This window comes from Choloepus didactylus, chromosome 6 (assembly GCF_015220235.1).
Source record: "Choloepus didactylus isolate mChoDid1 chromosome 6, mChoDid1.pri, whole genome shotgun sequence".
NCBI lineage: Eukaryota > Metazoa > Chordata > Mammalia > Pilosa > Megalonychidae > Choloepus > Choloepus didactylus.
Genome location: NC_051312.1, coordinates 9,592,688 through 9,871,956, shown reverse-complemented (window position 1 = coordinate 9,871,956; position 279,269 = coordinate 9,592,688). Strand labels below are relative to the sequence as shown.

General features: G+C 50.9%; 11 protein-coding genes, 1 long non-coding RNA gene and 1 pseudogene across 28 annotated transcripts; 6 read left to right on the top strand and 7 right to left on the bottom strand.

Annotated features, from left to right (window-relative positions):
- Positions 1-11,794: 11,794 nt before the first annotated feature.
- On the bottom strand, positions 11,795-24,543 carry LOC119538512. Of its 4 annotated transcripts, none has more exons than XR_005217567.1 (4): positions 23,977-24,342; positions 22,148-22,304; positions 21,890-22,061; positions 11,795-11,851 (listed from the first exon to the last, which is right to left on the bottom strand). It is a non-coding gene; the product is annotated as an uncharacterized LOC119538512 (long non-coding RNA). The 4 variants fall into 4 exon arrangements; XR_005217566.1 differs by lacking the exon at positions 11,795-11,851 and adding an exon at positions 12,108-12,453; XR_005217568.1 differs by lacking the exon at positions 11,795-11,851 and adding an exon at positions 24,527-24,543 and having other exon boundaries at positions 20,781-22,061; positions 23,977-24,140.
- A 43,997-nt stretch (positions 24,544-68,540) lies between these two features.
- LOC119536178 lies at positions 68,541-69,330 on the bottom strand (annotated as a pseudogene).
- Positions 69,331-106,491: 37,161 nt separating this feature from the next.
- Positions 106,492-107,577, bottom strand: LOC119536179 (kinetochore protein Spc25-like). The gene has a single exon (XM_037838881.1). The coding sequence runs from the start codon at positions 107,575-107,577 to the stop codon at positions 106,897-106,899; it is 681 nt and encodes a 226-aa protein (XP_037694809.1). The 3' UTR covers positions 106,492-106,896.
- Positions 107,578-119,005: 11,428 nt separating this feature from the next.
- Positions 119,006-131,155, top strand: SCYL1 (SCY1 like pseudokinase 1). Of its 4 annotated transcripts, none has more exons than XM_037838309.1 (18): positions 119,006-119,197; positions 119,487-119,627; positions 119,821-119,943; positions 120,021-120,247; positions 120,666-120,756; positions 120,829-120,984; positions 123,382-123,540; positions 124,480-124,587; positions 125,375-125,488; positions 127,893-128,048; positions 128,476-128,664; positions 128,789-128,864; positions 129,143-129,307; positions 129,543-129,682; positions 130,290-130,355; positions 130,438-130,647; positions 130,738-130,792; positions 130,890-131,155. In XM_037838309.1, the coding sequence occupies exons 1-18, from the start codon at positions 119,087-119,089 to the stop codon at positions 131,012-131,014; spliced, it is 2,412 nt and encodes an 803-aa protein (XP_037694237.1). In that variant the 5' UTR covers positions 119,006-119,086; the 3' UTR covers positions 131,015-131,155. The 4 variants fall into 4 exon arrangements, with proteins under 4 accessions (XP_037694237.1, XP_037694236.1, XP_037694238.1 ...); XM_037838308.1 differs by having other exon boundaries at positions 130,287-130,355; XM_037838310.1 differs by lacking the exon at positions 130,290-130,355.
- A 270-nt stretch (positions 131,156-131,425) lies between these two features.
- Positions 131,426-150,066, bottom strand: LTBP3 (latent transforming growth factor beta binding protein 3). 4 transcript variants are annotated; one of them, XM_037838304.1, is made up of 29 exons: positions 149,703-150,066; positions 148,721-149,580; positions 145,491-145,820; positions 145,170-145,372; positions 144,856-144,961; positions 144,594-144,686; positions 144,326-144,448; positions 143,587-143,745; positions 143,313-143,498; positions 142,724-142,740; positions 142,574-142,646; positions 142,294-142,392; positions 139,386-139,511; positions 139,163-139,294; positions 138,904-139,032; positions 138,535-138,657; positions 138,199-138,321; positions 136,422-136,544; positions 136,044-136,163; positions 133,983-134,111; positions 133,529-133,696; positions 133,284-133,367; positions 133,008-133,136; positions 132,762-132,899; positions 132,535-132,675; positions 132,226-132,387; positions 132,033-132,113; positions 131,818-131,949; positions 131,426-131,718 (listed from the first exon to the last, which is right to left on the bottom strand). In XM_037838304.1, the coding sequence occupies exons 1-29, from the start codon at positions 149,870-149,872 to the stop codon at positions 131,567-131,569; spliced, it is 4,611 nt and encodes a 1,536-aa protein (XP_037694232.1). In that variant the 5' UTR covers positions 149,873-150,066; the 3' UTR covers positions 131,426-131,566. The 4 variants fall into 4 exon arrangements, with proteins under 4 accessions (XP_037694232.1, XP_037694233.1, XP_037694234.1 ...); XM_037838305.1 differs by lacking the exon at positions 132,535-132,675; XM_037838306.1 differs by lacking the exon at positions 149,703-150,066 and having other exon boundaries at positions 148,725-148,821.
- A 16,681-nt stretch (positions 150,067-166,747) lies between these two features.
- ZNRD2 (zinc ribbon domain containing 2) lies at positions 166,748-168,250 on the top strand. Of its 2 annotated transcripts, XM_037840338.1 has the most exons (4): positions 166,752-167,040; positions 167,137-167,288; positions 167,390-167,474; positions 167,875-168,250. In XM_037840338.1, exons 1-4 carry the CDS (start codon positions 166,944-166,946, stop codon positions 168,216-168,218), a joined length of 678 nt encoding a protein of 225 aa, XP_037696266.1. In that variant the 5' UTR covers positions 166,752-166,943; the 3' UTR covers positions 168,219-168,250. The 2 variants fall into 2 exon arrangements, with proteins under 2 accessions (XP_037696265.1, XP_037696266.1); XM_037840337.1 differs by having other exon boundaries at positions 166,748-167,288.
- Positions 168,251-168,278: 28 nt separating this feature from the next.
- Positions 168,279-170,691, top strand: FAM89B (family with sequence similarity 89 member B). 3 transcript variants are annotated; one of them, XM_037840340.1, is made up of 2 exons: positions 168,279-169,476; positions 169,856-170,691. In XM_037840340.1, exons 1-2 carry the CDS (start codon positions 169,183-169,185, stop codon positions 170,153-170,155), a joined length of 594 nt encoding a protein of 197 aa, XP_037696268.1. In that variant the 5' UTR covers positions 168,279-169,182; the 3' UTR covers positions 170,156-170,691. The 3 variants fall into 3 exon arrangements, with proteins under 3 accessions (XP_037696268.1, XP_037696270.1, XP_037696269.1); XM_037840342.1 differs by having other exon boundaries at positions 168,280-169,476; positions 169,916-170,691; XM_037840341.1 differs by having other exon boundaries at positions 168,289-169,476; positions 169,877-170,691.
- Positions 170,692-172,496: 1,805 nt separating this feature from the next.
- On the top strand, positions 172,497-187,766 carry EHBP1L1 (EH domain binding protein 1 like 1). 4 transcript variants are annotated; one of them, XM_037839012.1, is made up of 19 exons: positions 172,497-172,873; positions 175,464-175,521; positions 175,730-175,825; positions 176,200-176,253; positions 176,350-176,528; positions 176,609-176,736; positions 177,285-177,353; positions 177,441-177,603; positions 177,739-178,483; positions 180,096-180,253; positions 180,352-180,400; positions 180,857-181,552; positions 185,214-185,295; positions 185,414-185,469; positions 185,567-185,690; positions 185,950-186,049; positions 186,823-186,896; positions 186,983-187,097; positions 187,198-187,766. In XM_037839012.1, exons 1-19 carry the CDS (start codon positions 172,770-172,772, stop codon positions 187,295-187,297), a joined length of 3,150 nt encoding a protein of 1,049 aa, XP_037694940.1. In that variant the 5' UTR covers positions 172,497-172,769; the 3' UTR covers positions 187,298-187,766. The 4 variants fall into 4 exon arrangements, with proteins under 4 accessions (XP_037694940.1, XP_037694939.1, XP_037694938.1 ...); XM_037839011.1 differs by having other exon boundaries at positions 177,739-179,638; positions 185,570-185,690; XM_037839010.1 differs by having other exon boundaries at positions 177,739-179,638.
- KCNK7 (potassium two pore domain channel subfamily K member 7) lies at positions 187,626-190,522 on the bottom strand. Of its 2 annotated transcripts, XR_005217376.1 has the most exons (4): positions 190,196-190,522; positions 188,612-189,010; positions 188,075-188,372; positions 187,626-187,972 (listed from the first exon to the last, which is right to left on the bottom strand). XR_005217376.1 is itself a non-coding variant. In XM_037839014.1 (3 exons), the coding sequence occupies exons 1-3, from the start codon at positions 190,512-190,514 to the stop codon at positions 188,167-188,169; spliced, it is 924 nt and encodes a 307-aa protein (XP_037694942.1). In that variant the 5' UTR covers positions 190,515-190,522; the 3' UTR covers positions 188,016-188,166. The 2 variants fall into 2 exon arrangements, 1 of the variants encoding a protein (XP_037694942.1); XM_037839014.1 differs by lacking the exon at positions 187,626-187,972 and having other exon boundaries at positions 188,016-188,372.
- A 1,600-nt stretch (positions 190,523-192,122) lies between these two features.
- Positions 192,123-207,924, bottom strand: MAP3K11 (mitogen-activated protein kinase kinase kinase 11). The gene is made up of 10 exons (XM_037838296.1): positions 205,686-207,924; positions 201,593-201,773; positions 201,260-201,408; positions 200,976-201,151; positions 200,582-200,825; positions 199,921-200,034; positions 199,141-199,276; positions 198,953-199,044; positions 193,509-193,886; positions 192,123-192,998 (listed from the first exon to the last, which is right to left on the bottom strand). Exons 1-10 carry the CDS (start codon positions 206,422-206,424, stop codon positions 192,649-192,651), a joined length of 2,559 nt encoding a protein of 852 aa, XP_037694224.1. The 5' UTR covers positions 206,425-207,924; the 3' UTR covers positions 192,123-192,648.
- A 176-nt stretch (positions 207,925-208,100) lies between these two features.
- PCNX3 (pecanex 3) lies at positions 208,101-227,940 on the top strand. Its single transcript, XM_037838295.1, is given in 36 exon segments — positions 208,101-208,800; positions 209,147-209,334; positions 209,562-209,661; positions 209,798-209,837; positions 209,916-210,011; positions 210,221-211,348; positions 211,848-211,971; positions 212,056-212,234; positions 212,665-212,755; positions 213,123-213,258; positions 214,395-214,516; positions 215,244-215,397; positions 215,684-215,716; positions 215,971-216,142; positions 216,245-216,355; positions 216,625-216,716; positions 216,834-216,943; positions 217,120-217,225; positions 217,335-217,427; positions 217,582-217,732; positions 218,713-218,857; positions 219,135-219,312; positions 220,266-220,374; positions 220,518-220,647; positions 221,090-221,148; positions 221,244-221,459; positions 223,018-223,271; positions 224,989-225,219; positions 225,372-225,475; positions 225,611-225,758; positions 225,842-226,072; positions 226,151-226,425; positions 226,746-226,879; positions 226,966-227,042; positions 227,044-227,265; positions 227,346-227,940. Coding segments are annotated over 36 exon segments (6,087 nt in total). The 5' UTR covers positions 208,101-208,647; the 3' UTR covers positions 227,541-227,940.
- A 696-nt stretch (positions 227,941-228,636) lies between these two features.
- On the top strand, positions 228,637-239,485 carry SIPA1 (signal-induced proliferation-associated 1). The gene is given in 17 exon segments (XM_037839379.1): positions 228,637-228,709; positions 231,066-231,840; positions 232,329-232,456; positions 232,540-232,716; positions 234,437-234,611; positions 235,164-235,267; positions 235,530-235,687; positions 235,778-236,054; positions 236,056-236,388; positions 236,674-236,948; positions 237,726-237,944; positions 238,055-238,166; positions 238,262-238,370; positions 238,458-238,559; positions 238,650-238,704; positions 238,911-238,989; positions 239,073-239,485. Coding segments are annotated over 16 exon segments (3,123 nt in total). The 5' UTR covers positions 228,637-228,709; positions 231,066-231,167; the 3' UTR covers positions 239,220-239,485.
- A 2,669-nt stretch (positions 239,486-242,154) lies between these two features.
- RELA (RELA proto-oncogene, NF-kB subunit) lies at positions 242,155-250,977 on the bottom strand. The gene is made up of 11 exons (XM_037840330.1): positions 250,852-250,977; positions 250,292-250,318; positions 250,037-250,188; positions 249,715-249,863; positions 248,720-248,811; positions 248,236-248,367; positions 247,238-247,342; positions 246,793-247,005; positions 244,460-244,540; positions 244,266-244,340; positions 242,155-243,523 (listed from the first exon to the last, which is right to left on the bottom strand). The coding sequence occupies exons 1-11, from the start codon at positions 250,856-250,858 to the stop codon at positions 242,943-242,945; spliced, it is 1,614 nt and encodes a 537-aa protein (XP_037696258.1). The 5' UTR covers positions 250,859-250,977; the 3' UTR covers positions 242,155-242,942.
- Between the last annotated feature and the right edge of the window lie 28,292 nt (positions 250,978-279,269).

Genomic DNA, 279,269 nt, shown 5'->3' with positions numbered 1-279,269 from the left:
TTTCTTCAGTGAAGGTATCCTCTTGTTGATGCCTTAGTTTGGACACTCTTATGGCCTTAGAACTGTAAATTTGTAACCTAATAAATCCCCTTTATAAAAGCCAATCCATTTCTGGTATATTGCATTCTGGCAGCGTTAGCAAAATGAAACAGCATAGGATTTTCATCGGGCCCTTTTATAATGTTTTTATTTCAGTAAGATTGGTAGTAATGTCCCCTCTGTCTTTCCTAATTTTTGTTATTTGTGTCCTCTCTCTTTTTCTTTGTCAGTCTGGCTAAAGGTTTGTCAATTTATTGATGTAAAAAGCAAAAAACCAACAACTTTTGGTTTTGTTGATTATCTATACTGTTTTTTCTATTCTCTTTCATTTATCTCTGCTCTTATCTTCACTATTTCCTTCTTTCTGCTAACTTTGGCTTTACTTTTCTCTTGTTCTAATATCTTTAGGTGTGAAATAGGTTATTGATTTGTTATCTTTCTTCTCTTTTAATACAGGCATTTAGAACTATAAATTTCCCTCTGAACACTGCCTTTGCTGTATCCCATAAGATTTGGTTTGTTGTATTTTTGTTTTCATTCATCTCAAGATATTTCCTAATTTCTCTTGTGATTTCTTCATTGACCTATTGGTTATTTGGGACTGTGTTGTTTAAATCCTACATATTTGTAAATTTCCCAGTTTTCCTTCTGTTATTGACATCTAGTTTTATAGCACTGTGGTCCAATAAGATAATTTCTGATTTCAGTATTTTTTAATTTATTAAGATTTGATTTATTTGATAATGGTCTATTCCAGAAAATGTTCTGTGTGCACTTGAGAAGAATGTATATTCCGAACTAATCAAGACCCATGCTGAATGGGCGGAGACACACCTCCAGGGAAATGATCTCATCAGAGTTATCACCTACAGTTGAATGGGTCACATCTCCATGGAAACAACCTAATCCAAAGGTTCCAACTTTATCAACACTAATACACCTGCCCCACAAGATTGCATCAAAGAACATGGCGTTTTAGGGGACATAATACATCCAAATCGGCACACCATCTAATGAGTTTTTCATTTCAATTACTATATCATGCAGCTCCACGATTTCTAGTTGGTTCTTTTTTTAAATTTCATCTCTTTCTTCTCTGAAGACATTTTCCTAATTTCCCTTATTTCTTTCCATATGGCTTCCTTTAGCTCATCAAACGTAATATTTGCTTTTAAATACTTGGTTTTAAATAGTTCCAAAGTATAAGCTTCCTCAGGGATGGTGTCTGGCAAATTCTCTTTTTCCTGTGAATAGTCCATACTTTTCTGTTTCTTTGTCCAGTTTTTGTCAAGAACTGGACATTCTGAGTATTATATTGTTATAATTCTGGATATCTAGTTCTCCCACTCCTCTGGGATTGCTAGTTTTGTTGTTGTCATTGTTGAGGGTTGGAGCTGCCTCTGTATGACTCCTCTCCCACTCTTGCCTGAGGGGTTGGCCACCCTCAAAGCTGGCCCCCCCAGCCATCTGAAGTAGCTGATAAAAGCAGTGGTCAGCAATCAGACAACACACACACACACACACACACACCACCCAGATTTTGGATGCCTATGTCCTTACAGCCCACCCTGACACCAGCAAGCTGCACGAGGAGCCTGGGCTGTAGTCCCCTCTCCTGCCTGCTACTTGTTTGGGGCGGGGGGGGGGGGAGGGCATAAGAGTGGCTGCTTGGAGGGTGAATTCACTAATATTTACCACAATTTACCAGCCTCTTCATGCAACTCTTTTCTGGACACTACATGGTGTTCCCTCAGACTCCAGAGTTTCAAAACACATGATTCAGAGTTTGTGCCAATTCAATAGTTGTTTTGGTATAAGGACTGATTCCTGGAGCTTCCTACCCTGCCATCTTCCCCCAGTCCCCAATCTGTTTTAACTTTGACATGGGCCTTTTCTTTCCAGTTTCGTGGTGGCCTGATGAATCTACTATTTGGATAACTTTGAATCACTTCCAAGGAACTTGTTGTGAAACCCTGTGGTCCCTTCCTGTTATAACATTCCAAGTCTATGAATAAATCACAAATAACTGTCAATTTTTTAATACTTGAACCAGTTGAACAAACATTTCCAGCTTATTATTTACAGTATACCACTTGATGCAAGTGGTGTGAGGAAGCCTGTCTGAGAAGGAAGCCAAGGCAGGGAACAGTGCAACCTCTAGATGGAGAGGCATGGAGAACACCTGGGCCCAGCTATGCCTGAAGGCAGATACCACCCCTGAAGCTTTTACATTACATGATGATCAGGTCTTTTTGCGGTGGGGTGGTGGTTTCACGTACAAAGGGGGTCTGGCTGTGGGCCTGGGCCTCGTGGGCTAATGCTGGCCCTTCTTAGCTGCATGACTCTGGGCAAGATAATAAAGGGATTTGGGCTTGTGTCTTGAGGGGAAAAATACAAAGACTGACCATAGGCCTGGCCTGACTCGGAGGGGCAGGAAATATGAATTCTAGACCTGCTTCTTGAGCAATTGAAGTAAAAAAGAACACTGGGTACCTTTGTCTGTTTGTTTCCTTCCCCTACTTTTCTACACATCCATCCATAAACTAGACAAAGTGGAGTTTGGTCCTTATGGCTTTCCCAATCCCACTATCACCCCTCATAAGCTACATTTTTATACAACTGTCTTCGAGATTCATGGGTTCTGGGTTGTAGTTTAATAGTTTCAGGTATCCACCACCAGCTACCCCAATTCTTTAGAACCTAAAAAAGGTTGTCTGAAGTGTGCGTAAGAGTGCCCACCAGAGTGATCTCTCGGCTCGTTTTGGAATCTCTCTGCCACTGAAGCTTATTTCATTTCCTTTCACATCCCCCTTTTGGTCAAGAAGATGTTCTCCATCCCACGATGCCGGGTCTACATTCCTTCCCGGGAGTCATATGCCCACGTTGCCAGGGAGATTCACTTCCCTGGGTGTCTGATCCCACGTAGGGGGGAGGGCAGTGATTTCACCTTTCAAGTTGGCTTTTGACTTCCTCAGAGTGATTTCAAGCTAGGCTTTGTCCCCCACCCCACCCCACTCTGTCAGGGACTCAGCCCTGCCACCTGGCCTTAGAGGGGCAGCTTAGCTATACGACACCCACCAGCTCCACACAGGGATCCACAGGGACAGAACTGGGACTTCACAACTTGAAACAAATTATTCCCACCCTCTGGGCAGCCATTTGCCCATTTATGAGATGGGAGAGTGACATCTCTCCTGCCAGCTTGCACCCTGCAGAGATCTGGGGCTCAATTTCTGGATAGTGGTAAGAGTACCCAGGCATGGAGCAGAGGTCACAGTGCAAGGATTTACCATTCCTGCCCCAAGCATGCTCCCAGCTCTGACATTCTGGGAAAACTTTAAGAGTACAGACTTCCACTCTGCTCAGTGAAGAGCCACTCCTCCGTGGCTCCCACCCTGAGGGATGCAGAAGGATCACAGCCTGGACCCTGCCTGTTTCCTGGGGCAGGACCTCGAGCCACGGGCCTGGCTACTGGCTCCTAGCCTGGCTCTCCTTGAGGCTCGGCTAGGACTTGGGGTCATGGGGCCTTTGCCTGGCTCAGCCCCAAGCTGCTCTCTGTAGGCCCCAGTCTCACCTTTGTTAGGGTTCTGTTATTCAGAAATGCATATCCCACATGTTCCATTCCACATCTAGACTGAGTCCCCGGCTTGGAATGTCCTCCCCAACTTATCCACCAGTTCATCTACCAGCTCATCCTTCCGGACCTGATAAAACGCCCACCCCCTCTTGGAAGCCTCCCCCATGCTCATGGCCCTTCCCGGCATGTTCCCAGGGCACCGGTGCCCGAGCTGCAGTGTTGTTCACACCCACACGGCATCACAGCTATTTATAGTTGTGTTTTACTCCCTGTAAAGAAGCACCTTAATTCAACCCTCCAAAAGTAACTTGCAGATTGGGGTGATGAATGCACGGCTATATGATAGTGCTATGAACAGCTGGTTGTACACCATGGATGAACGTGTTGTGTGTGGATATATCTCAAAACTGAATTAAAAAAAAAAAAGCAACTTGCAGAAATATGACCATTAAGATAGACCAAAAGCCTGGAAAGATACAGTGCTGTTGCCTTGGAAGCGGAAGAGGGTGACTTTCATTTTTTCTGCATACATCTTCAGTGTTCACAAAATTTATCAGTAGTAAAAGGTTGTGACTATAACAAGGTTATTTAAAAATAATAAATTATTTAACAACTTTCTACATAAAGTCTTGTGCATTTCTAATGAGTTTATTCTTAGGTTTTAATAGTTTATGTTACCATGTTAGAGATTAAAAAAAAAATAAGGTAGGTTTCATGTACTAAAATAGAATTATCCCTAACCTTATTTTTGAATGAAAAACATGTTGCAAAGCAGTATCTCTGCTATAATGTCTTTTGGGGGAAAAAATCCCTGAACCCATCAAATGATTATATTTATATATGTATATACCACACAGATATATATTAGCATATGTGTGTGTGTATATATGTGTGGTGTGTATGTCTGTGTGTATACATATGTGTGTGTGCGTACGTGTGTGTTACACCTAAAGACACTCCAGAATAACAGTGGTCAGCTCCTGGGATGGGGGTGATGGTCCAGTGGATTTTAACTGTAGCATTTGAACTTTACAATGGTGCAATTGTACTTGGGTATTCCTAAATAAGTAAGATACTCCTAATAAGCCTGAGGGAGGAGAGGGAGTGTTTCTGATTAGCCCATGAGGCACATTTCTCTGGCAACAAAGTTTAATTGGCCCTGGCAGATGAGTCTACTTGGACATCTTGGTGGGACATTTTCGAAAAATGTCACAAAGTTAAAACCATGACCCTCCTTAATATAAAGCAAGCAGGTGTCAAAGATTATTTAATGCCTGGATCAGGGTGCCACAGCGCTGTGGGAAAACTGCTTCAAAGAGAATGGAGGAGACTGGAGTATCTTAGTGCTGAAATGAGACTGTGAGTTACACATAAAACTGGCTAAGGCTAATAAAATCATAACCTTGGAATCATCTCTTCTACCTGACGGAAGTTATTTACACCTTTTCACAGTTCTGGCTGAGAGCATTAGATCATCCCTTTGTCATCTGTTGGGTGGGTCAGTCACCCTTTTGCTGTATTTCCAAATATTCTGGATAATTTGTTCTAAATACAGAAGTGTATTGTTTCACCCTTTCTCAGAACCTTCTCCGAGTCTTCTCCATCATTCCCAGCGATTCTCAGTGCACCCCAGCTTTCCCTGGTCTGCGGGACTGCAGTTTTGAGCTCTGAGACACCCTGGGCCAGCAGGGGGACCGTCCTGCTGGCCCCTTCGCGGAGGCGGTAGGACTCTAGTGAGCTGAGCCAAGGACATCCTGAAGCTCATCTTGGCGATGTGTGAGCCTGGGGGTGTCAGAGGTTAGTTAGCACAGAGCACCAGAGCTGGAGGGGACAGCCAAGGCCTGAGGGCTGGTGTGCCGCGAGAGCAGGCTGGGTTTGTTCAGGGAGAAAGAACACGGATGGGACAGATTTACCAAAAGTGGGGTGGAGGTGTGGGGGTGGGGTGGAGGACACGGGGGAGGGAGGGCCGGGAGAGGCCAGGCCTGGGAGCAGGCGAGGGGCGACTCAGCCGAGGGGAGGCGGCAGAGGACGCGTTTCCGGCTCCGGACGCCGCGGGGCGGGGAGATGCGGCCCGACCCGGGAAACTTGCCTTCGGAGCGAGGCGGGCGGGCCTGCCTCACCCCTCTGCTCCCAGAGGATCCCCAATCACGGGGTCCTCCCACCAGCCCCGGCGGCTCCGCGCCTCAGAGCGCACCAGGCCAGATGTCTTTTTCGGCGCTTTAGGAGCTGGGACCCCACGAGGCCCAGCCGGCAGGGGAAGCGGTTCCCAAAGCCCGAAGCTGACAGCACACTGGCCCTTCCTGCAGCCTCGGACGCCGCCCTGGCCTCGGGACACCCCCACCGGGCACCCCATTTGACACAACAGGAATGCCCCCTCCCTCACCGCAGCCCCCACCTCTCCTCTAGCCCCCGGCGCGTCCCCCGGGCTCCGGGAAGGCCTGGGCCAGTGGTCACTAGCGGGGTCACCCCGGGAGGGTCCCCGCGGGTCTGGTAGGAGCTTGGTCCAGCGCCCCAGTGCGCGAAAGGTGGGGAAACGCTCAGGCTCCGCGTCTCCCCTTCGGAAGACCCTTGCCCTGGCTGTGCAGACGGGGGAACCCAAGGTCCCGGTACCGGGAGGCGGTGTCTACCCGGCAGAAGAGGACCCTGGAGGAGCAGCCCCGGCGCGAGACCACGCCCCCGGGTCGCTCTTGAGGAAGTGGATCCCAGAGAAGTCTCATATTTGGGCTTCAGGACGGATGCGGGCCTGCCCCCGACTTGGGGATGGAATGGAGGAGAAGAGCTTGCGAAGAGCACCGGGGGCGAGCCCCGAGATCCAGTGCGCAAGAGGTGGAAGGGGGACTACTGGCTCCCGGCCTTGCTCTCGGCCCTCAGCGCCCCCCACCCGCTCCCGAAACTGCTCCCAGCACCCCCGCGAGGCCCCGCGCCCCTCCTCAGCAGCCCCACCCCCACCCCCTCGGGGCTAGCGGCCTCCCTGGCACCCAGCCCCCCTCGCCAGTGCCGGCTCCTGCCTCTTCCTTCTCATCTCCCCTCGGCGCCAGTTCCCTGCGTATTCCGACGGGGGCGCTCTCACCCACCTCCGCGCCCTGCTTTCCACCGCCCTCACACCCCTTCCTTCCCTGGTGAACTCCAGTATCCAGCCCCAAAGCACTCCCGTTGGGATGCCTTCCCCTACCCTCGGGGAGGGTCGACCAGCTCCACCCTTGGCTCCACTTCCTCTCTGGCCACCCCAGGCCCAGGAGCCGATGCGGAAGCCCCCTGGAACAGGCCTTGGCATTGAGTGGGTGTTCGACGTTTGTTGATTGACCGAATGAGTGGGCAGCGTGGGAGGAAAGATTCCCAACTGTTCAGGCCAGGCCTTTCTGAAATGGGGGTGGGGGTGGGGGTGTGATGTAGGAATATGGAGTTATTGCTGAAAGAGGGTTGAGGCTGGAAAATAGCACAGGAATAGGAACTGGGCCTTTGGGCAGGTCCTTTGGCCTCTATGGGCATCAGGTGCCCGGGAACTGGGGTGGGGTGCGTCGGCGCCCCTCCCTCCCCGGCTTTCTCCTTTCTTCTCCAGCCGCAGCGGCGCAGGCGACGGCTGTGACGCGCGAGTTCCAATTACGGCCTCAGCCGTCCAGCCTGGCCTTCCGGGAGCTCGGGCCTGCCCAGGACGCCGGCAGGAGTTTACCCTCCCCTGCGCCCTCTCCCGGCCGCCTTCCCGACGCCCGCGTTCTCCAACCTGAGGCGGGGGCCTTTCGGGTCTGGAGTCCAGGAGGCATCCGCAGCATTTTGCGCGTTTGTGCGTGGACCTGGCGGGTGACTGCTGAGACGCAGAGAGGTCTGGGGCTCAAAAGAGTTAAACAGACCGTCTCAGCGAATATGGGCTGCCGCATGTGGACCCGAACCCCCACACCAGGTTATTCTGGGTTAGCCTCACACCCAGGAACTCAGGAACTGGGACCCCGCGGGGCCCAGCCGGCAGGAAAAGGGGTTCCCAAAGCCTCAGACGCCTTGGTTAGGAAGGGGCTAGGCTTTCCTAGACCCTTGCCTCTCCCTAAGATTGGACCCTAGAGGTGAGGTCGACTAGCAGCTCTCTGGTTCCTCCCACTCATGAGGAACTCACTACCTGTTATAAGAAAGTTCTTAGATTAATACTCCCTTTTGTCTGGCTAATTCATTCATTCAACAAATCTTTACTAAATGCCTACCTGCCTTGTGGTGGAGACGGGGCATTGCTTTAGTTAATGAGGATTTAGCCGTAACAAAACCCAGCCCCTAGCCTCATGGTTGATATTCTAGAATTCCTCTTAGTTTGTCAATCACTGGCCCAGGAAGCCTTCCCTAGCTCTGCCAGCTGGGTTAGGCCCCTCACTTGTGCCCTAGTGGCCCCAGGGCTTCCCCCTATCAGCACTGGCCACACCTCCCCTTGGATGAAACTGAAAGGGTGGAGCCTCTTCTGGTTTGGGTTTGACTTGGCCTGGCACCTGGGGTCTAGGTGGTGACTGGTGCACCAAGGCCTAGTGAAAACTGAATCCTGAGCTTTGTAATCTGGCCCAGCTCCCAACTCGGCTTTCTGGAACTGGGCTGGGCTGGATGAAACAAGCATCGTGGGGAGAGGAGTGCTGCAGGGAGCCAGGCTTCTGCAGCCTCTGGAGTCCTCTCTGGATCTCTCAGCCAGGAGCTGCCTGTCTCTGAGGGGCTAGGGTGTGGCTCAGCCAAAATACAAGAAAGCCTGGGGCCCTTACCCACGAGGAAGGACATGGGCATTTGTTTCACTGCAGCTAGTTGCTGTAATCTGGAAGCAGGGACAACTCCTGCATATTTCAAACTCATAAGCCAAGGGCAGATGACCTGTTACTGGGAGACCCCCAAATGAGCAGAGGGAGAAGGAACTCTCCTCTGTCTGCCAGAGGGTCATTCCATCTCCCAGAGGGACATTTCTGTGTCCTTGACCTCACCTGCCAGCCCTTGTTCTTCCCTTCATCGGGAATTCCCCAGGTCTTCTCAGAGCTGCTTCATTTTCATCCTTCACTCAAATGTCCCTTTCCCTGTCCACCCCATATAAAATCAGTCCCCTCCTCTGGTTCCTCTTTATTCGATCACCTTATTTTCTTCAGAATACTTACAATGGAGATGTTGTCTGACTCCTCCACTAGAATATAAACTGCAGGTAGGCAGCAACCCTGTCTTTTTCCCTATTTCCACTAGCATTGTGCCTTGCCTAGAGGGTGTTTGTTGAAAAAATTGAGTTCTACCCCAGGATCATATAAAGAATTGAGGCCTGGAGCATACAGCTAGAAGTCAGGAAAACTAGGTCCTGTTCTGCCACTAATTTTTTTTTTTTTTTAAGTTCAGTTTTTTTGAAATATATTCACGTACCATACAATCATCCATGGTATACAGTCAACTGTTCACCGTATGATCATATAGTTATGCATTCATCACCACAGTCTATTTCTTTTTTTTTTTTTTTTTTTTAAATCGTACTTTCGATTGTTTACAGTACCATTACATAGTTGTACATTCATCACCTAAATCAATCCCTGACACCTTCATTAGCACACACACAAAAATAACAAGAATAATAATTAGAGTGAAAAAGAGCAATTGAAGTAAAAAAGAACACTGGGTACCTTTGTCTGTTTGTTTCCTTCCCCTACTTTTCTACACATCCATCCATAAACTAGACAAAGTGGAGTTTGGTCCTTATGGCATTCCCAATCCCACTGTCACCCCTCATAAGCTACATTTTTATACAACTGTCTTCGAGATTCATGGGTTCTGGGTTGTAGTTTAATAGTTTCAGGTATCCACCACCAGCTACCCCAATTCTTTAGAACCTAAAAAGGGTTGTCTAAAGTGTGCGTAAGAGTGCCCACCAGAGTGACCTCTCGGCTCCTTTTGGAATCTCTCTGCCACTGAAGCTTATTTCATTTCCTTTCACATCCCCCTTTTGGTCAAGAAGATGTTCTCCGTCCCACGTTGCCAGGTCTACATTCCTCCCTGGGAGTCATATTCCACATTGCCAGGGAGATTCACTCCCCTGGGTGTCTGATCCCACGTAGGGGGGAGGGCAGTGATTTCACCTTTCAAGTTGGCTTAGCCAGAGAGAGAGGGCCACATCTGAGCAACAAAGAGGCATTCAGGAGGAGACTCTTAGGCACAAATACAGGGAGGCCTAGCCTCTCCTTTGCAGCAACCGTCTTCCCAAGGGTAAAACTTATGGTAGAGGGCTCAACCCATCCAACCACCAGTCCCCTATGTCACCACAGTCTATTTCTAAACGTTTTCCTTACATCAGAAAGAATCAGAATAAGAATAAAAAATAAAAGTGAAAAAGGAAAACCCAAACCATCCCCCCCACCCTATTTGTCATTTAGTTTTTATCCCCATTTTTCTACTCATCCATCCATACACTAGATAAAGGGGGTGTGATCCACAAGGTCTTCACAATCACACTGTCACCCCTTGTAATCTACATTATTATATAATCATCTTCAGGAGTCCAGACTGCTGGGTTGGAGTTTGGTAGTTTCAGGTATTTACTTCTAGCTATTCCAACACATTAAAACCTAAGAGGTATTATCTATATAGTGCATAAGAATGTCCACCAGAGTGACCTCTCGACTCCATTTGAAATCTCTCAGCCACTGAAACTATTTCATCTCATTTTGCATCCCCCTTTTGGTCGAGAAGATACTCTCAGTCCCACGATGCCGGGTCCACATTCATCCCCGGGAGTCATATCCTGCATTGCCAGGGAGATTTACACCCCTGGGAGTCGGGTACCACGTAGAGGGGAGGGCAGTGAGTTCACCTGTAGAGGTGGCTCAGTTAGAGAGAGAGAGGGCCACATCTGAGCAACAAAGAGGTACTCAGGGGGAGACTCTTAGGCACAATTATATGCAAGTTTAGCCTCTCCTTTGCAGTAATGAGCTTCATAAGGACAAGTCCCATGATAGAGGGCTCAGCACATAAAACCACCAGTCCCAATGTTTGTGACATCAACACCAATCCAGGTGAGGAAGTCCAACACTTCTGCACCTTCCCCCACCTCCTCGGGCTTGGGGGGGGGGGAGGCTGTAAATATATTTTTTATTATCTGCCCAAATTACTTTGGGATGTGTCACTATTTCACTCTAGCCTATACTAACCTACCATATCTCACTTCCTATTCAAAGTTCCATGTAATTGTGGTGTTTGAACAAACCAACTGTAGAGTTGTACTGTTTAGAAAATATAGATCCTGTACCAAATAGATATCTCTTCCCTTGGTCTCATATGGAAGTTGAAGTTTTAAAACACAGTTTCGACCTTTACCCTTTGGCCCAGTTTGCCCTGGTCTTAACCAGACTTGCTTCATTCATATCACTAATTGAAGTCTGGGCTCTTTCTCAGCTTTTTTTTAAACAGTTGCTGTATACACTAATACTGACATTCATATCTGCCAAGCTCCAGCTCTGAGTTTCAGGTGTCTCAGAGATACGCATTGTTCCAGAGACCAATCAGGTTATACACTAAGGGATCAGCATCTCAAAGTTTAGAGATAGGCATTACAATTCAGGAATAGAGTTAACTGCTGTAAGAGCTTACAATCTAGGCACTATTATAATAATTATGTCCATGTTAGGCTATGTTCTAAGATTCAATTCTGAGTTTACACATTGTAGTTAGTCCATATTGGTGAGGCATTAAAGTGTTTGCCTTTATTTCTGGTGTACTTCACTCAAATACTGTGTACAGGATCCATTCACCTCCTTGTGTGTCTCACAGCTTCACTCCTTCTCATAGTTGCTCGGTGTTCCACTGTATGCGTACACCACAGTACACCATTCCGTTCTTCAGTCAATGTACCCTTAGGTCACCTCCACCCTTTGCAAATCATGATTACTGCCTCCGTGAACAACAGTTTGCAAATGTCCATTCATGTCTCTCCTCTCAGATCTTCAAATGACATACCCCATAATGAGGTTGCAGGACCTTATGGTCTCCACATACTTAATTTTTTGTGGAACAACCACACTGACCTTCAGAAAGGCTGCACCATTCTACCTGCTCATCAACAGTAGATAGGTACACCCCTCTCACCATGTTTTCTCCAACACTTTTACTCCTATATATATTTTTGCCTACAATTTTATAGAGTTATATTCACATACCATACATTTCTTCATAGTGTCCAATCAGTTGTTCATGGTATCATCATAAAGTTGTACATTTATCACCGCAGTCAGCACTTGAACATATTGATTACTACAAGAAAAATTGTTTTTTTTTTAGCAATAATAAAAAAAAATGATAAAAAGAAAAATAACATGTCATACAATACAATATAATAGTAAGGACAGCAAATAACACCACTACCAAGAATCCCATATTCCTCCCCTATATCCCCCTCTCATATACATTTAGCATTGGCATATTGCCTTTGTTACATTTAATGGAAGTATATTACAATGTTACTGTTGACTATAGACTCCAGTTTGCTTTGATTATGTTTTTTCCCAAATACCATCCCTTTTTCAACTCTCTACATGGTTGACATTCATTTGCTTTCCCACATGCAAAAATATTTTTATATTTGTATATTTAGTAACAGTCATTGTCTGCCACTAATTTTTAAATTTATCTCTTGATATCCACTTCTTACACAAAGGATTGGAGCCAGTTTATAAATGAACAGTGAAAGAAGGAAGGAAGGAAGGAGAAAAGAAAAGAAAAGAAAAGAAAAGAAAGAAAGGAGAAACCAATCAGTCCAGGGAAAGTTCAGCAGGCTTAAAAGACAGGACCAGGAAAAAGGCCACAGAGTCCTTTAACACTTCCAAAGTTGTGCTTCAGTTATGGCTTTCAGCTTCCTGGGAGCCAAAGAAATAGGAAACATGTTGTTGGGAGGCAGTGAAAAACATAAGAAACAAAACAACAGTTACAGCAAAGATGGGAGCAGGGGACTCAAAGCCTAGCTGGCCAAGAGTCCCTCCGCTTGTTCCACATCATATTTATTAGTTTCATTTTATCACAGGAAATCTTTAAGGGTATTTGCTTCATGTCAACTTGTACGTACATCGCATTAAGATAGGGGAGTTAGGGACAGGCCGTCCAAGGCTTGCATGCTTCTTGCATAAACAATGCAGGTGCTGCCCTGCGCAGTGTTCCGTCCGGGCAGGACTTGGTGTTCCAATATCCGCACCCTTGAATATGTCAAGGACACATTCCAAGCTTAGGCCATTTTCCCACAGAAACAAAATAATTTGCATGATTCGTCTTGTCCATAAGGACAAAGCATCTTTATTCCTCAGGGACAGCAGGTTTTTGCTGGCCTTTAGTATGTAAGAAATGTCTTACATAGGTCTTCAGCTTTTCCAGGGGCGTCATTCACCCAGCAGCCACCGACAGCAGAGGGCAGCGGGCCGAGGCATGACTCAGCGTGGACAGCTCGGCACCGCCAATGAAGGGGCGTTCTGGGGTCCTGTCTAGACAAGGGGCAAAGCCTAGACCAAAGAGGAACGGATGGACTGAATTTCCTTCAGAGCAGCATGGTTCCCAGCTGCTTGGATTACATGCCTAGTAATTTTATTTTTAAACTGGGAGTTTTCAACACCATCTATGAAGTATTCTTGTTAAAATAATAATAATAAAGGAACCTGAATTGGATCAAGCCTCTAGATCTAATCATCTAGTTACAGGAAATGCAGAAGGATCAGAAGAGTATGTTATACCATGTCCCAGGGATGTCCTCAGCAAAATCCAGAAGGGGGAAAATTCAAAGGTCTAACAACCCAGATTCTTCAGCAAATAAATTGATAAATAGCAAGGGAAAAAAAGTCTTAAGGAACAGACATACCAGTGAAAGGAAATATGTGGCTTTGTTTAGATCCTGATTTGAACAAACCAATGTTAAAAAATTTGAGACAAACTTATATCTGAAGGTATTCAAGAAGTATTATAAGTTTTCTTAGGTGTGGAAATCCTAATGTGGTTATGTTAAAATTTTTTTAGAGCTGAAATTTTATGCTATCTGCGATTTGCTTCAAAATAACAAATTTGGCCAGGGATTGGTAATTGTTAAAGCTGGGTGACATGGGAACTCATTAGACAATTCTTACTATTTTGCATATCTGAAATTTCCATAAAATATGTTTAAAAATCGAATATACTGACATAAGGTTAGCCAACTTTTCCCAGGTAAGAACATTAAAACAAAATAGCTACCATGCACCATCACCACCATTTCATAAGAAAAAGGACTTTTTAGCATCAAAACATAGGAAAGCTTAAAGTGGAATGTATTTAGCTTTTTGGAATAGTCACTGTCCTGGGCCCAAGCTGCAATCATTCCTTCCCCAAACCTTGTTTTGGTTTTGGTTTTTCTCTTGAAGACTGAGATCACAGCTCGCAGGCAGAGCACTTGAGGCTGTCCCTGTTCGCTGTGAGTCAAGTAGTCTGTCCTTGTCTCCTGTGACTGATTTCTCACTCTAAAGTCACAGAGTATTTGACCTAGGAAGGCCCTCAGAGATGTGGCTTAAACTCTTATTTTTACAGATGGAAAAACTGAGGCCAAGAGAGGAAAAATGACTTGCTGGGTGTGACAAAATAGTTTCATGGCAGAGCCTAGAGTAAAAGCCAGGGCTTTTGATTCTTAGTGCATTCTCCTACCCCTTGTTTTAAGAACTCTGAACCCAACCCATGTTGTTTTATCTTATTTCACTTGGTGCCTGGAAAAATAGCTTGATGGTTAAAATTACTGATTTGCCTTCAGATCACCAGGCTTTAAATCCTGACCTAACCACTTTATGTGACTTTAAGCAAGTTAATTAGTTTCCTCATCTGTAAAATGGGTAGATGCCTTAATAATGGTATTTACTTCCTAAGGCTGTTTTGAAGATTGAGCTGTGTTCAACATCTGCCACAAGCAAGTGCTCACAGCAGGGCGATTGCCTGCCCTATTACCTGCTGTAGGAGCACAAGGGATCAAGGAATGTCAGAGCTTGAATTGTCTAGAATCTTTTTGCAGAACGAGTCCCTGGGAGACTATGGTCCCAGAGAGTAGTTGATGACAGAACAAGGATCAGACTCCAAAGCCGGGACTTGGGGTTTGCTAAACCAGTCTGCAGCCCCTGCCTCCACCTGGTAGGGCCAGTCTGCCTGGGATGAAGTCAATGCGGATCAATTAATGACAGGGCAAGTGCAGGGAACTTGGCAGTTTACAATGAGCATTTGCAGACTTGGTCCAAGGGATGAATATCCCATTTCACAGAAAGAAACTGAGGCCCCAGGGGCGATGGGCAACCATCTCTATGGGCGAAGGCTCACAAATTCCTTGACTACTGAGGAAAATGAAGAGAGTTCACTTCCAAAAGAAAGTTAGGTGACTGTAAAATGGCCGACACCCTTTCTGCCTTTGGAAAAGTACAATGAAGTCAACTGCTAACTTCTGAAGAGGTCAGAAAGGAAAGCAGTTGCTATGGCAACATCTTTTGCAGCCTATTTTCATCTTCCTCGGGTTCAAAACAACAGCTTCCAGCAGGTTCCTGAGGGTGGTTTGGGGATTAGTCTAACTCCAGCCCGGCAACTGCGCTCGCCCAATCCCCTGCCAGATCTCGGTGGCAAGAGGAAGGCGGCAGCCAATGAAGAGGCCTGGAGTTTGCGTCATCATCCTGGAGCCAGGCTGGAATAACCAGAAGGCGGGAGCACGTGACCGTTTCCATGGTGACACCCTGACGGGTCCTGTTTTATGAACGCTGGAAAATTCCACCCAGCCTCTGGCCTGGGTTTTTTTTTTTTTTTTTTTTACCTTCAGTGCTGCCTTCCTGCGCCAAGCGAGGGTGAAGTCACTGGCAATGTTTAACCGCTTCCTGAGACGTGCCTGGATCCAGGCCGATCGCGGAGGTCCGCAGCCAGTTCCGTTCCCTGTTCCTACCGCCTGCTGCAGACCCCGCCCTGGGCTTAGGGCTGGAGGGGGAGGGAAGGTAGCTGGAGACCCAGAGTGGCAGCCACCACCTAAAGGCCACATAATTTGTGCCAGGCCCTGTACTAAGCTCCCAAAAGGGGGTACTACAAATACCCTGCCCATCTTACTGAGGAGTAAAGATCAGAGAGGTTACGAAACTTGCCGAGGTCACAGAGGATAGCCAGTGAGGAGGATCCAGGCTCCGACTGAGTGTGAGGGACTCTGAAGGCCCCTCTCCCCACGCACCCCTCTATGATGCTCCCAGTGTAAGTCCAGAGGGGGAGGGGGAGCACCAAAGCACAGGAGGGGTGCAGAGGGGAGAGAGACCCATGGCCTTTGGGGGAGCTACTGAAAGGCTTCACAGAGGAACATGACATTGAAGCTGAGCTCCTGAGTGGAGATTTTCCAGGAGGGTGGCAAGAACAGGGAGAAACGCCTGCAGGGCTCCAGGACCCCGAGGTCTCTGAGGCTGGAACTGAGGGCTGGTGGGTGTCACAGGACAGGCTGGGGGAATAGGCTGCAACCAGGGCTGAGTTCTCCTTGTCCGGCCTCTAGAGCTGGCCACACCACACACATTCCCGCCTGGCTCCTGCTGGGGGAGGGTTCACCTGGGACCCCCCCCACCTGGGAACCACGGGGGTGAGACTCTCGGGCTCACCAGGGACAGCCCAGGGCCGCACAGGATGGACTGTATGGATGTTGCGTGAGGCAGGGCCCTAAGAAGACCCGACTGGGTTGTCAAGGATATTAAAGGACAGTGACAATGATGAAAGTCATGCCCCATTTCTCAGGATAACCCACATGTCACTGAGGGAAGGGCACGGTCAGAGGGCTGGTGCTGCTGAGCCACCCGGATCACAGAGACTGACCATTCATGGGAGGCTTCCCGGAGGAGGCAAGGGCTGCGACCTGGCTCTTGAAAGGGGGGCTCCCACTGGCCAGAGAATGCGCACATCCTGGGGGGAGGGGCAGAGGGAAGGCCGGGGAAGAGCGCAGGGGCAGAAGGTGCCAGGTGGGAGGGAGGCAGGAGCCTGACTGGAGTTTACCCCGGAGCCCCGGGAGCTGTGGCAGGCATTTGAGCAGGGAAGTGACAGGGTCCTGGAGAGGAGGCAGGACCCAGTGACCTTTATGACCCAGGATCAGGGTGGGGCCCTCAGGGAGCAGGGCAAGGGTGGCCCTTTGTGAGCTAGGCTGCCTCTTGGGTGTCAGCTGAAGTCTTTGCCTAAGGAGTATTGTCATGGAGATTTCCACCCACGTTCTTTCCCCAGAGCTCAGTTCTCAGCTCCACTGCTTCCCAGGCCCTGTGAGACTCAGGGTTTTTTTTTGCCTGTGTGGCTACAAGCTGAAGGGCCTAGGGTAGCCTCATCCAGGTTACAGCCACAGAAGGCCTGTCTGGAGGGGCCATGTCAGATTTCAGACATGCTGGACATTTGTGCTGCCGTGGAATCTTCAAGCTGTCCCCCTGCCCACCCACCCAGCAGCCCCCAGAGGCCCCAGGGTGCCTGCTTCTGGGGAAGGGGAGAAATGATTGCTTCTTCTATCCTTTTCAGGTTCTTAGGTCAGTCTCCTGGGTGTTCCTCCCCCAGAGTACAGGGCAGTGGGGCTGGAACAAGCCCAGCAGCACCAAAGGACTGGGGTACCCCACTCTGCTCCCCAGAACTTCTTTGGGTGCTCTGTTTTCTTGGGAGGAGCAGTTTGTATATCTATTTCTAGAAGCTTCCAAATGGAAGAGATTTCTGTGGGGAGAGAGAGTTGGGAGGATACCAGAAGCTCTCTTTTCTCCCCTCCCTTCCCCTCACCCCTTCCTACTCTGGACTCCAAGCCCCACCCCCATCTCCAGTTAAGTTCCTTCTGAAGAGCAGCAGCAGCTGGGAATGCTGAAATGCTGGGGACGGGATGAGCTCCAGCTGCAAAGTGGAGCCACATGAGGCCCCCATGGCATCCCCACCCTGTCCCCGATTCAGGGAGAGGACCACTCCCTGGGGAAAGGTGGCCCAGACTTGCCTGTCTCCCATGTCTGGACTCGGGAGTGAGGCTCCCCTGTCCTCACTTTTTAACCTCCAGCAGTGGCACCCCATCCTCCCAGCCAACCCGGCTGCTAACTCTGGCGTCCCCTTTGACCCTGCAGTGGAGCTAGTGAGCCATGTAAACAAACACATCATGGAGGAAACGTGATGGACATGCTGATCAGAGAATTCCTTTCTGAGGAGTGGCCTCTAGCTAGAATGAGTCTGCCATCAGAAGCAAAGCGAAGTGTTAGGGAAGAACATTCCAAGCAGATGGCTCACTGAGAGTAAGGAACATGAGTCTGGAAAGGGCATGGGGTGCTGAGGAGATGCAAAGGACAGACCGGTGTGGGGGAGCACAGAGAGCCACAGGCAGCTTTGCTATGCCCACCTTCCTTCTCTTGTCCCATGTCTACCACCCACCCTAAAACAGGCCTCTGTGACCTCTAGCCTGGGCTACGACAGTGGGCTTCCATGCCCACCTCTCTGCCAAGGACATTATGTTGTGGATAAACTGAAGAAGAGAGCTGCCAGACAACTCTTCCAAAAGCCAAGACCTGTCCCTAACTCCCTCTCAGGGTCATGCAGTCCCACCCATACCTCACTCCAGTCTGTACTTCTGGCCCCAAACAAGCCTGCAATTTTGGGTGCAGAGCCTCTGTGCACCTGTTGTGTCTGGAATGTGCCCCACTCCCTGTCCCCACTGAAGCCTGTTAAATCCTATCCATCATTTAAGGGCATCACCTCCATGAACATTTCTGGAAACTTCCAACCAGAATACAATTTCTCCTTTCTTCATGCTCCTTTTGGACTCTGTTCCTATTATAGCACTTCCCATATTCATCTCTTTTTCCCCCATGGCGAGATTGAATTCAGTAGGACACCTTGGACAAGCTTCCAGAAGAGAGCCCAGAGACCCCCTAGAGCCATGTGGTGGTCAAAGATTGATTTTTTCCTAAAGCTAACTCAGAGAAGTGCTGGGGGGTGTCTGCCTCTAGTCTCTCAAAATCTGTGTGGGACTGTCATGATTTTTGAGGTCTCAGATTCTTCAACTGTAAATGAGGGGGGCTCATTAGAATCATAGAATTTCAGGATTGGAAGAAAATTTGCCAAATGTCTAGTCTATCCCCTTTGCAATGCAGGAATACACCCACACCATGGGAAGTTGTCACCCAGCCTCCCCTTGATTACCTGCAGTGAAGGGAGCTCACTACCAAATACCTTCAAGGTCCACTCTTCCTCAAGACTTAATGATTCTACCCTGATATTAGCTCTGGAGAAGAACCCATTATGTTATGGGCTCATGTTTTTACTGGCATGTGTTGAGAAACACACCTCAGGCAAAGTTCCTGGACCTTGGTGACCTCTGCCCTGTTTTTTCTGTACAATTGTTTCTATGGGATGTGTCCACAATTAGTTCTCTTGAGGAAGAATAAGCATGGCTGTGTGTGTGTGTGTGTGTTTGTATAAGGTGTGATATGTTTAATGAGCATCTCACGGAGTTTGTGGTGCCAACACAAGCATCTGTCAGACACTCAAGTGGGTGACTGAGCATACCCGGGACCCAGGAATGTGGCTGTGACTCCCTCGGGTGGCCTCCTTGTTGCTTCGGGCTATTTCTGAAGGTCGCTCAGCAGGCTACCAAGGGCGAGTAACCCAGAGGCCCAGGGCAGCTGAGGGCTGGCTGCAGCACCTCCCGCTGTGATTCAAGGGCAGAATGACAACAGGCCTGAGCCTTGGGGCTGTCTGCCCTGCATTCTGGGGGCTGAACACCCAATTGGAGCTCCACTGAAACTTAAAGTGGCCTTTGGGTTTCCTTCCCTGCCTCTGTGGACTGCAGTCTGTCTAGAAGTTCTTTAGAGAGGGAAGCAGTTCCCAGTTTCCCACACAGTGCAGTGCAATGCAATTTCACTCCATCCTGATGCACAGTCACATTTATCCGTTTTGTTCCTTTGGAAGCACATCAAATTGTCTCTAACCACTTTCCATTTTCCTAACACCCTCTGATACTTAAATAAACAACAACAAATTGCTGAAAACCTCACATCGGTACACATTACCATACACACAGACATGCAAGTGTCTATGGACTGTGGACTGGACATTTGGGACAGGGAACTCAATGTCCTTTCATGCAGCACTTACTGAGTGTCCACCACACAGGCTCTTTTAACGATTCTATTTCATGTGTGCATGTTTTAGTTCCAAAAGAGATACTGTTCCAATTCATTCATTCACTCATTACTCAATAAGCATGTATCGAACTTCTATGGTGTGTCAGGCACAGTGATGCCAATACCTTCAGATATCAAAAGCCTCAGTTTCCTCATTTGTTTAAGGGGGATAATAACAGCAGCACCTCCTTCACAGGGTTGAAGTGAGGACAGAATGGAGATAACGTATGGAAAGGGCTTAGCACAGAACTCAATATGGAAGTCCACTGAATAAATACAATCCTGCAGTCCACACTTACAATGGAGGGGCCGAGGAAAGCATGGTGGACTCTCGTGCTCAGGGAGAGGAAGTCAGTGGAAAGTCTCTCCCAAGGACAGAGAGGGGCCAGAGAGAGGGCATGTCTGAAGGAAGAAACTAACTAGAAAGGCCATGGGCAGCTCCTCTGCATGTTGGGGGAAGGGGGCTGGGGGTGGGGCATGGATAGCCTAAGGAAGGAAGGTCTAGAAACACTGGGCTGAAGCCTGTGAGGAGCCTTGCAGAGTTTTTAGCTTGAGGAGTGATGGAACCAAAGCAGTTCCTCCGGAGAGCCCCGTTTTGGCCTTTGCTGTCAAGCCACAGCCCACAGTGTTACAGCTGGGCTTCCACAGCCAGGCCTTCTGGAAAGATCCACAAACAGGCTGCAGGGCCCAAGGCCAAGGACATTATGCTGTGGATAAACTGAAGAAGAGAACAATGAGTGTGAGAGTGGAATTCTCAGGCTGGGGGTGGCGGAATAACTCTTTCAAGACACCATGTCCCTTGTTCCGCTCCCCCGGAGGTGGCTATCTAATAGTGCGGGAGGAAAGGAATCTTTCCTCTAAAATTTTAAGGACTGGCAAATTTAGAAGTTATTTCCCACAGGAAGATGTTTCCCTCACTCTTCTGCCCTGGTGATGTTCTGTGCCTGTGATGGTGGGGCCAGGACTGCCTGTTCCCGACAGCACTTTGGGGAGGGGCAGATCAGCAGTGACGCAGCCACTTCTGTTTTCTGTAACTTGTTTTTGCTGGACTTGGCCTTGGCTATCTGCGTGGTGATGGGTGTGTCTGGTGGGTTTCAGTGGTTGATTTTAGACTTCCCCTGGGGAGATTTTTAGCTGTCCAAATCCTCTAGAAAATAATGAGCGCTTTCTCTTCCACATAATGGAGCTCTGAGCACAGGAGCTGGCTGCTGTGCAGAGTTGAGGTAGCCGAACGTTTGTCAGCATCAGAGATTCACACTGTTCCAGAGATCAGCTCTGGGAAGGTGGGCAGCAGGAGGAGGGGGGTTGGGAACTGCAAATTCCTAGTCTTTATAAAACAAGAAAATTTCTTTCTTGGGACTCCCCTTGCTTTTTCTCTCTGGCCTGCATTTCCAGAGCTATCTCCTGTTGGTTTTCTAGAATTAGATAAAATCTTACAAAAGTGGCCTGGGGGAAGATAGGCGCAGCTAAGGACTTAGACTGGTCTCTGGAACCCAGGGCTGTAAGTTAAATGGGTCTCTGAAGTTTCTCTCTCAGGACTAAGCTCGACTGACCTTGCTTAAAAGGGAAAGGGGTGGAGTGGACTCTGGAGTTTTCAGGTTTGAGTCAGGAGAATTAGGTAGGGTCTCCTGAGGGCATGTCTGGAGGCTGATTCTAAATTTTTGCCTTTCCAGGCCTTTCTTCCTTAAAGCCTCTGCCAGGAGCCTCAAAAATCTTCCATTTCTCTTCCCACCCCTTTGTTTACTGTATCTTATAGTATTAACATCATCACTTCCTGTCACCCCTTCATCTTGCAGGTAAGGTATTTGCCACTGAGCTGTTATTTGGGTTGGTGCCCGAGGTCACACGGCTGTCCCTGCAGCCAGTGCCAGCGACCAGAGCTGAGGGCCTTCTATTTTTAGCCTGGGCTTTTTTGAGGGCAGGAGTTGGTTACATGATATGTTCAGCTAAAGTGCCCTCTCCAGTTTGGGTCTTTAGGCCTAAGTGAAGGTGAGGTTTGAGCATGAGGAGGAGGGGAATAAATGGCACATGGAGAATAAACCAGTGGAGAGAGCAGCTGTGATGGGATGTGATGAGGTTAAAGGGAACATGGGTGCAGGCCAGAGAAAAAGGTGACATTTAGGTTCCTTGAAAACATTGAGTTTTGTATTAACAAAGTCCTTACCTCAGAGTTGAAAGGAGAAAAAGGTAATCAAATATATTACTAATCACACCAAAGAATGTGGCAATTTTAGGCCCTTATAACAAAAATCTTCCAGAAGAGACTCTATACAAAGAGGAGGAAGAAGGAATCCAGAATATCTGAGCCAGCCAGAGACTGTTTTATGCAGCAACAGCTACGAGAGATGAAGGGAGTCAATGATTCAGCTTAAACAACAAAATATAGATTAGTGTAATCTTCTCTAAAATATTTTTCTCTTACCGATGGGGTGGAGGCATCATGGGAGGATTAGAATCTTCTCTCTGGCCTTTGCCAAGCAATCTGTTTTGGCACCAAAGATCCGGGCGTCATGAGCTTCATTTAAATCTTCTATTTCTTACCCCAAACCCAGGGAGATTCAACTAGATATACAGCCATTCTAATAGTATGAGACAAATGCTATAATCAGTAAAGGGAATGGAAATGACTCATCCAGCAGCACCGACAATTATTTAAAGCGCTTTAGGGAGGGAGAGCAGATAGCATAGAGGGGGCCCTAGGTCCTCCCCCAGCCCTAAAACAACTGCAGATGGGGAGGCCCTGGGGGTGGGAGGCAGCCCGAGATCAAAAACCTTGGGATTCGAGAACAGGCTCTGGCACTAATTAGCTGAGTCTGATTTCAGGCAAGCTGCAAACTCCCCAGGCTTCCAAAGCCCCATTCGTAAAATGAGGTGACCTAACTTAAGTTTTCCTCCTTCCAGCGCTAAAATTCGACTACATTTTTTACCATCCCAGAGCAAACATCAAAACCACGTCTCAAGGAAAGAAAAGGAAACTTCTGCTCCTCAGTAATATTCCACTCTGGAAGGCTCAAAAAACAAAAACATAAACATAAAAAGGCTTTGTCACAGCCAATCTAGAATAGCAGCTTAAACTGGTCCTGCTTTATTGAAAGAAGTGATGATGCTATTTCTATAAAATACAGTCATCAAACGGATGGGAAGAGACGTGGAAGATTTTAGGGCTCCTGGCGAGGCCTCAAGGAGGTGGGACACGGTAAAAAGGACTAAAGTAGCAAAAATTTAGAATCCAGCCTGCAGGGATGCAGGGAGTGAGGCCCTAACTGACTCAGGCCAGATGATCAACTTCGTAAAATTCCTGTTACGATTTTGTTGTCACCCTAACCTAGAAAGTGTGGCTAAATTCTATCTTCCCCTCTGGGAATTTACGGCCTAAAAACATACGCCATCCTAAAGGTATTAGGATAAAGACCCTGGGGGTGAGGGGTGCCCTGGAGCTCTCCATTTGATCTCGCTTCTTCCTTTCAGAAAAACGAGGCAGCTGTGTATGCTCGGTCACCTCCCGTCTGCGTCCAGCATCCTAGACTTGGTGACGGACTAACACCTCAGGCTTGGTACAGTAAAGCCTTTGATAATTACAAGGAGATCACGCGCTAGTTTTTATGCAGTGGATGACTTTAGTACAATAAGGGGGTAATAGAAAAGGCCAGGAGTGGGAAGGAAAGGAAGACTGATGTGGGCTTAAAAGGTTAGACCCAGGAAAGAAAGACCAACCCAAGTGTGGCGAAAAAACGCAGGGAAGCGGTCAGGAAGCCCCCGGCTCGGGGCCTTGCTGCGCCCCCAGCCCCCACGCCATTCCCTCGGTCGGGCATAGGCGGTGGGGGCGGGGCGCGCATGCGCATGAACAGACTGCGCCAACCGCCACCGCTCCCGGAGGCGGTCGGGACCGGCTGGAGCCGGTTAGAACCGGCGGCGCCCGCCCGCGAGCTGACAGCTCACAAGCCGCGTATCCCTGCGCGGAGCCGGGGGCGGGGGGGGGGATCGGGGTGCGGCCTGTCCCCGCGCCGCGCCCCTCCCCCACTGCCCCCCCCCCCCCAGCCTTTGTCAGTCTCCGCGGCCATGTGCCTCTCAGCCCCTTCCTCAAATGGGTCGCGGGTCGCGCTGGGTTTCTGAGCATCCCCGCCGGGTCGCCCCTCTGCGGCCCGGGCAGCCCGAGGGCCCTAGAAGCGGACAGCGGCCGAGAGCGCGGAGCAGGTGTGGACGTGCCCACCAGCCCCCACCTCTCGCCCGACTTTTTCTGTTCGCCCTTACCCTTGTGGAAACGCGTGTCCGAGAGGCCCCCGCCGCCATTACCACGAACCTCCGGGCTCGCTGGGAGGCAGGTCCCCTTTGCTTAATTCAGCTCTCCTTTTAGCTTGGGAATTTCAGGTGGTGAATTTCAAACAAAATTACTCAAACTGGGCAGAAAACAAGGGCTTTGGGGTTTGGAAAGACAATTTAAAGAAAAAGTTTCTTCCACTTCTAGTTAAGCTAAAAGTCTTGTGTTCAAAACCAAGATAACACAGAATTTGTAAAAGCAAACAAACAAAAAGGCTAGAAAGGCAAACCCACACGGACGTTTGCGAACCCGTCCCGCCCCGGCTGCCCGCGGTCGCTGTGTCTCCCGAGACGCACCGCCCTCCCCCACCCGAGGCTTTGGGGAAGATTTAAAAGGACGTTATTTAAAAAACACAACAACACGCAAAAAAACAACAAAATAAAACAGCCTTGGTTTCTAGGGCGGATTTGGATTTTGATGACTTTAGGGAGACCCTGAAAAGCTCAGAAATGATTCCCGTTTGGAAGAAGAGAGTTTGTTTACCCGGCTCGATGTGTCGGAGGGGGGCGGGGGGAGAACTAGGGGTCTGGCCGGTATTCAATGGCTACGAAAACCCAAAAAATCCAGTAAAATAAAGGGCGCTCTTAGGCATTAAGTTAAACGCAACCCCACAAAGCAAGCCTCTAATGTTAGGGAGCCTCCGCGTTTGGCTGCCAGTTCTGTATATTGTGATTACATATTTATATTTGTATATAAATAAAAAACAACCGAAACGGGAATTGTGTAGTCTGTACTCGCTAGGGTTTCAGGCAGTTTGAAGGGAACACCGACATTTTCACTCGGAGGCTTCTAAAATGGCTGCCGTCTGCTTCAGCAAGGCTGACTGAACTACGCAATGGAAATGAAGGCCGCTAGCAAACTCATTTTAAACTCCCTTCATAAAGCGCTGAACAGTACCCATTGTACTCCAAGAAAGCACAAAAGGTGTTTTAAAGACTCTTAAAAAAATTCCCAAGTCATGGTCCCGCTTATTGTGCGCTGCCTGGGAACCTATTTGAACGTGCCTTTCGCTTTTCTTACTAAATTTTCTAGCCAAGTGTACTTGATAGAAAGTTTTAAATATCTCTGAAGATGCAGTTTGCAATCAAGTGGCACATATTAAGGGAGATGAGAAAAGTTGAGAAAACTGGGAACTATTTTTTACCCTCCCAGAAACTATTTTTGGTTCCTTCACAAAGGCGGCGGAGGGTTACTGGATTCCGGTGGGTGTGAGCTGTCCTTGGCCTATAAATACACCTCTGTGGGGCCCAGCGGCAAGCATTCAGGCGGCGAGCAGAGGTGGTAGGTGCGGACCGAGGCGCTGAGCCTTCTGCAGCTAAGTTGTAGTGCTGCGCTTGTAAGACAGGAAAGGTAGACGTTAACATTGAAGGATTAAATAATGAGAGTATTAAATTGCTTAGTATTAATTTATCAGAGTAGCTATATTTGCGTAAGGAAAAGATAGGAAGACTTAAAAACTAGTTGGAGAAAGAGAAAAAGGATCCTTGGAGATCATGACGGAGGTTAAGAGATGAAACTTCTAAATGGAGTATATGTCTATGAAGAGAATATGTTCAAACGGAAAGGGCGTCCAGAATTGAGAAAAAGCTTTATAAACTCGAGATCAGTCTTGTAGATTAGGCTTAAAACGAAGGCGATTTAAGCAGAGCCTACGTCATTTCAAAAAAGTTGTAGGTGATAAAAATTCGAAGGCAGTCGGAAAAAGCACAAATTGAAGGTTATTGAGAGTCCTCGATTGTGGCGTAGTAAGGATTGCGTCATTTGAAATTGTTCTTAAGGCGATGTTTGCTAAAATTTGCTGAAAAGATAGAAAAGGTCCTTTGAGAGTGGTAGGATAAAAAGTTTGGAGAAGATTAGAAATTTGAAGTGAAAATCTGGGAAGACATACAGGAAGGTGAAGGAATTTAAAGATAGAAAAACTAGAAGATTTTAAAAAACGATTTTAGAAGACAGAAAAACATTAAAAGGTAGGAAGTAGAAGGAAAAATATTTAGGAAACAAAAGCACCTGCCAGCGCCATGTTTACGAACAGTTGAAAACTAGAAGATAGAAACAAGATAGAAATTGCCTAAAAGTGCTGTCGAGGAGATAGGTATTCCGGATAGAGGAAGAGGAAACGTTAGGACAGCTGTTGGATACAAGACTAGAAGATAGAAAGCAAAAAATAGGAGATAGAGAAGTTTCAAGTCAGAATTGGAGGAGGTATAAGAAACGGCAAAAGAAAGAGTTAAAGCAGTGAGTCGTGAAAAAGATTAGTAACCAGAATGTTGTTTTGTACTTTTTTTTTTTAAAAAAAGTCAGTTGAGTTTCTCGTGAGTCAGAAATTTAGAAGGGCTTAAGGTGTAGACCAAGGCCGATTTAGAAGATCTGGAAGCTGGAAGGGGAAGTAACAGTGAAGGCAAACGGCGACTAGAAGGACGGAAGTGATCTCAGAACCGAGGCCGTGTTTTTGGAAGCGGTAGAAGAATGCGGAAGGCCCTGAGTGGTAGCTTAGTTGATTCTGAGAAGCTGAAGGACTGTGGTGGAGCAAGAGGAGGAGGTTGCCGGCTGGCGTTTGCCTCGGACTGCGGCTGGGCGAAGGGTCGGGGAGCTGAGGACTAGCGTGGATGGCGCCGGGAGGCCGGAGCCGCGCGGAGGCACAGTGGGAAGGAGGCGGCCGGACGCCAGGAAGGAGCGGTGCGGTGCGGTGAGGCCCGGGTCGGTGCCGGGTGTCAGCTGGTGGCGACCGCCCGAAGGTCCTGCGATGGGCGTCGTGTGCCTTGGCGTGAGGGGGCTTGTCGAGGGGTGTAGGCCGGTTGCCGGGTGTCGTAGGTTTCTTTTTTCCAGGCTTATTGCTCATGCATCTTGTCTGAAGCCTTTGAGGGCAGGCTGCCAAGCCCCGGAGGAATGGTAGATGGCAAGTTTCTTTCTTAACTAAATTTAGAGAAATCAAGTGCTAGAGCCAACCCTGAGACAAAAGCTCAGCAAATTTGTAAGCAGTTTTTATTTAGCTTGGGGTAATGATCATGAAGCACTTCAGTTTTGTTTATAGACCTGTATTCTCTTGTCTCGCCCTGAAGTAAAATTTTACAAATTTGGAGTTCAGGGTGTGGAACTCGGTGGGGGGAAATTTCTGTGCGTGGGGGGGATGTGTTTTGAGTTCTTTTCCCCTTAGGTCTTTCTAGAATCCTAAAGGCAAGTGACTCAAGGTAACAAAAGAAAATCCAGTATCAGGACAATCAGAAGGCCACAGGCTTGTACAGTTTCTAGGAAGTAGAGCACCAGTAGCGCTCACTCAGGTCTGGAGGAGCTGTCCATTGGAGAAATGGCTGGTAGTTATTCTTTTTACCCCCTTTAAATCAGATTTTTTAAGTATTTAACCTTTGACCTTTGCTGTGTCGGGGTGGTCTTAACAGGGAACAGGAGGGGGTGGGGGAGAAAATGTTTTTTCTAAGATTTTCCACAGATGCTATAGCACTGTTGACAAAACTGGGTTAGAGGAGGATTGTACTGCTATGCTGTTGGCACCGACACCTCCAGGGATTGGAGCTGCTTTATTCCTTGGAAGAGTTTCCCAGTTGAAGCTGAAAAGTGCAGCACAGTGCAGCTTTGATTCATATCAGTCATCTCAGGAGAACCTCAGAAGAGCTTGACTAGGCCAAATGTTGAAGTTAAGTTTTCAAATAATGTGGCTTTTTAAAACTTAAAAGGGGAGGGGCAAATTTGGCATTTAGTAGTTGGCAGTGTTCTTAACGGTTGGGATTGGGAGGGTTGGGTTTAGGTAATTGTTTAGTTTATGATTTCAGATAACTCATGCCTGAGAATTTAAATACTTAGGATGGAAAAACTAAAGAAATCTCAACTTTCAAGTTGGCAAGTAACTCCCAGTGGTCTAGTTTTTGTTTTTCTCCAAGTTTTGAATTGGGCTTTTGGGCAAGGAAGTAAACCATAATTTGGTATGTTTACTGGTCCCTTCAAATTGTTAGGGGCTGGGAAAGAGGAGTATTGGACCGGGGGTTGGTCTGGCCCAGGGGGCTGACTTAGTTAAAAATATTATAATTTCTTGAATTTTTAAAATGCTAAAGCTGTTTGGATATGGCAGTGTGGTTCTCTTTTGGAATTTTTTTCAGGTGATTTAATATAACTTAATGCTACGGTAGGAACTTCAGAGCAAAGGAAGTGGCTTAATGATCCTGAAGGGATTTCTTCTGATGGTAGCTTTTATATTATCAAGTAAGATTTTATTTTCAGTTATGTGTAAGCAAGTTTTAGTGTAGGAAAAATACTTTTCCTTTTGACTACAAAAAAAAAGATGTTAAGGTATGTTTCAAGAACTTTGTAAATTGTATGTTTTAAATTTGCTTCTTAAGTATTTGTAAGTTATAATGAATGTCTCGTAGAGGGCGGGCTTTTGTTGATGAGGGAGGGGAAACCTTTTTTTTTTGTAGACTTTTTTCAGATAACCTCATCTTGAGTCATAACCAGCCTGGCAATGTGGTGGCCTAGATGCAGAGGGAACAGCTCCTTGGTGAATGATAAGTAAAAGGCAGAAAAGATTATATTTCATACCTCCATTGGGGAAAAAGCATAACACTGAGATGCTTACTACTGATGAACCCAGAGAATATATCTGTCTGCATGTGCAAAAAATATATAAGCAAATGAAAGCTACCAATATAAAGTTACGGAATCTACTATTTAAAGTGATGGCTTGACTTACCAAGCTGTACCCAGAAAAATAATGAATTGATGAAAAACTTAACAATGAAGATCAAATGTCCATCAATACTGCTTTTACAAAAGCAGGTTAAAAAAAGAAATGAAAATGATTATACCACATTAATCCTGGATTAAAAGAAGCTGAAATAATACAGAGATGAGTGGGATCAAGTGGATTGAGAGGAGGCTGTGCTGTGTGCCAATCTTTCGTTTGCCTCAGACAGGTTTCTCCATAATTATCAGAAGAGTTGCTTCATTTCATCTGGGAGCAGAAAACAGCAGGCAGCTGTTAACAGATAAGTTTGATTTGCATCTGGAGTATTGCATGTTAGGGATAAGTGCTTTTTATTTCAGAACTGTGAAGGTTTTAGGTATTAAAACTCAGCCCTTTTTCCAGATTGTGAGGAATTTTCCCGTCTAGCTTTGAATTAGGTAGAACTTGGGCCTGTGGCTTCCGTGATGGGATTGCACACCTCACTCAGAGGCAGGTAGTTTTCTGAAGCCTCTCAAGATGAGTGAGTGCCTTAATCAAGGTAGTACTTTAAAAACTAAGGAAATTTGTTGAGCATTGAATCTGAAGACACTGAAAAGGTAGCATAATGTGTTAAAAATCAGATGTGTTAACTCGTTATAAAATTGAAGTGTGTTGCATTGTATAGTGTTTGTGCAGAAAACCATTAATTCATTCAAAATAAAACATTTTCTTAGAGAATGTATGCTTTTAGAAAGCTGTCTCCTTATTTAAATAAAATGTCATTTGTTTGTAGTTAGTGTTGGGCAATCTTGGGGGGCTTCTTCTCTAATCTTTCAGAAACTTGTCTGCGAAAACTCTTTAATGGACAAGATCAGTAATTGAGCGGAAGAACGATTTAAACTGTTTAAGGCAGGAAAGACAAACCTTTATTCTTCGTAAAGTGATGAGCATTTAATTCCAGGCACATGGCAATAGAGGCCCTCTAAATAAGGAATATATACCTCTTAGACAGGTGGGAGATTATGATCAGAGTAACAGGTAACAACACATTTTGTTTTCAGAAAGTCAGGGCTGTTAATTGACAGTGACTAAAACTTAAAAGAAAGATGATTGAAGTTTTCAGATTTCCAAAAGTTTGCATGCTAACTTTAAATGTTTATATCATCTCATCTAAGTTAGCCAGTGTTCACACTGCTGACCTTCCGTAGGCACTGGGTGGGGGGCATGTGAGTTTTTAAAGCGTTTTCCTTTGCAGAGGCTTCATTTCATCCTTCATGAAGCTGTTCAGGATTTTGAGTTGCCTATAAGAGCTTGGCTCTGCCTTCTGTTCTCCTAGTGAGTGTGTGAGACCTTGCAGTGAGTTTATCCGCATACTCGAGTAAATTTTTTTAAATTGCATTTGGAGGGAAGGGAGGAGGGGGTGGGGCTTACTTGTTTTAGCTTTTTTTTTCCAGACTACACAGAACACAGTTGTCTTGGCCTCAGGTCTGTCTGTTCTGTTGGCAAGTAATACGTAATACGCAGTACTGTTCTGATCCGCTGCTATTAGAATGCATTGTGAAACGCCTGGAATCTGAGTAAAAGTTGTTTCCCCCAATGCTTGGAGTAGTGATTGTTGAGAAGGAAAATCCAGCTGTGTGATAAAGTCTGAGTGTTGAGGAATTTCTGGAGCTTTAAGCAGTCGTGTTTGTGATTGAAACCAAGTACGTTTTGCTGTGCTTCTTTAGGTAAAATGCTTTTTGTTCCCTTCTGGTAGGGGGGTGGGGAGGGCACTGAAGCCTTTAGTCTTTTCCAGATGCAACCTTAAAAATCAGTGACAAGAAATAAATTCCAAACAAGCAACAGTCTTCAAGAAATTTAACTGGCAAGTGAAAATGTTTCAACAGTTCAGTGGTGTTAGTGTATTGTCTTTTTGTGGGTTTCTCTCTCCCCTCCCTTGGTCTTAATTCTTACATGCAGGAACATTGAAAACAGCAGACGGTTTGCGAAGGGCCAGAAAAGCCAGACCCAGTAAGGAAAAAAATAGTTATTTACCTTAAATAAACCACCAGATATTCCATTTTAAATGTGGGGATTGGGAACCACTAGTTCTTTCAGATGGTATTCTTCAGACTTAGAAGGAACTTCCAGTTGAATTCACCAGTGGACAAAATGAGGACAACAGGTGAACAAGCTTTTTGTATATTTACGTACAAATAGATCAGTTTTGGGGAACTTAAGTGTTAAATAGACTTCAGCTTTATGCTGGTGTAATTATTAGCATGTGAGCAAGTTCTGTGTTGGCAGTGGGGGTGGAGGGGTGAGGTGGGCGCTAAGCCTTCTTTTAAGATTTTTCAGGTATCCCTCACAAAAGGCACCGAAGGCTTAAGTAGGACAACCACGAAGCCTTCCTGTGGCAAGAGAGACAACAAAGCGCTATTAAACTAAGGTCAATAAAAACGGGTGTAGCCTTCTGACCCGATTCTCCTTACAAAAAATTTGGCCTCAACACACCCTCTGCAGACCCTCATCGAGGCTGTTTTCTTTCTTGGGGTGAAGCATCTATCTGAAGGAGTGCTTGAGTGCCTCGTGTACCCCTGAGCTGTTTTTATAGCAGCTCTCAAAGCCCAAGCCTCGAGCTGTGCTTAAAGGGGAGGGAAAGGGGGAAAGTGGGCAACCAGTTTTCCCTAGCTTTTCCAGAAGCCTGTTAAAAGCAAGGCCTCCCCACAAGTGACTTCTCTGCCACATCGCCAGCCCCGGCCTTTGGCCTAGTGCAGACCCTTCACCCCTCACCTCGATGCAGCCGGTAGCTTGGATCCTTGTGGTCATGATCCCTAATCGGTTTCAAGGTAACAATGGTGCCGATGTCTTTTGGCGGGTTGCATTACTAGAAGAGGCTGCAGATAATAACTGTACATTGTTAACAGAAAACAACATTAAAACCACAGCGTAATAGCTCTGAGATGTTTTATATATCTAGCACTTACTATGCAGTAACTAAACTGAACTTAAGCCAGTAAATGGGGAAATAACATGTTCAAGAGCCCTAATGTTGGGGTGGGTGTGCAGAACTTTGAAGAGGAAAGGCATGTTAACAGTTGAGGGCTCTTGGGTGGGATTGCATATTTCTCTGCTAAGACTTTTTCAGGTGAACCTAACAGACTTGACCAGGCTAGCATCTTAGCTGAAGCAGATTCTCCAGTTCTCTTCAGTAGGGTTGTAAAGGTTTTTCTTTTCCTGAGAAAACAAAAGTTTTGTTTTCTCAGGTTTTGCTTTTTGGCCTTTTCCTAGCTTTAAAACAAAAAAAGCAAAAGATGCTGGTGGTTGGCACTCCTGGTTTCCAGGACGGGGTTCAAATCCCTGTGGCGTCTTTGCTTGACTGACCTCTGCTGATGGGCCTCTTACCCTTTTCCTCTTCTCAGGTGCTGGGGTCTGAAGTTGGGGAGAGGGAAGATAACAGTAAAAGCTTAGAACTACAAACCTTTGATATAAGTAATGTAACCACCTTGTCTTTAATTTTCAGTTATTCCATATGCTGCTAGTGTTTGGAGAAGCCTAACTATTAAGAACCCCAAATTTTGATAGTAATAAAAAATTGAAAAGCTCTTCGTTGGTGTGGTTTTTTCTTGTATAACCAAATCTGTCCATGAGAGATGGGTGTTTTCTGGGGACCTCGGCCTTGTTTCTGTGGCGTAATAAAGTATAGCATCCTGGTTGCTGTGTAATCTCTTAAATGTAGTAACTTTTGGGAAGTGGTGGTGGAGGGTTAATGGGTGATCATCTTGGTGAAAGACCCCATAACTTAGACCTGCAGAAAAAGTTGGAGAAGTCTATATACACAAATTGTTTTCCATACTGTAGCAGCAGAGGAGGTTGGGGTGGACAGAAGCAGCTGGAGGGGGGAGCCCTGGGCTTCTCTGAAAGACTCTTAGAACCAATAAAATGAGTTCTCTGGTGCCCCCTTTCTAAAATCTTGGTTGATGTTGGGATTGCATTATCCTTTACCAATTGTCAGTAGGCCAATCATCAAACTACCAGCAAGCCTAGCTGGTTATATCACTCAGAATGTTTTGGTTGGCTACCGGTAACTGCCTATGGGAGAAGTTGGGCCAGGATTCCAGGTGGCCCCCTCCTTCCATTGCAGGTGAAATGCCCTCACTGGTCCCGGCTGGTCCTTACCCTCAAATCCCTTTGAAGTGTCCCTGCTACTGCCTAGATGCCAATCCCGTAACTGGTGTGAGGGGCTCACTACAGTGAATTCAGCCATATTTTGTGAGTGGGACCCAGGTCTGAGGAAGAGGTGAGCTGAAGAGTGTGGCCTCAGGAGAGCTTTTTCTTACATTACTGAATATAACTCGGCAAGTCATCTGCATTTTAAGAGGTGGGAAATCAAGCTCTAGTCACTTTGCCAAGGCTGCAGAGCTGGGATTTGAGCCCCAAGTCAATTTTCCAACACCAAGTTGCTGTTTTTTTAGTTAGTAGTAGGATTCTCTGACATAGCAACACCCCAGACAGGAAATGTTCTTGTTAAAGGTCAACAGCAAGTTGACCCCAACCTCCACAAGCACGGGTGTCTTCTTTTCCCCTGAAGTGGTTTCATCAGGGACAGGAGGTAGTAATAGAGAAGCTGAACTGGACTTAGCATGGCTTCCTGGACCAGGGAAAGTGCTTTTTGTGAATTGGTGCTGAGCTTCTGTATTGAGGCTCCCTGGAAGCAACGACTTTACTGGAGAGCAAATGAGTAAGAGCAGGGCTACATAGTCGTGGGGGTTGAGTAGGTTCAAAGCTGGCCAGAATGGGAAATGTCAAAAGTCAGTCTACACACAGACTAGAAGGAAGTGTCAGCCACAGGAAGCCCAAAAAGGGAGTGGAGAAGGGGTGCAGTGTAGAATTTCCAGAGTGGTTGAGTCCAAGTCAAAGGGCTAAGCCTTGATAATAAAAACAAACCCAGGCATTTCTATCCTTTCTCTTAACTGTACAAAATGTCATACTTTTTCTGGTGTCATCATCCTGATAATCCCAATAAATGGTGAAAACAAACCTGGATTCAAGTAACAGGTCCACCACTCCCCAGCCTCTCCAAGCCTCACTTCTCAAGCCTCGCTTCCCTCATCTGAAAGGTAATCCCAGACCCAGGGTCAGGGGCCACTTAGTATGGATCTGGATGCAACCAGGAGAGGACAGTGTGTGAGGAAAAGGGACATGTGGGAGGATCTACCTGGGTGGTTGATACAGAAGCCCAGAAAATCTAGGAGACCTGAGTTAAATCCTGGCTCCTGGCTCTGACAAGCTGGCAAGCTTGAGGTGTCACTTGCCCTCTCCAGGCCTCCATTTTCCCCCACCTGTTGAATGGGAGTAATGCCGGGCTGCTGGCTGCAATGCTGGCAGAACTGGAAATGACTGGGTTGCTGCTGCCATCCAGTGCATGGATGCAGCATTGCACGCACTGTCTTGGAGCACAGTATGTGCAATATTTTGTTCCTTCAGCAAACATTTGCTTTTATTACTGAGCAGTATTTGATTATATCTTCACCTGTAGATGGAAATTGGTTTTGTTTCAATTATGAATAAAGTTGCTATAAACATTTGTGTACGAGTCTGGATGCACTTTCATTTTCCTGGGGTAAATAACCGGGAGTGGCGTAACTGGGTTGTATGGTTGGTGTATGCTTAGTTTTATATATACATATTTTTAGAGAAGCTGTAGGTTTACAGAATGATCATGCAGAAAATAGAGAGTTCCCATATACCTGCCCTATTATTAACACCTTTTATTAGTGTGGCACATTTGTTGCAATTGATGAAAGAATATTATTATTGTACTATTAACTATAGTCTATGGTTTACATTAGGGTTCCCTGTTTGTGTTGTATAGTCCTGTGGTTTTTTAAGATTTTTATTCTAGTAACATTTTTACAACCTAAAACTTCCCCTTTTAACCAAATCCAAATACATAACTCAGTGTTGTTAATATTTAAATTGTACAGTTTCTATGTGGGGTGATAGAAAAGTTTTGGCCGTCGATGGTGGTGATGGTTACCTAACATTGTGAATGTAATTGACACCACTGTATGCTCATTTAAAAAATAATTTTTAATGCAATTTTATTGAGAGATATTCTCACACCATGTAATCGATCCAAAGTATACAATCAATGGCTCACAGTATCATCATATGGTTGTGCTCATTTTTTAAAATTCAGTTTTATTGATATATATTCACATACCATACAGTTATCCACAGCATACAATCAACTATTCACAGTACCATCATATAGTTGTGCACTCATCATCACAATCAACTTTTGAACATTTTCCTCACTACAAAAAAAACTAAAATAAGAATAAAAGTAAAAAAGAATACCCAAAGCATTCCGTTCCCCTCATACCACCCTATTTTTCATTTAATTTTTGTCCCCATTTTTCTATTCATCTGTCCATACATGAGATAAAGGGAGTGTGAGCCACAGGGTTTTCACAGTTACAGGGTCACACCATGTAAGCTACATAGTTACACAACCATCTTCAAGAATCAGGATACTGGGCTACAGTTCAACAGTTTCAGGTATTTCCTTCTAGCTATGCAAATACAGTAAAAACTAAAAAGGAATATCTATATAGTGTGTAAGAGTGCCCACCAGAGTGACTTCTCAATTCCATTTGAAATCTCTCAGCCACTAAAACTATTTTGTTTCATTCTATTTCCCCCTTTTGGTCAAGAAGATGTTCTCATTCCCTCGATGTCGGGTCCAGATTCATTCTCTCAACCCAGAGGTCAGAGATTTACACCTCTGGGAGTCAGGTCCCACGTGTGGGGAGGGCAGTGAGTTCACCTGCTGAGTTGGCTTAGAGAGAGACAGGCCACATTTAATGTATGCTCATTTTTAAAAGAAATTTCCAAATGTTTTCTAAAGTGGTGGTACCATTTTACAAACAGTTTATGAGAGTTTCAGTTGTTCCACATCCTCACCAACATTTGATGTGGTCAGACCATTAAATTTTAGCCATTCTGGTGGCTTTGTAGTGGAATCTCATTATAGTTTTAATTTATATTTCCTTAATGACTTGTGAGGTTGGACATTTTTGCATGTATTTATTTGCTTATCTTCTTTGGTCAAGTGTCTATTCAATTGTGTTTTTTTTGCCATATTGTTATTGGGATGTTTATCTTTTTATTGTTGAGTCATTAAGAGCTTTTATATATTCTAGATACACCTTTGTCAGGTTGATGTTTTGCAAATATCTTCTCCCAGCCCATGGCTTGCCTTTTCATTTTTTTAACAGTGTCTTTCGAAGAGCAGAAGTTTTACATTTTGAACAAACCATTGATACATTCATTAATATGGGGGGATTTCAAAATAATTGTGTTGGGGGAAAGAGGCCAGTTAATAAAGAGTGCAAGGTGTATGTTTCTGTTTATACATAATTCTCAAAAATTCAAACTAATCTATAATGATGGAAAGCAGATTAGTAGTTACAAAGGACACAGGGAAACTTTGGGGTGATGGAAAGTTACAAAGGACACAGGGAAACTTTGGGGTGATGGTCATTGTCCGGACTGAGGTGCTAGCTTCAACTCATCAAATTGTACAGTTCAAAATACTTGCAGTTTATTGTACATCAATAAAGCCGGGAAAGAAAGGATATGCACATAAACATAGAAACAAGTGTTTACTGAGCACCTCCTGTGTGCCAAACACTGAGCAGGTGCTGGGGATGCACAGATAGATGTCAGACTCTCTTCTGCAGCTCCAAGTCTTAAAGTTGAGTGAGTTAAACAGCTACAGTTCATCTCCCTACACCAGTGTGAAACTCCAGCTCCTGTTCTGGCTCCTGCACACATGGGCTGTGTGCACTAGGGCCAGTTACTTAAGCCCTTTAAGCCTCCTTTTTTTTTTTTTTTAATTAAATTCAGTTTTATTGAAATACATTCACACACCATACAATATCCATGGTATACAATCCACTGTCCACAGTATGATAACATAGTTATGCGTTCATCACCATCACCACAATCTATCTCTGAACATTTTCCTTACATCAGAAAGAACCAGAACAAGAATAAAAAATAAAAGTGAAAAAAGAACACCCAAATCATCCCCCCATCCCACCCCATTTGTCCTTTAGTTTTTATCCCCATTCCTCCACTCATCCATACACTAGATAAAGGGGGTGTGATCCACAAGGTCTTCACAATCACACTGTCACCCCTTGTAATCTACATTATTATATAATTGTCTTCAGGAGTCCAGACTGCTGGGTTGGAGTTTGGTAGTTTCAGGTATTTACTTCTAGCTATTCCAATACATTAAAGCCTAAGAGCTGTTATCTATATAGTGCATAAGAATGTCCACCAGAGTGACCTCTCGACTCCATTTGAAATCTCTCAGCCACTGAAACTATTTCGTCTCATTTTGCATCCCGCTTTTGGTCAAGAAGATACTCTCAGTCCCATGATGCCGGGTCCACATTCATCCCCGGGAGTCATATTCTGCATTCCCAGGGAGATTTACACCCCTGGGAGTCGGGTCCCACGTAGTGGGGAGGGCAGCGAGTTCACCTGTTGAGATGGCTCAGTTAGAGAGAGAGAGGCCACATCTGAGCAATAAACAGGTACTCAGGGGGAGACTCTTAGGTACAATTATATGCAAGTTTAGACTCTCCTTTGCATTAAGCCTCCTTTTATTCTTCTTTTAAATGGGCATTATACCTACCCCAGGGTGCTCTGACGAGGGACAGAGTGTGTGTGTGTGTGTGTGTACAGTGCTGAGCACCAGCGTAATCAAAGTATCTAATAGCATTTCTGTGAAGCACTTGTTAGAGGCGCACAGAAGCAGTGTGTCCTGTCTGCAGAATTCCAGGAGGGCTAGAGAGAGGCAGGGACATTGGTGCCGAGCTGCGGAGAATGAATAGGAGTTTGCTGGATGGACGAGAGAAGGGAAACCATTCCAGACAGAGAGGACAGCCTGAGCAGTGTGGAGGGCCTGAGCAGCCCCGAGTGGCTAAAGGGGGGGCTGGGAAAGGGCAAGGGAGGGAGAGAAGCTGGAATGGGAGGCTGGAGCCTGCTGGATGAGGCCCTGGAGCTCCAAAGAAGTTAGGGCTCTGCCTGTAGGGAGATGATAAGAGGGCCAGGAACTGGGTTTTAGGAAGTTGATTCTGGTACAATGTCAAAATGGAGAGTGGGGGAAAGCCAGTGGGACTGGAGGCCGGGAGCCCAGGGCATGGAGGGAGGGTACCTCTCCACCAGCCCAGAGTGAGGGAGAGGGTAGCTTTAAGGTTTCTGGCTTCTGGGATGTGCGGGATAGAGGTGCCATCTCAGGGCCCTGAGTGCAGGGCAGGAGGGGCGCAGCGGTTGGGGCAGGGGCCAGGGAAGACAGCAAGGTTGGTGTAGGGCCGTTGAGTCTGAGCAGCCTGTGGGACACCAAGGGGAGATGGCCAGAGCGCAACCGGAACGGATGGGCTGGAGCTCAGGAGTGGGCTTTGGCAGGACCTGGTCACCAGTGACCACCTGCATGAACACGAGAGGGTGTGAGACCCCTGGGGGCCGTGTGCAGGGAGGGGTCTAGGGTGGGCCTTTCTGGCTTCTCTGTCTGTTCTCGGCTCTCTCCTCTCTTCCTTCTGCATTTTGAATGCTCTTCTCTTTCGTTTATTTGCACATTCATTCGGTCAATCCACAAATACCTAGCATGAGCCTGGCACAGTCCTAGGCCTGTGGATCTGGGGATGAGAAAGGAGCCAATAACCTGAGGGATGAATGGACATGAAGGGAGGCAGAGAGCTGGGAAGGAAGCAGGGTTCTGGGAGGAGGGTGGCAGGCGAGGAAGGCCTCTGAGAGAAGAGTCCACCGCCCTCCTCTCCCCCCCGCTGATGGCTTTGACGCCTGCCTCCATGTCCCCATTTTTGAGAGTCTCCCAAGCCCGGTTTCAGCCCTGGGCTGGACACCTCCACTTGGGTGCCTCCTATTACCCACAACTGCACCCTGCCTACTTCCCCTGCCCCCAAGTGCTCATGCTCCCACCACGCCAGTTCACCCCTCGCAGAAAAGTCCCGCAGGCCCTCCCACCACTGCCTCCCCACGCACCTCCCCCTTCAGGCCCCAGCTTTGCTCATCAGGCTGCTGCCGCCTCCAGGGCACCCTCCAGGGCACCCTCCAGGCCCTCTGAGCTCACCAAGCTGCGCCTGCTCCTCCACCTTTGCCTGCTCCCCATCTGCTGTGGCTCCCCGTCCACCCTGACCCTCTTCTGTTGCCTCTGAAACCCCACACTCCATCTCTTGACTTCCTTCCCCCCAAAGGAACCACCCACTCTCCCCTCACAGCTCCTCATGGTCCCATCTCCAGACCTTCCCTCATGCTTTCCCCCTTTCTGGAATATTCTTCCCCCACCTCCAGTGTAAACCCCTTCCTCCTCCATGGTCCAGTTCAGAAGCTCCCTTGGCGACCAGCCCTTACCTGCCCACCCTCCGTCCCAGGCCGCCTGCGTGTTCTTGGGGCCTCCAGGTCCCTGGTCCTGGGTTCTGGTCACCTGAGGCCTCGCCATGGGTAACTTAGTAAAAATCGAGAAGGCCCTCCCGCAGGAAGGGGTGTGAGTGCGTGTGTGTGTTCAAGCCCTCAGTTGCTACACATTTACCTCGCATAAAGACTCCTCAGGTGCCAACTTGTCACCAGACCAGCTCTTACCCTTACTCCATTTTGGAGACAGCGACTCCTTTTTTACTATGACTTTTTTCTTTTCTTTTCTTTTTTTTAAAATAACCTTTCCATTATAGAATAGTTTGATGTACAGAAAAGTTGCAGAAATGGTATAGAGTTATAATGATTTTTTTTTTTTTTTTTTTTACCTAGAAACACACTAAATAAATTCATCATAAGATGTGATATTAGAAAATTACAGTTTCAGGCAAAGACACACTCATCATGTAATCATCATGTAAATCAATTGTTTGGAACAATCTGGAATAAATGGAATCATGGGCCACATTTGGTTGAACCCAAAGCACTTTGCTTTGTGTCAGCGCCGCCACATGAGAGGGTGAAGGGCAATATGTTCTGCTATATGTACTATTTTCACAGTTTTTCCCGTTTATCCTTGGTTCAGTGCTAAGGGTGTTTTTTTGTGCTAAAACTCAATTTTTAAGTTTGAGTGTAATGAAACCATGGGCCTGTAAAGTTTGAAACATTGAAGAAAATGGTGCAAAAGAAGATGTCCCTTCCAAAAAAATGCTGCCCTCACACACACCCCCATTCACTGCCAGGCCTTTTAGTTTACATACTTTTATTTTCTCTGTTATTTTCTTTCATATTGTAGTTTAATGCTTAAACTTGTTTTTATTGTCCAATTGATATATTTTTCTGCCTAGGAAAATTGGGTATCTTGAGTTGGGATGGACTATATCCTAACTTTTCCCATTAAAATTAAGGGAAATAATGACTCCAGCTATATGACATTGCTTAAAAAACGAAACTATGGATACAGTACAAAGATCAGTGGTTACCACAGGTTCAGGTTTCTGGGGGAGGGATGAATGGATGGAGCCCAGGCATTTTTAGGGCAGTGAATCTCCTCTGTATGATAATGTATCAGTGGGTACATGACATTACCCATTTGTCAAAAACCCATAAAATGCTACAGCAAAGAGGGACCCTAAAGTAAACTTGGTACTTTAGAAACTAAGAATGTCTCTGTATTGGTTCATCAGTGGTAGCCCCTCCAAGGCAAGGGGAAAACTGCATGGGATGTGGGTCTATGGGCCTTTTGGACTTTCTGTGCAAATTTTCTGTAAACCTAAATCTGCTCCAAAAATCAAGTTTACTGTTTTTTAAAATTTAAGGGACTGAGTGAAATAAGTCAGACACATAAGGACAAATATTGCAGGGTCTCACTGATAGGAACAAATTATAATATGTAAACTTATAGACATGAAATATAAGGTACCAAGATATAGAACGAGGCTAAAGAATGGGGATCGGTTGCTTAGTATGAGCAGAATGTTCAACTAGGATGAACTTAAATGTTTGGAAATGAACAGAGGTGTTGGTAGCAAGATGTGAGAATAACTAACAGCGCTGAATGGTGCATGAATGTGGTGGAAATGGGGAGCTCAGAGTCATATATGTCACCAGAAGGAAAGTTGGGCAACAAAAGATGGGAATGTACAAAACTAAATCCTATGGTGGGCAATGTCTGTGATTAACTGTACAAATATTAGAAATCTCTTCCATGAACCAGAACAAATGTATGACAATACAACTAGAAGTTAATAATAGAGGGGCATATAGGGAGAAAATACATACCTATTGCAAACTATATATTACAGTTAGTAGTATTTCAATATTCTTTCATAAACAGTAACAAATGTACTATACCAACACTACAAGTCAACAATGGAGGGGGGTTGGTTAGGGATATGGGAGGATCCGAGTTTCCTTTTCTTTTTCTTTTCTTTCTTTTTTTTTCCTTCTTTCGCTTTATTTCTTGTCTGGAGTAATGAAAAGGTTCTAAAAATTGAACAAAAATTAAGTGTGGTGATGGATGCACAGCTGTATGAGGGTACCGGGGGCAACTGATTGTATACTTTGGATCTTTGGATAATTGTATGGTATGTGAACAATCTCAATAAAAATTAAAAAAAAAAAATTTAAGGGAAAGAGTCCTTCATCTAACAACTGTTTGCTTGGTGTCAGGAAGGAAACATTGCGCTGGGATGAATGTTGCTCCCCAACTACCTGCCAGGGTGCCCCCCACCCCCATTCCTGCCCCCATGTCTTTCTGTGGTTCCTTCACAGGTGGGGCCTGGTGGGGAGGGGGCTATGGAGGGTTCAAGGAACAGAAGGAGACCAGTGGGGTTGGGGGGAGTGGCAAGAGGGGAAGGACCAGGTGGGAGAGGAGTCGGAAGCTGGAGGCGCTGGACCTTGTGGGCCAAGGGAAGGAGTTTGGACTCTGCCCCGAGTGAAATGAGGCCATGGAGGGACTCAAGCTACTGAGTGATGTGACCTGATGCAAAGGCTTTAAAGATCTCTCCGGTTGACTTGAGAACAGTAGATTGTAGGGGGCAAAAGTGGGAGTAGCCAACTTGGCAAATAAATTCATTACCCTCCTCCCTACATGGGACATGACTCCCAGGGGAGTGAATCTCCCTGGTGATGTGGGACATGACTCCAAGGGATGAATCTGGCCCTGGCATCACAGGATTGAAAATGCCTTCTTGACCAAAAGGGGGAAAAGAAAAGTAACAAAATAAAATTACAGTGGCCAAGAGATTTCAAAGAGAGGCTATCCTGGAGGTTACTCTTATGCAAGCTCCAGCTAGACATCCCAAATGGCCATAGTATGCCAAGTTCTAAACAACAGTAGTCCCAAAATACCTAGGTCCCTATCTGAGACTCGATTAAAGTTTCACTCACTAAGTTTATCTCTCAGAAACTTAAATCCACGAGTGTTCCTATGCCAGACAAGTCCTAAAACCCAGAGGCAACATCCTTTTTAAGAACATCAGCAAGATGCAGCCCCCTTTCCTATAATGTTGACACCCCTTTTCAATATGAACAAGTAAGGGTGGTCACTGCCTAGACACCCCTGAAGATGGAGAAACTGATTCAAAGAGAGGAAAGGGTAGCAACCGGCAAGATATGTTTTAACAAACGATTACAAATATTGAATCTTTATATAAATATTTTTTTAGTCTCTAGGGTATTAGAATAGCTAGAAGGAAATAATTGAAATGGTGGAACTGTAACCCATAACATTCTTTGAAATTTGCTCTATAGCTACTTGTTAAATTGTACTTTGAAAGTTATCACCTTCCTGTATATATGTTATATTTCGCAATAAGGAAATAACTGAAATTGTGGAACTGTATCCCATAACATTCTTTGAAATTTGCTCTCTAACTCCTTGTTAAATCATATTTTGACAGTTACCACTGTTATGTATATATGTTAAATGTCACAATAAAAAATGTATATAAAAAAAGTGGAAGCAGGGACAGGTGGAAACAACCTAAATGTCCATTGATGAAGGAATGGATACACAAAATGTGGTTCAGCCATACCACAGAATATTCAGTCATAAGAAAGGAATGAAGTACTGATACATGCTGCGACATTGCTGAACCTCTAAATTTTATGCTAAATGAAACAAGTCAGACTCAGAAGGTCACATATTGCATGATTCTTTTTATATGAAATATCTAGAATAGGTAAATCCATAGAAATAGAAAGTAGATTAATAGTTGCTTAGGGGTGGGTGAAACAGGGATTGAGGGTTGAGAGCTAGAGGGTAGGAGGGTGTCTTTTGAGGCTATGAGAATGTTTAAAATTGACTTTGGGGATGGTTGCCAGTAGCTGTGGGTGTACTAAAAATCCTTTAATTGCAAACTGTAAATAGGTGAATTGTGTGGTATGAAAATTTATCTCAAGAACGCTGTTTTTGTTTAAAGTGGAAGCAGGAAGACTGGCTGGGATCGGGTGGGGGTGGAGCCAAGTGCCTGGAGCCCAAAGGACTGGCCAGGGCCTGGGCGCAGCGGGTGGGCGCGGCTTCTGCCTGGAAGGGTGGGGTTGCCACTTGCCGATCGACCAGGCTGCGCAGGTGTGGGGGAAGCCTAGAGCTCAGCTCTGGTCACACTCAGTTGAGGTGCCTGTTGGACACCCCGTGGAGAGGCCGAGGCTGGGGCTCAGGGCGGGCTCCGTCCACGACTTGGAACGTGCATGGGGTTTAAAGCCGGGGACCCGCTGAGATGCCCTGGAGAGCGCCTCGTCTCGGCTAGAACCACCCGCCAGGCCCTGGGCCTCAGCTCCAAAGCCCTCCCCCGCCACGCCGCCCGTCCCCGCCCCAAGCTGCCCTCTACCCCCGACTCGCCCCCCGACGCCGCCCTCCCCAGCCCGCCTCGGTGCCCCTGCGCCCCCTCGCCGCGCCCAGAGGCCGGGTCTCTGCGCCGCGAATGGAGTTCCACTCCCCAGGCCCAACTCGGGCCGCCCCCAAGTCACCCCCCAGTCACACCCAAGTGCCCCTGCCCCTCAGAGCCCTCCACCCTCCTGCCCTTGCCTCCATTCTCCCTTCTCTTTTCCGACCCCAGCACCTCCCGTCCCCTCGTTTTCCCGTGGCGGAGGGAAGCCCGCATCCTGCCTTCCTGGCAACCGAAGCGACCCCAGAAGGTGGAGTCAAAAGGAAGCCGGGCTAGAGGTCCCCGGCCTCTCCTGAGCCCCACGTCCCCTCCCGGGTCCTGTCTGCAACCTGGAAAAATGGCAGAGGTGGGTGCAGGGCGGCTGGGGGTGGGGGTGGGGTGGCGGCAAGCCTGGGAAGGAAGAGGTGAGAATGCAGAGCACGGAGGCGAGAGGGGCCTCCACATCCACCCCCACGGGAGTTGCTTTCCCCAGAGGAGTGATGTTGTATGAGGGGTGGGGTGGGGGCCCCGGCAGGAGTCTCCAGTTCCCAGGCTACACCCTGGACCAGACAAGTGTAAGCTGAGGACATGGTTTCCCAGGGAACCAGGCATTCCTGGGCGTGGCTGGAGCTGGACCCATTTCTGTCCACGTGGAGCCCTCCAGGGGGAGACATGCTGTCCCTTCAACCTTCCACTCCGCCAGACTGTCCTGTCCTGCATTCAGGCAAACGAGTTGCCCATTCACCCACTGGAAACAATAACACAAATACTTCCAAAAGTGTGGCCCCATCAGAACTTACCAGGTGCCAGTAACTGTTCTAGACTGGTAAAAATTCATTTACTCTTTTTAGATGTTTATTTTGTCCAAATTTAAATTTTCTGTAGCACACTATCTAATCTGACCTCTCTGGTCAGTGTATTTAAGCAACCTAATTACATGAAACCTAAAATAGGAAATGAGATCTTGTTACTCTATACAGGTTAATGAATACACCGATACATTCCTGAGTATTTGGGTCAGAAAGTAAAAAAGTATTTGCAAAATCCCCTTGAGGGACTGGAGAAAAAAATGTGGAACTTTTAAACTTCCCCACCTGGGGATCCCTGATAGTCTCTCAAGCACTAGGGATTCCCAATTTAATAAGCCAAGCCCTTAATCTTGAGGCTTGCCCTTATGAAACTTATTTCTGCAATGGTGAAGCTAAGCCTGCTTATAACTATGCCTAAGAGTCACCCTCAGAGAACCTCTTTTGTTGCTCAGATGTGGCCTGTCTCTCTCTAAGCCAACTCTGAAAATAAACTCACTACTCTCCCCCCTATGTGGGGCATGACTGCCAGGCAACATGGGACATGACCCCCTAGAGCTGAGCCTGGCCCTGGCATCGTGGGATTGACAATGCCATCTTGACCAAAAAGAGGAAAAGAAATGAAACAAAATTTCAGTGGCTAAGAAATTTCAAATAGAGTCAAGAGGTCATTCTGGAGGTTACTCTTATGCAAGCTTTAACCAGATATTGCAGTTTGCCACAGTATGCCAAACCCCAACCAATAGTATTCTTGAAACAGTTCCCACTGATGACAAAGGGTGGGGTGTGCCACGGGATTGGGTAGTTTGATTAGGATGGAGATGAAGTCATTTAAGCTAAAGAGACCAAGGAACTGAGAGGCCAGAGTGCTAAAACCACCTAGAATTTAGTATGTTTGGAGAGAAAATGACATCTATGAATCAAAAAGATGTGTAAATGACAACATTAAAGAGGTGTCAGAGTAGAACAGCCCAATGGCATTAGGCTCAAAGAAGCATGGGTTTTATAAAAGGTAGACGAGTAATGGGCTCTATGCAGCAGTGGGGAGTGAAAATACCGAGCCCTATCTCCAGAGAGACGGTGAGAGAATAAACAGCCTCCATTTGAAAGGGCTACCTATTGGGTGGAGTTCTCTAGTTAGGGTTTTCAGTTAGGGTCAAAAGATAAAGGAGAAGAAGAAGAAAAAAAAAGATAAAGGAAATTTTGAGAGAAGAGGTTAAAGATGTGAAGAACTGTGATCATCTTGTAGTGGAATATGTCCAGAGGGCAAATGCAAAGAACACCAGGAAAAGGTATAGAGGGAAGCCGGGCTGAGAAGATGACCATGAGAAGTAGAGGAGGACAGCCAGCTAGAGAGCCTTATGCTTTAAGTGGTGACAAAGCCATTGGCCAGGGTTCTGTCAGGAGTATTAGCCCCAGCAGACCCCTGGTGGATTAGGAGGAGGATGGGGATAGGGGAATGTGGTACCTCAAGCCCTTTCAGAAGTCAGCAGTGGCCCAGATAGGATTCCTTTCAGAGGCAGTCCTAGGCTGTGGTGGTTCAGAAAGCTATGACAATTCCTGAATCAACTGGGGGTAGACAGATCATACGGCTGTAGGTTCCCAGGTTCCCAGGGGCTGGGACAGAGTTGACATACAATCAAACTCAGATGCTATGAAGCCACTTCAGCTGTTTTGAGGTAAAGAGCATTCACTTATCACAGCGGTTAGTCTAAAGGGGCAAAGTCACATAGTACAGCTAAAATACTAACAAAGTTTGTGGTCTATAACTAACATACCATTAGTGATTAAAAGCGATTTTGTAAAAATGTGGAACTATTAAACTTCCCCACCTGGAGAATTCCTGATATTCTTCAAGCACTAGGACTCCAATTTAATAAGCCAATCCCTCAATCTTGAGGCTTGCCCTTAGAAAACTTACTTCTGCAATGGCGAAGCTAAGCCTATTTATAGTTATGCTTAAGAGTCACCCTCAGAGAACCTCTTTTGTTGCTCAGATGTGGCCTCGCTCTCTAAGCCAACTCTGAAAATAAACTCACTACCCTCCCCGCTATGTGGGACATGACTCCCAAGGGTGTGAGTCTCCCGGGCAACATGAGACATGACTCCCAGTGATGAGCCTGGCCCTGACATTGTGGGATTGGCAATGCCTTCTTGACCAAAATGGGTAAAAGAAATGTAACAAAATAAAGTGTCAGTGGCTAAGAAATTTCAAATAGAGTCAAAAGATTATTCTGGAGGTTACTCTTATGCAAGCTTCAGCCAGATATTGCAAATTGCCACAGTATGCCAACCCCAAACAACAGTATTCCTGAAAACCCTAGGAATACCCAGGGCTCTAAGACTCTATAAATGTATTACTTCGTAGGTTCATTTTTTCAGAAATTTAAGGCCTCCAGATTGTTCCTATGCCAGATAAGACCTGAAACCCAGAGGTACCAGTCTCTCCAAGAACATCAACCAGTTCCATTGCTCTACCCCATAAGGTCGACATCCCTTTCGAGCACAAAGAACCTAACATGGTCATTCCTCAGGTATCCTTGAAGATTGAGAGAATGATCAAATGAGATGGAAAAGGTGTAACTGAGAAATTAGGATTTGACAACTGATTATAACTACTGACTCGTTACATAGATATTTCTTTTTAGTTTATGGTGTATCAGAATTGCCAGAAGGAAATACCTGAAATTGTTGAACTGTAATCCAGTAGACTTGATCTCTGATAATGATCATGTAACTATGCAGCTTTTATCATGTGACCATGTGATTGTGAAAACCTTGTGACTGACACTCCCTTTATCCAGTGTATGGGTAGGGTAGTTGAGTAATGAAATAAAGACATGCATGAAAAATTAATAATAGTAGGTCAGGAATATGGGGAAAAATACCCCTATGCAAACTATGGACAATAGTAATAGTTCTACTCTAATACTTTTTCATAAATTGTAACAAATGTAACTACTGTTAAAAAAATAGAATTACAAAATAAAGTGTTATCATCAATTGTAACAAAATTTCCACCCCAACACAAGTGTTGATGGTGGGGTAGCATATGGGAATCCTGTATTTTTTGCATGATTTTTCTGTAAACCCAGAACTTCTCTAATTAAAAAAAAAAAATCAGTTAAAAAATTCATTTACTCTTCTTGAGGCAGTTCTATACAAGATAGGAAAATTAAAGCACAGAGCAGTTAAGTAATTTTCCCAAAGTCACACAGCTATGAAGCTGCAGAGCTGAGGTTTGAACCCGGGCAGGTTAGAACACAAACTCACATGCTCAGCACACATTCTCCTGCCAGCTGTGACTGGGCCCTGAGACAGAAGCAGACAGCCCTTGTCCTCAGGGAGCCCACACCAATAGCCCTGACATACCCGTGAATCCTGGGTGCCCAGCAGGAGTCAGGCCAAGGGACCCAGGGGTTCAGAGAAAGGTAGGCTTCCTGGAGGAGGAGGCATCTGAATTGGGCTTGATGAACTATTAGGGCTTGTACATGTGAAGGCAGGAGGACAGTCACCCCAGGAGAGGACACAGCCAAGGCAGGAGCTGGAAGCCTTTTGTCTGTGTAGTCATGTCCCTCGATTCCAGATTGGCCTCTGTCCCCCAACCCCCTCCACATCTCCCCTGAGATGTGCAGTCGCCCAGGACCCTCTCCCCAGCCTCCTCTCCCAAGGCCTCCCCACCTTCACTTTCTCTTTTTTCCTTTTTACCTCTCCTTCCACTGGTTTGCAGTTTTCACTATTTTATTTCTAATCTTCTGGGGTCACCCTTAAATCTGTAGTCAGTGTGCCCAAAACTAAAGCTAACTTATAGCCTCTCAACCCTCTTCCCCAACACAAGAAACTTGGAGCACCTGTTGCCTCCTGAAATGGGATTGTCAGGGATTTAGTTTTGTTTGTTTTTATGTCTCTCCACTGATAGAGGGTCAGTGGTTATTTCGATTTGTCCCCTTGTGTCCCGGTTTCTTTGCTCGCTTTTTTTCTTTTTTCTTTTTTTTTAAATTATTCGACATTAATTTCCTGTTACAATAGATGAGGATTTAACTCTGTTACACCACCCCCAGTCCCCCCGCCCCACCCACCCTATATTACATCGCAGTTTTTTGGTTAAATAACAACCAGTATTTCTATTTATGCATATGAATGTTGTTCACTGCATAGCCTAATAGTATAGTATTATCTCATTTTCTTTTTTTATATATGTTGTTTTTCCTACAATGAATGGTAACCACATTTTTTCCCACATGTTCCACCAACCCTCATTAATATAATTTTCCAAATATGGAAACATACCAGATGATCCCATGATTTCATGCCCTCTGTCCTCTGTTCTGGCCAGGTTGCTTTCTGGGCCTGCCACCCAGCTGTTGTCCCATGACTTCCCCTATATCACCTGGAACAGCCCTTGGCCACTTTTCCGTGATGGACACCCTGCTTTTTGGACCCCATCTTCTGCTTTCTTGGTTTTAGTGCCTCATTTTGCTGGGAGATACCTTCAGTTAGCTTCCTAAGAAACAATGCCTCAAAGAGAAATTTTTTGAAATTTTGCATGTCTGTATTGAGACCTCACACAGTTTGGCTTCTGTCACTTCTGATAAAAAGCTTAATGCCGTTCTTAGTCTCGGTCCTTTGTATTTTTTTTTTTTTATTTCTGAAAGCTTTTAGGATCTTCAATATAACTCTCTTGTGAAATTTCTCAAGATGCGCTATGGAGTAGATCTTTTTTCATCTATTGTGCCAGTAGTTAGTAGATCATTGCTGTCTAGAAGCTGAAGTCTTTTGCTTCTTGGAAATATTCTTATATGAAGTATTTTAAAAATTTTTCTCACTTCCATTTGCCCTGTTTCTCTCTTTCTGGAAATCCTGTCAGTCAGGTGTTGGACCTGCGAGATTGATCCTCAGTCTCTGTCTTTTCTTCCCTCATGTCTGGCTTTTTGTTGTACTTCCCGGACATTATCCCCCCCCCCCCCCCAACAGCTTTATTGATGGATCATTCACATACCATACAATTTACCCTCTGAAGGTGGATTTCAATATATTAACAAGGTTGTGCAACCATCACCACTAATTCCAGAATGTTTTTTCACACCAAAAGAAACCCTGTACCCACCTGTACCCACTAGCAGTCACTCCTCATTCCTCCCTACCCCCCAGCTCCAGGCAACCACAAATCCTGTCTCTATGAATTTGCCTATTCTGGACACATTTTATTCATTCATTGGTTTTTGGTTACTTGGATTGTTTCTACTTTTTTGGCTATTATGAATACTGTTGCTGTGAGCATTTGTGTACACATTCTTGTGTGAACATATGTTTTCCTATCTCTTGGATATATACCTAAAGGGAGGAATTGTTGGGTCATATGGTAACTATGTTTAACTTTTTGAGGAACTGCCAAACTGTTTTCCAAAGCGGTTGCACCATTTTACATTCCCACCAGCAGTGTATGAAGATTCCAGTTTCTCCACATTCTCACCAACACTTGTTATGATCTGTCTTCTGATTATAGTCATTGTACTGGATATGAAGTGGTATCTCATGGTTTTGATTTGCATTTCCATGGTGCTTAATGATGTGACAACGTAATTGTGATATGAAACTAGCTTCAGTCACAGGTACTCCTGACATTAAAGTGGTTTGTTGCCCTTCCTGAATTCTATCTATGCACTCCTTGGGGGGATTCTAAGAACCCCAGAGAATTCCTGCTCTAGGATGAGTGGGTGACATACTAGCCCTTTCCTTAGGGGTGGGGGGAAGGACCTCAAAAAGTGTGTCTTCTCTGTAATCCTTCAGAATCTTCTTCAGAAAGGAACCTTCGTTTGCTGGGGACGGGCCATGTGTCTGGTTTCTGGCATTCTAGGAGCAGGGCAGAGGAAGGAAGCTTTAATCCCATGGCATCAGCAGTGCCCCCCACTGCCTGGTAGCTCAAGTTCAGAGCATCTAGAAATATAACGCTAGTCTCTTTTGATTTTAAGTGTTCTGGAAGCTGTTAGGAGGGCTGGCCCTAGGGGAGCCAGAAGCAGGTCCTGGGCAGCTTTTCCTGTAGGAGGCTCTCTCCAACTAGCGAGGGGCTGTGGACTCACTCCTAGGGGTGGTCAGAGGACCTGGGTGTGAATCCTGCCTTCTCCCCGCCTCACTGCGGGTCCACAGCTGGTAACTCCCATTTCCTCCCCCATTCTGTTGACAAGTCACATGACATCCCTTCCTACCGGGCACCGGAGCTGCCCTAACCAGTCAGCAACCTGGGAGGCACATTTATGTGTTTGCAATTTTCCACCCGATTGAATAAGTGGTTCAACTTCTGCTTTCGTCCCATTGCGCTTCCTCTGTCTCCACAGCGCCTCCTCGCGCTCGTGTCGCCGTTCCCGCCGAGCCTCTGCTCACTTTTTCTTAAATCCTGTTCTTCCTTTCTGGGCTCAATCTCCTTCCTAGGCTACTTCCTTTGCAGTTCTTCCAGCAACGGTTTCCAAGTGGTAGATTCTTGGAGTCTTTGCTTGAAAATGTCTTTCTTTTACTCTCTGTTTTCATAATAGCTTAGCTGGTAATGGCATTTTAGGAAACAGCCACTTCCGCTTGGCACCTTGAAGGCGCCTCTTGGGTTCGGTTGTTGCCTTTAAAAGCCTGACTTCTGTCCGTCTGTCCCACGCACTGTCTAGACCCACGCGCTGCTGTCCCCTCAGTCCTCACAAACTGCTCTACTCTGCCTGAGCCTCATGGGGGCCTCCCCCCAAGTAGGAAGCCTTTGGCACCTCTGATTCCCCCCAGCTTCTGGGGTGGTGGTGGTCAGAGCTGCTCCCCAACATGCCCCCCATGGACCCTCTGCCTCTCCACCCCATCTGGTCCCACAGTTTCCTTCCTCCTCCAAGGCTCAGGTTGTGTCTGGAGCCGCCCCTGCCCTCTCGCTCCCCTGCCTGGCTCTCTGCCCCGACTCCCCCCTCCACCCCACCTGTCACCAGGTCCTGTCCCCTCCACCTCCCATTTGGCTCTGCACTGGCCACACCCGCAGCTCCCCTCCCTGGGCATCCACACCCACAGCCCTTCCTGACTGGCTTCCTGGGCCGGGTTTGACTTCGTTTAGTATTTTTCCAGGCTTCCACCAGGCGGATATTCCTAACATGTGAATCTTAATGTGCCACATCCTGTTTTTCTCCCAAATAGTTAACCTCCCTCCGTAACCAGACCTGGGCCCTCGCGTGATCTGCCCGAGCCCATCTGCTGGCTCCAGCTGCCCCACCTCAAACCAAGGGCTCCTTCCAAATTTCCTCTCATGAATCACCTGCTGGAAAAGATTTTTAACTACAAACAAGTGCCTTTGGATAAGCCACAAGCAGAGAAACTGGCACTTTGTTTTATACCACAATCAGCAGATTGTGCTAAAAGTTCTAAAAGTTCTAAAAGTGCTAAAAGATTGTGCCTAAAGTTCAAGCCTTTAGGCTATGGGAAACTAAAGAATGTGTATTTTGTAAAGATTCTGCTGTATTTCTTTTCTGAAAGCAAGTTTTATTTAAATAAGAGTTTAAATGCATTTCATAACATTAAAACTGAAAAGGAGGGGGGGCTGTTTTGTTACTTCACATGGCCATGGGCAGCAGTTGCTAGTAAATGCAAACTCTATAACTTAGCCATGGGGCTGCCATATCAGTTTGAAATTTGTTCCCTTGTCAAAAGTTTAACTTTGATAGAAGGTTGGCCTCACATGCTGGTGGTCCTCGTTTGCACGTCCTTAGCTGGGATCTTAGGTTTGGTCAAAAAGAACACGGACCTTGGTGGCAAGCCAGATGTCCCTTCCCCTAAAGGGAAGGGGGCCTCTAAGCTCCGCCCACCGGGACAGGTTGGCGACACCAGGGGATCTTCTTTTTTTTTTTTTTTTTCACTTGGGTTTCAAAGAGAGAGAGTTTTTTGCTAGGTGCAAAGCAGGAGATCAGATGGCCTATCACAGGGGATCTTCTTTTGCTACCCAAAGACTCCCTCTCATGGTTCAGCTGCCACAGCTGCCTAACCCCATCTTCCCTCCTCTCCACCCAGGGATAGAAACTCTGCAGAGGGAGGGTCGGAGAGCTCCTGCCCAGAGCCAGCCACCAGTGATCTGGGAGCTCTGGGTGTGCCTTCGTTTCAGGCTGGACACTGCCAGGCACCTGCTGCTTTGACCTGTTTAAACGAGGGACTGCAAGACGAAGAGAGCACGGCTCTTTTCCTTTTATTGCATGAAGGAGTTACTCTAGTCCAAGTTCAAAGCAGAGTCCAAATGATTACATCATATGAGCTGTGATGTTTTTACACTTGGGACAAGGGACAGAAGGGAAATTTTCTACTCATTGCAAGGAAATCCTTCCTGAAGCTTCAGCAATGAGCACTGGAAACCTACGAACCCTCAGTGGATTGCCCTCACCCAGTTCAGTCTCTACAAGGAACTGGCCAGTGTTCTTGCGCTGGTCACCCTGTAGCTGAATTTCTTCTCCATATCCTGGATGCTCAGTTACCATACCAGTGCAGGACGATTTCTTCTTAAACATTACCTTTTATTGTAGCCATCGATGATCCCTTGGACAGCAGTGCTCCTTCCTGCCATTTCTCTGTTGAATTCTTAAATGGGTCCAATCCTCAGTCCCCGCGGCAAGCGGGCCATCACCGTTACTTGCATCAGCAAAGGGGTCTAAAGAGTGGAGGTTCTAGATGGTGGACATACGATCCAATTCCTTTGCCTTGATGCAAACGGCCCTCATAGGTGGGGGAGAAGGTGGGCTGGGGGGCAGAGCATCGGGGAGTGTGGAGTCTTGGGGGGAGACTCCTGAGTCCTCAGTGGGGGCTCAGTGATGGGGGCCTGCTGAATTTTTGTTTTGAATAATTTCAAACTTACAGGGCAGTTGCAAAAATAATACAAAACCCTAGCAGAAAGCCAACTTGAAAGGTGAAATCACTGCCCTCCCCCCTACGTGGGATCAGACACCCAGGGAAGTGAATCTCCCTGGCAACGTGGAATATGACTCCCGGCGAGGAATGTAGACCCGGCATCGTGGGATGGAGAACATCTTCTTGACCAAAAGGGGGATGTGAAAGGAAATGAAATAAGCTTCAGTGGCAGAGAGATTCCAAAACGAGCCGAGAGATCACTCTGGTGGGCACTCTTACGCACACTTTAGACAACCTTTTTTAGGTTCTAAAGAATTGGGGTAGCTGGTGGTGGATACCTGAAACTATTAAACTACAACCCAGAACCCATGAATCTCGAAGACAGTTGTTTAAAAATGTAGCTTATGAGGGGTGACAGTGGGATTGGGAATGCCATAAGGACCAAACTCCACTTTGTCTAGTTTATGGATCGATGTGTAGAAAAGTAGGGGAAGCAAACAAACAGACAAAGGTACCTAGTGTTCTTTTTACTTCAATTGCTCTTTTTCACTCTAATTATTATTCTTGTTATTTTTGTGTGTGTGCTAATGAAGGTGTCAGGGATTGATTTAGGTGATGAATGTACAACTATGTAATGGTACTGTAAACAATCGAAAGTACAATTTGTTTTGTATGACTGCGTGGTATGTGAATATATCTCAATAAAATGATGATTAAAAAAAAAAAAAAAAAAAAAAAAAAAAAAACCCTAGCAGAGACCTCCAACATACTGCCCTCCATACCCAGATCCATCGTTTTAACATTTTGCCACATTTGCCATTTCATTCTATCTATCTATCCATCTGTATATCAATTCAACTATCTATCTCTATCTGCCATCATCTATTTTCTAAACATGTGAGAGTAGGTTGTATGCCTCAAGTTCTTTGAACACACAATACTGCCATGTACATTTCCTAAGAACAAATACCCATGTATCCACCTTAACTGCAGTTAGCAAGTTCAAGAAGTTTAACATTGATAGAAAACTTACAGTCATGTCTTTTTGAGCCTTTTCTGTTCCATTATTAAGTCCCATCCAACCCATTGCTTTTAATTGTTATTGTCTCTTTAGTTGCTCTCTCTCTCTTTTTTTTAAGATTTTATTATTACTAGGCTTGTTTTATTATATATCATCATCTTTTTTTTTTAATTGTAGAAACACGTACAACATAAACTTTCCTATTCCATCCCCTCCCAAGCACACCACTCAGTGGGGTCATCATACTCACAAGGAGGCCCCATCCTCACCACCTTCCCCTCGTGTTACATTTAAAATCAACTCTATTAAAGTACAGTTTATGTACAATAACATTCATACCTTTTAAATGTACAGGTTGATGAGTTCTGTAACCTGTGCAGCCACCACCACAGTCAATCTAACCTACCTCGAGTCCCAGGCAACCACTAGTCTGCTTTCTGTCAGCATAGTTTCATTTTGCCTGTTCTTGACACTCAGGGGTCCCCTGCACGCCGTGTACTCTTCTGCGTCCAGCTTCTGCACAGCACAATTTCTGTGAGATGCAGCAATACTGCATGTATCGGTAGTTCATGCCTTTTAGTTGTCAAGACATATCCCATTGCAGGGATATTCCACATTTTTTTTCTCTGTTCACTTGTTGGATATTTGGGTTATTTCCAGGAAGCATGTCATTTTTAAAATGTTCTATCTCTAATTGTTCACTGTGGTATATAGAATACAATTGATTTTTGACATTGACCTTATATCCCACAACCTTGCTAAACTCACTTCTATTTCTAATAGACTTTTTATAGATTCTTTGGGATTTTCTATGTAGACAATCATGTCTGCAAATAGAAACTGTTTTATTTCTTCTTTCTAATTTATGAGTTTTGTTTCTTTTTCTTGCTTTATCACACTAGCTACAACCTCTAGTACAATGTCGAGTAGAAGTAGTGAAAGCAGTCATCCTTGCCTTGTTTCCAATCTTAAAGGGAAGCTGTTTAGTCTTTCACCACTAAGTATGGGTTAGCTGTGGGTTTTTTTTTTTTTTTTTTTTTTTTGTAGATGTCCTTTATAAGATTAAGGAAATTCACTTCTATTTCTAGCTGGTTGAGAGTTTGTATCATGAAGGGGTGTTGGATTTTGTCAAAGGTTTTTCTGCATCTGTTGAGATGATCAGGTAGTTTATCTTCTTAGTTTGCTAATATGGTGAATATGGGTGGGTTTTTTTTTTAGATTTTGGTTTTGATTTAATATGTAATGATGCTGAGCAAGAATATGGATTATTTTCTTATTAATCAAATGCTTCACAGATGTCTTGGTTTTCTATAGCCACTGTAACAAATTATCACAAACTTTGTGGCTTTAAATAACACAAATTTATAATTTTGCAGTTCTGTCAGTTTAGGGTCTCACCAGCTGTGTTGCTTTCTAAAGGTTCTGAGGGAGAATATGTTTCCTCACCTTTTCCAGCTTCTCGAGGCTGCCTGCTTTCCCAGCTCATGGCTCCTTCCTCCATCTTCAAAGCCAGCAAAAGTTAGTGGAGTCCCCATAGTGCATCATCTGACCTCCTTCTGTCATCACTTCTCACTCTCTGATGCTCTTCTCCCCCCCTCTTCCACCTTTTTTCAAAGAATAGCTTTATTCATATATAATCCACATACCATACATTCACCTATTTGAAGGGTACAATTCAATGGTTTTATATATTCACAAATATATGCAATCAACACCACAGTAAATTTAAGAACATTTTTTTCATCCCCAAAGAAACCCTGTATCTTTTAGCTCTCACACCCCCATTCCCCTTTCCCTCTATCTCTAAGCAACCGCTGATCTATCTTCTGTCTCTATAGATTTGCCTATTCTGGATATTTCATATAAATTGAATCATATAATATGTGGTCTCTTGTGAGTTTCACTTAGCATAATATTCTCAAGGTTCATCCATGTTGTAGAACTCTATTCCTTTTTACAACCAAATAATATTCCATTGTGTGTACATACCACATTTTGTTCATCCATACATTGGTGGATGGACACTTGGGTTGCTTCCATCTTTTGGCACTTGTGAATAAGGCTGCTATGAACATCGGAGGGCAGACATCTGTCTGAGCCCCTGATTTTGATTCTTTTGGTTTTATATCTAGAAGTGGGATTGCCAGGTCATATGGTAATTCTGTACTTAACTTTCTGAGAAACCACCAAACTGTTCGCAAAGCAGCTGCACCATTTTACATTCCCGCCAACAGTGAACAAGTGTTCCTATTCCTCTACTTCCTCACCAACACTTATTCTTTTCTTTTCTTTTCTTTTCTTTTTTTACATAGCCATTCTAGTGGTTGTGAGATGGAATCTCATGGTTTTGATTTGCATTTCCCTAATGGCTAATGATGTTGAGCATGTTTTCACATGCTATTATGATTAATGCTGCTGAAAACATTCAGGTACAAGTTTTGTAGAGTAGGTGTATTTTCATTTCTCTTGGGCATATACCCAGAAGTGGAATTCCTGGGTCATATGGTTACTCTATGTTTAAATTTTGAGGAACTGCCAAATTGTCTTGAAAAGTGTCTGCAGCATTTTACGTTTCCACCAGCAATAGATGTGGGTCCTGATTTTTCCACATCCTCACCAACACTTGTCATTGTTTGGCTTTTTGATTACAGCTATCATAGTGGGTGTGAAGTGGTATCTCATTGTGATTTTGATTTGCAATTTGCATTTCCCTGATGACTAATGCTGTTCAGCATCTTTTCATTTGCTGATTGGCTATTTGTATATCTTCTCTGTAAAAATGTCTATTCAAGTCCTTTGCCTATTTTTTTCTTCTAGTTCATGTAAAAACATTCTTTATTTGTACGATTAACCGCTACCATCATCTGTTCTAGGTTTTGCTGTGTTATACAGTCACAGTTTTATCCTCTAGCTTTCCTTCTGATGATGTACATGACCCTCATCTTCCTCTTTCAGCCATTTTCACACTCAGCTTTGTTAATTACACTTACAGTATTGTGCTACCATCACACAGTATTGTGCTACCCATTTCCAAACCTTTACAATTAACCTTGTTGAACATTTTCTACTCCTTAAGCGTTAATTGCCCAATCTCTGCCCCTTTTCTATTTCCTGATAACCTATGCTCTTGAATTTAACTCTCAGAGTTTGCTCGTTATAGTGAGTTCATATTAGTGAGGCCATACAATATTTGTCCTGTTGTTTCTGGCTTATTTCACTCAACATAATGTCCTCAAGGTTCATTCATGTTGTTATATGCATTGTGACTTCATTCCTTCCTGCAGCTGCATAATATTCCATTGTATGGTTACACCACAGTTCCTCCTTCCACTTATCAGTTGATGGACACTTGGGCCACCTCCATCCGTTGGCAGTCATGAATAATGCCACTGGAAGCATCGGTATGCAAACATCTATTCGTGTCCCTGCTTTCAGTTCTTCCAAGTGTATACTTGGTAATGGGATTGCCAGATCATGTGGCAATTTTATACTTAGCTTCGTAAGGAACCGCCATACTGCCCTCCAGAGTGGCTGCATAATTCTACATCCCCACCAACAGTGAATAGGTATACCTCTTTCTCTACATCTTCTCCAGCATATGTAGTTTTCCATTTATTTTTTTAAACAGTTTTATTCACACTCCATGAAACCCATCCTAAGTGTACAATCAATGGCTCCTGCTATAATCACATAATTATGCATTCACCACCACAATCTCTATAAGAACATTCCCATCTTTTTATATGCTTGTTGGGTATTTGTATATCTTCTTTGGAAAAATGTCGTTCAAGTCCTTTGTCCTTCTTTAAATTGGATTTTCTTTTTTATTATTGAGTTTTAAGAGTTCTTGCTATATTCTGGATATGAGTCCCTTGTCAGATGTATGATTTGAAAATATTTTCTCCCATTCTGTGGGCTGTATTTTCACTTTCTTGATAGTGACTTTTGGTGCACAAAATTTTTAATTTTGATGAAGTTCTATTCATCTATTTTTCCTTTTGCTGCTTTTGTGTCATATTTAAGAATTCATTGCCAAATCTGAGGCTGTGGATATTTACTCCTATGCTTTCTTCTAAGAGTTTTATAGTTTTAGCTCTTATATTTAAATCTTTGATCCATTTTGAGTTAATTTTTGTATATGGTATGAAGTAGGAGTCCAACTTCATTCTTCTGGATATGGCTATCCAGTTATCCAGCACCACTGATGAAAAACCATACTTTCCCCATTGAATAGTCTTAGAGCCCTTGTTGAAAATTAGTTGACCATAGACATGGTTTTATTTCTTAGCTATTCTGGGACCTTTGCAATTCCATGTGAATTTTAGATTCAGTTTGTCAATTTCTATTAAAAAGTCAGCTGGCATTCTGATAGAGATTGCATTGGATCTGTAAATCAATTTGAGGAGTATTGCCAGCTTAAGTGTATTAAGTCTTCTGATCCATGAACATGAGATGTCTTTCCATTTATGTAGTTATTCTTTTTTCTTTTTTTCCTTTTTTTATTATGAACTTTAACATATATACATAACAATGATAACTTTCAGTGTACAATTTCACAAGTAGTTAGAAAGCAAATCTTGAAGAATGTCATGGGTCACAGTTCCACAACTTCAGCCATTTCCATTATTGTAAAATATAACAAACATACAGAAAGGTGTCCTCTCTTAATGTACAGCTCAACAAGCAGTCATATAGGTAATTTCAAAAATTTTTGTGGGTTACAGTTCCACAATTTCAGTTCTTTCCTTATTATGCAATACAAGGTATATACAGAAAGGTGAAGACATTCAAGGCACAATTAAATGAGCAGCTATAGAGCAAATCCCAAGGGATTCCAAGGCCACAGTTCCACCATGCCATTTACTTCCTTCCAGCCATTCCAACACCCCAGCATCCAAAAATATATATAATTATATAAAGTTTCAGTATTCATAGACCTTTGTTCACTCTTATCTTGTTTGTTGCTATCCCTTCCTCTCACGTAATCTCTTTCTCCATCTTCAGGGGTGTCTAGGCAGTGAGCACCCTAACTTGTTCGTATTAAAAAGGGGTGTCAGCAATATGGGGAAGGGGGCTGCATCTGATGGTTGATCTTAAAGAGGCTGTTGCCACTGGGTTTTAGGAATTGGCTGGTATGGGAACACTCTAGTGGATTTAAGTTTCTGAAAGATAAAACTTAGTGAGTGCATCTTTTATAGAATCTCAGGTAGGGATCTTGGTATTTGGAGACTACTGTTGGTAAGGGCATGGTATACTGTGGCCATTTGGGATGTCCAGCTGGAGCCTGCATAAGAGAAACCTCCAGGACAGCCTCTCGACTCTACTTGGGATCTCTCAGCTACTGTGACTTCAGCTTGTTACCTTTCTTTTTTTCCCCCTTTTGGTCAGGTAGGCATTTTCAATCCCTCACTGCCAGGGCAAGGCTTATTCCTGGGAATCATGTCCCACATTCCAGGGAGATTCATTCCCTTGGGAGTCATGTCCCTCGTTGCGGGGAGGTTAATGAATTTATTTGCCAGGTTGGGCTTAGAGAGAGAAAGGCCTATGTAGTTCAGTTTGCTAATATTTTTTTATGCATTTTTTATTGTGAACTTTAACATATATATATAACAGTGATAACTTTCAAAGTATGTGTGCCGGTTTGAGTGTATTGTGTCCCCCAAATGTCATTATCTTTGTGGTCTTGTGTGGGGCAGAAGTTTTGGTGATGGTTGGATTTGCTTGGAATGTGCCCCACCCAGCTGTGGGCAATGATTCTGATGAGATGTTCTCATGGAGGTGTGGCCCCGCCCATTCAGGGTGGGCCCTTATCGGTGGAGCTATATAAATGAGCTGACTCGGGGGGAAGAAAGAGAGTGCAGCTATGAGTGACGTTTTTAAGAGGAGCAAGCTTGCTAGAGAGGAACATCCCGGGAGAAAGCCATTTTGAAACCAGAACTTCGGAGCAGACGCCAGCCATGTGCCTTCCCAGCTAAGAGAGGTTTTCTGGACGCCATTGGCCATCTCCAGTGAAGGTACCCGATTACTGATGTGTTACCTTGGACGTTTTGTGGCCTTAAGACTGCAACTGTGTAGTGAAATAAACCCCCATTTTATAAAAGCCTATCCATCTCTGGTGTTTTGCATTCTGCAGCATTAGCAAACTAGAACAGATTTTGGTACCAGAGAAGTGGGGTGCTTTTGCTGCTGAGTTTGCAAATACCAAACATGTTGGAACAGCTTTTTAAATGGATAATGGGGAGATTCTGGAAGAATTGTGAGGAGCTTGATAGAAAAGGCCAAAACTGCTTTAAAGAGACTGTTTGTGGAAATATGGACTCTAAAGATACTTCTGACGAGGCCTTGAACAGAAATGGTGAATGTGCTGTTGTAAACTGGAAGAAAGGTGATCCTTGTTTTAAAGTGGCACAGAATTTGGCAAAATTGAATCCTCGTGTCAGATGGAAGGAAGAATTTAAAAGTGACAAACTGGAATACTTAGCTGAGGAGATCTCCAGACTACCTGTGGAGGATATACCCTGGCTTCTCCTTGCAGCTTATAGTAAAATGCGAGTGGAGAGAGATAAACTTAGAACTGAACTCTTGGGTTCAAAGAAACCAGAAGCTGATGGCTTGGAAAATTACGAGCTTCCAGGGGGTGGAATTCCAGAAGCTACAGCCCAACATGAGGATGTAACCAAACATGGAACCCAGCCGCCATTTCAGTACAAGCCAAGATTGGAAAAGGAGTTAAGCAGAAAGGATTTGTGGAAAGTCCTATTGTCTGATGGCTTTGACCCTTGCATGCTTCATGCGAAGCCAACAGAATTTTTGCGAGATCTTTATAGACAGAGCCATTGCCGGTCTGGACTGGAGGAGACAGACAAGGAAAAAATTAAAGGAAAAATCTCTTCAAAGACAGAGCCATGGAGGTTGAGGTCTGGAGTCAGGAGGTCTCGGGCTGGGAGAGCCGAGCAGCCCACATGCATGGAAAGGGTGAGTTTGCCCTGGAGGTCGAGGGCGGGCTTTCCGCCTCGATGCTCTGGAAGAGTTTTGCCACCTCAGGTCCCAAAGAGGGTGGAGCACATTCCCAGGGAATTGAGGAGAGCCTGGCTGCCACCACACTGTTCTGAAGGGGTTGAGCATGTGCCCCGGAGATGGAAGGGAATCCGGGAGCTGCCCCAAGGTTTTAGGAGGGTGGAGCCGAGAAGGTGGTCTCCCCAATGTGTGGAAATGTTGGAGCACTCACCTAAGTGTTTGGAGAGGAACGGGCTGCCGAAAAGGCCCTTGGGAAGGGTTAGGCTCCCACTCTCTCAAGCCCCAAGGATGCAACATTGTTCTGTAAATGACTCTTGGACTTTGAAATCTAATGGAGTTTGTCCTGCGGGTTTTAGGAACTGTTTTGCTCCTGTTAACCCTGTTTTCCTTACTGTTTCTCCTTATGGCAATGGAAATGTTTATCCTATGAATGTCTCTCCTTTGTATATTGGAAGCACATAACTTGTTCTAGGTTCACAGATCCACAGCTAGAGGGGAATTATGCCTTAGAACTGACCAAGCCTAAACTGATTTTGATGGGATTTTGTACTTAACTTTTGTTACTGAAATGATTTAAGTTTTTGTGATATTGTGATGGAATGAATATATTTTGTATTTGGAAAGATAATGTCATTTTGGGGTTCAGGGGGTGGAATGTGCCGGTTTGAGTGTATTGTGTCCCCCAAATGCCATTATCTTTGTGGTCTTGTGTGGGGCAGAAGTTTTGGTGATGGTTGGATTTGCTTGGAATGTGCCCCACCCAGCTGTGGGCAATGATTCTGATGAGATGTTCTCATGGAGGTGTGGCCCCGCCCATTCAGGGTGGGCCCTTATCGGTGGAGCTATATAAATGAGCTGACTCGGGGGGAAGAAAGAGAGTGCAGCTATGAGTGACATTTTTAAGAGGAGCAAGCTTGCTAGAGAGGAACATCCCGGGAGAAAGCCATTTTGAAACCAGAACTTCGGAGCAGACGCCAGCCATGTGCCTTCCCAGCTAAGAGAGGTTTTCTGGACGCCATTGGCCATCTCCAGTGAAGGTACCCGATTACTGATGTGTTACCTTGGACGTTTTGTGGCCTTAAGACTGCAACTGTGTAGTGAAATAAACCCCCATTTTATAAAAGCCTATCCATCTCTGGTGTTTTGCATTCTGCAGCATTAGCAAACTAGAACAGTATGATTTAACAGTTAGAGAGCAAATTTCAAAGAATGTTATGGGTTGCAGTTCCACAATTACAGTTATTTCCATTATTGCAAAATATAACATATATACAGAAATGTGTTAACTTTCAAAGTACAGCTCAACAAGCAGTTATATAGGTAATTTCAAAAAATGTTATGGGTTACAGTTCCACAATTTCAGTTCTTTTCTTTTTGTGAAATATAGGATATATACAGAAAGGTGATAACTTTCAAAGCACAATTCAGTGAATAGCTATAGAGCAAATTTCAAAGAATGTTATAGGATACAGTTCCACCATTTCAGTTATTTCCTTATAGCTATTTTAATACCCTAGCATATAAAAAAAATTTTATTTATATAAACTTTCAGTATTCGTAATCCTTTGTTAAATCCTATCTTGTCTGTTGCTATCCCTTCCTCTCGTTTAAGTTTGTGAGAAACAAGCACTATTTTTAAAAGGAATAAACGCTCACCCGATTGTGGAGAAGAAAAGAATTTATTCACGGTCTTGCAAGAACGGGCGCCAAACCAAAATGTGGGGGTTGGTGCGCAGAACGATAGACCCAGCAGTATTTATTCCCTACACCTAACCGCAAGTCCCTCCCCTGTTTCTCCATTGGTTGGATACTTCAGAGGTTACATTCTATTCAACAAGCCTAACTAGCCCGCCCAAATGTGAAACATGCAGCCCGCCCAAATTGGAAACATTTGAAAAAAAGTCTCCTGTGCAAACTTGGAACGTTTGAAACAAGTCTCCACCCCTCTTTCCTTTGTTCTTGAACTGCAGAGCCAGTCTGAGCTAGTTTGGTAACAACTTATGAAGCTGTTTAAGGAAACTCTACCTCAAGAGTCCACCTTGCAAGGATAGTAGATAGTGGGCGGATAAGCAGGGGGACTGACTGTGGATAGTGGGCGGATAAGCAAGGGGACTGACTGTGGATTACAGTTTGTCTTTTTAACCTTCTGCCAATTCCTTAACTGCCCCCACCCTGTGTGAAAGCTAAACTTAATCTAATTCTCACAAGTTTCCTAGTATTTTGTTGAGAACTTTTGTGTCCATATGCATAAGATATGTTAGTCTGCAGTTTTTTTCTGTTTGTTTTATTCTAGTAGCATATATACAACTTAAACTTTCTCCTTTTACCCACATTCAAATATATAATTCAGTGTTGTTAATTTTTTTAAAATTCATTTTATTGAGATGTATTCACATACCACGCAGTCATACAAAACAAATCGTACATTCGATTGTTCACAGTACCCTTACGTAGTTGTACATTCATCACCAAAATCAATCCCTGACACCTTCATTACCACACACACAAAAATAACAAGAATAATAATTAAAGTGAAAAAGAACAATTGAAGTAAAAAAGAACACTGGGTGTCTCTGTTTGTTTTTTTCCTCCCCCCATTTTTCTACTCATCCATCCATAAACTAGACAAAGGGGAGTGTGGTCCATATGGCTTTCCCAGTCACATTGTCACCTCTCATAAGCTACATTTTTATACAGTCATCTTCAAGATTCATGGGTTCTGGGTTGTAGTTTGATAGTTTCAGGTATCTACCGCCAGCTACCCCAATTCATTAGAACCTGAAAAGGGTTGTCTATATCGTGTGTAAGAGTGCCCACCAGACTGACCTCTCGGCTCCTTTTGGAATCTCTCTCCACTGAAGCTTATTTCATTTCCTTTCACTTCCCTCTTTTGGTCAAGAAGATGTTCTCTGTCCCACGATGCTGGGTCTACATTCCTCCCCGGGAGTCATATTCCACGTTGCCAGGGAGATTCACTCCCCTGGGTGTCTGATCCCATGTAGGGGGGAGGGCAGTGATTTCACCTTTCAAGTTGGCTTAGCTAGAGAGAGAGGGCCACATCTGAGCAACAAAGAGGCATTCGGGAGGAGGCTCTTAGGCACAATTACAGGGAGGCCTAGCCTCTCCTTTGCAGCAACCGTCTTCCCAAGGGTAAATCCTATGGTAGAGGGCTCAACCCATCAAACCACTAGTCCCCTATGTCTGTGAGCACATTAGCAACCATCGAGGTGGGGAAGCCCAATACCCCTGTATTCTCTACCGGCTCCTCAGTGAGACAACATCGATGAACCTTGAAGACATCATGTTGAGTGAAATAAGCCAGACACAAAAGGACAAATATTGTATGAACTCACTGATATAAAATAATATTTTTTGCAATATTTTTCTGCAATATTTTTTCTTTGTTTTTTTGTTTTTTGTTTTTTTGTTTTTTTAATTAACTTTTTTTTAAATCAACTATATAAAAAACAAAAAAAATTAAAAAAACATACAATAAAAAACCATTTCAAAGAGACCATAACAAGGGAGTGAGAAAAAGACAACTAACCTATGATAACGACTTTACTTCCAATATGTTCCTACTGTATCCCAAGAAAGTAACCTAATGTAGCACAGTGTTGTTAATTAATCACCATCCATTACCAAAACTTTCCCATTGTCCCAAATAGAAACTCTGTACATTTTCAGTTTTAACTTCCTATTCCCTACCCCCACACCATTCCATGGTAACCTATAGTCTAGATTCTGACTCTATGAGTTTGCTTATTCTAATTATTTTATATCAGTGAGGTCATACAATGTTTGTCCTTTTGTTTCTGGCTTATTTCACTCAACATGATGTCTTCAGGGTTCATCAATGTTGTCCCATGTATCAGAATTTCATTCTATTTTTTGGCTGAATAATATTCTGTTGTATGCATATACCGCACTTTGTTTATCCATTTATTGGTTGACAGACACTTGGGTTGCTTCCATTTGTTGGCAATTATGAATATTGCTGCTATGAACATTGGTGTGCAAATATCTATTTGAGCCCCTGCTTTCAATTCTTTTGGGTATATACCTAGAAGTGGGGTTGCCGGGTCATATGGCAATTATATAATTAACTTTTTGAGGACTTGCCACACTGTTTTTCACAGCAGCTGCATCATTTTACACTCCCACCAACAATGAACAAGTGTTCCTATTTCTCCACATCTTCTCCAACATTTGTAATTTGTTTTCAATACAAGCCATTCTAGTGGATGTGAAATGGTGTCTCACTGCGGTTTTAATATGCTTTTACCTGTCGCTAATGATGTTGATCATCTTTTTATATGCTTTTTGGACATTTGTATATATCTTTGGAGAAATTTATATTCAAGTCTTTTGCCCATTTTTAAACTGGTTTGTTTGTCTTTTTATTGTAGAGTTGTAGGATTTCTTTTTATACTCCAGATATTAAACCCTTATCAGATATGTGGTATTCTAGTTTGCTAATGCTGCTGGAATTCAAAACACCAGAAATGGATTAGCTTTTATAAAAGGGGGTTTATTTGGTTACATAGTTACAGTCTTAAGGCCATAAAGTGTCCAAGGTAAGGCATCAACAATCGGGTACTTTCACTGGAGGATGGCCAATGGTGTCTGAAAACCTGTTAGCAGGGAAGGCAGGTGGCTAGTGTCTGCTTGCTCCCAGGTTGCTTTTCAAAATGGCATTCTCCAAAATGTCTGCATCAGCTTCCACCGCCATCTTCAAAATGTCTGTCTCAATGAGCACCTTATGTCTGAGCTTGTATAAGGCTCTAGGAAACTAATCAATGCCCATGCTGAATGGGAGTGGCCACACCTCCATGGAAATACTGAACCAATAGGTTCCAACCTAATCCACACTAATACGTCTGCCCCCATAAGACTGCATTAAAGAATATGGCTTTTTCTGGGGGACATAATATATACAAACCAGCACATATGGCTTCCAAATATTTTCTCCCATTGAGTAAGTCTTTTTACTTTCCTGATAAAGTCCTTTGATGTACAAAAGCTTTTAATTTTTATGAGATCCCGTTTATCTATTTTTTCTTTTGTTGCTTGTGTTTTGGCTGAAAAGCCTAAGAAACCATTGCCTAACGCAAGGTCCTGAAGATGCTTCCCTGTGTTTTCTTCCAGGAATTTGATAGTTCTGGCTCTCATATTTAGGTCTTTGATCCATTTTGATTTTTGTGTATGGTGTGAGGTAGGGGTCCACCTTCATTCTTTTGCATATGGACATCCAGTTTTCCCAGCAGCTTTTGTAAAAAGAGACTATTTTTCCCAATTGAGTGGACCTGGCACCCTTGTCAAAAAATCTGCTGGCCATAAACATGAGAGTGATTTCTGAACTCTCAGATGGATTTTATTGGTTTGTTTGTCTGTCCTTGTGCCAGTACTATGCTATTTTGATTACTGTGTCTTTGTAATCAGTTTTAAGATCAGGAAATGTGAGTCCTCCAACTTAATCCTTCTTTTTCAAGATGACTTTGGCTATCTGGGGCCTGTTATCCTTCCATATAAATTTGATTATTGGCTTTTCCATTTCTGCAAAGAAGGCTGTTGGAATTTTGATTGAGACGGTGTTGAATGTGTAAAGCACTTTGGGTAGAATTGACATCAACAATATTTAGTCTTCCAATCCATGAACATGGAATATCCTTCCATTTACTTAGGTCGTCTTTGATTTTTTTTAGCAATGTTTATCATTTTCTGTGTACAAGGCCTTTACACCCTTGGTTAGATTTATTCCTAAATATTTGATTCTTTTAGTTGCTTTTGTAAATGGATTTTTTAAATTTATTCTTAGATTATTCAGTTCTTGTATATAAACACACTACTCAACTTGTATCCCACCACTTTGCTGAATTTGTTTATTAGTTCTTGTATCTTCGTTGTGGGTTTTTTAGGATTTTTGTATATAAGATCGTGTCATCTGCAAATAGGGAAAGTTTCACTTCTTCCTTTTATTTGGATGCCTTTTATTTTTTTTTTATCCTGCTTAATTGCTCTGGCTGGAACTTCCAGAATAATGTTGAATACCAGTGGTGACAGTGGGAATCCTTGTCTGTTCAGATCTTTGAGGGAAAGCTTTCAGTCTTTTGCCATTGAATATGATGTTACTTGTGGGTTTTTCAGATATATGCCCTCTGCCATGTCAAGAAAGCTACTCCTATTCCTAGTTTTCTAATTTCTTTTATCAAGAAGCAGTGCTGGGTTTTTTCAAATGCCTTCTCTGCATCAATTGAGATGATTGTGTTTTTTTCCCTTTGTTTTGTTAATGTGATATATTACATTAATTGATTTTCTTATGTTGAACCACCTTGCATACCTGGGATAAATCCTACTTGATCATGTTCATAATTCATTGATGTGCTGTTAGATTCAGTTTGCTGGTATTTTGTTGAGGATTTTTGCATCTATATCATCAGGAATATTGGTCTGTAGTTTTCTTTTCTTGTGGTTTCTTTACTTGGCTTTGGTATGAGGGTGATGTTGGTATTATAGAATGAGTTAGGAAGTGTTCCATTCTCTTCAATTTTTTGGAAGAGTTTGAGCAGGATAGGTATTAATTTTTCTTGGAATGTTTGGTAAAATTCACCTATGAAGCCATTTGGTCCTGAGCTTTTCTTTGTTGGGAGATTTTTGATTACTGATTCAATATCTACCATTATTGGTTTGTTGAGATCTTCTATTTCTTCTTGAGTCAGTGTAGGTACTTAGTGTGTTCCTAGGAATTTGTCCATTTTATCTAGGTTATTTAATTTGTTGGTATACAAGTGTTCATCGTATCCTCTTATAGTCCTTTTTATTTCTGTGGGGTCAGTAGTAATGTCCTCCTTTTTATTTCTGAATTCAGTTATCTAAATATATCCTGTGTCTTTTTTTTCTTTGTCAGTCTAGTTAAAGTTTTGTCAGTTTTATTGATCTTTTCAAAGAGCCAATTTAAATGCAATTTTTTTAAGCAGGTGAAACAATTTTATTTCACAGTTGAACTTAAAACCACAAAGACACTAGGTTCTTCATATAAAAACAGTATTACAGATACCCTATACTTCCTAGAAAATTATTATATAGCCCCTCTCAAAGAAAAAAAGCACCCCATTATATGGTTTCAGTTAGGTTACTTGGAAAAAACTCACTTCCTGAAACAAACCATTCCACCACTCAGCATCTTTTGGTTCAAAGTATAGATTATTGTCATTCTGGTACATGTCATTCTGCATTGTTACGTATTTGATAATATACACATAGTCTGGTTTATCACTTAATGTTCCATTGGTTCATCAGCCTTTTCTGCAGGTTCATCAGAAGGTTGAGCAGGCTGTGTCTTTTTCTGTGGTCTTTCTTCAAGACCTTCCAGGAATGGAGACACATCATCATTCATCATAGATCATAAACTCTGTCTTTAACAACAATTCCAATGGAAGCATTCTTTGTAGTTAGGTACTGCTCTGCAGGAAGTGTCTCTCTTAAGGCACGCAGACCATGTTTAACCAGTTCATTCAAATTATACTCTGTAAACTCAGACATATGTCTCTCCAGGTAAGTACATGCTGACTGAGAATGGGCTCCAATGGACATAGCTCTGCAGTCAAAATAGTTAGCAGATGGACAGATTTGGAAAATATGAGGGCCCATGTCATCATAACCAGCAATGAGCAGTCCCACACCATATGGCCTTCGGCCATACCATTGGGTTGGTATCTGGTCTTGCTTCCAATTAGTGATACAAGATGAGACACAGGAAGAGGTCTGTCAAATACAAATCTGGAATCCAAACACTCCTGGTGCATGAAATTACATAACAGTCTAGCATCAGCAGTAAGCCCTGCAACTGAGATTCCAATATGGTTGTCAACATGGAGAATTTTTTTTTGATGGGCTGAAAGCTCTGATTGTGCCCTCTTCAATGCAACCAACACTGCATGGGTTTTCTATTTCAGCCCAAGTGTGGCTGAACCTTGCTTGACAGCTTCCATTGCATATTCAGTTTGATGAATTCTGCCCTGAGGGCTCCAAACAGTGACATCATTGTCACACTGCTTGTGAAACATATTTCTGGCGTGGTACTGGCTGTGGCCTCCACAGCAAAACCAAATGCAATTTTATTGAGATATATTCACATAACATAAATCATCCAAAGTGTACAATCAGTTGTTCACAGTACCATCATATAGTTGTGCATTCATCACCACAATCAATCTTTGAACATTTTAATTACTCCAAAAAATAAAACAAAAATTAAAATAAGAAAGGACAGCCAAAACATCCCATTTCCCTCCTCCTCCCATAGTTCATTTACTTTTTTGTTGTTGTTGTTGAATTTTATTTTGAAATAAATTCAAACTTACAGGAACAGTTGCAAAAACAATACAAACCCCATACACAGAACTCCAGCATACCCCAACCCCTCTCCACCGATACCCCAGATCCACCGACTTTAACATCCTGTCACTCCTCCATTTCTTTCTTTCCCTCCCTTCCTCCCTCCCTATCTATCATCCATCATCTATTGCTCTGTCTTCTGAACATATGAGAGCAAGCTGCACACATCCTTGAACAAACAATATAATTCACATATACATTTCCCATGAACAAGAACATTCATTTATGCAATCACATTAAGCGCAGCTAAGAAGTTCAAGAAATTCAACATTGATACAAAGCTTACATTCTATATTTCATTTTTTTCTTATGTCACAACTGTGTCCCTTTGAGTCTCCTCTTCTCCAGCCTCAGATCCCATCCAGGATCATCCTTGTCATTTAATTGTCATTATCTATTTAGACTGTCTTTTTTTTTCCTATTGTGGAAACATATATACAGCATAAATCTTCCCATTCCACTCCCTCCCTAGCATTCCATTAGTGGGATAAATCACATTCACAATGTTGCTATGCCATCACCTTCCCACCATCCATTACTAGAAATTTCCCCTCACCCCAAACAGACACCCTACACTCATTTCTTGTTAACTCTCCAATGCCCCTTCCCCCACTTCTTGTAACCCATACTCTACTTTTCATCTCTATGATCATATTCTCTGAAACTTTCTTTGTGTCTATCATGGGGCTTAAATTTAACATCTTAAGTCTATAACAATCTTGTTTTCTTTGATACCAACTTAACTTCAGTAGGACAATAAACTATGTTCCTATACTCCTCCATTCCCCCACCATTATGTAGTTCTTGTCAAAAATTACATATTTTATATTGAGTCCAAAACCACTGATTTATCATTACACTTTATCTCTTTTAGATCCTGTAGGAAGTAAATAGTGGAGTTATAAATAAAAAATACAGTAGTATTGGTATTTATATTTACCATGTGATCTTTACTGGAAATCCTTATTTCTTCATGTAGTTTCAGTCAATTGATTACTGTCCCTTCCTTTCAGCCTACACAATTCCGTTTAGCTTTTCTTATAGGACTGATCTACTGGTGATGAAGTCCCTCAGCTTTTGATTATCCAGGAATGTTTTCATCTCCCCCTCATTTTTAACCCCCAGGTATTTGTGAATTTTCTAAGTCTCTGATGGTTATTGACTTCTATTTGTATTCCATTGTGGTCAGAGAATGTGCTTTGCATAATTTCATTTTTTTTTTAATTTATCAAGGCTTGTTTTATGTCCCAGCATATGGTCTATTCTGCAGAAAGTTCCGTGATCACTAGGGAAGAATGTGTATTCTGGTGATTTGGGATGTAATATTCTACATATGTCTGTTAAATTTCTCTATATCTCTCTCTCCTTTCTTTGTTTCTCTGTCAGTAGGGCTCCCTTTAGTATCTGAACTAGGGCAGGTCTTTTATTAGCAAAATCTCTCAGCATTTGTTTGTCTATGAGAAATTTAAGCTCTCCCTCAAATTTGAAGGAGAGTTTTGCTGGATAAAGTATTCTTGGTTGGAAATTTTTCTCTCTCAGAATTTTAAATATGTCATGCCGCTGCCTTCTCGCCTCCATGGTGGCCGCTGAATAGTCACTACTTAGTCTTATGTTGTTTCCTTTGTATGTGGTGAATTGCTTTTCTCTTGCTGCTTTCAGAACTTGCTCCTTCTCTTCAGTATTTGAGAGTCTGATCAGAATATGTCTTGGAGTGGGTTTATTTGGATTTATTCTATTTGGAGTTTGCTGGGCATTTATGCTTTGTGTATTTATATTGTGTAGAAGGTTTGGGAAGTTTTCCCCAACAATTTCTTTCAATACTCTTTCTAGACCTTTACCCTTCTCTTTCCCTTCTGGGACACCAAGGAGTCTTAAATTTGGACATTTTATTTTATGTATCATATCCCTGAGATCCATTTTGATTTTTTCAGTTTTTTTCTCCATTCTTTCTTTTGTTCTTTCATTTTCCATTCTGTGTGTCTTGAGGGTTGCTGAGTTGTTGTTCAGCTTCCTCTAGTCTTGTACTATGAGTATCCAGGATCTTTTAAATTTGGTCAGCAGTTTCTTTTATTTCCATAAGATCATCTATTTTTTTATTTACTCTTGCAATTTCTTTGTTATGCTCTTCTAGGGTCTTCTTCATGTCCTTTATATCCTGTGCCATGTTCTCATTGTTTGTCTTTAGTTCTTTGATTAATTGGTCCGAGTACTGTGTCTCCTCTGATCTTTTGATTTGGGTGTTTGGGTTTGGGTTATCCATATCATCTGTTTTTTTTCATATGCTTTAAAATTTTCTGTTGTTTTTGGCCTCTTGGCATTTGCTTTACTTGATAGGGTTCTTTTAGGATATGAAGGATTATTGAAACACCGACCTCTAGTTTGTCTAATCTTCAGCTTGGTGGTGTACACTTTCTCTAACTAACCAGCAGATGGCATCCGTGAGTCATCTAATCCCCTCAAGACAGTTCTCCCCAATTTTGTCTTTGTGGTGTGTGGGGGTCAGGTTCTTGTGGGGTTCAATTGGTGCACCAAGTTTGGGTGTGTTGTTGGTGCTGTCTGCCCTGAATGTGGGGCATGTGTCTGAGCAGTTAGGGAGGCAGGGCAGCTTTAATAATAAACCTTCCAGGTGTTCCTGGAGATGTAAGGCTGTCTCAAGAGCCTAAACCTTCAGTTCAGTCTCGCCACAGATTGTCTCTGCCGCTGACCCACGAGTCCTTGGTATTGGCTTATGGTCCCTGGGATTTTCGAGTGGGTCCCTCTTCCAGCCATGCCCTTCTTAGGGCCTCTGCTGAGGGACAGCTGTGCTACGTCATAAGTGCATGCCATCCCTCAAGGGAAGTTCTGGGCCACTGCGCCATGCAGGGGTGTTCCCAGCCTGCTGTAAGGATGGCTGAATGGGGCGTGTTAATTTCCCCCTTTTCACACAGCTCTGCTTTCCCAGCTCTGGGACAATTAGCTGTGGGTGCACTAAAGGCTATTGTCCACACCTGATATCGTGGCGTGTGCGTGTGTTGCTGGAAACACTTTCTGTCACACAGGGTTCCTTGGCACAGCTCTGGGCTGTGGCACCTGCGCTGGGCAAGAGCGTTCCCAGCCCACTGTGAAGATGGCTGCAAGGGGCGTGTTTTTTTTCCCCTTTTGGCTAACCTCTATGTTCCTTGCTCCAAGACAATTAGCAGCGGGTGTATGAAAGGCTATCTTCCACGCCAGATATTGAGGTGTTTGCATAGCCTGTTCCTGCAGCGCTTCACTGTGTGGTTCTCACTGCCCTATCTGCAGCCACTTTGGGGTTTTTTATTTATTTATTTATTTTTTATTTTTTTATATCTTCATTTTATTGAGATATATTCACATACCATGCCGTCATACAAAGCAAATCATACATTCGATTGTTCACAGTACCATTACATAGTTGTACATTCATCACCTGGGTTTTTTAAAAAAAGAACTAGTCCACCTCCAAATGCCAACCCATGGTTTCCCCACACTGCAGCACAGCCGCCAGACATTCAGCTGGCTCACTCACTCATTTCTGAACGCAGACTCCTAGTTTCACCAAGTGCATGGTCCCTGTGGATTTAGCAGACCTTGTCTAGCTGGTGCATCATTGGAACTGGTGTTCTGGGTCACTTTCTGGCTTTTATCTAGTATTTTTCACAGAGGTGTTTTTTTTCCCCTGTCTCACCTAGCTGCCATCGTAGGTTCTCCCTCATTCACTTTTTTTTTTTTCATTTTTATTGAGATTGTTCAGATACATACAATTATCCAAAGATCCAAAGTGTACAATCACTTGCCCCTGGGTACCCTCATACAGCTATGCATCCATCACACTTAATTTTTGTTCAATTTTTAGAAACTTTTCATTACTCCAGACAAGAAATAAAGTGAAAGATGAAAAAAGAAAAAAAGAAAAGGAAACTCTAAACCTCCCCTATCCCTAACCAACCCCCCTCAATTGTTGACTCCTAGTATTGATATAGTACATTTGTTACTGTTTATGAAAAAATGTTGAAATACTATTAACTGTACTATATAGTTTGTAATAGGTATATAGTTCTTCCCTATATGCCCCTCTATTATTAACTTCTAATTGTATTGTCATACATTTGTTCTGGTTCATGAAGTGATTTCTAGTATTTGTACAGTTGATCATGGACATTGCCCACCATAGGATTCAGTTTTATACATTTCTATCTTTTGACCTCCAACTTTCCTTCTGGTGACATGTATGACTCTGAGCTTCCCCTTTCCACCTCATTCACACACCATTCGGCACTGTTAGTTATTCTCACATCTTGCTACCAACACCCCTGTTCATTTCCAAACATTTAAGTTCATCCTAATTGAACGTTCTGCTCATACTAAGCAAGAGCATCTACATTTCTTCCACAAGGCAGGAGGGAGAGTCAAAGAAGGTAGAGAGGCAAAAGAAAGAGGAAACAAAAAAAAATGACAGCTGGGAAGCAGCAAAAGGAAAAATAACCTTAAATCAAAGTAGAGTAAAGAATCAGACAATACCACCAATGTCAAGTGTCTAATATGCCTCCCCATCCCCCCCTCTTATCTGCATTCACCTTGGTATATCACCTTTGTTACATTAAAGGAAGCATAATACAATGATTCTATTAGTTACAGTCTCTAGTTTATGCTGATTGCATCCCTCCCCCAATGCCTCCCCATTTTTAACACCTTGCAAGGTTGACATTTGCTTGTTCTCCCTCGTAAAAGAACATATTTGTACATTTTATCACAATTGTTGAATACTCTAGATTTCACCAAGTTACACAGTCCCAGTCTTTATCTTTCCTCCTTTCTTGTGGTGTCTCACATGCTCCCCATCTTCCTCTCTCAAACGTATTCATAGTTACCTTTGTTCAGTGTACTTACATTGTTGTGCTACCATCTCCCAAAATTGTGTTCCAAACCACACACTCCTGTCTTCTATCACCCTGTAGTGCTCCCTTTAGTATTTCCTGTAGGACAGGTGTCTTGTTCACAAAGTCTCTCATTGTCTGTTTGTCAGAAAATATTTTGAGCTCTCCCTCATATTTGAAAGGACAGCTTTGCTAGATACAGGATTCTTGGTTGGTGGTTTTTCTCTTTCAGTATCTTAAATATATCACACCCCTTCCTTCTTGCCTCCATGGTTTCTGCTGAGAGATCCGCACATAGTCTTATTAAGCTTCCTTTGTATGTAATGGATTGCTTTTCTCTTGTTGCTTTCAGGATTCTCTCTTTGTCTTTGACATTTGATAATCTGATTATTAAGTGTCTTGGCATAGGCCTATACATATCTCTTCTGTTTGGAGTACGCTGCGCTTCTTGGATCTGTAATTTTATGTCTTTCATAAGACATGGGAAATTTTCATTAATTATTTCCTCTATTATTGCTTCTGCCCCCTTTCCCTTCTCTTCTCCTTCTGGGACACCAATGATACGTACATTATTGTACTTTGTTTCATCCTTGTGTTCCCGGAGACATTGCTCATATTTTTCCATTCTTTTCTCCATGTGTTCCTTTGCGTGTAGGCTTTCAGGTGTTTTGTTCTCCAGTTCCTGAGTGTTTTCTTCTGCCTCTTGAGATCTGCTGTTGTATGTTTCCATTGTGTCTTTCATCTCTTGTGTTGTGCCTTTCATTTCCATAGATTCTACTAGTAGGTTTTTTGAACTTTTGATTTCTGCCATATACATGTCCAGTTCTTCCTTTACAGCCTCTATCTCTTTTGCAATATCTTCTCTAAACTTTTTGAATTGATTTAGCATTAGTTGTTGAAATTCCTGTATCTCAGTTGAAGTGTACGTTTGTTCCTTTGACTGGGCCATAACTTTGTTTTTCTTAGTGTAGGTTGTAATTTTCTGTTGTCTAGGCATGGTTTCCTTGGTTATCCAAATCGGGTTTTCTCAGACCAGAACAGGCTCAGGTCCCAGAGGGAAGAAATATTCAGTATCTGGTTTCCCTGCGGGTGTGTCTTAGAAAATTGCTCCACCCTTTGACGCCCTGGGTCACTGTGCTTTTCTGCCCAGCAGGTGATGCCTGTTAGCCTGTAATTCTTGACTGGTGTGAGGAGGTATGACCTGGGGTCTGGTTCTGAATGGAAAGGGCCCCACCCCTTTCCTCCTAGAGAAGACAGACCCCTCAGGTGGAGGTCATTAGCATTTCAATGGTCCCGCTCTCTGCTTTTGGTGTCTCCACCCTTCCCAGAGTCACAGCCCTGGAAACTAAAAATGACTGGGGCTTTCTCCACTGAGCCAAAAAAGAAACAGATAGTCCCCTTCAGACCCAGTCTGAGGCAACCCTCCGGCTCTCCCAGGTCAGTCGTCACCCAAAGCCTCTGTCTGTTTTTTGGGGCTGCGTACCTGTAGTGAGCAGTTCACACTTGCTACTTAAAACCCCAGCTGGAGCTCAGCTGAGCTGTATTCGCTTTGCTGGGAGAGAGCTTCTCTGTGGCACCACGAGGCTTTGCAGCTCGGGCTATGGGGGAGGGGGTCTCCCGACTTGGATCCGCAGGCTTTACTTACAGATTTTATGCTGTGTTCTCGGGCATTCCTCCCAATTCAGGTTGGTGTATGATGAGTGGATGGTCTCGTTCGTCCCCCCGCAGTTATTCTGGATTATTTACTAGTTGTTTCTGGTTTTTTGTAGTTGTTCCAGGGGGACTACTTAGCTTCCACTCCTCTCTATGCCGCCATCTTGCCCCTCTCTCCCTCATTTACTTTTTAAAATAAAGTTTTATTGAGATACATTCACACACCCTACAGTCATCCACAGTGTACAGTTATTCACAGCACCATTATACAATTGTGCGTTCATCTCCACAATCAATTTTTGAACCTTTTCCTTACTCCAAAATAAAAATGAAAGCAAAAAAGAACACCCAAAACTTTCCATCCCCTCCATCCCACTCTATTCTTCATCTAATTTTTGTCCCCATTTTCCCACTCATCTGTCCATACACTGGATAAAGGGAGTGTGAGCCACAAGGTTTTCACAATCATACAGTCACCTTGTGCAAGCTACATAGTTATACAATTGTCTTCAAGAATCAAGGTCACTGGGCTGCAGTTCGACAACTTCAGGCATTTCCCTCTAGCCATTCCAGCACATTGAAAACTAAAAAGGGATATCTATAAAGCACATATGAATACCCTCCAGAGTGACCTCTTGACTCCATTTGAAATCTTTCAGCCACTGAAACCTTATTTTATTTCATCTCTCTTCTCCCTTTTGGTCAAGAAGATTTTATCAATCCCACAGTGCTGGGTCCAGACTTATCTCCAGGAGTCATTTCCTGTGTTGCCAGGAGGATTCACACCCCTGGAGTCATGTGCCACATAAGGGGAAGGGCAGTGAGTTCACCTGCCGAGGTGGCTTAGAGACAGAGGCCACATCTGAGCAACAAAGAGGCTCTCTGGGGGAGACTCTTAGGCACAATTATAAGTAGGGTTAGCCTCTTCTCAAAGAACCAACTTTTGGTGTTGTTGATTCTCTATTATTTTATTCTCTATTTCATTTATTTATGCCCTCAGCTTTGTTATTTCCTTCCTTCTACTCACTTCGTGTTGAGTTTTTCTTTTTCTAGATCCACCAGTTTTAATTTTATATCTTTCTTCTTTTTAAATATAAATATTTAGAGCTATAAACTTCCCTCTGAGCCCTGCCTTTGCTGCAACCTTAAGTTTTCATATGTTGTGATTTCATTTTCATTCACCTCAAGATATTTTCTAACTTATCTTGTGATTTTCTTCTTTGACCCATTGGTTGTTTAAGAATTTGTTGTTTAATTTCCACATATTTGTGAATTTTCCATTTCTTCCTCTGTTATTGATTTCTAGCCTCATTCCATTGTGGTCTGAGAAGATGCATTGTATGATTTCAATATTTTTTAGCTTATTGAGACTTGTTTTATGACCTAACATATGTTCTGTCTTTAATGATCAGTGGCCACTAGAGAAGAATGTGTATTCTGCTGCTATAAGTTAAAGTATTCTATATACCTTGTTAGGTCTAGTTGGTTTAGGGTATCATTCAAATCTTCTATTTCCTTACTCATTTTGTATCTAGATGTTCTATCCATTATTGAAGGTGGTGTATTGAAATCTCCTACTATTAATATAAACTATTTCTCCCTTTAAATCTGACAATATTTGCTGCATATATTTTGAGGTTCTGCTGTTAGGTACATATATATTTATAGTTATATGTCGTCTTGTTGAATTGACCACTTTTTCAGTATATAATGATCATATTTGACCTTCATAACAAACAGTTTTTGTTTTAAAGTCCATTTTATGTGATATTAATATAGCTACCCCAGCTCTCTTTTGGTTACTACTTGCATGGTATATTATTTTCCTTCCTTTTACTTTCAATTATGTGTATCTTCGAATTTAAGGTGAGTCTTTTGTAAATAGCATATGGTTAGATCATTATTTTTTATCCATTCTACCAATCTCTGCCTTCTGACTGGAGAGTTTAATCCATTTATATTTAAAGTAACCACTGATTTTTTGTTGCCATATTGTCTTTGTAAGTCTTACACATTTGTTTACCCTCAATTTTTTCTTGAATGCCTACTTCCATATTTTTTTGTATTGTGCCATTTTTAGTCCCCTTTCATTCATTCATTCATTCATTCATTCATTTATTTATTTATTTTGATGGGTTAAAGAGTAAATTTATTTTTTTCTGTCAATAGATGTTTCCACATTGTTTCCCAAAATGTTCTTTACATTTCTACCAGTGATATACAGCTGTTATTTATCTTTAATTTTTTTCCAATTAGATGAAAGTAAAGTGTTAACTCATTTTTAATTTAATTTGCATTAACCAGTCTGCTAATGATTCTTTTTGTTAACTTTTTGGATTTGTTCTTCTATGAATTGATTATTCTTTACCTTTGCTCATTTTCAATTGTGGTTTTGTCATTTTCTTAACAAATGAAAGAACTCTTTGGTTATGGATGCTAACCTTGTGTCTTTCATCAACATTAAAAATTTTTATTAGATTGTTTATGATATTTTTATTTATGGTATTTTTTTCAAACAGAAGTTTTGAAATTTAAGTGATTAAATATATCTATCTTTTGTTTGAAAGATTCTAGCTTTCCTAGATTTTTTTTTATTAAATTCAGTTTTATTGAAATACATTAACACAACATACAATCATCCATGGTTTACAATCCACTGTCCACAGTATGATAACATAGTTATGCATTCATCACCACAATCTATCTCTGAACATTTTCCTGTCATCAGAAAGAACCAGAACAAGAATAAAAAATAAAAGTGAAAAAAGAACACCCAAACCATCCCCCCATCCCACCCCATTTGTCCTTTAGTTTTTATCCCCATTTTTCTACTCATCCATACACTAGATAAAGGGGGTGTGATCCACAAGGTCTTCACAATCACACTGTCACCCCTTGTAATCTACATTATTATATAATTGTCCTTCAGGAGTCCAGACTGCTGGGTTGGAGTTTGGTAGTTTCAGGTATTTACTTCTAACTATTCCAATACATTAAAACCTGGGGAGGCGGGGCAAGATGGCAGACTGGTGAGCTGTAAGTTTTAGTTACTCCTCCAGGAAAGTAGGTAAAAAGCCAGGAACTGCGTGGACTGGACACCACAGAGCAATCTGTCTTTGGGCATACTTCATACAACACTCATGAAAACGTGGAACTGCTGAGATCAGCGAAATCTGTAAGTTTTTGCGGCCAGAGGACCCGCGCCCCTCCCTGCCAGGCTCAGTCCCGGGGGAGGAGGGGCTGTCAGCTCCGGGAAGGAGAAGGGAGAACTGCAGTGGCTGCTCTTATCGGAAACTCATTCTACTGATTCAAACTCCAACCATAGATAGACTGAGACCAGACACCAGAGACTCTGAGAGCAGCCAGCCCAGCAGAGAGGAGACAGGCATAGAAAAAAAAACAACACGAAAAACTCCAAAATAAAAGCAGAGGATTTTTGGAGTTCTGGTGAACACAGAAAGGGGAAGGGCGGAGCTCAGGCCTTGAGGCACATATGCAAATCCCGAAGCAAAGCTGATCTCTCTGCCCTGTGGACCTTTCCTTAATGGCCCTGGTTGCTTTGTCTATTAGCATTTCAATAACCCATTAGATCTCTGAGGAGGGCCGTTTTTTTTTTTTTTTTTTAAATCCTTTTTTCTTTTTCTAAAACAATTACTCTAAGAAGCCCAATACAGAAAGCTTCAAAGAATTGCAATTTGGGCACGTCAAGTCAAGAGCAGAACTAAGAGAGCTCTGAGACAAAAGGCAATAATCCAGTGGCTGAGAAAATTCACTAAACAACACAACTTCCCAAGAAAAGGGGGGTGTCTGCTCACAGCCACCATCCTGGTGGACAGGAAACACTCCTGCCCATCGCCAGCCCCATAGCCCAGAGCTGCCCCAGACAACCCAGTGTGACGGAAGTGCTTCAAATAACAGGCACACACCACAAAACTGGGCGTGGACATTAGCCTTCCCTGCAACCTCAGCTGAATGTCCCAGAGCTGGGAAGGTGGAGCAGTGTGAATTAACAAAGCCCCATTCAGCCATCATTTGAGCAGACTGGGAGCCTCCCTACACAGCCCAGCAGCCCAGAACTGCCCTGGGGGGACGGCACTCACCTGTGACATAGCACAGTCATCCCTCAACAGAGGACCCGGGGTGCACAGCCTGGAAGAGGGGCCCACTTGCAAGTCTCAGGAGCCATACGCCAATACCAAAGACTTGTGGGTCAGTGGCAGAGACAAACTGTGGCAGGACTGAACTGAAGGATTAGACTATTGCAGCAGCTTTAAAACTCTAGGATCATCAGGGAGATTTGATTGTTAGGGCCACCACCCCTCCCCGACTGCCCAGAAACACGCCCCACATACAGGGCAGGCAACACCAACTACACACGCAAGCTTGGTACACCAATTGGGCCCCACAAGACTCACTCCCCCACTCACCAAAAAGGCTAAGCAGGGGAGAACTGGCTTGTGGAGAACAGGTGGCTCGTGGACGCCACCTGCTGGTTAGTTAGAGAAAGTGTACTCCACGAAGCTGTAGATCTGATAAATTAGAGATAAGGACTTCAATAGGTCTACAAACCCTAAAAGAACCCTATCAAGTTCAGCAAATGCCACGAGGCCAAAAACAACAGAAAATTATAAAGCATATGAAAAAACCAGACGATATGGATAACCCAAGCCCAAGCACCCAAATCAAAAGACCAGAAGAGACACAGCACCTAGAGCAGCTACTCAAAGAACTAAAGATGAACAATGAGACCATAGTACGGGATATGAAGGAAATCAAGAAGACCCTAGAAGAGCATAAACAAGACATTGCAAGACTAAATAAAAAAATGGATGATCTTATGGAAATTAAAGAAACTGTTGACCAAATTAAAAAGATTCTGGACACTCATAGTACAAGACTAGAGGAAGTTGAACAACGAATCAGTGACCTGGAAGATGACAGAATGGAAAATGAAAGCATAAAAGAAAGAATGGGGAAAAAAATTGAAAAACTCGAAATGGACCTCAGGGATATGATAGATAATATGAAACGTCCGAATATAAGACTCATTGGTGTCCCAGAAGGGGAAGAAAAGGGTAAAGGTCTAGGAAGAGTATTCAAAGAAATTGTTGGGGAAAACTTCCCAAATCTTCTAAACAACATAAATACACAAATCATAAATGCTCAGTGAACCCCAAATAGAATAAATCCAAATAAACCCACTCCGAGACATATACTGATCACACTGTCAAACATAGAAGAGAAGGAGCAAGTTCTGAAAGCAGCAAGAGAAAAGCAATTCACCACATACAAAGGAAACAGCATAAGACTAAGTAGTGACTACTCAGCAGCCACCATGGAGGCAAGAAGGCAGTGGCACGATATATTTAAAATTCTGAGTGAGAGGAATTTCCAGCCAAGAATACTTTATCCAGCAAAGCTCTCCTTCAAATTTGAGGGAGAGCTTAAATTTTTCACAGACAAAGAAATGCTGAGAGAATTTGCTAACAAGAGACCTGCCCTACTGGAGATACTAAAGGGAGCCCTACAGACAGAGAAACAAAGACAGGACAGAGAGACTTGGAGAAAGGTTCAGTACTAAAGAGATTCGGTATGGGTACAATAAAGGATATTAATAGAGAGAGGGAAAAATATGGCAAACATAAACCAAAGGATAAGATGGCCGATTCAAGAAATGCCTTCACGGTTTTAACGTTGAATGTAAATGGATTAAACTCCCCAATTAAAAGATATAGATTCGCAGAATGGATCAAAAAAAATGAACCATCAATATGTTGCATACAAGAGACTCATCTTAGACACAGGGACACAAAGAAACTGAAAGTGAAAGGATGGAAAAAAATATTTCATGCAAGCTACAGCCAAAAGAAAGCAGGTGTAGCAATATTAATCTCAGATAAAATAGACTTCAAATGCAGGGATGTTTTGAGAGACAAAGAAGGCCACTACATACTAATAAAAGGGGCAATTCAGCAAGAAGAAATAACAATCGTAAATGTCTATGCACCCAATCAAGGTGCCACAAAATACATGAGAGAAACACTGGCAAAACTAAAGGAAGCAATTGATGTTTCCACAATAATTGTGGGAGACTTCAACACATCACTCTCTCCTATAGATAGATCAACCAGACAGAAGACCAATAAGGAAATTGAAAACCTAAACAATCTGATAAATGAATTAGATTTAACAGACATCTACAGGACATTACATCCCAAATCACCAGGATACACATACTTTTCTAGTGCTCACGGAACTTTCTCCAGAATAGATCATATGCTGGGACATAAAACAAGCCTCAATAAATTTAAAAAGATTGAAATTATTCAAAGCACATTCTCTGACCACAATGGAATACAATTAGAAGTCAATAACCATCAGAGACTTAGAAAATTCACAAATACCTGGAGGTTAAACAACACACTCCTAAACAATCAGTGGGTTAAAGAAGAAATAGCAAGAGAAATTGCTAAATATATAGAGACGAATGAAAATGAGAACACAACATACCAAAACCTATGGGATGCAGCAAAAGCAGTGCTAAGGGGGAAATTTATAGCACTAAACGCATATATTAAAAAGGAAGAAAGAGCCAAAATCAAAGAACTAATGGATCAACTGAAGAAGCTAGAAAATGAACAGCAAACCAATCCTAAACCAAGTAGAAGAAAAGAAATAACAAGGATTAAAGCGGAAATAAATGACATAGAGAACAAAAAAACAATAGAGAGGATAAATATCACCAAAAGTTGGTTCTTTGAGAAGATCAACAAGATTGACAAGCCCCTAGCTAGACTGACAAAATCAAAAAGAGAGAAGACCCATATCAACAAAATAATGAATGAAAAAGGTGACATAACTGCAGATCCTGAAGAAATTAAAAAAAATTATAAGAGGATATTATGAACAACTGTATGGCAACAAACTGGATAATGTAGAAGAAATGGACAATTTCCTGGAAACATATGAACAACCTAGACTGACCAGAGAAGAAATAGAAGACCTCAACCAACCCATCACAAGCAAAGACATCCAATCAGTCATCAAAAATCTTCCCACAAATAAATGCCCAGGGCCAGATGGCTTCACAGGGGAATTCTACCAAACTTTCCAGAAAGAACTGACACCAATCTTACTCAAACTCTTTCAAAACATTGAAAAAAATGGAACACTACCTAACTCATTTTATGAAGCTAACATCAATCTAATACCAAAACCAGGCAAAGATGCTACAAAAAAGGAAAACTACCGGCCAATCTCCCTAATGAATATAGATGCAAAAATCCTCAACAAAATACTTGCAAATCGAATCCAAAGACACATTAAAAAAATCATACACCATGACCAAGTGGGGTTCATTCCAGGCATGCAAGGATGGTTCAACATAAGAAAAACAATCAATGTATTACAACACATTAACAAGTCAAAAGGGAAAAATCAATTGATCATCTCAATAGATGCTGAAAAAGCATTTGACAAAATCCAACATCCCTTTTTGATAAAAACACTTCAAAAGGTAGGAATTGAAGGAAACTTCCTCAACATGATAAAGAGCATATATGAAAAACCCACAGCCAGCATAGTACTCAATGGTGAGAGACTGAAAGCCTTCCCTCTAAGATCAGGAACAAGACAAGGATGCCCGCTGTCACCACTGTTATTCAACATTGTGCTGGAAGTGCTAGCCAGGGCAATCCGGCAAGACAAAGAAATAAAAGGCATCCAAATTGGAAAAGAAGAAGTAAAACTGTCATTGTTTGCAGATGATATGATCTTATATCTAGAAAACCCTGAGAAATCGACGATACACCTACTAGAGCTAATAAACAAATTTAGCAAAGTAGCGGGATACAAGATTAATGCACATAAGTCAGTAATGTTTCTATATGCTAGAAATGAACAAACTGAAGAGACACTCAAGAAAAAGATACCATTTTCAATAGCAACTAAAAAAATCAAGTACCTAGGAATAAACTTAACCAAAGATGTAAAAGACCTATACAAAGAAAACTACATAACTCTACTAAAAGAAATAGAAGGGGACCTTAAAAGATGGAAAAAAATTCCATGTTCATGGATAGGAAGGCTAAATGTCATTAAGATGTCAATTCTACCCAAACTCATCTACAGATTCAATGCAATCCCAATCAAAATTCCAACAACCTACTTTGCAGACTTGGAAAAGCTAGTTATCAAATTTATTTGGAAAGGGAAGATGCCTCGAATTGCTAAAGACACTCTAAAAAAGAAAAACGAAGTGGGAGGACTTACACTCCCTGACTTTGAAGCTTATTATAAAGCCACAGTTGCCAAAACAGCATGGTACTGGCACAAAGATAGACATATAGATCAATGGAATCGAATTGAGAATTCAGAGATAGACCTTCAGATCTATGGCCGACTGATCTTTGATAAGGCCCCCCAAAGTCACCGAACTGAGCCATAATGGTCTTTTCAACAAATGGGGCTGGGAGAGTTGGATATCCATATCCAAAAGAATGAAAGAGGACCCCTACCTCACCCCCTACACAAAAATTAACTCAAAATGGACCAAAGATCTCAATATAAAAGAAAGTACCATAAAACTCCTAGAAGATAATGTAGGAAAACATCTTCAAGACCTTGTATTAGGAGGCCACTTCCTAGACTTTACACCCAAAGCACAAGCAACAAAAGAGAAAATAGATAAATGGGAACTCCTCAAGCTTAGAAGTTTCTGCACCTCAAAGGAATTTCTCAAAAAGGTAAAGAGGCAGCCAACTCAATGGGAAAAAATTTTTGGAAACCATGTATCTGACAAAAGACTGATATCTTGCATATACAAAGAAATCCTACAACTCAATGACAATAGTACAGACAGCCCAATTATAAAATGGGCAAAAGATATGAAAAGACAGTTCTCTGAAGAGGAAATACAAATGGCCAAGAAATACATGAAAAAATGTTCAGCTTCACTAGCTATTAGAGAGATGCAAATTAAGACCACAATGAGATACCATCTAACACCGGTTAGAATGGCTGCCATTAAACAAACAGGAAACTACAAATGCTGGAGGGGATGTGGAGAAATTGGAACTCTTATTCATTGTTGGTGGGACTGTATAATGGTTCAGCCACTCTGGAAGTCAGTCTGGCAGTTCCTTAGAAAACTAGATATAGAGCTACCATTCGATCCAGCGATTGCACTTCTCGGTATATACCCGGAAGATCAGAAAGCAGTGACACGAACAGATATCTGCATGCCAATGTTCATAGCAGCATTATTCACAATTGCCAAGAGATGGAAACAACCCAAATGTCCTTCAGCAGATGAGTGGATAAATAAAATGTGGTATATACACACGATGGAATACTACGCGGCAGTAAGAAGGAACGATCTGGTGAAACATATGACAACATGGATGAACCTTGAAGACATAATGCTGAGCGAAATAAGCCAGGCACAAAAAGAGAAATATTATATGCTACCACTAATGTGAACTTTGAAAAATGTAAAACAAATGGTTTATAATGTAGAATGTAGGGGAACTAGCAGTAGAGAGCAATTAAGGAAGGGGGAACAATAATCCAAGAACAGATAAGCTATTTAACGTTCTGGGGATGCCCAGAAATGACTATGGTCTGTTAATTTCTGATGGATATAGTAGGAACAAGTTCACAGAAATGTTGATATATTATGTAACTTTCTTGGGGTAAAGTAGGAACATGTTGGAAGTTAAGCAGTTATCTTAGGGTAGTTGTCTTTTTCTTACTCCCTTGTTATGGTCTCTTTGAAATGTTCTTTTATTGTATGTTTGTTTTCTTTTTAACTTTTTTTTTCATACAGTTGATTTAAAAAAGAAGGGAAAGTTTAAAAAAAAAAAGAAAAAAGACAAACAAGGAAAAAAAAAAAAAGATGTAGTGCCCCCTTGAGGAGCCTGTGGAGAATGCAGGGGTATTCGCCTACCCCACCTCCATGGTTGCTAACATGACCACAGACATAGGGGACTGGTGGTTTGATGGGTTGAGCCCTCTACCATAAGTTTTACCCTTGGGAAGACGGTTGCTGCAAAGGAGAGGCTAGGCCTCCCTGTATTTGTGCCTAAGAGTCTCCTCCTGAATGCCTCTTTGTTGCTCAGATGTGGCCCTCTCTCTCTGGCTAAGCCAACTTGAAAGGTGAAATCACTGCCCTCCCCCCTACGTGGGATCAGACACCCAGGGAAGTGAATCTCCCTGGCAACGTGGAATATGACTCCCGGGGAGGAATGTAGACCCGGCATCGTGGGATGGAGAACATCTTCTTGACCAAAAGGGGGATGTGAAAGGAAATGAAATAAGCTTCAGTGGCAGAGAGATTCCAAAACGAGCCGAGAGGTCACTCTGGTGGGCACTCTTACGCACACTTTAGACAACCTTTTTTAGGTTCTAAAGAATTGGGGTAGCTGGTGGTGGATACCTGAAACTATTAAACTACAACCCAGAACCCATGAATCTCGAAGACAGTTGTATAAAAATGTAGCTTATGAGGGGTGACAGTGGGATTGGGAATGCCATAAGGACCAAACTCCACTTTGTCTAGTTTATGGATGGATGTGTAGAAAAGTAGGGGAAGGAAACAAACAGACAAAGGTACCCAGTGTTCTTTTTTACTTCAATTGCTCTTTTTCACTCTAATTATTATTCTTGTTATTTTTGTGTGTGTGATAATGAAGGTGTCAGGGATTGATTTAGGTGATGAATGTACAACTATGTAATGGTACTGTAAACAATCGAAAGTACAATTTGTTTTGTATGACTGCATGGTATGTGAATATATCTCAATAAAATGATGTTAAAAAAAAAAAGAAAGAGAAAAAAAAAGAAAGAGAAAAAAAAAAACAAAAACAAAAAAAAACCTAAGAGGTGTTGTCTATATAGTGCATAAGAATGTCCACCAGAGTGACCTCTCGACTCCATTTGAAATCTCTCAGCCACTGAAACTATTTCATCTCATTTTGCATCCCCCTTTTGGTCAAGAAGATACTGTCAGTCCCACGATGCCAGGTCCACATTCATCCCTGGGAGTCATATTCTGCATTGCCAGGGAGATTTACAACCCTGGGAGTCGGGTCCCATGTAGGGGGGAGGGCAGCGAGTTCACCTGTCGAGATGGCTCAGTTAGAGAGAGAGAGGGCCACATCTGAGCAACAAAGAGGTACTCAGGGGGAGACTCTTAGGCACAATTACATGCAAGTTTAGACTCTCCTTTGCAGTAACGAGCTTCATAAGGGCAAGTCCCATGATCGAGGGCTCAGCACATCAAACCGCCAGTCCCAATGTTTGTGACAACATCAACACCAGTCCAGGTGAGGATGTCCAACACATCTGCACCTTCCCCCAGATCCTCGGGGCTGGGGAGGGGGAGGCTGTAAATATATTTTTTATTATCTGCCCAAATTACTCTGGGATGTGTCACTATTTCACTCCAGCCTATACTAACCTACCGTATCTCACTTCCTATTCAAAGTTCCATGTAATTGTGGTGTTTGAACAAATCGACTGTAGAGTTGTGCCATTTAGAAAATTTAGATCCTGTACCAAATAGATATCTCTTCCCTTTGTCTCACATGGAAGTTGAAGTTTTAAAACACAATCAGTTTCAACCTTTACCCTTTGGCCTGGCTTGCCCTGGTCTTAACCAGACCTGCTTCATTCATATCACTAATTGAAGTCTCGGCTCTTTTTCAACTTTTTTTTTTTTTTTTTTTTGACAGTGGCTGTATGCGCTAATACTGACATTCATATCTGCCGAGCTCTAGCTCTGAGTTTCAGGTGTCTCAGAGATATGCATTGTTCCAGAGACCAATCAGGTTATACACTAGGGGATCAGCATCTCAAAGTTTAGAGATAGGCATTACAATTCAGGGATAGAGTTAACTGCTGTAAGAGCTTACAATCTAGGGACTATTACAATTATTATGTCCACATTAGGCTATGTTCTAAGATTCAATTCTGAGTTTACACATTGTAGTTAGTCCATATTGGTGAGGCATCATCCCTCTCACCATGTTTTCTCCAACACTTTTACTCCTATATATATATTTTCCTACAATTTTATAGTTATATTCACATACCATACATTTATCCACAGTGTACAATCAGTTGTTCATGGTATCATCATAAAGTTGTACATTTATCACCACAATCAGCACTTGAACATATTGATTACTACAAGAAAAATTGTTTTTTTTTTAGCAATAAGGAAAAAATGATAAAAAGAAAAATAACATGTCATACAATACAATATACTAGTAAGGACAGCAAATAACACCACTACCAAGAATCCCATATTCCTCCCCTATATCCCCCTCTCATATACATTTAGCATTGGCATATTGCCTTTGTTACGTTTAATGGACATATATTACAATGTTACTGTTGACCATAGACTCCAGTTTGCTTTGATTATGTTTTTTCATGAATACCATCCCCTTTTCAACTCTTTACATGGTTGACATTCATTTGCTTTCCCACATGCAAAAACATTTTTATATTTGTATATTTAGTAACAGTAATTGGCCACTCCAGTTTTTGCCACATTGTACAGTCCCAGTCTTTATCATCTATCTTTACCTCTGGTGTCATACATTCTCCTATCCCACCTCTTTCAGCTTTACTCACAGACATCTTTGTTCAGTGTACTTACAATACTGTGCTACCATCACACAGTATTATGCTATCTATTTCTGGATCTATGCAATCAATCCTAAACATTCTGTAGTCCTTCAGCATCAAATGGCTGGTCTCTGCCCTCTTTCTATCTCCTGGTTGCCTGTGTTGTCAGCTTTTAACTCCCAAAGTTTGTTCATTAATGTCTGTTCATATTAGTGAGACCATACAGAATCTGTCCTTTTGTTTCTGGCTAACTTCACTCAACATAATGTCCTCAAGGTTCATCCACATTATTACTTTGTCCATGTCTTTGTTCTGTCTTACAGCTGCATAATATTCCATCATGTGTATATACCACAGTTTGTTTATTCACTCGTCCTTTGATGGACATTTGGGCTGTTTCCATCTCTTGGCTATTGTGAATGATCCTGCAATAAACATTGGTTTACAAAAGTCTGTTTGTGTCTTAAGTTTCAGTTCCTCTGAGTATATACCCAGCAATGGAATAGCTGGGTCATATGGCAAATCTATATTTAGCTTCCTGAGGAATCTCCACACAGTCTTCCAGAGTGGTTGCACCATTCTAAATTCCCACCAACAATGAGTAAGTGTGCCTCTTTCTCCACATCCTCTCCAGCACTTGTCATTTTCTGTTTTTTGGATAATGGCCATTCTGGTAGGTGTGAGATGATATCTCATTGTGGTTTTGATTTGCATTTCCTTAATAGCCAGTGAAGTTGAGCATTTTTTCATATGCTTTTGAGCCATTTGTATTTCCTCTTCAGAAAAATGTCTGTTCATGTCTTTTGCCCATTTTTAATTGGATTGTTTGTTTTTCTGTTATTGAGATGCAGGATTCCTTTATATATTCGGGATATTAAACCCTTATCTGATATGTGGTTTCCAAATATCATCTCCCATTGTGTAGGCTGCCTTTTTACTTTTCTGACAAAGTCGTTTGATGTACAAAAGTGTTTAATTTTGAGGAGATCCCATTTGTCTATTTGTTCTTTGGTTGCTTGCGCCTTGGGTGTGAGGTCTAAGAAACCACCTCCTATCACAAGATCTTTAAGATATTGCCCTACATTTTCTTCTAAGAGTTTTATGGTCTTGGTGCTAATGTTTAGGTCTTTGATCCACTTTGAGTTAATTTTTATATAAGGTGTGAGATGGACATCCTCTTTCATTCTTTTGGAAATGGATATCCAGTTCTCCAAACACCATTTATTGAACAGGCTGCTCTTTCCCAGTTGCTTCGGCTTCACTGCCTTATCAAAGATCAGTTGTCCATAGATGTAAGGGTCTACTTCTGAACACTCAATTTGATTCCATTGATCAGTATATCTGTCCTTATGCCAGTACCATGCTGTTTTGAGCACTGTAGCTTTGTAATATGCTTCAAAGTCAGGTAGTGTGAGACCTCCCACTTCATTCCTCTTTCTCAAGATATTTTTGGCTATTTGGAGCACCTTACACTTCCAAATAAATTTAGTTATTGGTTTTTCTATTTCTGTAAAGTAAGTTGTTGGGATTTGAATTGGTATTGCATTGAATCTGTAAATCAGTTTAGGTAAAATTGCCATCTTAACTATATTTAGTCTTCCAATCCATGAACATGGTATGTTCTTCCATTTTTTTCAGGTCTTGTTCAATTTCTTTTAGCAGCTTCTTATAGTTTTCTATAAAACTATAAACTGTAAAGGTCTGTTGTGTCCCTGGTTAAGTTTATTCCTAAATACTTGATTCTTTGGGTTGCTATTGTAAATGGGATTTTTTTCTTGATTTCCTCCTCTTGTTGCACATTACTTGTGTATAGGAACACTACAGATTTTTGTGTGTTGATCTTGTAGCCTGCTACTTTGTTGTATTCATTGACTAGTTCTAGTAGCTTTGCTGTAGATTTTTCTGGATTTCCTACATACAGAATCATGTCATCTGCAAATAGTGAAAGTTTTACTTCTTCCTCTCCAATTTGGATGCCTTTTATTTTTCTTGCCTAACTGCTCTAGCTAGAACTTCCAGCACAATGTTGAATAACAATGGTGATAGTGGGCATCCCTGTCTTGTTCCTGATCTTAGAGGAAAAGCTTTCAGTCTCTCCCCATGAGTGTGATGTTAGCTGTGGGTTTTTCATATATTGCCTTTATCATATTGAAAAAGTTCCCTTCTATTCCTATCCTTTGAAGTGTTTTCATCAGGAAAGGATGTTGAATTTTGTCAAATGCCTTTTCTGCATCACTCGAGATGATCATGTGGTTCTTCTGCTTTGATTCATTGATGTGGTGTGTTACATTAATTGATTTTCGTGTGTTCAACCAGCGTTGCATACCTGGAATAAATCCCACCTGGTCGTGGTGTATGATTCTTTTAATGTGCTGCTGGATTCGATTTGCGAGTATTTTGTTGAGGATTTTTGCATCTATATTCATTAAAGAAATTGGCCTATAATTTTCTTTTTTTGTAGTATCTTTGTCTGGTTTTGGTATTAGGGTGATGTTGGCTTCATAGAAAGAGTTAGGTAGCTTTCCCTCTACAATTTTTTTGAAGAGTTTGAGCAGGATTGGTACTAATTCGTTCTTGAATGCTTGGTAGAATTCACATGTGAAAGCATCTGGTCCTGGGCTTTTCCTTTTTGGAAGCTTTTTGATGACTGACTCAATCTCTTTACTTGTGATTGGTTTGTTGAGTTCATCTATTTCTTCTTGAGTTAATGTTGGTTGTTTATGCTTTTCTAGGAAGTTGTCCATTTCATCTAAGTTGTCTAGTTTATTAGCATATAGTTGCTCATAGTATCTTCTCATCTCCTTAATTTCTGCAGGGTCGGTAGTTATATTTCCTTTCCCATTTCTGATTGCATTTATTTGCATCTGCTCTCTCTTTTTTTGTTAGCCTAGCCAGTGGTCCATCGATTTTATTGATTTTCTCAAAGAACCAACTTCTGGTTTTGTTGATTCTCTCTATTGTTTTCCTGTTCTCAATTGCATTTATTTCTGCTCTAATCTTTGTTATTTCTTTTCTTCTGCTTGCTTTGGGGTTAGTTTGCCGTTCTTTCTCTAATTCCTCCAGGTGAGCAGTTAACTCTTCAATTTTTTGCTCTCTCTTCTCTTTTAATGTAGGCATTTAGGGCAATAAATTTCCCTCTCAGCACTGCCTTTGCTGCATCCCATAAGTTTTGATAAGTTGTGTTTTCATTGTCATTTGCCTCGAGGTATTTACTAATTTCTCTTGTAATTTCTTCCTTTACCCACTGGTTTTCTAAGAGGGTGTTGTTTAGCCTCCATATGTTTGTGAATTTTATGACCTTCTGCCTTTTATTTATTTCCAACTTCATTCCATTGTGGTCTGAGAAAGTGTTTTGTATAACATCAATATTTTTAAATTTGTTGAGACTTGCTTTGTGACCCAACATGTGGTCTATCCTAGAGAATGTTCCATGAGCACTTGAGAAAAAAGTGTATCCTGCTGTTGTTGGATGTAGTGTTCTGTAAATGTCTGTCAAGTCTAGTTCATTTATCATACAATTCAACATCTCTGTTTCTTTAGTGATCCTCTGTCTAGATGTTCTATCCATTGATGAGAGTGGTGTATTGAAGTCTCCAACTATTATTGTAGAGGTATCTATTTCTCCTTTCAGTGAGCGCAGTGTTTGCCTCATGAATTTTGGGGCATTCTGGCTTGGTGCATAAATATTTATAATTGTTATGTTTTCTTGATGAATTGACCCTTTTATTAATATATAGTGTCCTTCTTTGTCTCTTTTAATTGTTTTGCTTTTGAAGTCTAACTTGTCTGATATTAATATAGCTACTCCCGCTTTTTTCTGGTTGTTGTTTGCAGGAAATATCTTTTTCCAACCTTTCACTTTCAGTCTATGTTTGTCCTTGTGTCTAAAGTGAGTTTCTTGTGGACAGCATATAGATGGGTCCTGTTTTTTAATCCATTCTGCCAGTCTGTGTCTTTTTATTGGGGAGTTTAATCCATTTACATATAGTGTTATTACTGTAAGGGCAGTACTTTCTACTACCATTTTGTTTTTTGGGGTTTATATGTCATATCTTATTTTTTCCTCTCCTTTTACCTTTCCTGATAATCTTCATTTCTGCACTCTTCTCCAAGTCTCTCTCTCCTGTCTTTTCCTATCAGCCTGTAGCACTCCCTTTAGTATTTCTCGTAGTGCCAGTCTCTTATTCACAAACTCTCTCAATGTCTGTTTGTCTGAAAATGTTTTAATCTCTCCCTCATTTTTGAAGGAAAGTTTTGCTGGATATAGAATTCTTGGTTGGCAGTTTTTCTCTTCCAGTATCTTAAATATACCATGCCACTGTCTTCTTGCCTCCATGGTTTCTGCAGAGAAATCTGTACATAGTCTTATTGACCTTCCCTTGTATGTGATGGATCGCTTTTCTCTTGCTGCTTTCAGAATCCTCTCTTTGTCTTTGACATTGGACAATCTGACCAGTAAGTGTCTTGGAGTAGGTCTATTGGGATCTATTCTATTTGGGGTACGTTGTACTTCTTGAATCTCTAATTTTCTGTCTTTTATAAGAGTTGGGAAATTTTCAGTGAATATGTCTTCTATTACTGTTTCTGCCCCCTTTCCCCTCTCTTCTCCTTCTGGGATACCCATAACATGTATATTTGTGCATTTCATGTTGTCACTCAGCTCCCTAAGACCCTGCTCATATTTTTCCAATTTTTCACCATCTGTTCTTTTGTGTGTATGAATTCAAATGACCTGTCTTCCAGTTCACTGATCCTTTCTTCTGCCTGTTCAAATCTACTGTTGTGTCCCTCCATTGTATTTTTCATCTCCTCCATTGGGCCTTCATTCCCCTGAGTTCTGCCATTTGTTTTTTTAAGTTTATGAATTCTTCTTTATGGTCATCCAGTGTTGCGGTCGGGGTTACTGCTTCTGGGGGGAGGGGCGGCTGGTAGCTGAGCCCTCAGCTCTCGGGGCTGCTTAAAGGGTACCGGCGGCGGGGGCTCTTTCCCGGAGGCGAGGGAGAGGCGGAGGACTTGGCCGGGTCCTCGGCGAGAGGCGTGCAAGGTGTGGAGGGCGGCGATAAGGACAAGACACTCTTCATCCAGTAGGAGTATGCGCCAAAGAGAGAGAGCCTTTATTCAGGGGTGCTTACAGGTTATATAGGCTGGTAAGAAGGGCAGGGCTGGAAAGGAGGTGAAGTAGCCTAAAATGGCAATACTGAAGGGAGAGGGGCTAGGATTGGTTCTGAGAGGACGCAGGAGCCGTTGCAGCGGGCGGGGGTTGTTCTGGCCACGGTGCATGCGCGCTGGCGGTGGCAGGAGTGGCCTTGGCACCAGGGAGTGAGTGGGTAAGATAAGGAAGTGGGGAAAGGGCAGTTGGGAGAAAGGCGGTTTCCTCCGGCAAGCCTCCCCTGCCCGTGACATTTTGGGTGAGGAAAAGGGAGCTGCCTCGACCTCGCTCCCCAGGCTCGGGGGGGCTGCAGAGGGCACTCACGCCCGTACCTACTACCCTCCCCAGGGGGTGATATCAGGTCCCCTGGCCCAGGCCTGGCAAGCCGAGGTACAAGCTCAGCTACCCGCAATTCCCCTTTCTTTTCTAATTAGAGGAAGAGGCTTTACCGGAGAGGCCCGCTAAGGGTGAGGGAAGGGGGAGGTCAGGGAAGGGAAAAAGGGGTTGACGGTGGCTCGGTGAGGCTGGAGCTCAGTGTAGGTGTGGTGCCCGGGCGCTTGACAATGGCTTCGCTGCAGCGGGCTGGGCAAAGGTGAGGGGTTTAAAGTTCAGGGGTTCAGAGAAGCTGGAACTCGAGGCGAGAGCGATGTTTAGGTGATTGGGAAGGGCCTCGCGGTCGGCGGGTTGACCGGTGGCGTCGAGGTTGCGAAGGGTTGGCTGTCATCTTGGAGTGGGGGGCGTCAGAGGTGGCGAGTTGCTGATACTGGATTTGCACGAACGAGGAAAAAATGGCATCCGTTTGTTTCCTTACAAGCTGGACAATTTTGCGGATGAGGCAGGGTCCTAAGATGAGAGCTAGAATAATTATTAATAGGGGGCCAAGAAAAGGAAGGATGTATGGGAGGATGGGAGTGAAAAAACTGGACCAATAACTGGTGGCTTCATGATCTCTTTTACGCTTTTCCAGTCCCTCTCGGACCCTTTTCAGGCTGTCCTCGACGAGACCTGTGGAATTGGCATATACATAGCACTCTTCTCCTAGGGCGGCGCAGAGGGCTTCCTCTTTGAGGAGGAGAAGGTCAAGACCTCGGCGGTTTTGGAGCACTACCTCAGAGAGGGAATTGACAGAATCTTTTAGATGGGAAATAGCGTTTTGTAGGTGATGAATGTCTTCGTCAACAGCCGCCCTGAGGTGAGTTAGGGCGGAGCCTTGACCGGTTAGTGCAGCGATTCCGGTGCCAGTGCCGGCAAGACCTAGGAGGGAGGCAATTGTGAGGACGGTGATGGGCTCTCGCTTTTGCAGAAGGACAGGAGCTGCAGTTTTTTCCAGACGGAGGAAGAAGTCTTCTTCGCTGTGGTATAAGACCCTAGGGATAAGGACAATTAGGAGGCAAGTTTCTTTATATTCACTGATGATATTCGTGCTGAGACAGGGGGTAAGTCCTGTAGAGGAGCAGAGCCATTGGGAGGAGTTATGAGGAATGAGAAATTTTGCCGAGCTGCTGGGAAATGAGTAGCTGGCACAGGCAGTGAGGTCGGGAGAGTTACTGGAGCGAGGGTGGACGCACTTTCCCGTATAGGAGACTGAATGAAAGGTCAGGGGGACGGCAGAGGTATTCCAATTGCATTCCAAGGGGCTGTCTTCTGTGCTTTCTGAAAAGGAGAGGTTGGAGGCAACGGGCTCGTACAGTGAGGAAGAGGTGGAGAGGCAGAGCCAGCAGGAGGAGGTAAAATTGGGGTTGGAGGAGTTCACTGAGGCAAAGGCGGCTTGGATGAGGCTGAGGAGGGGAGAAGAATAACGAGAAGGGGGCAGAGGAAGCTGGGGTGGTGGGGTTGGCGATGCGCTGTTGGCAGCTGAGGTGCAGCTGGTTGGAGCTGAGGTGCGGCTGGAGGGCTGTGGAAAAAGGGGGTTAATGACTTTATTGGGACCTATGCCAGAGGGTGTTTTCAAAGCAGTATTTTGGTATGGTTGGCTTATAGCCTCCTTTTTTATTAGAATAAGTGATTCTCGGTCGGTTCCTTTCTCATAGATTCTGAAGCCCCAAGTTTGACCGAGTAACCAGGAGGGATCAGTGGGGAGCTGCACTGTAAGATTAAGATGTTTGCAGGATCCCTTGCTTTCTTGGTTGAGCCAGTTAACAGTAGGGAGTTTGCACCCTGTAGGGGCCCACTTTAGGGTAAGGTAATGATTAGGAACAGGAGGCTTCCAATTAGTGGCTAATGTTTCACACCCCCAGTATGCACAGTAGTACTCGTTGGGGGAATTACAGTACGATTTTCCAGGATTTGAGGATGGGCACATGTAATATTGGGCCTGGGGATTACTTACCTTTTGAGCGCAGGTTTCTTCGACTCTGGAGACAAAGGTGGCGAAAGGCTTACTCGGCTCCTGGAAGAGCTTGGTGAATTTATTAGGCCGACAGGCAGAGCAGTTGGCAAATGCTCGTAAGGCGATTCCCCAAAGGATAGGCCAAAAGGTGGCAGGTGCATTAATATAAGCAGACGCATTTAGAAACGCTCCAGTGCCCAAATAGGCTTCGGGGTGATGATAGACTCCAATGGCTGCGTCTTGCTCACTTTGCTTAGCTGCTTCTGCCTGGAAGTGAGCACGCCAGTCAACAAACTGACCGGGGTTAAAAATTGAACGGGCAAGCGAGGCCCAGTCTTGGGGGAGGCAATAGTTCATGGCGAGATCCTGCAGTATTTGGGAAGCATATGGGCTACCTAACCCGTCCTCCTTGACGGCCCTGCGAAGCTGCTTGATAGTATCTAAGTCAATGGGATACCAGTCATGCGGTTTCTGTGGGGTGGGGGCAAGGTTAAGAGGAAAGCAGCGAAAAGCACGAGAGAAAGGAGGGCGCGCTTGCAGAGGGCTTGGCGCGGGAGTGGGGGTAGGGGGAGCGTTGCCCCAAGGGTTGCCTTGAGGTGCAGAAGGCAGCCAGGGGTTGTTAGTCGGCAGGGTGGGAGGAGCGGCGGCAGCTGCCGGTAGCGGCTCCGAGGGGGAGCTTGTCGAAGGGGGAGGCGGGAGTGGGAGGCCCCAAGCGTCGCAAGATGGCGGTGCGGTGGGCGTGGCTAAGACACAAGATGGCGGACCAGCCCCGCCCTGTGAAAGGGCGGGGTCCAAGGCACAAGATGGTGGACTAGCTCCGCCCTGTGGAAGGGCGGGGTAAAGCGTATGCGGTTTCCGGCCCAGCTTAGGGCTGATGTCATCGCCGGAGCATTTCCTCCCCTCGATGGAAGAAGAAGGAGGAAGTTCGCCATCTTGGCGTGGCGCAGTGTTTTTTTGCTTTTTGGGAGTCACCTCGAGCGCGTTGTTAATCTGCTCGACTAAGGACTCCGTGTCCGAGTCATGATTTGAATTAGTATCGCTATCTGAATCTGTTGGCTGGGTTGATAGGGCCTCTTTGGATTTAACGGGGCCTCGATCAGGGGGGAGGGAGCCTTGAAGGCAGGAGCGGATGGTTATCAAGGTGGGGAGCAAGCCGGGAGGGAAGCGCTTGCTCTCATGTTCCATGGCGTTGGTGACTCGATCAATAAGACGATCATAAATAACAGGGTCCCAAAGATGGCAAGTGGTGAGCCATGGGTTAAAGGGCAGCAGGAGGTCCCAGTATATCTGCAGCTGCCGGACAGACACTTTACAGCGATGCGTGTCTAGGAGACCCGCTAGAGCACGAACTTGAGGTGCCTGGCATGTAGATAGACGATTACCCATAGCTGAGGGGAGAGGAGGGGGGTTTGTTTACCGAGCAGAGAGAATGAGATAAACCGTGGCCGCAAGGCCGAAGGAGACGGCGAGAGCGGAAAGCAGTGCCCTTTGGCAACGGGAGCAGTCGGGGGGGGCGGTTGCAAAGAGGCACACGGCACCAAATGAGGAAATAAAGATACAAAGAACTACAGCAAAGTAATGGAGGGGAAGAGGGAGAGCGTTAGGAGGAACGGGGGTCATAGAAGTGCGCATACAAGAGGAGGAAGAGAGCGTGGGGGATACTCCTACTGGATGAAGAGAGCGTGGGGGAAGGGAGGAGCGGCCTCGGAGCAGTGAACCTCCCACGGCTCCGGAAGCGGCGAAGGAGAGGCGGCCCTTACCTTGCAGGCGAGGAAACGGGAAGCTGGAGAGGCGTCCGGGCGAGCGGGCGACCTGCCGAACTGTCGTGTGGAGACGTTCCTCACACGGGGCACCAGTTGCGGTCGGGGTTACTGCTTCTGGGGGGAGGGGCGGCTGGTAGCTGAGCCCTCAGCTCTCGGGGCTGCTTAAAGGGTACCGGCGGCGGGGGCTCTTTCCCGGAGGCGAGGGAGAGGCGGAGGACTTGGCCGGGTCCTCGGCGAGAGGCGTGCAAGGTGTGGAGGGCGGCGATAAGGACAAGACACTCTTCATCCAGTAGGAGTATGCGCCAAAGAGAGAGAGCCTTTATTCAGGGGTGCTTACAGGTTATATAGGCTGGTAAGAAGGGCAGGGCTGGAAAGGAGGTGAAGTAGCCTAAAATGGCAATACTGAAGGGAGAGGGGCTAGGATTGGTTCTGAGAGGACGCAGGAGCCGTTGCAGCGGGCGGGGGTTGTTCTGGCCACGGTGCATGCGCGCTGGCGGTGGCAGGAGTGGCCTTGGCACCAGGGAGTGAGTGGGTAAGATAAGGAAGTGGGGAAAGGGCAGTTGGGAGAAAGGCAGTTTCCTCCGGCAAGCCTCCCCTGCCCGTGACATTTTGGGTGAGGAAAAGGGAGCTGCCTCGACCTCGCTCCCCAGGCTCGGGGGGGGCTGCAGAGGGCACTCACGCCCGTACCTACTACCCTCCCCAGGGGGTGATATCAGGTCCCCTGGCCCAGGCCTGGCAAGCCGAGGTACAAGCTCAGCTACCCGCACAGTGTCTTCTTTATATCCTTCAGCTCTTTTGCTATATCTTCCTTCATTTCATTGAATTTATTTAGCATTAGTTGCCTCCACTCCTGTATCTCAGCTGAGCTATTAGCTTGTTCCTTTGGCTGGTCCATGTTTTCGTGTTCCTGGTATGGCTTGTTATCTTAAGTTGTCTAGGCATCTGATTTTCTTGATTAGTTTATTTTGGAGCTTGTTTTCTGTCTTTTACCTAGTGGTTTTCTTGTTGGTTGGCTTTGTTTTCTGGCCTCTGTTATTCAGCTCAACTTATTCTAGACCTCTAACTTAGGTTCTATTTAGTTGACCAGAATTTTTCCCCTCTTGTTTTTTCTGTTTCTTGCTCTGCCTCTATGTAACCTTTTTGTGAGTGGGTCTCCTCAGATATGGTTGACCCTATTCAGATTTTCCCAGTCTAGTGAGGCCCAGGTCTCATTGGGAGGGTATGGAGTTTTCCTGAGAATGAGACCCTCCTATGAGGCCTTTAGAATTGGTGCTTTTCCTCTCCTGTCCAGCAGGTGGCACTGGCCAGTCCGCAGCTCCCCCACCAGTGTAAGGAGGTGTGGAGACTTTAGTTCTCCTGGTGACTCTGATCCTGTCGGGGGCGTGGCTGACTGAAGCCGGAATCTGAATTCCAGCCTCTGGGGTCTGAGTTCCCAGAAGGAGGACTGCCAGTTGAGCTGGACCTCCCTCCACTCTCCCAATCCTCAGAACTCCAGCTATCTCTCAGGGGCACTATTCCCTTCTCCCCTCTCCTCTTTGGGGCCTCTCCAGCTAGATTCCTTGGTCAGCCTGAGTTGCCAATTAAAGATGGGGGTGGAGGCCTTCAGTAGTGAATACGGAACTCAAAGACGCTGTGGGTACTCTGTCTCCCCCGAGCCCAGCCTAGTCCCTCAACCTGGGCTTTCCAATAGAAAATAACCACATACGTTGCTTTTAGATTAAAAAAAAAAAAAATAGAAAAGAAAAACAAGAAAAAGAAAAAAGAAAAAAAAAAAGAGTCTCTTTTAAAAGTCTTTCCCCAGCCTGGAAGTTTTGTCAGTGTCAGAATAGAGCATTTAAAGATATGCTTTGGGCTGTTGTCTGATAATTACTCTCCAACAGCTTCAGTTCCACCCCTGCGGGGGGGGGGGGGGCTATTGAAATGCAAAAAGATAAGGGATCAGTGAGAAGCCAGAAGGGACAAAATGTAGGGGAAAAAAAAATGGCTTTGTTGGAGTCTGGGAATGCGTGCCCGCTTTTACGTGCCCCCACTTCTCGGAACCCAGCCCTTCTTTAGCACCCCAGCTCCCAAAATTCGTTAATTAATTTGCTAATTAATTCTGCAGTTGAGGCTGGGTTGAGCCTCCCTTCTTGCCCTCAGCAGATTGCTGTTTTTTGCCCCCCCCCCCTTCAGGGAGCCGGCAGCAAGACAGTCTGTGAGGTCTGGGTGGGGAGGGGCGCCAGACCCCTGGTCCGGGGAACTTACAATGTTCGCTGCGATCTCAGCTTTTCCTCCAATTCCAAACTTGTGTCCAATGTGCGACTGGTTACTGGAGACCCCGAAAACACTGTTTCATATAGTTCTTGGGTAATTGCCAGCTGCTCTAGGGGAGAGACGAAATTCTGCTCCTCACCACTCTGCCATCTTGCCCTGCCCTCTTCCTTTCATTTATTTTTGCATATATTTTTCATGTTTTTTCTTTGTGATTATCATGGGGTTAAAATTTAACATTCTAAATCTATAACGATCATCTTTGATTTGATACCAACTTAAATTCAATAGCACACACATACACTGTTCCTCTACCATTGCACCCCTACCTTTTTTTTTTTTTGGTACTTGTTACAAATTATATCTTTGTACATTGTATGTCCAAAACCATTGATTTATCATTGCTTTTTATGCATTTGCATTTTAGCACCTTTAAGAAGTAAGAAGTGGAGTTACATAATAAAAAATACAATGCAGTAAAAAATATAATGCATATGGTTCCCTTTACCAGAGGTCTTTATTTCTTTATGCCACTCCGATCCACTGGCTAATGTCCTTTCCTTTTGGTCTGAGAAACTCCCTTTAGCAGTGCTCTTCAGGCAGATCTAGTGGTAATGAACTCCCTCAGCTTCTATTTATCTGAGAATGTCTTTATCTCTCCCTCAGTTTTGAAAGAAAGAGTTGCTAGATATAAAATTCTTGGTTGGCAATTGTTCTCTTCAGCACTTAAAATTGTTCCTACCACTTCCTTCTTGTGCCCATGCTTTCTGATGAGAAATCGGCATTTAGTTTTACTGGGATTCCCTTTGTACATAACTTGTTGCTTTTCTCTTGTAGCTTTCAGAACTCACTCCTTGCCCTTGGCATTGGACATTTTGATTACTATGTGTTTGGGTGTGTCTCTTTGAGTTTATCCTGTTTGGAGTTCATTTGGCTTCTTCATGTCTTTTCTCTAAAAGTGCATATTCATGTCTTTTGTTAAATTTGGGAAGTTTTTGGCCATTGTTTTCTTTGAATCTTCTTCCCCTTTCTCCCCTTCTGGGACTCCCATAATGCATAAATTTGTACACTTGATGGTGTCCCACAGGTCTTGTAGGCTCTGTTCATTCTTTTTTATTCTTTTTCCTTTCTGCTCCTCAGCCTGAATCATTTCCATTGTCTTGCCTTTGAGATCACTGATTCTTTCTTCTGTTACCGCCACTCTGCTTTTGAAACCATCTAGGGAATTTTTCATTTCAGTTGTTGTGTTCCTCAAATCCAGTGTTTCTCTGGAGTGATTCCCATATTCCTTCACCATTTTCTTCATATCCTTTATTTCTTTCTCATGGTTTCCTTTATCTCCTTGAGCATATTGAGGATCATTATTTTTAAATCTCTGTCCAGTAAGTCCAAAGTCTGGTCCTCTTTGTTGATAGATTTTTATTTTATTCCTTTGAATGGACAATCATTTCCTGTTTCTTCCTGGTTTTGTAACCTATTGTTGCACACCATACATTTTTTTTTAAATCATCATTTTATTGAGATATATTCACATACCATGCAGTCATACAAAACAAATCGTACTTTCGATTGTTTACAGTACCATTACATAGTTGTACATTCATCACCTAAATCAATCCCTGACACCTTCATTAGCACACACACAAAAATAACAAGAATAATAATTAGAGTGAAAAAGAGCAATTGAAGTAAAAAAGAACACTGGGTACCTTTGTCTGTTTGTTTCCTTCCCCTATTTTTCTACTCATCCATCCATAAACTAGACAAAGTGGAGTGCGGTCCTTATGGCTTTCCCAATCCCATTGTCACCCCTCATAAGCTACATTTTTATACAACTGTCTTCGAGATTCATGGGTTCTGGGTTGTAGTTTGATAGTTTCAGGTATCCACCACCAGCTTCCCCAATTCTTTAGAACCTAAAAAGGGTTGTCTAAAGTGTGCGTAAGAGTGCCCACCAGAGTGACCTCTCGGCTCGTTTTGGAATCTCTCTGCCACTGAAGCTTATTTCATTTCCTTTCACATCCCCCTTTTGGTCAAGAAGATGTTCTCCGTCCCACGATGCTGGGTCTACATTCCTCCCCGGGAGTCATATTCTACGTTGCCAGTGAGATTCACTCCCCTGGCACACCATACATTTTAATAGTTTAAAGTATTAGCTCTGGGATTTAGTCCCTTGTCTGTCTGTTCTTTAAGTTTTTATCCTTATAGTAATATGACAGAGATTTTCTTGAATGCCAGGAGCTAATCAAAACAAACCGACCAAGGCAAAAGGCACCTTTCACTGTTTTTGCTAATTGCCTCTGCTTTGGCTTGCTTCTTTTCCTGAGTTTGTGCTTTCTTAGAGGACTTAGGAATTCCCTGTTTACAGTTTATGGAAGTTCCCGTGAACATTGCCTCTCCTCCCTTTGAAATAGACCTCTTGCCCCTTCTGGGTGCTCTCTTGAGTGACTTAATGCAGTAAGTCCCTTGCCCCAGGCCACTTCAACTTAATTGTTTCTCACGCTGCCCAGCTGTCTGCAAGCTGTGGCTTCTCTGCCCTCAGGACTGGCTCTGGTAGAGTGAGCTGAGACATTCCGGCTCAGTCTCTCACACATCCACTGGTAGATTGGTGCTGACATACATGCACCCCAGCACACACTCACGGGCCAGGGACCCACAATGGGAGCACAAGCTGGTTCCACCCTGTCTTGTGGAGGGGCAGGGAAAGGGCCCGTAATGTACAGAGCTTTTACTATGGCTTGTTTTAAAATGACTTTTTAAAATTAAAGGTTCTCTGGCTTTTGAAACTACATTTTCTTGTTTCGGCACTTGCTCAGTTAATGCAGCCTTTAACTGTTTTCCGTAGTTTTGAGGAAGGTTATTGTCTTTAAGATTCCTCTGCCACCTTTGCCCCAGAGTGGTTGGAAGAATGGGCATCCTCACAGTGGGTCCCCAGCGATCTGAAGGTGCTGATCAAAGGTAGAGATCTGTGATCAGTCCACACACCTGGCGTCTGGAGGGCTAGGTCTTTATGACCCACCCTGGCCCCAGCAAGCTGCACCAGGGTCCCCCCCTACTACCAACCACGAGGCTGGAGGAAGAGGGATGGTAGCCGCTGCAGGGAGGGTGAAACTCATCGCTATTTATCACAGTTTACCAGCCTCTTCTTCCCACTCCTCCTTGGATGCTTCACAGTGTTCGACTAGACTCTGGAATTTCAAAGTGGTTGATTCAGACAGTTTCTGCCAGTTCAGTAGTTGTTATGGTGGAGGGACTGATTCCTGAAGCCTCCTGCTCCTCCGTCTTTCCACAATCCTTTGTCTCGTTTTGATATCAGGATAACACTGGCCTCATAGAATGAGCTGTGAAATGTTCCCTCCTCTTCTGTACTTTGGAAGAGTTTGTGAAGGCTTGGTTTAATTTTTCTTTAACAGTTGGTAGAATTCACCATTGGAGCCATCTGTGCCTGGACTTTTCTTTGTGGGTAGATTTTTTTATTACTAATTAGATCTCTACTTGTTACAGGTCTATAAAGACCACCTATTGCTTTTTTTTTTTTTTTTTTTTTTTTTGAGGTTAACAATTAAATTTTATTTCATAGGGAAAATGCTTTAGAATTTAACTTCATTTCCATTTTTTCCTAAGATAATTTTTTCTTGGGCAGTGGTTGATGAATAGCCACAGCATCTAAAGATTAGAATCCTAACATCTCAAAGGAAAGAAGCAATTTCATAGATCATAGAAACCAACCCATTTATTCACTTACTCATTTATGCATTTATTCAGCCAGTTAGTCATTCACTGAATATTTAAGTGTGGAGCTATGTGCCAGATAATGGGCTAAGTGATAAAGATACAAAAAATAAACTGGGCCCAACCATCAAAGAAAACAGTCTAGTGAAAAAGACAAAAATAGAAAGTAACAATACAATATAAAATAGTTTAAGTAGTGATCAAAATCGATTGAATTGGATTCTTTTCCATTTTTAAAAAATTTCATAGAGGTGTAATTTATAGATAATAAAATTTACCCATTTTAAGTGTAGTTTGTTGAGTTTGATAAATGTGTAGTCTTGCAGTGACCACCATAATTGTTAAAACACTTCCAGCACCCCCAAGTTTCCTCAAACCAATTTACAGTCAATTCTTTGTCTCCATTCCTTAACTCATGCAACCACTGACATACATTCTGAAATATAGTTTTGTCTTCTGCAAAATTTCATACAAATGGAATCCTGGGTTTTGTATGTTTTCTTTCACTTAGCATGATGTTTTTAAGTTTCATCCATGTTGTCGAATGTATCAGACATTCCTTTTTATTTCTGAGAAGTATTCTATTGTGTGGCTGTACTATCATTCAGCTGATGGACAGTTCAGTTGTTTCTATTTTTGTAGGGAGGACTAAAATAATCAATGCTGTTGTGAACATTCACATACAAATCTTTTTGTGGACATGCCTTCATTTGTCTTGGGTAGATTCCTAGGAGCAGAGTTTCTACTTGCTTATTTAACATTTTAAGAAACCTAAAAATTGTTTCCCAAAGTGGCTGTGCCATTTTGCATTCCCAACAGAATTCTAATTGCTCCATGTCCTCACCAACAATTAATATTATCAGTCTTTTTAATTTTAGTAATTCTAGTGGATGTTCATTGATACCTCATTGTGGTTTTAGTTTGTATTTCCCTAGGGACCAATGTTGGGCATCTTTTTATGTGCTTGTTTGCTATGAATTCATGGTTCTCATTCAATACAGTAGCAGTTTCATGAGTAAACACTTCTCAAGTTCTTGTTTGCCCTGAAATTGTTGCTTTAATAATTTGTTCAGTTTCATATTTGTTGGGGCAGAATAGTCCAGCATCTCACATCATCACTAGTTACTCATCTCTAAAAACTGGATTTTGAAGGGAGAATAGAAGTTACCATATGTAAAGTTTGGGACACTATAAATCTGCCATCTAAATATTAGGTCCTAAAGACAAGGAGTCCTTTTCCTTGGTCTTTCTTCATGTAAGGGAGACAGACAAATAAACAAATACAATATAGTGGGATAAATGCTATAAAAAGAGGTATGCCCACATCCCAAAGTAATCTGGGCAGAGAATAAAAATGTGTTTGCAGGGCCCCCTCGGAGGAACTGGGGAAAAAAAGCAAAAATGTTGGACTTCCCTACCTGGGTTATTACTGATATTCTCACAAACATTGAGGACTAACAATATTGTAGGCCATGCCCTTGATCTTGGGGTTTGCCCTTATGAAGCTCGCCACTGCAAAGAAGAGCCCAAGCCTACCTATAATTCCGCCTAAGAGTTTCCCCCAGAGAACCTCCCCGCCGCGCAGATGTGGCCCCCTCCCCCTCTCTCTCTCTCTAAGCTCACGGGGCAGGTACACTCACTGCCCACCTCCCCGCGCGGGACACGACCCCCGGGGGGTGTGGATCTCCCCGGCAAAATGGGACACGACTCCCAGAGATGAGCCCGGACCCGGCATCACGGGACTGAGACAATCCCCCCAACCAAAACGGGGAAGCGAAATGAAACAAAGTTTCATTGGCTGAGAAATTTCAAATGGAGTTGAGAGGTCACTCTGGAGGGCACTCCTATGTGCTATACAGATATCCCTTTTTAGTTTTTAGTGTATTGGAACAACTAGAAGAAAATACCCGAAACCGTCAAACCGCAACCCAGTAGCCCTGATTCCCGAAGACAACTGTATAACTATGTAACCTACATGGTGTGACTGTGTGATTGTGAAAACCTCATGGCTCACACTCTCTTTATCCAGTGTATGGACAGATGAGTAGAAAAATGGGGACAAAAAGTAAATGAAAACTAGGGTAGGATAAGGGGATGGAATGTTTTAGGTGTTCTTTTTTTACTTTCATTTTTATCTTTTTTGAAGTAAGGAAAATGTTCAAAAATTGATTCTGGTGATGAATGTACAATTGTATGATGGTACTATGAATAACTGTACATCGCAGATGATTGTAGGGTATGTGACTATATCTCAATAACACTGTGTTAAAAATTTTTTCTGCATTTGGATTTTCAAAAATATATCCTTTTCTGGACATTTTGGTAGAGTACTGCCAACTTTCTTCTGATATGAAGGAATATCCTTTATTCTAATAGATGCCTTTTGGTATAAGAGAAAAATATTCTTTCTTTTACAACATTAGAAAGATAATAGGAATTAGTTTTATTTTGCCAATCACATTTTAAAACTTGCCAATCCTAGGTTGGGTCCAGCCTTTTAATTTTTTAATATTATTAGTCCATAACCTTCAACAGCTTTGAGACCACTAAGATAGTGCATGTTGTACAAATTCCCATTCCCAGTGCTAACAATAAATTACCCATGCCTATCATTTAAAAAGAAAGAAAGAAAAAAAGGCATGCAGGATACTAATTATCTTTCATATAAAAAAGAACACATATAACTTTATAAATTTTCTTTGCTATGATTCTAACAAAAATAAAGAAATACACCATATAGAAATGTCACAAAAATACACAAGTATTACAGGCAGACAATGGATAATGGGGTGTTTTTTTAAAAAGGTATGATAGGAAAGAAAAAGAAACAGTTTTTATATACTATTTATACATTAATTACAAACCATAGAAGTAAAGGTTTTCCGAACATTGGCAAGAAAAGCTGAAAAATTATTGGTCTTCCTTACATTCTCTTGAAATTCTACTAGGTGTTCAAGATACGGAGCACTATCTGACACTTTGTAGTCCCTTGCTTCATTCAGGCGCAGAGAAAACATATATGGATTCTCAGGATGCTTAGGATCAATATTAGTGAATATAAACTGTAATTTATCACCATAAATTTTTCGAATTTCTAGTCCAAGTCGATCTTTATATAAGTCTGCAGATTTCTGCAGCCTTTTCAACCTCTCTTCATTAGCTTTGTTAGCAGTGGAAATAGTTTCCTTTTTCTTTGCATATTCTTCTTTAAGATCCTGGATATTTGTAGTCAATACTTCCATTTCTTGCTTTTTGCATTTTACTTCAGCAATCAACTTTAACAAGTTATCTTTTTTTTCCTGAATGCGCTGATTCTGCTGGCAGATCTGATTTTGATATTCCAGAAACATCTCAACCATTCGGTCTTCTTCCTTTAACTTCATAGATAACTTTTCTGCAAATGCTTTAATAGAGTCCTTGTAGGTATCTCTTAGCCCCACCATCTGACAGGAGGTGTCACTGACAGCACTTTTGAATTTATTCCAAAATTCATTTATGCTTTTATCAAATAGTGCCAGTTCGTCCTCTATCATTATTGAAGACAATGCTTCGCGGGCAGGTCTGAGCCCTGCCGCCTTTCTCACACGGAATCAGGATCACCTAGGGCCAACAGTCCACCTATTGCTTTTTTATGATACAAAAAAAAAAAGTTTCAGAATGAGTCACACTGAACATTTACATGTCCTGGGAGGGAAGTAGGTCCATTTCTTAAGGCAGGACCAATGGTCGAGGTGGGTTGTGTGTCTACGGAGAAGCAGGAAACCAAGCCAGTGTTCATCCTAAGTAGTTAGGGCTCATGGGCTGAGCCCCCATGCCAGGCAGTGGTGCACAGCTCAATATGGCTTTTCTAAGAGGTATTCAATGTCTGGGGCACCTGGTCTCTGCTCGTTGTTCCTGTTTTTGCTAAAATCTCTCAGCAGTGCCAGCCCTTCATTCTCAAATATTCCCTTGGCTGATTTGCTTCTCCGTGGCCCTGGAGTAAATGTTCTAGTCATTATTGAACCATTAATCAGGTGATCATAGGGATCCAGCTGCTTCTCTGTCATGTAGTGCAGATACTCTAGAGCAAAGAGGCTAAAGAGCATGCAGCTTTCCAACTGTCTCCTTCTTCTGCTCTCATAGAGCAGGTGGGCTCCTCAGTTTCTATGGACCCAACACTTCACTCCTGTGATGGAGTCAAAGGGATTTCAATCAGGTCTTTCTGAGAATCTGCCTGCCTGTCCCTCTGTGGAAGCATCTGGGTGATGTCATGCTAGCAAAGGGGACACAAGGCTGCCCCTTGACAGAGCAAACATCCGCGCCGGAGCTGGGAGAACAGTGACCACTGGCGTTTCCCCAGCTTACCTGTCTGGTTCTTCCTGAGTCAGTTTCTGGTTTGTGACTATTTAGGAATTTGTCCATTTCACCTAAGTTATCAAATATTTGGCATACAACTGTTCATAGTATTCCTTATAATCCTTTTTTATTTCTCTGAGGTTGGTAATAATGTCACCTCCTTGTTCTCTGATTCTAGTGATTTGTCTTCTCTTTTTTATTCTTGATCAATCTAGGTTTGTCAATTTTGTTGGCTTTTCAAAGAACCGTTTCTACCAATTATTGATTTTCTCTATTACTTTTCTGTTCTCTATTTCATTAATTTCCACTCTCATATTTATGATGTCCTTCCCTTCTGCTTATTTAGGGTTTAATTTCCTCTTCTTTTTCCAGAGTCTTAAAGTAGAAGGTTAAGTTTACTGATTTGAGGTCTTTCTTCTTTTTTTAATATAGGTATTCACAGCTATAAATTTCTCTATAAGCCTTCTTTGCTGCATGCCCTAAATTTTGGTGTATTATGACTTTGTTGTCATTCATCTCAAAGTATTTTCTGATTTCTGTTTTGCTTTCTTCCTTGACCCATTGGTCATTTAGGGGTGTGTTGTTTAATTTCCACATATTTTTGAGCTTCCCAAATATCTTTGTAATTCGTTTCTAATTTCATTCCATTGTGGTCAGAGAACATACTTTGTATTATTTCCATCCTTTAAAATGTATTAAGGTTTGTTTTATGGTCTGCTGTTCTTGGGTCTCTTTCATGTTTTAAGGATCCTTGGGTTACATTAGGCCCCCCAGATAATCCAAGATAATCTCCTTATTTTAAGGCTAGCTGATTAGTCAACTTAATTTCATCTGCTATCTTAATTCCCCCTTTGCTATGTAACATATTCCCAGGTTCCAGGAATTAGGGCATGGACATCTTTGGAGGGCCATTATTAAATACATAAAACACACATACACAACAAAGAAACAAAACACAGAATCATTTTTTGGAAAGCAATAATATGATGGCAGAAGTACTTTTACCTTGCAATAATATTTATATGTTTTTGCGTATGTTGAAATGCTTTAAATATCCATCTTCAGACACAAAATTAGGGCAAAGCACAAATCAAATACTTTTCTATAATTAAACTTGGTTGACTGCCACATAAGAATTGCCACTGTTTTATTGCCACTTTTCTATAAAAAGATGACCTGCTCATAGAACAACTCTATTCTCTGACTTAAATCTCACAAAAATAAGTAGAAAGAACACAAATGTCCGTTATTTCCTGCAGTATGTCATCAACAGACAGATCTTGGCCCATTAACAAGTAGCTCTTTGTGTGTCGCAATGGGTCGAACAACCCTGTTAGCTAAGTTTAAGATATCTATTTTATTATGAGGGAAACATACCAGCACAGGCAAAAGACAGACGGAGGGAGGCCTTTCCAAAACATACATACATGTGTACATTCATATATGTGTATGCACATACACATACATATAAAATACATATAAAATGCGTAATATATATATTCCTATTTATAAAATAATTCACGCTAATTGTGAAAACTTCAAACATCACATCACAGAAATAAATATTATGTCGAGCTGTATAACATTGCCAATAATTGACTCTTTTTGACCTACAGATGCAGGACCTCCATGTCCAGAGGGGACTCTGGCCTTTGGCATGCGTTCTTCCAGGCTGGGGAATATGTCTGTGCACGTTTATGGTTAGTGGAATTATCACCACCAAGTTGTAACTTAGAAAATCCTTGTAACCTGCTTTCTTTCTTTCTTTCTTTCTTTTTTCACAAATCAAGCAAGTAAATATTTACTGATTACCAGTTACATGCATATCATAAAGAGAAATAAATTCAAGAAGGGAATGAGTCTGCATCATTTATGAAAGTCATTTCCAGCCCAGAATAAGGCTAGTTCTGTTAACTTAGACAAAGAATTTATATCACACTAGCCAAGAGTTTGGATGTTGCAGGCTTAATTCATCAAATATTTTTCCCCCAAAGTCATTGCTTCTCTTTGACCTGAGGGATCTGGTACAAGTCTGAACACATCAACAGCACTAACAGAGAAGCTCACGTGGTTTTCCTGCTTCTTTTAGAGGATTTGGCTGTTGGCAGGAATATAAAGCACATTTAGTGAATTTTGTTTAATTGTGAGGCAATTGGCTTTCATGATTTTAAAAGCTTTGGTGGATTTTCTTTTCCATTATTGGAAAGGTTGTGGGTTTACAGAACAATCATGCATAAAATAGAGGATTCCCATAAACTACCCTACTGCCAACACCTTGCTTTGATGTGGAACATTTGTTACAATTGATGACAGCACTTTTTTATAATTGCACTGTTAATTAAAGTCCATGGATTAACTTAGGGCTCACTATTTGTATAGGGTAGTTCCATGGATTTTTAAAAAAAAATTCTGTTCTGTTACCATATATAAAATCTAACATTTCCCCTTTTAATCATATTCAGATATGTATATTTCTGTGCTGTTAATCACATTCACAATGTTGTGCTACCTTCACCACCATCCATTACCAAAACATTTCCATCATTCCAGATAGGAACCCTGTACATTTTAAACCTTAACTTCCCATTCCCTATCCCCACCCCATCCCCTAGTAACCTATATTCTAGGTTCTGACTCTGTGAGTTTGATTATTCTAGTTGTTTCAAATCAGTGATGTCAAACAATATTTGTCCTTTTGTGGCTGGCTTATTTGATGTCTTCAAGGTTCAGCCATGTTTATTCCTTTTTATGGCTGAATAATATTCCTTTGTGTATATACTATATTTTATTTATCCATTCATCAGTTGATGTACACTTAGGTTGCATCCATCTTCTGGCAATTGTGAATAATGTTGCTATGAACATTGGTATGCAAATATCTGTTTGAGCCTTTGTTTTCAATTCTTTGAGGTATATACCTAGTAGTGGAATTGCCAGGTCATATGGTAGTTCTATACGTAACTCTAAGGAACCACCAGATGCTTCCATAGCAGCTGTACCATTTTACATTCCCACCAGCAATGAACGAGTGTTCCTAGTTCTCCACATCCTCTCCAACACTTTGTTATTTTCCATTTTTTAAATAGCAGCCATTCTATTGGGTGTGAAATGTTATCTCATTAAAATTTTGATTTGCATTTCCCTGATGGCTAATGATGTTGAGCATCTTTTCATGTGCTTTCTGGCTATTTGTATATCTTCTTTGGAGAGATGTCTATTCAAGTCTTTGGCCCATTTTTTTAATTGGGTTGTTTGTCTTCTTGTTGTTAAGATCAAGGATTTCTTTATAAATACTTAATATTAATCCTTTATCAGATATATGGTTTCCAAATGTTTTCTCTAATTGTGTAGGTTGTCTTTCTCTTTTCATGATAAAGTCCTTTGAGAATCAGAAGTTTTTATTTTGATGAGGACCCATTTATCTATGCTTTCTTTTGTTGCTTGTACTTTCTGTGTAAAGTCTAAGAAACCATTGCCTAACCCAAGGTCTTGAAGATGCTTCCCTTTGATTTCTTCTAGGAGTTTGATAGTTTTGGCTCTTATATTTAGGTCTTTGATTAATTTTCAGTTTGATTTTTGTGTATGGTGTGAGGTAGGATCCTCCTTTTCTTTGCAAATGGATCAGCACCAATTAAGTAGCCTTTGCCACCTTGTCAAAAATCAGTTGGCCATAAATGAGAAGGCTGATTTCTGACCTCTCAATTCTATTCCATTGGTCTATATGTCTGTCCTTGTGCCAGTACCATGCTGTTTTGATTATTGTGGCTTTGTAATATGTTTTAAGATTGGGACGTGTGAATCCTCCAACTTCATCATTCTATTTCAAGATGACTTTAGCTATTTGGGGCCTCTTACCCTTTGGTATAAATTTGATGATTGGGTTTTACATTTCTACAAAGAAGGTTGTTGGAATTTTGATTGGAATTGCATTGAATGTATAAATTGCTTTGGGTAATATTGACATTCTAATGATAGTTAGTATTCCAATCCATGAACACAGAATATCCTTCCATTTATTTAAGCCTTTATTTGTTTTAGCAATGTTTTGCAGTTTTCTATGTACAAGTCCTTTACATCCTTGGTTAGATTTATCCCTAGACATTTGATCCTTTTAGTTGCTATGGTAAATGCAATTTTTTTCTTAATTTCTTGTTCTGATTGTTCATTGTTTGTGCACAGAAACACTACTGATTTTGGGGTGTTGATCTTGTACCCCACCACTTTGCTGAATTCATTTATTAGCTCTAGGAATTTTGCTGTGGCTTTTTTCAGGACTTTCTGTATATAGGATCATGTCATTTGCAAATAATGAAAGTGTTACTTCTTCCTTTCCAATTTGGATGCCTTTTATTTCTTTTTCTTGCCTAACTGCTTTGGCTAGAACTTCCAGTACAATATTGAGTAACAGTGGTGACAGTGGGGAATCCTTGTCTTGTTCCTGATCTCAGAGGGAAAACTTTCAGTCTTTCATCATTAAGTAGGATGCTAGCTATGTGGGCTTTCCATATATGCACTTTATCATGTTGAGGAAGATTTCTTCTATTCCTGGAATTCTAAGTGTTTTTATCAAGAAATGGTGCTGGATTTTGTCAAATGCCTTTTCTGCATGGATTAAGAGGCAGATTTTAAGTGCCCTCTATCAGACATGCTGCAATTTTAATATTAAAATATCCCCCTGTGCTGCTTTGAATGCATTATGTCCCCCAGAAAAAGCCATATTCTTTGATGCAATCTTGTGGGGTAAACGTTTTAGTGCTGATTAGATTGGAATCCTTTGAGTGTTTCCATGGAGATGCGCCCCACCCTACTGTGGGTGATGACTCTGATTGGATAATTTCCACGGAGGTGTTACCCCACCCATTCAGGGTGGGTCTAAATTAAATCACTGGAGCCATATAAATGAGCTGACAAACAGAAGGAATTCAGTGCAGCTGAGAGTGATGTTTTGAAGAGGAGCTACAGCCAAGAGGGACGACTTGAAGAAAGCACAGGAGCTGCAGATGACAGTTTGAAGATGGCCATTGAAAGCAGACTCTTGCTCCAGAGAAGCTAAGAGAGGACAAACACCCCAAGTGCAACTAAGAGTGACATTTTTGAGGAACTGCAGCCTAGAGAGGAACATCCTGGGAGAAAGCCATTTTGAAACCAGAACTTTGGAGCAGACGCCAGCCACATGCCTTCCCAGCTAACATAACTTTTCCGGATGCCATTGGCCATCCTACCATGAAGGTACCCGATTGTTGATGACTTACCCTGGACACTTTATGGCCTTAAGACTGTAACTTTGTAACCAAATAAACCCCCTTTATAAAATCCAATCCATTTCTGGTGTTTTACATAACGGCAGCATTAGCAAACTAGAACAACACTCAGTGTATCACTTCTCTTATTTTTGACAGTTGTTCATGGCCTTAAGACTGTAACTGTGTAACCAAATAAACCCCCTTTATAAAAGCCAATCCATTTCTGGTGTTTTGCATTCTGGCAGCATTAGCAGACTAGAACACCCCCTCTGAAACTGGTGATAACTTTCCCCTAAACAAAATGATCTGTGTTCAAGGACGCATCACATGAGTGCTGCCTGAGGGCTATGCTGGCTGGTAACCTGTGGCTTCGTGGGTGGGGTCCCCTGTGGAATGCAGAGCAGGGTCTCAGCGAGGCATGTCCCCCCTGCCCAGCCACAGGCATCCCGGGTCAGATCATCATTGCTAACAGAATGGTCTTCTCCCTAGTCACAGATTCCTTAGGGAAGGAACACACAAGTACGAAATCATTTGCTCTGTTGACCTCCTTTACCTTTCCTGTGAGTGTTAACCCTCTGGGCAGCTCAGAACCTCTAGTCCAGGGGACTCACTGGCCCCTTGGACTATGCTGACACCAACATATGTCTTATGCTTGAATCATGTGATGCAAAGGAAACCATGCATCCTTCCATTAGTCCTCTTCAGTTTTCTTTTGCAGAGATTTAGCAGGTCACAGTGTGCTATAATTAAGAAAATTGCCAGACAGATTGCCCATAACCCATGGGCAGTTTCCCTCAACTTCGAGACATAAAGCACTGTCTAATAAGAGTCTGTGTCCCACCCCTACTGTACCCGAACAAACAAAATATTCCCTCAAGAAACTGTCTATATTAGCAATTTGGATAAGGCCTCAGAGATTCTGGACCTTCGTCAACATGGCCAAAAGCCTAGGAATCAAACAACAGATGTGATCTGAAAATTCTAGCCAATGAAACCACTTAGCAAGATTTATAAATAATCTCTCCCCTGATGAGTAAGGCCAAGATCAATCCTGCTCAGACCTGAGCTTCTAAGTCAGGGGGACCAATAAGATCTATTTCCATCTAGGAGCCCCCTGGAACATTTATCTTCCATTTCCCACGGAATAATATGCACTCAAAGCAATTACAATTATTATTATTATTTAAAAAGTGGACCCATCTGAGACAGAAAGGGAAAACACCCAAATCATAAAAAACTTGTTCATTTATATTAAGAGTATGTTCCTGTCCTGTGCTAGAAGCTGAGAAAATAAAGACGAAAAAGGCAGGCCTTCTGTTTTGAGAAGATGCAGAAAAAAGTGAGAATTTTTAATCTTCATAGATTTGTTGTTATCTAAAACGGTTTATGTGTCTTATCTTTGTCTTGTCCACATGTTCACAAGAACACCTAGCACAAGAGAGGCACTAGATACACGTCTGTTGAATGAATGCATGAGTGTGTGGTACGAGTTCTGCCAACAACTAGAGAAGACTTTGGCCAAGTCATCACAGACCTCAGACTTCTCAAGCATAAAATGTGTTGAAAGGATTAGGTCAGGTCCCAGATGGGTGCTTCACAGAATATTGGTTCTGCACAATCTAATAGATGTTAGTGGGAGAAAAGGGAACCTGTGGTTAAATGAGTTTCAGAACTATGAATTGTACATAGTCAGATACCTGACTGCAGGCTTCTCAGTCTTTAACACGCTGAGGCAGAGACAATTTCTCTGGGATGTGCCACACAGCGACCCCACTTGTGGTAAGGCGACTAAACCGTTAATTAACAAGAGTCTCCAGAACAAGTATCTGGGTCCTTGGTGTCTAGCAGTTTAGCACACTTTTTAAGTTCACAACAAATAGTTGCTCCTAAGATCCTTCTGCTCTCTTGAACTACAGGATCCATTCTTCAAGGTCTTCTTTGACACTAACTATTCTCATTGACCTAAGAACTCCGGATGTCTCGTCCACCTTTCCATTCAGTTCTGCCTCTGACCTGGGGAAAATGATCAGCCTCTCAGAACTCTTAATGTTCTTGTCGTATTGGTCTCTTTCTTGCTGTCACCTGCAGATGGAGCAAGTGGTGGAAAAATGCCTGACCATCCTCAGCCAGTTCATCATCGAGCCCAAGATAGGCCTCAAAGAGGCCAGGGTCCACGAGGCCAGCCTCGTGAGCGGTGTCGGCACCACCAAGTCCATCCTTCCTCCTGCTAGGACCCCAAGGCTGCCCCCAAGCCTCTCCCCCACTCCCTTGGTCCCCTCTGCGCCTGTGTCCTGTGAAGCTGGAATTCCTGCTGTAGGAGGATCTGGAGCTGAAGGATGAGGATGAGGATGAGGACTCCTGATTTCTGCACTGTCTAGGTGGAGTCTGCCCTGGAGGTGGCTCACTGGCTCAAACCTCGGGAGGCCTGGGGGGCCGTCTGAGCATGGTGTGATCCGTGGGCGGCCACATTGGGGAGCTGGCCCAAAGCAGCATGCCCCCCAGCACTGGGGACCCACCGGGCAACCTGCTTTCCAAACGCTTTGTAGAGCAAAGCAGTGCACCCAGGCTCAGGCCTGAATTCAAACCCTGGCACAGGCTATGTAATGACCTTGGACCAGCTGCTTCCTCTCTCTGGAGCCTCAATTTCCTCATTTGTAAATCTGTAAAATGAGACTCTAATGATTCCATGCTGCTCAGCTTCAAATCCATATCCACCACCCCCCCACCCCCCCCCACCGCCATGAAAATGGATTTGGGGCCTTTAAACAGTTTTCTTTTACCGCTGGCACAATGTGAAGTGTGGTCAGAAGAGGGCGCTGGAGAGACAACGCTGGAGGAAAGAGCTTTTGTCCTGGCTTAGGTGCGCTGCTCAGCAGCTCTGCAGCGGGGGCAGCCTCTCCCGGGCCCATTTCCTGCAGGGAGGGCAGCTTCTCCAGCGCCAGGCTCCTGCAGTGCACGGTGGCCAGCAGCACCCACTGGCAGCGGCTTTCCTGGGCACAGCCTCCCACCCCAGTTAGTTTTCTAGCCAGGTGCTTCCAGTGCGCCACCTCCCCTGAACAGCTTTCCCTGGCACCCTAGAGGGTGGTTTTCCAGCAGGTTCCATGGAGCAGGTGCAGCTCCTCAGCACCTACTCTGCCATCCATTCCTCTCCCAGTGTGCCATTTATAAGGACCTGATACTTAGCTACTTTTCTATCTTCATTTTTACAGATGAGGAAAGGAGATGAAGTGACTTGCCCAAGATCCCACAGAAGTGGGATTCACTCCGAGGCACCTGCCTCCTGATTCTGTCTGCCTGACGTCCCACTGCATCTACTCTGGAGCTGCTGGCCTCTGGGGTCCCTGCAGATCCCATACCTGCTTCCCTAGGATGTCCACAGGGGTTGGCTGGGCTTTAGGGCTGGCTTCCTCCTGCATGAGCTTCAGGAACCCGTTTCCTCCTCTCTAAGATGGAGATAAGACATCCCCACCACCCCACCACCCCACCACGCCCTGCCCCACGAGGGAAGGGTGAGGGAATGGATTATCCCCTGCTCTACAGGTGGTGAACTGGAGGCTGACAAGCACGCACAGGGCAGGCCCAGGGTGAGAGCTGAGTTAGGGCTGTGGCCTGTCCTCGGGCGGGACCTCGCTGTGCTGGGCTGTGCTGGGGCAGCTCCCCTGGCTGACTCTTCATCTCTGGCATCCTTTGCCCGGCTCTGCACTAGGCTCGGCCTCACCTGCCTGCTCTTCTGTGCACCGATGACTCCCACATCTCCACCTCCAGCTTGGGGGGCCCTGCTCTTCCTGCACCCCCTGGCCAGTGGTCCTTCTTTCTACCTGTCTCCCTCCAAGTGAAGCCCTGTGCCCTGCACAGGCTTGACACCTGGTAGGTGCTCAGGAAATGTGCCACCACGGGAACCCTATGTCATAAGATTCCTCCCCTCCGACCATGACTACCACCCAAAGCATTATCCACCTCTAGCCATACTCCCCCCCATCATTCCACACCCACGAACACACGCTCAGGCCGTGGTTCACCTTCAAGATAGGATGAAGTACCCTGATGTTCAAAGCCACTACCTGCTCCCCTGCAGTGGCAGGCGCCCTCCACCCCCAGCCTGTCCATTCCATATTCCCACAGTGCTCCCTCCTCCTTCCGGTGCACACACTGGCTCTCCAGCCGTTATTTCTGTTCTGTCCCAAGCAGCCAAGACCGTGTCTTGTCCTGCCTCTGTGTGACTGTCACACACAGGTGTTTGGATAAGGGAAGAAGAACAGTGTCTACTGGATCAGGTGTGGTGTAGGTCTCCATTTACCACGATTCACAGATGGGGCAGCTGAGGCTCCCAGCCTCACACCCAAGGAGGGGCCGAGCCAGCTCTGCCCGACTCAGGCATCCCTGCCCTTGAATCTCCTCTCAAAGGTGCCCCGGATGTTAGATAATCGCTGCCCGGATCTCGTTGCATAGGGTGTGTCTATGCAACTGTCCCCAGGCCTGAGATCTCTGAGACCCTCCCCAAAGGTGGCCCTGAGCCTGTCCAGCCCTTCCTGGACATGGGGCTCTGTCCAGCCAAGGGGCTGAGCCCCCAGGAGTGTGACCAGCAAGTCAGGACCTCCCGGCACAGGCACTGGGGACTGTGTTGGAGATGCTGGCCCTGCCCACGTGAGGGCCAGGCTGCTGGGCCCAGGAGAGCAGGGGCCTTTTCCCGCTGTCTGGCTTCTTCTGGACTCACCTGGCTCTTTCCGGTCCACCCTTCTTTCCCGCCCTTTTCCCGCTGTCTGGCTTCTTCTGGACTCACCTGGCTCTTTCCGGTCCACCCTTCTTTCCCGCCTCACTTTCTATTCCCTCCCTCCTGCAGCTCCCCACCCCCTCCTCTCAGGGTCCTGGGGCCTCTCAGGACCTCTCTCCGGACCCGGTGGGGTGGCGGAGGGTCGGTTTCAGAGCCAAGAACGGTCCCGACTCCGCCCCGTCCTGCCCTCGCCCCGCCTCCCGGCCCAACAGTCCCGCCCCCGGCCCGACAGCCCCGCTCCCGGGCGCGACAGACCCGCCCCCGGCCTGACGGACTCGCCTCGCCCCGCCCCCGGCCCGACAGACCCGCCCCCGGCCCGGCAGACTCGCCTCGCTCCGCCCCCGGCCGGCCGGACCCGCCCCCGGCCTGACGGATTCGCCTCGCCCCGCCCCCGGCCTGACAGACTCGCCTCGCCCCGCCCCCGGCCCGACAGACCCGCCCCCGGCCTGACGGACTCGCCTCGCCCCGCCCCCGGCCTGACGGACTCGCCTCGCCCCGCCCCCGGCCTGACAGACTCGCCTCGCCCCGCCCCCGGCCCGACAGACCCGCCCCCGGCCTGACGGACTCGCCTCGCCCCGCCCCCGGCCTGACGGACTCGCCCCGCCCCCTGTCCGCCCCGCCCCGGCTCGGGCGGCCGGAGGACCCGGAGCGGAGGCGCGGGAACCCGAGCCCGCGGCGGCGGCGGCGGGTACGATGTGGTTCTTCGCCCGGGACCCGGTCCGGGACTTCCCGTTCGAGCTCAGCCCGGAGTCCCCCGAGGGCGGCCCGCCCGGGCTCTGGGCCCTGCACCGCGGCCGCAAGAAGGTGAGCGCGGCCCGCAGGCCGCGGCCCGACCCCGGCCTCGCCTAGTCCGCGCCGCCGGCTCCTCCGCGTCGCGCCGGGCTTGGCGTGGTGCGGAGCCTCGGGAGCAACGGGCCGGGAGAGGGGGGCGGGCAGGGCGAGCAGTGTCGACGTGGCGGACGGAAGGACCGAGGGGCCGACGGGGCCGGGTCACGTGGGCCTGGCCAAGTCCCCTCGGGCTGACCGGGGAGAGACCCGGCCGGCGGCCCTTTCCTTGCGGCCGGCGGGACCCAGGCCCTCTGCCGTCCCTCAGGCCACAGGCAGCCCGGTGTCCATCTTCGTGTATGACGTGAAGCCCGGCGCCGAAGAGCAGACCCAGGTAGCCAAAGCTGCCTTCAAGCGCCTCAAAACCCTCCGGCACCCCAACATCCTGGCCTACATCGACGGGCTGGAGGTACCCACTGCCCAGGCCAAGTCTCTGCCCTTCGCTCTCTCCCAGCTCCCGGCTCCTCCATTTCCTCTTCCCGTCCCTCAGTTTCCATCTCTTCGGCCTCAGCACCCCCAGTTTGGCTCCCCTTCTCTACCTCTCTCCCCATCTCGTCCCTCATCTCTCCTCACCTTCTCCCCCTCACTGCCCTCTTCCTCAGACAGACAAATGCCTCCACGTAGTGACAGAGGCCGTGACCCCACTGGGGATGTACCTCAAGGCGCGAGTGGAGGCCGGTGACCTGAAGGAGCTGGAACTCTCCTGGGGACTGCACCAGATCGTGGTGAGGTAGGGGGCTATGGTGAGGGTAAGGGTCGGGGGCTGCGGGCACTGCGGCCTGATGGGTCCTTCTGCCCCCAGAAAGCCCTCAGCTTCCTGGTCAACGACTGCAGCCTTATCCACAACAATGTCTGCATGGCGGCTGTGTTCGTGGACCGCGCAGGCGAGTGGAAGCTCGGGGGCCTGGACTACATGTACTCGGCCCAAGGCGACAGCAGTGGGCCCCCCCGCAAGGGGGTCCCTGAGCTTGAGCAGTACGACCCCCCGGAGTTGGCCGACAGCAGTGGCAGAGCGGTCGGGGAGAAGTGGTGGGTGACTGGGGGGGGGGGTGCCCTAACCTGCCTTGTGCTGGAGGCCCCTGCACCCCTGAACCCCAGACCAGCTGGTACTCCCCTGCCCTCTGCTGCCCTTCTGGGGAGAGAACCTGTGGGGCCCACTGCTTCCAGGATCCCCAGGGTGGTGGGGCAGGATGAGCCCAGTCTTTGGGGTTGGTTCTGAACTTGAAATCTGTGTGACCTGGAGCAGGTGTCCTTGCCTCTCTGAACCTTGGTTTCTTCATGTGTTAAATGGGGTAATGAAATCTGCTTCTCAGGGCTGATGGGAGGATCAGCTGAGGGATACAGCCCAGGGCTCACCATGCATTTGGTGCCTAGTGCCCACGAAATGTCAGAGGAGGGGCCTGCCTTGTGGGCTGCAGAGCCCTGAACACTCTGGGTCATGCCGCAGGTCAGCAGACATGTGGCGCCTGGGCTGCCTCATCTGGGAGGTCTTCAATGGGCCCCTGCCGCGGGCGGCCGCCCTGCGGAACCCTGGGAAGGTGAGTGTCTGGCCCCTGGCTGCCTGTCCTGCCTCAGCCACCCCTGCCCTGACACCACCTCTTCTCCCACAGATCCCCAAATCTCTGGTGCCCCATTACTGTGAGCTGGTTGGGGCCAACCCCAAGGTGCGTCCCAACCCGGCCCGCTTCCTGCAGAACTGCCAGGCCCCCGGTGGCTTCTTGAACAACCGCTTCGTGGAGACCAACCTCTTCCTGGAAGAGATTCAGGTGCGCCCCTGCCCCACCCTGGGTTTTGGCCCTTGTAGTGCCCCCTGGAGACCAGCACAGACTGTGGAGTTAGGCCCGCCTGGGTTGAAATCCCGAGTCTAACTCTTACTTGCTAAGTGACGTCCCTGGCTAAAGCTCAGTTCTCTAGGCTATAAAATGGGGAAGGCTCCAGGCCCTGCCTCAAAGGAGCATGGTGCACACTCAGTGAGTTGAAAGTGCACAGGGTCGCGTTCAGCTCCTGGTGGGTGTGTGGTGACCACTCCTGGCACTCCATTGGGCCCGCAAGTGCATCATTGCTCTGGTCCCCAAGGAATGCAGTGTCCTGGACTGGGCATGGGCAGCTGGGTAGGGAGAAGCAGAGTCAGATGCAGATCCCTGCTCTCCAGGGTCTACAGAAAATAAACAGACCAGTTCCCCGCACTTGTGGACTCTTGTTTCGGGAGAGGAAGCACTTACTCACCCAAGTGGGAGAAGTGCTGAGAAGGAAAGTGCAGGATGTAGTGTTAAGGGAAGGGTCCTGTGAAGGGTGACATTTGAACTGAAGCACCTGCAGGGGGGTAAGGGAGTGGGAAGCCATGGGCTTGGTAGCTGGGGAAGAACATTCCACAGATCCCCAAATCTCTGATGCCCCATTACTGTGAGCTAGTTCCAGGGCTGGGAGAACAGCAAATGGGAGGATGCTGAGGGTGGGTGGGGAGGGTCCTCTGTTTAGCCTCTCTGAACCTCAGTTTCCACATCTGTAACATGGGGTTGATAATGTTTGCTGTCCCATAGGGGGTTTGTCGGGAATGAAGGAGGGAGGCTTCACTCTGTCCCAGCCATGTACGGGGCACACAGACACAGCCCCAGCTCCTGAGGGGCCAAGAATTTGGGGCAGGAAAGGGAGTGACTGACACTTGTACAGACCTCGATGGAGCAGGGTCCATGGAATCCTGACTTGAATGAAGGGTCTTCAGAGGATGGGGGACCTGAGCTGCATCTTGAAGGGGAAGCTGCTGGAAACACTGAGCCGTGTTGCCTCTCCAGTGGTGTGGGACTGCAGGGACTTTGTTACATGGAGCTCTCCCTGCATGGCTGGCTCTGCCAGGCTGCCTGGCCGTAGCCTGGGACATACCTGCCCATATGCTTAAAACATCCGCCACAGGAAATGGACTCTTTCTGGCCAGCCCCAGGGAGGACGTGGGAGTGCAGTGCTTGGGGGCCCCCTGCTTGTCTCTGGGCAGAGCAGTAAGCAGAGCCCCAGCTGTGGCTGCTGGGCCCTCTCCGAACCCTGCGGTCAGAGCACCAAGCCTGCCTGCCATGCCAGACTAAGCTGCTCGAGAGCCGGCCAGGGCCTCCTCACCCCCAGCCCGAGGTCACCTCTCCTGGGCCAGGCAGTGGCCATGGGGGTGGGGGTACAACAGGGAGCTCAGAGACTTTGGAAGCATGCAGGACTGGGTTCTGCTCCCTGCTTGGCTGTTTTTGGCTGGTGACTTTGAGCCTCGGTCTTCTCCCTTGTCTATGGGGAGTGAGAGCACCTCCTCAGAGGGATCGGAGCAGGGGATAGACCCCCGGGCCAAGTGCTTCCTGAACTGCTTTCTAGCTGTGTGATCTTGGACAGATTCCTTGTCCTCTCTGTGCCTTAGCTTCCTCCTTGACAAAATGTGGATTACATTAGCCTACCTGGTAAAGTTGTGGAGAGGGGCATTTGAGATAATCCCTGCTCAGGAGATGTGCACCGTCACCGTGAGTATCACAGCCTCAGAGAGAGATTAGGACGACTAAAGATCATGCCTGGCCCATTTGGGCTCAGCAGGACTGGGTCTGGAGGTAAACTGCTTCTGACTACCACCTTCCACAGCCTGCCATGAACTCCCCCTCCGCCCACCATGGTGGAGGTACAGGTGGGCCCACCTTGGCTGGGTCCAAGGGAATGAAGCGAGTCCCTTCTCTCAGCCTCAGTCTCCTCTTTGTGTGTGTTTGGTGGGTTAATTTCACTCATACCTTGGGGGGGGGGTCATGGCAGTAGAGACAATTTGATCAAGGCCTGTCACCCCCACCCCCACCCCAATGGTGGTGGCTCTCCTAGCAAGGTGCTGCCAGTGGCAGTGACAGGAATGACAGTCACTGACTGACAGCACCACCATGTGCCAGGCCCCATCCTGGCAGCTGTTATGGGCATGTGCTCCTCCAATCCTCAGAACCATCCTGTGAGGGGGTGTGGTTATGACCCCATTTTACAGATGTAGGAAAATGCCCAGGGTTACACAGCCAGTACATGAGGGGTTGGGAGTGGAACCCAGGCATTCGGGCTGCAGAGCGCCGGCTTCAGGCTGGGGTCGCCTCTATCCTCGCCCAAGGCTTGGGATGCTGTGACCAGGCTGATTTTCTCCCTACACCCTGTCCCTGCTCCCCCAGATCAAAGAGCCGGCCGAGAAGCAAAAGTTCTTCCAAGAGCTGAGCAAGAGTCTAGACTCGTTCCCAGAGGATTTCTGCCGGCACAAGGTGCTGCCCCAGCTGCTGACCGCCTTCGAGTTTGGCAGCGCCGGGGCTGTTGTCCTCACGCCCCTTTTCAAGGTGAGTGGGGCCAGGAGATTGGGCTAGGGGCGGACCTGTAAGGCCCAGGATTATCCGGTGTGGACCCCAGGAACTGTGGGGACCAGGAGTGGCTGGGGTGGATCTGAAGTGAAAACGAGAAGATCCTGGGTGGGGCAGCTGTCCTGCGGGGCTGTCCCCGGGAGGAGCCGGCCTGGAGAGGGCAGATCCAAGCCCACCTGGGAGGAGCTTCCAGCTGGCATCTAGGGGTCCAGCAAGCCAGGGCCATTTGAACAGCTGTCAGGAGGCTGTGGGAACTTCTTGTTCTTGGAGAGAAGAGATTTTGTGCCTCCACAGTTCTTCCTCAGACCTGTGGACCCATTGCTTCAGAGTCCTCGCCCTTCCTCCGTTTCCCCGAGACAGCCACCTGGTCTGTCCTGAGCACCCTGCCTACCACCCCACTGGCCCATCTGCCCTCTTGTCCACTCAGCACTCAGCTCACCTGGCCTTGGGGACACCGTCCTCCCACCCACCCCTCTCAGACCCCAGCCTGCCCTTATGTGGGCACCTGCCATTCCCTGCTCTGTCCACTCTGGCGAAAATCCTTTCCCCTGAAGGGATTTGTTTTGTGGTAGGAAAAGGGTAAGAAGACAGCTGGTGAATCCTGTATAGTCCCTGACATCGTAGGCAGAATTCTATGGTCATGGGTATACAGGTGGTGTACGGGTACCCGTTTCTGGGACGGGGGACAGAGCCTTTGCCAGCCTCCCCAAAGAGGCCTTCACTCAGAGGCTGACTGAGCTAGAGTATGGGCAGGGGGGCTGCCAAGGAAATGCCTCCCTCCTTTCCCCATTTTGCCTCCACCCCCTTCCCACCCTGGGACATCAGCAGGAGGGGGCCCCAGGAAGTTAAAGGAGCCCAGTGAACTTGCCCCACCCCCGCCGGGATGGCGCTGAGCCCCCTTCCTGCACCTCCCCCCAGGTGGGCAAGTGCCTCAGTGCCGAGGAGTACCAGCAGAAGATCATCCCTGTCGTGGTCAAGATGTTCTCTTCCACCGACCGGGCCATGCGCATCCGCCTTCTGCAGCAGGTGGGCTTGGCTAGACCCCACCCTGCCCCACTCCTGCCCCAGATGCCTGGCAAGGCCCTCCAGGCCTGGGAGGCCCCTGCCTCACCTCCAACCCCAGGCGGGTGGCCAGAGCCCCTGCCCTGGCTGCTCAGGGGCCCCAGAAACCCTGACCCCAACATACACAAAGGTGAGGGGCCCAGCAAGGCCGAGCCCTGGGGGTCAAGGACATCACAGGGCTCAATGACAGCCTTGGGAATGCCCAGTCTGCCAGACTGTGGGGCTTACGTGCCCCCACCCCCAGCTCCTGGCACTCAGCCCCGGGAGGCCCCATTTCCTCACCTCTAGATTTGGGATACAGGCCTCTCCTGCCAACCCCAGCGCGGCTGGGAGGGTCAGACAGGGCCAGTGGGATCTAGGTAGGATGCCCATGGCAGCCCCCAGGTGGACTCCCTCTCCTGTGAGCGCCACGGCCTTTCCCCCAGCACTGTCTGGACGGGAAGAGCGGGGCAGGGGTTCGTACCCCCTTTTATAGGGGAGGCGGCAGTGGCTCTGAGAGGGGACACGACACGGTCTGCCAGCCGAGCAGGCCCAGAAGCCCGGCCTCTGAAGCCCGGTCTCTGGCTCATCCCCGCACCCTCCCAGCCTCTCCTCACCTTTCCACGTGGGCCTGAGGCCACCGGGAGGCCAGATGTGGGGCAGGGGGCTCAAGAGGTTGCCTTGACCAGCCAGTGCCTGCCAGGAGTGGCTCCGTGGGTGTGAGAGGGCAGGAGAGGCTGATCGAATTCTCACATCCTGCCCTGGGCCCCAGATGGAGCAGTTCATTCAGTACCTCGATGAGCCAACAGTCAACACCCAGATCTTCCCTCACGTTGTCCACGGCTTCCTGGACACCAACCCCGCCATCCGGGAGCAGACGGTCAAGGTGGGTGTGCCCAGGCCCAGCGCGGGTCTGGAGGGGGCTCGCGCCAGCGCACGGAGGCCTTGGTTTTGGCCCCAGGGTCTGAGCAGGTTGTGGGAGGAGCAGGCACCACCCCTGGTCGTGGTCAAGGCAATAGGTGCAGGACAAGCAGCCACTGAGCCGCGGGGGCGCGGGTGGGTCGGTGGGGCCTGAGGCCTCTGTTGAGTGGGTGCTCCCTGCGCACCTGCTCTGCGCCTGGCCCCGTGACCGTGCTGGGACACCGTGGGCCCTGGACAGCCAGTTCCCTGCCTTGTGGAGCTTCCCTTTCGGGGGTTGGGGAATGGGCTTGGCAGACAAACGGAATTAGAAAATGTGCATTTTATGTTAGAAAGTGGTTTGTGTCAGGGAAGGGAGACAGAGGCTGGGGGGGAGAGGGGTTTGCTGCTTTAAAAGCAGTGCTCAGGGAAGACCTGCTGGGGGAGGAGTCATTTAAAGAAAGGAACTGGGGGATCGAGCCACGTGGGGACCTGGAGCAGGGGTGCCCTTGCAGAAGGAGCAGCACAGGCAGAGGCTACGTGTGGGAATCTGCCTGGCGCGGAGAAGTAGCGGCAAGCGATTTAGTATGGCTGGAGGGGGATGATTGCGGGAAAAGGGTTGGAGATGAGGTCAGTGAGCTGGTGGCAAGGGGCAGACCTTGGAGGGTATGGCAGGGACCTGGTGCATTCACTGGGAGTGACACAGGAGCCACCAGGGGGTTGAGTGGAAGTGTGACTTGTTGAAGAGAATCTCGGTGTTGCTGTGTGGCCTGTCAGGGTGAGGGCGGAAGCTGGGAGGCTGTCAGAGGCTGTTGCAGCGTCCCAGGTGAGAGAGGACAGGCCCGGGTAAGAGAGGGCAGTGGCTCAGACCCAGGTGGTGACAGCAGATGGAGAGAAGGGGCTGCCTTCCGGAGGTGGAGTCGACAGGACTTGCTGACACAGTGGATCCAGAGTTAAGGGTGGCTCCGAGGTTGCTGGCCCAAGCAACTGGAAGTTTAAGATGCTGTTGACTGGGAAGACTGGGAGGAGGCCATTAGCTGGGCAGGTGGTGATGCCGAGTGGGGCACTGGCCACCGCGCCGAAGCCTAGGGAAGCAGTCTGGGCTACAGGTGCACACTTGGGGGTTATGTGCTAACAAGAGGGGTTTAAACCATGAAGCGGGGTGAGATCACTTAGGGAGAGATGGGGGCATAAAGAAGAGGCCTGAGGATTATTCTGGGGTGTCTGGGGAGAAGAGGAGCCAGCAAAAGGAGGCTGAGGTGGAGCAGGCAGTGCAGTTGAGGGACATGTCCTGGAAGACTGGGGAGAGAGAACTCACTGGTGTCAGAGCTGCTGAGGGGTCCTCTTTGGTCAGGACTGAGAATCAGCCATGGGAGTTAGCCACGTGGAGGTCACTGGTGGCCTCACCCAGAGCCAACTGGGTGGAATGGGGAGTCGTGGGAAAGCCTGAGGGGGCTGCACTCAGAGGAGAGCAAAGGGAGGGAAATGGGAGACAGCACAGATGGGAACTTGAGGTTTTGCTGTAAAGGGGAACACAGAGTTGAGGGATCCCCTTCCTCAGCATTCAGAGCAGAGGCCAGGGTGATACTGAGTGAGAGCCGGTGCTGCCTCTCAGGGCTACAGTCGAGGACGCTGACCAGGTGCAGGTGGGAAGCTGTGAGGGGCAAGTGGGAGGTGATGTACGGTGGAATCGGGCTCAGGGAGCAGGGCATCTTCCAGGAGGGCATGGGGGCAGAGGGAGCCCATAAGGCTGAGGTCAGAGTGATGGTGGCCCGTCAGAGGGGCTGGAGGGAGGCCCGGGTGGCTGCAGCCTGGTGTGCGAGGGCGCGGCAGTGTCCAGGGAGGCCGAGAGGGCCGGGGCCAGGCCTGCGGGGCCTTGTGAGGCTTTCCGGGAGGGTGAGTGTCATCGTAGGTTATGTGGGGAAGCACAGGCCAAAGTTTGTCTAGGTATTTTGGACAGATCCCTCCAGCCGTTGCTGGGTGGAGGATGGATTTGGGGGTCCAAGACCAGAAGTGGGGAATGTAGTTACTCCAGGTAAGTGATGATGCAAGAGGCACCTCTGAGTCTGGGGCTGGAGGAAAGGGCCTGAGAGGCCTGGGGTGGATCTGGGGAGTCCTCATACACGTGGGCACATTGGAGCCCCGACTGCATCTTCTCTGTTATAGGCAGGATTTAGAGCTGGGGTGGAGGGAGGGCATCAAGGCAGAGGGCACCACATGGGCAGAAGCCATAGAGCCGGGCAGTGACCAGGCCTGGGGGCAAGGGGGTGCCGGAGCAGACGGGTGGGCCTGCCACAGGCCACGAGTAGGACCCCATGCCCGGCCAGGAGGCCACCCCTGCGTGTGGTCCCTTGCCCGCCCCGGCCCACCCTCTGCCGTCCTCCGCCCCGCAGTCCATGCTGCTCCTGGCCCCGAAGCTGAACGAAGCCAACCTCAACGTGGAGCTGATGAAGCACTTTGCACGGCTGCAGGCCAAGGACGACCAAGGTCCCATCCGCTGCAACACCACCGTCTGCCTGGGCAAAATCGGGTCCTACCTCAGTGCCAGCGTGAGTGTCCTGACAGGTGCCCCATCCTGGGAGAGGACCACCAGCCTCCTGGAGTCCTAGGCCCTGGGCCTGGGCCCCGGATGCCTGGGTTCCTGGAGGTGGAGTGAGTTGCCCCAGGGCACACAGCCAGGAGGAGGAGGATCTGGGGTCCAGAGTTTATAAATTCAGCTGCCTGCCAGGCCCAGAGGGTTACAGGTCAGTGGGACAGGTGGGGAGGGAGACACATGCCCAGGCCCTGGGGCCTTGAGAAGAAGCCAGCATCCAGAGATTTAAGTAAATCCTCCTGCTTTAAGTTACTGGTGATTAATTCACATTTCTCAGACTCTGGGGGCTCCTTGGACAGCCTCGGCCTAGGGAGTAAGGCCTGGTAGTTCTGGACCCCAGAATCAACTGTGTACTCAGGAGCCATCTCTCCACCCCACCCCAGACCAGACACAGGGTCCTCACCTCCGCCTTCAGCCGGGCCACTAAGGACCCATTTGCACCATCTCGGGTCGCGGGTGTCCTGGGCTTTGCTGCCACCCACAACCTCTACTCGATGAGCGACTGTGCTGTCAAGATCCTGCCCGTGCTCTGTAGCCTCACTGTGGACCCTGAAAAATCTGTGCGGGACCAGGTGAGGCTGAGCTGGGGCTGGGCCCTGGAACTGGGGGGCTGGCGGGTATCAGGCCTGGCTGGCCTGGCCTGACAGGGCCTTGGAGCCCCTGGAGCCCCCAGCTCTGCCCCTCACTGCCCCACAGGCCTTCAAGGCCATCCGAAGCTTTCTGTCCAAACTGGAGTCTGTGTCAGAGGATCCCACCCAGCTGGCAGAAGTGGGTGAGTGAGCCCACACTCATGTCCCCTCTTGCCCCTGCCACACCCTTGGCTGTCACGTGGCCTGCCCTCCAACCCCCATTGTACTATCTGAGGGCTAGAGGAACATCAGAGGGCAGATGTGACATTGTCCCTGAGCCTTCCCCCCACTTCACAGATGGGAGAACTGAGGCCTGGAGAAGGGAGGGGGCCTACTGAGGTCACTTGGTTCTCACTGTCCTTTCACTCTCCCAATGGGAGTCTGAGGGGCCCATATCTGCCTCTCTCCTGCCACTGCCCAGAGAAGGATGTCCATGCAGCCTCCAGCCCTGGGACTGGAGGAACCGCGGCCAGCTGGGCAGGCTGGGCCGTGACAGGGGTCTCCTCACTCACCTCCAAGCTGATCCGTGCACACCCCACAACTTCCTCCTCTGAGACCAATGCTCCTCAGAGGCCCACACCCGAGGGTAAGTGTTGCAGACTGACTGGCTGGTGGCTGAGAGGGCTTGAGGGTGCTGGCACCTACCATCTGCTACAGCCCAGCATCCCCTGGGGTGTTGACAAGAGGCATAGGAGATGGGGAGGGGGTCATGTCTCCCCAGGGGCTTCCTTGGTGCCCCTTCCCCTACCCCCTCCACACACCCCAGCCACCTCTGCCTAGAGGCCCAGTCTGTGGGAGCTCAGTGAACTTCTGTTCCCCAGGACTTCCAGCCCCGGCCCCCCCCCCCGGCCCCACCGCCCCCACACCCTCAGGCCACTGGGAGACGCAGGAGGAGGGCAAGGACACAGCAGACAACAGCTCTGCTGACAGATGGGACGATGAAGACTGGGGTAGCCTGGAGGTGAGTGGGCACAGGCTGCCATTCCAGAAGCTCATGTGGAGCCAGGGGTGGAGTTGGGCCTGTCCTCTGCACAGCACCTCTGGGGAGCAGGCGCCACAGAGTGGCCGGTGTGGGCCAGCGCTGTCGGTGAGCCCCTCACTCCAGCTGCAGGGACCTCCAGGAGCAGGTCAGAAATGAGAGGCCCAGGTGGCTGGGGCAGCCCACTGGGCTGGTGCCCTCTTCTCTCCCTGCCCACGTCTACCTGCTCCGGTGCCCAGCCTGGGGTTGGCAGGAGAGCCCCTCCCAGGCCCAGAACGGGGCCCATCCTGGCTGGTGGGCCCAGGTGGAGCTGAGGGCAGAGCAGGGCTGTCTCCAGTTGTCTCAGACCCCTGAGCCCACCGGGTGGGGCCTGGAGTATCTGGATCTCATTCCGTAGCCTCATGGGGGGTGATAGCAGGGCTCCCCATGTCTGCTTTATAGATGGGAAGCGGCCTCAGGAGCAAATGAGACTGAAGGTAAAAGACTAAGGGGTGGAGCCAGACGCGAAGGGCGTGGCTGTTACTTGCCCTTTCTGGAGAGGGTTGGTGGGGGGCGCTGACCCTGCTGTCCTCCCTCCCCTGTGCAGCAGGAGGCCGAGTCTGCGCTGGCCCAACAGGAGGACTGGGGCGCTGGGGGCCACGCCAGCCTGGTGCAGGTGGGCCGGGAGGGACTGGGTGGGAGGACGGGGCCCCTCTGTCCCCGGCCGGCACTACCTCTCCCTTTTCCCTGCCCGGCAGGCCAGCAGCCCCGCCCACAAGCCCGAGTCGGACTGGAGCAGCTGGGAGGCCGAGGGCTCCTGGGATCAGAGCTGGCAGGAGCCGAGCCCCCCGGAGCCGCCCGCCGAAGGCACGCGGCCGGCCAGCGAGTATAACTGGGGCGGCCCGGAACCCAGCGACAAGGGCGACCCCTTCGCCGCCCTGGCCACACGTCGGGAGACCGGCACCCAGGTACTCGGCACGGGTGGGGCGGGAGGGCGCAGACCTGGGGCGGCCGGCAGCCGGGTGTCGGCCCCACGCCAGCCGCACTTCCCTTTCCAGCCGAGGCGGGACTCGTGGGGCGACGACAACTGGGAGGGCCTGGAGACCGAGAGCCGTAAGTGCCTCCTCCCCGGGGAGGGCGGACTAGGGGCTACCCGCCCCGGGGAATGGGCGCCCAGACGCCCTTAGCCCTCCTTCCCTTCTGCCCCCAGGACAGGCGAAGGCGGAGCTGGCGCGGAAGAAGCGAGAGGAGAGGCGGCGAGAGATGGAGACCAAGCGCGCCGAGAGGAGGGCGGCCAAGGGCCCCATGAAGCTGGGCGCCCGGAAGCTGGACTGAGCCGCCGGAGCGGGCGCCTCCCGGCAGCGGAGAGCAGGCCCCGCGGCTGTATTTATTGTACAAACCATGTGAGCCCGGCCCGCCCGGCCAGGCACATCTTGCGTGTACATAATCAGAGCCACAATAAATTCTATTTCACATTCCCTGTCCTGGGTTCAGTCTGGCCCCTCTGGGGCGGCCTGGACCTGGCGCTGCCCGGGGGAGTCCGCGCCCACTGGTGAGCAGCCCTCCGTGCGGCCCCGGGACGAGAACATCATTTGCTTCGCAAACCGAGTAAAGAGGCACGAACTGATTTATCAGTTTCTAGGAAACGCTCCCTGGGACTCAACATCCGCTTATGAACCAGGCAGGATCAGTGGCGGGTACCGAGAGACTGCCGCTCCGGGCTGGGACAGGCGCCATCGGGTCACCGGAGCGCGGGAGGGGGTCTGCAGGCCCCTGGATGGTCCCTGGGTCCGAGCCGTGCGTCGGGGCAGGAGCAAGAGGCCAAGCACTCCCCGAGCGCCAGCGGGAACCGCGGGGTGATCGCCGAGGTCCAAGCTGAACGCAGCATCAGCGGCTGCGCTGGGGCACGCAGGCCCCGTGCGGGCGGCTGCGCGCGAAGCCGGCTTTGCAGACGCAGCGGAAGGAGCCACTTGTGTTCACGCACCGCTCGCTCTTGCACAGCAGCCCACGCTGGTTCAGCTCCCGGCACTCGTCGATGTCTGTTGTTGGGGGTGACAAGTGCGGAGTTGGTGTGGAGCCAGGGCGGCCCGCTCCCGCTTCTGACCCCGCCCCGCGGCCCTGGCCCCGTCCCCGCTCACCGACGCAGCGCGCGCGGGAGGCGTCGAGCTGGAAGCCACCCGGGCACTCGCATACGGCGCCGCCGGGCCGCGGCACGCAGCGGCCGCTCACGCAGCGGCACTCGTCGGAGTCCTCCTCTGAGCTGTCCTCGTCTGAGCCGGGGAATTGGAGCGTCAACACCGCCTGGGGGAAAGGCCGCCGCCCCCGCCGCCGCCGCCCCCTCGGCACCACTCACCCCGCGGGGCCTTTCCTAGCAGCAAGGGGCTGGTATCCCAGAAGGAATTGCTCTCGCTCTGCGACGTCGGGCACTGGGGCCCTGGAAAGGGTGCGGTGGGGTGATCAGCGAGGTCGGTGCACCCCGGCACCCGCCCTGTACGCAGCACCTGCCCTGTACGCGCTCCGGGCCAGCCCTTCCCCGGCCGGCTCACCGGCTCCGCGAGGCGGGCACGGGCGACACTGGGCGCCCCAGCCGCGGCCTTGACGACAACAGCAGTCGTCGAAGGTGAGGGCGGGCCCGGCCAGAGGCCCTGCACACATGCCGTCCTCTCCGCGCTGGCCCCAGCACACGTCGCGCCGCTCCGGAGCGCGCTCTGGGGAGGGGCCCCGGGCGTCAGGGAGGGTCCGAGGCAGGGGCCACCGTCACCGCTCCACTGCAACCGCGCGGGGGCCCTGGCCCCCGGGCTCCATCCGAGCGCACAGGGCTCCGGGGCTCGGCCCAGGACGACCCTCGCCCTCACCGGCCGGGCTCTCTGGGAGTTGGCAGTCGCGGCCGGAGGGCCCGGGCACCCAGGGCGGGCGACACTCGCAGCGGTAGGAGCCCGGCAGGTTGACGCAGCGGCCAGGGCGGCAGGCTGCCGGGTCCTGGCACTCGTCCACGTCTGCGGGCAGCGAGGGGTTGGGTGGGGTGGCTCTCACAGCCCGGCCCGCGCCCCTGGCCCTCCCGGGTTCCCCGGCCGGTCCTCACCCATCTCCTCAGGGCTCAGGCACTGGCGCTGAGCTGGGCTGTACTCGGCCGGGGGCGTGCAGGCGCAGCGGTAGCCGCCGCGCGTGTTCTCACACACTCCGTTCCGGCAGTTGGATTCGTCTAGACACTCGTCCACGTCTGCGGGGAGGAAAGGCGCGCGTGGCAGGGGCCGTCCGGGGTGGAGGGGTGGGGGCAGCTGTCTCCCGCCACCCCACCCCACTCCACCCTCGGGCCCGCCGCGCTCACCCACGCACTCCAGCAGGTTCCCGTCGTAGTAGAAGCCCTGCTTGCAGTAGCACTCATAGCCGGGCTGCGTGTTCACGCACTTGCCCTCCTTGCAGATCTCCGTCCCGAACAACATGCACTCGTCGATATCTGCCGGACAGAGCGGTGGGGCCCGGCCGCCGGGTTGGGGGGGGGGGAATGCGGGCGGGGCTCACCGCGGGAGGGGCTTTTCCGGGAGATGGCGTAAGGACGGGAGGGGAGGGGATAGCACGAGGGGCGGGGCCGCAGGGAGCTTACCGCGGTGGGCCGGGAGGCCGTAGTTGACAATGTTGTTGTCCTGGGTGTAGCCCTTCCCGTCGGGGCAGAGGCTGTGGAACTCGGCTGCGGGGAGACAGCGGTCGGGGGGAGGGAAGGCAGCAGGGCTGGGCGCGCGCGCTGGGCTCCACCCCACTTCCCAGCCACCCATGGAGGTGCCGCCGGCCTCCTTCCCAGATGAAGAAACTGAGGCCCCAGGAAGGAAAGAGGCCTGCCCGGCGCCTGACCTGAACTGTAGACCGGACAGGGATAGATCTCGCAGTGGTCCCCCCAGCCGGCCCCCAGCGAGCAGCAGCACTCCTGCTGGGTGACGTTGGTGGCCAGTACGCTGTCGCAAAACACCGTGTCATCGAAGTTAAGGTAGCACTCCTTCTTGTGGTGGGGCTGCTCCACCTCTGAGGGGGGAGAAGGCCGCTCAGGGCCTTGCCGACAGATGGCGGCCCTGTCCACCCCGCCCGCCAACCACGTTCCCCTGCTGCCCCTTGTCCCGGGCTCCTCCCTCCCCCACCCTGTGAAAGCCAAGCTCCTCCACGTGGCATTCATGGACCCCCGAAGTCTGACCCCCCTGGACTCCCTGAGCCACAGGGATTTCTTCCTGTTCCCCAAATTCCGGAGGGTGGGAACCCTGGCTGCAGCACCGGGGGTTTGTCTGGTCCGGGGAGGGGTCCAGAGGGCACTCACCCTCACAGCTGTGCTGGTCCGGGGCGGGCGTGAAGCCCTCATCACAGACGCACACATAGGAGCCCTGCAGGTTCTCGCAGGCCCCGTGGGGAAGGCACAGGCCCGGGTCCTGGCTGCACTCGTCTATGTCTGTGCCGAGGGAGGGGAGTGGAGACAGGGGCGCTGCTTACCCGGAGACTGCCCCGCTTCCCCTGGGGGTGCGCCCTCTGATTCCAGAGTACACACAACAGGAAGTCCCCTGGGGCGAGTCTGTGCCTGTGTGTAGGTGTGGGCACTTTCACTCTGCCCTTCTGCTGCAGTCTTCAGTGGCCCCCTAACCACAGAATGAAGTCCCCAGTTTCTTGGCATTTGAGGACTTCCAGTTTGATTTCCCAATACCTTTAAATCTCCTCACCCTTTAACCCCTTCTCCCCAGCCCTATACTCAAGACACTGGTGTCTACTCTCCCCTAAAACCACAACTGGCTCCTTCGAGACCTCTGTGCTTTGCACATACCGTTCCTTGGCATTATCGCAGGATAATATCTCTACTGAGGAATCTGATGAGAACACTGATTCCTTCTCTCTATGCTGCTCTCATCTACCACCTGATGTTTTCTGTTCTGATAGTGAAGAACTGGTTATTCCTTCTGATATAGAAGCACATTTAACAGAACTTTTACCTAAAAACACTCAAGTACAATTTCCAAATGATAAAAAGTGGAAAGATGTTACTATAATAACTGGGACAGATGTTTCATACCCTTCAAGTTCCATATTAGAAAATTATATTGAAGGAGAAGCTAAATGGTTAAAAGAACTGTGAAAATTTTTAAGAAAGCAGAAAGGCCCTCTCAACCTTCTTAGATATAGATTATATGTAATCACTTAGTCCTCTGTGAAAACGGGGTGAGCTGCAGCTGTTACTTTAATCATAGAGAAGTCATAAATAAAATAGCAAGGTTGAATACAGTCCAAATCAAATGTATGTTTATCAATATGATGTAATGGCTAAACTAGTCAATAGAATAGAATAAAAAAAACTATATTAACAAGTTAGAGACAAGTAATAATACTCTCTTTTCTAATTTTTATAAGTAAAAGTATGTTACATTACTCTTAAAAAATCGTAACTTAATTAGTGAAAATATTATCAGTAGAGTTTTACGGGCATTCAAGACTAAGTCTTTGATAACGTGGATACCTTCCTTTGATCTTGAACAACTCATGCATTGAGATGCTTCGCTTCGTGAGACATTCATGTTCATGAAGCATCATTTAATGTAAAAATAGAATATGATTTAATTAAAGTTACTCTAAATCAAGGGCTATAAATTTTCTGTAACTGAGACAAGGGGGAGCACTTTCTGATCTCATGTCCAGCTATGTCTGGAGAAGAGGGGCTCCTAGGCTTGGTAATGTATCAATTAATTTTTACATTGTAAACTTGCCCCTTTTACCTTAAATGCTCCTTTTAGTAAAAATGTATTAAAGGTGAATTCTTGTCTTGAGAGCTCTTTACTTTTAAACTACTGTCTGTCCCTAGACTCTGAGTTGAGTTGGAGGTTGCTTGAAAGAAGCCCAAACCCATTGAATCACGACCTGATTAGGCTCAGGCCTTTTCTAACGGAGATCATAGGTTTGAGGTGTAAAGAAATGAACCCGAACCCATGACAGTCTGGAATACCATTCCGTCCCCTTCCTCCACCTAGGCAACCCCGCTCAAGTTTCGAGTCTCAGTTTAACTGTAACCGCCCCCTTGCAATTAATCCCTTAAACTGCACGAATCAGTTTACATGGGAGCCATGTAAGTCATTGTTCAATCCCTAGGACAGAGCACCGAACTGGCACATGGCAGGTGCTCAGGAGACTCTTGTCAGATGCAAGCAGGTAGGATGAGCCAACGGGGAGGCTAGCGAATTAACATCTGCTGGGAGCTCTGCACATGTTATTTCTATTTTTGTTATTTCAGGTGAAAGAGTGGAAGGATGAGTGATCGGATGGGGATGGATGGATGGATGGAACGACGACCACCACCAACAGTGCCCAGGGGATCCTTGCTCCCAGCCACCCCCCCTCATACCTTGGCACTTCCTGCCGCCCACCAGCCGGTGCCCCTGGGGGCAGAGACAGCGGTAGGAGCCATTGGTGTTGACACAGTCGCCCCCAATACAGGCCGCGGGGAAGTCACACTCATCAATGTCTGGTGAAAGGATCGCAGGGGACAGGGGTGGGGGGTAGCGGAGATTTTCAGGGTCTGGCCCCCCTCCTCCCCCGTCCCCAGCCTGAGACCAAGGCTTCCTGGAAAGCCTGGGGCTGTTCCCACACCCTCATGCCCCATTTTGGGTCTGGATGGGGCTGGATCTGGGGATGCACAGGTAGCCCCTGGGCTAGGGGCCTGGGCGGGGGAGGTCCTGGGGTAGGAGGAACAGCCCCCTGCCCAGCTCCCAACCCCCCTCACCCTCGCAGCGGCTCCGGTCCCTGGACAGGTGGTAGCCAGAGAGGCACTGACACTGAAAGGAGCCCAGCGTGTTGGTGCAGATGCCATTGTCACACACGTCTCCAGCCTCACACTCGTCCACGTCTGCAGGGCAGAGGGGTATCAGAAGGCCAGGCTGGGCACACAGGCCCCAGTGTCCTTCCTGCATTTGTGCCAGTGGCCTGGAGCACCATACCTGAGGCCAGTGGAGCTCAAGGGAAGCACAGGGCCCTCCCTGCCTCCCTATACCCCAGAGCAGCCATCTCTGGAAGGCTCCCATACGGCACACCGTGCCCTGGTGACCAGGCTGGGTGCTGCCAGGGACCCTGAACCAATTCAGGTGCTAAAGAGTTTGGGCCATTGAGGACACCTGAGGCCAGGCCCTGCCACCAGGCCTTCCCACCCTTCATCTACCCTCACCAATCGAGAGCCACCCTCCTTCCTCCATCCTCTCCCCCCATGCCACCCTGGGCTTCCTCACCCCTGCTTCTCTCAATTCTGGGCCCCTAACCTTTCCCCTCATCAGCTACAGCTTCCTTCTTCCCATGCAGATAAAATCCCCCATATCTTTGCACGTTTCCCAGAATAACTTCTGCTTCTGCTCTAAAACAACCTGGCTCTCCCCTGAGGACAAGCTTCCCTATAGCCCTCTAGGATGGATGAAAGCTGGTTGTTACCCACACCCCAGGCCCTGTCCAAGCCAGTTCTTCCTCCAAAGTGCCAAGGCCCTCACATCAGCCTCTGGCCTCTGTTGCTGTCAGCACCCACCCTCCCAGCCCCTCGTCCCCTCTAGTTCTCTCCAGTCCTCTCCATCCTAGGAGTTTTCACCATCCATGTGCATGACCACTTCCCATGACCCTCAGCTGCAGTGACCTTCACCTCAATGAAGGTGAAGGTACTCCTTCTCAGGACCACAGGGAGCTTTTCATCCCTGGGACCTGCCTCACTGCTTCCCACTGCCGCTGTGTTCTCCTCAAGCCCCCAATTCCATCTTCTTTCCCACAGGAGCTTGGATCTTCCCTCTCAGTTGTCTGAGCTCCCTCTGAGCCCCCAGACACTCGGATGGCTCCCAGCCTGACCCTCTTCTCTCTGCAACCGGAGCTCAGGGCTTATCATCCACAGGGACCCAGGAAGGCCTCTCCTTTCTCCTAACTGGGTGGGCAAAGCCAAGCCTGCAGTCGGAGGTGCAGGTGCTGAGCGGGGCTGGAGCCAGCAGCTGCCGAAAACCCTGGGCTGTGCCATGTGCCTCAGCCCAGCGCGGTCCTCCCCCACTGCTCCCAGCTCCTGACTTCTGAAGAGCCCCTAGGCCTCCCCGTGCCTCAGGCAGTTCCAAACCTCTACTCTTCTCCTCAAAGCCCCTGTCAACTCCGGCCCCTCTCTCTTCATTGACAAAATTAAGGGTAACCTCCCTTAATCTCCCGAAAACCCTTCTCTCATCCGTGCTCCCCTCCTCCCACTAGACAGTGATGCCGAATTATCCTTTCTGTGCACAGCCAGCTATTAACACTCGCCATTCTTTTACAGGGACGTTTTCCTTCAAATTTAAGTAACGAGCTTTGCAAACTCAGTTGTAATCCTCGCCTCCCAAGACCCTCCTATCTGGAAATTCTAGTGGCCCCTTCCTGGAGAGGTTCGCTTTGAAAATAAGCAGCTGGGTCAATGAAGGACTTGGTGGGGCGCGGGGCGAGTTAGCCACCTCCCACCCACCCATTTAACAGACGGGGAGACCCGCAGCCGGGGGTGGAGGGCCGGAGCTCACCCTGGCAGCTGCGGCCGTCTGGCGCGGGCTCGTAGCCCTGGGCGCACGTGCAGCGGAAGGAGCCCGGCAGGTTCTCGCACCAGCCCGGCGCGCAGGGACTGCCTTCGGCGCACTCGTTCAAGTCTGCGGAGAAGGCTCGCCTCGCACACCGTGCCACCCGCGGTCCACCGCGCCGGGGTGGGGGCCTCTACTCCCCGCAGGCCCCGCCCCGGATGCTGGTCCCGCCCCCGCCCCCCCAATCCGAGCCAGACCCAGCCCTACCACCCTGGTAACCCCCGGCCGGGCTCCGCCCCTTAGTCTTCGAGGCCCCGCCTCCAACCCTGGCCCCGCCCTTACCGCGGCATGCCCCGCCCCCTTGGCTGCGGTAGCCAGGCTGACAGGCGATGCACTTGAAGCTCCCGGGTTTGTTCTCGCATTTGCCATCTGGGCAGGAGCTGGGGTCCCGGCACTCGTCGATGTCTGCGCGGCGGGAAGAAGGAAGAGGGCCCGTTTGGGGACGACGGAGCCGGCCCGGAGCTCAGGATGCTCAGCAGGGCCTCCCTCCTCCGTCACGAATCAGAAAGGTGAACACGGCCCTCTGGGCTCCCCGATTCGGACCTCTGAGAGGCCCAGAGCTGGGCAGAGACAGGAGTCCAGGCCCCGCCCCCAGCCGTGGTCGAGGGAGTGCTGAGGACCCCCCCTTGGATCTGGAGGGGTCTCCCCCACCTTCGCAGACGGGCGGCCGGGAGGTCTTGAGACGGTAGCCGGAGTAGCAGTTGCACTTGTAGTGACCGGGGAAGTTGAGGCAGAAGCCGCCGTCGCCGCACAGGTGAGGCTTGGCGCACTCGTTCAGGTCTGAGCGGGAAGAAGGGGGCGCGGGGGGCGGCTGGCTCTGCGGCCGGGAGAGCCCCGCCCCACCCGAGAAGCCTAGCACCGCCCCCGTGCGCCCCGCCCCCTGCCCGCGCCCCGCCCCGGCCGAGCTCACCCACGCACGAGCGCCCCCCTGCGCCGACGTGCAGGCGGTAGCCGCGGTTGCAGTGGCAGTTGTAGGAGCCGCCGGTGTTCATGCAGATGCCCCGCCCGGCGCCGCACGGCTCCGCCTCGCACTCGTTCACGTCTGAGGAGGACGAACCCGCGACGGGACGTCAAAGGTCTGTGCAGCCCCAGGGCCGCCCCGGGGACCGCCCGCCCCCCGGCCCCGCGCTCACCCACGCAGTAGCGGTGCTGCGGATGCGACCGGTAGCCCGGGTTGCAGTGACAGGAGTAGTCCGAAGGGCCCGGGACACACTCGCCGTGGCCACAGATGTTCTGGTTCAGTCGGCACTCGTCCGTCTCTGCGGGCCGGGCGGGGGAACGCTCACCCTCTGCAGGGTCCCCAGGGATGGACCTCGACCCCCCCGCCACCCCCACGCTCCTAATGGCCCCAATCACACCCTCTCCATCCCAGATAACCCCAATACCACGACGCCAGCTGGTCCTGACATACCTATCTGCTAAACCCATGGACTCTTCAAACTTCCATCCCACTCACTCCAAGATACAGTCACCCCAAACGCCAACCACAGTGGCTTGAGACACAGGGCCTTGCAGTCACCCCAATACCCCCTGCCATCTGGACTCTGAAAGCCCCTTCTCCCCCAATCACCTTAATTCCTTAAACCTTGCAGCCCTGCCCCAATGTCCTCTAGCCCAGTGACCCAAGGGACTCAGAACCCCATTGCAGAATGGTTGATTGCCTCTACCTCCCGAACCAGGCAGGAGCTGGAGGCCCATGCTGTGCAGACATCCAGGGCAGCCATCTCCACCCCTGCCCTCAGCCCAGGACCTCAGCCACGCTCTGGGTTTCAGTCAGGCTAGTAGCTCCCTTGAGCTCTGGAGTCCACCCAGACCCGGGCTGGAAGCTGGCTCAGCCGAGTGACCTGGGGTAAACTACGTAACCTCTCTAAGCCCCAAGTTTCTCATCTGGAAAATGACGCTCGGTGCCCACTTCACACAGTGCAAGAAGGTTAAATGATACTTAGTCTGTAAAACTCTTAAAACGGTGCCTGGCACTCAGGGACTGCTCAGTTGGGACTAGCAATTATGATGCCCAAAACCCTGCAGACACTTCCCACAAGCTCTGGGACCACACCCAAGGGCTCTTAAGACTCCATGACCTGGCCCTTCCCTGGCTTAGAACCACTGATCCGTGTGTGGTTTGCTCCCTCCTCCACTAGTGCATCATGCTTCCATACTTTTGCACAAACTTCACTTCACTTGGAATGTCCTTTTTCCCAACCTGCACACCCCATTCCTTTCCCACTTCCCCTCCTTTAATTTCTAATAATCTTGAAAACCGAGCTTGGAGCCTCAACAAGATTAAGTGCCAATGTCTCATGGGAAACCCTGGAGGCAAGAAGGCACTGGGATGACATGTTCAAAGTGCTGAAAGCCAAAAATTGCCAACCCAAAATTCTATATCTGGCAAAACTGTCTTTCAAAAATGGGGGAGAGATTAGGATATTCCCAGATAAACAAAATCTGAGAGATGTTGTCACTGCAAGACCAGCCTTACAAGAGATGCCAAAGACAGTTCTACAGGCTGAAAGAAAAGAACAATAGACAAATTGAAGCTGCATGAAGAAATAAAGCTCTCTGGTAAGGGTAACGACAGGGGTACCTATAAATGCCAGACTACTGTATTTTAGGTTTGTAACTCCACTTTTTACTTCCTACACAATCTAAAAGGCAAATGCATAAAATGCAATGAGAAATCAGTTTGGACTCATAATGTACAAATACCACACAGAGGGGGCGGAATGGAGGGGTATAGGAACACACTTTGGTGTATACTATTGAAATTAAGTTGGCATCAAAATAAATGTTATAGATTTAAAGTTAAGTCCCATGGTAACAACAAAAAAAAAATATTGGAGAATATGCAAACTCACAGAGACAGAAATTAGAGTACAGGTTGCCAGGGGCAGGGGGCAAGGGGAATGGGGAATTAATGCATAATGGGTGTATGGTTTCTGTTTGGGGAGATGGGAAAATTCTAGTAATGGTAGGTGGGGAGGGCAACTCAACATTGTGAATGTGATTAATACTGAATGGTATGCTTGGGGGTGGTTGAGATGGAAAAGTTTATATTGTATATGTGTTCTCACAATTTAAAAAAAAAAAGAGCAACTACAGGGACAATGACAATTAAATGCAATATGTGATCCTGGACAGGACTTAATGAAGGAGGACAAAAGGCTCGAAAGAACAATATTGGGACATACGAAAAATTGGAATATAGGCTGTAAGCTTTATAACAATGTTAAATTTCTTAAACTTGATAACTGCACTCAAGATGGTTACATAAGTGAGTATCCTTGTTCACAGAAATGTACATGGCAGTATTAAGTGTTCAAGGAGCATGATGTATACAACCTACACTCAAGTGTTCAAAAAATGGATTGTTAGATAGGCAGACAGATGGATAGACAGATGAATTGATAGATGGATAGATAGAATGATCTATCTGCAAATGTTGCAAAATGTTCATATTGGTGGATCTGGGTATCTGGGGGATAGGGGTATGTTGAAGTTCTTTGTATGGGGTTTGTATTATTTTTCTAACTGTCCTGTAAGTTTTTCAGAATAAAAAATGTGAAGACAATTAGGGAGGAAAAAAACGTGCTTAGAAAGCGATATCTCATTGCTACCACAAGCCCCAGACTTCCTTCCCTCTTCTCTGATTTATTTTTTCATATCATTATGAGACATACTCAAGTTTCACTTATTGCTCTGTGTCTGCTCCGCAAGGACAGGAAATTGTTGTCTGTTTTGTCCAACAGTGCCTGGCACGTAGCGGGTGCTCAAGAAATATTGGTTGAATGAATGAATGAATGAATGAATGAACTTTCTCAGACTGGGTTGGACACCACAATACTTGGGGGATTTGACAGTAGGTGCTGTTCACCGCGGATTCCCCGGCACCCAGCCGAGGTCTGGCACACGGGAAGCCACGGTACAAACACCCCGTAGCGCTAGGGAATGGGGGGCCGGAAGGGAAGGGGAGAGGAGAAAGGCCGGGGGCGTGGCTTCCCGGGGCGGCCTGCAGAGGGCGTGGCCTCGCTAGGGGGGCCTTACCTGTGACCTGCGTGGGGGCGATCTCCACGGCACTTCGGGAGGGGGGCAAGTCCGGCAGGAACCAGCGCACGGTGGGCGGCGAGGGGCGGGAGATCAGCTCTGCAGGCAGCGGCGCACGCCCGGCGCCGGGGTGCGGAGGCTGGGTGAGCCACCCCTCTCCCGGGCGCCTGGGAACCCGAACGTCCTACCCCAGCTCCACCGCCCCCCAGTGCCTAGACCGCGAACTTTCCCCAGCAGCGACCTGGTCCCTGGGGACTGGCCCCTGCAGTGTCCAGCTCACCGGGGTAGGGCCGGGCAGGAGGCGTGGTGGTGGTCGGGGGGCTCTGCTGGGCTGGCCGCTCCTCACTCACTGGCTGTGGGGGACAGCAGCGTGGGCCCTCCGCGTCTCCCTCCCCTTCCCTGCCCTTCCCACCTGGGCACTCATACTCACTGAGTCCGTGGTTACCCCTAAAAGGGAAGAAGAGGGGGACCGTAAGTGTTGCGCTAGGGGAAAGGAGTCAGGTCAGGATCTGCAGCTGGGCATCTGGGGTCAGGGTTTCCAAGAGTTAAAGAATCGAGTCTCTGAGTCAAGAATCAGGGGTTGGAACTTGGCGTCAGGGAATATCTGCATCAGGAGTCAGGAAGCCTTCCGGGGTCTGGGGTGCAATGGTTGAGCAAGGTCCTTGGCTTACAAATCAGAGTTAGAGGGTTATATCCCAGGGTCAAATCCCTGGGGCAGAGGGTCAGGTCTGGGCACAGCATTTGGGCTGAATCAATGCCCTGATCAAGTAATCAAAGGGCTCAAGGGGTCAGAGGAATAGGGCTGAAAGGCAATAGATGGCCAGATCCTGGGCATTGGGGGTTAAATCCTGAGGTTACAACCTTGGTTAGGGATCAGAGGGTTAGGTCTGGGGATGAGTGGTTGCATTAGGGATTAGGAGATAGAGGGTTAGACTCTGAGGTCATATACAGATCGAGGATCGAGGGGGTCTGATTTAGGTGTTCAGCTTGGTCAGGGAGCAGCAGGGGTCAGGCCGGACCTCTCTCTTCCCCAGCGTCCTCGGGTGGTGGCAGCCGGCTGGAGCTCTCAGGCAGCTGCTGGGGCTTGGGTGGCCCATCGGGGTGCAGGAAGAGGGAGAAGTCACTTTCGCCCTGAATGGTGAGCGTCTGGTGGGAGGTGAGGATGTGGTACCCCTTCCCAGCCGGGCAGATCTCCTTGAAGGCAACTGTAGTCAGGGCAAGGGACAGAGAGGTGAGCAGTCCCTGAATGGGCACACGGACAGACAGCCCCCGGCCCCTACACTCCAGGCTCACCAGTGCCATCAGCCGGGCAGCGCTGGCACCGTGCACCCCAGGCCTTGCCAACACTGCAGCAGCAGAGCTGACGGGTGAGGCGCGTGGTCAGCGGGTGCTGGCACTGGTGCTCGGGGCTCACCAGGCGGAAACACAGACTCTTCTCCTCCAGCTTGTCCGCTGCAGGGGATGGGGGCATGGGAATCCAGCCTAAACACTGCCCCCATCCCTCTTCCCAGCTGCTCCAGGCTTTACCACTCTGGCCCAGACAACCCTGGTTTCCCATGTGATCCCTGACCCCATATGACCCTGAAGCCATGTGACCTCTGAACCTGTTGCCCTGACCTCATATGATCTGAAACTTATCTGACCACTGACCTTCAGCTACTGTAAACCTCATCTCTACTGTCCATTTGACTCCTGACCTCATGTGACATTTTTACCTCATGTGACCCCTGACCCTAGCGACTGCTGATTCTAGCTGTTCCAGATCTCATTCCTCCTACCCTTCAAGCCCATGATCTCAGAGCACTCTGACTCCATATAGTCCCTGACCTCATGTGACCTCTAACTCCCAATCTCACATGACCCCTGGCCCCACTGACCCCTGATCCTATCTGCTCTAGGCTTTGCTCCTCCTTCAGGCAATCCTTGACCTCATCCTGAGCTTTGTAACCTCTGACCCTCCCTGCTCAGAGCCTTATTCCTCCCACACATGCTTGTGACCTCCCAGGGACCTGAGCCCCCAGCTCAGGCTCACCAATGCACTGTGTGCGCGAGGGGCCCAGACTGTGACCAGGTGGGCAGACACAGCGATAGGAGCCAGGGTTGTTGAGGCAGTCACCATGGCGACACATCCCAGGCATCGCACACTCGTTGATGTCTGTGGTGAGCAGAAGTTTGGTCCCTCTAGTCTGGGGCCACAGGGTGACAGCCAGCTGCTCCAAGGACCTCAGGGTCCTGCCGCAGCCCCACCTCCTCCCTTGCCCACCTTGGGACCTCCCCAGTGTACACCTGGCCGTCTGTACCCTGGCAGTGCGTGCTGTTGAGCCTCTTGTAGCCCTGGGGGCAGTCGGCGCCCACCTCCCCACGCATGGGCCCGGGCTTCTGCACGCCTGTGTCTGCAGAGAGGAGAGCATGGCAGGGGAGGGTCCTCCAGGCCTTCAGGGAGGGGAAGGAGGGCGCCAGGGGAGGGGCAGAGTGGGACAGAGTGAGGAACTGAGCTGGTGCCGCCCACTGCCCGGGGTGGGAGGGGTGCAGGAGGGGCTGCCCTGCAGTGGGGGCACTCACACTGCAGCTGGGGGCACTTGTGGCACTTGCTTTGGCCCCAGGCGGTGCCGATGCTTCCGCAGCAGTCTTCCTGCTTGGTGAGGCCGGGGAGGGGGTTGCTGCCGCACTGGGGGGAGGGCGAAAGAGGGGGGTCACAGGGTGCCCTGCTCCCACCCGGCCTCCCTCCTGAGACCCTTCCCTTCTCCCCAACGGAGCCTGCGGGTGGGTAACTGGGGGTGCCCTGGAACCCCGGTTTGGAGGAATCCGGTGAGTTGGGATAAGGCCACCCCGAGGGACAGAAGGGTCAGTCCCGCCGCGACTGCGGATTCACTCACGGGCTGCTTGGGCAGCGTGTCCTGGAAGCAGCGGCCCAGGGGCTTTTGGGTGGGTGGCCGAGGGTGCGGGGGCTTGGGGTGCGGCAGCAGGTGCTGTGAGGGGCCGGGGCCCTCGGCGTTCAGCCCCTCGATGCGGTGCACCTGGACCGAGGCCTCGGGCGGGTGGTGGACGCGCACGTTCACCACGGGGGGCGGGGCCTGCACTGGGGGCGGGGCGGGGCCTCAGGGCGGCCCCTCTCCGGGTGGCCCCGCCCCCGCCCGGGACCGCCACCCCGGTGCCCGCCCTCCTCGGCCTCCCCGGGGCTGCCCGTTGCCTGGTACCTTCCGCCGAGATCTGTCCCGGCCCGAGGGGCACCAGGAAGGCCGCATGCTGGGCAGGGGGCCCCTCCCCGGGCCCGGGCGGGTCCGCGATCACCTGGACGGCGTAGATGGCGTGCTTGCTGGCCACCGACTCGCCCTCAGGGGCCAGGGGCGGCAGCGCGCCGGCGGGCAGGGCCCCAGCCCGGCCCAGCCCGGGGCCCGAGCTGCCGGCTGCTCCGCCGGCCCCACCGGCCGGCACCTGGCAGAAGCGGCCCGTGAAATCCGGGGGGCAGAGGCACTGGTTTCGGGAGGAGCACTGGCCGCCGTTCATGCAGGGCAGAGGGCACACCACTGCGGAGGGGAGGCCGGTCAGGGCCCAGGCCCCACCCCGACCCGGCCCCGCGCCTGCATCCTGCCCACACCCCCACTTCCTCACCACCCACTGGCTTTGTCCCCTTCGGAAGATGGTTTTTGTAACTCATCCCCTACACACTTGGAGACTGTCCCCCAACATCCTCATATCCACAGTATGTCGGGTTTAGGGTCTGTGGGACTCGCTCTCCTCCCTGTGCCTTATCTGGAGGCTTGCCACCTGTAAAACGCTCAGCACACTGCCTGGTACACAGAGGGTGCTTACTAAGTGAGAGCAAATGATGATGATGATGATGGAACAAACTTCCCCTCCTCTGGCTTTCCCCTGGGCCTTTCCCAGGTCTCCCACCTCTCCCTGGTGCATCCTATCCTCCCCTAACTCAAATTCTTCCCCTGAGTCAGGCCTCAGCCCGCCGTCTGCTCTCCCTCCCCCTCTCCCTCCCTCTGCCACCCCAGGGGCCATACCTCACCACTGAGATGATCCACATCTCCAGCTACTGCCATCACCCCCCCCCCCACCTCTCCTGGACCTCTTCTGTACACCCCCACCCAGGGGACACTGATGGAAATCAGCATCCTGCCCCCCAACCCACCTCCAACCTTGGGCCACCATTGGGCAGCCCCACCTGCCCAACCGTCCAGAATTGACCTTGAAGCTCCATCTCTCCTCCTCCCACCCCGCTCAGTTGTGGCATCTGAACTGTCCCTGGCATCCATGCCCCCTCCATGCCCTCTTCCCCTGCCCTGGCTCGGGCCTGGCCATCCAGCCCCCTGGCTGGCCTCCTGTCCCTCTCCTGGCTGCCCACTGTCCCACACCCCACAGGGCAAAGCTCCAGCACAGCTGGGCCCTGCTCACTGCCTGCCTTGTGCCCAGGCATTCAAGGCTCTCCATGGCCCAGCCCCAACCTTCCTTTCAGCTGGGGCCCTCTGCTTCTGCATGTGCACCGGCAAGCCCCAGGCAGGCTGGACTCATCTCCCTCCTCCTGGAAACTTGTGCCATCTTTGGCCTCCATGCCTGCATTCATGCCTCTCTCCCCATCTAGGGGTCCTGTTTCCCCAGCTCTGCATGTCCAAATCTCATCCCTGCGACCTCAGCCCCTTCCCGGGAGGGGAGCCTTGCCTCCCACCCCCAACTCTGCCCGGCCCTGGGCTTGATTATATGTATGCCGGTCTCCCTACCATAAAGGGTGCTTTAGAGGGCAAGGCTGGGTCCCAGAGGAGGTGTGGGGGGAATGAATGAAGGAGTGACGGAGTGAATGGCTGTGCACTCACAGGTATGTGCAAGGGATCTCTGTCTCTCAGTCACACACACCAGTGTCAGACGTGTGATTCTGGCCTTGGGACCCTGAGCTCATGGACCAGAGGCCCAGCCCCTCTCCTGCCTGCCCCAGAGCAGCCCTTACTTTCTGGGGTGGGAAGGTGGGGTGCTGCCCTCTGGGACACCTGCAGGGCCTCACTGGGACCGCTCACATCTGTGACCCTTGGGGCCTGGCGAGAGGCAGCCCAGACCCTCCTGCCTGGCCCCCTGGGGCCAGGCCTCTCAGAGGGGTGTGTGCTGGGCCGGGGGAGGCAGGAGCCTCTCCTTCCTGCCTCCCAGTGAGTCACCCGTAGCGGTGAGGGTGACCGTCCAGTGACACCCGCCCACTGCGGCCTGGGCACCGAGCCTGGGGGATGTGGGCAGCAGGGATGGAAGCGGCAGCCTGGGAAGGATGGCCAGGGGGCCTGGGGGCCATGCACAGAGTCATTCTGCCACTCACACACACATACACAGTCACCTTGTCACACCTACATATACAGACTGTCACTCTGACCCCAACACAGGCTTACATCAACCCTCCCAGAGACTCACTAACAGGGACTGAGACACGCAACCAAGACAAAAACACAAACAAACATGTCCTTAATCTCAGTGTACCACTCCCAAATCCCATGCACGCCCCCATGTCTGTACCACACTCCCCCCAACCACACAAACAGGTCTTCTCATGAGAACCATCCGAATGGGGTTCCTTGGTCTGGGAGTGGGTCTGGGAGTCTGGGAATGTGCGAGAGGGGCTGTTTTGCTGGTGCCACCCCGGGCCTGGCCTAATTGCCCAGTCCTGGAGGGTAATTACTGCCAGGACGCCTCCCCCAGCCTGGCCCACAGTCAGGGCCCTGGGGGAGGAGAGCTGAGCCCCGGGCCTGGCCTTTTGAAAAGAGCTGCTGGAGAAGGAGTGGGCCCCAGGCTGGTGGGGAGGCCAGGAGGGGCTGGGGAGGTGCTCTGAGGGCCTTTGGGGCAGAGCTGCCCAGGGCTTATGGGGGAGGCATAGGTGGGCACCAGGAAAAGGAGGGACTGAGGAGTCCTCACCCCCAGGCCTGTACCCCCTTCTTAGGCCTTGACACACCCCTCCCAGACCTTGCCAATACCTCCCTAATCCCCAGCCCTCACCTCTGCTCCTTCTCTCTAAGGCCCCACTTTAGACATTTTAACAAGACTTTTCCAATGTTTCTTCCGGCAAGTCTGTTTCTTGGGGGAATATTTACCCCTTCTCTGACTTGGACCTCCCGTCCCCACCTGACATCCCTCATAGCCACTGTGTGCTAGCCAGGAGTGCCTCTAGAACCCAGCACCCAGCACCTTCCCTAGAGCCTGTGCCACCCAGAAACCTAATTTCCCCACACTGTGGCCCAAACCCTACCCCAAAGCTCCATACAGACCCCTCAACTCTGGCCCCCAGGACTCCAGCTCCCCAAGACCTCCAGTGCCCCTGGGAGCGCAGCCCCCTAGATCTCTGCTCTCTGTCCCCCCAGCCCCAGAGGCAAGGCCCGACCCGGCTGTACACCCCTGCCCGGCCCTGCTGCCCAACCCCCACCGCTCCAGCCCGGCGCCCCGGCCTCACCCACGCGGAAGCCCGAGCCCGTGAGCGTGTCTGTGCTGTGGCCGTTCTCCCCGATGAGCGTCATGTTGGAACCCTGCTGACAGCTGTCCCGACACTGGCCCTTGAGACAGGTCCGCTTGCAGATCACCGGCGCAAAGACCACCTTGAAGCGCTCGCGGGCCAGCGCCCCGCCCCCGCCGGCGCCCCGCTCCCCGGCCGGCCCCCCCTGGACCCCGCCGCCCGGGCCCAGCAGCAGCAGCAGCAGCAGCAGCAGCGCCCGCAGCCCCGCCGCCCCCGCCCCGCGCATCTCAGGGGCCAGGCCGCCAGCAGCCCCGCGGGGTCCGGGCATCCGGGGCCACCGGACCGCAGCGGGGCGCGCCCGGGCGGGGGCTATGGTCCCGGCACCCGAAGGGGGCTCGGCAGCCCCGAGCCCCGGCAGAGGGGTGCAGGGGGGGCAGCGAGGGAGAGGGGCCCGAGGCGGGCGGGGGGCGCCCGGGGAGAGGCCAAGAGATGGAGCCTGGACCGCGGGGAGCCCCGGGACTCCCGTCGCCCCGGGAAGCAGCGCAGCCACGCGCGGCGGCCGGGGGCCTGCGAAGGCCCCAAACTGGGGCGGGAGCGAGGAGGAGGCCCGAGCAAGTTGGGGCGGAGAGGAGGAGCGAGGGGGAGGAAGGCCGCGCGGCCGGCCGGCTCCGCGCCTCCCCCCGGGCGGGCGCTGGGCTCCCGCGGGCTCCGGGAAGCGGGGAGCGCGCGGGGCGGACGCCGGGAGAAGCGAGCAGTTGTTTTCCCCGCTGGAGCGCGGCGCGGCGGCGGCGAGGGGGCTGGGACGCTGGCCCCCGGCCAGGGAGACAGTTTTCTTCTCTTTCAAGCACCGTCGCCGCCGCCTGGAGGAGCGAGGGTGTGCAGGGTGGAGGCCGGGGGGTGGCGGGTGTCCCCACCCCAGGTGCCCGCCCCCGCCGGAACCCGCCGCCGCCGCCGCGCTGGGCCCTTTCCAGCCGGCCCTCACCTGGGACCGACGGGTCGTCCTGCCAGATTCCTCCAGGCGGGGCGGGGCGGCCTGCAGCGACCTCCAGCCCCGCCCCAGCGGAGCGGGAAACCGAGGCTGGGGGAGGAAGACGGGCCTGGCCCGGGGTCACGCGGCAGATCGGCCCTTCCCCAGCCCCCCCTGGAGCACATGGGGGTCTCCCAGCCCCCAAGCCACTTTTCATTTGCACCGGCCCACGCCCCGCTGAGGAAAGGACTCAGGGAGGGGACGCCCTTTGACCAGGGGCTCAGTGGGGTTCCGAGAAGAGGCCCCCGGGGTCCAGAAGAGGGGCAGAAGGAACAAAGCTGGACGCCCAGCCTCCCTGGCAGCTCCCCTCCCGATGGCTTCCCGGTGCCCCTCTGCCCTCCCTTCCCCGCCCCCTCCCCGTCGGGCCGGGCTGGCGGGGCTGGCTCTGGGCCTCAGACGCTCTGGAATCGCCAAGGTCTGAGCTCAGGGCCTGGCCCCCTTCCCAGGCTGACAGCCGGGAGGAGGGGGGCTCTGCTTGACGGCCCAGAAGGGCGGGGAGGGGCACGGTAGGGCCCCGCGGCAGGGGTAGGCAGGGGCAGGGGCGGGGCCTTGAGTACGGTCAGGGTTAGAGAGGAGCCAGGCCTGTCCAGTGGGCCGGGAAGGGAGGCTCCTCTGGGCCTGTGTCCCACACCCAGGCCACACCCTGGGCACCTGGCCAGGAGACCCTGGGATTCAGGTTCTGACTCAGAACTCAGCAGGGGGGTGGGAATGACCCCGGTAAGTTAGGAGCAGGACACTGCCAAGTCGGGGTGGAACCAAATCCTCTCTGGAAGGCACCACAGTGCCCGTCTGGTGGGGGGAGGGGGGGGGGCTCAGGGGCTTGCCTTCTGCCCCACCTGTCCAAGGAGCTTGGGGTTTTCAACTGGAAGCTGGGTTACTTGGGTAGTTTTGGGGTACTGAAGGAGATTCCTCTATGGAGCAACTCCCCAGGTTGGTGGGTGGGCCCAGCCCCCTTCAGTATGGGCTGGCGTTGCAGGGCATAGCGGGGAAGCAGTCCCCAAGTTCCCAGGGGCCCCTGCTGGGGAGAGGTGTGAGGGACTCTGTAATCTCTCTAAGCCTCAGTTTTCTCATCTGTGCAATGGGATTTATTCACTCAATAAACCGAGAACCTACCGTATGCCAAGCTCTTGCTAACAAATAGAACTCACAATCCCTTCCCTCCCAGAGCTTCTGACCCAGGGGAGACGAACACATAACAAATCAACTCACAGATAATTATGGTGACAAACGAGGTGGGTGTTGGGACCGAGAAGAGCAAGGAACCGGAAGCAAGGGCAGTAGTGAGGCTTGGGGGTCCAGGAAGGCCCTCTGACCAAGGGAATTTTATGCTGGACCCCGGAGGATGAGCAGGCTCTAAGAGTGGGAGCGTGGGAAGCCCAAGAAACTGAGGAAACTGTTTACAAACGGCTTGCAGGAATTAAGGCCTGGGAAAGAGAGTCCCTTCCAGAAACGGAGAAAAGGGCAGTGGAGCAGCAGGGTGGGGAGGGGAAGTGGTGACGAATTTTGGGGCTTATTTTCATTGCAGCAGGACTGTAGCAGGGCAGGAGGGGACGCCGTTGCCTCCATCCCAGAAGGGATACTGAGGCCTGGGCCAGGGCCCGTGGGGAACGCAGCGTTGTGTGAAGTGGAGGGTGTGGGAGAGGCCAGGTTCTGGCTGCAGCCCCAGGTGGGCCAGGAGGACGGCAAGGTGAAGCAGACGTGGTGGTGGTGGGCAGCGGGATGTCTGGAACTCTGCTTTGGACCTGCTGGGTCTGAGGTGCTGGTGAGTCATCCAAGTGCAGACATTTACACTCCAGGGTATGGAGCTCAGGCTGGAGTCAAAAGCTCAGGGTCCCCAGCCTACAGGGGGCACTTGCTCAGCTCGGGGTGAGCCTGAGCGTGTAGCCGTTCCCAGGGCAGGGCGAGCAGGCAGAGCCAGAAGGGAAGGAGCAGTGGGAAGAAGCTGGAGCATGATGCCAAGAGAAGCGAGGGTTTCCATAGGGGAGTGTGGCCAATGCATCTGAGGGTAGGATGGGGGCAGATGACAGCGCTTCCTCTGGGGCTGCCTCGAGGACCCCCAGCCCAGGGCTCAGCCCATAAGGAGCAATGAGCGCTCCCGCGTGTTATCCATTATTGTCTTAGTTTCCTGAGGCCACAGTAACAAATGGCCACCCAGTGGGGTGCTTCAAACAACAGGGAAATTATTCTTTCAGAGGCCTGGAGGCTGAAAGTGTGAAATCAAGGGTTCAGCCACGCCCTGTTCCTTCTGTTGGCTGCAGGGGAGGAAACTTTCTTGCCCCTTCTAGCTTTTTCCTGGTGGTCCCGGCAATCCTTGGCATTCCTTGGCTTCCAGGGGCACCCCTCTGATCCCTGCTCCACTGCTCTGTGGCCTTGTCCCTGTGCATCTGTGTCTCTGTGTCCAAATTTCCCTCTTCTTATAAAGATGCCAGTCATGGGATTTGGGGCCCACCCTAATCCAGGATGACCTCATTTTGAGTTGATTACATCTGCAAAGACCCTGTTTCCAAATAAGGTCACGTTCACAGGTCCTGGGTAGACATGAATTTTAGGGGGACATATTCAACCCAGTGCACCAGTGTTATTGATTTTGTTAGGCTCAAGTCCAAACTCCTTAGGCTACTTGGGGTCCCAGCAGGCAACAGGGGGCATCCTCAAGAGGGGTAATGGACAAGAGTGGAATGAGGAGGCTGTTTATAAAGGGTTAAAGGAGACCACTAAGGCCTGGTGAAGTTTGGGCCCCATAGTACCAGGTGCTGGAGGGGTAAGGGGAAGGAGCATTACAGACGGAGGAGAGAAACCAGAATCAGACCCAGAGCCACAGGGGAGGCTGCTCAGCGGGAACTGGGGCGAGATCTGCGGCCACTGTCCACCTGCACCCCCACGTCTCCTGCCCACAGGTCTCTTGCCAGGCCTCCCACGGGCTGAACCCAAAAAGCAGCCTGTGGGCCGAGGAGCCTGAGGGTACAGCCCACAGAGGCGAGCCTGCAGATGAGGACGAGGGTGCAGGGAGGGGCTGCAGAGCAAGCTAAGACTGTCCAGCAAGTGCTCCATGTCTCTGGTCCTGCCCACCTTCTCTGGCCTCGGCTCATGTATTACTGTACTTGGCCACCTCATGTTCTAGAAGCTGCCAGAACACTTTCAGGCCTCCAAGCTTTTCTGTAAGTCCAAGGAGATGCTGGCAGTAGTCCCAGGAGTACAAACTCCCTCACCACACACACACACACACACACACATACACACAAAAGGTCCCCCATGCCCACCCTGCCTCCTCCATTCCACCCCACCTGGGGCCAGAGTCACCTTTGAAAACCTAATGCCAACCACAGTATCCCCAGCTTAAAAAATCTCCGGTGGCCTCTGCTCACCTGGGTCTGCAAGGTCCTCTGTGCCTCGGAAGTGCTTTGCTCATTCCTCTGCCTGGAGTTGTTCTCCCCACAACTCCTATTGATCCTTCATGCCCAGGGACAAATGCCCTGCCTCCAAGGGCTACCCCCGGCACTCTGGGTCGTATCGCCCTGTTTGTTTCCTCCCCAGCAGCCATCACAGCCTGAAACCACCTTCTTTATGGACTTGTTTTCTTGCTTATTGTCCATCTCACCCCCCTCCCAGGGAGGCACAACACTGTCCCCAGATCCTAGAACAGGGCCTGGCACACAGGGGGCTGGTGTGTTGATTGGCTGCATGGAGAGAGAGCACAAAAGCACCCGCCACTTACCATGCACTTTACATAGTGATGTCGTTTCATCCTCCCAGTGACCCCTCCAAGGGGGAAACTGAGGTTCTGAAAGACTCAGTTCATCTCAGGTCATCTGGTGAGTAGGATGTGAGGACTGAATGCAAGCCTGCCTGATCCAGAACCTACCCAGGGCTTCTTGGGGGAAGGATGGGAGGGTCCCCAAATGTCCTGAGGATAGAGGGATGGGGCCCTGAGGCCAAGGAGGGCTTTGCTGGAGTGGGACAAAGGAACCACAGGACCCAGCCCCAAGGACTGTGACTCCTTAACGGTCAGGGAGAGGCTCTGGGAAGCCTTCCAATCATCTCCCCTCTCACGGGCAGAGGGCTTCCCGTGGCCCAGATGGGCCATGCTCTTTACGAAGGTCACATAGCCAGTCAATGACAGAGTCAGGACTCAAACTCGAATACCTTGGGCAATTGGCCAGATGGGCAGCCCCAGCCTGCATTCAGGAGGCTGGTTCCAGCAGTAGATTTTCCAGGCTGCATCACGGACCAGCTGTGTGAATTGGGAAAATTCTTCAACCACTCTGTGCTTCAGTTTCCTCATTTTTAAACAGAATATCAATGAACTGATATTTTTGAAGCCCTTAGCAGATGCTTGTCACATAGTGAGTGCTCAGTATATGTTAGCTCTTTTTATTGTCACCTGCATCCGGGAGCCGCAATGGGCTGGGAGATGGGGAAGAGAACTACCATTTAATGAGGGCTGACGGTGTGTCAGGCTCTGTGTCACCTCTTGGAACTCCAAATGTCGCTAGGATGTTTCTGGGCTCTGAGGAAATCCTTGCCTAGGACTACCTCCTTGGGTGGAGTGGGGGGGATGCTGCTCATCAGTTCTAAAGATGAGGGGAAGAAGTTATGGGGGCCTGGAGGGGACAATCCTGACTCGAAGCATCTGTCCCCAAAGACACATTACTGAAAACGAGGCTGCTACTGAAACCCTCTGATGTGTCATTGTCGGGGTAGGGGCGGGGCCAGTACAAAGGTGAAAGGCTCTGGAGAGACAGGATTGGAAAATGCCATGAACCTATCTTCAAGCTTGATAAATCAGAGATCTTCTGCCCCATATTCTTGTCCACCTTTGACCACAGGCACAGGGTACTGAGAACCCAGGCCCTGGGATGGAGGCCCAGGCCGGCCACGTCCTAGCTGTGTGACCAGGGAGAAATCTCTTAATCTCTCCAAACTTCATTGTCCTAATTTGCAAATTGGGGATGTTCCAGTTTGCCGGAATGCAAAACACCAGAAATGGATTGGCTTTTATAAAAGGGGGTTTATTTGGTTACACAGTTACAGTCTTAAGGCCATAAAGTGTCCAAGGTAACACATCAGCAATCGAGTACCTTCACTGGAGGATGGCCAGTGGTGTCCAGAAAACCTCTGTTAGCTGGGAAGGCACATGGCTGGCATCTGCTCCAAAATTCTGGTTTCAAAATGGCTTTCTCCCAGGACATTCCTCTCTAGGCTTCAGCTCCTAGAAAATGTCACTCTTAGTTGCTCTGGGGGCATTTATCCTCTCTTAGCTTCTCCAGAGCAAAAGTCTGCTTTCAACGGCCGTCTTCAAACTATCTCTCATCTGCAGCTACTCTCTCATCTTCTGTGCATTCTTCGAAGTGTCCCTCTTGGCTGTAGCTCGTTTTCAAAATGTCACTCTCAGCTGCACCGAGTTCCTTCTGTCTGTCAGCTCATTTATATGGCTCCAGTGATTTAATTTAGACCCACCCTGAATGGGTGGGGTAACACCTCCATGGAAATCATCCAATCAGAATCATTACCCACAGTTGGGTGGGGCACATCTCCATGGAAACACTCAAAGAATTACAATCTAATCAACACTGTTACCTCTGCCTACACAAGATTACTTAAAAGATAATGGAGTTTTTGGGGACATAATACTTTCAAACCGGCACAGGGGACCATGATAATATCTAAGTTGTAGGGATTAAATGAGAAAATTCATGAAAAGTGAGGTAAAAACACATGCTAGAAGCTGGGTCTTATTATTTTTCCTACTGTATCAACCAGCCCTTTCCTGTTTCACAGAAATGTCAGGTCAGTTCACGTTGCAGTGAAAAACAAGAAAAAGAAAACTGGCCCCTTTTCAGTGCCTGTTAATGTGAAAATGCAAGGACGTCAGTGATGTTTTTCAGTCACAGCTCTGTGGCCTAGGCTGCTTGTTGCCATGTGACCCTGCCCCACTAAATGAGCCAGTCAGGGGGTGACTGTGACTGAGCGGTGTGTGAGTATGCCACTGTGGTCACCCAGAAAGGAGTACAACTATTGCTGGGTCATCAGCAGCACAGCAGAGGTAGTGACAGATGACGGGCTGGCTCAGATGAGGGTGCGACAAATTCCATTGTCACTGTCAGAGGCTGAAAAAGCCCAAACCTCTGCTCCCTAGTCAACTGGTCTGCACACCATAACCACTGCAAATGGGCTCTACCATTGACACTTCTGAGAACTTTCTATGTGCTACCCTTAATCAAGAACCATGTAGGGTCAGAGATTTTACCCTAATTGCCAGCTAACAAGTTAGCCTGCCACAGATTCATGGATGCTGGCAGAAGACACGAGTTCCCTGGGTCAGAGACAAAGAACTTTTATTACTCACGGCAGGGTTCATGGCATTTTCCAATCCCCATGCTGCGTGAGCATCAGCACATCTGCGTCAGATCCTCTTGTCCCCAGGTCCCATGAGGGTGATGCGGAGGGGATCGGGAGGATGCCAGCAAACACAGTGGATGGTGTATGGAGAGGACCCTGCACCTAGGGAACCCAAATCTTTTATAATGGGAAGTAAGCATGCTGTCCTTTGCTCTGGAGAGGGCGCCATCTCCAGCTTCCATGGCTCTTTACTACACCAACAGCTTTGAAAAGAGGATCTACAAAGGCAGTCAGTGCAAAACGTGCAGAAACACAAGAGATCCATGGAGAACCGTCTCTCAACAGTATCCCTCCTTCATTTCTACACGGTCTTGGCTTTGGGCAAATTTTTACCATGAATACACCACTCTGTTGGCAAAATTGATTAATGTAACCAACAGAGGTAGGGACTAAATCCATTCAATTTGTCACATAAAGCATTTAATTAAAGCTGCTATTGATGAACCTCGCAGCAGGTTGAGGCTAACCGGTTGTATCGACCTCAACTGTGGGACCCCAGGGTCCCAGCTGAACAAATCCCATAAAGCATCATGTATACCTTAGAAAGCCAGGTGGCTTCCTCCTTAAGTCTCTGTATTAACCTTTCCACTTGGCCGGAAGCATTAACCCAGGTACAGCAGGATGTATTAACAATGGTGCAGACTCTGTCTTGGCCTGCGACGAAGAAATCCAGGGAAATTCTACCACTTGTAACAAGCTTGGTCAGTGAACTGAGGCTGACTTAAATGTCTTCCAAGCTGAAGTGTGTCATCAGTCATGTCAGCTAAAGTCAGAGATGAATTTCAAGCCACTGTTTTCAGGAGGGGGCGAGTTTACCAGTGAATTCCACACAAGGAGCCCAGTTTTGGGACACATATAAGGACGCGGAAACCTCCCCCCACCCAAGTGGGACCTCCATCAGTTAGGGGCACAGGTTGACAGCGTCTCCAGTGTAGCCTTTCCGCTGGCTAGTAGGCCTTAGCGTTCCAGTTCAATTCTAACAACTGTGTTCTCATTTTTGGAGAGAAGGACTGAGGGCTGACAGTCCAATCTGACCTTTTTGTTCATGCCACCAGCCAGATGGCATTTGTCCACCCCATGGAATGACTGAGCCATGGCTATGGGGATAGGGCTGGGGAAGACATCTGGTGCTGAGGTGTTTTTTTTGGTGCAGGAGCTAAGGTTACTCCCTGCTGCCTTCAATCTCTCCATGTGGCTAGGTGAGTGGCGTTCGACTCCGGGTCAGAAGTGTCTAGTGGAGGGTGATAGACCATCCAGTCAGTTGAGTTTAAGGCACTTGCAATGGCTTCAGAGAGTTGGACCCAGGTGTATTCATAGTGAGAAGGCCCCAGGGGCGGTTCTGAAAACAACGGTCATTAATGTCCCTCCTTCCCCGGCATCTCCCAGGATCTGGATTGTTCCCTCCCTGGCTGCCACAAAATTGATATGACCCATTCCAGGAGCTAAAAATTCACCTGTTCCCCAATCATCCCATACTCACACCCAGACTTTGCATCCAGAGAGTCAGGTGCAAGAGGGACAAGGGCATTTTAATAGAAGGTATAGAGACCCACATCCCCCACTCTACATATGGGCCACTGTTGGGGAACCCAGAGAGAGGTGTACTCAACCAGGTGGCCAGTTATCTCTTGACCTAGGACATGTCAGTCCAAAAAGAGAATCCTGATAGTTGGACCATGGTTAAATTTGAATCCCTGAGGATGGGCGCCCACCTGGAGGGTTCGCCACCCAGACTGGCTGGGGGGTTACTGTTAGGAGAAAGAAAGCATCATGCCCAGGAATGGTCAACATTGGTCTATCTTAACCCCCACATCCCTCTTGTCCTGATGGTTTCCCACAACATGGCCAAGAAGAGATGATCCCTTCCCTGGGACATCAGTGATCAAACTGCCTTACTGAGGTGTGTGGACCAGGAGCAGGTGAGGGAGGGGGAGCTAGAAATGCTTTCGAGTAGATTTCGAGGAGGCTGTCTCAAGCAAGGCTGAACCAGATCTTGTGTGTGATGGTAGGGAGCAGGGAAGGGAAGGCTCTTGAGATAAAAGGTGCACCATTGTTAGAGTTCAAATGGTCAGAAAGCTGAAAATATGCTGATGTAGTTTTTTTTTGTTCAGTTTTATTGAGATATATTGACATACCATACAATCATCCATGGTGTACGTCATATAGTTGCGCATTCATCACCCCAATCTATTTTTGAACATTTTCCTTACACCAGAAAGAATCAGAGTAAGAATAAAAAATAAAAGTAAAAAAGAACACTCAAATCATCCCCCCATCCCACCCTATTTTTTATTTAGTTTTTGTCCCCATTTTTCTACTCATCCATCCACACACTGGATAAAGGGAGTGCGATCCACAAGCTTTTCACAATCGCACTCTCACCCCTTGTAATCTACATTGTTATACAATCATTTTCAAGAGTCCAGGCTACTGGGTTGGAGTTTAGTAGTTTCAGGTATTTACTTCTAGCTATTCCAATACATCAAAACCTAACAAGTGTTATCTATATAGTGCATAAGAATGTCCACCAGAGTGACCTCTTGACTCCATTTGAAATCTCTCAGCCACTGAAGCTTTACTTTGTTTCGTTTCGCATCCCCCCTTTGGTCAAGAAGATGTTCTCAATCCTACGATGCTGGGTCCAGTTTCATTCCTGGGAGTCATATCCTGCGTTGCCAGGGAGATTTACACCCCTGGGAGTCAGGTCCCGTGTGGGGGGAGGGCAGCAAGATCACCTGCCAAGTGGGCTTAGTTAGAGAGAGAGAGGGCCACAAAGAGGCACTCAGGGGGAGACTCTTAGGCAAAATTATAAGCAGGCTTAGCCTCTCCTTTATAGTAATGAGCTTTGTAGGGGTAAGCCCCAAGACAGAGGGCTCAGAATATCAAACTGTCAGTCCCCAGTGTTTATGAGAACATCAGCAACAATCCAGGTGAGGAAGTCTAACACCTCCACATCCTCCCCCAGCTTCTCAGGGGGACCCTGAATATATATTTCTATTCTCCGCCCAAACTAATTTGGGTTGTGTTGCTATTTCACTCTAACCTGTACAGACCTGCCATATCTCAATTCCTATTCAAGTTTCCATGTCATTGTGGTGTTTTAACAAACTGACTCTATAAGTTATATTGTTTAGAAAATATAGATCCTGCACCAAATAAACATCTCTTCCCTTGGTTTCACATGGAAGTTGAAGTTTTAACACACAGTTAGTTTCAACCTTTACCCTTTGGCCGGATTTTCCCTAGTCTTAACCAGACCTGCTTCATTCATATCTGTAACAGAAGTCTGGGCTCTTTCTCAGCTTTTTTTTTTTTAACAGTTGCTGTATGCATTAATACTGACATTCATAGCTGCTGAGCTCTAGCTCTGAGTTTCAGGTGTCACACAGATACCCAGTGTTCCAGAGACCAATCAGGTTTTACACAAAAGGATCAACATCTCACGGTTTGGAGATAGCCATTACAATTCGGGAATAGATTTGACTGCTATAAGACTTACCATGCTGATGCAGTTTTAAGAACCACAGTGGTGTGGCCGGAGTTGGTTGACCAGACTGGAACAGCAAGTCTGTAACCTGGGAAAGAGTCAACAGTGGTGAGACACTGTCTAGAGCCCCAGGAGGCAGTCAAAAGTCCGATACAGTCAACCTACCAGGAGCAGGTGGTGGCAATGTCATGTACCCTGGGGCCTCCCTCACCACAAGAGAAACAGACCAACTTTTGGCAGGAACCACTGGCCTGGCGCGTAGCAGTAGCCTTTGCATTAGAAACACGGACTCCTTTACTTTGTGCCCAGTCTATGACAGTGGATGTGTCACCATGTCTGGTTTGATGATGGATCCAGACAGACATGGTGTCAATCTGGGTGGTACAGGCTCCATCAACAGCTTGAATCCAGCCAGTCTTATCAGAGAGTTGGCCCTCACTGTGGGCATTGACCTGAGTGATCCAGATAGTTTGATCAGCTGCAATTTGTTTCCACAGTTAGCTGAAAACATCATCATCCAAAACCCTCTGCCAGGTGACAAGGCCATTATCATCGATGTCATCTATTTCACCTCTGGGGACTCTTTGATTCAGCCACATTGCTTTCCAGCTGAAGCCACAAGGTTTGTGCCCTTTGGTTGACCAGGGCTTGAACTGGCCAGTCTAGTTAAAGATTTGTCCATTTTATTGATCTCTTCAAAGAACTAACTCTTGGTTTAGTTGATTTTCTCTACTTCTTTTCTATTTCATTTATTCCCACCCTACTTTCCATTATTTCCTTCCTTCTAGTTGGTTGGGGTTTGGTTTGCTCATCTTTTTCTAGTTTCTTACATGGAAAGTTAGGTTATTGATTTGAGACCTTTTAATTTTTTAATATAGGCACTTACAGGTATAAATTTCCCTCTAAGCACTTCATTGGCTGCATCCCTTAAGTTTTAGTTTGTGGTACTTTCATTTTTATTAGCCTGAAAGTCTTCTAATTTCTCTTGTGATTTCTTCCTTGACCCACTGGTTACTAAGGAGTGTGTTGTTTAATTTCCACATATTTGTGAGTTTCCCAAATCTCTTTCTGTTACTGATTTCTAATTTCATTCCACTGTGGTTAGAAAGCATACTTCATAATATTTTTGTCCTTTTCAATTTGTTACGGTTTGTTTTATGGCTTAGCATGTGGTCTATCCTGGAGAACGTTCCATGTGAACTTGAGAAGAATGTATATTCTGCTGTTCTTGGGTCTCTTCTATCTTTAAGGACCCTTGTGATTACGTTGGGCCAGCTGGATAATCTATCTTTAAGGTCAACTGATTAGCAACCTTAATTCCTCCTTTGCCATGTGTTCCAGTTTGCTAATGCTGCCATTTTGCAAAACACCAGAAATGGATTGGCTTTTATAAAGGGGGTTTATTTGGTTACAAAGTTACAGTCTTTAAGACCATAAAGTGTCCAAGGTAAGGCAACAACAATCGGGTACCTTCACTAAGGATGGCCATTGGCAGCCGGAAAACCTCTGTTAGCTGGGAAGGCACGTGGCTGGCATCTGCTTGCTCCCAGGTTGCGTTTCAAAATGGCATTCTCCAAAATGTTGCTCTTGGGGTGTTTTGTCCTCTCTTAGCTGCAGCTCCTAGCTGCTTCTGTCTGAATACTCCAGTGATTTAATTAATAACCACGCTGAATGGGCGGGGCCACATCTCCATGGAAACATTCAATCAGAGGTCACACCCAAAGATGTCACTCGCAGTTGGGTGGGTCACATCTCCACAGAAACAACCTAATCCCACTATCCCACAATATTGGATCAAAAGATCATGGCTTTTTCTTGGGGGACACAATATATCCAAACTGGCACACCATGTGACATAATCATGGGTTCCAGAAATTAGGATGTAGACTTTCTGGGGGCTCGTTCTTCTGCCCACCACAATGGTCCTGAATCATGAGCAGCTTCTTTTCTAGGCATCTTATTTGCTAAAACAAACAAATAAACAACAGAAACAAACAAACAAAAGCCAAGGAACCATTTTTTTGGGAAATGACAGCAAAATAATTCCTACCTTAAAGTTATTGTTTGTGAAGTTGTTGAAATGTTTCTTTAATTCTTTCTCAATACTCAGACACAAAATTAGAACAAAACACAATTCAAATACTTTTTGAGAATTATATTTGATGAACTGCCACATAAGATCCACCATTGATTTATGGCAGCTTTTCTATTAAAAGATGACTTCCTCATAGAACAACTCTATTCCGTAGCGTAAATCCCATAAAACAAGCAGAAAGAGCATGAATGATGGTTTTCTCCTATAGTAGGTCAACAACAGACAAATCAAGTCTTTGCATCCCCGTTAAGTTTAAAGCTTCTATTTTATTATGAGGGAAAGATACCACCACAGACAAAAGATAGTCAGAAGGAAGCCTTTCCAAGACATATACACGTCATACATCATACTTTCTAGACACGCACAAGCACAACTTCCTGTTTTACAAATTAATTCATGCTCATTTTGAAAACTTCAAACATCACCTCACAGAAATAAATATGTTGAACTGTATGATGTGTCCAATATTTGAGTTTTTAACCTGCAAACACAGCAACTGCATGTTGCTCAACCTAATAATACAGCAAGAAGAACTCTCTGCGGTGTCCAGGTCCCAGAGTGGACACTGGCCTTTGGTGTGTGTTCCTTCAGGCTGGGGAATCGGTCTGTGGTACAGGTCTATGGTTAGTGGAATTATCACCACAAAGTTGTGACTTAGATAAGCTTTTGCCACCTGCTTTCTAAACACTTTAGAGAGCAAAGCAGTGCACCCAGGCTCAGGTCTGAATTCAAACCCTGGCATAAGCTACATAATTTTGACCTTGGACCAGCTGCTTCCTGTCTCTGGAGCCTCAGTTTCCTCATCTGTACAATGAGAGTAATGATCTTGTACCAATTATTGATTTATTGCCTCTCTGCTCCAAATTTATTCTTTTTGCCTGCTCTGTGCATACGGATCTGGGCCCTTTAGATTTCTTCTGCCACTGGCACAATGTGAAGTGTGGTCAGAAGAGGGCGCTGGAGAGACAACGCTGGAGGAAAGAGCCTTTGCTTCCTGGCTTAGGTGCGCTGCTGAGCAGCTCTGCAGCGGGTGCAGCCTCTCCAGGCCCATTTCCTGCAGGGAGGGCAGCTCTCCAGCACCAGGCTCCTGCAGTGCGCGGTGGCCAGCAGCACCCACTGCAGCGGCTTTCCTGGGCACAGCCTCCTGCCTCAGGCAGTTTTATAGCCAGGTGCTTCCAGTTTGCCACCTCCCCTGAACAGCTTTCCCTGGCACCCTAGAGGGTGGTTTTCCAGCAAGTTCCATGGAGCAGGTGCAGCCCCTCAGCACCTTCTCTGCCATCCATTCCTCTCCCAGGTTGCTATTTATAAGGGCCCGATACTTATACTAATCATAATAGTGAACACGTAGTTATTTTTTTATCTGCATTTTTACAGACAAGGAAAGGAGATGAAGTGACTTGCCCAAAATCCCACAGAAGTGGATTCACGCCCAGGCACCTGACTCCAGACTCTGCCTCCTTGACATCCCACTAGATCTCCTCCAGAGCCACTGGCCTCCAGGGTCCCCACAGATCCCATGCCTGCTGCCCTAGGACGTCCACGGCGGGTGGCTGGGCTTTGGGCTTTAGGGCTGGCTTCCTACCACATGAGCTTCCGGAGCCCATTTCCTCCTCTTTAAGATGGAGATAAGGCCCCCCACGAGGGCAGGGTGAAGGAATGGGATTATCCCCCATTCTACGGGTGATGAACTGGAGGCTGATAAGCACACGCAGGTTAGGGCTGTGGCCCGTCCTCGGGCAGGACCTCGCTGTGCTGTGCTGTGCGGGGGCAGCTCCCCGGCTGACTCTTTGTCTCTGGTGTCCTCTGCCCGGTCCTGCACTCAGCTCGGCCTCACCTGTCCACTCTCCTGTGACTCCCACATCTCCACCCCCAGCCCGGGGGTCACTGATCTTCCTGCACCCCCTGGCCAGCGGTCCTTCTTTCCACCTGTCTCCCCTCCAGGTGAGGCCCCGTGCCCTGCACCAGCTTGACACCTGGTAGGTGCTCGGGAAATGTGCCACCACGGGAACCCTATGTCATTAGATCCCTCCCCTCCGACTACATCCACCACTCCAAAGCATTATCCACCTCTAGCCATATTCCCCCCCCATCATTCCACACCCACGAACACACGCTCAGGCTGTGGTTCACCTTCAAGACAGGATGAAGTTCTAGATTCTGTATCCTGAAGTTCAAAGCCTCTACCTGCTCCCCTGCAGTGGCAGGCGCCCTCCATCCCCAACCCGCCCATTTCGTGTTCACACGGTGTCACCATCTTTCATTTAATCCTCATGACAACTTTAAGGAGTCGGTACTACTGTTAACCCCATTTTATAGTGCAGGGGACTGAGATCATTCTTTTTCTTCTTGCAATTTTTGGGGCATACTTTATTTGAAGGAATGATAAAAATGAAAGAACTTGGATGTTGATACAACTTATAGAAAAGGGAAATGCAAACCCAACATGCATGCACTGCCCTGTTGACTTTGGAAATCCCACCTATGGCTCTGGGGACGCCAACCTAAGGCTGAGCTCTCCTCATCATGGTTTCCCAGGGTGTGCTCGTCAAAGAGACCCTCTAGCAAGCCAGATTCTAGGGCTCCTATCTTGTGCAAGTTGGTTATGGAGTCACCCAATTCTTTGATGGATTTTACCTGCTCAATTCAGGTAATGAGGCTCAATGAAATCACACCAGTGGGAGTCATTTTGTCAGTGGCCAGTTTGTGCAGTTCCAGTAGTGACTGATTCATCACCCTTTTTTCCAAGGGTCCCGCACACTCAACTGCATCCAGCCCACTCTCCCAGTCTTCTGTCTCTGGTTTCTTGATATCCTGGAGGAAGGAAGATTCAGCCACCTTGTTGGTTTTGCAGCTTCATCAATTTTTCAGCATGTTCCCTTTTCTCGTGATATTGTTGAAGAAAATATTTGGCAAAATGCTTCAAAGCCTCATCATCATGGTCAAAGTAGCAAGATACGGACAGGGAGATGTAAGAGGCATCGAGCTCCAGGTTGATCTGGTGGCTGACGGCGGCTTCTGAGTCCTGGAGGGCATTTTAGCACACCTGTGACAGGGACATGGCTGTCATGGTGGGCGGCTGAGGAGAGGTGGTGGGGGCCTTGGGGCAGTCTGAGGGTGCTGTGAGGAGGTGGCAAATGGCTGGCTCAGAGTGACCAGCGCTGGGGGCTAGTGCCAGCTTCCATTCAAGCACTGTTGGAGCAGGAAAACGTGACTCTCTGCAAAGATGTCTGCTCTATAATTTATTTTTTAGAGAAGCTCTAAGTTTATACAAAAAAAATCATGCAGAAAGTACAGAGTTCCTATATACCCACCCCATACACACACTGTTTTCCCTATTAACATTCTGCATTAGTGTGCGACAATTATACTACTCGATTATTGTAATTAATATATTGTAAAAGTATTATAATTATATTAGTAACTACAGTCTACAGTTTACATTAGGGATCATTCTTTGTGTTGTACAATTCTGTGGGTTTAAAATTTTTTTTATTGTGGTAACATAAACAACCTAAATGTTTCCATCTTAACCACTTGCACGTACATAATTCAGTGGTGTTAATTACATTTACACTGTTGTGCCACCATCAATACCACCCATTAGCAAAACTTTCCCATCACTGCAAAGAGAAACTCTGTACCCATTAAGCACTAACTCCCCATTCCCCATACCTAACCCTGCCCCTGGTAATCTGCATGCTAATTTCAGACTATGTATTTGCATATTCTAATTATTTCATATATATGAGATCATTCCACATTTGTCCTTTTGTGTCTGGCTTGTTTCACTCAATATGATGTCTTCAAGGTTCATCCAGGTTGAATACTTATTTTAAATATAAATCAGATCATGTCACACTTCCACTCAAAACCTCCTGGCATGTCCCTATAAGATTTATAAAAATCCAAAGTCCTAACCACGGCCTCCAAGTTTCTACAAATCTGGCCCTTGGATCCACTCATCTTCTCCCAGTCTCTCTTTAGTCTTCATCCACTGCTCAAGGGGATCCCCCTCATCTCTGTCCTCTCAGTGAGTGCCCTACCCCACCTCCCATTCTGCAGAAGGATGGACAGGCACAAGGTTGGCATCAGGCAGGCCGGCATTTGACCTTGGAATAGTCACTGGACTTCTTTTCAACATCAGTGAAACAGGGCCAGTTATACCTACTTGATAGGGTTGCTGGGAGGATTTAGTGAGGAGATGTGAGGAGAGAAGCACTAGGAGACAATTCTCATGAGTCTCTCGTGTTTCTGCACATCTCCTGAGCAGAGACACTGCTACCTTTGTTCTGGATTATCTTTTCAAAGATGTTTGTGTAGCTTGGAAAATATAGATAGCATTGGACAATAGAGATGGCATCTCTTCCTAGAGCAAAGGGCGGGCGGGCTGACTGCCCATTATAAAACATTTGGGTTCCTTAAGCTCAGGGTTCGTCTCCTGTAACATAGCCCATGGTTATGGGTCCACGTGGGTCCATCAGCACTGCCCTCGTAAGACTCCAGGGTAAAGGGAACTGACACAAATATGCTCGTGTTCATGCTGCTTGCTATGCAGTCAGTAATAAAGTTGTCTCTGACCCAGGAAACTCATATCTTCTGCTAGCATCCATGAAACTGGCAGGCCAACTAGCCATTGGCAGGCTAACTTGTTAGCTGGCAAGCAGGGTGAAATCTCAGACCCTTCACAGTTCTTGACAGTTCTGGCAACAAGGATGGGATGCTGACAGACACGGCTTTCTGTAAGTAGAAAGTTATGTTACAGGAGACGAACCCTGGGCTAATAGTATCTGAGGGAAGTTCAAGTGAATCGATGGCACACATATTGACCAAATCGTATGGTCAACCAAGCAATAAATGGTCTCTTTCCCCATCGCCCTGATGGAGAAGTGAGCAACACTGGGGCCCGCGAGACTCCACGCGCGCGCAAGGGCCGTTCGTGGTCATTACGGTAGTTTGTAGTTGGGCTGACGTCGCTGCTCGCCCCGCCTATCCGGAAAGGACAAGCCCGGGGCAGGCGGCTTTCTCACGCCAAGGGTGTTTCCTGCCACTTCCGCCCCTCCCCAGGCCTCGCCGGTCGAAAGGTCGCCGCCCACTGGGCTCCCGCTGCGGGGCGCCCTGTCAAGGCAGGGGCAGGTCTGCGGCCAGTAACGCCCCACTCAGGGCAGCGCGCGGCCCGAGAACCCCGCGGAGGGCTCATTTCCGCTCTCAGCCCCACATGGAGGGGACCGAGCCGCCGCGGAGGGCGCTGGGCTTGTGCGTCACTTCCGGTGAGCTCGGAGGCGACAACGGCAACATGGCCCTGAACGGCGCTGGTGAGGACTTAGGCTGCGGGGGCTTGTGGCTGCGGGGCACTGGAGGCAGCCCGTTCCGGCCAGAGCCCCCAGCCCCTTGTGCCTCTCTTCCTCCAGAAGTCGACGATTTCTCCTGGGAGCCCCCGACCGAGGCGGAGACGAAGGTGTTGCAGGCGCGGCGGGAGCGACAGGATCGCATCTCCCGGCTCATGGGCGACTACCTGCTACGCGGTTACCGCATGCTGGGAGAGATGTGCGCGGACTGCGGGGTGAGGCGAGACCCTGGCCGCTCGGCCCCTCCCCAGCTCTTCCCCTCTGCACTCCATCACCCGGCGTCTCACCCCTGCCCCGTGTGCTTTCTGACTCCTAGACGATCCTCCTCCAGGACAAGCAGCGGAAAGTCTACTGTGTGGCTTGTCAGGAGCTCGATTCAGACGTGGATAAAGATAATCCGGGTGAGGGGCCCAGTGTGCTTGGTGTAAAAGAATCGTGGCTATGGCGGCCTGGGGACAGAAGGCCTGGGAAGTGACAGTGGAGTCTGTCAGTGGGCAGGGGTAAGGCCCTTTCTCCTTTAGCTCTAGAGAGGACCATTCATTGAGTAAGAACAAGCAGCACCCCCTGTATGCCAGACACTGTTGGAAAGTCTGAGCTTGATCAAGCGAGGTCCTGATGGGAGACAGAAAGCAAGGACATAAATAACTGTTACACAAAATAGAAAGTGGATGAGTTGCTTTGTAGAGGAGCAGAGAAAATACCACAAGAACAGAAAAGAGCAGAGCAGTCAAGAGAGGAGGTGGCTCTGGGCCGAGGTGGGCCAGGCCTTCTGACCATTCCACCCACTTTCTCCTCTTTTAGCTCTGAATGCGCAGGCTGCCCTCTCCCAAGCTCGGGAGCACCAGCTGGCCTCTGCCTCAGAGCTCCCCTCGGGCTCTCGGCCTGCCCCTCAGCCCCCGGTACCCCGGCCCGAGCACTGTGAGGGAGCTGCAGCAGGGCTCAAGGCAGCCCAGGCACCAACCCCTCCTGCTGCGCCTCCAGATGCAGATGTCTTGGCCTGCACACAGGGGGCTCTCCTGCAGAAGCTGACCTGGGCCTCAGCTGAGCTAGGCTCTAGCACCTCCCTGGAGACTAGCATCCAGCTCTGCAGTCTTATCCGGGCTTGTGCTGAGGCCCTGCACAGCCTGCAACAGCTGCAGCACTAAGACACCACTGAGAAAAACCCTCTAGAAAAACAGCTGTTCCTCTGTGTGGTCTGTTCTTTTCCTGGTTCTCAGTGTATGTGCCAGCCCCAGCTCCACTTGTCTTTTTCCTACTTTTGGTCTCTCACCCTTCCTCTGTCTGCTGTCCTTCATATCCCTGAGAGATGGGTTGTGAGCTTGTTTTTGCTTGGATTCCCCAGTCAGAAAATGAGGGGAGAGAGAGAGAGGACTAAGTGATAACCCTTTTTCTGAGGAGCAGCCCACAGCCTCCTCAAAGGCAAGAGGAAGATGGGCAGACCACCAGCCTGGACTGCGACAGCACCCCCACAGCCTCCTCAGCCCTTGGGTGCTCATTACCCACCTGAGTGAGATCCCAGCCCCCTTAGCATCCTGAGTCGGTCATCCTCTCCCACCTCATGCCAACCCCAGATGCTCCGACACTGGCAGGAGGTTGTGGTGACCCTGATATCAGGTAGCACGATTGGGGCCGAATGTGGATTTGCCCAAGTCTCCTTACCTCTAGTTTTGGGTTCTTTCACCGATTGGATGTGTGTGTGCGCGCGTGTGCGCTGTACCAGGTTATTTCCTTGGGAAGAGTAATTGGACAGACTAATTATGAAGAGTGTGGGGAGGGGGGCAAGAGAAACCATCAAGAACCCGTGCCCTCCCCTTTTGGCCTCTCCCCAGCTCTTCCACCGTTTTCCTGCTCTTTCTTTCCGGCCCCTATTCCCGGTTCTCACCTTTTGCGCGGCGTGGGCCCAGGGCCGTTGCCCTTTTAAGAGAGGCCCCGCCCCTGCGGAGGGGGGCGGGGCGGGGGTTTGAGGAGCCCGAGAAGGAACAAAGCGCGGCCTGCGGGCGGCTGCAGGGCTCGGCCGGCGGGGCCGCGGGTGGCGGGGCCTGCGGGCGGGCGGCCCGGCCGGAGCGTTGGCGGAAAGGGGGCGGCATCGCCGTCCGCGCCGGCCCGGCCATGAACGGACTGCCCTCGGTCGAGATGCCCGGGGGCGCGGGCTACGCCCTGGCCGGGCTCCCACCGCTGCCGCGCGGCCTCAGCGGCCTCCTCAACGCCAGCGGCGGCTCGTGGCGGGAGCTGGAGCGCATCTACAGCCAGCGCAGCCGCATCCACGACGAGCTGAGCCGCGCCGCCCGCGCCCCCGACGGGCCCAGCCACGCCGCCACCAACGCGGGCCCCGCCGCCGGCCCCGCCCGCCCGCGCCGCCGGGTCAACCTGGACTCGGCGCTAGCCACGCTGCGCAAGGAGATGGTGAGTGGGTGGGCGGGGGCTGCCGCCGCTAGGAGGGTCCCGGGGAGGGGTGGCCCGGAGCTCAGAGGACCTGCAGGAGCCGCCAGGGTCAGAGGGGATGTGGTAACAGTAACTAGTACTAGTTACTGCTGCTGGCAATAGTTAAACCATACATTTATAGCTGCTTTGCCCGTGTTTTATTTCACCCTGTGTGGGGGCTTCCCATCGTGCCGAGGGTCAGGGACTCGCCTAAAACTTCACAGCTTGCAGGTGGGGTCCGATGGTCACAAACACTTTCACTTAGGAAGGTGCACAGAGATGGGCTAGGGCCCTGACCTCAGCTGGGGGCCCTGGGTTCCGGGAGGGTCGGGCTGGGAGTGGCATGGACCCCCACCCCCAGCCCACCCTCAGGTGTCTGCAGGTGGGGCTGAGGCAGCTGGACATGTCCCTGCTGTGCCAGCTGTGGGGCCTGTATGAGTCGATCCAGGACTACAAGCACCTGTGCCAAGACCTGAGCCTGTGCCAGGACCTGTCGTCTTCCCTGCATTCGGACAGCTCCTACCCGCCGGACGCCGGCCTGTCTGATGACGAGGAGCCTCCTGATGCCAGCCTGCCCCCCGACCCGCCACCCCTCACTGTGCCCCAGACACACAACGCCCGTGACCAGTGGCTGCAGGACGCCTTCCACATCAGCCTCTGAAGAGCTGGAGGGGGCAGCGGGCAGGCCCCCCATGCAAAGGGCTCAGAAACTCACCCCTCAGCACTGCAGTGCCTGCTCTCCCCCCATATGGCCTCGCCTCGCTGGGCAAGACCTGTGCCCCCCCAGAGGCAAAACTGCCAGTGCTTCCCTCTCCTGTCTGGGGCTGGCTGGCACTGAGGCAGGCACCTGGGCTGCAGCCTCTGCCCATGGCACCTGGAGGACCTCCACCGCTCTCCCAGGTGTATGCACCCCCAACCCTTAGTCTGGCACCAGAGCTGGAAGCATCTTCTACTCTCCTCTGGGGTTGGGAGGAGAGTGCCCGGCTCCTGTCACCTTTTTGCTCTTTGCTGCTCTTAGCAGTCGTTGGCTCAGGACCATCCCACCTCTGGTCCCCGGGTTCCACTGCCCTGCACAAGGGCTCTGGGACCCGTCCCTGTACCACTCGCGGCTGGGAGGGCCAAGGCCCCATGCTGTATATTTAAGTTTAGGGGACAGCCGCCTGGGCACGTAGATAAAATAAATATTCTCTCAGCGTTCTTGTGCTCTGACTCGTGGTTTTGGGGCGGGACCATAGCGGTGTTTCTGGCATGTGCGGCCCGCGCTCTGCCGGCGGGTGGCGCCCGAGACCCGGAGTGGAAGAGAGGCTCGGCCGCGCCGGGCTGCGAGTTCCCGCCCTGGGGGGGCTCTCAGGGCCAGCAGAGCCGGGCATGCCGCGGGCCACAATGTGACTGCGAGAAGTCACTTCCCCTCTCAGGCCGGTGGCCAATCCCCCCTCCCCAACTCTCTCTGGGCTTTCCCCGCTGGCCGGGAAGGAAGGGGAAGGAGCCGCCCATCTTGAGGAGCGAAACTTTCCACCCCGAGTGGGGGCGGAGTTGGGGCGGCACAGGAAATGGGTGGGCCGGAGCCGGCGGACCAAGGGGCCCCCTTGGCGGGAGAGGGGACCGGCGTCGCCAGGAAAAGGCTGGGACCCAATGCCCTGTGTGGGGGAGGAAAAGCACTAGAGAGGCAGTGGGGAGAGTCGCCTTGCCCCAGGCCTCCCTAAAGGGGAGATGGGAACAGGGCCCCGAAATTCTTGGCATGAGACTCCAGCGTGGCAGTGGAGTCTCATTCCACACTTGGTCTCACACAGACTGCTCCCCCACCCCCTACCGTATTGGGAACCTTTAGGGCTGTAAAAGACTAACCCTAACAGAGAGGAAACCTGGGACCACATATCTGGGACTCTGGTGTCAGGGTCACCTGGAAGAAGCCTGCACATTTGGGGACACTGAGTGCTGAGATCTCCACGCACTTACACAACACCCCCACACTGCCCTGAGGCGGAGAGAAGAGGACAGGCCTCCGAAGTTGCACACTTAGGCCTACTGGCAGCTCACCCCACACCCCCTGCATCCTTGCCTCCAGGAGACCAGCCCAGCTCACACTCCTGGGAGTCAGTCTGCCGGGTCAAACCGAGTATTTTATCAAACCCAGGCTCCTACCCATTCAGCCCTGCAGAGCACCTGCAGTTCCCTAACTCTGGGCTCCTGGGCTCAACCCCTGCAGCTGCTCATTACCATGCTGGGCTCAGGTGACAATAAGGTCTTTAATACAGGTGCATAGGAAGCGGTCACCACTGCTCCGGGCAGGCTTCCCTGGTCAGGGAGAGTAAACAAACACACACACACTTTGTGGTCCACGATAACAGATTCCAGGTCCTGAGCCCGCGAAAAATCAGCCAGGTTCTGGCTCTGGACTAAACACTTTTCAAGGTTGAACAGCTAGCTGATCAGCTCAACGACTCTATAAAAGGCAGAACTCTATCCCTATTTAACAAGTGGAGAAACTGAGGCTTAGAGCGTCAGGGCTTTGCCCAAGGTAACGCACTTGGTTGGAAGTCAGGCTTGTCTCCGGGGGCTGGGACTATTTTGCCCCTGACAGCCGAGGCGACAGGTTCTACTCTGGCTAAGATGCCGGGTGGCAGCGGGAGTTGAGGACAGTTGTCTTTGGCTCTGGCCCAGACTCGCTGCGCGGCCCTGGTAAGTCCCTTGCCGGTTTGGGTCTCTGTTTGCCCAGCCTGTGAAATGGGGCCACCAGTACATACCTCCCGGGGTGCGGGCAGGAAGGGAGGCGGCCCGGGCAGCGCTCGCGAGGGCAGCACCGCGTGGCGGGTGGCACTGTCCCCGCGCCGGCGCGTCGTCCTCGCCGTGGCGCGCACCGGGCGGGCGCTGCGGTCCGGGCGCCCCCCACCCCCCCCACCGCGATCGCGGCGCGAGGCCCCGGAAGCCGGGCCGCCCCGCCCCCCGCGCTCCCGCCCCGGCCCCCGCCCCCGCCGGAGCCCCGCCCGCCTTCCGTCGGGGGTGCGGCTCCAGGAAACGGCGCGTTCGCCTCTCGCCGCTTTCGCGACCCGACGCGCCCCAGCGACCCCACCGACGCCGTCAGACCCCACGGCGGGCCCCAGTGGCGGCGGCGGCAGCGCGGCCTCGGGTCCGAGCTTCGGACAGCTCCTCACGGACGGGGCGGGCGGCGCGGATAGGGGCCCCAGAGCCCATGGGGTCCCGGGCCGGGCCAGCGGTCGCGGGCCATTGGTCGCCCCGGGCCTGAGGAGCGGGCGGCGGCGGCGGCAGCGGGGACCATGACCTCGGTTTGGAAGCGCCTGCAGCGCGTGGGCAAGCGGGCTGCCAAGTTCCAGTTTGTGGCCTGTTACCACGAGCTGGTGGTGGAATGCACCAAGAAATGGTGAGTGGGGGCGGGGAAGGCCTGGGGGTCTCCCCAGACTGGCTGGGACCTTATGGGCCTTCAGAGCCCGAGGGTACCCTACCTCCAGCCCAAGCGCCAGAGGCCTCCCCACCCCAGCTTGGGCCTAGGCACTGAGACTTAAAAATGCCCATGCCGCCTGTGGGACCCTAGAGTTGGGGGTTGTGGGCAGCTTTGGGGTACTGGGGTTCAGGACTCCCAGGCATGAGAATTCCGTCCTGGCCGACACTTTCCTCAGCCGCGTCCAGGGAGGCCACATGTCCCCAGCCAGAGGGATGTCCGGGGTGGCACGGGGAAAGGAGCAAGTTCTGAGGTCTGCGGGTGCTCAGGGCTGGGGCAGAAGAAGCTAAGAACAAGGATGGTGCCCCCTTGTTGAGCCAGAGGAGCCCGCCCCCCACTCCCTTTCAGCCGGAGTGGACGCTGGGAGGCTGGAAAAGGCTGGGAAATGCCCTTAAAAGGGGAAACTGAGCACCGGGAGGGCAGAGGCGGGAGGCGGGGAACCAGCTTAAAGGGGCCCACGGGCCTAGGAGGTGGGGGTCCGGGGGGCAGGTATGCGAGGGGGTGCAGGCCCTGGCACAAACTTCCAAGGGCCCGTTCACATGCCCCCGCCCGCGGCTGCCACGGCCCCTGCGTCACACACTAAATATATGCGCTTGCTGGTGTCAGCTTCCCTCGGCGGGATTAGGGCACAGCTGTGGGGGCCTCACCACCGGGCGGGGCTAAATTTAGGCTCCCAAGGGGAAGGGCCGGGGCAGGAAGGGACCACAGGGGCCAAGGGGAGGGGAGAGAGCAAGAGGCCGGGGTCCCTTGGGCAGCTGCCACATCCCTGGTCCTGACTACGTTGGGCCTGCCAGGGGCTGCTCACTCCATTTGGCAGAGACCCAGAGTGGTTGGAGGCTGGTTTCTGAGCTGGGACTTGAACCCTGGCTTCCGGCTTCTGCCCCAGTAAGCCAAGTGAGGCCATGGGGGACGCTGGGCATGGTCCTGGAGAGCAGGCAACAGGCAGCGGGCAGTGTCTCTGCGGCTGAGTCACAGGTGGTGGGCAGGGCCTCCTGGGCTCGGGCCGCTGCCCCTGCCCAGGTTGCAGTTCCCCAGGAGGGTGTGCCCAGCCTGAGTCAGGCTGCCAGGCCAGGCCCTGCCCTCCCTGGGCACCCCTGGCCACTTCCCCTTTCTGTGAAAGCCCCGTGGCTACTCTGGCCTGGGAGTTGGGGAGGGGAATGTGGTTTCTGACCAGCGGGCTCTAGGCTCGGCTGTGTGTCCTTGCCTGGCCCCTCTAACTCTCTGGGCCTCCACATCTGCGGGGGTTAAAAGGAGAGCCAGTTGTCCTGGCTCAGCCTCTAGAGGGGCAGCAAGCTGGGCAAACCCAAGCCTCCTGGGTACCAGCAAAGAGGGCTCTTGGGCTGCCAGAGCCTGATCTTCCCCTTGGCCATCGCTGTCTTCCTAGTGGCAGCTGGACACTAACCCAAAGTACCCCCCCAGCCATGTGACAGCTCCATGTCTGTGACTAGGCCCTGTGCAGCCATCTCTCTACTCTCTGTCCCCCGTGTCCCTGTCTCTCCTCTGAGTCTGGCATCCCTGTTTAGCTTGAATGTCACCTCCTGGAAGCCTCCCCTGATGCTCCCGTGGAGGTCAGGGGTCCCCTGGGCTCTGCTGTCATCATCTCCTTGCAATGCCATGGTCCAGGGCTCTGGTTCTGGGAGTGGGCTCGTGGCTGCCCAGCAAAGGACTGGGCAGAGCAGGCCCTGGGGCAGGGGTGGGGTGGGGTGGTGTGTCCAGTGACCTGCTGACCCGCAGCCTCTCTGACCTCACCTCCTGCCCTCTGCCCCTTGCTCCACTGCTCCCCCTGCCCCAACCTCAGACCCTTGCACCTGTCATTCCTCCTGCTGGGGTTGCCTTCCTCAGGGTCCCCTCCTGACCCATCCCTGCCCCCAGCATGTCTCTGCTCAGAGAGGGCTCCCCCCACGCAGCCTGGAAGGGACCCCAGCGCTCTCTCACACCTCACCGTGTTTCATTATCTGTCTGCTATTTATTGCTTCCCGAAGTTAACTTGTTAATTGATCTTCCTTCTTGGCTGGCACTCTCCCCTTTCCTCCACTGCCCTCGGCCTGGAGTGGGCCCCAGGGGCAGGGTCTTGCCCCTTTCTCCCTGTCCTGACCCCAGATCGGGCGCGAGTGGGCACTCTGCTCATATTTGTGAGGAATGGACTTCTTCTTCTCCGAGTCTGCCTCTTCCTGGCTCTCACCGGGTCCTGGCTGTGTTACTGTGTATCTTTTGGTCGCTCTGTGTGTGCCTGTCTGTCCCTGTCTCTGTCTGTCCCTGTCTGTCTTTCGCTGTCTTTCCACATCACCCCTGGCAGCCCACGCCACTGAGGCCTTTGCCCTTCTGCCCCGGGCCCCACCCGGCCTCAGCAGCCCCACCCTGCACCCTGTGGTCCCAGATAAGGGGCTGCCCAGGCCTTCCGCTGGGGGGAGGGGGACCCCTGGGCAGAGAGAAGACCCCGAGAGAACGAGAGGAGACTGGGAGGCTGGGCGGGACTGCCTGAGCAGCCCCCTCCCCGCGCCCCTCATTCCAGGCAGCCGGATAAGCTGGTGGTGGTGTGGACCCGGCGGAACCGACGCATCTGCTCCAAGGTGGGGGAGGGCACCTTGGGGTCCGGGGAGGGGGTGGGGAGGGGGGTATGGGGAAGGTGGGTGAGGGCCGATGGGGGGGATGGAGTCAAGTTCAAGTTCAGATCAGAATCATTGGAAGGGAGAAGAAGATGGGGTAAAGGCTGGGAGTAAGGGCTTAGGGGTGGGAGGGACGGCCAGGGGGCAGAGGGGCTCAGACTGCCCTTTGTAGGCCCACAGCTGGCAGCCGGGCATCCAGAACCCGTATCGGGGCACTGTGGTGTGGCTAGTTCCTGAGAACGTGGACATCGCCGTGACCCTGTACAGGGTGAGTCCCCAGCCCCCCAGCAGAGATGGGATTGGGTGGGCAATTGCAACTCAACCTCCCACACATGCAGCCTTGGTGGGTCTCCCACTGGGTTATCCATCCAAATCAGAAAGAACAGCGGGGTGAAACCAAGAATCCCAGAAGGACCTACTCAGCATGAGTGGCCGGAGTGGTTTCCTTGGAGGAGGTGGCATCCAACCAAACCATGCAAAAGGGAGAAAGCTGGGATCAGGAGAAGCTGAGGAGCATCCCAGGAAGAAGGAACAGCATGGCGAGGGCCCCGGACAAGCCCCCCTTGAGCCAGGGCGAGCTCTTCTCTCTGCACTGCCCCCACTCCAGCAGCTACTGCACTCACCAGTGCCCCCTTTTCCCAGGACCCCCACGTGGACCAGTACGAGGCTAAAGAGTGGACATTTGTTATTGAGAATGTGAGTGGCCGGGGTGGGCTGGGGTGAGCTGGGGCCTGGGGTCCCGGGACTCTAGGGTGGCACTGACACTCCTTCACACCCCACCCCGACCTGCAGGAGGCCAAGGGGCAGCGGAAGGTGCTGGCCACGGCCGAGGTGGACCTGGCCCGCCATGCGGGGCCTGTGCCAGCCCAAGTTCCGCTGCGGCTGCGGCTGAAACCCAAGTCGGTGAAGGTGGTGCACGCTGAGCTGAGCCTCACTCTCTCGGGGGTGCTCCTGCGGGAGGGCCGCGCCACGTGAGTGCCCACCTGCCCGCCCTGGGCCCTGGCCCGCGACCTCGGACCCCTGGCCTCACCCCTGACCTCTGCCCCCACAGGGATGATGACATGCAGAGTCTTGCGAGCCTTATGAGTGTGAAGCCCAGCGATGTGGGCAACTTGGATGACTTTGCTGAGAGTGACGAGGAGGAGGCTAACGGCCCAGCGGCCCGTGTCCCCCAGCCAGGTGGGCTCCCCACCAAGGGGTGGGGTAACCTAGGCCACAAACTACGTGTCGTGTTGCACATGCCCAGTACCCATAAGCTCACTGTCCCCCCGGGGCAGTCCCAACCTGCCCAGCAGCCCTGATGGTCCACGCCTGGCCCTTGGGGCCTTGTGGCAGCCTGGGTGCTTAGCCAAGTCCCGCAGCCTGCGTTCTCTGTGCTCCCCACGCCCCTGGCCCTCCTCTCACCCTTGGGTGGGGTTCAGCCCAGCCCATATGGACATGAGACAGCCAGGCCAAGAGCCCAGAGAGGGGTCTGCAGTCCAGTCCCTTCCTAGTCACTTCCTTTTGTTTGTTAAGGCTTTTTCTCGCTCTCTGCCATTGTGGTTTTCTCTCTCTCTCTCTCTCTCTCTCTCTCTGCATCTGTGGGCCTGTCTCTTCTCGCAGGCTGGGGCGGTGCCCTGAGGCTGGGGCGTCTCCCAGGTAGGCCCAGCGCTCTAGTGGGGGGAGTGGCCAGGCCTGTGGGGCCTGCCCTGGGTGACTGCCTCCCCCACGGCTCCTCCCTCCCCCAGACCCCGCTCGGGAGCTGAAGACACTGTGTGAGGAGGAAGAGGAGGGCCGAGTGCAGCCCCAGCCGGCAGGTGAGGCCCAGGCTGGGACTGGAGGGGGAGCCAAGCCCCGGCTGGCAGAGCGCAGGCCTCAGTGGCTCCTGCTTCCTTCCTCCCCAGCTGTCAGCCCCTCTAGGGCCGAGGACACCAGCGCAGCCCCTGTGAGTGCCCCTGCGCCCCCAGCCAGGGCCTCCCGGGGCCAGGGGTCAGAGGCAGCGACTGTAGCAGGGGGCCAGGCAGGGCCTGAGGCCCCAAGGCCCCCGGGAGCCCCCCTGGAGACACGGTGAGCGTTGGTGGCAGCCCTGACCCCCCCACCCCGACTCCCAGCACCTCAGCAATCCGAAGCGTGGGGATGGGGGTGAGAGTGGAGGCCAGTGAACCCCGCCACCCCCAACACTCGTTCCTGCTCTTTCCTCAGGTCTCCAAAGCAGCCAGGCCAGGATGTGGTCCCCAACCCAGCCCCCCGGCTCCGGAAAGGCCCTGATGCCCCCTGGTCCCCAAGCCCCCAGGGGAAGAGCAAGGCCCCCGAAGTCTCAGGGGCTGCCCCCGCAGGAGTGGGTTCTGCTGGGGAAGCCCAGGCCCTTTCAAGTCCTCAGGAAGGGACAGAGGCCCAGGGAGGTGGGCCGGGTCTGGGCACTGAGGACAGAGGCCCCAGAGAACCTTCTGGAGGGCAGAGACTCAGGGATGAGGAGGGGGTCATTGGGGATAGTCCAGGGGCCAGGGCAGTGGACAGTGAGCAGGAGCCAGGAGTTGGAGAGGTGGACACTAAGAGGTCAGTGGTCAGAGTTGGGGAGGTGGAAGCGAGTTCAGAAGTAAGTCAAGTGGATGCTGAGCCCGGGTCAAAGGTGAGGCATGTGGACACTAAGGGACCAGAGGCCACTGGGGTGAAGCCTCAGGCAGGGTTGAGGGGGACTCCCGAGGCTCCTCCAAGGGGGTCACAGGGGAGGGTGGGGGACAGGACCAGGGAAGAGGCTTCCCCAGGCTCAAGCCCACCCCCAGTGGAACCTGCTGGGTGGTCCCAGCATCCTGGTGACCTCCAGAGGGCCCAAGTGGCTGCAGGCCAGGAGAGAGAGGGCACAGAGGTGAGGGGTGGAGCCCCTGGTGCTGGGGGGACAAGCCTGGAGCAGGGCCCCTCTGTTGGAGCAGCAAACACCAGGCCCCAGGTGAGCACAAGCCAGGGGTCCCTCCCAGCAGCTGACCAGGGGGTGATGTCTAGAGATCTGGGGGTCTGGGTGGCAGAAACTGGGGACACAAGGGTCCTGGGAGTAGAGACCTGGGAGGCAGGGTCTGAGGTGTTGGGGACCCAGGAGACAGAAGCACAGGGATCAGGGGTCTCAGGGATAGAGACTGAGACAGCAGAAGCAGAGATTTTGGGGGCCCAGGAGACAGAATTGGGGGATTCAGAGGTCTCAGGCACAGAAGCTGGGATGGCAAAAGCTGAGGTATTGGGAACCCAGAAAACAGATGCTTGGGATTCAGGAGTCGCAGGGACAGAGGCTGGGATGGCAGAGACTGAGATGTTGGGGGCCCATGAGACAGAGGTGGGCCTTTCAGGGGTACCTGAGATGGAGTCTGGGAAAGGAGAGGAAAAGATACTGGAGACCCAAGAGATAGCAGCTAAGGATTCAGGGGTTCCAGGGATAGAAGCTGAGATAGCAGAGTCTGAGATATTAGGAACCCAAGAAACAGAGGCTTGGGATTCAGGCGACCCAGGGACAGAAGCTGGGGTGGCAGAAACTGAGATGTTGGGGGCCCATGAGACAGAGGTGGGGCATTCAGGGGTCTCGGGGGCAGAGGCTGGGATGGCAGTGGCTGGGGTACTGGGAACCCAAGATACAGAAACTAGCATTTCAGAGGTTGAGGTTTTGGAGGCCCAGGAGGCAGAGACTGGGGCTTGGGGGGCCCTTGAATGTGAGACTTTAAGGGCCCCAGCTACTGAACCTGAGGTTTTAGGGTCCCTGGAAGCAGATGCGGAGATTTCAGGAGTCTGGGAGGCAGAGACTAACGTTTTGACAGCCCAGGAGGCAGAGGCCGGGGTTTGGGGGGTCTCAGAGGCCAAATCTGGAGTTTTGGGGGCCCAGGAAGCAGAGATCATGCGTTTAGGGTCTCCAGAGAACAACTCTGATGTTTTTGAGGCCCAGGAAGCAAAGGCAGGGCTCTTGGGGACCAAGAAGGATAAAGAAGCTGAGGGAAGGCCCCCCGAGGCCAGCCTGATTGAGGCGCAGGTGGCCAGTGGGGCAGGGGCTGGAGTGCCCGGGCCCTCGGGGTCCCCTTCCCCAGAGGAGCCTGAAGAGGACAGGAGGCTGCCGGGCAGCCAGGTAGGGACGGGGGCCGCCGAGGGCCCAGTGTGCCGCTTCCCACTAACCTGAGGCTGAGCGAACGGCGGCTCTGCATGGACCCACCTGGTTGACTGGGATGGGGTGGGCCAGGGGCTCAGCTTCCAGGAGCCCCTCTACCCCCTCCTCTCTCAGGATGCTCTGGCTCCCCCACCCTGTCTTCCCTGGGCCGCATGGAGCTGGACACCCCTCTGCTGGTTTTGTGGGCTGCTGGTGACCTCTGGCCTTGCCTGGGGGGCCACTGACCTTTTTAGGTGACCATGGCAGATAACCATGGAGGTGGAAACCCTTTTGCCAGGCCCCAGTCTCTGGCCAGTGGCCCCGATAACCCTTGCAAACACCCACAGCTGGGGCTGTCTTGTGCCAGGCCTGAGCTTCCCTGAGGGGCAGAGGGCACAGGTCCCAGGTATGCATTCCCTAAGCTCCCCCGTGTCCCCAGGCACCGCCTGCCCTGGTTAGCTCCAGCCAGTCCCTGCTGGAGTGGTGCCAGGAAGTCACCGCTGGCTACCGTGGTGTCCGCATCACCAACTTCACCACATCCTGGCGCAATGGGTTGGCCTTCTGCGCCATCCTGCACAGGTTCTACCCGGACAAGATGTGAGCTGCTGGAGGGGCCGGGAATGGATGGGGGGAGCCTGCGGGGAGGGCGGTGGGAATCCAGCCTGCAAGGCCTCTGACCCCTGCTCTCTCTGCAGTGACTATACAGCCCTTGACCCACTCAACATCAAACAGAACAACAAGCAGGTGAGATGGGGGTGGGGTGGGGGTGCAGTGCCTGGAGGAAAAGGGGGTCCAGAGCCCCATCCTAGGTCTGAGATTTGGCATCCCCTCTGCCTATAGGAGAGGAATCTATGGGCTGCAGAACCCAAGCAGTAGCTTTTGGAAATTCTACCACTTTTTTACCCTTTTGGCCATTAAAATGTGTGATTTTCCTTTTCCTTTTTTTTAATTTTTTTTGGTAAAACATATTTTCCCTGGACGGTTTTTCCAAAACCACCCTTTGGTAACGGGGTAGATGATGTGGACAGTTGCTAGGTAACGCGAGGGCGGTCCCTGTTGCTAGATGAAGGGAGGAGGCGTTGCCAGGCCAACCCCTGCGTGGAGGTCGCCGGGACCCTCTTGGCCGGAGGCGGGCCGCAGCGTTGCCGGGTAACGCCCTCTCCCCGCGGTCGCTGCTGACCCCCCGCGCGCCCTTCCTAGGCCTTCGATGGCTTCGCGGCCCTGGGAGTATCGCGGCTGCTGGAGCCGGCGGACATGGTCCTGCTGTCGGTGCCCGACAAGCTCATCGTCATGACGTACCTGTGCCAGATCCGCGCCTTCTGCACGGGCCAGGAGCTGCAGCTGGTGCAGCTGGAGGGCGGCGGCGGCGCCGGCACATACCGCGTGGGCAGCGCCCAGCCGGGCCCGCCCGACGACCTGGACGCCGGCCACCTGGCGCAGCGGCTGCGCGAGCACGGGGCCGAGGCGCCCAGGGAGCCCAGGGCGCCCAAGGAGGTCACGACCCCGGCGGAGGGGGCGGCCCCCGAGGAAGCCGCCAGGGGCGCGGACGCGGAGCGCACCGGGAAGGACCGCGGGGCAGAGGCCGCCCAGGAGGCGCGCTCGGCAGAGGCCCGCGTCGACGGCCCCGGAGCCCGCGCGCCCGCGCTCCCGGCCGAGGGGCTGGTGAACGGGGCGGGGACACCCAGCGGCGGCGGCGGCGGCGGCGTGAGGCTGCGACGGCAGTCGGTCAACGGGGAGCCCGGGCCGGTGCCCCCGCCCCGCGCGCACGGCTCCTTTTCCCACGTGCGCGACGCCGACCTGCTAAAGAAGAGGCGCTCCCGGCTGCGTAACAGCAACTCCTTCTCCGTGGATGAGCCGGACTCGGGGGCTGCGGGCGCCGCAGGGGCCGCCGCCGCAGTGAGTATCCGCTGCGGCGCCGCGGGGGTCGTGTGGGCGGGGCAGAGGAGCGGCCGGGTCCTGAGGGGCCGCGAGGGCAGAGCTGTCGCGGGGGTGGCGGTTTCAGGGCGGTAGGACTGATCTCGGTGTCCGAGGGGCCGGGGTGCTGTGCAGGAGTCCCGTGGCAAGGTAGTGAGCTCCCCGTCAGGGGCATATGCAGGCAGCGACTGTCGGGCCCAGCAGGGCTTCTAGGGCAGGGTCCCGCTCCGGCTGCTGGGGCAGGGTGTCAGGCTTTGCTGTCAGTCTTGGGGTATATGTTCATGGCTTTTAGTGCTTGGCATCCACTTAGGGGAATCATAGTAGGGAGTTCCCAGAAGGCTCCCTGTTGTCATCTACAAAGCCGGGCACTGTTTTGTGGACTGTAAAGTGGGTTCAGGTGTTTCTTTCCATCCACGCTGGTAGTGGGGGGTCGACCAGCAAGCACCCCACCCCACTAGCTGGGAACAAGGTTTCTATACTCACTGCCGGGTTCTCCAGGGCCTCCCACCCCTAACTGAAGATGCTCTGACTTGGATCTTTAATCTCAGTTGCTGGAGTTTCCTTTCTCCTTTCTGAGAAGGGGGGATTGTAGGTGGGAGGCTCTTCTGGGACCCCTTATCTCCTCCCCGATACCCAGGAGGTCGCAGGGCAGAGGCTATCAGGGTGTGAAGTCATGGCTCTACTGAGGGGGAGATGGTCCCAGAGAGGGCAGGGATTTGCTCAGCTATTCACAGCTGCCAAAGTCCAGGCCACCTGCTTTCCAGCTGGGGCTCTGCCCACTGCACTGACCTGCCTGTGACAACAGGGGCAGCTGTCAGGCTTCTCCAAGCTTTCACCTGCCCAGGAATGACCCCTGAGTTCAAGGGGAAAGGAGGGAATGCATCCGGAAAGGCATCCTGGTAGAAGCAGCTATTTGAGCGAAGTAGATTAGGTGGCAGGTTTCCCCAGGTGAGAAATGTGAGGGGACAGTTCTTAAGTGGAGGGACCCACAGAAGCAAAAATGTGGCAGTAGGACAGCTGAGGTCTCTGGTCCTCTCCCGGGAGGTCAGAGTGGGCGTGAGCCCAGCTGGAAGAGCAGGAGCCTTGAATGCCAGGGTCAGAGCACAGGGTTGATTCCGTGACTGAGAAAGAGAGGGCATGGGAGGCACCCATGGAGATGTGATAGGCAGGACACAGCCACTCCTGCGTCTGTTGGCCGCTGGCCACAGCCCCATGAGTGTGTCAGTGGCTTTTTGAATCTAAAAAGGGCAGTTCCATCCGCCACTCTCCTGGGTTCAAGGCCCAGACCTGGTCCTTCCAAAGCCAGGCTTTCTCCAGCCTGGGTTCCATGGGAGGTGTTTGATCCATGAAGCTGGCAGGGGCCCTTCCTTGTTGGCCAGTTCCATCTCCCATGCTCCATGCATGCAATGGAAGAGGATCAGGCCTGGTGTGGTGGGGAATGATGTCAGGCACCCTGCAGCCGGGGTGGGGCTGAAACACGAGGGGAGGGTGCCCATGGTGCTGCCCAGGAAGGCTGCCTGGAGGAGGAGCCCCCAGGAGCATATAGAAAGAGGAATTCGGGTCAGACATGAGGAAGTGTTACTTGGAATTCCCATCAGGGCTGGGTGTGAGTAAACTCAGTTGCTGCTGAGCTTGGGCTTTCTCCACTTGCCTGCCTCTCCCTGCTGGCAGCTCCCGGGGCTGTCAGTGGAGTATTTTCTCTGTGCCTGGCCTGCCCCCACAGCCCCTCATTGACTTCTCACGGTGTCCCTTCTGGGAGGAACGATTACCCCATTTTACAGGTCGGAATGTTGAGATGAAGAGAGAGTCAAAGAGAATGGACACAGGTGTGAACCCAGGTTTCAAGCCTTGAGTGCTTAGATGGCACCCTCCACTGGGCCTGGCCCCCTTGACTAGCTGTGTGACCCTGGGCGAGCCACTTAACCTCTCTGTGCTCTCTCTCTGAGGATGAGAAGCAAATGTACAAAAACCCTTTACAAGGTGGCCTTGAGGCTGCTTCAGGGTGTTGTCAAAAAACAGGAGCTGTGTGTTGCCCCAGATATCTTTCTGGGGCCCTTCAGCTTCCCAGGTTACACAGGGCTGGGATTCGTCCCCATTTTACATATAAGGACACGAGTCCCAGTGGGTGTGGCCCAGAGGCACACAGCAAGTTGGCGAGCAAGTCTGGGAATAAACCTTTGGATTAGACAGCCCTAGGCCCCAGTCCAGGCCCTGTGTGAACCTCACCTCTAACCCCCTTTTTCCTTCTTTGACCCTCAGTTTCCTCATCTGTAAAGTGGGAGGGTAGTAGCCCCCTCATAGGAGAACTAAATGAGTTGATATGTGGAAAGTCCTGGCACAAAAATGAGTAATAGATATCAGCTATTGTTAATCACACACCCCTGTGTGAAGGGGCTACCTCTGGTCAGGGAGACACACGTAACTGACAGCCAGGATGGGTGGGGGTCGGAGCTGTGTTGGAGAGGCCCGGGAAGCCACGGGAGGAGCCTCTGCCCAGCCTGCAGCTCTGGGGAGGCTTTGGGAGGCAAGAAGTTTGGGGCGGGAGGCAGAAAGAGATGCGGGAGCCGGAAGGAGCTCCTGGGGGAGGCAGAGCCAGGCCGGGTCATGAACGCTGGGTTGGTGTTGAGTAGCCCAAGATGCCGGCTGAGGAAGCTACTTAGGGAACTGAAAGTCCATCCCTGCGGCTGGAGGGTGGCATCTAGCTGGGATTCAGAGGGGCGGGTAGAAGGAGAGTTGAGGCTGGAGCAGGCGACAGGCCTTGGCAACCAGGCTGGGGGCTGAGGGAGGGCACATTGGGCGAAGGTTTTAGGAAGACCCCTCAGTTGAGGTCAGCAGGAAGGGGTAGGTGGGGACCGGTGAGGACATGAGCCAGATGGGAGGAGGTGGCTCCTGAGCCGGGGTGTCCAGGGCTGCCTCTCGGAGAGATACAGGGTGGGGTGGACAATGGGCTGCTCAACCCCTTCTCCCTGCCTATCACCCACCCGGAAGGGTGGCCAGAGAGAGCATGAGCTGTAAGAGGGACCAGGCTGACAGCTGGACTGAAAGTTGGGGTCCCCCAGGGCTGACAGTCCCAGCAATTCTCCAGGGGTGGGGCACCTCTGGGGCCAGCCCTACATTTCCAGGTTAAAATTCGTAGTTCCAGCTAACCTGTCCTGTCCCGAGTGTTGTGTGAAGAGAACAGCAGCCGCTGGATCCAGATGGGATTTGATAAGGCGGGAGGGTGCCCCCTTTTGGTCGGAAGGTGGAAGTGCTGACTCAGGGTGGCCTAGGCTGGAGCTGGAGCCTAAGGAGGCACCAGCATCAGGGGACAGGAGTCAGAGGTGGGTGACCTGGAGGGAGGGGGCAAGGGGGAAGGAGCTGGTCAGGCGGGACCCTTCACTGCTTTTCACCTCAGCCCTCACCAACACCCTTGGGTGGGAATGGACTGGCCCTGGACCAGGCCGAGGCCTCTGGGCTTGGCTCCAGGAGGCACTTTTCCCCAGCAGTGGGAGGTTCTGTGCACGCAGGACTGAAGGAGCAGCGGGTGGCCAGGGTCTGGGATTGAGAGTTCCTCCTCCCCTGCGTGTGGGAGGCTCTGGCTGGCCCCCCGGGCAGGGCCTGTTGGGGAATCCCTCCCAGCCCTCACCAGTCCCTTCTTCCACAGGAAGGCCCGAGCCCTGAACCCAGCCCTGCCCCTGGCCCAGCCCCGGGCCCAGCTCCAGCCGCAGTCCCACAGCCACCCCTTGGTGAGTAGATTTAGAGGGGTGGGACCAGCTCAGTGCAGGCTGCCCACAAATCCTGGGCTGGGTACTCCCAGAGGGCAGAGTCAGTTTGGGGGTGCCTTAGCCTGGTCTCTGTTTGCAGGTGGGAGCCCCCCATCTGAGGAGCAGCCCCCAAGCCCAGGCGAGGAGGCTGGGCTGGTAAGGAGGCCTGAGGTGGAAGGGGCTGATGGGTGGACACTTCCTAGGCGGGACCTGGGCTGAGCCCACTCAGCCCTTTGTCCCCATTTCACCCCAGCAGCGGTTCCAGGACACAAGTCAGTATGTGTGCGCAGAGCTGCAGGCTCTGGAACAGGAGCAGAGGCAGATCGACGGGCGGGCGGCCGAGGTGGAGACGCAGCTGAGGCGCCTCATGGAGTCAGGTGGGGCAGCCACCTGGGGTCTCTTCCCCGACACACGCTATCACATCTGCTCAGCCCTGTAGTTCTTCCTGACTTTGGCAGGAGGTGCCGGGCAGCACAGCCGGGTCATGGTGCCCATTTAACAACCGGGCTGGCCGAGGCACTGTCGGTTCTGGCTTCTGGAAAGCCACAAGGGGCAAGATCCTCCCCAATCCTCAGTGGCCCTGCCCCTGACACCAGGGTGGGTGGCAGTCCTGGTGACTGCCCTGGCCTGGTTCAGGTGCTGACAAGCTGCAGGAGGAGATGCTGATCCAGGAATGGTTCACACTGGTCAACAAAAAGAACGCTCTCATCCGGAGGCAGGATCAGCTGCAGCTGCTGTGAGTGCTGGCCCCGCCCCAGCCACGCCCACCCCGACCCACCCCCCCCCACCCCAGCGGCCCAGGCCCTGCCCCCACCAGCCCAAGTCCAGCCGCTGGGGACAGTCAAGTGCTTTTGGGATGAGGGCCCGCAGAACAGAGGGAACTTTAGTGACTTGTGAGAGCTCTTCACTGTTTTATTCTTTTACAAAGGACTTTTAAAACATTGCTCTGCTATCTTATGACATTTTTATTGGCTATCTAATTTTCTTACAAAGTTTCTGTCTCTTAAACTGATATTTTACTAATGAGAAAACCCATGCCCAGAGCAAAATGTGGTTCAGGAAAGTCAGGGCTGAGTCCCCCAATTTGATGCTGTTTCTTTACGGTAGGGGAAACTGAGGCCCAGAGAGAGATCTGAGTAGTCTTGCACTGAGGTTTTGCCTCCCTTTTGCATTTGGGGCCATTCCCCCCCTCCCCAAATAGCCTCATAGTTATTTGCTGTTTAATCATAAGTAGAGTTCATTCAAATATTTCTGCTGGGTTGTTTATTACTAAAAAGAAAGTGGGAGTGAGGGTGGGGAGAGAACATTAGCACCCAACAATGGGAGAACCGTTAGAACAAAGGGATGATGCAGGCTGGGGACTGGGGTGTCTGTCGCTCCACCCTCAGCACAGCCCATCTGGGCAACCGGGAGGCCAGGTAGGATGGGGCCAGGGGGTGGGCAGCGTCCTGGACACTGCCTCCCGGTCCCCCTTTCCCTGACCCGACAGTTCCCTTCCCCCACCTCCAGCATCGAGGAGCAGGACTTGGAGCGGAGATTCGAGCTGCTGAGCCGGGAGCTGCGGGCTATCCTGGCCATTGAAGGTGAGGGGTGGAGCCGTACGGGGGAGGGGATGGCCAGGGCCGAGGAGGGTCCCCACCTCCTGAGTCTCAGCCTCCTTCCCCCTCAGACTGGCTGAAAACGGCCGCGCAGCAGCACCGAGAGCAGCTCCTGCTGGAGGAGCTGGTGTCCCTGGTGAACCAGCGCGACGAGCTGGTCCGGGACCTGGACCACAGGGAGCGGATGTGAGCGGGGGCCCGGGGACCGCGCGGGGTTGGGGACTCGGGGGGAGACCATGGGTCGGGGCCCGGACGCTGGCGCTGACTCCACCCGGTTCCCTCCCAGCGCCCTGGAGGAGGACGAGCGCCTGGAACGCGGGCTGGAACAGCGGCGCCGCAAGCTGAGCCGGCAGCTGAGCCGGCGCGAACGCTGCGTGCTGAGCTGAGGCCGCGCGGCGCCCGGGAGGCCCTGGCCTCAGCGGCCTCGGCTCGCCGGCGCCCTCGCCCCTCCCGGCTCGCTCTGACCTCAGCTTTTCCCGCCGCGGGTGCCCCGGCGCCGCCTGGGGCCTGCGCTCGGGAGGACCAGGCCTTCCCGGAGGCCGTGCACGCCGCCGTGAGGGGGCCGCCGGCGCCCCTTCGTGGGGACGGGGTGGGGGCAGACCCTTGGGCCCCGACGGACCGGAGTGGCTGGGCGGCCGAGCCGTCTAGGCCGTATTTATTCGTCCGTGGGAGTGTGTGTGCCTGTGCTCGCGGTGGGCGGGGGGTCCCCAGGAGCGCCCCACACAACCCCTTCTCGACGGCAGAGCTGGCACGGGCCAGCCCGGGGTCGAGGAGAAGGAGGCTCGGTCAACCGCCGTGCCCGGCCCCCGCCCCTTCCTGTTGGTTGCGAGCAATAAAGTTAGACCAGAACACGGAGCGCAGGCCCTTTCTCGGAGCATCGGGGCTTTCAATAGACTGAAGAGGGTGGGACTTAAGCCGATTAAGGTTGTCTCTGCGATCCTAACCCAAGCTGGGCGGGCTTTGAGCTTCCCAGAGGCTAGTTGAAGCTGCATGTCGGCCCTCCGCGGATGACGGAGGAGAAGGGGCACGGGGGTTGGGTTTCTGATGGTCGTAGGGAAGTCCTGTTTGCAAAGAAAAGGTGAAAACACAGTCGGGGTGGTTGCTCATTTTATTATTCTATTAACACATTATCCCGGGGCCTGCAGGTAGCCACCCTCACCCACCATCTCCAGGGTCCTCACATCTCCTCCACTCCCTGCCCCGGTGCTTCCTCCTCTGGCACCTCCTCCACTTGAACTCTGCCAAGAGACACCTGTCAGCAAGCCGGGGCCTGTTCCGGGGCAGGGGTTGCGGGTGGCAGGGTGCTCAGGGCCAGCTCATCCTGGAGTACAATGCTACTTTGGTCATCAGCAGTCGGAGGGCCACTGGACTCGAAGAACCTAACGAGGGCTCGGACCTGGGGCAGCTCCGAGAAGGTCTCCACGGTCAGCAGCATGGCCAGGAGCCCAAGGAGCAAGTAACCTGGGGAAGAGCAGTGGCAAAGGTGACTTGGGGTGCCACAATGCTCCTGCCCACCTCGCAGCACCCGACACCATTTTCAGCGCCACCAATGTTCTGTAAACTACAACACTCACACCTGCCTTGCCTAGGAAAGGATGCCTGGCTCCTGGAGTTTGGTCCCCAGTGGTTTATGGGAGTTGTAGTCCACGCTCTGCCACCTCCCCCCAACCCCATGCTCCTGGGCAGCCAGACTCACTCACCGAGAAGGGCGAGCCGGCCGAGGCTGTAGAGAGCTGGATGCAGGTGGTGGCCATGGCCGGGCAGCAGGTCCCCCAGGCCGATGGTGCTGAGTGAGCCGAAGCAGAAGTAGAGGGCCTCCAGCAGGCTGCAGTCACCCTGCACGCCCCACAGCACCAGCGCGGGCAGCAGCACGAAGACGCCCGCCACCAGCAGGCCCAGTCCAGCTGCCTGCAGCAGCGCAGCCCTGGCCGGTGCCAGCTGCCAGTGGGCCACTGCCCAGGCACCCGGGCGGCTGAGCACAGGCAGTAGGCAGTGGCGCAGAGCGGCCACGAGGGCTAGCGAGGCCGGCAGCCCCAGGGCCGCATAGACAACACAGAAGGCCTTGCCGCCGGCTGAGAGCGGGGCTGTATGCCCATAACCTGGAGGGGAGAGCAACAGTGGGCGCTGGAGCGGGATGCTCCCTGGGGGTTCCCATTTCCCTCTACAGCTCCACCTGCAGTCGGCTGCCCCCTGGCGGCCCAAACTGCCTGAGCTGCCTGGGGGTGAACCCCTTTACTTTTCTGGATGACTCTTTTCTTCTGGAAAATAAAGGGATTAAAGGAGACAGATCCTTCAGGCTTTTTGGAGCTGGCACAATTCTGAGAACAGCTGTCCTGCCCCAAAGGGAGGCTGGCTTTCAGAGAGATTCCTCAGCTCTGCCCTTAGCCAATACTTGTGGGCAGAGTGTCACCCACTTTTTCATTTCCCCAGAGGTGTACTGAGTCCTCCTGTGTGCCAAGAGAGGCAGTGTGCCCAGAGAGGAGGCCAGAAAAGCCCCTGCAAAGGCAGGGAGAGGTGGGAGAGCATGGGATGCTGGGAGGACAGGATCAGCTTGTCCAGAGGTTGCAAACCCAAATGCCTCCAAGAGCCAAAGGTGAGGCAGGAAGGAGGGGCGGGGCCTGGGGTGGACAGGAGAGCAGGTGCTCACCCCAAAGGGCAGCCCTTATTCCACTCCAGGCAATGTATTCTCTTTTGGGGATTCTGCCTCTGTGAGAGGAGATTTCCTGATTTTCCAAAAGAGGCTGGAAATACAGGCTTCACTTCAGAAAATGTTTAGGCACTTTGCAGAACAAACACACTTGGGCTGGGAGCCCTGTGGCTTCATTTCTCTGGGTCTTTGCTTTTGCTGTTGCCTCTGCCAGGAATTCCTTCATCCCTTGATGACTTGGCTAACATCCCACCACAGACTACTTCTGCCAGAAGCCTTCCCTCACGCCCCTGCCTGAGGCGTGTTCTGGGCTCCCACCATATCCCTCCATCCAAAAATCCATCCCAATGTACTCTGTTCCCTGCCTCACCTCAGGGCCCTGGGATTTGGGCATCTCTCTTGGGTTTCAAAGGGTACCTGGGGGTGGGGCTGGGGAGGCCACACCCCTCCTGGCAGCGGAAGTGGAGGCACCAGTTGGGGAGCATTGGCATGGGGAGCCCAAGCTGTGATGTCAGGCCTGATAGGCCCTGGGCTCCTTGTGGCCCTTTGGGGCTGGGGGAAGGGCTGTACCCCTCCGGAACCCCAGGGAGCGATGGCCTCAGGAGTCGCCTCCTGCCCGGCCGCCTGGCGGCCTTACCCGTGGTGGTGAGGATGCTGGCAGTGAAGAGAAGGGCGGAGGGCAGGTCCCAGTTCCTGGCCTCTGAGCCGTTGCCCAGGCTGGAGACCCCGTGGGCCTGTGCCACCAAGGCAGCACCCAGCAACTCCTCCAGTGCCCCAGGTGGCAGGCAGGCCCCGTGCTCTGCCTGGAACGTGGTCAGCTCAGCCCTGAGCCGGGCCTGGACCTGGAGAGCTGGAGGCCCCTCCAGGGCCTGTAGCACCACAGCCCCCAGCCCCAGGGCCAGCAGGTGGGCCACAGTCAGGAGTGCAAATCGGGCCCAGGGCCTCAGACACCCCATCGTGTGCTGCCTGGAGTCTGGGGTGTCGTGGGAGCTGGCTGCTCCACTGCAGGCGTCTGGGAGGGGCTGGGCAGGGTGGGGCTGGGAGGAGGGGCGGTGTGGGTGGCTGAAGAGGGCGGGATGCTCGGGACACAGCCGGGGTGAGTGGGAGAGTGGGGCAGGGGAGGCCGCACAGGCTTGGAGGTGAGCTGATCACCCCTCCCAGTTTCCGGGGGCGAGGCAGGTTTCCTTTGCCCATTTCACGGCCGCCAGGGTGGGGTGGGGGTGGCTGCGGTGAGGGGAGGGTGGGAAGCCAAGGCCCAGACTCAGAGTCACACTGTGGTGGTTTATTCCAAGATGCAGTCACTCATTCACACATCCACCCAGTTCATTCATTTGCTCATTCATTCAACAAGTGCCGAGGTCCTGAGGACACCAGGGAATAGGACACGCACAGGCCCCTTCTCTGCTGGTGTTCACCTGTCGGCAAAAGACATGACAACTTCACACTGTCTTAACTCCCATGAAGGTAACACCCTGGGTATGGCAGAGAGTGTGACGGGGGAAGGGGAGGCTCACTGGGAAAGCCCCTTTGAGGTGGTGACGTTTCAGCCGAGAAGAGGCCAGCCGTGGCGAGATTCAGGGAAAGGGCATTTCAGGCAGAAGGCCCAGTGCGTGCAAAGGCTCTGAAGTGGGAAAGAGCCTGGCGCATGGAAGGAACAGGGGGCTGCAGACATCCTGGGGGAAAGCAAGTGGCCTGGGCCCGGCCATTGGTGGAGGAGGAGGAGGGGAATGGGATTCGGGGTGGGTCAGGTGGAGCAGGGGTGGTGGGTGAGGTACAGGGGGGAGTCAAGGACACCCAGGGTTCGGCCAGCGCTGGCCAGGATCTCAAGCCCCCATTCCCTGGCCTTTGTGCCCCGGTCTCCTGCGTCCCGGTCCCGCTGCGCACACAGCCAGTCTGGCTGCCCAGGAGCACACGGGGGAGGAAGAGGAGGAACCTGGACTACGATCCCATAGACCATTGCAGGGCTGAGGCCCAGGAGCAGGGATCCCACCCTGGGGAGTGGGGTGACAGCTGCAGTCTGTAGCACCCTGGCGGAGGCCTTGAGATGTGTGAGCACCAGGGTGGGTCACAGGGCCAGGCGGTGGGTGGGTGGGGCCCGCGCCTCCTGTGTCCAGACTGCAAGATAGAGACAAACCCAGGACAAGCCCCCCGAGATGCCCGCCTGAGGGCTGTGGGCTCCCGAGTTCTGAGATCTGCCTGGGGTGGCCTGGCCAGGGAAGGCTTCTCCGGGAGGCAATGTTGCAGTGGGGCTGGAGGCCAAGCCGAGACCACCCAGCCCCAAGGAGGACGTGGGAGAACAGGGGCCCTGGCGATGGTGGGAATGGCTGGTGCCAAGGTGTGGAGGCGTGACAGGCCCTGGCAGGGATGAGAAGGTGGGGGAGGCAGAGAAAGGCCTTGAGCGTCTGACCAAGGCTGGTGGGCTTGGCCCCAGGAGAGGGCTGTGGTACAAGGCATCCCAGTCTAGACCCAGGCCCACTGCCCATCATGCTGGGGATAGGAGGACACCAGGCTCATGGGATAGATTGGGACCACTGGTTACCTCTGAGAAAGGTGACAGGCTGCACTTGGGGAGACAGCTCACGAGTTTATTTGGCTTCATTGGATCCTGAGGCCGAAGCCCCCACCCTGGCTGGGGCACTAGGAAGGCACCTGGAGAGCCTGGCCCCCCGTGACTCCCAGGGCAGGGGCATCCTGGCACTGAGCCTGGGGGCAGCGGCCGCAGTAGCAAGACTTGGTCAAAAGTGCTGGTGACAGCTGAGGCCGGCCCCTCTCCCCTGCGCCTCCCCCTCTCCCTGCACCACCCCCGGGGCAATTCCCTGAGACAGGCTCTGGTCCTCCCAACCAGCTGGGTCCAGTGTCTGGCCCCAGTGGGGCAGGTAAGTCGGGGGGACCCGCCAGTGGCAGGTGTGTGGGGAATGCAGGTCCCCCATCCAGTGTGAAGGCTTCCTGTGCAGTGTAGTGTTCCTGACCCCAAAGGGTGTGGAGTCCCTGGGGGAAACTGAGGCAGCTACAGAGGCCTGCTGGCTCCTGTTCCAGTGTACGCTGTGGCTTCTTTAAGGCAGCTGGAGCCTGGGCTGTGGCCCGGCCTGCTCAAGGCCTCGCCTCCGGTGCCCACGGGGCTTGGGCACCCATATCTTTGGTCTGTGCCCTGCAGTCCTGGGGCCCCCCTTGGAAGGGGTTGGCAGATGGGGAGTCCCAGAAGGGGTCTGAGTCCGGGAACAAGGTCCAGGGTGCCCGGCGGGGGGAAGGCTGCGGGGAGGGCAGGGGTGAAGGCCGGGGGGAAGGCCGGGGCCCAGCTGACACGAAGCTCCACGGGTCGATGCGGCTGCGAAGAGGTGAGGGCCGAGGGCGGCTGATGAGGCCCAGGGGTGGTGAGCGTGGGGTGCCCGGAGTGCCCGGGGCGGAGCGTGATACCCGGTGCGGGGGTGAGACAGTGCCTCCTGTGAAGGGGAGGGAGGGGACATGGGGTCAGCCGGCCACTGGCTCCTGGGTGTGTCCGGGAGGCACTACTGTGCACTGAGCCCATTTCCCCATGTGCCCCCATGGCTTCCACGGCGTGTCTATTACGTAGTAGTTAAGAGGCACGCCTCAGGAGCAGACAGGCCTGGGTTTGGATCCCACCTCTGCCACTTACTAGTTGCATGAGCTTGTAGGTCCTTTAATCTTTCTGACTTAAATGGCCTCATCTATAAAAAGGGGCTAATAAGAATACGTGGGCCACAGAGTTGTTACGATAATTAAATGAGATAATCTCTCCAAAGCAATAGAACACTACTAGCACAAGTAAGCAACCAATAAGATGTGCCACCACCATCATTTTCATCACTTGTAACTAGATCACAACTGGCCCAGCCCCTCCCACCTCTGACCTCAGACGGCTGAAATTAGAACCCCATTCCCTAGAAGGTCCCCAGTGCCCTGTCCCGAGCAGCCCCTCCCGGGCCACTCACCGCGCGTCTCCTCCTCGCGCCGGGGGCTCTTGGCTGTCGGCTGGCCCGCGGGGGCACCCAGGTCCAGGAGCAGGGGCACGGGCGAGGCGGGCACGTCGGGGGTCTTGGGCGAGAGGCGGATGAGCGGGGAGGCGGGCGGCTGGACGGGGGACGGCGCAAGCACCGGCGCGGGGGGCGTGGGCGGGGGCTCCCCACGTTCGCGGCCGGGCCCCCCCGACGGCTGCAGGTCGCGGCCCAGGCCCAGGGAGGCCAGCAGGGCGGTGCCACGCAGCAGCGCGCGCTGGATCAGCTTGGGCGTCCCGGAGCCGCCGCTGCCTCGCTCAGCCGGGCCGGGCCGCCGCGGCTCCTCCGGCTCAGGGCTCGGCCGCGGAGGGTTGCCTGCCGGCAGGGAGGGCTTGCAGGTTAGGTCGCCGCTGGCAGGGGTTCCAGTAGCGGGGTGGGTGTGTCCTCGAGCAGGGGGGCTGACCCAGGGACCCTCCGTACCCCTGGAACAAGGACGGAGTTCTGCCCTCCCCCCACCGGCATCTTCCCTGCTCCCTGCTCAGAATACAGAGGCTGGGGTGAGGGTGAGGGGAAGACAGCACAGGTCAAGGACCCTACAGGGGCAAAGCCCAGGGTGGGTGGGAGGGGACGCTGCCCTGCCTGGAGCCCAAGGTGAGTAGCTGTGAGTGTGTGTGTGTGTGTTCTGTGGGTGTAAATGTGGGGGGGGGGTGTGAAAGCTGAGGCCAGATCATAGTGGGCCTGGTGGCCTTGATGGCCTGCTGGGTTGGGAAAGGGGACAGCTGCCGGTGGCACCTGCAAGAGGGCCTCCAGGGCAGGGCTGTCCCCACTGGCTGGGAGGACCAGTGACCCAGGCTCTGTGCCCACCTCCTTTCTGGGCTGGGTAGCCCTGGCCCTCTTGCCCACCTGCCCTCACTCCATTGGTAGCTTGTTAGGGGACACACAACAGCCCCAAGAGGCACACAACAAGGTCCCCGTTCCAGAGAGGAGGAAACGAGGCTCAGAGAGGTCAGAGTCTTGCCCCAGGCCACAGCTAGTCTATAGAGCAGATCAGGTGCCAGGCCCTGCTCAATGATTTGATTTAGGGATATGGTGTGGTCAGATCCTCATACCCCAGAGGTTGCCAAGCTCAGAGAAGTTAAGGGCTTGCCTAAGGCTGCACAGCCAGTGAGTAGAGTTGGCCTCACTCCAGGCAGGCAGAGCCTCTGCTATCCACCACTTCCCATGCAGACCCTATCCAGGATTTCAAAATGTCAGTGTTCTCATTCCCAGGAATGAGCCTGGCCCTGGCAGCGAGGTATTAAAAATGCCTACTTGACCAAAAGGGGGAAAAAAAAAAAGGTAACAAGCTGAGGTCACAGTGGCTGAGATCCCAAATAGAGTTGAGAGGCTGTCCTGGAGGCTTCTCTTATGCAAGCTCCAGCTAGACATCCCAAATGGCCACAGTATGCTGTGCCCTCACCAAAAGTAGTCCCCATATACCCAGGTCCCTACTTGAGATTCTATAAAAGATGAACTCACTAAGTCTTATCCTTCAGAAACTTAAATCCACCAGAGTGTTCCTATACCAGACAAGTCCTAAAACCCAGAGGCAACAGCCTCTTTAAGATCAACTATCAGATGCAGCCCCCTTCCCCATACAGTTGACACCCCCTTTCAATATGAACAAGTTGGGGTGCTCACTGCTTAGACACCCCTGAAGATGGAGAAAGAGATCGAGAGGAAGAGGTAGCAACAAACAAGATAAGATTTAACAAAGGTCTATGAATAGTGAAACTTTATATAATTTTATATATATATATATTTTTTTTTTTTTGGACGCTGGGGTGTTGGAATGGCTGGAAGGAGGTAAATGACATGGTGGAACTGTGGCCTATAGCATCCCTTGGGATTTGCTCTATAGCTGCTCATTTAATTGTGCCTTGAATGTCTTCACCTTTCTGTATATACCTTGTATTGCATAGAAAAAAAGAACTGACATTGTGGAACTGTAACCCATAACAATTTTTGGAATTACCTATATAATTGCTTGTTGAGCTGTATATTGAGAAATGACACCTTTCTGTATGTATGTTATATTTTACAATAATGGAAATGGCTGAAGTTTTGCAACTGTGACCCATGACATTCTTTGAGATTTGCTTTCTAACTACTTGTGAAATTGTATATTGAAAGTGATCAGTTACGTATACATATTGAAAGTTCACATTAAAAAAAGGTATTAAAAAAAATGTCAGCGTCCTTCCTGCTGGCCTAGGGTTGGCCCTCCTCCATTCTAGACCATGTTGGGGTGGGGCTGGGAAACCCTTCATTAAGGAGGAAGTGGGGGTGCCTAGGATGGCCTTTCACAGGGCACGCTTTTGTTAGGTCCCTCCTTGGCTCTAGAACCTGCCATAGCTCTCTCTTGCCACCAAAAGAAAGTCCAAGCTCCTTGGCTGGGCTCTCAAAGCCCTCCCTGGCCGTGTCCCTTCTGCCTTTCCCTTCGTCCTGGGGCCGGGCATAGAGGGTCTGCCTAGGAATGCAGCACTGGACTGGCTGTCAGGAGGAAGAAATGCAAGGCTGCTACTAGCAGCCAGGACCTGGTCCCCCAATTCTCAGCCACAACGCTTACCCAGTCTTGCTGCCTCTTGCCCCCCACCCCCACCCCCTGATCTCTGCCACTCAAAGGCCCAGGAATCCTGACATGCAAATCTAAAGACAGGAAGTCCCTGCTTAAAAACTCCCCATCATTTCCATGCCCTTCCTGAGCTGGCTCCTGCCTACTTCTGAACCTCGGTTCCCTCATTCACTCGACAAACATCTGCTGACCACGTGCTGGGGCTGCCCAGAGACTCATGGGATGGAGGCTGGATGCCACCCTCCACTCAGGCCCGTGACTCCCCGGCTCTCGGCTCTCTCCCTGAGTCAGAGTCAAATTTCCTCTCCCTGTGGTCTGGGGAGCCTCCATGCTTCTGCCCAGCACACCCTTCCCACCTCGGTTTTCAGTGGTCATTAATTCACCATTCAAGACCCAGCTGAGATGTCACCTCCTCTGTGAAGCCTACCCAGAATGCCCCCGAACCTGTGGAGGCAATGCTCACATTCCACCGTACACAGCCCTTGCCCCCAGCTCTCACTAATCTCACTGAACTTGTTTACTCATGAATCTGCCTTCACTGGAGTAGGACCCCCCTGAGGTCAGGGCAGTGTTGATCTCCAGCAACACACTGAGGTCTAACTTATAAAATGCATCCGTACTGGTTTGATGGAAGAATCCAGTCTTCTGATCCTTTCAACAACCACATGATTGCTATTATACCCGTTTACAGGTGAAGAAAGTGAGTTTATAGTGAATTTAATCAGAACGGGGGAAAATATGTTTAAAATAAGCAAGAAAAATGAGACAAAGAAAAGTGAAGATGAAACTGGGAATGGAGGTCAGTACAAGAGTGGACACACCTTCCTGCAGTCAACGGCGAGTGACCTGTCCCCAGGGAACTCAGCTAGGATTTGATTTGCTCTAAGCTTCCTAGTTGTAAGAATTGGCAACCCTTGTTTAGGAGAAAGCAGCACAACCCTTCTTGACCCTGAGGGTGAAGGTGAAATTGCTTCCATGGGCATCACGGAGAGGACGTGGCCACGTGGTAGTTAGTGCCTCCAAAGCAACAAGTGCTATGGGCAGCTTCTCAGAAGGCCTGTCTGGGTAAGCTGACTGCACTCTGCCAGTGTGCAACTCAGCTCCACCAGGTCCCTGGGGGAGCAGGTGGGGGGTGGGAGGGCTGTGGCTCCCCAATGGCATGGTGTTTGTCTGGGCAGTTTCACAGGATCTGGGGCCTCCCTGAGGCCCCATTCTGACTCGCAGTCAGGCTTCTGACTCTGTGGGCAGCTGGAAGGTCAAGGTCATGCACCCTGGTGGGGCCCAGATGGCAGCTGGAATGTGGGCTTGGGCCAGGGAAACCAAGTGCAGCTGGGCTGCAGCAGGCCTGACATCCATTCAGGCAAAGAGGCAAGCTAGAGAAGAGGGGGTCCAGGCCCTTGTATCCTGCCCCTGAGAAGTCAGGGAGGGCAAGGCCAAAGGGCTCTTTAGAACATGGCTGGGGGGCTCCTTTGACCTACGCACTCAACTGACAGGCTTAGAACATTCTAGAGCAGGTGAATCCAACCAGCCCCCTTGTGCCTTCCAATTCTCAGTCTAGTCCCTGCCGCACATCCAGTTTGGGACAACACTACTGCTGGAGCAGAAAACCGTCAGGCAGATGGGGATCCAAGGCTCTGCCTCTGGGGTCAGCTTTGGGTTCAAAGCCCTGCTCTGCTGTGTACCCTACATCAAACCACTTAACTGCTCTCTGCCTCAGTTTCCTCCTTTATAAAATGGAGCTAATAATAATATCACCGGACAGCATTGCCTGGCACACAGGAGGTGCCCAGTGAAGGTTAACAGTTATTACCAGCCTCAGAGACTAACTATGAGGTGTAGCTCATATTAATAGTGGAAGGGGTGGGCTGGGCTGGGAGCAAGAAGATTGAGACTAAATTGTTTGTGGAACAGAACTCTCATCTGAGAGCAGCTGAGTGGGGATAGGCAGGTAGGACTGGGGGCTCTGGAAATAGTCTCTGGGTTGTCATAGTAAAAGTGCTACACACAGGTGAGGAGGGGTATAACTTTCTCATCCCTGACCCCCCATCCCTCTGACACTGGAGGCTGGCTCCGGGCCCGACTCCCTGGCTTCCTAAGTAGTTTGTACATAAGGAAACCCCTTCTTCAGGTGAAAGCTTCCAAAGAAGCTCACAGGACCAAGGGCTTCAAAGTCTCTCTGGGTTCAAATCCTTAGCTGGGGGCTTTAGGCAAGTTACTTCACTTCTCAGAGCCTCAAGTTTCCTCATCTCTAAAAGGGGGATAATAATAGCACTCCCCCCCCCAAGGGTTGTTGTGGAGACAGAATGCCTGGCACATAGTAAGTGCTATTATCATCATGGAGAACAGAAAAGCCCAGAATTGCCCTGGATGCAGTGGGAATGGGCCTTGGACCTCTGCCGGCTCAGTCTTTTTTGTCCCCTTCCTCACCTACAGCCTTTCCAGAACAGGCTCCGGGAAGCACAGTGTGGCAGCCACTTGTCGACTCTGCCCTGCATGGACAGTTTCCTTCCCCTCTCTGGGCCCAGCTTTCCTTGGGTACCAAATGGGGGATGTTTCCCCTTCCTTCCCTCCCTAGAACCTGTCAAGGTCACAGGAGCTGCTGTAGGGCCAGGATGGAGCCCCCCAGCAGGCTTGGCCAGAATAGGGGACCAGACTCTTGGTCCCCCAGGCCTGAGCTGGATCTGCCTCAGTAGTGGGTCAGACCTGCACGGTAGGACCAGCTCTGTCACAGCCTCAGTTTCCTAGTCTCTAGAATGAGGAAGATTCCTGCCAGTCCCATGGCTTCCCATGGCCTCCCCACAGAAGGGGGAGAGACAAAGCCACTCACCGTTGAGCACTGGGGGTGTGGAAGGAGAACCTAAGGAGGACGAGTCATCTGAATCCAGGTACCACGCAGCCTCATCCATGCGGGACCTTCTCCTGGTGAAGGGAGGGGAGGGGTGTTTTGTGAATCCCAGGACTGCGGGGAGGCAGGTGGTGCTGGGGGGGGGGTGGTTTCTGCGCTCAGTCACTCACCTCCCATTCTGAGCTTCCCCAGGCTTGGGGGAACTGGGGCCCCAGGCCCAGCATGCTCGCCGGTCTCCATTGCTTGAGTCTTCCAGGCGTCGTGGGGATTGGCGGCCCCAGGCCTGGCCTGGCTCTACTGGCTCCACTGTGGGGTGAAAAGTGGGGGGAGAAACATTGGCATCTGGGCTGGGGTCAGAAGCCCTGATTTCTGGCCCCATAATGGGAGCCAGGCTCCAGAGGCAACCGCTTGAAGGCCAGGACCCATCCTATTCTCAGGGTGGGCTTTGAGCTATAGAGAATCTGAACAGAGCGGGGGCAAGGGAGATGGGTTTGGGTCCCAGGGCTGGCAGTGCAGTGAGCATCTCATCCAGTCCTCCCACCAGCTCCTTAGCAGCTACTGCACAGACACTGGAGCCAACCTCCTGGTTTTGAATTCTGGCTTCACCACTTGTTAGCTGAGTGTCCTTAGACAAGTTCCTTTTTTCACTTTTCTCATCTATAGAATTTAAATAATAATAACAATGATATCCACCTCATATCTAAGGAAAAATTAAAACATTAATAGTTTACAAAGTATTTAGGAAAAGGAGTGCTTCATAGCGTCATATAAGCATTTAACCAAAAAAAATAAATAAATAAATAAACAAAATAAGTGCTGTTTGGGGGACCCAGAGGTGTATCCCAGACGACAGGGGTGGGAGCCCTGGTCAGGGAGGAAGAGAAGATAGTGGGTGGACCCACCTGACAGAAGGATAAGGGGCTGGGGGAAAAGGAAGGGGGGTGACTTACACTGGATGGCCCGGAACCGGGGGAAGGTGGGCGAGTCGCCAGCTCCGACCTCGAAGACGTTTCTCCTCCGGTCAAGGCCAGGCGAGGCCTGCACGGTGATGCGGTGCTTGAAGTCTGGGGATGGGAGGGAAGCAGGATGCAGGTTTGTGGTGAAGGGGCGCCAAGACCCCACTCCCGAGGAGCCCTCAGTCAGCTCCCAGGCCACGCAGGCGGGATAGTGGCCAGGCCTGGCACGGTGGCTGTCACAGGGACCAGCCTCGCAGCCGCCCTGAGCCCCAACGGGCTGGCTAGATCCCATCACCTGCAGAAGCGGGCGGAGCCGGAGAGTCTCCAGCGCCGGCCCGGCCCGCCCCGCCCCCTCGGCCTTCCGGGAACTGCCATGAGCCCCGCCCCTTCCCGGCCGCAGCCACTCCCAAGCAGACATGCAAATAGCTCCTCCAAACCCGCCCACAGGCAGAGCAAACATTCCAGTTCCCATCCCTTTCAGCCTTCGGCTCATGGGCCCACCCACTGCCACCCTAACCCAATAACAGGGAGGCCGGCCGCAGCGCCTGACCCCACCCCTCGGTCCACACAGCCAAAGGCCCCCACGCCCCCGAGGCACCGCCCCCTAGCGCCCGCAGCCAATGGCGGGGCGGCAAGCCCTGGGCCCGCCCCTTACCGAGAGGCATGCTGATGCGCTCGCCGCCGTCCCGCGCGCGGAGCTTACTGCGCTTGAAGGTGCCGCGGCGGCGGCGCACGTGCGGCCGCTCGCGGTCCACCTGCTGCAGCAGCAGCGTCAGCTCGCGCTCGAACACCTCCAGCTCCCACTGCGCCAGCAGGTGCTCGCGCCGCCGCAGCTGCTCCGCCTGTGACCGCTGCTCGCGCGCCGCGCGCGTCAGCTCCTCCTCGCGGCTCAGTAGTTCCTGCGCCCGGGACAGTGGAGGCGGGGGTGGAGGTGGGGGGTCAGCCTGGCTCGGACCCCGGCGTCAGCCCCCGCTGGCTGCCTCTGGAGACCCGGGAGTCACTCCTCCCCGGCGTCTTCTCCCAACCCCCCGGGGGCCGACCCCTCGCACCTTTTCCTTGGCTCGCAGCTCGTCGAAGAGGCCCTGGATCTCCCGCTTCCAGCCTTCCTGCATGGAATGGAAGGAGTCCCGCGGCATTTCCCGCAGGACCTGCGCTTCCAGCGCCTCCAGCTGCTGGAGGATGGAGGCGAAGTCGGGCCTGCGGTGGGGATCCTGTGCCCAGCAGTCTGGGGGCACGGCGTGGGGGAGGGAGAGACGGAATAAAAAAGGGTCTGTGGGTGTCGTTTCCTGGGCCCCGGAGCTCCGCCCCTCGCCCGCCGGCCCCGCCCCCTTACCGGCCATGAGCTGTGCGAAGGGCTCGGGGCAGGTGGATGGGATGGGCAGCGTGAGCTTGTTCACGGCCACGCCGTAGGCCACAGCAAGGCAGTCGATACCACGGTAGGGCACCTCCCCGGTCAGCAGTTCCCAAAGCAGCACCCCGAAGCTGTGGGCGAGACGGAGGGCCCGTGTCCACTCCGACCACCACTTCACCCCAAAGCAGCCAGGAACTCAATGACTCAAGGCCTTGCTCCTCGCGTCTTCCCATCCTCCCAGCCAGGGGCTTTGGCAGCCACCTCTGCCCTCCCCAGCCCCACAGCTGACCCTGGCCAGCCCCGCCCAGGCCGCACCTCCAGACATCACTGCCCTTGGAGAACGTGGAGGCCTTGATGACCTCGGGGGCCATCCAGGCATAGGTGCCCGCCGCACTCATCTGCGTGGTTTTGTGCCACTCGCGGGCCAAGCCGAAGTCGGTGATCTTCAGGGTCTTGTGCTCCATGTCGTCTCCCTCAATGGGCTGCAGCAGCAGAACTGGGGAAGAGGGGTGGGACTGTGTGCGGTGGAGGCTCAGGTGGCAGGGGTAGGGGAGGAGCTGGGGGTCGACTCATCTGACAGACATCCTGCCTGGGTACCTGGGGCACAGAGCTGGGTCAGTCTAGAGCTTGCCCTGGAGAGCTCACAGTGGGGAGTGGGGTTAGAATCAGACAAAACAAGGATGCTGTGTAACAGTTACTGAGGGATGATCTCCTGGAGGCCAGGCATCTTACACACGTTGACTCTAGCACTCACACCCACAAAACATGAGGTAGGTACTATTATCCACATTATACAGACGAGGAAACTGAGCAGGAGACTGACTTGGCCAAATCATACAGCAAGCAAAGCAGGGATTCCAACCTCAACCATGTGGCTCCAAAGCCAGCATTCTAATTTCTACCCAATACTACACTGAATAGAAGCTGATGATATGGACAGCCTCTTGGCACTTGTAGTTTTAATAATTTGCAAGGGATTTCAAGAGAAACCTGTGAGTGTCCTGGCATTTTTGCTGAGGCAGGAGTGTGAATCAGAACCTCCCGTGGGGGGGGGAGCAGGAGGGAGCCCCTTGGCGAGGAAGGAAACCCAGTGAGCCCCCCAGTGCCCACACTGCAGTGTGGCAAGTGCAGTCATCCCCAGAGCAGAGAAAGACAGTTTCTCTGGCACTTAGGCCCATATAAGATATCTCCTGATAGTGGTTGGCTGTGAAGAAACAAGGAGCGTCGAGTTTAAGTGATGGTTCTTGGCAAGGATGAAGTCTGGGACAAACGTAGGAGTGGATGGTTAGACTTGGCAGGGGCTCACAGCTTTGGGGCTCATTGCACTCTGTACAGAGAGGAGAAGCAGCAACTTGCAAAGTCTTTTGCCAGAACAGATAGGGCTCAAATGAGGGAAGTTTTAGAGGAATGGAAAGAGGACAAAGTCCTGGAATCATCGAGGGTCTGAAAGGGCCCTCCACCTATCTGGTTATAGCTGACTGCAAGTGCTATGCATTACACCCCTTGGCTCTCAGTGATGGGGGCAGCACAGGTTGCTGGGGGCGGGGCAGGAGGGAAGGCCACAGCCTGGAGAGTCAGGGAAGACTTCTCAGAGGAGGTGGCAAAACCAGGATGTTCGCTTCTCAGAGCCCAGCACAGGGCTGGCCATCAGGCACGCCCCCCCACCCCACCCCATGTGCCCTCAATAACCACCTTCATCATTCCATATGCCCAGCAAATCTTCCCACAATTTCTCCTAACTCAAGAATGGCCTTGCAACCCAGCCCTTCCTCTGAGCTGGACTTGGGCAGTCCCGAACAGTTCATAAAGCTGAGGATGACAATAAACCCATCTCATAGGGTTGCTGTGAGTATTAAATGAGACAATGTTTTTTGTAAGTCTTAGCACAGGGTCTGGTGTCTAGCATTAGCGTAACCAATGCCAGTTGCCCTGAAAATTCTCCCACTATCTGCTCCTGTCTCCACTCTCTCCTCAACATCCTCTCTCACTGCCTTACTTCCCACCTCCCAACAGCCTCCAGCCTGGCAGCTGGTGCTGGGACCCTGACCACGTGTAGTAAGCCCCACATAAGCTCATTCCAAGAGGCACTGCCACAGGCTGGGGGCTGGAGAGCGGAGGCAGTAGCAAAAAGGGAGGGTGGGGTGTCTGTGAGTTGGGGGAGGGGATGCCTGCAGACAGGCAAGCCACTTTCTGCATGCCAAGGCTGGGAGGCCAGTCTCCCCCTTTTTCAGTTGGGGAAACTGAGGCCCACGGAGAGGCAGCAACTCACCCAAAGTCTCAGGACTACTTTGCACTTGTGGACTTTGGCCCCTGACTGCCCCCCTCTACCTGCCATCTGCCGGGCCTCACCCGACCTCCCTCGTTACCCACTTTCCCCCAAGCTGCCCTCCTGCCCACTTGTGCCTTCCATCTGTGCCAGCCCAAGTTGCTGTTCTGGTGTCAGATGTAGGCCCTGGGGGAGGTTGGGGCCACCTGCAGGAGAGGGGGCTAGAGACCCCTGAGGCTGACGCCAGCCTCTTAGCCCCACCCCCATAGGGCTCCCTGGCCTCCGCGGGCTCTGGGGTGGCCTGGGTGGCTCACACCTCTTCCGCTTCCCTCCCAAGGCCCTACTTCTCCTTTCTGGGAGGCCTGGGTCAGGTCCCCAACTCGGGGGGCGGGGGGTGTCTTTTGGGGGAGAACTGGGGGAGGTCAGGCCCAGGCCGGGCTGGCTGGTCAGTCCTGTGACTCGTGGGCCTGGAGAATTCCCCCTCCTCTCCCCGCCAGGCCTTCTCACAAGGCCCCCATTGTCCAGGAAAATCACGCCATTGTGTCCTGCCTGTGTCCCCCCAGCCCTGGGACTCCCCCCCCAACCCTGCAGACGGCACCCCGAGCCTAGGACTGGGGTCTGTGAGGTTGGATGCCAGGCTCAAGGAGGCCGAGGGCACCTTGCCTGCCCTTGACCATCACCACCCAGACTGTGGGAGGGGAGTGAAAGAGGGGACCGTGATGGTGGGGGGAGGAGGAGGTGGAGTCGGGGTGCAATCCCTGGCTCCTTCCTCTCCCATAACCCCCCCACCCCCAGCTCTTTCCTCCCCTGCAGGCAGCTGGGCCAGGGAGGGAGCCGGGGCTGGAGCAGGGACAGGAAGCCGGCTCAGGGGCAGCAGGAAACGCAGGAAGCAGTGGGGAGGGTGGGGAGCGGGGGCCTGGGCTATTGTTCCATTTTTTCTGGAAAGAAAATGGAGAAAAAAACAGAAGACGGGAGCCCCCTCCCCCCAGGCCTTCGGGGAATCCCCCTCAGGCTGGGGCAGGGAGTGGGGGTCCCTGGATGGCTGTGGCCCAGAGGTCAGGCTGAGGTGCGAGTGGGGTGGCCGGCAGGTCTCCTCCACTGCCGCCAGCCCTGGGAGGGACTCAGATATCACTAGGTCCCGGTTCTCTGAACCCCCAAAGCCCCCTGTTCATGGTCAGCCTGGGTCAGGAGGATCAAAATATCCACGTCCTTTCCCCCACCTCCACCCCTTCTATGCCTTTCCAGAAACTTGTTGAGCCCGAGCCCCTCCTGCATTTCCCCCTGCTCTGGGCGCCAGCACAGTCCAGCCCCGAGTGCTGGGTGCCTCTCTAAACACTGCCTGCATTTGGCCTTGTGTGAAGCTTGCCTCCTTCAGGAAGCCCTCCTAGATCTGTCACTCATATGTCTTGGGTCCACGAGGGTAGTGTGAGGGTCATGAAGGGGCTGGAGATGAAGGGCCTCACAGCCCAGCCACCCCCCTCCCAAGTGCCATTCCAGGCCAGGCCCCCTGTGTGACCCAGACCTCAGTCACCCACAGGCACACAGGTGAGGGCCCGCTGGGTCCCAGGCATTATGGCCGGGGCTTGCCCAGTCTGTTAAACCACTTCGCCCTCACGGTCAGTCACTCTGTGAAATACCATCGGCCCCATTTTATGGAGCCTAAAATCGAGGCTCTGAGTTGAAATAACTAGCTAGAGGCCATGCAGCCTGGGAGGAGTAGGGTCGGACTTCCAGCCCTGGCCTCAGCCTTGACCTCCCCTCCGTTGTGGACGAGCTGCCCACTCCGAGGGGAGGAGAGACTAGAACATCCAAACCACAAACCTGAACTTGGGGGGCGGTGGGGAATGGCAGATGAGGTGTTCCAGCATCCAGGCCATGTCCCTGTGGTGGTGGCCAGACCTGGCCTACCTTGGAGGTGTCAATTTCTAACCTTGGCCCAAACTGCAGTGAGAGGCTGGGGTCAAGGATATCTGGGTTGGGGTGACAGTGTCCCTTCCTGAAGTAGCAGGATTTGTTGGGTGCCTGGGATTCTTGCTCTAGGGGCTGGTATGAGCCCTTGGGACCTGGGTGGGCTCAGCTGAAGGTTGGCAGTGGGTGTGTGCCTGGACCATGCCACCCCTCAGTGCCCCCCCTGAAACTCACTGTTGTTGGACTTGAGGTCACGGTGGATGACGGGCACCAGGGCCTCGCAGTGCAAGTAGTGCATTCCACGGGCGATCTGCACTGCCCAGTTGACCAGCACGTGGGGGGGCACACGTCGCCCAGCCAGGGCACGGCTCAGGGGCCCACCAGCTGCGTACTCCATCACCAGGCACAGGTTGGGTTCCTCCAGGCACACGGCTTTGAGGGCGATGATGTTGGGGTGTGCCAGCATGGCGAAAAGCCGGGCTTCCTGGCGCACACTCTCAGCTGTCACGCTGATATCCTCATCGGGGTCCTGGCGAGCTGCCTTCACGGCCACCAGCTCCCCTCGCCAGCTGCCACGGTATACCTTGCCAAAGCCACCGATCCCGATCACCTCCTCCAGCCGCAGCTCTTGGAAGCTGGCCACCTCGCAGGGGGGCGGGCCACCACCCCGGGACACGTAGTTGGACGGGAAGATGCCCACCTGGCCACCCACCTGGCCCGCCCACCAGCCCTCGTCGCCCGAGATGGCTGCATCCCGAGACAGCACCTCCACACGGTCACCCTTCCGCAGGGCCAGCTCGTCCTGCCCACTGGGCTCATAGTCGAACAGGGCTGTCCACACAGGGTTAGCATAAGCCGCTGCCTTCGGGGATCCCTCTGGCCGGCCACCGCCACCGCCCCCACTGCTCCCACTGCCCCCGCTGTTCCATGATCCGAGCGGGCTCTTGAGGAAGAGGTTCTTCAAGGGCTCCATGGCTAGGATCCAGCGTCCAGGCGTGTGGGGGACCTTCCCCGGGCGCCCCCGGGCCCCACCCCAGCAGGCTGCCGAGACCCTAGTCCCAGAACCTGGGCACCGGGGCGCTGGCCCTCAGCCCCAGACCCACGCCTCTCTGGGGAGCCAGGAGTGCTGCCTCCCAGATCCCGGCATCTCGGGCTTCTGGAGGAGCGCCGGCGACCCAGGGCAGTGCGGTCAGGCCCAGGGGGTGGGGCCCCGAGGCCGCGGGCGCCTCACCATGGCCGGCTCCAGGGACCCGCACGTCCCTCGGTCCCGGAGCAGTCCTGGGACCCTGGTTCGGCCGCTCGCCAAGTGAAGGTGGGGCCTCAGACGGGCAGCGCCCGTGCTCCGGCTGGGTCCTTCTGCACAGGGGGTGGAGGGAGCGCCCCCAGTCAGCCCAGGCTGCCTCTTCCTGGCCGGGCTCCCGCAGCCCCGACGGCTCCTACCCCGTTCCCTTCTTCCTCCTCCCTTTGTACTTTGGCCCCGGGGGCGGGAGGCAGAGGTGGAGGGTGGAGTTTCACTTTTTTCCGCTCTTCTCCCTCCTGCAGGAAACAGCATCAGATGACGCGGGCCAGGCGGGCAGCACCGCTCCCCTCCCGGAGGCTCGGGGCGGCTGGGCTGGGGAAGCGTGAAAGGAGAGGGCAGAGAGAGGGGAAGGGTAGCCCCGGATCCCTTAGCATAGCAGGGCGATCGACTGCCTGGGGTCGAGGTTGGTCCCTGCCAAGAACGGGCCATCCCGCTCCCTCTGCGTCCGCGTCAGCGAAGCCGGGTAAAGAACCCGACTTGGGTGTGGGGCAAACCTGAGCCTGCTCTTGGCTCAGATCGCAGGGCTGTGCGACCCATCCTCTCTGAGTCTCATTCTCTTCGTACCTGAGATGGGGGACAAGAAGCTCTGAAAGCACAATTAGCCGTGGCGGGGGTGCATGGGGTGGGGGTTGTTGGAGAGACAGAATTGTCTACACCGCAAACTCTTGGAAGGGGCTAGCTAAGGCTCTTGTCTTTCTCCTCACCTGGGAAACCATCCACTTTCCTCATGCCCCTTCCCCAAAGCGCGAAAGCCAGAGACTCTTGTCTCGAACCCTGCGGATTGAGGAGAGCTGAGTCGCCGCCTCACTACCGTGGCCTAGGCTTGGCACCAATTGTCCAGAGCCTGTCACTTTAAGAAAGACTAGTCTATCCTATTTCGACTATTCCTGCCTTGCAGAGGAGTACTCTCTACGCCTTAGGCCTGAGTTCTGACCCGGAAGTAGAGGCCGCTCAGGGCGAGAGACGCCCATGACATTAGAGCCCGAGTTCTAAGGGGCGGACCAAACGCGGCGTGCTCCGACTGCGTAGGATTCTCACTGTCGCCCTCGGAGTGGGGTGGTGTCCACGCCTCCATCCGTTTCCCCGCCTCCTTCGATTCATTGGGAGAGCTCTGTGCCAATTACTCTGCCGTTATCCAATAGTCATTCAGCTATCCCTTCGGTTTCAAGTCCCCTAGATCGCCAACGCCTGGGTGTGCGCATGCGCGCAATGTTTCTACTTTTTTGCGCTGTCTCGTCCCTTAAACTCAGATTCTGCGCACGCCCAAAGGGCATACCACGCTTACTCTCGCTCTACCACCTCCCTGCGCGTGCGCATTCGCGCTGTCAGGTTTTCCTTTTCCGGGTCCCAACTAGGCCCGACCGGCGCATGCGCCACTGCAGGCTGGCGGCTCGCCGCTCCTTCCGGCCTCCCCTGGGCCGGCACCGGCAGCAGCGGGGCGAGCGCGGAGCCCGAGACGAGTGACCTGTGACCCCGGAAGTGGACCTCAGGGTCCCGGGGTCTCCCCGGGCCGGAGTCGAGGGAGCCGTCGCCTGTGTCCCGGGAGCACCCACTCCACGCCCACCTCTGGATACCGCCGGCGGGTGCCCGGCCCGTGCCCCGCGCCTGCCTGCCGGCTCGACTCCTCCGAGCAGTTCTGGGCCGGGGGTAGGGGCCCGGACCCCGCCCCTGATGCGGCCCCACCCCCGCGCCCGGGCCTCCCGCCGCTGACTGCCCTGACCGGCCCCGCCCCCTGCCCCCAGCCCCGCCCTACCGTCCCCACTCCCCCGCGGGGGGAGGCCATGGCGTGAGTGCGAGGCCGGGCCCCGGGGCCCTCCGGCTCCAGGCGGGGCATGGGCTGGGGGCCGCCCCCATGAGGGTCCCGAGAATCGGGGCGCGCGCAGCAGCGGCGGGACCATGGGGTCGCAGGTGTTGCAGATCCTGCGCCAGGGGGTGTGGGCCTCGCTCACCGGCGGCTGGTTCTTTGACCCGCACCAGAGCACCTTCTCCAACTGCTTCCACCTCTATGTCTGGATTTTCCTGCTCACCTTTCCGTTCTTGCTATACATGGTGAGACGTCACCGCCACCTGGAATTCCTGCTGGGGAGAGGGAGGATAGGTCATGGAGGGGGCAGCCTGTCAGGGGTTCAGGGCTTTGCCTTGAACGCTGGGGTGTGGGGAGAGGAGTTGCTGCAGAATTTGGGGTGTGTGAAGGAGAGGCCAAATGCATTGTTTTCTGAGCTGGGTGACCTCGAGTCCCTCTTAATCTCTCTCCAGTTGAGCAGAAGACAGAGCACCCAATGGGGTTTTTGCACTAGTTGCAGGGTGGGAGGGGTGGCAGTGAATTTGTGAATCCTGGGTGTGACAGTGGTGGCTGGTATGCCTCATGGGAGCCTGACTTACTGCCTCCCTCTAGGTCTTGCCCCCCAGCCTGATGGTGGCTGGTGTGTACTGCCTCGTGGTGGCTGTCATCTTTGCCACCATCAAGACTGTGAACTACCGCCTACATGCCATGTTTGACCAGGGCGAGATTGTGGAGAAGTGCAACTCTACCATGGAGGATCCAGAGGAAGAGCCTGCCCAGGGGGAGAGCAATCCGGCCAGGTGTGGTGGGGGTCAGGGGCCACGTTGGGGATTAAGGGTTCTTGGTTCCTAGTAAGAGCATTGGGAGAGGGAGGAAGGGCTTAGGGAACATTGGTTCCCTGAGTGAGTCTGGTCGGTGTTGGGATTATGCAAGAGATCCTTGAGAAGGCAGGAACTGTCGGAATGGTCAATGGAGTAGCATAAAGAAGAGAAGTTAGCTCACAGCTGCTGTTCTTCTTTACTGCCAGGGACCCTGGAGTGGAGATGACGGTGTTTCGGAAAGTGAGTTCCACACCCCCTGTACGCTGTAGCTCCCAGCATTCTGTGTTTGGCTTCAACCAGGTCTCGGTGAGTGGACCCACCCCTCGGCCCTCAATTCCCAGCTTCTCCCACTCCTCACCTGGGAGCCACGCTCCACTGTGGGTATGTGGTGGTCCCCCTTCTTGCCTTATTTACTCTCTCACGCTTTCCTTTGTCTGCTCAGGAGTTGCTACCCCGGATGGAGGAAGCTGGGCCCCTGAGAGGTAAGTGGTGGCTGCTCAGGGCTGGAGGGTGGCAGTGTGGCGGCCCCCTGGGCCCTGCTGACAGGGCTGTGGTTGCAGACATCAAGGAGCTGGTGCGGGAACAAGGCAGCAACAACGTGATCGTGACCTCGGCCGATCGGGAGATGCTAAAGCTCAGCTCGCAGGAGAGACTGAGTGAGTGGGCACGACGCGTCAGGGGCCGGGGGGACGACCCGCCATCTTCCTTGAGTTACTTCTGTTGCATCTCGGGGCTCTCCTTGCAGTTCTGGAAGTGTCTTCTTGAACTTCCTTCTCTGACTGGATTCTTAGGGAAAGCAGAGACTGCAAGATCTCTTCAGCCAGAAACCACATCTCTTATCCTTTGTATTCCTGTCTTGTGATAGTTGGAGATCTTCCCCAGACACCCCCCGGGGCTGTTCCAGAGCCTTCCCTCCCCAGCACGGACTCTTCTGAGCGTTCTCCCCTGGCTGGAGATGGAGCCCCCTGGAGTGGGAGCGGCATGGTTGATACCCCCATGAGCCCTTTGCTGAAGGGGAGCCTCAGCCAGGAGCTGAGTAAGAGCTTCCTGACTCTGACACGGCCTGACCGGGCCTTGGTGAGGACCAGCAGCCGACGGGAGCAACGCCGGGCAGCCGGCGGCTACCAGCCCCTGGACCGGCGGGGCTCAGGCGAGCCCACACCCCAGAAAGCTGGCTCCTCGGATTCCTGCTTCAGTGGCACCGACAGGGAGACACTGAGCAGCTTCAAAAGCGAGAAGACCAATTCAACCCACCTGGACAGCCCCCCAGGTGGGCAGGCCCCTGAGGGTAGTGACACAGACCCACCCTCGGAGGCTGAGCTGCCCGCCTCGCCAGATGCTGGGGTCCCCTCGGATGACACGCTGCGCTCCTTTGACACAGTTATCGGAGCAGGGACGCCACCGGGCCCAGCCGAGCCGCTCTTGGTTGTGCGGCCCAAGGACTTGGCCCTGCTGCGGCCCAGCAAGCGGCGGCCACCCTTGCGGAGACACTCCCCACCTGGCCGTGCCCCTCGACGGCCCCTGCTTGAGGGCGGGGGCTTCTTTGAGGACGATGACACCAGTGAGGGCAGTGAGCTGAGCCCGGCCTCTAGCCTCCGATCGCAGCACCGCTACAGTACTGACAGCTCCTCTTCTACTTCCTGCTATTCCCCTGAGAGCTCCCAGGGTGCAGCAGGAGGGGGCCGGAAGCGGCGGGCCCCCCATGGGGCTGAGGATGGGGCTGCCGTGCCCCCCAAGCGGCCCTACGGGACCCAGCGGACTCCCAGTACTGCCAGCGCCAAAACGCATGCCCGGGTGCTGAGCATGGATGGGGCGGGCGGCGATGTCCTCAGGGGCCCCCTGGCTGGCTCCAAGGCTGAGCTGGAGGCCCAGGCGGGGGTGGAGCTGGCTGCCGGGGAGCCTGCTGTGCTGCCCACCGAGGCCCGCAGGGGACCTGCTGCCAACCAGCCTGGCTGGCGGGGTGAGCTGCAGGAGGAAGGTGCTGTGGGGGGAGGTAAGTGCTGGCTCCCGGGGTGGGGGGAGAGGCGTGCTAGGGGCTTGGCAAAAGACAGGCTGGAGTGGACCTAGTTAGGGTCTCCTCTGTTCAGCCTCTGTCTCAAGGCAGCAGATGGATATGGCCTCGGTGACTGAGCGTTGTTGTCCACCATCCCTTTCAGATGAGCAGAGGTCTGGTGATAGGGAGACCGAGGCAGAGAGGCCACAGGCACTGGGCCTCTGGTTTACTGGTCCTGCGGTTAACATAACATGTGAAACCCCTGCCCTCGGCATCCACACTGGTCTTCTCAGTCACCAGTGGGGTAGAGTGTTCTCCTTCTTTTGAAACAAGGAAAGTGAGGCATGAGATGGTTGAGTGGCCTGTCTGGGCCCCAGAGCCAGGGCCTGGTTGGGCTAGGCCTGACCTTTAGCTCCCTGCAGGGCACCTGCCCTTGCGCCCCCCGCCCTGGCTCTGTCCCGGCCTCGGTCACTCATGCTCGGGGCCTCTCTCTGGGCAGCAGCCGAGGAGACCAGCAGGCGAGACCGCTCCAGCAGTGTCAGGCGGACCCAGGCGATCCGGAGGCGCCACAACGCCGGCAGCAACCCCACCCCGCCAGCCTCCATCATGGGCTCGCCCCCCAGGTGAGCCGCCTGCCTGCTGGCCCTGGGAGGGATGGGGGCCGGCCCCCTCCATGCGGTGCTGACCCTGGCCTGATCCTTCGCCAGCAGCCTGCAGGAGGCTCCGCGGGGCCGGGCTGCCTCCCACTCGCGGGCGCTGACGCTGCCCTCTGCCTTGCACTTCGCCTCCTCGCTGCTGCTCACCCGGGCTGGCGCCAACGTGCACGAGGCCTGCACCTTCGACGACACCTCTGAAGGCGCTGTGCACTATTTCTATGATGAGAGCGGTGAGCCCCATGACCAGGCCCTGAGCCCCCCAAGTCCTCCCAGCCAGTGCCCGCCCTGTTGAGCGCTTCCTCCTTACCAGGTCCCTTGTGGGCAAGTTTGCCTGAAACACTGTGTCATCCTTGTGATTTCTGAGATCTGGATAGCCATGTTGTTTCTGATCTGCTGACCAGGAAATTGGGGCCAGACAGGCAGATGCCTGTGCTCAGAACCACCTGCCAAGCTCCTGGTGGCACCAGGATGCACACCCCAGGCGGGCTGACTTGCACTGCAGGGTCCTCTTCTCTCCAGCTTCTGGGCCCTGGGCCGCCATGCTGGGGGACTCTGGACACCAGGCTCGTCCTCACTCGGTGGCTCTGGTGTCCCTGCGGGTTGGGCCTTGGTGTGCCTGTCCCTGACGGGCTGCACTGTCTCCCGCTCCTCCTGCCCCAGGTGTGCGGCGTTCCTACACCTTTGGCCTGGCTGGAGGTGGCTACGAGAACCCTGTGGGGCAGCAGGGGGAGCAGGCAGCCAATGGAGCCTGGTGAGTCTTCCGGGCAGCAGCTGCAAGCGCCATTTGCGGGGAGCACCCCACCAGTGTCCTCTCCCTTCTTTAATTGGTTTGGGTAGAGCAGCCCAGAACCTCTAGAGCGGGAGGGTTGGGAGCAGTGAAGGGCAGGTCCACAGGGGTCCCGTGGGTCCTTGGGTCCCTGGCTCTTCAACACTTCCCAGAGCTGGTGGGAGGAAGATGGGATGCTCCTTCCACGACATGCAGGCCAGGGCCCGGGAGGAAGGTGCTCAGCCATCTGCCTCTTCCCGACCCTGCTGGTCCTTCTGGGCATCTGGGACAGCCCCCTTGGACCCCCCTGCCTGGCCTCAGCTCTGGGCCCTCATGGCTGCCATGCCCACAGGGACCGCCACTCACATTCCTCCAGCTTCCACTCAGCCGACATCCCTGAGGCCACAGGTGGCCTGAACCTGCTGCAGCCCAGGCCTGTGGTCCTGCAGGGCATGCAGGTGCGCCGGGTGCCCCTGGAGGTGCCAGAGGTGAGGAGTGGTGGGGACAGGACGGGGCAGGGGCACGGCTCCACATGGGGGGCTGCAGGGCCTGGCTGGTGTCTGTCATGCCTCTGATGGTGGCACCCAGGAGCACAGGCCCAGGGTCTGAAGGACTCATGGAGTGCTTATTTGTTTACTAAACAAATATGTCTGGACTGTTTTCTTGGCCTCCAGTTAATGGGGGACCCCAAGTGTGAGCCGTGGTACCTCCAAAACGGCACTTGAGTTTACTGAACAATGACCGTGTGCCATTCCCATTGTGTGGGGCTCTTTACGCACGGGGTTGCTTGAAGCATTCCCTGTTTACATCTTATTATCTCAGCACAGTTGTTAGCAGCACCCCGTTTCACTGTTGGAAGTACTCTGATTTGGAAAAAGCTTACCTGGGCAATTTGGTGATAATAGAAATACTAAGAACTCATGAAACACGGACTTGAGATTTAATGGGTAGTCACAGAAGGCACATCTGTGACATCTGACACCCAGAAGCCCGCATGTTTCCCTTCCTCATTCATCCTTCCTTCTTAACCATCTTGGGAGATGGGCAGTGTTGTCCTCACTACAAGCTGATGGCCGCCTCCAGAGGGCAGGGCCTGGCCCCCTGACTCTGTTGTATCCTCAGAGCCCATCCCAGCCCAGGCCCATGGCCATGACCATAAACACCAGTTGAATGAAGGAGGCAGGAAGCCCAAAGAAGTTAAGCAGCTCACCCAGGGCCTTCAACTTGGCCTTGGTATCCAGCCTGTTCCCTGGGGCCAGGTGTGTGGGGTGCTCCAGGGTGTGGTAGTCAGGGTGATGGTGACTGGCTCTGTCGGGGAGGAGGTAGCATTTGCACTGGGTCTCGAAGGATCAGGTGGGCTTCACTAGGCCCGGGAAGAGGCTGGGAATCTGCCTGAATTGGGGAGACAGTCCTTGTGACAGGATCAAGGCAGGCCCCGGGGCCACCACATGGCGGGGAGAATGGTCACCCGTCAACCTTCTGCAGAAGGAGAATGGCCAGCTGTCCAGTGTGTGCCGGGAGGGGTGGCGGCGATAGACTGTGTGGGGGGTGGCGGGGCTGATGGCTGCGGCTGTGGGGACTGCAGTTTGACCTGCTGGACCAGGACTCCCTGCACGAATCCCAGGAGCAGACGCTGATGGAGGAGGCGCCACCCCGTGCCCAGCAGAGCTACAAGTACTGGCTCCTCCCCGGCCGCTGGACCTCAGTGCGCTATGAGCGGCTTGCCCTCCTGGCCCTGCTGGACCGGTGAGTGGCCGCCCTGCCTGGTCCAGCCCCGATATCCCTGGGCCTGGCCTTGAGGACCCTTGGAACCTGTTGGAGGGGAGCTTATGTGCATCGAGGGCTGGAGTCTGCACTGGGGTTGCTTTAGGTTCTTCTGGGGTGCAAAGGGATGATCTCACAAAGGGGTGCTTAAAAATAAGCGGTTCCTATTCAGCTTGTAATTCTCATTTGCATCTGTGTTTGATTTGAAAATTGAGTCTTGTAGTTAATTTTCATTGGAAATGGAAAGCTCACAAACTGTTCATTTCATCCTTTCATTTTCCCAGAAGGGAAACTGAGGCCCAGGGAAGTCAGAGGACCTTTGCAGTCTGTTGTGTAGGGCTTGGTTGTGTGCTGGCTGCTCATCTTTCTAGGGTTTGCGGGTACCGTGGCCCGGTGTTTGTCAGGCAGTGGCTGTGTGCTGTGCACAGTGCAGCCACGTGCAGTTACTTGTGGGAACAAGCTGGAGATGGGCATGTCCCGGGAGCAGTGGTAGCTGGAGCCTTCAGTGTCTAGAGGGGGCAAGATTGGGCTGCCAGGTGGCAACGGGTCACATGCCACCTATACTCACCCCAGAGGCATGTGGGGCTGCTGTGGGCAGAGCTGGGGGTGCCCTCCATGGCAGGAGCCCTTCTTCCCCAAGCCCCGGTCACCCCCTGCCCACTGGAGGTTGGGGCGGGCGGGGTGTTCCCTGACTTGGCTGTCTCCACAGGACGCGGGGAGTGGTGGAGAACATCTTCGGTGTCGGGCTGAGCAGCCTGGTCGCCTTCCTGGGTTACCTGCTGCTGCTCAAGGGCTTCTTCACCGACATCTGGGTCTTCCAGTTCTGCCTGGTCATCGCCTCCTGCCAGTATTCCCTGCTGAAGGTCAGGCCCAGCCCCATCGCCCACCCCCACCCAGCTTTTGCCAGGCACCCGCTTTGCCACAACCCCTGTCTTGAGAGGGTGTGAGCTAGAAAGCAGATAAGATGCCCAAGATTCTCTGTGATCAAACACACCCGTCTTACAGAGGAGAAAACGGAGGCCCAGGGTGATTTGTGGGTCCCACCTGGTCACTCATAACTGCCCAGTGGTGGATTCGAGCAGGACCCGGGGCTCCTGACTCTCCAGGGGGCTCCGGTGCTCCTTCCAGCATGGACCCTTTCTCTTGCAGAGCGTCCAGCCTGATGCAGCATCTCCCATGCACGTGAGTAGCAGCCAGCAGCCCCCTTGCCAGAGGCTCAGGCGTGGGCCCCGGGGAGGAGCCGGCGCGGGTGGGAGGAGGCCATGTGGGGAGGGGCCGGGCTTCCCCAGCAGCCCCATCCTCCTCAGCTGCTCAGCCTGCTGCCCGCACCCTGCCAGGCTCGGGTCTGTATCTTGGGTCCAGGGAGAGGCCTGGGGCATGCCCTGGGAGGGGGTGGTCAGCAGGGGGGTTTGGCTCCTCACGGGCCGGCTCCCCAGGGCCACAACTGGGTGATCGCGTACAGCCGGCCCATCTACTTCTGCATCTGCTGTCTGCTCATCTGGCTGCTGGACACCCTGGGCTCGGCGCAGCCCTTCCCGCCTGTCTCCCTCTACGGCCTCACACTCTTCTCCGCCTCCTTCTTCTTCTGTGCCCGCGATGTGGCCACCGGTGAGGCTGGGGCAGGCCGGGGGGCCTGGGGAGCAAGGCCCCAAGGCCAGGCCAAGGGGAGGGCTGCAGGCTGACTGGGCCCTTGTCTCCCCTCCCTGCCAGTGTTCACGTTGTGCTTCCCGTTCGTCTTCCTCCTGGGCCTCCTGCCCCAGGTGAACACCTGCCTCATGTACCTCCTGGAGCAGATAGACATGCACGGCTTTGGGGGCACAGGTATCGTGCCCACAGGCGGCTGGGGGTTGGGGGCCCACGGATTGGGTCTGCAGCTCCAGCTTCTGTCTGCCGAGAGCCTGGGCCCTCCCCCTTCTCCCCAGGAGAATGGTTTAAACTCGAGACTTCTAGGAGCTCTGGAGGCTTCTCAGGGCTGGGCGAAGGGGTGGTGTCCCAGGGAAGCAGCTCTGGCAGTCGAGGTGGCAGCAGGGCCAGGGATGCTGGCAGCCGAGCGCAGGAGTCGGGTTTACCTGCTCTCTCCCACCGCGCAGCCGCCACCAGCCCACTCACTGCAGTCTTCAGCCTCTCCCGCAGCCTCCTGGCCGCTGCCCTGCTCTACGGCTTCTGCCTTGGAGCCCTCAAGGTAGGGGTGGGGCCTAGGGGTTGGGGGCGCGTGCCGTGGCCGAGGGGAGGTGTTGGAGCTGAGCTGTGAATCAGGCTCCGCAGCGGCGTCCCCCTCCCAGCGTGGTTCTCTCCCCAGACTCCTTGGCCAGAGCAGCATGTTCCCGTCCTTTTCTCCGTCTTCTGTGGCCTCCTGGTGGCGCTGTCCTACCACCTGAGCCGGCAGAGCAGTGACCCCACCGTGCTCTGGTGGGTGCTGCCAGGGGTCTGTCTGGCACACGCCCGTGTGTGTGCAAGGGCCGGGAGAGTCTGGGGGCTGGTGGGTACGTGCCTGGGGCCCTCTGAGCCCGGCCTCCCCTGCACCCTGCTGCCTGTGGGAGGAGGGGCCTCCCTGTGGCTGGACCCATGTCCGTCCTCATCTCCAGGTCTCTGATCCGGAGTAAGCTCTTCCCTGAACTGGAGGAGCGGAGCCTGGAGACAGCCCGGGCAGAGCCCCCGGACCCACTGCCAGACAAGATGCGTCAGTCGGTGGTGAGAGGGCGGGTCTGTGGCGTTCGGGTTGGAACTGGTGGTGGTCTGGGAGGAGAGTGTGGCTGGCCGCGAAGTGGCGGCCCCCCAGCTTGTTTTCCTGGCCCTGCAGCGTGAGGTTCTCCACTCCGACCTTGTGATGTGCCTGGTCATCGCCGTGCTCACCTTTGCCATCAGCGCCAGCACCGTCTTCATCGCCTTGAAGGTTTGTGGGCTACAGGCCACCCCTCCCCACAGCCTCTGCGGGTGCCTGCCCGACCTGTGGGCCCTGGGCTGCCTTGGCTTCGTGTGCAGCCCTTGTGGCCCTCCGGCCTGCTCCCCAGCTCCCCGGGGCTGAGCCTCCGGCCTCCCTTTTGCAGTCGGTGCTGGGCTTCGTGTTGTATGCGCTGGCTGGTGCCGTGGGCTTCTTCACCCACTACCTGCTGCCCCAACTCCGCAAACAGCTGCCCTGGTTCTGCCTCTCGCAGCCCGTGCTGAAGCCACTGGAGTACAGCCAGTACGAAGTGCGTGGTGAGTGCCCACTCCTGCCGGGGACCCTGCTCCCCTCCACACCTCCAGCCCTGATCCCCTGGGCGGGGACCCCCCCCTTCCTCTCTATACTCCTGGGTGGCGGACCTGCGGCCTGGTGGGAGCAGTGGGCCTCTTGGCTCAGGAGGGCCAGCAGGGGGCAGCCTCTGCTCAGCCACCCCACCTGCGCCAGCCTTGGCCCCACTCTGTGTCTGCAGCCCCTTTGCTGCCCTTTGCCCACGGTGCCCCCCTGTGCTTGTCGTGCCCATCTTGCCCTCTCTGCCCATGCTCAGACTCTGCTTTGCCCTCACTCTGCCTGCTTTGCCCTCTTTCTGTTCTCCATCTTGTCTTTGAGGAGATAGATGAAGTTGAAGTCCCATGCCCTAAAGGGACCCTTTGTCCAGAATTGCAAACTGGCTCCCTGAGGACCCCAATTGCCTGGTACATGTTTCCACTGGGCAGTGCAATAGTTAAAAAGAACTTTGAGCGTACGTTTAAACATCTGGGTTTGTCGTATGACGATTAGCATTCCTTGATTTTTTAATTGGAAGGTTTTATCCCACTGGGCCAGCATCCCCACGCAGCAACGATCAGCTGGAACCAAGTGGCAACAGCCCCTCTTGAAAGGCTTGCAGCTTAGGTTCACCAAGAAGGCGGGCCTTGCCTGGCCCCCACAGCTGTTGGAGATTTCCCTGTTAGTCTTTTTTCATAGAGAGCAAAATGGGGCCAAGCACCTGCCACGAGCCTCTGACTTGAAAAGTATCAGAGGCCTGATGGATGTGTGGAGCCCACACCCTCATTTGAGCTGTCCAAGGTCACACCCAACCCCAGAGTCTCTGGGGACCTGGACCAGCACAGCCTGTGGTTGGCACCCCTTCCCAGGCTCCCTCCCGAGAGCTCCCCATCTCAGCAGGTCCTGGTGGCCCCAGGAGGGGAGTACAGAGGGCCAGGTGCTGGCCGACAGTCCCGCCTCCTCTTGGCAGGTGCTGCCCAGGTGATGTGGTTTGAGAAGCTGTACGCTGGCCTGCAGTGTGTGGAGAAGTACCTCATCTACCCTGCCGTGGTGCTCAACGCCCTCACCGTGGATGCCCACGCCGTCGTCAGCCACCCGGACAAGTTCTGCCTCTAGTGAGGTCCCCCACCCCCCACTACCCCACCATTTCCCGTGTGAAACATGAAGCCTGGGGAGGGGTGAGACCTGGCACTTCTTATTGAAGTGGTTGCTTCTTTGAAAGCACGTGTGGCCACCCTCACTCCCTTGGGGTCGGGGCAGAGGCTGAAAGTATCTGTGTCAAAAGAGCAGGGCCAGCCCAGCGAGGCTGAGGTCTGAAGTGACTCTCAGGTGGGGGCAGGTGACGGACCCCCCCACCCCTAGGAGCTGCTAACACCTGCCCTTCCCCCCCAGCTGCCGGGCGCTGCTGATGACTGTGGCCGGGCTGAAGCTGTTGCGCTCGGCCTTCTGCTGCCCACCCCAGCAGTACTTGACCTTGGCCTTCACTGTCCTGCTCTTCCACTTCGACTACCCACGCCTCTCCCAGGGCTTTCTGCTCGATTACTTCCTCATGTCCCTGCTCTGCAGCAAGGTGAGGTGGTGGCCTCGGGCCCAGACTCCAAGATGCAGAGGGGGAGCAGGACTCTTGTGCCTCTGCTGGGGGCCCCCACGGCAGTGTCTCGAGGAACAGGTCGTCTCCCTCCTCTTCACGGAGAGAAGCCCAGGTTGAAGGAGGTTAAGGGACTCACCTCAGGCCCCCCAGGGAATCAGTGGTCAGCCAGGATTTGAGTACACTCCACCCGACCTCACAGCTCTTTCTCTGATGCACTGCACTTGAATGTGTTCCTCAGAAGTGGGTGCAATAGTCAGGACTTGGCCTTGTCCTCTGGACCCAACCTCTGCTGGCCATGTCCCTGGAGAGCAGTTAAGAGCTGCATTTCGGAAACTTCTTGGGCCTGGGTGATTAGAGACTGTCCCGCCAGGCTGCAGAGTGCCCTGCTCAGGGCTTGGGGGGGTGGCTTTGGACAGAGTACTTTTCTCCTGTCCTGCGCTGGAGGCATGCAGCATGCTTAGGACCCCAGTGTGGCCTGAGCCTTGTCTTTACGCACTTGGGCATCCTGTTCTTGCTTCTGGCCTGGCCCAGGGTGGTGGAGACCCAGGCTGTCCCCCTCTGAGGATAGGGCTACACCAGTGACTGGATGGCATGCACCACCTTCTTGGAACCTCGGTTTTCCCATCTGTGAAATGGGGACTGGATTGTCAGGAGGCTTAGATGGCCAGGGCCCACACAGAGTGTTGTTCAGTCTGGGGTTGCTGCTGGAATCAGGTGCCTTGAGCCAGGTCCAGAGAGGGTGGGTGGGCAGGATCTTGAGCTTGACTCCCTCGTGGGCAGCTTGTGGGGTGGCCTGGGAGAGGCCTCTGGGTGGGGTCAGCGCCTCCACTTTGTCCCCAGGGCTCCAGATGGGGGCTGGTGTCCAGGGGCTTTGCAGACCCCATCTCCGTGAATGACCCTGCGTGTCTTGTCTCCCCCAATGGCCCTGGCAGCTGTGGGACCTGCTGTACAAGCTGCGCTTCGTGCTGACCTACATCGCACCCTGGCAGATCACCTGGGGCTCGGCTTTCCATGCTTTCGCCCAGCCCTTCGCCGTGCCACGTATCCAGCCTGCTGCCTGCTGTTGGGGGTGGCGTGTGCAGGGGGGCTGCGGCCCAGGCAGGGTGGGCCGGGCTGGAGGGGGGGCGGGAGGCGAGGGAGGCTGGTGGATCCTGGTTGCTGCTGCTTCCTTGACTGGGGCCCAGACTCGGCCATGCTGTTTGTCCAGGCCCTGCTCTCGGCTCTCTTCTCCACGCCCCTCAATCCCCTGCTGGGAAGTGCCGTCTTCCTCATGTCCTACGCACGGCCCCTCAAGTTCTGGGAGCGTGACTACAAGTGAGTGTCCGGGAGACCGCAGAGATGCCCTGCACAGCCTCCAGAAGAGGGAAGGGCTGTGGAGCCCAGAAAGGGATTTCTAGGCTGGATGGGCCCCCGAGAGGGGCCAGCGGCGGGTGTGTGAGTGCTCGGGCACAGTGCAGACGCTGAGGGTGGAGGGATCAGATGAGGGCCAAACTGGAGCTGGGCCAGGCCATGGGCATTCAGCCGGGAGGCAGTCAGGCCTGGGTGAGGCCCAGCTTCCCAACTCTTCCTGGCTGTGGGGTTCTGGGTGAGTCCCCTCATGTCCTCACCCTCAGTGTCCCCGTCTTTGTAATGGGATGGCCTCTGACGTGCACCCTGAGAGGGCCCGTGCAGGGGCAGGGAGGAAGCCAGGGCTGGTTGTGGAGCTGTCGGCAGCCTCTGCCTGCTGGTCCATGTGCATCGCTCGCTCTCTGAATAGCACTAAGCGTGTGGACCATTCCAACACCCGCCTGGTCACGCAGCTGGACCGGAACCCCGGTGCGTACCCAGCCATCCTGGGGCCGGAGGGCGGCGCCTCCCCCACAAGGGAGACTTGCTTATCACCCTGTCCATCTGTGTGTTCCGGGTCTCAGGCGCTGACGACAACAACCTCAACTCCATCTTCTACGAGCACCTGACGCGCTCGCTGCAGCACACGCTGTGCGGGGACCTGGTGCTGGGCCGCTGGGGCAACTACAGCCCCGGCGATTGCTTCGTCCTGGCCTCAGACTACCTCAACGCCCTGGTGCACCTCATCGAGGTCGGCAACGGCCTCGTCACCTTCCAGCTGCGCGGCCTTGAGTTCCGGGGTGAGCTGCAGGGCCGAGCTGGGGCCTGAGCCCCCATGTGTCATGGTGTGTGTGCTCAGTTCTAGTCCAGCTCCGCCCTGGCTTGCTGGGTGACCTTGGGCAAGGCTTGGGCTTCCCATTCTGAGTAGCGCTGGGGGGCAGGGGAAGAGTGTGTGTCTTTTTTGTGGCTGTAGCCTGTCCCTGTTCTAGCTTTGGGTCACTCAGGCAGAGCTCAGAGTTCTAGGTTTTCATGCCGGCCCCCCTTGGCCCGCTCAGTGGTCTCGGGCTTGGCCCAGGTTGGTCCTGCACAACCCCCTGCCTTGTGAGCCAGCTCCTTGCCCTCAGGAAGACGTCCGTGTTGGATGCCAGCTCCAGAGGAGGCCCCCAAGGCTGCAGAGGGGGGTCTGAGCACAGCCCGTGGTGCCGTGACCTTGGGCGAGTCACTCCCCTCTTTGCGTTTCGGTTTCTGCTTCTGTAACTGAGGGCCCAGACTTCCCTCCCGCTGCTGCCGGGAGCTAGGGGAAAGGGGCTCGCTTATCATTTGTGTGGTCTTTCTTCACTGATAATTTGCTGACTCCTTGTTCTGATCAATCTCAGTGTTCACTGCAGGGGTGGAGTGGTAGCAAGGAAGGGAGCTTGGAGTCCAGCGGAAAAGACTCACGTTAGGGTTAACGATTACATAGAAAAATACATAATTGCCACCACAGCAGGACAGAGGAGAGGTTCCCAGGACTTTTGACCTCATCAGGGGCAGCCAAGGCGGCTTCTTGGAGGTGTTGACACTTGAGCTGAAGGCTGAGTGAGGGGAGGGAGGAGGGTGCGTGCCAGCAGAGGGAACAGCATGTGCAAGGCCCGGGGCGGGAAGGAAGAGAACGTGAGCAGGAGCACGGTGAGGTGGCGGGCAGGCTGCAGAAAGGCCTCGGGCCTCAGGAGAAGCTGGGGCTTGAGTGGCTCCTCAAAGGAGGGAAGCTTAGGGAGAAGGGGAGTTTCCAGCTCGGGGGAGCAAGGGTGTTGAAGGGGCAGAGAGGGTGGGGGCCACTACAGTGAGACCCACAGACCACTGAAGCAGGGGCTGGACGTGTCCTGCCTGGGAGGGGCCCTGGGTCTCCCCTGGGCCTGGTGCAGGTCCTGAGGCCTGCCGAGGAGGCGACGATGCTAGTGGCTCAAGCAGTAGGAAGAAGGCTGCTTGCACTAGCTCAGTGTCACCGAGTGTGCTTTGACCTCGTCATCGTGTTTAACTCACCACAACCTTGCACATAGCAAAACCCCCATTTTGCAGAGGAGAGAGCTGAGGTTCAGTAGAGGTCAAGTAGCTCCCCCAAGATCACATGGTGTGAATCTAAGAGCCAGGTTCAAGCCCAGACAACCTGACTGGAGCACACGCTTTTACTTGTGGTCTCCCACCTGGGACCCCTCGAGCAGGGAAGTGCTCTGAGTCGTCCTGCCACGCATGGGGAGGGTGGGAGGTGACGCTGCTTGGCCCAGCTCATCCCAGGTCTTGGGTGAACGGTGGCAGAGGCCTCGAATGCTGCACTCGGAGTTCCCCGTGACCCCTGACCGGCCACCCCGCCCCCCGCAGGCACGTACTGCCAGCAGCGCGAGGTGGAGGCCATCACGGAGGGCGTGGAGGAGGACGAGGGCTGCTGCTGCTGCGAGCCGGGCCACCTGCCGCGGGTCCTGTCCTTCAATGCCGCCTTCGGGCAGCGCTGGCTGGCCTGGGAGGTGACGGCCAGCAAGTACGTGCTGGAGGGCTACAGCATTAGCGACAACAACGCCGCCTCCATGCTGCAGGTCTTTGACCTCCGCAAGATCCTCATCACCTACTATGTCAAGGTAGGGACGGTGGGCCGGGCACAGGTCCCCGCTCAGGAGTGGACACCGGCCGCGGGCCTCTGAGGGCTTGTTGGGAGCCGAGCCCCTCCCCTGAGCAGGGCGAGGCGCACTGTCCCCCTGAGAGGCCCTGCCACCTTCCAGGTGCCCATGTGGGCTCAGCTGAAGCAATTTTCTGGAGCCCCTGGAATCAGGAGGAAGGTGCAGGCTTGCCAACTCAGCCACTGGGCAGTCTGCCTCAGCCTGGGGGTTCCACGCCAGGCCTGAGGGTCTTGTGATCTCGGGGAGGGGGGCAAGGGTCAGTGAGGTACAGAGGGACCCAGAAGGACCCCTGGACTGGGGGTTCTGGAGGTTCTTTATTTCAGCTGGGCAGCCTGGGTTGTCACTTCCCTTGCCGGGACTCAGTTTACCTACCTGATAGGCAGGGGTGGGTGCAGTTCTGCGAGATGGTGGGAACCATGAGGCTTTGTGGCCTCCAGAAGGGCACTGGGGGAGTGGTGTGGGTGGGTGGTCCCAGCCCAGACCCCTGGGTGCCCAGTTAGTCTGTCCTGGGGCTCCCGGGGGCCTGGTGACCTGTCCAGGTGAGCCTGCACACCTGAGGCTCTCTGGGGGGCCGTGCTTCCCACCCCCAGCTGTCCTCATGCCCCACTGGCCATCTCATGAGTCACAGGTCCTGTCCTCCCGACCACTCCTTGGGGAGGGTTTGTGAGTCCTCTACTCTCTGCTTTCACCAAGAAGGAGGCTGTGGCAGGGAGAGACATTTCCCACCTGGTGTCACTCGGGGGCCGTGACCCTGACTGCCTCCCACTCCCATCTCTGGAGAGGTGCTGTCACCTCCAAGCCCGACTTAAGGCCAGCGTGTCCTGCTCATCGCAGTGCACCTGGTGCCCAGGCGGGCTGATGGTTCCCTGGGGAAGCAGACTTGAACCCAGCTGAGGCCACCTGGAACGCCGGGCGAAACCAGCCGGCAATCGGGTGGAGGAGCCCTGGGACCTGGGGTGCTCCACAAAGACACAGCATGTGGGATGACGTTTGGAAGGCTGAGTGGGGGCTGCAGGGGCCCCTGGCCTGGGTAGTGCTGGGCGGGCCCTTTCCTGGGCAGCCCTGGCTCCTTGGGCCCCTCCTCCTGCACTCGGCTGAGGCTGCTGAGGGTCGGGTCAGGTGATCCTCAGATGACATGTGGGACAGACCAGGCTGGTGGGACCTGCTAGAGCTGGGCCTTCGCTGTCCTCGTGAGGCTCGCCCTGTGGCATTTACCCCAGCGTAACTGCCGGAACACGGTGGCGCTTTCTCCAGCACTGAACCGGCCCGGCTGGCTCCCCCTGCCCCCTGAGGCTTCTTTCTGGGGCTTTTTCGGGGCTGGGGTGAGGCCTGGGCTGTGGAGATATACCCTGGGCCAGGGGGCCGGGGAGCTGCTCTGCAGCCTTGCTGGCACCCTCAGTCCTCCTGGGTCTTGGTACCCCTTTCTCCCCTGGTCCCGTTTCAGCTCCCTGTAGCCATACAGGCAGGTCCATTCCTCACTAGGGCAGGGAGAGGAGAGAAAGCCGAGAGGAAGCCTGCCTCCTCGTAGAGGGTCTGTGGAGGGTCACGCACTGAGTCAAGTGCTGCCTGCTTCTGTTCCTCCTGCCAGTCCTAGGAGATGCCCTGTCGCAAGGGACCCCGAGGCGCAGGTGGGTGCCAGGCTGGGCCCCAACCCTGATGCCTGCCTCCCCCCTTGCAGAGCATCATTTACTACGTGAGCCGCTCCCCAAAGTTGGAGGCCTGGCTGAGCCACGAGGGCATGGCGGCAGCCCTGCGGCCCGTGCGGGCGCCCGGCTATGCCGACTCAGACCCCACCTTCTCTCTGAGCGTGGACGAGGACTACGACCTGCGGCTCTCCGGCCTCTCGCTGCCCTCCTTCTGCGCGGTGCACCTCGAGTGGATCCAGTACTGTGCCTCCCGGCGCGGCCAGGTCAGGCCCCCCCTACCCTGGGGCTGTGGGGCCCGAGGTGGCTCCCCTTCTCCTCACTCTTCCCCATGGGCCCCTGTCATCCTGAGCTTCCCTTGGCCTGGGCCTGGCCCAGGTCTGAGCCGGGCCCTGGGGTGGGGGTCCTTGTGCCACAGCCCGTGGACCAGGAATGGAACTCGCCGCTGGTCACTCTGTGCTTCGGGCTGTGTGTGCTGGGCCGCCGGGCCCTGGGGACAGCCTCACACAGCATGTCCGCCAGGTGAGTGCCCCGGGTCTAGCCGACCCACTGCTCTTCGCTCCCCACCCAGCCGTCAAGCGCCCCCGCATGAGGCAGGGTCTCCGTCCAGGTCCCTTCCCCGCCCGGCGCTCACCTCCCTGTCCCTCCTCTGCCCAGCCTGGAGCCCTTCCTCTACGGCCTGCACGCCCTGTTCAAGGGGGACTTCCGCATCACCTCCCCGCGGGACGAGTGGGTCTTTGCCGACATGGACCTGCTCCACCGTGTGGTGGCACCCGGGGTCCGCATGGCACTCAAACTTCACCAGGTCGGCGAGAGGTGTGCCCAGTAGGGTGGGCAGTGAGGCCCCTCTCACCTGGGCAGGGCCGCTGACCCTGCTGTCCCCGCCAGGACCACTTCACGTCCCCAGACGAGTACGAGGAGCCGGCGGCCCTGTACGACGCCATCGCCGCCAACGAGGAGCGACTGGTCATCTCGCACGAGGGCGACCCAGCCTGGCGCAGCGCCATCCTCAGCAACACGCCCTCGCTGCTGGCACTGCGCCACGTCATGGACGATGCCTCAGACGAGTACAAGATCATCATGCTCAACCGGCGCCACCTCAGCTTCCGTGTCATTAAGGTAGGCTGGGGCCGCCTACCCCGACCCGGGCCTGTGCCCAGGTGCCACCCCCCGACTCCCGTGTGTGGCCATCTGCAGGTGAACCGGGAGTGCGTGCGCGGCCTGTGGGCCGGGCAGCAGCAGGAGCTGGTGTTCCTGCGAAACCGCAACCCTGAGCGTGGCAGCATCCAGAACGCCAAGCAGGCGCTCCGCAACATGATCAACTCCTCTTGCGACCAGCCACTCGGCTACCCCATCTACGTGTCGCCCCTCACCACCTCGCTGGCTGGCAGCCACCCCCAGCTGCGGGCCCTGTGGGGTGGCCCCGTCAGCCTGGGCGCCATCGCCCGCTGGCTCCTGCACAGCTGGGAGAGGTGCGCCCCGACCGCTGCCCCAGCCCGGGAGGCTGCAAGAGGGGGCAGGATGGGGGTTCCCTGAGGAGGAAGCTGAGGCCCAGAGGGGGGTTGAGCAACTCCCGCCCAGGTCTCAGAGTGGGGAAGGGCTGGAGCCAGGAGTGAGTGCCCAGCCCCAGACCGTAGCCAGGATGTAGTACTGCCTCCCTCCAGAGCTGTCGGGCAGGGGGCAGCGTATCTTAGAGATGAGGACCCTGGATCTCAGGGATGTTAGGTGACTTGTCCTGGGGCTGGCCTCAGCCTCACCCACCCCAACCTCTTCTTTGCCTCCCCACCCCCAGGCTCCATAAAGGTTGTGGGGCCGGTTGCAATAGCGGGGGCAACGTGGATGACTCTGATTGTGGCGGGGGTGGCGGCTTGACCTCCCTCAGCAATAACCCCCCCTTGGCACACCCCACGCCTGAGAACACAGCAGGTGAGCAGGCAAGGCCGGGCCGAAACAGTGGCTGAGGAGTTCAGCCCAGCCAAGGTCTCTGCCCTCTTTCTATCTGTCTCCCACAGGCAGCAGTGACCAACCCCTCCCACCAGTCCCTGGTTGGGGGCCGCGGCCCTCCCTGAGTGGCTCCGGGGATGGGCGCCCCCCCCCCTCTGCTGCAGTGGCCACCCCCTCGGCTCCCTGGACCCCCCCCTGCCTCTCCTGCCCCTGCTGAGGCTCCCTGGCCCTCCCGGCTCCCTGGCTCTGGTCTCCTCAGTAATGAGGGCCCCAGTGGGAAGTGGAGCCTGGGGGTTCGGAAAGGACTGGGGGGATCTGATGGGGAGCCAGCCTCAGGGAGCCCCAAAGGAGGTACCCCCAAGTCTCAGGTAAGAGGCCTGTGGGAGGGTCAGGGCTCAGGCAGCACAGATCTGCTTTCCCGCCAACCCATCTCCTCTCCTCTCCTCAGGTGCCCCTGGATCTCAGCCTCACCCCAGATGCCAGCACTGATGCCTCGCCCCCCAGAGCAGCCCAGGACACTTCCTGCTTGGACAGCAGTGCGCCTGACAGTGGGACGCCCACCGGGGCCCCAGGTGACTGGCCTGCCCCGGCCGAGGAGCGCGAGAGCCTGGCTGCCCAGCCCTTGCTGGAGCACCAGTACTGAGCAGCCTGGCGCCCACGGGACCCCATCGCAGGACGCAGTGATTGACCCCCCGGCCTCTGGCCCTCTCTGCTGGACCACAGAACTGAGTGGCTTTGGCTCCCACATCGGAACCCTGACCTCTGGCTTCCTCAGCCAGAGCACTGGAACTGAGTAGCCCTGACCTCTGACCCTGACCCCTGGTCTTTCATCCCTACTCCGGGGCCTGGACTCCTTGAACTGAGGCAGGCAGCCTCCCAGCCAGGCCCTCGGAGCTAAACCCATGGGCTGGTCCCACTTCAAGCCCCTGGCCAGGACCCACTCGGCCCCTGGGCCTGCAGGGTGGGCCCCCTTGGCCTGGACCTGGGGCCTGAAATGTGGGAAGGGTGGTTTCTTTCTTTCTTTCTTTCTTTTTTTTTTTTTTTTTTTTTTTTCGTGCTTCGGAGACACCAGAATTAATAACACTATTTTTGATTTTGGTTGAGTTTCTTCTTCCATCTGGAAATGGGTGGGGGGAGAGGAGGGGGTGGCCCAGGTCAGGGTGAGTGCAGACAGTGGAGGTCCGCCCTGTGTGGATAGGGTTCAGGTGGGACCGGGTGCTCTTCCCGGCAAGCTGGTTCCCTTATTTCAGCTGTGATCCGAAGGTCATTTCTTTCACTTGCCCATCCCCTGTAAGTGTGAAGACGCCCAGCTCCAGTAGCTCCTACATTTATCAGCTTCAACCTTGGCCATGGACTTTCTCTGAGCCTCAGTTTCTCCAGCTGTAAAGAGAGAAAACTTGCCCCCAGTGTTTTCAAGAACAAACAGCGCGCAGAGCAGTCCCTCGGGGTCCCAGGTGCTCCCTCAATAGTCACAGCCTGAGCTCCGGTGGCTGCCTGGCCGGGGCGGGACGCCAGGTGCCTCCTCCAGCCCTCCGGGGTGGCTGGCAGGCCGCAGTTGGTTCCCATCTCCCAGCCGGGGAAACGGGCCGAGGGAGGCCGTTCCGGCGGGTGCTCGGGCTGAGCGGGGCCGGCGCGGGAGCCTGGGTCCGGCGACACCCACCAGCTCCGGTCCCGTCCCGTGCAGGCCCCGCCTCCGAGGCCCCGCCCCTGGCATGGCCCCGCCCCCAGGCGGAACCGGCGCCGGGAGCGGTAGCGGGAGAGCGGGCAGCGGGACACCAGCGCGGGAGGCGGCGACCGGGAGGGAGCCCGGAGGTACTGGCGGGCGCGGGCGCGGGCGCGGGAGGCACCGCCGTCGGGCCGGACAGGCGAGAAGGTGGCCTGGCCGTGGGCTCGGGGCACGCGGGGATGGGGCTGTGGTGGGGGGGATCCTCGCCGCCTTCACCGCCTGCACCCTCCCCACCTCCCTCGGGGCTCCGGCCCCAGTCCCGAGTCAGTACGGCCAGTCCCCTGCCTCCGGCCCCCCTCGGTTCTCTGCGTGCCGGCCCAGCCCGGCCGGTGGGCGGGGAGTAGATGTGGCGGCTCCAGGCTCCTCTCGGAGGCGCTGGCGGCTGCCTCTGCTGCTGGGGCCATGCGGGGCTCCCCCGGTTCTGGGGCTCCCCTTCTCCCTGGGCGGCCTCCTCCCCAGCCTTTGCACACCGCCTCTCAGTCCCGGGCTCGGCCTGGGAGGAAACATCTGTCGCGCCCCCTGGCAGCAGAACCGGGGTCATGACCTCCAGATGTGCTGGGAAGCGTCCAGCGCCTCCTCCTGGGGCGCCCAGGCTTTCCGGATCTGTGGGGGTGGGTCTGGCCCCCTCCTCTTCAGTGACACAGGCCTCAAGGAATGTCCCAGCCTCAATGGGCCCTGTGTGAAGCTTTGGGGTGGGGGGCCGAGCCCAAGAACACCCCCCAAGGCAGGGCCAAAGCCTGGCCCTGGGCCAGAGTGACAGGCAGCCCATAGGCCTGGCGTGCACACATCCGCACAGCTGGCCCACGGGGTGCAGAGCTCAGCACCCCAGCCCAGCAGGGGCCCACACAGACCCTCATGCCACCCCACCACCGCACACACCACCCAGCGCCGCCCACGCCTGTACACAACAGAGCTTAGGCCATGGGGCTGGGGACTCTCTCTGCCACAGACACACTTGGCACATGGTTGGCTTCCCTCCCTTCACCTTTCATTCTTGCTGCAGCCTGGGGACAGGAATGGCAAGCCCCATTTTAGAGATGAGCAAACTGAGGCTCAAGGCCAGGGTCAGAGCCTGCCCTACGGGAAACCCAGGAGGAGATGCCCTGGGCTTTGGAGGCCTGCCTCTGCTTGCTTCTGGGGGCCCCAGCCTAGGAAGCACCTGCCTCTCCCCCTCCTGGCCCAGCCCACACGCTGTTCCTGGACAATGCATGCAGACCACCAGCAGGTGCCCACGCCCCCATGGAGGGTCCCCATGCCCCCCACCCCAGCTGCCCAATTCATCCTGGGTAACCTGGGTGGGCTCCACTAGCACATACACACAGTTCTTTGCACCTGGCCCTGGTCGCCCCACATTTCCGCATTAGCAGGTCTCTGGGGCCTCGGGTGTCTCACTCTTACATCCTGTGAGACCTGCAGCCTCAGCCCAGCCACCCCCCACCCACGCACCCAGACACCCAGGGACAGGGGTGGGCGGGGGCAGTGCTCTTAGATCCTGGAGTTTGGCAGAGCCCGGTTCAAATCCCGGCTCTGATGTGGAATTGCTTCAGCCAAGAGCATCTCCTTCTCTGGACCTCAGTTTGACTGCCTGTCCCGTGGGGTTCAGACCCCCAGTCAGCGTCAGTGAGGTGAGGGAGGCAGAGGTCCCTAGGGTCCTGGTTCCAGCAAAGGGGCTGAGTCAGTGTGACACCCTCCCCTGCCCCCAGACGGTGGCCTGCGAGGGGGTGGGCCTGGGCCATCTTTTGGGCCAGGGCGACTTGATTCCCAGGACTGAGCTGCTGTGACCCCAGCACCTTCCTCAGGATGTGAGGGCCTGGCAGGGGGCTGGGCCCAGGGTTGGGGCCACTTCCTGTGTTGAAGGAAGTTCTCTTGCCATTCCTGCTGTGCTTCCGGTGCCCCTGGGAACCTGTGTCCTTGAGGTATCGAGGCCACCAGGACTGGGGCACTGAGACTGGCCTCTGGGTGCTCCGCTCCTCAGGGACCCTGGAGGAAGTGGGACGGGAGGGGAGGAAGGTCTCTGGGGACAGGACGTCCTCCCTTTGTCAAGTGGGCAGGACCCAGACACCAGAGGCCCTGTGGTTTCCCGGCCCAGCGGAGGCAAGTGCTCTGTCCAGTTGGCCTGGGCCATGGTGGGGACCTCACTGGGGGTCCCCTAGCCAAAGCCAGGGTGCCTGGGGTCTGTGGCAGCTCTGGGACTGCCCAGGGCTCTAGGACCCTCAGGGTCAAGGGCCCAAAAGCCCAGCCCCTGGGCAGGGCCAGTGCTAGCCGGGGGAGGGGGCTGGGAACCTTAGCCCCAGGCAGACAAGGAAGTGGCCAGGAAAGCGGAAGCGGCTTTGATGGTCGCGGAGGGGGCCGGAAGCCAACCCGGGTAGCGGAGGACCAGGCTGGGGGCCTGGGTTCCTGTTTTCTCCCCAGGCCCCTCTGAGCAGCCCCCTCCTCCCTCAGGGCAGGAATCGTTGCCACGACCTTGGCCCACCGGCAGGGCACCCAGCACTCGTGCCCGCCAATGCGGCCCGGCCCCCGGAAAGCCAGGCCGGCCGCACACCCATGTGGGCCGGCGGCGTGGGCAGCCCTCGGCGGGGCATGGCCCCGGCACCCACCGATGACCTCTTTGCCCGCAAGCTGCGCCAGCCAGCGCGGCCCCCGCTGACACCGCACACCTTCGAGCCCAGGCCAGCCCGGGGACCGCTCCTGCGCAGCGGCAGTGATGCAGGCGAGGCCCGGCCTCCCGTGCCAACCAGCCCCCGGGCCCGGGCCCACAGCCACGAGGAGCCCGGCCGCCCCGCTGCGGCCCCCAGCCGGCTCTTCGCTGACCCGCTGGCCTTGCTGGGGCTGCCGGCCAAGGAGCCGGAGCCTGCCTTCCTGCCAGTGCCAGAGCCCCGCTGGTTCGCCCACTACGATGTGCAGAGCCTGCTCTTTGACTGGGCGCCAAGGCCACGGGGGTCAGGGGGCCACAGCGAAGCCGCCTCTGGGGCCCTGGCCACGGACCAGGAGCGGGCCGCCAGCTCGGACCTGCTGCTTGGGGCACCTGGCTTCGTGAGCGAGCTCGGGGGTGAGGGCGAGCTAGGCCTGGGGGGGCCTGTGTCCTCTCCCGTGCCCCCTGCGCTGCCCAACGCAGCCGTGTCCATCCTGGAGGAGCCCCAGAACCGGACCTCGGCCTACAGCCTGGAGCACACAGACTTGGGTGCTGGCTACTACCGCAAGTACTTCTATGGCAAAGGTAAGCGGGAGGTGGGCCCCGGGAGATGGCAGCTTTGCAGGGAGTGCATGTGGGGGCCTGGGCGACAGTGGTCATTGTCACCTGCAGTGCACAGAGCCAGGCTCTTGCCCCTCTGCGTCCACCTGCTTCATCTTCATACCTCCCAGGTTGGAGGAGACACCTTACCTACATTTCTGGTCTTTCCACTGTCCAGAAAGGAGGGTCCGGGGACCTCTGTGGGGAGAAGGCTATGGGCATGGTGGGTGGGGCAGGACAGGGTCTCGGCCTGGGGGCAGGCAGCCATTGGTCCCCCGGGTCTGGAGCCAGGTGTGGGCAAGGGATGATGTGGATGGGGCTTTGCGGGGGTGGGCAGGGCTTAGTCTGGAGTCTGGGAGCTGCACCTGGTGGTGAGAGAGGCCTAGGGTGGGACTTAGCACAGGTGTGATCATGGGGGTCGGGTTGCCATGGATCAGGGGCGCGACCAATTACCCACGGTGGGGCCTTCCCAGACCACCAGAACTTCTTCGGGCTGGACGAGGTGCTGGGCCCGGTGGCGGTGAGCCTGCGGCGGGAGGAGAAGGAGGGCAACGGAGGGACCACCCTGCACAGCTACCGCATCATCGTGCGGACCACGCAGGTGGGCCAGGAGCAGGGATCAGGCCGCGGGTTGCCTCCTGCACACCCCATACACATCCTGAGCACCTCTACACCCATCCCCAGCTCCGGACGCTCCGCGGCACCATCTCGGAGGACGCGTTGCCGCCGGGGCCCCCACGAGGCCTGTCCCCAAGGAAGCTTCTGGAACATGTGGCACCGCGGTTGAGCCCTACCTGCCTGCGCCTGGGCTCAGCCTCACCCAAGGTGCCACGAACGCTGCTCACGCTGGACGAGCAAGTGGTGAGTGGCCCACAGGCCCCCAGCCCTACAACTTAGACCTGGTCCCCAGCACCAAGGGGCCTCAGGAGAGCTGGCCTTCCAGAAGGGGGGCACCGGAAGTCATCTGGAGTCTTGTCTCTCAAATAAGGGGTGTGGGCCAGCAGCACCCACATCACCTGGGAGCTTGTTAGAGATGCAGATTCTCAGGCCCCACCTCAGCCCTGCTGAATCCCGGTATGTCTAGGAAGCAGTGGTCTGACTGACACTTCCCGTCCTCCCATTTGCCCTGCAGCCTCTGCTTGGTTTCCTCCCAGGGTGGGGTGTTCCCTGCTTCCTGGGGCTGCCCATTCCGCTGCCGGAGAGTTCAGGCCAACTGGAAGTCCTTCCCTTCCTTGCAGTGGAAGCTGCCCACTGGGTGGGATTCTCCTTTTCCGAGACATTCGATCCACCAGTGGTCCAACAAATACTTCTCCCAACCCCTCCTTGGTGCCAGGCTCTACACCGGATGCTGGGGACATGTCCCGGCCGGCTGGGAGAGACTGACCCACAGAGCATCACTGAAATACAGGGGCAGGAGAGCAGTGAAAGAGGGGTATCGAGGGCTCAGGCGGGCCCAGAGGCATTTGCCGACAAGAAACCAAGCCAGGATGAGCAGGAGTTTTCTGGGCAAAAGGAACTGGCCACAGACTGAAAGCATGTCACATCTGGGGACCTGTGGGCAGTTCACTGTGGCTGGAGTAGGGCTGGGGACGAGGGGGTGAGGAAAGGTTGGTGCTGAGGCACTGGGGAGCCATGGAAGGGTTCAAAGCAGACCTGAGAGGCAGAGTGTCCCGTGAGCTACAGTGTGAGGGCTAGACTAGAGGGCAGAGAGGCCAGGCCAAAAGCTGTTGGCAGGCATTTAGGCCAGACATGGTGGTGATGGTAATGGTGGTGGACGTGAAGAGCTGCCAGCCCAGGGTTAGAGCCGGTAGCCTATGTGACTGACGCAAGGTGAGGGCGAGAGGGTGTTGTGAGGCTCCCCAGTGTCTTGGCCCCCAGGAGTGGCGTTTTTCTGGAGCCAGAAACCCTGGAGGAGGGAGGGGACAGGGAGTGAGGAGGAGGTGACAACCAGGTGACTGGAGAAATGGATCTGGAGTGTGGGAGAAAATTCCGGGCTGGAGGCAGAGATGAGATCTCATACTGGAGATGGTCCTGGCAGCCAAAGGCCAGGAACAAGGTGAAGAAGCAGCTCGGGTCTCTTGCCCCAGGCAGGACGAGGTTCCAGGAGGGAGCGGGCCCCAGTGCCAGCCGTGGCCTAGAGCATGCTGCCATGGGAGCCGGGGCTCCAGGGGGCAGGGGGGAACGAAGGCCAAGTGGGGACTGCCAGGGAGGACAAGCTCGGCTTTGAAGAAGGGAGGTGGGAGCTGGAGGGTAAGCTGGCCTGGTTGCCATGGGGACAGGGCCCCGTTAGCCACCTATGGAAAGGAGCTGGGGGCAGAGGGGGAAGAGCGATGGTACCCGGCTTATAGGGAGGGGAGGACAGCCTAGCCTTGAGATAAGGAGGTGACAATACGAACTTGCATGGGGAATGCCCACAGGGTCCTCTCTGGGAGTCACCTCTCCTGTCACATGAGAACTGACCCTCCACCCTCTGAGCAGTGGGAGCAGGACAGACGGTACCCACTTGCTAGGGAGGACATGGAGGCAGCCCAGAGGGGGCTGGTGCTCAGGGCCACACCTCAAGTGTCCTCTCCCCCCTCAGCTGAGCTGCCAGCGCAAGGTGGGCATCCTGTACTGCCGGGCAGGCCAGGGCTCGGAGGAGGAGATGTACAACAACCAGGAGGCGGGAGCTCCCTTCATGCAGTTCCTTACCCTGCTGGGCAACGTGGTGCGGCTCAAGGGCTTCGAGAGTTACCGGGCCCAGCTGGACACCAAAAGTGAGGCCCCAGGTGGCTGGGGACAGGCGGCTTCTCACTTCTCTGTCCCCTATTGTCCAGGGGCTGGGGGCTGAGGAGTTCTTTGGGTTGGCTGAGGATGTGGGTCGGGGGCTGCAGAAGGCCAAGCCATGGGCTGGAAGGAGGGGCTGGGATTGTCCCCCAAAGGCCCCGGTACCCTGCTGCCTGAGCTGGGCCCAAGTGGGTTTGGGGGCACCACCCTCTCCATCATGCATCCCCCACCAGCCCAGCCTCTGGGGCACCACACGTGTGCACGCTGTGCTAACTATCTATCCTCTCCACGGACACCCACCCCTGCCTCCCTCTTGGGGGACCATTTCTTTGTTTCCGTCTTCATTCTCTCAGCACCTCCATCCTGGCCTCCCTGCACTCTGGTGTGGGCGATGGAGGCTGGAGCCTGAGGCTGAGCAGCTGGGATCTGGGGGCCTGGGTGTTGACTGGTGGCCCCGTGGGGGTTGTCCACCTGCCTCTGCCCCAGGAGTTGGGGCCCCAGAGTTCCCTCTGGCCCTCTGTGACCCCCATCTCTGGCCACAGCGGACTCCACGGGCACACACTCCCTCTACACCACGTACCAGGACCATGAGATCATGTTCCACGTGTCCACGATGCTGCCGTACACCCCCAGTAACCAGCAGCAGGTGGGAGAGGGGCTGGGGTGGGGTGGGGGGTGCCAGGGCTCTGGAGAACCAGGGGGAAGGTAAAATTAGAGCCTTGGCCTGGGCTCTGGTGACCCCCACAACCCTATCCTCTGCTGTTCCCTTCCCCAGAGACAAACTCCCCAGGGCTTCACCTCCGATGGGGGTGGGGTGCCCCTGCTGCCCGGGCGCTGCCTTGTCGGAAGAGGAGGGGCTTGGGGAACAGAAGGGCCCCCACCCTGACACGGCTCTATCTAACCCCCAGCTCCTGCGGAAGCGCCACATCGGCAACGACATCGTGACCATCGTGTTCCAGGAGCCCGGCAGCAAGCCCTTCTGCCCCACCACCATCCGCTCGCACTTCCAGCACGTGTTCCTCGTGGTGCGGGCGGAGGCGCCCTGCACCCCGCACACCTCCTACAGGTGGGCGTCTGGGTGGCCCCAGGCCAGGCACCTGCAGGGAGCCCTGAGCGGGCCCTCCATGTTTCCCCTGACCGCTTCCCTTCCCCGCAGGGTGGCCGTGAGCCGCACTCAGGACACCCCGGCCTTTGGGCCAGCCCTGCCCCCAGGCGGAGGCCCCTTCGCCGCCAACGCCGACTTCCGGGCCTTCCTGTTGGCCAAGGCGCTCAATGGCGAGCAGGCGGCGGGCCATGCGCGCCAGTTCCACGCCATGGCCACGCGCACGCGCCAGCAGTACCTGCAGGAACTGGCCACCAACGAGGTGACCACGACGTCGCTGGACTCGGCCTCGCGCTTCGGCCTGCCCTCCCTGGGCGGGAGGCGCCGGGCGCCCCCCTCGCAGCCCAGGCGCCGAGCTGCAGGCTGCGGGCGCGCTGGTGTGGGGCGTGCGCGCGGCGCCCGGGGCGCGGGGCGCGGCGGCGGCGGAGGCGGGCGGCCCCGACGGCGCCGAGGTGTCCTGCCTGCTGGGCATCTCGGCCGAGGCGCTGGTGCTGGTGGCGCCGTGCGACGGCCGCGTAGTCTTCAACTGCGCCAGCCGCGACGTGCTGGCCTGGACCTTCTCGGAGCAGCAGCTCGACCTGTACCACGGCCGCGGGGAGGCCATCACGTTGCGGCTAGACGGGCCCCCCGGCCAAGCCGTGGGCGAGGTCGTGGCGCGCCTGCAGGTGGGCGGGAGTGGGAAACTGAGGCCCAGGAGAAAGGGCGCGCATCGGGGACGGAGCTTGCTTCCCCTCTCCCACCCTTCCTGCGAAAGGGAAAGGCGTGTGATCTGGGGGCCCCCGGACAAGTGACTTCTGGTCGCAGAGCCGCAGGCCTTCATCTGTAGGGTGGGTGGTTACTGATCTCCTCGCGGCAGGTGCAAAGTTCCGTGTGGCCTGGGACGCGCGGGTCCCGGGGGACCCTCCTCCGGGCAGCTCCGCCAACGCCCCGCCGCTGTCCTTGCCCCGCAGCTGGTGAGCCGCGGCTGCGAGACTCGCGAGCTAGCTCTGCCCCGCGACGGCCAGGGCCGCCTGGGCTTCGAGGTGGACGCTGAGGGCTTCGTCACGCACGTGGAGCGCTTCACGTTCGCCGAAACGGCGGGGCTGCGGCCCGGGGCGCGCCTGCTGCGCGTGTGCGGCCGGACGCTGCCCCGCCTGGGCCCCGACGCCGCCGCCCAGCTGCTGCGCTCTGCGCCCAAGGTCTGCGTCACCGTCCTGCCCCCGGACGAGAGCGGCCGGCCCCGCAGGTCAGGGCGATGGGGACGCCGGGAGGGCCGCGGCGTAGCATTAGCTGGAGAATCCTTGCGGGTGCCGTCCCTTGGGTTGTGGGATTTTCTGGTCTCAACCATTACCCCCTCCCGCCCCCGCTATTGATTACTCACGGCGTTAAGCCAGGGTTTGGCAGATAGGAAGTGTTTTTAGGCTTTTCTGGCCATCTGGTTTTGGTCACAATTACTCAACTCTGTCTTGGAGTGCAAAAGCAGCCGCAGACAATACGTAAGTGAATGAGCCTGGCGGTGTTCCACTACAACTTTATTTATGGGCACTGCAATTTGTATTTTATGTAACTTTCACATACACAGAATATTTTTTTGGTCTCTTTCAACCATATAAAACCATTCTTAGCTGGAAAGAGTACAGAAACAGGCTTGCAGCTGGGCTTGGCTCCCAGGCTGTACTTGGCTCCCAGGCTGTACTTTTTGGAGCTCTAGGCTAAGTGAGTTACCTGTGTTGTTATTTTATCCTCACAGCAAGTTATGAGCTATTATCCCAATTTCACAGATGGAGAAATTGAGGCTCAGAGTGATTTGCCCATGAGACAGAGGGGCAGCACTGGGATTTGAACCTAGGCCTGGAAAAATGGCCAGTAGCCAGGCAAATGTTTTTCATTGTTGTCAGGGAGTTTGGGGTGTGCTTCTCCTCCTGGAGAGCCTCAGGCAATGACTAGGAGTGGGTTTGGGGGTGCAGGCAGCTGGCGGAGGCAGGTCTATTGACTGATGCCGCCTGTTCCCCCCCCTGCCCAGGAGTTTTTCGGAGCTGTACACGCTGTCTCTGCAGGAGCCCAGCCGGCGGGGGGCCCCAGAACCGGTACCAGATGAGGCCCCTGTGGTGGTCCTGCTGCCCGCCACCAAGCAGCTGCTGCACCTGTGCCTGCCTGATGGTGGTGGCCCAACAGGGCTTGGGGACCTGGCTGAGGAGAGGACCGAGTTTCTGCACAGCCAGAGCCCACCGTCACGCCACAGGTGCACCCTCCTGCTTGCCCTGTCCTCCGGTCTGGGTGAGGCCTGGATAGCAGGCTGGGCACAGGCCACGGATCCGGTTTCTAGGGCTGAGCTGCCCCTGCATTCCCCAGCTCCCTGTCGGATGAGGCCCCGGTCTTGCCCAACACCACCCCAGACCTCCTCTTGGCCACACAGGCCAAGCCATCAGCGCCTGGTGCTGGCAGGGAGACACCCCCCACCCAGGTGAGCAGCACCAAGGCTTGGGGGCCCAACGGGCAAGGGTAGGTTGCCTGGTGATAGTGGGTGTTACCGCATTTGCACCCATTTCTCACCCCCAGGATGGGCCAGGCGATCCCAGTGACACTGAGGACCAGAGCAACCCAGCCCCGGAGCTGAGGGCCTCCTTCCTGCCAAGGACCTTGTCTCTGCGCAACTCCATCAGCAAGAGTGAGTCTGGAGCCAGCGGGTAGGGAGGGGTGCGGGAAGGGGGCTGGCCCGGGCTATGCCTGCCTGAGCCCCCTCCCTTGTCCGCAGTCATGTCAGAGGCAGGCAGTGAGACCCTGGAGGACGAGTGGCAGTCCATCTCCGAGATCGCTTCCACTTGCAACACCATCCTGGAGTCGCTGTCTCGGGAGGGTGAGGCCACCAGGGCGCCTGGGGTTGGAGCCTGGATGGGGCTCCTTCACCCTTTACCCACCTGCCCACACAGGCCCTCTGTCCCCACAGGACAGCCCATCCCAGAGAGTGGAGACCCCAAGGGAACCCCAAAGTCCGATGCTGAGTAAGGCTCCCTGATCATGCCCTGTCACCGTGCCTCAGTGGCCATCATTCGTGCCTGTTCCTTGGGGTCATCTGTGTCATGGTTCCAGGGCTCTCCTTTATCATGTACTTAAGAGCTGGACCCCTCTCACTCAGGTGGGTCTGGGAGCCAGCCCGTGTGCTGCCCCCTGCCCTGACCCCACTGAATCCTGACCCCCATGTTCTCAGGCCAGAACCGGGGAGCCTGTCAGAGAAGGTCTCTCACCTGGAGTCCTTGCTTAGGAAGCTTCAGGAGGATCTGGAAAAGGTGAGGGGGCAGGGCTGGCGTCAGGGGGTAGGGGGCATGGGCCAGAGTCCGTCTTCTCTGACTCCTGCCTCCCGCCCCCGCAGGAGAAGGCAGACAGGGCGGCCCTGGAGGAGGAGGTGCGCAGCCTGCGGCACAGCAACCAGCGGCTCCAGGCTGAATCGGAGAATGCGGCCACCCGCCTCCTCCTGGCCTCCAAGCAGCTGGGCTCAGCCACCACCGACCTGGCCTGAGCCATCCGGTGCAGCGTCAGACTTGGCTACAGCCCGGCCTGGCCCAGCTGGGAACTGCCCAAACCCCATCCGGGTCCTTGGGCCTCCCCCTGGGCCCTGGGCCCTCCTCAGGAACTCTCTCCCCATGTGGAGGACGCATCTTAGCACTGCCCCCACTCCCCGGCCCATTATTTGGTGGCGAAGTTGCCCCTACCTCATCCCTATTTGTAAATATCCTTCAGAGAAAGGGGGGCTTCAGGGAGTAAAGAAGCCACAAGCCACTGCTATTTGTCTGTCTCTGTGTCCACGCTGCTTATGACGTAGGGGGTAAGGGGTTTTGCCCCCAGGGGTCCCAGCCTGGCTCCCAGGGCCCCTCTGATAGGCAGGCCCTGGGGACACTGGCTCAGGGTCGGGCTGGCTCTCATTGAGGGGGTCTCTGAGGCTAGACCACCCCTTGGCTTTTCCCCTGCAAACATTTATTTGGTTCTGTTGGGAAGCAGGTAGTCACACTCCACACCTTCTTGCTTAGTCCTCAGAGCCTGGGCCAGCCAACCCCCTACCTGGGACCAAACCTGAGGTGCTGGGATCAGGGGCAGAGGAGGGGCAGAGCTTAGGGGCCCAGGAGAGCCTGGCTGTGCCCCCTTGTAAGGCCCTGCCTCAAGTGCTGGCCCCACCACTCTGCCATCGATAAGTCTCCAAGCTTGGCAGTCCCACAACCAGCTGCTAGATCCTGAAGGTACCACAGGCCCAATTGGCAGCCTGTCTGTCTCAGTTGCCAGGGGGGATGTTTCTCTGTCCTTGAGGAAATTGGTCCCTGATCCCCTTTTCTCCTCACCAAGCTGTGCCTTTCCCAGCTTGGACATCATCCAGACCCTCTGTTTCCGAGGCCCAGAGAAGGCACTGACTTCCTGGCATCACATGTTGAGTTCAGCCTCTTTGCCAGGCTGACCAAGGCTCACACTGCTGCGACCCAGGCCCTGGGTCCACTCTAGCATGATGGGTTAGATTCATAGTCAGTATCAGCAGATCAGGACAGCAGCATGGAGGGGTTTTGAAGGTTGAGTAGGAGTTCATCAGCAGTGAAAGCAAAGTTATCCCAGGTAGGACCAGGCATGTGTGGGGGTGTCTGTTGGACTGGGATCAGGGTGCACAGAGGCACCCAGGATCAAGGAGGCTGGAGCTGGATCAGAATGGGCTCTGAAGGGTGCACTAGGGCTCCTGGACTAGCAGTCAACCCTGTGTCTGGGTTTCCCTGGTGGCGACTTCAGTGAGCAGCCCTCATGGGCAGTGTGGAGGGCTCCGGTTACTCTGGGTGTGTGCCTGCAGCAGATTGGGATCTGATCATGTGACTGAAAGATGTTCAAAAGGAGTGAGGGGGTGAGATTTGAGTGTCAGGGCCCTTTGGTTGCAGGGAAAGAAGGGAGCCAGGAAGGAAGCTGTAGCAGCAGCCTGGGTGGGAAGTGGTGGGAGTAACTTAAAACCAGGTGATGGTGGTGGATATGGGGGGAAGTTGACAGGTTTGCCAGGACCTGGTTAGGGATGGGGTGCAAGAAGCTAGGGGAGAAGAGGCGGCATCCATAGGGTTTCTGGCTGGAGCCCTGGAGAGTGGCAGGGCCACAGCTGAGGCAGGGAGGGAGGAGGAGAGGGGTGCTGGGGATGGCACAGATCACTTGTAACAGGGTGAATTTGAGAGGCCCGAGAGACGTCAGTGGAGTTGTCCAGTGGGCTGGCGGGCGGTGGACAGAGGTCTCAGCTGGAAACAAGGATTTGGGACTGGTGAGCCACGAGCACACTGAGCTCACTCAGGGAGTGTGGGAAGGAGCTTGAGAGGGCTTCCGGGGGCCACGGGGGTCACTGCAGGACACGGGCAAATCCAAGAGGAGTGAGGGGCGGCCTGGGCTGGAGGACCTGGGCCCACTCGTTCCCCTCTGAAGCGCAGGCTGGGCGCACCGCGGCCGCTCTGCCGCCTGCTCCTCCCGGTAAGGAGCCTCCTCGCCCTTTAGGGTCGCTCCTCGGGCCCCGCCCGGCCCCGCCTTCCCCAGGGGCTCCCAGGCCGGTTCTCCCGGGTCCTGACCTCGCGCCTCCAGTTCGGGATCAGCCTGGCGCGCGGAAACACAGCTCGGCCCTTCCAGGGACTGGCCCGCCCTTGCTCCAAGTCCCACAGCGGTCCGCCCTTGCTCCAGGCTCCGCCCCAGGCATTGCGAAGCCTCCCGCCCGTGAATGCCATCCCTGCGCATGCGCACCCGAGGAGGCGGGGCCTAGCCAGCCACGGCCTTTCGCCGACCTCGCCCTTGTGCGCGTGCGCCGGGCCAAACCGGAAACAGGTCGAATTCTTGCCCCATGAGCTGTGGCCTGGCTTTTGTTTAGGCCTCTCGGGGCTGCGGCCTGAGACTTTTTCGCTCTTTCCAAAATAGGGTGTCAAAGCCTAGATGGGGCAGGCACAGACACCTGGCATCTCCCCTGGCTACCCAAAAGATAAAAGTCCAAACCTCAGCCCAGTGTTCCTTATCTTATGGCCTGGCCCCAGCGTCCCCTTCCCAACAGCCTCTCCCATACCCCCACCTCCAAAGGCAGGCTCACTTCTCTGCGATCCACTCTGTTCCCCAGCGTCCCCTTCCCAACAGCCTCTCCCATACCCCCACCTCCAAAGGCAGGCTCACTTCTCTGCGATCCACTCTGTTCTAATCAAGCCTGGAGCTAACGTGCCTCTGTGAAGCCTTTCCTGAAACTTCATCCCCAGAGCCAGTGGGCCCTGGTGGACTCTCACTACACTGGGACCCCTACCTAAGTGCCTGCTTTCCTCCACTGGACAGTAAGGAGGGCTTTGGGCTTTCCAAGGTCACCTTCAGATCGTAAGCGCCCAGATGACTGCATATTCACCCAACTCTATCACCAATGGTGAGGTGACCAGTAAATTCTGTGTGTGCTCAGTGATTGCTGAAAGAAGGCAGATCTCTGGCCAGCTTGGCAACACATTTATTAGTTCAGAGTATAAAGAGCAAGAGTCCAACTGTTTTGATGCTTCAGTAAAAACCGTGCCTCTTGACGGGACAGCTATCAGCCTGCCCTCCCCCCATTCTCCAAACTACTTGTCCCACTACTAAGGCACTTGAGAAAAGTGGGAACAGGGAAATCTCAGACCAAAGCTCCTCTGGATCCTGGAGAGGGCCAGTGCTGTCCTACAAGCTCCCTTCAGCTGCAGGTGAACAACAGAGCTGGCAGGGACCTCTGCAGGGCAGGAAGAGCAGCCTCTCAAATGCTGGTGGTAGGCACAAGGACAATGCCAGGGTCACAGAGGGGCTGGTAACAGGAGCATTATTTTGGCTCGAGGTGTAAATGGATTCATGATTGGAGGAAGACACTTGATAATAAGGCTTAGTGGCCCCAAAGGCCATAGCTCCAGCCTGTCCTTCTTTCTAGGAGAGTACTAGAAGCTGGAGGGTAGGGAGGGGAGCCCCCAGAGTTCCTTACTGAGAAAAGGGAGCTGAACATCAGGGTCAAGGAAGAAAGAGTTTGAGCCTCCCAGCTCCCCCCTCTCCAGAGAAGTTAATGCTTCTGCTTAAGCACCTCCGAAAAGAAAGATACAGATACTGCCAATAAATGAATAAAATGTGCTCCTCTTTTGAGGACGACATCACCTAAAGAAGGTGGGGCACCCCTGGAATCCATAAGTGCTATGGGAGGGGTTCAATCCCCTGCAGCCCCAGTGCTCTGGGCAAGGCAGGTGTCACCACCCCCCAGCCCTTAGGAGCTGATCTGACTGAGAAGAGCTGAGAAGTCCATGTCCGCAATGGAAGAGAAGTCTTCATCCCCTGAGAGGAGGCCGTTGGGGAGCCCCGAGGCTCCCATGGGGTTGGGAGCTGGGTCAGGGGGCCTCTGCGACCCTGTCACCAGGCGGGTTATAGCCTCAGGGTACTCCATCAGCATGGGCTCAGCTGTGTGGGGGGCCATGGACATACCCTGGTTCAGCAACTGCTGAAACTCAGAGTTGTCGACGGATGCCAGGTCCGTGAACACGGCTGGGTCTGTGTTGTTGCCGAGCAGGGCCCCCAGGTCTTCATCAGTATCGAACTGCAGCTGCAGCAGGGCCTCCGTCAGTGTCCCTTCCCCAGCCTGGGTGGCCTTGGGGGCAGGCGGGAGCAGCACTGGGGCCTGGGGCAGAGCTGGTGCGATGGCTGGGGCAGGGGCTGGGGCTGGGGCCAGGGCCGGGGGCAGGACTTGGGCAGGGGCTTGGTTTGGGATCTGCCCGGAAGGGAAGACCATGGGGGAAAACTCCTCAATGTTGATGGTGCTGAGGGGTGGCGTAAAGGGGTAGGGCTGGGGGACTGGAGGAGAGAGGCAGAAAGGCAAGGGTCAGAGAAACACCAGAGACCACCCATCCTCCTCACCCCCCACCCCTCTCAGTAGTGCTTGGGCTCAACCCCCACCCTAGGGAGTCACTGACAGCAACCAGCTCCTTCCTCTTACCCAATGTGACCCAGCCGGTAGGGTCCAGTTCTAGCCCTACCTCCTTGGAGCCCTCCCTGACTACTCCAGCCCATGAAGCTCTCTTACCATAACCTCCTCATTTTACAGCTGCCAAACCAAGTCCCGAGAAAGGATGAGCCCAAGGACCACACAGAGAGTGGCGGCCTGGAGCACGGCACTTTGTCATTCTTTTTTGAGCCACCCACAAGCACATATAGTTTGCTACTTTAGAGGTGATATTTTTTTGGTTCCCTAATTAAATAAGAGTGTAGGCAGAGAATTTTTTTTTTTTTATACTTCTGGGAACCAAGACCTCAGTGTGCATTAGCATCCCTGAGAAGTTGCTAGTTCCTGGGCCACACTTCCAAAGGCTCTCATTCAGTAGGCCTGTAAAGGGGCCCAGGAATCTGCATCTTCCCCGTACCCTAGATTTCTCTGAGAAAAGTAATCCAGGGCTCACTCTGAGAAACATGGGTGCAACAGAAGACAGGCTTCAGACAACACCTTCTGGTGTGGCTGATTCCTCTGTCTCCCTCCCAGAAGGGATCTAAACCAAGCTGAACATATCTGAATTGGCAGCGGACAAGAAGAAAAGCTTACCTGGCTTGGAGATGGAAGCTGAACTGCGAGAAGGCACAGCAATGCGACGGGGTGGAGGCCGGGGATCAGTGGGGCCTGCAGGACAAGGGCTGGGTCAGCTTTCAGCCTCTAGAGGTCCCCTCCCACCAAGCTCCAGGGTCTCTTCTCCCATTCCCACTACCTTTCTCTCTAGCGTGCCCTCACCCCGGCCTTACCATTGAAAGGACTCTTTTTCATGATGCTCTTGAAGGTTTCATATGTCCTCTTGCGTTTCTCCTCAATCCGGTGACGATCATCTGGGAAAGGAATGGGGAGAAGTGGGTCCCACTCTTCTTAGTAGGGCCCCCAAAGCTCTCAAAGCTCTGCAGGAAGGTGATGGGCCAGGCCTTCCCGACATACTGTCTTCCAACCCCACCCCCCCACACCCCAGGCAATGGGAAGGCCACTGTGATACTCAGCAATTCTGGGAAGCCCATGGCTTTCTGAGAAGGCCTCTGCTGCCTGACTCGGCTCCTGTGAAGGCCACATGGGTGACTCCAGGTCATAGAGCCAGGCTCTGGGGAACAGGAGCCATCGCAGCGAGGCCCTGGCTTCCAGCTCATTCTCTCACCTGCCCAGCTCACATCCCGGCCTCTCCAGCCTCCATGCAGGCCTGGTCATAACCACTCTGCTCTCTGGGGCAGATGAGGTATGCCAGGCTTCAGACTTCAAGAGACTCCTGTTCTTACTTTTGATGGTTTGATACTTGGGGGCTTTCAGAACCGTCTTTCTGGCTGCTGCAGCACTTTGATATCCCCCAAACCCTTCGATCCCATCAGTCCAAAGCCAACTTCATCATCTCCCTCAGAACCTGATCCTTCTTCCTCCTGTTTCCTCACCATCCATCTGCCCTTCTTCCTCCTGTTTCCTCACCATCATCTGCCCTCTCACCAAAGCTAGAGACCTTGCACTCATCCTCAGCATCTCCCCCTCACTCTCTCCACATTTGCTAACTCAACACATCTTTACCAAGCACCTACTATGTCCCAGACTTCATTCCAGCCACTGGGGAGTAAGCAGACAAGGTCCCTCTGCTCTCAAAGAGCTGACATCTCAGTGGGAGAGACGGGAGACCACTTTATACACAAACACAGAAATCTCCAGAAGCAACAGGAGCGTGGAGGGAGGGAGACAGGGTGCCAAAGCAGAGCCGGCAGTGGGATGGGGGAGGCTCATTTAGAGGGGTCCGGGAAGGACGGGCCTGAGTTCCTCACATCAAGACCTGGGGGCCAAGCCTTCCAGGCAGAGGCAGCAGCTAACACACAGGCCAGGGGCTGGTGGGGCTGAGGCAGGGCAGCCGAGGAGGAAAGTGGTAGCTGTGGTTTCCTCGCTTTGCACTCCTGCAAGCTTCATGCTGCATCTGCTGTCCCTGGACCCCTGCAACATCTTCCAAAATGGCTCCCCACCCCGAGTCTCCCTGTCTCTGATCCTCTGACACACTGCTGCCAGAGTGAGCTTGCTGATCCACTCATGTCACTTCCCTGCTTGTAAACCTTCGATGGCTCTCCACTGCCTTCGGGAAGAAACCCCAGGTGAACGCCTTGAGCCTAACATTTGAGGCCCCTGTCTATCTGGGCTGCTCATTGCCTAGCGTTGACTCCCACCTTAAAGCTGCCTCTGAATGTACTGTGCATTTTCCAAGCCCCAACTTTTCCAGATGCTGGTCCACCTGCCTGGAGAAGGTTCCTCATGTCTTTCTCCACTTTAAATGTCACCTCCTTCCTAAAGCTCTCTTCTGTTCCCTCTCTGTTCCCCAGCACTTTGCACAGGCCTCCTTGTTTCGCCTATTGTTCTGTGGCTCGAGGATCTGCTTCCTCATGTGACTGAGCTTCTGAAGGGCAGGGACCATGTCTTATTCATCTTGGTATTTGCAACACCTGGCACAGGCCCTGGGCACCAAGAGGGCACTCAATAATTATTTGCAGAAAGAATCAATGGCTGTTTCAGGGGGTTTGCTGCCTGGCCTTCCAAACTTGATTAGGTTGCTCTCAGTACACACAACCCCACAGGAGAGATGATGAGCTCTGAGTAAAGGATTGTTCCAGCTGTTTCTAGCGTGGTCAGATGCCTGAAAGCCTTGGCCAATCAAGGCTGTGTGGTAGTTACAGGGGACACAGCATGGTGATGGGACCCTAGAGCCAGATGGCCTGAGTTTGAATGCTGGCTCTGCTTTTTACTAGCCATTGACCTCAGGCAAGTCAACCTCCGTGTGTCTTGACTTCCTTTTTTGTAAGATGGAGATGATATCACCTACTGCAAAAGGTTGTTGAGAGAACAAAATTGGTTAATCCACTGGAGGACTTGGAATAGGGCTGGGCATATAGCAGCTCAAAAAGTCTCGGCTATTGTTATTATTCAACACGGCAAGAAACAGATGACACTTCCTGCATAAATCCCAAGCCCTGACCCCAGCTTGTAGTCCTCAATGACAGCCTCAGACATCCAGCCCTGGCCTCTATCCCCATGGAGGAGCCCACTGGCCTGGCTGCTATCCTCCCTGGCTGCGTACCTGTGTCTGGCAAGTACTGGAATTCCATGGGCTCGCTGAGCTCCCGGTCGGAAGGCCGCCGCAGCTGCATGGAGACGCGCACGGGGGCCTGCAGGCCGGGGTCAGCATAGGGAGGTGTCCGGAACACGATGGCCACTTGCCGGTGCACATCAGCTTGGGAAAAGGAGCCTCGGGCCTCCCAGCCGGGTCCCGTGAAACACACCTCAATGTCCTCTGCGGGAGATGGGGCAGAGTGGTGCGGCGTGCCTGAACCCACAGACAGCCCATCACCCCCACCCCAGCTGGTGACATCTGCCTCCTGAGACGCATCTCCCTGGTGCCCCCGTGAAGCCCCTGAGGTGCTGGGGGAAGGGGGATTAAAGCTGTTCCCTGACTCTTACCATCTCTGCTAGGCCTCACCCCTCACCTCCTGCTCCAGAGCCCAGCCCTGCCCCGTGTTGTGTACCTTTCTGCACCTTGTCACACAGCAGGAAGATCTCATCCCCTCCGAGGCAGCTCCCAGAGTTTCGGTTCACTCGGCAGATCTTGAGCTCGGCAGTGTTGGGGGCACCTGAGGGTGTAGGAATAAGACAGGAAGCCCTGAACCACCAGAGGTCCCCGGGCTGGCCTGCAGGGGACACAACCTCACTGCCCAGCCTTGAATCAAGGGGCTGCTCAGAGCTTGTGGCCCACACCTCTGCAGCCAGGGTCAGCCCGTCCCCATCGGCTCCTCACCCCAACCAATTTGGCAGCTATTTAGCTACTAGCACCTATTCTGACATGCCCAGCACTGTTCTAGGCACGGAGAATACAGCAACGCACAAAACCTCAATGTCTCTGCCTCATGGAGCTTACGGTCGAGTGGGAACCAGTCTCCCAGTGCCTCTTCTTTCTCCACCTGACTCAAGGCCCAGAAAATACCCACTTTGGCAACAAGGCCATCCCTGACCTCCAGTTCATCCTGCTTTCCCATCCTTGGGGCTCCAGAGCCGTTTATTTTCATCTATCCTCTAGGTACTTAATTAAAGACTCCCATCGGTCAGTGTCAGCCCAATTTATCTGTGAACTCCCTTTGCACTTCCACCAATGGAAATATTACTCTCTAATATGATCTTGTTAGCGATAGCAAGATATCTCTGGCACTATTTAGGGCACACACTCCTAGCCAGTTTTTTCAGAGGTGCCCTGCTCAAACACCAACCCTCCCTCCACACACATATATCCCCTTAAGTGGTGGCAAAGCCTGGTCTTTCCCTGCTACCCCCTCATCACAGGATGTTGCCCTCAAGGGCAGCTCCAGGTCTCCTTTGCCTTGTCTCCCAGCCTGAGCTGGGCACAGAGATGACAAATACACTGGATGATGGATGGAAGCCAGAGACCCCTCCCTGGCTGCACCCACCCCAACCCCCTTCCTCCTCCCCAGGCCCATCCGTCTCCCTTGCCCACAGCTCCCTGGCCACTCACGGTTGTCAAAGATGGGATGAGAGAGGACGGGCGGCAGGCGGAGGGGCCTGCCTGCTGGGTCCCGCACTGTCACCTGGAAGCAGAGCCGCACAGCGTTCAGGTCGTAGTCCCCACGCTGCTCTTCTATGGGAACTGCAGGAGAAGGAGACAGTCAGGAGAGCCAGGAGAGCCAGGGAACAGGGCCGGGGGGAGGGAGCTCTGGGCTGGAAGGGCCGACTGACAGCATTGGAAACTGACATCATAGAGGAGCAGAAAGAGAAAGTTCTAGACCCATCACTGGCTCCACCTGTGACCCTGGATGTCAGGTCTGCTCTCAGTGTTCCCAGTGGTAAAATGGGAGTGGGCCCGAATGGGAAGCCACATCCTGTGTGTCCTGTGAGTCTTGGCCAATGAGGGAGAGAGGCGGGGAAGGCAGCCTCAGGAGAGTGACAGGGGGTGAGGGTGCTCCAAGCAGGCCCTTGGCCTTCGCCCCCTCACCGCTTACCTTGGAAGGGGTTATTGTTGGTCTGGATACGCTGGGTGATAGCCTGCTCCAGGTCCCGTTTCTTCACACACTGGATCCCCAGGTTCTGGAAGCTGAGGCCCCCCAAGCATCAGTCCTGCTGTCTCCAGCAGAGTCTGGACCTTCTTGCCTTATTCAGTCTGCCCCCCAGCCCCAGCCCCAGCCCCCAACCAGATCATCACTCTGTGCTTACCCCCTCTCCAATGGCTCCCCACCGTGCCACTGTAAAACCCACCTTCCTAACCTCAGCTGACAAGCCCCTGTGCACCCGGGCCTTGCCAACCTCCTTCAGCCACAGGGCCCCTTTTCTGCTCCTCCAAACACACTTGACTCACTCCCACTTAAGGCCTTTGCATTTGTTCTTTCTGCTTGGAATGTTCTTTCCCTGCTTCTGTTCTTCCTCACCGTCAAAGTCTTAGCTGAGAGAGCACTTCCCTGCCCTACCGATCTAAAGTAATGAAACCAGCTCCACCACCTCCCCCGTCCTGGGTTATTCTAAACAGCCAATTACTTTGTTTTATTTTCATCATTGAAATCATTACTCTCTAACATTATCTTGTTTGTTTATTTGTATATTTATTAATGGCCTGGCTCTGTCCAAACTGGTGAGCTCCAGGGGAGACTGCTGGCTTATTGTTTTTCTTTCTCAGCACAATTAATGTGATACTGAGGGACTGGCCCTTCCAGCCACAGGGGTTAGGGGTTCCGAGGTGATTAGGGCCCCATCTGTATCCCAAGGAGCTCATATCTGCTAGAGAGAATGAATGCACAAACATAGTTTCAAGACAAAGCAAGTCTGCTTTGCACAAACATAATTTCAAGACAAAGCAAGTTTGCTTTGCAGAACTGGGGACAGGGCAAGGAGAGAGGAATTCTGCTTTGAGTACAGAAAGAAGTAACAGTTACAGCTACACGAGATCCACCCCCCCCCAACCTTCCCATCCTCCCCCTACTCCCAGGCCCTGTGGGGGGTTCACCTGTGGATGCAGCGGTCTGGGCAGAGCTCAGCTTCATAGAAGCCATCCCTGCAGTCCTTTCCCACAAGCTCGTGGGGGTGAGGCCGGTGAGGGGGGTCCTTGGTAACCAGGGAGATGCGAACAGTCCCTGGCCCTGTGTAGCCATTGATCTGTCCAAAGTACAGAGAGCATCCTAGAGGCCCAAGAATTCCAATCCCACCTCCCAGACACAGAGGCACAGTGGCCTGAAAGCAGGCCTGCTGGGCTTCCACAGCCCACTCTCCACCCCACTCCAACCTGTCCCCCACACGCTACCCTGGGGAGCCGGTAGCCCGGTGCTGACCTTGATGGTGGGATGCGTCTTGGTGGTGTCTGTGCTCCTCTCGCCTGGGATACTGCCTGCTGAGCGGCCCTCGCACTTGTAGCGGAAGCGCATGCCCCGCTGCTTGGGCTGCTCAATGATCTCCACGTAGGGGCCAGAGGCCTGGGCCGGCTCTGATGGGGAGACACAGGTGAGCCCCCAGCAGGCCACTGCCCCCACTGCCCCTAACCCTGGGGAGATCCCCCCGGAACCACTGAGGAAGGATGGACCACTTACCTGAGGGGAAGATGAGGGGGAACAGGTCTGAAAGGCGAGGGAGACAAGAGTCAGCAAAGCCCACTTCCCATCCTCACCAGGTTCCCTTGGAGGGACACTGAGTCAGGGCCTGACTAATGGGTGGTGTAAAAGAGCTCCAGAAACATCAGTTTCTTGAGAGAACACTGGGTATGGTGTCCTCCTTTGACTAAGGGAAACTGAGTCAAGGTCTTCTCTATTTTCATAAGGAAAACTTGGGGGGGGTGCACCTCCCCCACCGCCCATCCCAAGAGGAAACTGAGTCAGATACATTCTCCTGTACCAGGTAAGCTAAGTCAGAAGTGAACCCTGGGTGAACCTGTGTCAGGGCTCACCTCGTACCCCCACCCAAGGCAGAACCTAAGTCAGCCCTCCCTCCACCCAGAGGGGAAACTGAGTCAGGCCCCTCAGCATCCGCCCCGCCCCGCACCACCATCCGGCCGGGCCGCTCCCTGCGCAGCACCCGCCGGCGCAGGAATGGGGGCAAGGCGGCGCGGGGGCTCCCGCCGCGGGCCCCCCGCGGGGTCAGAGGGCGCCCTCACCGTCCATGGCCGGGGTCCCGGGGGCGGGGCCGGGGTCGCAGCTGGGCCCGCGGCGCGCGCTACAGCCGAGCCATTCGCCAGAGGCGGAAATGCGCCGCGCGCGCCCGCCGTCGCGTCACTGCCCGGAATCCGGCCGCGCCTGCGCGTTTCGGCGCCGCCGCCCCGCGCGGGGGCCGGGAGCGAGTGCGCGCCGCCTGGGGGGCGAGGAGGCCGTGCGCGCCGCCGCCCTGGGCCGCGAGCCGAGGGGCGGCCGCGCGGAGGCCGCTCTCGGGACTGGTGCTGCTGCTCCGCTCGCTCCCGAGTCCCGGCCCCGCCTGAGGGGCAGCCGGGCGATTACTCACTATGTTTTTTAGGGGATTTCGGGCCCCCTTCCGCCGCTCGGAGGAGTGTGGTGATGTCACTCCGCCCGGTCTGGAGCGAAGCCAGGGCTCTGGGCCGCGGCCGCTCGTCCCGCGCCGGGAAAGGCCCGGGCCTGCTCCGCCCGCAGAGGCGGGGGGCTAGACTTGAGCCAGGCCTCCTAGTCGCTGAAGGTGCCTTTCGGTGGTTGTACCTTCAGAAGCACCTGCTGATTTCCTGTGCCTATCAGATGCAGTCGGGGGCAAAGGAGAGAGAGTGCCCGGGCTCCCCCAGCCGACGGGCTCGGATCGCCGAGTTTCGTGGACCCCGGGCGGCGGGGCGGGGACCCCGCTGCGCACAAGGGGCGACCGAGGCTCAGAGGGTCGCGTCCGTTCCCGCGGGCGGGCGGCGCCGAGTTGGCCCAGGGCCCGTCGCCTCTCCGGCTAAAGGGCCCCGGAGGCGATGGGTGGGCAGGAGGCGCCCGTGGCTAAAGCTGGGGAGCCTCATCTCGGCGGCCCGAAGGTCCGGGACCCCCAGGGACCGCTCGGACCCGTAGGGTCACGCCCCCACCCCTGCCGGCTTCCTCAGGGCTTCTTTAGGGTGCCGCCTCAGCCATCAGCGAACGCGGGCATCACCCCCAAACAAGCCAGGGCCCAAAACGCCTCTGTGCGGGGAGGGAGAGGGGCTGGGGCTGGGGCTGGAGCGCCCCCCACCCTAGGTGCTCCCCCGCATCCCGTCCCAGGTTTAGGATGTTCCACGGCAGGCGGCAGAGCCTTCTCCAGATGGAGAAAAACTTATTTCCTCCGAATTCGTTCTAAATTAGGGAATCATTTGGGAATTGAAGAAGACTGGAAATTCTGACTTGCTTTCCCAGGCTCTGAAAAAACAGGAAGAGAAAAGTGAAAACGAAGTTACCATCCCTCCCACTCATTTCGGTTTCTCTTATGGTCCTGATTAGAAAAGTCTGCTTCATTAAAAAAAAAAAATTTTTTTTTTAAATTTTTTGTGTGGAGGCAGAGTTCGGGTTGAAGAATGGATGAATTATAATCTTTGCTTAATGCCATGCAATCATCATTGATTCAGACGTGATCTCTTTTATTTTCTTTTTATGTGTTTACACTTGTAAAAATAGTGCAGTGAAATCCTGTGTACTCACTGCAGAGCTCAGAGACATACACTCAGCAACTGTATGACTTACATCTAACCCTTGCTCTTCACCTGCTCATCCCTTCTTTACCCCCGTCCAGAATTCTGTATTTATTATTCTCTTGACTATGTTTTTAAAGAAAAAAACATCCATTTATTCATACATGTCTACAGTATATTGTTTGGGTTTGCTAACTTTTGAACTTTTAAGAAGGTATCATATTATATGTTATCCCTTGTTATTTGCTTTTTTTCACTCAACATTGTATGATTAAGATCTGTTTCATAGCTCTTTCCCTTTTCACTGCTGTGCACTATTCTACTGCATAACTATACCCCAGTTTATGAATCTGTTCACCTGAGGATGGGCACCCAGGTTTGCAGTGTTTTACTGTTAGAAACAACACTGCTGAGAAAATTCCTGGGAATGTCCCCTCCTGTCATCTGTGTACCCAAGGGTTTCTCTTGAGTGTGTACCTAAAAGTGACTTACAAAGTCCAGGAATATGCAAATAGTCAGTTTTACAAGCTAATGCTGAAATGGGGATGCCAAGTTACACTCCCCATAGCAATGTAATACCAGACCTCCCCTGCTTCAACTGTTTCCAACACTTATTGTCAGACTTCTTAATTGTAATCAGTCAAATGGATATAAAATGGAATCTGGGTGCAAGCTTAATTTGCATTTCCATACTTTTCTTATGTTTGTTAGCCCTTTGTGTTTCCTCTTTTGTAGAATGTCCGTTTATGCCTTTGCCTCATTTTACCATTAGATTGCCTTTTTATATCGATGTGTAGTTCTTTACATATAACAGAGCCTTTGACAGGTGTTTGTGCTGCAAGTATTGTCTCCCAGTTCATCGCTTGGCTTGTTACTCTCATTAAGTTGTCTTTAAAAAAAGAAAACTTTTTGTTATAAAAACGTAAATATATATAAGAGTAGGGAGACTAGTATAAGGAATTTCCATTGAACCATCACCCAACTACAGTAGTTAGGAATTCGTGGCCTTTCCTGTTAACCTTTTTACCCCCACCCACTCCCCTTGAAATCTCCATCTTGGGAATTATTTTTGAAGTTTTTCCCAGGACTCTTGGGGAAAAAAAGACCACTATGTTATTATCACAACTAAAAGACTGTTAATAACAATCACTTATTATCAGCAAATGCCCAACCAGAGTCCAAGTTTTCTATAGTATCCACAACCGTTTTAAAAGTTTGTTTGTTTTGAAAAGGATCCAAACAAGGCCCATCCATTGCAATTTATTGATATGCTTCTTAAATCTCGCTCTCCCTTTTTATTATGGTAGCATATATGCAACAGGACATTTTCCATATTAACCATTTTTAAGTGTACAATTCAGTGATATTAATCACATTTACGGTGTTGTGCTACCATCACACAATCTGTTAACAAAACTCCAAAGCAATAAATCCTCCTTCTCCCTCTCCTGAGCTCCTCTAATCTACTGTCTGTCTCCATGAATTTCCTTATTCTACATATTCCATACAATGTTTGTCCTTTTGTGTCTGGTTTATTTCACTTAGCATAATGTTTTCAAGTTTCCTCCATATTGCAGCATAGATCAGAACTTCATTCCTTTTTTTATTTCTGTGAGGCTGGTAGTACCGTTCCCTTTTCATTTCTGATTTTTTTGTGTGTCCTTTGTTTTTTTGTCAGTCAAACTAAAGATTTATCAGTGTTATTAATCTTTTCAAACAACCAATTTTTTATTTCATTGGTTCTCTCTTGTTTTTATTTTCGTTTCATTTCTCTTCATTCTCATCTTTATTATATTGTTATATTATTTCCTTCCTTCTGCTCAATTTAGGTTTGGTTTGCTTTTTTTCCCCCCCTAATTTCTGCAGGGGTGAGGTTAAGTTACATTTGACATCTTTTTTCATTTTTTGAAATACACTTTTATTGTGAAATCTAACATATATACAGAACAGTGATACTTTTCAAAGTAGCTAGCAAATTTCAACAAATATTATGGGTTACAGTTCCACAGTTTCAGTTATTTCCTTATTGTGAAATATAAGATATATGCAGAAACGTGATAACTTTCAAAGTACAATTCAAAGAGTAGCTATAGAACAAATTTCAAAGAATGTTATGGGTTACAGTTCCACCATTTCAGTTATTTCTTTCTAGCTATTCTAATACCCTAGAATCTAAATATATATGTATTTATATATATTTATATATTTATTTAGATAAAGATTCAGTATTCACAATTCTTTGTTAAATCCTATCTTGTCTGTTGCTACCCCCTCCTCTAGTTTAATCACTTTCTCAATCTTCAGGGGTGTCTAGGCAGTGACCACCCTAACATTTTCATATTAAAAAAGAGTGTTGACATTACAGGGAAGGGGGCTGCATCTGGTTGCTGTTCTTAAAGAAGATGTTGCCTCTGGGGTTTAGGACTTGTCTGGCATAGGAACACTGGTGGATTTAAGTTTCTGAGAGATAAACTTAGTGAGTGAAACTTTTATAGAATCTCAAATAAAGACCTAAGTATTTTGGGACTACTGTTGGTTAGGGCTTGGCATACTGTGGCCATTTGGGATATTTAGCTGGAGCTTGCATAAGAGTTACCTCCAGGATATCCTCTTGACTCTATTTGAAATCTCTTAGCCACTGTAACCTTATTTTGTTACATTTCTTTTCCCCCTTTTGGTCAAAAAGGCATTTTCAATCCCTCGATGCCAGGGCCAGGCTCATTCCTGGGAGCCATGTCCCATGTTGCCAGGGAGATTAATTCCTCTGGAAGTCATATCCCACATAATGGGGAGGTTAATGAATTTATTTGCCGAGTTGGGCTTAGAGAGACAAAGGCCACATCTAAGCAACAAAAGAGGTTCTCTGACGGTGCCTCTTTGGCATCTTGTAGGTGGGCTTAGCCTCCCTTTTACAGCCATGTGTTTCACAAGAGCAAGCCTCAAGATTGAGAGCTTGACTTACTAAGTAGGGGGTTCCTAATTTCATATAGCATTTATTCTGTCCAAGATAAACAATCAGTATTTCACGTTATCTTCACTTAGTTGTACAATCATCATCACTCTCAATTGTAAACTATTATCATAACACTAAACATCCCAAAGCTTGCCCTTAATTATTTATCCATAGCATTAGTGTAGTACTGGTAAGGTATTCCTATTAAATATAGTCTATAATATGTAGTGGGTAGTTTTCCCATATACTACTCTGTTGTTAACTTTTTGTATCAGTGTCACACCTTAGAAGTATATCATATTTGTAGTGCTAATCTGTGGGATACATGCCTTTAAACAACCACTTTCAATCATGTTCAACTTCAATGTGGAACTGATACTTATAATCCCATTAATGAGCAATCATCACCCCTGTCCATCCCATACTTTTAAGTTTGCCGATATTATCATGTGTGTACGTAATAGGTTACCATTTGTCCTTCACTAGCTTCTGTCTATCTCTAGGTCCCTATATTCTACATTGTTAGACACTTATTTTACATCGTTCAGGAAGTTCATGTTAGTGGTAACATACAATATCTCTCCTTTTGTGTCTGAATTATTTCACCCAGCATTATGTCTTCAAGGTTCATCCATGTTGTCATATGTTTCAGGACCTTGTTCCTTCTTACTGCTGCACAGTATTCCATCGTATGTATATACCACATTTTGTTTCTCCACTCATTTATTGAAGGACACTTGAATTGTTTCCATCTCTTGGCAATCGTGAACAATGCTTATGAACATCAGTTTACAAATGTCTGTTCGTTTCACTGCTTTCAGATCTTCTGAGTATATACCGAGAAGTGGAATTGCCAGATCGTAGGGTAACTAGGTATGTAGTTTTTTGAGGAACCGCCAAACTATATTCCACAGTAGTTGTATCATTATATATTCCCAGCAGCAATAAATAAGAATTCCAATTTTTCCACATCCTCTCCAGAATTTGTAGTTTCATGTTTGTTTAATGGCAGCTGTTCTTATTGGTGTGAGATGGTATCTCATTGTAGTTTTGATTTGCATTTCCCTAATAGCTAGTGAAGAACATTTTTTCATGTGTTTTTTTAGCCATTTGTATTTCTTCTTTGGAAAAATGTCTTTTCGTATCTTTTGCCCATTTTATAAATGGGCTGTTTGTACTATTGTCATTAAGTCGAAGGATTTCTTTATATATTCAGGATACCAGTCTCTTGAATCAGATATATAGTTTCCAAATATTTTCTCCCATTGCGTTGGTTGCCTCTTCACCTTTTTGACAAATTCCTTTGAGATAAAGAAGCTTTTGATTTTGAGGAGTTCCCATTTATCTATTTTTTCTTTTGTTGCTTATGCTTTGGGTGTGAAGTCTAAAAAGCTGCCTCCCATTACTAGGTCTTGAAGATGTTTCCCCACATTATCTTCTAGGAGTTTTATTGTACTCTTATATTGAGGCCTTTGATCCACTTTGAGTTAATTTTTGTATAGGGTGTGAGGTAGGGGTCCTCTTTCATTCTTTTGGATATGGATATCCAGTTCTCCCAGCCGCATTTGTTGAAGAGACTATTATGTCCCAGTTCAGTGGATTTGAGGGCCTTATCAAAAATCAGTCAACCATGGACCTGGGGTCTATTTCCAAACTCTTGATTTGATTCCATTGATCAATATGTCTATCTTCATGCCAGTACCATGCTGTTTTGACTACTGTGGCTTTATAGTAGGCTTTAAAGTTAAGAAATGTAAGTCCTCCAGTTTTGTTCTTCTTTCTTAGAATATTTTTAGCAATTCGAGGCCCCTTTCCCTTCCAAATAAATTTGATAACTAGCTTTTCCAAGTCTGCAAAGTAGGTTATTGAAATTTTGATTGGAATTGCATTGACTCTGTAGATGAGTGGGGGTAGAATTGACATCTTAACAATGTTTAGGCTTCCTATACCATGAACATGGAATATCTTTCCACCCCTTTGATTTCTTTTAGTAAAGTTATGTGATTTTCTGTGATCTTTTACATCCTTGGTTAAGATTTTTCCTAGGTACTTGGTTTTTTTTTTAGTTGCTATTGTGAATGGAATTTGTTTCTCAAGTGTCTCTTCTGTTAGGGCATTTCTAGTGTTTAGGAACACTACTGCCTTTCATGCATTAATCTTGTATCCTGCCACTTTGCTGAATTTGTTTATTAGCTCAATTAGCTGTGCCATCAATTTCTCAGGATTTTCCAAATACATGATGATTCATGTGCAAATAATGACAGTTTTATGTCTTCCTGTCCAATTTGGATGCCTTTTATTTCTTTGTCTTGGCAAATTGCTCTGGCTAGAACTTCTAGCACAATGTTGAATAATAGTGGTGACAGCAGATATCCTTGTCTCGTTCCCAATATTAGAGGAAGGCTTTCTCTCTCTCACCATTAAGTACTATGCTAGCTGTGGCTTTTTCATATATGTCCTTTATCATATTGAGGAAGTTTCCTTCAATTCTTACATTTTGAAGTGGATTTTGTCAAATACTTTTGCAGCATCTATTGAGATGACCATTTGATTTTTCCCTTTCAATTTGTTAATGTGTTGTATTACATTGATTGATTTTCTTATGTTGCACCACCCTTGCATGACTGGAATGAACTCCACTTGGTTGTGGTGTATGATTCTTTTAATGTGTCTTTGGATTTGATTTGCAAGTATTTTGTTAAGAATTTTTGCATCTATATTCATTAGGGAGATTGGCCTATAGTTTTCCTGTCTTGTAGTATCTCTTTCTTGTTTTGCTATTACAGTGATATTAGCTTCATAAAATGAGTTAAGCAGTGTTCCTTTTTCTTCAATTTTTTGAAAGAGTTTAGGCAGAAATGGTGTTAGTTCTTTTTGGAAAGTTTTGTAATATTCCCCTGTGAAGCCATCTGGCCTTGGGCTTTTATTTGTAGGAAGCTTTTTGATGACTGATTGGATCTCTCTACTTGTGATGGGTGTGTTGAGGTTTTCTATTTCTTCTTGGATCAGTCTAGGGTGTTCATGTGTTTCCAGGACATTGCCCATTTCTTCTAAATTGTCTAGTTTGTTAGCATGGAGTTGTTCATAGTATTCTCTTAGGATTTTTAAAATTTCTTCGGGATCCACAGTAATGTCTTCCCTCTCATTTTTGTTTCTCTTTATTTGGATTCTTCTCTCTTTTTGACTTTGTCAGTCTAGCTAAGGGTTTGTCAATCTTGTTGATCTTCTCAAAGAACCCCCACCTTTAGTTTTATTTATTCTATTGTTTTCTCTGTGTGTGTGTGTGTGTGTTCTCCATGTCATTTATTTCTGCTTTAATCTTTGTTATTTCTTTTCTTCTACTTCCTTTTGGGTTAGTTTGCTGATCATTTTCTAACTTCTTCAGTTGTTCAGTTAGGTCTTTGATTTTAGCTCTTTATTCCTTTTTAATGTATGCATTAGAGCTATAAATTTCCCCCTGAGCACTGCCTTTGCTGCATCCCATAGGATTTGATATGTTGTGTTCTCATTTTCATTCATCTCTAGATAATTGCCAATTTCTCTTGCAATTTCTTCTTTGGCCCACTGATTGTTGAGGAGGGTATTGTTTAACCTCCACATATTTGTGAGTGTTCTGGTTCTTTTTTGGTTATTTACTTTATTAGCATTCCATTATAGTCAGAGAATGTGCTTCGAATAGTTTGAATCTTTTAAAATTTATTGAGGCTTGTTTTGAGCCCCAGCATATGATCTATCCTGGAGAAATTTCCATGAGCAGTAGAGAAGAATATATATCCTAGTACTTTGGGATGTAATGCTCTGTATATGTCTATTAAGTATCGTTTATTTATCACATGGTTTAGGTTCTCAATGTCCTTATTGGTCCTCTGTCTCATTGTTCTATCTATAGAAGAGAGTGGTGTGTTGAAGTCTCCCACTATTACTGTAGAAATGTCTATTGCTTCTTTCAGTTTTGCCAATGTTTGTTTCATGTACTTTGAAGCACATTGATTGGGTGCGTAAACATTTGTGATTGTTATTTCTTCTTGGTGAATTGTCCTTTTTATTAATATATAGTGTCCTTCTTTGTGTCTTATAACATCTTCCATTTAAAGTCTATCTTGTCTGATAGACTGTATAGCTACCCCTGCTTTCTTTTGGCTGTAGTTTGCATGGAATATTTTTTCCCATCCTTTCAATCTCTTTGTGTCACTCGGTCTAAGATGAGTGTCTTGTGAACAGCATATTGCTGGTTCATACTTTTTAATCCGTTCTGCCAATCTATATCTTTTAATTGGGGAGTTTAATCAATTCACATTCAATGTTATTACTGTGAAGGCAGTTCTTGAATCAACTTCTATCTTATCATTTGGTTTTTGTCAGAGCTGTTTTTTCCCTGCTCTTTCTTTCTCTCTCTTTTTTTCCCCTTTAAGTTACCCTTACTAATACTCTTCAGTTCTGTGCCTTTCTCCAGACCTCTCTCTCCTTTCTTTTCTTCTCAGCTGGTAGAACTCCCTTTAATATTTCTTACAGGGCAGGTCTCTTGTTAACAAATTCTCTCAGCCTTTATTTGTCTGTGGAAATTTTAAACTCCCCCTCAATTTTGAAGGAGGGCTTTGCTGGATAAAGAATTCTTGGCTAGCATTTTTTCTCTTTCAGAATCCGAACTATGTCATACCATTCCTTCCCACCTCCATGGTGCACACTGAGTAGTCTGTACTTAGTCTTTAACGTTGTTTCCCTTGTATGCGGTGAATCGCTTCTCTCTTGCCACCCTCAGGAGATTCTCTTCCTCTTCAGCATTTGACAATCTGATTAGTATATATCTTGGAGTGGGTTTATTTGAATTTATTCTATCTGGAGTTCATTGGGCATCTTTGATTTGCATATTTATGTTGTTTGGAAGGGTTGGAAAGTTTTCCCCAACTTCGTCTTCATATCTCTTCCTAGCCCTTTACTTGTCTCTTCACCTTCTGGGACCCAACAATTCTTATATTTGTGCCCTTCATGTGGTCCATCATTTCCCTGAGATCCACTTCAAATTTTTGTATTTTTTTCACCATTTGTTTTTTTCTGTGTTTGCATTCAATTGCTTTGTCCTCTAGTTCACTTATTCTTCCACCACCTCAAATCTGTTCTTGTGTGTCTCTAATATTTTTTAATTTGATCAGCAGTATCTTTATTTCTGTAAGATCTGCATTTTTATTTGGTCTTTCAAATTCTTCTTTATGCTCTTCTAGAGTCTTCTTTTTTTAATGAAATTTTATTGAGATATATTCACATGCCATACAATCATCTAAAGTGTACAATCAGTTGTTCACAGTATCATCATATAGTTGTGCATTCATCATAAGTTTTTTGAACATTTTCATTACTCCAAGAAATAAAGATGAAGATAAGAATAAAAATAAAAATAAAAGTGTGAAAGGACAGCAAAAACATCTCATACTCCTTTCACCTCCTATTATTCATTTACTTTGTGTTCCCATTTTTTCTACTCCTTATTTGTCCACACACTGAATAAAGGGAGTGTGAGCCACAATGTTTTCACAATCATACAGTCACAGCGTATAATCTATTTTGTTCCGGTTTGCTAATGCTGCCATTATGCAAAATACCAGAAATTTATTGACATTTATAAAGGGGGTTTATTTGGTTACAAGTTTACAGTCCTAAGTCCATAAAAATTTCCAAAATAAGGCATCAGCAAGAGGATATCTTCACTGAAGAATGGCTGATGGTGTCCAGAACACCTCTATCAGCTGGGAAGGCATGTGGTTGACATCTGCCAGTCCCTTGCTCCCGGGTTGTGTTTCAAAAATGGCTTTCTCCAAAATGTCTCTCTCAATTGCTCTTGGGACATTGTGCCAGTTTGAATGTGTTATGTCCCCCCAAACATCATTATCTTTGATGTAATCTTGTGTGGGCAGACCTATCAGTGTTAATTAGATTGTAATTCTTTGAGTGTTTCCATGGAGATGTGCCCCACCCAACTGTGGGTGATGACACTGATTAGATAATTTCCATGGAGATGTTGGCCCACCCATTCAGGATGGGTCTGAATTAAATTACTGGAGCACTATATAAGATCAGACAGAAGGAGCGAGCTTGCTACAGCCAAGAGGGACACTTTGAAGAAAGCACAGGAGCTGCAGATGAGAGACAGTTTGGAGATGGCCGTTGAAAGCAGACTCTTGCTCCAGAGAAGCTAAGAGAGGACAAATAACCCAAGTGCAACTATGAGTGACATTTTTGAGGAACCACAGCCTAGAGAGGAACATCCTGGGAGAAAGCCATTTTGAAACCAGAACTTTGGAGCAGACACCAGCCATGCACCTTCCCAGCTAACAGAAGTTTTCTGGACACCATTGGCCATCCTCCAGTGAAGGTACCCGATTGTTGACGCCTTACCTTGGACACTTTATGGCCTTAAGACTAACTGTGTAACCAAATAAACCACTTTTATAAAAGCCAATCCATCTCTGGTGTTTTGCATTCCAGCAGCATTAGCAAGCTAGAACAGACGTTTTGTCCTCTCTTAGCTTCTCCAGAGCAAATTCTGTGCTAGCATCTCAACGCATCAGCAAGCATCTGGGATGTTTTCTTAATTTCTCCCAGGCAAACTCTGGGCTTCATCTCTTAGCTTAGCATCTCCAAACATCCTCTGTCTGCATTTCCAAGCATCTCTCTGAGTTTCTAAGCATCAGCAAATGTCTCTCCAGAAGTCTCTCTACTGCTGTGTGTGTGAGCTTCCTTTAAATGACTCCAGTAAACTAATCAAGACCTACTCTGAATGGGAGGGGTCAAATCTCCATGGAAACATTCAATCAAGACATCACACCCTAATCAGAAAGATTAATAAATCTGCCCACACAAGATTGCATTAAAGAATATGGATTTTGGGAGATGTGCCAGTTTGAATGTATTATGTCCCCCAAAATGCCATGTTCTTTGCTACAATTTTGTGGGGGCATATGTATTAGTGTTGCTTAGGTTGATTCAGTGTTTCCATGGAGATGTGACTCAATCAGCTGTGGGTGAGACCTTTCATTGGATCATTTCTATGGAGGTGTTCCCCACCCATTCAGGGTGGGTCTTAATTGGATCACTGGAATACTTTAAAAAGAGCCACATAGGCCAAGATGCAGAGCAGCTGGGAGCAGCTAAGAGTGACATTTTGGAGAGTAGCTGCAGCTAAGAGAGGACAAAACGGCCCAAGAGCAACACTTTGGAGAATGCCATTTTGAAATACAACCTGGGAGCAAGAAGTTACCAACCACGTGCCTTCTCACCTAACAGACAGTTTTAAGTATTTTTTTCTAGCTATTCCAGTACACTAAAAACTAAAAAGAAATATCAATACAGCATATAAGAATGCCCCCCAGAGTGATTCTTGACTCCATTTGAAATCTCTCAGCCACTGAGACTTTATTTTGTTTCATTTTGCTTCCCTCTTTTGGTCAAGAAGATTTTCTCAATCCCATGATACCATGTCCAGGCTCATCACTGGGAGTCATGTCCCATGTTGCCATGGAGATTTCCATCCCTAAGTGTCATGTCCCATGTAGGGGAGACCTTTGCTATTTCTTGTAGAGCATGTATCTTGTTCACAAACTCTCAGTGTCTGTTTGTCTGAAAATGTTTTAAACTCTGCCTCACTTTTGAAGGACAGTTTTGCAGGATATAGAATTCTTGGTTGGCAGCTTTTCTCTTTCAGTATCTTAAATATATCATGCCACTGCCTTCTTGCTTCCATGGTTTGTACTGAGAAATCTGCACATTGTCTTATTAAGCTTCCTTTGTATGTGATGGATTGCTTTTCTCTTGCTTTCAGACTTCTCTCTTTGTCTTTGACATTTGATAATCTGATTATTAAGTGTCTTGGAGTAGGTGTATTCAGATCTATTCTATTTGGGGTATGCTGCGCTTCTTGGATCTGCAATTTTATGTCTTTCATAAAAGGTGGGAAATTTTCAGTGATTATTTCCTCCATTATTTTTTCCACTCCTTTTCCCTTCTCTTCTCCTTCTGGGACACTCATGACAAGTATATTCATGTGTTTCATGTTGTCATTCAATTCCCTGAGATGTTGCTTACATTTTTCCATTTTTTGTCTATCTGTTCTTTTTTTGTATAGCATTTCAGATGTCCTATCCTCTAGTTCCTGAATCCTTTCTTCTGCCTCTTCAAATATGCTGTTGTATGTCTCCATTGTGTTTTTCATCTCTTCTCTTGTGCCTTTCATTCCCTCAAGTTCTGCCAATTGTTTCTTCAAACTTTCAAGTTCTTCCTTATATTTACTCAATGTCTTCTTTATGTCCTTCATCTCTTTGCCATATCTTCCCTCAAGTCATTGGTTTGATTTTTGAATTGATTTAGCATATTTGTTTGAAGGTCTTTAATTAGTTGTTTCAACTTCTCTATCTCATTTGAAGTGTAAGTTTGTTCCTTTGACTGGGCCATATCTTCATTTTTTCTAGTGTGAATCATAATTTTTTGTTGTCTAGGCATCTGGTTTCCTTGATTACCCCAATCAGATTTTCCCAGACCAGATGGGCCCAGGTCTCAGGAAGAGGGTGTAATCAGTATCAAGTTTCCCTGAGGATGAGACCCAGCAAGTTTTCAGATTTTTCTGTGAGGCCTCTAGACCCTATGCTTTTCCTATCCTGCCCAGAAGTTGGCACTTGTTACCCTGCAGTTCCCCATCAGCATAAAGAGGTGCATTGCCTTTAATTCTCAGTAGACCCTGTCCCTGCCAGTGGCTGAGAGTGTCAGAAGCCAAGCTTAAGCTGTTTCTGTTCACCCTCCCCAGGCCCTAGGGTCTGAGTTCTTTGAGGGAGGGCAGTCACTTGAGCTGGGCCCCACCTCCCCCTTTTCTTAGGGAAGAGAAGCCCTATAGGGATTTATCTCCTAAATTTGATTTCTTCCTTTGTCTCTCTAGCTATATGAACTCCACCCTTGCCTGGGTCCGCACTGACAATTGAAAATGCCTGAGGCTTTCTCTAATGAGCTACTTAGAATGAGAGGGAAAAAAAATGAAAAAAGAAAGAAATCCCCTTTTCATAGCCAGTCCCCAGTCCCCCAGTTACCAGTCAAGAGCGAGAGTTAGTATCCGGCTTTGTGTGCCCCTTTTCTTGGCACACAGCCATTTTCCAGTATTCTGAGATTATCTGACCCCAAAACCCTCTGTTTTTATTTATTTATGTATTTGTTTTTCTATCAGCCCTGCCTCCTTTCTGCTGGGAACAAACTCTTGATCCCTTTCCTGCTTACTTTGGGTTTATCTGTGCTTATAGCTTGTATTCAGTAGTCCAAATTTGTTAACTAATACCACAGTTGGAGCTTGGTTGAGCTACCTTCCCATCCTCCTAGTAGACTGCTTCTTTTTCTCACAGAGAAGTGCCATGCTGGTGGGGGAGGGGTGCCAGCTCTTGGTCCCAGGGCTGTGAAGGGTTATCTCCCTAGCCAACTGCTGAAATGGGTGCAGGCAGTGTGGAAAGCTGCTCTTTCCTGCACTCAGCATCTAGCTCCAGCCACCAGTCCCTGTCAGCGGTCCCCGCCAAACAAACTCACCTCATCCTTTCAAGTGCATTCTCTCTACCTCTCTATCTAAGTCCCCACTGTGTGGTGTAGAGGTCCCTGTCTGGCTGATAGCACCCTATAACTGCTGTTCTGGAGCACTTTCTGCATTTATCTAGTCTTTTTCATGGAGGAGAAGTTTGCTCGGCCTCTCTTAATACACCATCGTCCTGGAAGTCCTTTTTCTTCATTTTTAATGGAAGCATTAGAGCTATAAATTTCCCTCTGAGCACTGCCTTTGCTGCATCCCATAAGTTTTGGTATATCATGTTCTCATTTTGTCAATCTCAAGATATTTCCTAATTTCCATTGTGATTTCTTCATAACAGCTCATTGGTTTTTTAAGAGTGTATTGTTTACTTTCCACATAATTATGGATTTTCCAGTTCACTCATCATTGATTTCTAGCTTTGTTCCATTGGGGTCAGAAAGATATTTCACATGACTTCAATCTTTTACAATTTATTTAAACATATTTTGTGACCTAACATATGGCCCATCCTAGAAAATAATCCATGCACACTTGAGAAGAATGTGTATTCTGCTGTCGTTTGAGGAAGTAGTTGGTTTATAGTATGGTTCACATCCTCTATTTCTGTTTTGATCTTCTGTCTAGATGTTCTATCCATTATTGAAAATGGTGTACTGAAGTTTCCTTCTATTAATGTAGAGCTATCTATTTTTGCCTTCAAATATGGCAGTGCTTGTTTCATATATTTTGGTGCCCTGCTGTTAGGTGAGTATGTGTATGATCATTACATCTTCTTGATGAATTAATCTTTTTATCAATATATAGTGCCCTTCTGCATATCTCATAACAGTTTTTTTTACTTAAAGTCCATTTTATCTGATATTAGTTTAGCTACCTATGCTCTCTTTTGATTATTATTTGCACAAAATATTTTTCCATGCTTCATTTTCAACCTACTCATGCCTTTGAATTTAAGGTGATCTCTCATAAACAACATATAGTTGGGTCAAAGCTTTTATCCATTCTGCCAATATTTGCCTTTTGACTGAAGAGTTTAAGCCATTTGCATTTAAAATAACTATTAATGATGTAAGACTTTCTTCTGACATTTTTCTCTGGATTTTGTAAGTTTTGTACTTTTTTCCCCCTCAATTCTTCTATTATACCTATATTTGTATTTAGTTATCTTTTGTAGTGAACACTTCAGAATCCCTCCTCATTTCCTTCTGTGCATATTTTCCCAATATTTTCATTGTGGTCACCATGGAGCTTAAATTTCAAATCCTAAATATATGACAATCTTGGTTTGGTTTGATACCAACTTAACTTCAATAGCATGCACAAAATATGTTCTCATATCTCTCCACCCCCCATCTATATGTAGTTCTTGTTCCTTATACATTATGAGCCCAAAACCACTGATTTATCATTACTTTCCATGCATTTGTAATTTAGATCCTGGCATTTATATTTATCCTTGTTACCTTTACTGGAGATATTTATTTCTTCTTGCAGCTTTGATGTGTCATCTAGTGTCCTTTCCTTTTAACCTACAGAGATCCCCTTAGCATTTATTGTAGGGTTGGTCTAGTGGTGACAAACTCCCTCAGCTTTTGTTTTTCTGTGAATGACTTAATATCTCCCTCATTTTTGAAAGATATAGATATAGAATTCTTGTTTGGCAGTATTTTGCTTTCAACACTTTGAATATATCATCCCACTGCCTTCTTGCCTCCATGATTTCTGATGAGAAATTGGCACTTAATCTTACTGAGGCTCTCTTGTACATGATGCATTGCTTCTGTCTTGTGACTTTCAGAATTCTCTCTTTATGTTTGGCCTTAGACAGTTTGATTATAATATATTGTGTGGTGGGTCTATTTGAGTTTATCCTATTTAGTGCTCATTGAGCTTCTTGGATGTGTATTTCCATGTCTTTTGTTAAATTTGGGAAGTGTTCAGCCAATATTTCTTTGAATATTCTTTCTGCCCCTTTCTTTCTTCTCTTTCTAGGACTTACACAAGAGATATATTGGTCCATTTGGTGGTGTCCCACAGGCCTCTCAGATCTGTTTACTTTTCTTTGTTCTCCTTTCTGCATCTCAGACAGAATGATTTCTATGGTCTTATCTTCAAGTGCACTCATTCTTCCTTCTGTCATCACCAATTACTATTGAATCCCTCTAGGGAATTTTAAATTTCTGTTACCATGGTCTTTAGCTCAGTTTGTTTCCTTTCCATATGTTCCATTTCTTTGTTGATATTCTCCTTGTGCTCATCTGTCTCATTTTCAAAATGTCTTTTAGTTGCTTCTCCATGTTTTCCTTTAGCTCTCTGAGCATACTTAAAACCATTTTTAAGACATCTTTTTTTCTGGTAGGTCCATGCTCTGGACTTTTTCTTTGATAGTTTCTAATTTTTCATCCCACTCTTTTTCATGAACCATAATTTCCTGTTTTATATATATATATATATATCTTTTGTTGCAATATGAATGTGATGGTTAGGTTCATGTGTCAACTTGGCCAGGTGATAGATAGTACCCAGCTGTCTGGTCAAGCAAACACTGGCCTAACAATTGCTGCGAGGATGTTTGTGGCTAATTAATAAACCAACAGGCTGGTTTATTAAATCATCAGTCAATTGACTGCAGCTGTGACTGATGACTCACCAAAGGGCATGTCTTCCACAATGAGGGAATGCAATCGGCTGGATTTAATCCAATTAATCAGTTGAAGACTTATAAGCGAGACAGATAGAGGACCTTCATTTCTTCTTTGGCTGCCCAGTGAAGTGTTTCCTGAGGAGTTCATCAAAGTTGCCAGTTCATTTCCTCAGTTCATCGAACACGTTCATCAAAGTTCCCAGCTCATTTCCTGAGGAGTTCATCAAAGTTGCTGGTTTGTTTCCTGAGGAGTTCATTGGACATCTTCCTTGGAGTTGAAAGTTTGCTGACTGCTGTACAGAATTTGGACTTGTGCATACCCACAGTTGCATGAGTCACTTTTATAAGTTTTATAGTCATAGATACCTCTCATTGATTCTGTTTCCCTAGAGAACCCTAATACAAAGAATATTTTTGTATTTTAATGGGGTACCTATGAAATTTAGACACTGAGACACCTGTTCCTTAAGTTTATATCCAGCTTGTGTTATGATGGAGATTTCCTTGAATACCAGGAGCTGAGAGAGAGGGAGGTGGTGGTGGAGATATCTTTCTCAGTGTTTGCCAATTGGCTAGAGCAAGTGCTTTCCTTTAAAGCTTAGCCATACAATGAGTTTAGAGAACAGTCCCAGGCAAAGGCATAGGGGCTCCCTGGTCTTTTCTGTGCATGTGTCTCCCTCTGGGTAAAATCTCCCATTTACATTGAAACCAATGTCCCCATTCCTCTAGGAAACAGTGTTTCCTCATAGTTTCAGGTACTGCACTATAATGTCCCATAGCTGGAACTCCTTTATATCAGGCAACTTCAATTGGACTATACCCAACAGTGAGGGGGATTCTGTGAGCCACCTCTAGGCACAGGGCAAGTTCTGGGACAGTGACATGTATCCTGGTTCAGTCATTCAGGCTGCTCCCAGGCAGATTAGTGCAGACATACATGCACTCTAGTATGTGCACAAAGGCTACTCTGCTCTTTCTAGAAACTGTACCAGGGACCCTGTTCCAGTTTTCTAATGCTGCCATTTTTCAAAACACCAGAAATGGATTGGCTTTTATAAAGGGGGGGTTATTTGGTTACAAAGTTACAGTCTTAAGGCTATAAAGTGTCCAAGGTAAGGCATCAACAATAGGGTACCTACACTGGAGAGAGGCCATTGACACCTGGAAAACCTCTGTTAGCTGGGAAGGCACATGGCTGGCATCTGCTTGCTCCCAGATTGCATTTCAAAATGGCATTCTCCAAAGTGTTGCTCTTGGGGTGTTTTGTCCACTTTTAGCTTCAGCTGCTCTCCAAAATGTCACTCTCAGTTGCTCTGAGTTCCTTGTGTTTGTCAACTCATTTATATGGCTCCAGTGATTTAATTCAGACCCACCCTGAATGGGTGGGGTAACACCTCCCCAGAAAACATCCAATCAAAGTCTTGCCCACAGTTGATTGAGTCACATCTCCATGGAAACAATCAATAGTTTCCAACCCAATCAACACTAATACATCTCCCTCCAAAAGATTGCGTCAAAGATAATGGCATTTTGGGGGCCAGAAACATCCAAACCAGCATAGACCCACACTGGGAATGCATGCTGGCATGGGAAATAGGAGGAGGAGATCTCTTCAAAGAGCTGTGAGGAGCTTGCAAAGGGGCCAGCAAGGGTGCCAGGAAATCCTACTGTTTTTAAGTTACCTGTTTCTTGATTCAGCACTCACTCTGGGTGGTGATTTGGAGCTATGAACTCCAGAAAAAATATTTTCTTAAACTTTATCCATTCCCATGCATGTGAACCCATTGTAAGTAGGACCTTTTGATGAGATTCATTAAGGTGTGGCCTAACTCAATTAGGATGAGACTCAATCCTATTATTTGCGTCCTTATAAGCAGAATGAAATTCTGGCAGAAAGAGAGAAAGCCATGGGATGCAAGAAGCTGAAGGTCAATGGGGTGCAGAAGAAATGAGAGAGGGCAGGAGAGGCTGCCATATGCATTGTTATGAGACAGAGGAACCCAGGACCAGGTATCACCAGCAACGAACCGCAGAATGCCAGTCTTTGGGAAGAAAGCATTACCTTGATGATGCCTTGATTTGGACCTTTTCTATCCTAAAATCATGAGCCAATAAATTCCCATTGTTGAAGCGAATCCATTGCATAGAATTTGCTTTAGCAAAGAGGAAACTAAACCAGTGTTTGGTACCAAGAATGGAGTGCTGCTATTGCAAACACCAAAAATATGGAAATGGCTTTGGAATTGGGCAATGAGCAGATGCTGGAAGAATTGTGAGGCACTTAATAGAAAAACCTACATTTCTTTGAAGACACTGTTAGTAGGAATATGGATGCTAAAGGTACTTCTGACAAGGACTTAGAAGGAAATGATGAATGTGTTCTTGGAAATCGGAGGAAAGGTGATCTTTGTTTTAAAGTGCAGAGAACTTGGCAAAATTGAGTTCTGATATCACATGGAAGGCAAAACTTGAAAACGATAAACTTGAATATTTAGCTGAGGAGATTTCCAAGATACATGTGGAAAGTGCAGCCTGGTTTCTCCTTATAGTAAAATATGAGAAGAAAGGCATAAGCCGAGAACTGAACTCTTATCACAAAGAAACTAGAAATGGAAAATTCTGTTCCTATCCTGTTAGTTTGCTCTGAGATTAGGGCCAGAAGTGGCTGTGACCTCCCTGAGCCTCCAGAAAGCAAACTCCCTGAAAATAAGATCCCATGTGAGGGTTTAATGGAACATGGATCCGGTCAGTCATTTCAGTGGAAGTCAGGATTGAAAGAGCAGTTATGTAGGAAAGATCTGTGGAAAGTTCTATTTTCTGATTCAAAGTTGACATGCTTTTTGCAAAATTTGCATAGGTGGAACCAATGTCAGCCTGGACTAAAGGGCCCAAAAAGGGGTAGATTAATTGAAGAGTCACTTCAAAGGCAGAATCACAGAAGCCAATGTCTGGATCAAAGTGATCTCCTCGGGCCAAGAGAGCAGGCTCACCCATGTGGGTGGAAAGGGCAGGTCCACCCCTGCACTTGGAGGGGGCAGGCCATCTGCCCTGATCTTGGAGGGCACCAGTTGCTCAGAAAGAGTACTGACACCCCAATGCTCAGAGATGGTGGGCTCTGTGCCCTGGGGTATTTGGAGAGCCTGGCAGCCATCCCAAGTTTGGAGAGGGTGGAGCCTTCACCCCAGTGTTTGGGGAGAGAATGGCCATTGCACAAGCATTTGCAATGGGTAGGGCTGCCACTCCATCAGGTCCAGATGACAAAACACTGATCCATAGATGACTCTCATACCTTGATATCTAATGGAGTTTGCCCTGCTGGGTTTTGGAATTGTTTGGGGACTGTGACCTCAGTTTTCCTTCAAATTTATCCCTTCTGGAATGGGAATGTCTATCTATGCCTGTCCCTCCGTTGTATATTGGAAGTAGATAACTTGTTTTCTAGGTTTCGCAGGTCCACAGACAGAGGGGAATTGTGTACTAGGACAGATCATGCCCATAACTGATTTTAATGAGACTTTGTACTTAGCATTGTTACTGGAATAACTTAAGGCTTTTGGGATGTTGTGATGAAATTAATGTATTTTTCATGTTGAGAGAACGTGGCTTATTGGGGTCCAACAGCACATTGTGGTGATTTGGAGCGAAGTATTCCAGAAAAAATGTTCTTAAACTTAATCCATTTCTGTGGGTGTTAACCATTGTAAGTAGAACATTTTGATGGGATTTCTTCAGTTAAGGTATGATCCAACTTAATCAGGGTGAGTCTTAATCCTATTACTGGAATCCTTTATAAGCAGAATGAAATTCAGAAAGATAGAGAGGAAGCCATTGGAAAAAAGAAGCTGAAGGTCAACGGAACCCAGAAAAGAAGGGAGAGGCCAGAAGAGGCTGCCATATGCACTGTTATGTGATAGAGGAGCCAAAGACCAAGGATCACCAGGAGCCAACCCCAGAATGCCAGTCTTTGGGAAGAAACCATTGCCTTGATGATGCCTTGGTTTAGACTTCTGCTTTCCTCAAAACCATGGGCTAATAATTTCCATTGTTGAAGCTATCCCATTGCATGATATTTGCTTTAGCAACGAGGAAACTAAAACACCCTGTTACCGTGATCCTTTAACTGTTTTCTGGAGCTTTGAGAAAGATACTTCTTCCAGTTGTGCTTATTGATCAAAGTTTCTGTCAGGGAACAGAGCCCTGTGACGTCTCATTCTGTTACCCTGATGGTGTAGGATTTCTTCATTTTTTTGGTTGAATATTTCATGTATGTGTGTGTGTGTGTGTGTATATCCATTCATCTGTCCATGGGCACTTGGGTTGCTTTCACATTTGGCCATTGTGAATAATGTTGCTGTGAGCCTTGGTGTACAAATATCTGTTTGAGTCCTTGTTTTCAACTCTTTTGAGTCTATGTGTAGTAGTGGAATTGCCAGGTCATATGGTAATCCTATGTTTAATTTTTGGATGAACCACTAACCCATTTTTTCATATTGGCTGCACCATTTCACATTCCCACCAGCAATATAGGAGGGTTCCAATTCCTCCACATCCTTGATGACATTTTTTATTTTCCAATTTTAAAATAGAAGTCATTCTAGTGGGTATAAGGTAATTTGTTTTGATTTGCATTTCCCTAATGGCTAACAAAGTTGAACAACTTTCTGTGTTTTTATGGGCCATTTGTATATCTTCTTTGGAGAAATGTCTTTTCATATTATTGGCCCATTTTAAACTATGGAGAAATGTCTATTCACATTATTGGCCCATTTTAAAATTAGCTTTTTTGTCCTTTTTTTGAATTGTAGGAGTTCTTTATATATTCTGTATATTAAACACTTATCAGATACAGTTTCCAAATATTTTCTTCCATTCTGAAGGTTGTTTTTTCACTTTCTTGATAATGTCTTTTGATGCACAAAAGTTTTTGATTTTGTGAAGTCCATTTTATTCATTTTTCCTTTTGTTGTTTATGCTTTTAGTATAAAATCTAAAAATCCATTGCCTACTACAAGGTCACAAAGATATTTCCCTATGTTTTCTTGTAAGAGTTTTATAACATTATGTCTTATGTTTAGGTTGTTGATCTATTTTGAACTAGCCTTTGTATGTGGTGAGAGGTAGGGTTTTTTTTTTAATTTGTTGGCATATAATTTGTTGGCATATAGTTGTTCATAGTACCCTCTTATAATCTTTTAAATTTCTGTAAGGTTGGCAATAATGTCCCCAATTTCATTCCTGATTTTAGTTGTTTGTGTCCTCTCTCTCTTTTTCTTTGTCAGTCTAGCTAAATGTTTGCTGATTTTATTGCTCTTTTCAAAAAACCAACATTCCCTTCTTGAACAAAAGAGGGAAAAGAAATGTAACAAAATTAGGTTTCAGTGGCTAAGAAATTTCAAATAGAGTCGAGAGGTCATTCTGGAGGTTACTCTTATGCAAGCTTCAGCCAGATATTACAAATTGCCACAGTTTGTCAAGCCCCAACAAACAGTATTCCTGAAAACCTTAAAGAAAACTCAGGGTTCTTTCTAAGACTCTATAAAAGTTTTACTTGTTAAGTTTTTTTTCCAGAAATTTAAAACCTCCAGATTATTCCTGTGCCAGATAAGCACTGAAACCCAGAGTTATCAGTCTCTCCAAGAGCATCAATCAGTGGCATTCCTCTACCCCATAATGTCAACACCCCTTTTCTCCAAGAAGTTAGAATGGTCATTGCTCAAATATCCCTGAAGACTGAGAAAATGGTCAAGTGAGAGGGAGGAGTTGTAACAGAGAAGTTAGTATTTAACAAATGTTTATGACTACTGCATCATTATGTAGATATTTCTATTTAGTTTCTAGTGTATTAGAATAGCCAGAAGAAAATACCTGAAATTGTGGAACTATAACCCATACTATACTTTGAAATTTGCTCTATAACTATCTGTTAAAACTGTATTTTGAAATTCATCACTTTTCTGTATATATCTTATATTTCACAATAAAAAATGTAAATGAAAACCCAAAACTTGATTTTGTTGATTATCTCTGTTGCTTTTCTATTTTCTATTTCATTGATCTCTGCTCTAATATTATGATCTCCTTCCTTCTACTAACTTTGGGTTTGCTTTTCTTGATCTATTTTCTTTAGGTGTGAGTTAGGTTATTAATTTGTGTTATTTCTTCTTTTTTAATGTGGCATTAGACCTATAAATTTCCCTCTGTACACTGCCTTCACTGGATCCCATAAGTTTTGTTATATTGCATTCTTGTTTTCATTCATCTTAAGATATTTCCTAATTTACCTTATGATTTCTTCTTTGACTTATTGGCTGTTTAATAGTGTGTTGATAATTTCCACCTATTTGTAAATAATTTCCAGTTTTCATTCTGTTATTGAAATCTGGCTTTATTCCATTGTGGTGTGAGAAGGTACTTTGTATGATTTCAATATTTTTTAATTTATCAAGATTTGATATGTGGCCTAACTTATGTTCCATCTTATAAAATGTTTTAGGTGTACTTGAGAAGATTGTGTATTCTGCTGTTGTTCAGTAGAATGTTCTATATATGTATATTAGGTCTAATTGGTTAATAGTGTTGTTCATGTCCTCCTTTTCCTTACTGATCTTCTGATTAGATGTTCTATCAATTATTGAAAGTGGTGTACTGAAGTCTCCAGCTATTATTATAGAACTATCTATTTCTTCCTTCATTTCTGTCCATTTTTGCTTCATATATTTTGGGGCTCTGTTGTAAGGTGCATATATGTTTACAATAACTATATTTTCTTGCTGGATTGAGTCTTTTATCAATATGTATTATCCTTCTTTGCCTCATAATCTTTTATTTGACTAAAATCTGTTTCATTTGACAATAATATGGCCACTTCAGTCCTTTTTTGATTACTGTTTGCATGGAGTATCTTTTTCCACCCATTTACTTTCCATCTCTTTATGTCTTTGTATCTAAAGTGAGTCTCTTGTAGAAAGCATATAGATGAATCATGCTTTTTTCATCCAATCTACCAATTGGAGTTTATTCCAGACATTTAAAGTAATAACTGAGAAGGAAGGATTTATTTCTGCCATTTAGCTATTTGTTTTTGCATGTCTTGTATGTTTTTTGGTCCTCAATTACTCCATTACTGCCTTTTTTTTTTTTAAATACAATTTTATTGAGATATAGTCACATACCATACAATCATCCAAAGTGTATAATCAATTGATCACAGTATCCTCATATAGTCAAGCATTCATCACCAATTACTGCCCTTTTTTTAAACATTCAGTTACCTTTTTGTAGTGCACCATTTTGATTCCTTTCTTTTTTCCTTTTCTCTATATTTTGTAGTTATATTATTAGTGGTAACCTTTCTAATTACAAATTAACATTTTAAACTTATAACAACCTAGTTTCAGCAGTATACAAACTCTATGTATTTCCATCCCTCCCCCTTTATATTTTTATTGGCTCAAATTTCATTTTTATGCTTTTTAACATAGATTTAAAATGTTATTTTACACATTTGCCTGTTAAGTCATATGGGGGGGGGGGACAATTACAAATGAAAAGTACAACAATGCAGATTTTTTATTTACCTGTACTTTACCAATGCTACTGTCTAGTCCTTTTATTTCAGCCTCAAGGACTAACTTTAGCATTTTTTTTTTGTAGGGAAGGTTTTCTGGGAATGAAATCTTTCAGCTTTTGTTAATATGAAAATATCTTCATTTATCCTTCATTTTTGAAAGATAATTTTGCTGGCTAGGGAATTCTTGGTTGACAGTTTTTTTTCTTTATGGATTTAAAATATATCATCCCACTGTCTTATGGCCTTCATGGTTTCTGATGACAAATTCACTGTTAGTCTTGTTGGGGATCTCCTGTATGTGACAAGTTGCTTCTCTCTTGCTGCTTTTTAAAACCTTCTCTTTGCCTTTGAATTTTTTAATTAACAGTTTACTGACTATTTATTTATTTACACACATCCATATGAGTATACAGCTTTACAAATTTCAGAAAAAAAAAAAAAGAGAGACAGAACACCTTTCTATGACTCCTTTCCAAATCAAGAAAGTCCTTATCCAATTTTATCTTGACCACAACCCCAACCCTTCTCTCCAGAGGTAAACACTGACTGGATATTTAACATGCATGACTAGTTTTTTAATCATACACTTTTCCATTGAAATGTTTCACTGAGATAATTGCAGTTATGAGAAATAATAGATCCCTAGCACACATTTCCCAGAGTCCCCCAAAATATAGTATAATATCAAAACAAGGATATTGACATTGATAAAATCCATAAATGTTATTCAGATTTCCCCAGCTTTACTTGTGCTCATTTTTACGTATTTGGGTGTGTGTATTAAGTTCTATATAATTTCATCACATACGTACCTTTGTGTATCCACCACCTTTGGATTTTGACAACTTCACTGTAATGAGTCTCTTAGTGTCTATCCTTCTTGGAGTTCACTGAGCTTCCTAAATGTGTATGTTCATGTCTTTCATCAGGTTTAGAAAGTTTTTGGCCATTATTTCCTTTTTTTAATACTTTTTTATTGTGAAATTTAATATACATACAGAACAGTGATAACTTTTAAAGTACAGTTTAACAAGTCATTAGAGAGCACATTTCAAAGAATGTTGTGGGCTACAGTTCCACAGTTTCAGTTCTTTCTTTTTTGTGAAATATAAGATATATACATAAAGATGATAACGTTCAAACTCCAATTTAAGGAGTAGCTATAGAGCAAATTTCAAAGAATGTTATGGGTTATAGTTCCACCATTTCAGTTATTTCCTTCTAGCTATTGTAATGCCCTATCATCTAAAAAAAAAAATATATATATATATTATATAAAGATTCAGTATTCATATTCCTTTGTTAAATCTTATCCTTTCTGTTGCTACCCATTCCTCTAGTTTAATCACTTTCTCAATTTTCAGGGGTGTTTAGGCAGTGACGACCCTAACTTGTTCACATTAAAAAGGGGTGTCAACATTACAGGGAAGGGGGCTGCATCTGGTTAATATTATTATTAATATTTTTTTTAGCTTTTATAAAGGGGGTTTATTTGGTTACACAGTTAGAGTCTTAAGCCCGTAAAGTGTCCAAGCTATCACATCAGCAATCGGGTACCTTCACTGGAGGATGGCCAATGGCGTCTGGAAAACCTCTGTTAGCTGGGAAGGCACCTGGCTGGTGTCTGCTCCAAAGTTCTGGTTTCAAATGGCTTTCTCCCAGGACATTCCTCTCTAGGCTGCAGTTTCTAAAAAACGTCACTCTTAGTTGCTCTTGGGGTGTTTGTCCTCTCTTAGCTGCTCCAGAGCAAGCATCTACTTTCAACAGCCATCTTCAAACTGTGTCTCATCTGCAGCTACTCTTTCAGCTTCTCTGCATTCTTTGAAGTGTCCCTCTTGGCTGTGGCAAGCCCACTCCTCTGTCTGAGCTTATATAGCACTCCATGCTGAATGGGTGGGGCCACACCTCCATAGAAATTATTCAATGAAAGATCTCACCCTTAACTGAGTGATCACATCTCCATGGAAACATCCAATCAAAAGTCTCCAACGCCATCAACACCAATATGTTTCCTGCTCATACAAGACTGTGTCAAAGATAATGGCATTTTGGGGAACATAATACATCCAAACCAGCATAGTAACTCCCGTAACTTCTTGCCACCAACTCCTCCTATCTATAACCTTATCCTTATTTGCATCCATTTTTTTTCTTTTTTTCCCTCCACTCCTCAGAGGAACAGAAATTTCTCTTCTTGTTCACAGTCAATTCCTTAACTTATGTTCTGAATCTCCAGTGGCCAGCTGGTTGGCTTTCTTTCTTTCCTTTCACCTCCTTCCCTTCTGTCCTTCAAATATTTGAACACCTAACTATTGCTAGGTACTAGGGACACAACAGTGAACAAGACAAAGCTCCTGCCCTCAAAGGGGCTTACTTTCTTATTCAGAAGACAAATTTTTTAAAAAAGGACATAATGTCAAAGTGATATGTGCTCTAAAGAGAAAAAAGGAAGCAAGTTTGCAGGACAAAGAGTAATAGAGGCTGCTCTTACATTTAGGATGGTCAGGAAAGACTTCTTATAGGAGCTGACATTTAAATAGAAACCTGAAAGCAATAAGGGAGGGAACCATGGGAATATCTAAAAGAAAACCACTCTAGACAAATGGAGTAGGAAGTGCAAAGTCCATGAAGCAGGAATGTGCCTGCCTGGTAGGAAGGGAGTAAGAGAAGATAGTGGTAGGAGAAAAAGGAAAGAGTGATTGGCAGGGGCCAGATCAGGCATTGGTAGGCCATAGTAGGGACTGTGAATTTTATTTTCAAAAAGCCATTGCAAAATTTTGAGGAGACTGATATTACTAACTTTTAAATGATCCCTTTTTAAAGGATCACTCTGGCTGTTTTGTAAAGAATTAACTGTAGAAGGGCATCAGGTATTCCTTTTTGCTCCTCTATCTTTAAACACTGTCTCCTCTCTGTTGCTGTCATTCTTCGATAATATCCATGTGACCATTTCTCTCATCCTTTTGCTGTAGTTCTTTTACTGCAGAATCTCTGTTCATGCATGCTTGCCAGAAGACTTCATAAGCTTTATTGAGTTGCTCACCAATGTTTTCGTCCATTCCTCTTCGTCCTGTAGCATCACTATAAAAGAAGGCATAAATGACAGGTGGTTGAGGAATTCAGCATCCTTCTCTCATGTCTCATGTCAGCAGCACCCGACCGAGTCTGGTTAATAGTCTTAAAAAGACTGTTGCCTCTGGGTTTTAGGACTCGTCTGGCATAGGAACACTCTGGTGGATTTAAGTTTCCGAAAAACATACTGAATGATTGAAACTTTTATAGTCTCAGATAGGTGCTTAGGTATTCTGGGACTACTGTTGATTTGGGTTTGGCACACTGTGGCCATTTGGGATATCTAGCTGGAGCTTGCAGAAGAGTAACCTCTGGGATAGCCTGTTGACTTTACTTGAAATCTCTTAGCCACTGTAACCTTATTTTGTTACATTTCTTTCCCCCCTTTTGGTCAAGAAGGCATTTTCAATCATTTGATGCCAGCACCAGGCTCATTCCTGGGAAACATTGTGTTCCACATTGCCAGGGAGATACACTCCCCTGGGAATCATGTCCCATGTGTGTGGGGGGGGTGTTAATGAATTTATTTGCTGAGTTGGGCCTAGAGAGAGAAAGGTTACATATAAGCAACAAAAGAAGTTCTCTGGAGGTGTCACTAAGGCATAATTACAGGTGGGCTTAGCCTCCCCTTAACAGCCATAAGTTTCACAAGAGCAAGCCTCAAGATTTAGGCCTCAAATTATTAAGTAAGGGGTTCCTAATTTCTCGCATATATTCTGCTCAAGGTAAAGAACTAGTGTCTTACATTATCTTCACTTACTTGTACAACTATCATCACTCTAAATTTTCTACAATTATCATAACGAAAAACATCCCAAAGCTCTTATTAACCCCTAATTATCCATCCCTCGTATTAGTGTAGTACTGGTAAGGTATTCCTATTAAATATAGTCTTTAATATGTAGTAGGTAGTTTTTCCGTATACTATTTGTTAACTCTTTGTACCAGTGTCATACTTGAGAAGTATATCATGCAAACACTTATTCATATTTGCAGTGCTAATCTGTGGGATACATGCCTTTAAATAACCACTTTCAATCATGTTCCCCTTCAGTGTGGTACTGATACTTTAAAATCCCATCAACAAACAATCATCACCCCTGTCCATTCCCATACCTTTAAGTTCACCGTCGTTATCACATCTGTA

Coding starts and splice junctions, on each gene's coding strand:
- LOC119536179 (XM_037838881.1), bottom strand. CDS start 107,577: ATGATAGAGGACGAACTGGCACTATTTGATAAAAGCATAAATGAATTT.
- SCYL1 (XM_037838308.1), top strand. CDS start 119,087: ATGTGGTTCTTCGCCCGGGACCCGGTCCGGGACTTCCCGTTCGAGCTC. Junction 119,198..119,486: donor TGCACCGCGGCCGCAAGAAG/GTGAGCGCGGCC, acceptor GCCGTCCCTCAG/GCCACAGGCAGCCCGGTGTC. Junction 130,648..130,737: donor GTCGGGAGACCGGCACCCAG/GTACTCGGCACG, acceptor TTCCCTTTCCAG/CCGAGGCGGGACTCGTGGGG.
- RELA (XM_037840330.1), bottom strand. Junction 248,812..249,714: donor CCAGACCGCTGCATCCACAG/GTGAACCCCCCA, acceptor GGGGGGCCTCAG/CTTCCAGAACCTGGGGATCC. Junction 247,006..247,237: donor GTGTGACAAGGTGCAGAAAG/GTACACAACACG, acceptor CATCTCCCGCAG/AGGACATTGAGGTGTGTTTC.
- EHBP1L1 (XM_037839010.1), top strand. CDS start 172,770: ATGACCTCGGTTTGGAAGCGCCTGCAGCGCGTGGGCAAGCGGGCTGCC. Junction 180,401..180,856: donor TCAAACAGAACAACAAGCAG/GTGAGATGGGGG, acceptor CGCCCTTCCTAG/GCCTTCGATGGCTTCGCGGC. Junction 186,897..186,982: donor GGCTATCCTGGCCATTGAAG/GTGAGGGGTGGA, acceptor CTTCCCCCTCAG/ACTGGCTGAAAACGGCCGCG.
- LTBP3 (XM_037838304.1), bottom strand. CDS start 149,872: ATGTGCTCCAGGGGGGGCTGGGGAAGGGCCGATCTGCCGCGTGACCCC. Junction 144,962..145,169: donor ACACGCTGCCCAAGCAGCCC/GTGAGTGAATCC, acceptor CCCTCCCCCCAG/TGCGGCAGCAACCCCCTCCC. Junction 144,449..144,593: donor CAACAGCACGCACTGCCAGG/GTACAGACGGCC, acceptor TGCTCACCACAG/ACATCAACGAGTGTGCGATG.
- FAM89B (XM_037840340.1), top strand. CDS start 169,183: ATGAACGGACTGCCCTCGGTCGAGATGCCCGGGGGCGCGGGCTACGCC. Junction 169,477..169,855: donor CCACGCTGCGCAAGGAGATG/GTGAGTGGGTGG, acceptor CCCCACCCCCAG/CCCACCCTCAGGTGTCTGCA.
- KCNK7 (XM_037839014.1), bottom strand. CDS start 190,514: ATGGGGTGTCTGAGGCCCTGGGCCCGATTTGCACTCCTGACTGTGGCC. Junction 189,011..190,195: donor CAGCATCCTCACCACCACGG/GTAAGGCCGCCA, acceptor TCTCCCCTCCAG/GTTATGGGCATACAGCCCCG. Junction 188,373..188,611: donor CGGCCGGCTCGCCCTTCTCG/GTGAGTGAGTCT, acceptor GCTCTTCCCCAG/GTTACTTGCTCCTTGGGCTC.
- ZNRD2 (XM_037840337.1), top strand. CDS start 166,944: ATGGAGGGGACCGAGCCGCCGCGGAGGGCGCTGGGCTTGTGCGTCACT. Junction 167,289..167,389: donor AGATGTGCGCGGACTGCGGG/GTGAGGCGAGAC, acceptor TCTGACTCCTAG/ACGATCCTCCTCCAGGACAA. Junction 167,475..167,874: donor CGTGGATAAAGATAATCCGG/GTGAGGGGCCCA, acceptor CTCCTCTTTTAG/CTCTGAATGCGCAGGCTGCC.
- MAP3K11 (XM_037838296.1), bottom strand. CDS start 206,424: ATGGAGCCCTTGAAGAACCTCTTCCTCAAGAGCCCGCTCGGATCATGG. Junction 200,826..200,975: donor AGCTGCGAGCCAAGGAAAAG/GTGCGAGGGGTC, acceptor TCCCGGGCGCAG/GAACTACTGAGCCGCGAGGA. Junction 192,999..193,508: donor GCGCGAGGAGGAGACGCGCG/GTGAGTGGCCCG, acceptor TCCCCTTCACAG/GAGGCACTGTCTCACCCCCG.